The 288,358-nt window shown below is 41.4% G+C and overlaps 1 protein-coding gene and 1 non-coding gene across 2 annotated transcripts; one reads left to right on the top strand and one right to left on the bottom strand.

The window, feature by feature from the left end:
* Positions 1-97,744: 97,744 nt before the first annotated feature.
* Trnat-ugu lies at positions 97,745-97,819 on the top strand. Its single transcript has one exon. It is a non-coding gene; the product is annotated as a tRNA-Thr (tRNA).
* A 10,547-nt stretch (positions 97,820-108,366) lies between these two features.
* On the bottom strand, positions 108,367-263,744 carry LOC124803357 (hemicentin-2). The gene is made up of 15 exons (XM_047264543.1): positions 263,575-263,744; positions 252,972-253,168; positions 160,698-161,139; positions 150,191-150,387; positions 127,901-128,240; positions 124,869-125,055; positions 124,176-124,552; positions 122,654-122,946; positions 121,748-122,066; positions 121,255-121,513; positions 120,362-120,773; positions 118,249-118,423; positions 116,793-116,992; positions 111,507-111,866; positions 108,367-108,567 (listed from the first exon to the last, which is right to left on the bottom strand). The coding sequence occupies exons 1-15, from the start codon at positions 263,742-263,744 to the stop codon at positions 108,398-108,400; spliced, it is 4,098 nt and encodes a 1,365-aa protein (XP_047120499.1). The 3' UTR covers positions 108,367-108,397.
* Positions 263,745-288,358: the final 24,614 nt, after the last annotated feature.

Raw genomic sequence — 288,358 nt, 5'->3', positions numbered from 1 at the left:
CATGACCCCAGCAGGGAATAGTTACACGGTGGTCAGGCCTTTGATTTTCAGCAATAGCGAGTTGTCAGTTGTGTGTCAGAATTGTTTCTGTTTATGTTAAAGCAGGTAACTTGTTGAAAAGTGGAAGCTTGCAAGGGAAACAGGGTTTAACAAAATCATCAGTTAGTGTTGTCAACAAGTCAGTCAGCTACTAGTGATGTATGTCAATCTGACAAAAGTGAACCATGTGGAAAGAAAACAAAGTATGACGATAATTACATTAGGTTTGGATTTTCATATATAGGTGACAAGAACTGTCCAAGACTACTGTGTGTTGTTTGTGATGATATTCTCACTAACAGTAATTTAAAACCTTCTCCACTTAACTGCCGTTTGGAAACAAACATCCCACCCACATAAACAATTGATCTTTTTACATGAAATGGTAACAAGTGGAAAAATAATTTATCGCTTTTGTATCCACAGCAAACAGTGACAATGAGAATGCTCTTGAAGTATCTTATTACACTAGCTACAGAATTGCTAAAACTGCAAACTCTCATTCAGTAGCTGACAATTTAGTGTGATTGTGTATAATGATGTAGTGCAGTGTGTGCTTGTAGAATCTTTCATAAAAAAGCAAATGTAGTACTATTGTCAAACAGTACAATCAACTGTTGGATTAAAGACATGTCAAATTATGTCAAAAATGAAATTTTTGGAAAGAGCTCATGCCAGGCCTTCTTTTGTTGTTCAACATGAAGAATTGACTGATATTGCCAAGTTAGCTATTTTGTTTTTTTTAAAAAGAGAGAACTATGGAGGAGATATATTTAAGTTAACCAATGAATACTTCCACAAAAGTTCAGTAGACTAGGCCTTTGTTCAGATGGTGCAAATTCTATGACAGGGCGTTACGCTGGGTTTGTTACCAAAGTGAAGTCAGTAGTGCTGAACACTTCTTGGACACATTGTTGCATTCACAGATAGGCTCTTGTTTCTAAATGCATGCCTAATCAATTGAAATCTGTGCTGGACAATGCAGTGAAGTACCGTAATTAACTTTATTAGCACTTGCTCTACGAATTCCCTCATCTTTGTGGTGCTTTCTGAAAAAATGGGAAACATTTATAAGTGTTTATTGTTTCACATTGAAATCAAGCAACTATCTTGAAGTATAAATATTTACAGATTGTATGAGCTTAAGAATCAGGTCCACATTTTTCTCACCAGCCATGCCTTTCACAAAGCAAAGTACATGGAAGATAAAATCTGGCTTCAGACTTAAGCTTGTTTGACAGATATTTTCTTAAAAATTAACAGTTTAAACTTATCTTTTCAGTGGCCAAATATAAATGTTTATATTGAGCAAGGCCACATTTACTCATTAATTAAAAACTTAATTTTTGGGAAAAGTGTTTCAATAGGAATCAAACTGAGGGCTTTGATACCGTTCATGACTTCCTTGTGGAAAATCATCTTTCTTTGGCTGAAGATATCAGGAATGTGGATAAAGAATATCTGAAGGGACTTGGAAAAATGTTCAGAAAATATTTCCCTACTGTGTCCAATAATAACAGCTGGATTCACAATCCCTTTGAAAAGTCAACAGTTTCAGAATCCATATTAAGTGCAAATTTCAACTGATTGTGTTACAGAAAAGTTATACCATTTGCCATTAATTGGTTTTTGATTTAATTTAAAGGAGTTCCCAGTGTTAGGGAACAAAGCCATAACAGCTTTATCACCCTTTTCATCCCCATATTTGTGCAAAAAACCTTTCCTTAATAAGCCTATTTAAAAAATAAACACAGAAACACAATTTTTGCCAAAAGTGAACTGAGACTTTATTTAACTTCTGCAGTTCCTGACTTCAAATATCTGTGCCATTGAAAGCAGGTGCAACCTTCTCACTGAATTCCAAAGAAGAGGTGAGTAACTACGAGAACTTGCATTTATAATTGCAACTAGGCCTACACATTGTGTAAGTTCCAAGCCATAACTATAACAACTTGTGGTTGTAACTGTTAAGGGTTAAAATAATTTAAAGTTATTAAGGTTCCTGCTTGGAATTAAATGTTATGCATATCTACTGTATGTATATTTAAAATTCAGTGGTTCAGCTAACTCAGATTGTTGTAGAAGGTGTTCACAAATTGAAAAATATTGGGAACCACTGGTTTGAACAAACAAATTGAGTGGAATTTTTAATTAGTGAATGTCAGTGACCCCGTATGGGGCAGATTTGTTACACCATTTCAAATTGGTGATGGACCTCACCTGTGGAATACTGCAGGCATTTGTGGAGATCACAGCTGGAGAGTATGGAGGAGATATGAGTTAAGTTTTAGATGAGTGTCCTGGCATTACATCAGTGACAGAGGCAAGAGCACAGTCAAGTTTGACACAACATGATGCATTTCATTCGCACCTTACGAGGTCCACTGGTGGCACCTGAACCCCAAAGGCTCTGAAAGAAGACGTGTGACACATAGTGGCCCAGTTGATGTATGGAGAAAACTTAAGACTGCCCACTGAGCTTATTACAGACGAACTGGAAAAACTCTCACAGATTTCATCAGTCACAAGTATTTCTCAGTTTGTGTCTCCATTGTGGCCAATTATGCTTATACTTAACAGTGAGCAACTGTCATTTATTCACATGGATCACTTCAATTCTACACATGTTTGGCTGTAACATGATTCCATCCATCCACCTTGAACACCACCATACACTGGACCTTATGTGGTGATACAAAGAGGACCCAACACTTTTAAAATATTTTGGGGCAGTCGTGAGAAGACTGTTCGAATTGAACATCCACATCTACATCTACATGGATACTTTGCAAGTCACACTTAAGTTCCTGGCAGAAGGTTCACCAAACCACCTTCACAATAATTCTCTATTATTCCAATCATGAATAGCACACAGAAAAAACGAACATCTATATCTTTTCATGTGAGCTCTGATATCCCTTATTTTTTTTATCATGATCATTTCTCCCTCTGTAGGTTGGCATCAACAAAACATTTATGCATTTGGAGGAGAAACTTGGTGAGTGAAATTTCTTGAGAAGATTTTACCATGACAAAAAATGCCTTTTGTTGTAGTGGTATCCACCCCAAATCATGTATTTTGTGATAATACAAAACATGCTGCTCTTCTTTCAACTTTCTCAATGTACTCTGTTAACCCTATCTGGTAACGATTCCAGAACACGCAGCTGTATTCCAAAAGAGGATGGAAAAGTGTAATTTAGGTAGCATCTTTAGTAGATCTGTTACATTTTCTAAGTGTTTTGCCATAAAATGCAGTCTTTGGTTTGCCTTTCCCACAACATTTTCTATGTGTTCTTTCTAATTTAAATTGTTCTTAATTGTAATTCTTAGATATTTAGTTGAATTTATGGCCTTTAGAGATAACTACTGCATTATGTAACTGAAGTTAAACCAATTCGTTTTAGCACCCATGTGCATGACCTCACACTTTTCATTATTTAGTCCCAACTGCCACTTTTTTAAACATACAGGTCTTTTCTGAATCATTTCGTAATTTGTTTTGATCTTCTGATAACTTTATTAGATGATAAATGACAGTATCATCTGCAAAGAACCTGAGACAGCTGCTCACATTGTATCCTAAATTATTTATATACGTAAGGAACAGCAGAGGGCCTATAACGCTACCTTGGGGAACACCAGAAGTCACTTCTGTTTTACTCCATGATTTCCCATCAATTACTACAAAATGTGACCTCTCTGATGGGAAATCACGAATTCAGCCATATGAGACAACATTCCATACGAATTTATTTATTTATTTATTTTATTTATTTTATTTATCCATCCGTTGACAATAAATATTGTATGGATGTTGTCAAGGGTACATGTAAGCCATTTCAAAGAAATGGGATACAAACAATATATACGTAAAAAAGTACAAAACAAAATAATACAATGAAGTTAATAATTATACAATGAAATAATATAGCCTATATACATCCCTGCTTGTTATTTTAAACGCATAGTCTGTTTTTCATAAGGCTTTAGTTTTGTCCTCCCTAAACGGCAAGTCATTATATACACAACACTGCTTAAGTATATATTTACATTACACAACAGCTGTCCTTTAAGTATGTAAATGTAATGAATGATTAGGTAATGAATGATTAGGTACAGATAGACTATTTTCCATTTTGCCTTTATAAATATCATCAGAAAAAATTTATTGACCTACATAGTCATTTACAGAATAAAAACATTGTTCTACTAGAAATTTTTTAAATTCTCTTTTAAATTTGTTATCATCTTCTAACTGCCTGATGTTGACTGGCAGTGCGTTGTACAGTTTTGCACCGATATGGCTCACGTGCCTTTGTGTATTCATTCTTTTTGTTCGCTGAGTATGGAGTGCTGCACTGTTATGGGTATTGTAGTTATGAAAGTCGGCATTTGTCTGAAAATCTGCAATGTGGGTCCTGACATACAATACACATTTGTATATGTATAATGATGGTATAGTTAGTATTCTAAGCTTTTTGAATATGGGTTTACAGTGTGTCTGTGGATGACTGTGAGTTATTATTCGGATGGCCCTCTTCTGCAACAAAAAAATTTGTTTTTGGCGCCCTGTTGTGGAACCCCAAAATATTATTCCATATGTGGCAAGAGAATGAAAATAGCCAAAATATGCCATTCTGGCACCCCCTGAGGTACAAACATTTGCAATAATTCTGGGGGCAAAACAGGCTGAATTAAGTTTCTGTGAAAGTTTTATTAAGAGGTCATTAAAATTTAAGTTTTCATCCACATGAATCCCCAGCAATTTTGTCGATGTCACTCTGTCTAAGGCTTTGTCACCCCACACCAGGTCGAGATTTGCATTTTGACATCTTTTCCCAAACTGCATATAATTTGTTTTATTTACATTCAATGTCAACCTGTTTGCATTGAACCAAGAGTGGATGTCATTTAGTACTTTATCAGCAGTTGCTGGTAGCGATTGTTTGGTGCACTTATTATCACACTAGTATCATCTGCAAATATTATTGCTTTGGCTGCATCATCTGAGGTGTGAAAATCATTTATATAGACAAGAAACAATATGGGCCCTAGGATGCTGCCTTGTGGTACTCCTATTTCTACATTTTTTGCCTCTGATACTGATTTTAATTTGTGGTTGGAGTAAGTTGATGTCAGTCCTACAACCTGTGTTCTGTTTTTTAGGTATGATTCAAACCATTTTTTTCCTGTCCCATGTATACCCAACGCTTCCAATTTTCTAAAAGAATGTCCTGGTTCACAGTGTCAAAAGCTATGGAGAGGTCTAAATTTACTCCTACTGCACTATAATCTTTTTCTAGATTTTTGATTATTTGTTCAGTGTAGCACATTACTGCTGTTTCGGTATTTTTACGTGCTTGGAAGCCATGCTGATTTCTGTTTATAAATTATGGTCATTTAGATATTTGTTGATTTGGTGCTTCATCAGTTTTTCTAATATTTTTGAAAATGCTGGAAAGAGAGATATTGGGCGATAGTTTTTTACCTTATACTTGTCGCCGTTTTTAAATAATGGCTTCACTTTTGAAATTTTCAGCCTTTCTGGAAAAGCTCCTTCACTGAATGATAAATTGGCTATGTGTGCAAAGGGGTTTGGGATTTGTGGTGCTGTCTTTGTTATGATTGACACAGGCACCTCATCTATACCAGCTGACATTTTGGGTTTCAAGCTTTGTATCACTTTCAACACTTCACCCTCATTTGTTGGCTCTACCCTCATCCTACAAGCTGTTTTTGGATATTCACGTTTTTCTTCGTTTGTAAATTTTAAGCTTAATGAAGTTGTTCCATTTATGAAATAATTGTTAATATAATTTGGCAAATCTTGTTTATTAATATTGTAATTTTTAAAATTTTTGAGGCTAATGTCCTGGTTTTCACAACTCTTTCCCGTTTCAGTCTTCACAATACCCCATATGGCTTTTGATTTGTTTTCAGACTGTCTTATAAAACTGTGTAATTCCTGATATATTCTACGAATTGTGGGTCTGTGGATGTTTTCATTTTAGAAATCAGTCTCTTTAGAGTTCCACAGGAAGTTTTCATGCCAGCTGTGATCCAAGAACTTAGCTTTGTATTGCTATGTGAGTTGATATTTTGACAGCTTTTTTGGAAAACACATTTCAAAATATCCCATGAAAATGGAAGAAAATGTGTTATATGCATCATTTGTATTTGTTAGGGATAGTACTTCTGCCCAAGCCTCTTTAGTTAGCATATTTATGAATTCTACACAGTTTTCTGTAGAAAAATTTCTTTTATACATGAAGTGTGTTTTTTTCTCTTTCAGTGGCCTTGAAGGAATTTTGAGGACAAGAGCATTGTAGTCTGATAATCCCAAATAAGTAGTTGTTACTTCAACTTCTGTGCATCCTACATTTGAAAATATATTATCAATAAGACTGACTGCATTATTTGTTATTCTTGTGGGTGTGTGTATGTGTGGAAGCAGGCTGAAACTACATAACAGATTTAGGAACAGGTCTTTTAGCCTACTTTCACTCGTAAGATTAATACTGAAGTCACCACACATAACTACAGTGGCTCTATCAGTGAACAGAGTGTTAAGCAATATTTCTAATTGGTTAAAGAATATGTCTGCATCACCAGTAGGTGGTCTGTATATTGCTATGACTATGACTTTTCCCTGTATTTCATTCAATTGCAATGTAATTTCACTACAAGCCACTTGTGTGGTATGGATCAAGATGCTTTTGGAGATGTAGAAACATGGAATCAATTTGAAATCCATTGTAAATAGCACTCAAAACTTCATGTGCATAAAGAGCTAGTTGTGTTTCACAAGAACAATGTTTTCTAAGTATGTGTTGACTATGTTTCAATTGACAGTTCTTTTCGAGGTAATTCATAATTTCGAACACAATATATGCTCCACAATCCTTCTGCATTTGATGTTAATGATATGAGCCTATAATTTTGTGCATAACTCCTACTACTTTTCTTGAATATTGGCAACATTCCAGTCTTTGGCCAGAGATCTTTCATCGAGCAAGTGTTGTATATGATTGTTAAGAATGGAGCTATTGCACCAGCCAGCTCATTTCACAGAGTAGAAGACTGACATGACGTCAACTGGGGGCCAGTATAGATCCACCCACTATCACTTCACCCCAGATGAGGGGCAGTGGCCGCCACAGTGAAGTTCACTAGGGTGGCCCCCAATGGTGACGAGGGCAGAACAACAGATCAAATGGCAGTTTGTCAATATTCCTGGGTCTCTGGGTTTAAAAAAAATAAGGGGGGTGGGAGGATGCTAGTGTAGTGACTGGGTTGACCAGGAAATCACAGGTGACAATTGACGCTTGCAGTGAGATATATTTTGCCTTCTGTAAGCTCTTTGTATTCTGTTCAGGTATATTCCTTGTGACCTAGCAACCTTGTGTTGTGTACACTTTGAGTTTATTAAAAGTGTTTATTAAAATGCCATGTGTGTCTTCATTCTGCATCTGCACATCACTCACAAATTCCTGCTTCTACAGGTCTTTATCAGATAGTTTGAGCCATTTCCTTAAATGTGATAATGAGTTTGTTATTGTAATACAATGAAGTGTAGCTCTGTTTAACAATGCAGTATTGTTAGTTTTTATGAAAATAATTGATTCATATGTGTGTGGTGATAATAAAGTTAATATGTTTAGTTCTCTGAATACATTTCTGCAAGAATCTTTAGGAGAAAACTTCTACATCTACATCTATACTCTGCAAGCCACCATGAGGTGCATGGCAGAGCGTATGTCCCATTGTACCAGTCATTAAGGTTTTTTCCTATTCCATTCACATGTGGAGCATAGGAAGAATGACAGTCTGAAAGCTTCTGTGCATGCAGTAATTATTTTTTATTTATTTATTTTATTTATTTATTTATTTATTGTTCCATGGGACCACATTTAGGAGAAGTCTCCATGGTCATGGAACGAGTCGATACATGAAATTATAACACGATTGTAGAAACAGATAAAATGAAATATAAGAAACATATTCAGGCGACAAGTTGTTAGTTTAAATAAAGAAAATCAAGAATGTAACACTGGAATTTGCTTAATTTTTTAGCTCTTCCAGGAGCTCCTCGACAGAATGGAAGGAGTGAGCCATGAGGAAACTCTTCAGTTTAGACTTAAAAGTGTTTGGGCTACTGCTAAGATTTTTGAGTTCTTGTGGTAGCTTATTGAAAATGGATGCAGCAGAATACTGCACTCCTTTCTGCACAAGAGTCAAGGAAGTGCATTCCACATGCAGATTTGATTTCTGCCTAGTATTAACTGAGTGAAAGCTGCTAACTCTTGGGAATAAGCTAATATTGCTAACAACAAATGACATTAAAGAAAATACATACTGTGAGGGCAATGTCAAAATTCCCAGACTATTGAATAGGGGTCGACAAGAGGTTTTCGAACTTACACCATACATAGCTCGAACAGCCCGTTTTTGAGCCAAAAATACACTTTTTGAATCAGAAGAATTACCCCAAAAAATAATACCATATGACATAAGCGTATGAAAATATGCGAAGTATACTACTTTTCGTGTTGAAATGTCACTTATTTCAGATACTGTTCTAATGGTAAATAAAGCGGCATTTAGTTTCTGAACAAGATCCTGAACATGGGCTTTCCACAACAGCTTACTATCTATCTGTACGCCTAGGAACTTGAACTGTTCCGTCTCGCTTATAACATACCCATTCTGTCTGATTAAAATGTCAGTTCTTGTTGAATTGTGGGTTAGAAACTGTAAAAACTGAGTCTTACTGTGATTTAGCATTAAATTATTTTCCACAAGCCACGAACTTATATCATGAACTACATTATTTGATAATGTTTCAATATTACACACAAGATCCTTCACTACCAAGGTGGTGTCATCAGCAAACAGAAATATTTTTGAATTACCTGTAATACTAGACGGCATATCATTTACATAAATAAGAAACAGCAGTGGCCCCAGCACCGACCCTTGGGGAACGCCCCATTTAACAGTGCCCCATTGGAACTGAACATCATTACCACTCTCAATATTGTGGAGGATTACCTTCTGCTTTCTGTTCTTAAAGTAGGAGGCGAACCAATTGTAAGCTACTCCCCTTACTCCATAATGTTCCAACTTCTGCAGTAATATTTTGTGGTCAACACAGTCAAAAGCCTTCGTTAAATCAAAGAAAACACCTAACGTTCGCAACCTTTTATTTAATCCGTCCAAAACCTCACAGAGAAAAGAGACTATAGCATTTTCAGTTGTTAAGCCATTTCTAAAACCAAACTGTACATTTGACAGCAAATTATGTGAATTTAAATGCTGCAGTAACCTTGTATATACAACCCTCTTGATAACTTTAGCAAACACCGATGGCATAGAAATAGGTCTATAATTGTCAACATTATCCCTGTCTCCCTTTTTATAAAGTGGCTTCACTACCGAGTACTTTAATCGGTCAGGAAACCGACCATTCCTAAAGGAAAAGTTACAGATATGGCTAAGTACTGAGCTAACATACGTGGAACAATACTTCAGTATTCTGCTAGATACCCCGTCATATCCATGAGAGTTCTTGGTCTTTAGTGATTCAATTATTAACTCAATCTCCCTCTTGTCAGTATCATGGAGGAGCATTTCAGGTAACAGTCTCGGAACACTTTTTTCTAAGAGCGCTATATGATTCCCTGTTGGGACTAGGTTTCTATTTAGTTCACCTGCTATATTCAGAAAGTGATTATTAAGTACTGTACATATTTGCGACTTATCAGTAACACGGACATCCCCACTATGCACTGATTCTATATTCTCGACCTGTCTCTGCAGACCAGCCACTTCCTTTACGACTGACCATATGGTTTTAATTTTATCCTGAGACTTAGCTATTCTATCTGCATACCACATACTTTTTGCCTTCCTAATAACTTTTTTAAGCACCTTACAATACTGTTTGTAATGGGCTGCTGCATTTAGATTTTGACTGTTTCTAACGTTTTGATATAATTGCCACTTTGTTCTACAAGATATTCTTATCCCTTTAGTCAGCCACCCAGGCTGCCTGTTTGTGCTAGTACCCTGTTTTGAACATTCTAACGGAAAGCAACTTTCAAAGAGCACGAGAAAAGTCTTGAGGCAAGCATTATATTTATCGTCTACTGTATCAGCACTATAAACATCTTGCCAATCTTGTTCCTTGATAAGGTTTACAAAAGTCTGTACAGCAACTGGATCAGCTTTCCTAAAATGTTGGTAACTATATTTAACATGTGTTGCAGCACAAAAATCTTTTAGACTTAAAATTTGTGCATCATGATCTGAAAGGCCATTCACCTTTTTGCTAACAGAATGCCCTTCTAATAATGACGGATGAACAAAAATATTGTCTATGGTTGTTCTACTGTTCCCTTGCACTCTCATTGGAAAGAATACGGTTTGCATAAGATTATATGAATTAAGGAGGTCTACCAGCATCCTTTTCCTTGCACAATCACTTATACAATTAATATTGAAGTCACCACATATAACTAACTTTTTGTATTTCCTATAAAGTGAACCAAGAACCTCCTCTAGCTTTAGCAAAAATGTTGTGAAATCGGAGTCTGGGGATCTATAAATAACAACAGTAAGAAGTTTAGCTCCACTAAATTTAACCACACCTGCACAACATTCAAACACCTTTTCAGTACAGTACTTTGAAACATCAATTGACTCAAATGGGATACCATTTTTCACATACATGGCTACTCCCCCACACCGCAAAGAGCTCCTAGAAAAGCTGCCAGCCAACCTGTATCCTGGTAAAGGAAGCCTCTGAATTATCTCCTTATTTAAGAAGTGTTCAGATATACCAATAATTTCAGAGTCAACATCTATAAGCAGTTCACTAACTTTATCTCTAATACCTTGTATATTTTGATGAAATATACTAATTCCCTCATTAATCGGATACCCAAGCTTTGTAGAAAGTGGTTTCTTTGTTAGAGAGACTTCCCTTAAGCAGGAATACCTATCAGCTGACTTCAATCTAAAAAAGGTACAGCTCTATCACCCACAACTACCGGAATTTTCCTATGAGTGATCCCACCACCCCCACCTGTGCTATCACCTATAAGTTTTGCCAACCTCCCCTTCCCATACCTGTTGAGGTGCAGGCCATGTCTAGTGAAACCCGTCCTACTGATAGACTCCACCGACACCACTGAAATGTGACTCATGCCTTCTGTCATCAGCGCACCCCCAAGTCTCATGTTATTACGCCTGACGGCTGTATTAAGATGAGGCCGATCGTGACGCTGAAACAGTCCCACGAAATGCACACTCGTGTTGCCAGTCTGAGTGGCTATCTTTTCCAGGTCACCATCTATGTCATACTCCCCATCCCTATCAATACTATTACCAGCCCCACCCACAATCACTACCCGATCCTCTTTAGTAAAATCCCTACATAACCCCCCTATGTTAAAAGTCACCTGAGCCAATCCTGCATTAGGCTTCACAATGCTGGTGACCTGGTACTCACTCCCCAAAACTTCCTGCAACTGCTGGCCTACACCTCTACCATGAGAACTACCTAACAGCAGAACCTTCTTCTTTCTCTTAGACTTTGCAACTGTCCTAGCCACTGTAACTGCTGAGGTCTGCTGCATACTTCCCACATCTACAGCTACTAGAGATTCCTCTCCACTAGACTCTGACAGTTGGTCATATCTATTACAAACACCAATAGTAAAACTATCTGAAAATCTCCTTCTCCTAGCAGATCTCTTGCCAACAGCCAGCTCACATTCCCCAACGCCCTTCTCCCTCCTCATCCTATCTAGCTCCTCCTGTGCGTTTTTCAACTGCACCTGAAGGGCACAGATCTTACGCTCCTGCTCCTCTATCAACTTACTCTTGCTACATAACCTGCAGTTCCAGGAGAGGATCTCACCAGAATGCCCACTGGCTTCCCCACTGCATTCCCCCCAGTGAAAATACTTCGAACAAGTCTCACACCGCAATCCACTACTCACGAACCTACGGCAAAGCCCACACTTCTCACTCATGGTAAAATTTTACAATTATTGAAACAAGAAAACAACTTTATCTAAGTTCCGCTACTACAATAAGAAGATGTTAAAAACTGACTACAATTATCACAAACTTGCTCTACAAGGGAAGTAACTACTATTATTGGCAGTATTAATCAACAACAAATGAGAATATAACAAAATACTAACACAGAAAGAAAATCAAACGTCTAATGACAGTAACGAAACTGAAAGCAGTTCGCAAAAATTTCTTCTGAAGTTATTTCGCCGGAAAACACCAAGAACACCGGTTGAAGACTACTAAAGTTCCTAAATAAACTACTATACACAAACAATTAATTAGTACTTAGCTTTCGATGCGCCGCTACAGCTGCAACTGGTCAGCGAGGAATGTAAACACGCGTAAGAGGTTAAGTTGCTCGATACAAAACACTCACAAATATCAGGCCTCAACACAAGAAATGCAGAGGTGAATGAAGAAACCACTAATAAGTCACTTATATAGCAAATATTATCACAAAAACAGTTAAAATATATATCTGAAACCTAAAAATAGATGAAAACTTAGAGAGCGATCTCACACGCAGTCACGCGCTTATGACGTCACACCAAAGACACCATCTTATCTTCATGATCCTTGTTATATTGATAAACAGGAGGTTTTGGTATATCCCTAGAGCCAGTTCTTGAAATTTTGGTAACAGATTTTTTTGGGATACTTTACATCTGTCTTCAAGAGCCTGCCAGTTCAGTTCCTGTAGTATCTCTGTGACACTCTCCCATAGATTAAACAAACCTGTGAACATTCCTGTTGCCCTTTTCTGTATATGCTCAGTATCCCCTGTTACTCCTATCTGGTATTGGTCCCACACACTTGAGCAATATCCTAGAATGGTTGCACGAGTGATTTATAGGCAATCTCTTTTGTAGACTGATTACACGTCCCCCTTATTCTACCAATAAACTGAAGTCTACCACTTGCTTTAGCCATGACTGAACCTATGTGATCATTCCATTTCATATTCTTACAAAGTTTTACACCCATGTATTAGTATGAGTTGGCCAATTCCAACAGTGACTCATTGATATTATAATCATAGGATTCTATGTTTTTTCATTTTGTGATGTGCACAATTTAACATTTCTGCACATTTAGAGCAAGTTTCCAATCTCTGCACCCATTGAAATCAAGAACTGACTGAATATTTATGCAGCTCCTTTGCTGTATATCTTACAGCTTTCTTTTGTAGTGTGGAAAAAATACCATATGATAGCTATGAATGGACTAGGCTATAGTCACTGTTAGTAATGTTTGTGTGTTTATCATCATTGACATTTTTTTCGTCAGAAACATACTTGAAGTTGGTTTACAGCACTTGTTACTTGTACAATTCTCCCATAACAAGTATCTGCCCACCATCATTCCCAGAAATTTTTAACTTTTTGTCTCTTTTACATTTAAACCTCCAAGATTGACAGTAATGTTTTTTGAGTTATGTGTTTTGTGTACATGTATTTGCTTATGCATGGTTTTGTTAACATTTATAAAAAGATTATTTTCACTGAAATAATAGTTTCAATTTTTCATATTTGAGAAGCTTTCTTTTGCAAGTCATCTGTTGAAACACTACTTATGACAAATGAAGTCTCATCTGCATACATAACAGCATTTCCACGAAATATTGTGGGCATATCACTTGCATATAAAATAGTCATGGGCCAAATACTGATCACTGAGGCACACTGTATTTCACTAATTCAAAATTCAAATAGACATTTGGAACAGTAATGTTCACTTTCTTTTGTTTCTACCTGGTGTTCTCTATTTTCGGTGAATGATTTTATGATATTGGCTACTTTTCCCCTTGTACCATAAACGTGAAGCTTTTCTAATAATATCACAGCACACACAAACGTTTTTGGAAGGTCAAGAACCATATCACAAACTTTCTTTTGCTCACTTAATGCTTGAGCTAGAAATACTAAAAATTCAGCTATTGCTATTTTCAATGATATACTCTTCTTAAACCAATGCTGTGCATTATTAAAAGTATTGCATAAAAATCACTATTTTGACTTTCATGACATTTCTATTATTTTAGGTAAGGGAGGTGTAATAATTATTGGTCTGTATTTTATGGATCTTCCTTGCTGCCTCCTTTGTAAATTGGGATCACTTAACTCCTTTTTAAATGTGTTGGAAATAGTCCTTCATCCACAGCTAAATTTATAAGAAAAGTCAAGGACTTTATCACCCACTGCAGGTGGCATTTAATTAGTCTAGTAGATATATCACTGAGCCCCAGTATCTTTAGTTTTTAATCTGTATATTATGTTTACTAATTCAGATTCATTTGTTTGGAAGAGGAACAAATATGTTGTTTCACGAGGAGTACAGTACTTTGTCTGCATTTTGAGTCAGGAGAGTTTTGCTTTATCAAATTGTCTACTACTTAAGCATAAAGAAAGTTTAAAATGTTACTGACTTCTTGATTGCCCATGATTTTCTTCTCATTCGTCTTAATACTTTCATTTTGTCTCTACATCTTCCCTTTCTTTCTTTATTGTGACATACAAGATTTACTTAATAGGGTAATGTTTTGCAAAATGATGCTGATTCTTTATTTACATTATGTGCTAGTATATATCATTCCAGTCTTCAGATTGCAGTAATCTTTGTAGCCTGCATAGGTTTACTGACTTTGTTCGTCACAACACTTGAAAGGTTTTTTCTGGCAGTGCTACTTGTCTAATACTTCATTTAATACCCCATGTCATTAGCAATGCCTGTTTAAAAACAGGCTGTGCTTTTCATGTGTAATGTGGTTTACTGGTAATTACATAACCTGTTAATTTTTCCGTATTTTTACTGCATCTTGCAGGACAATGCATTACTAGATTAAAATAATGATTAGAGCATTTAATCTGTTTGTGTAACAGTTATCTTTCATTGTGTCAATGTTTAGGTTATCTGCTACTATTATGTAAGGGAATTCCCTGATACTCTTGTCTAATAGCACTTCTAGCTCCTTTAGGAAACCATTTACCTTGTTGGAGCATGTCTAACTTCTTTATAAAACCATTTCTTACTGTTTGGTGATCTCCTTCTTTTTCTTTTTTTATCATCAGTCTTCCTATTGGCTGATGCAGCCAACATGAATTCCTCTTTAATACCAACCAGAGCAGTAACTGCAACCCACGTCCACAATTTTTAGCCTGGATGTATTCCAGGCTCTATCTCCCCTACAGTTTTTACTCTCTAAAAGTCTTTCTATTGCCATGGAAGTTAGTCCCTGATATCTTAACAGATGTCCTATCATCCTAGCCCTTCTTGTTATCCTTGATAATTCTATGGAGAAGCACCTTATTCCTTGCCTTATCAGAACACCTAATTTTGAACATTCTTTTGTAGCACCACATCTTAAATGTTTTTATTCTCTTCTGGTCCAGTTTTCCCACAGCTCTTGTTTCAGTACCATACAACGTTGTGCTCCAAATATACATTCTCAGAAATTTATTTCACAACTTAAGATCTATGTTTGATACTACTAGACTTCTCTTGGCCTGGAGTCCCCTTTTTGCCAGTGCTAGTCTGCTTTTTACATCATTCTTGCTCCATCTGTTATCAGTTATTTTGCTGCCTGGGTAGCAGAATTCCTTAACTTCATCTACTTCATGTCACCAGTTCTGATGTTAAGTCTCTTGCTTTCCTCATTTCTGTTATGTCATTACTTTCCTCTTTCTTTGATTTACTCTCAATCCATGTTTTTTTTAATCATTAGACTGTTCATTCCATTCAACAGAACCTGTAATTCTTCTTCATTTTCACTAAGGGTAGTAAAGTCAGCAGTGAATCTTAACACTGATATCCTTTCACCTTGAATTTTAATCCTAATTTTTTTACCTATAGCTTATTCCCATTTCTGTCTGAATTTGGGACATCTTGCACCATTTCACATTGGTGAATGCTTTTTCCATGTTGAATGATTCTTGATTTTTCTTCAGTGTTGCTTCCATTGTCAACCACAATGTCAGAACTGTCTCTCTGGTGCCTTTACCTCTCCTAAAGCCAAACTGATCATCTAACTAATCCTCAGTTTTCTTTTCCATTCTTCTATATATTATTATTGTCAGAAACTTGGATGCATGAGCTGTTAAGCTGACTAAGCAATAATTCTCGCACTTAGCTCTTGCATTCTTCGGAATTGTGTGGATGATATTTTTCCAAAAGTCAGATGGTATGTTGTCAGACTTATACATTCTACACACCAGTGTGAATAATCATTTTTTGCCACTTCCTCCAGCGGTTTTAGAAATTCTGCTGGAATGTTATGTATCCCTTGTGCCTTATTTGATTTTAAGTCTTCTAACTTCTAATTCTAACATTGGGTCCCCTATCTCTTCCCTATCACCTCCTGTCTCATCTTCTGTGACATCATCAGGCAAGTCACCCCCTCTCCCCCCCCCCCTCCCCCCTTAGATGGATGCTCCAAATTAGTAGACAGACAGCATGTTCCATCTTGCATTCTCGCTGCACATGAGTGGCGATTTGAATCATGGTTTCACACAACAATGAAGATTAAAGATTTTAAACTTTGTAATTAAAAAGACTTGAAATAACTAAATTTGAACCATATATTGTTCAACATGCATCCTGAGAAATTGTGATGTGCGATATGCAAGCAGTAAAACAATGCTGTTGGTAAAATTCTTAGGGTATAAGGTCATGGTCCACAAAATTCTTTGTTCCTAATGTTTCATCCAGAACTGGACTGGACATCTTCAGAGACATTGCTCCCCCACTGAGTCTTGCCGAGTTGGCAAGGAGAGGAGCAACACCTCTGAAGACGTCCAGTGCAGTTCTGGATGAAACATTAGGAACAGAAGAGTTTCATAGACCCCATGACCTTATGCCCTAAAAGGTTTACCAGCAGCAGTGTCATGTGGTCATGAAAGCCTTCATTCTATCAGAAAATCAATTTTGGTATTAACTCTCATCTGCTGTAATGTTCTCATCTTTCTGTGGCATTCAGAAATATCCTTTTTATGATATTACTATATTCTTTCGTAAACACAACTTCTGTCCTTCAGCTCCTGTTTATTATTGTAACATTCCAATGTTGTAATTTGAACACAAAACAGAGAATACATGGATAGTGAAATTTTATTTGGAGGCCGCATGTTGGGTGCCAGATGAGGTGTTACCTTTCAAAAAAAAAAGACTTATATATTTCATTTTAGCTAATTGACATGCATAAAAGACAGCCTCATTGAAGATGAAGGCCAGAAATATATGTAATTTAATAGATCTTATAGTTTGAAATTACAATTAAATCAATACCATTAGCTGCTGACGCATTGATATACACCAAAAGGGACAGCTGAAAATGTGTGCCCCAACCGGGACTCAAACCCGGAATCTCCTGCTTACATGGCAGATGCTCTATCTATCTGAGCCACTGAGGGCACAGATGCCATCTTCATATTTTATAATTCAGTGAAAAAGAGGTAGATAACATTCATTTAATACTTTTTACCTCAAAGGCTTCCTATTCCTCTGCTTTCACATCACACCAGTCGTTATGTGCTTGTTAGTCATTGGATGATCGACTAACGTACTACAATTTTATGAAAAATATCATGTAAGCTATTGAAGACTAATCAGTACAAGATATCTAAGGGCTGCTTTAGTCTCATTCAAAGAAATAACTAATGAGAGAAAGCGATTAATATTATTTGCCTGAGGAAAGATCAGATCATTGATGGAATTATAGTAACACACATCACAATATATCAGATATTGCAATAATTATTTAAGTAATTTATCATACAGAGTGAAACTTACATGTTGCATACAAAACATCAACCAAGAGAGTGAGCGAGGTCACAACCTCCAGACAATAAAAGCACAGTTATTCCTCATTTCCCCCACAATATTATTTTCCTTACAAAGTTCCATAGATTAAATACTGTTACGGAAATGTTTTTTCTCCATCAAGGTGATAATTTCAAGGTTATACCATTAAAATATGGGTTTCTTTAAGATGACACAAATTTCAGTTATTTTAAAAGTAATACTTCACTATAACCTCAGATACTTCACGGTACTGTGGTAACAGTATATGCTACATGGATTCAACTGTAGAGTGGGATAGGGGGTAATAGTATTCTTCAACACAGCACATTCACAGTAAGTTTTACATAAAGAAACTCATCTGTGATAGTCCTATAGTTCAGATTTCTGTCAATCCAATTAGGTTTTTATGATATCATTAATATTTGTTTTAGTACCAAAGAGGTTTACACATAGACTGTTTTATGTACTGATTGAAAATATAACTGTCATGTTAGAATGCATGGCCCATGCAGGACTACATTTTAAAGTCCTACCTGTCTCCATTCAGCCATGGCTGATGGAAAAAACCAGCCAATGAAAAAAAAATCTGCAGCAAGGGAAACAATTTTCATCCAGCATGATTACTCTTAATAAATGACAAAATTTGGTGTGAAACAGCTGGAACTGTAGTTGAAAGATTCAGATACATATGAGAAGCAGGATTTTTGGTACCAGTTCCTATCACATTGTGTAACATATAACTGTAGAAAAATGAGTTACATGCTGTTCATGAACATTTTGATTTTGAGAATTCAACAGCTGTGCACCTGAAAATGGAACTGGATACAACAATGCTTTACTGTATATGACTATTTGCTTGTGGATTGATGAATTCAAATATAATTTTAAATGCTGTTCAAAGAATATGGAACGAACACTGGCTAGGTAGCTGAAGGAAAAAAGGACAAAGGATGGGTAGGTTTTAATGTCCCACTGATGACTCGGTCATTAGAGACAGACTGTAAGCTAAAGTCAAAGGAGGACTTAGGCCACATTCTTTTTGAAAACCATTCCTACATATAGGAAACCACAGCAAATCTCTGGATGGCCAGACAATGATTTAAACCACCATCCTCCCTAACCTTCATTATATCGTTCAGTGCTGGGCAGCATTAGTTATTGTACAGAAAGCAATGATAAATATCACGTTATTGCAATGGAAATAACTAAATGGATATGCATCAAATAGCTGAAATTCTGTACTAGAAAGTTGAAGGGGGGGAGGGGGAGAGGGAGAAGATTTACAGGATATAATAGTGAAATTTAATAGGCCAATACCATAACTGGTCAAATCTGCCTAATAATAATGATCATTAGGGTCCACCTTGTTGCAAGAATACAGTTCTTTGGTTTCACTCAGACATGTTTCACCACGGTTATGGAACCCTCAGTGCATGTTTCTTTACTTCTTTTGGAAACAGAGATGTGGAATATGCATCAATTTGGAATCTGTTGGGATAAAATGCATTGTAATTGTTTCCTTCATATTTCTGACAGTTGAAGCTTATGTTAAATTTTCTATTTGCTGTAACTGCCTAACCATTTCATCTATGAGTTGATACTAATTACAGTTTCCCATCTGCAGTACAATTCTTTGACATCAGTACCTAAATTTTAGGCTTAAATACTAACCCAAAACTGCTTATGAAAGTGAGAAATCTTTTACACAGTAAATGTAAGACTTTCCATTTTGCAATGGATCTACTGTGAGCTATGCCATGTTGGCTGATGCCTGTTTTTCATGCATTGTTGCAGGATGGTTGACCTTATTACTCTACAATTAATGACAAAAAACTAATAGTGCTCATAACAGTAAGACCAAACAATATGAAAATTGTGAAGAAAAATGTTTGGAACATGAAAACATGCTTATGTTTTGTAAATGAAGTTATAGTGAGGCCACCAGCATGTGACCAGATGAAAGGAAATGCAGATGCCAACAGAAATCATGAAGAACTGTAAGTAATCACTTATTTACATAAAAATGAGATGTGAACTCTTTTATAATCTACAGATAACACATAGCAAAACAAAACTGTATCATTCTAGATGCCAATGCAGATGCCTTAAAGTAAAAAGCTGAAATGCATCTGGCAGAAACAAAATACAGTGCAGTAAGAAAAGGCAGTTTTTATTTACAAAACAAATATGTATTAATCTTCCCTTCACTAACTTCTTTATGCTTGATTGTTGCACCATTTGAGATACTAGATGGTTGATGAATGACCAAAATTGGCATACAAGAAAGTGCTGCTTGTAATGGGGCATCCTCCTCTAGCATTACTCTTTCTTAACAGTAGTTGTCGAAACCAGAATTATTTTTCGAATTTTGGATAGTTCATTGGTATCTCAGTTGCTTTTCTGAAAACTATCATATAATTTTATACACAGTATGTTACATTTTAAGCTAAAATTTATGAAAAGGAATTACTTCATATAAAATATTTTAGTTTCGATGCTATAATTGATAAATAACAGTTCTCAATATACAGTTAAAATTAGTTTTTCTTAGAAACATATGAAATTACAAATTATTTGCATACTTAAAATTTTTATAATTAATTATGCACTCCTGTACTGCTTACTATGTTTATTACTGGCTTCGTTTATGAAATAATAATCAAAATTAATAATTTAACAAAAACTAGTAGGAATTCATTTGAAAAGAAAAATCGTAAACCCTTTGGAATATTGTTATTTCCACAGAGTGTGAGAGTCATAATGTGATTGGATGTAGTTTTGTATAACAGGTGCAAACAATGTAATTCCGACTTTGTTAATGCGAAAAATCAAAATACTGTATGATATACTAAAATGTGAGAAAATCAATGGAAAATATATTGATGTAAAAAAAATCTGCAGTGACTATCTTCCATTTTATTTAGTTCAAACCAATTTTGAAGACCTGATGTTAGGTTTTCAGCTCCGTGAATCAGACTCCTAGCCAAGAAGAACTGGAGCCATTCGACAAGCTAAGTAGACTTGAAAGTTTTTGTAATCTTTGCCCCTCTGAAATCTTCACAAAAGACTTTCCTTAGTGATTACTTGGACTGCTAACAAAATGAATAGGGATGAAAGCAAAAGTAAGGTAGAAATGGCAGTTGCAGGTTCCAATCAGAACATGTCTGAGCCGAGTGAAATTGTAAACAGTAAAGAAGTAGTAAAGATTGATGTTTTGCAGTATTTTTGGCAAAACTGGAGGAAATGAAGACAGATAACAATCACAAATTTAGGGCAGATAATGATCAGTTAACTGAAATAAGAACAGGTAACAATAGCAAATTTACTTCACTAAAAGTACAATTAAATGACTTGAAAACTGAAAACAATGGTAAAATGAACAGGGTACAAGATCAGATAGATCAACTTAATAATCAAGTTTAAGAGTCAAAAAATGGGTTGTCAGAGGGGTTAAAAAGTGTCAATGAAAAATAAATAAATTTATTGTTTTAGAAAATGAGTTTGTCACTGAGCAGCAAAACAATGTTGATGACATCAGGGTTGACCAGAAGACCATAGTGGAAAAACTGTGTGAGTTGGGAGTTACTACCCAACAAAATGTTGCCAATTTAAACCAAAAAATTTTTAATTTATGCAAACTAATGTCGCTATTTTAGATCAAAAAATTTCAGCTGTTCAGGAAAGTTGTATTAACAAAAATCTGTGTGCAAACAATGGTATTACATGGTCCAACACTCCTATCAAAAGTTTTCTTTCAGATAATTTACACCCAGTGGATTTTCTGCACTATTGCAGGGATAGCTTTGTGTCAACCATGAATGACAATCAAAAATTAAGTTTGTTAAAATAATTCTTGAAGGCAAAGCTCTGTTGTGGGTCAGTGGGAAACATATCAGAGTTTCTAGAAAAGTCTGAGACTGGTGGCTTATTGTAAATAAATATAGGTGAGGTAAATGACTTTGATGGAGATGAGACTTTTATTGTTAGTGATGTAGTTGAAGTAATTTTGGAGGAATATGATGATGATTATTATCAGGTATTTTTGGAGTTTAAGAATAATGAAGTTTCAGAGTTATTTGCATGTGATGTTGACAATACAGGTAAGATAAGTGATGTATGTTCTGTTGTAACTGAGGGTCATGGAATACCAGTCCAGTCAACACAGGTTTTCATTAATGTCATGCAGAGTAGTGATCTAAACAGTAAAAGTGAGGTATCTGTGAGCCCAGAGAATAAAGATGAAAACTTTTTGAAGTTTGTTTTGAGACCAGAATGATGATAACTTAGATAAAGGTGTATTCTGGAATAAGGTAGCTGTGATCAGTTAGAATTTGTATCCCAATTGGTGGAATGAATGAAAGAGGATCCAAGCAAGAAGTGTAATTTTGACAGTAATGCGTATTGTGTTCCTTCTGTAACAAGTGATGTTAGTTGTGCCATGGAATCTATTCATTGTGTTCAGTCTTTATCTGAACAACATGAGCATTCAAATAATGTTATGATACCTGTAAATTCAAAAAAAACCTTGTGAAGACAATGTGGATGGAGCATTTTATGAAACTGAAAGTGATCTTTTGCATGAAGTGTCTTGACAACAGAGAGGATGATTCAGATTCGGGTGTCCTTACATTAAAATTAAGATTGGCCAGTGGGAAGGCAACTGTTTGATTGATGCAGGAAGCCCAATTTGTGGTATATCCAAACAATTTAGAGACAACAACAGGCATAGTAAGAATTTCGTGGAAATGCCCATTGTAGGAGTAAAGATAAGAGGAGTTACAGGTAAGCAAAGCAAATTAGTATAATCTCATATACTTTTAACTTTTAGAACAGAAAACAAGATTTGGAGGAAAATATAATTCCCTGTGTGGATTGGATAGTAAAAGTTGAGGCTTTGCTTTGGATGGGGTGTTAAAGAATCATTTATTTTGGAACCTAAATGTAATATTTATGTGAAAACCAATTCCCGTATTTTAAACTGTGGGAAAAGTTATAACTATCTGCAAAGCATTTTGAACCAATTTAAGCACCAGATGTCTGATGATGATACTGAGGATCAGGATTTTGAAAATGTAGTAGATTCAGAGTGATGGAAGCTAAAATTCTTAATGACCAACAAAAGGAACAACTTGAGAATTTGTTACTGAAGTTTAGAAGTGTGTTCAGTGAAAGACCAGGAAAAGTGAAAGGCTATCAGTGTTTGCTTTACCTTAGAGGTCATCAACCTTTCTTTCTCAAGCTATACAGTATAACCAGTTTCAAAAAGGAAACATGTTGAGGAAGAAATTCAGAAAATGGAAATATGGGGAGTAATTGAGAGAAGTAGGAGTGCTTACAATAAGCCTTTGGTTATGTGTAGTTGAATTGCTAAGACCTCTGAATTCTGTCTTGGGAAGTGAAGTGAGCTCAAAATTAATTGTGTATGTTGATGACATTTTGGTCACTGAAAAGACCTGGGGACAACATTTGGATCTGTTAAGAGATGTGTTTTCAAAATTGGAATCAGGAGAGATGACTTTGAAAATAGGTAAGTGTAAATTTGGTGTGGAAGAAGTAAAATTTTTAGGACATGTTATATCTGGGAATGAATGGAATTGAATTGAATTGAAATGAATGAAATTTTATTATAATTTAGCTATTACAACAACTGACAAAGTCGAGTTACATATACAGGGTGTTACAAAAAGGTACAGCCAAACTTTCAGGAAACATTCCTCACACACAAATAAAGAAAAGATGTTATGTGGACATGTGTCTGGAAACGCTTACTTTCCATGTTAGAGCTCATTTTAGTTTCATTCTTCCACCTAAGCTCAATGGAGCACGTTATCATGATTTCATACGGGATACTCTACCTGTGCTGCTAGAACATGTGGCTTTACAAGTATGACACCACATGTGGTTCATGCACGATGGAGCTCCTGCACATTTCAGTCGAAGTGTTCGTACGCTTCTCAACAACAGATTTGGTGACTGATGGATTGGTAGAGGCGGACCAATTCCATGGCCTCCATGCTCTCCTGACCTCAACCCTCTTTACTTTCATTTATGGGGGCATTTGTAAGCTCTTGTCTACGCAACCCTGGTACCAAATGTAGAGACTCTTCGTGCTCGTGTTGTGGACGGCTGTGATACAATACACCATTCTCCAGGACTGCATCAGCGCATCAGGGATTCCATGCGACGGAGGGTAGATGCATGTATCCTCGCTAACGGAGGACATTCTGAACATTTCCTGTGACAAAGTGTTCTGTTGCTGTGTGCTTCCATTCCATGATTAATGTGATTTGAAGAGAAGTAATAAAATGAGCTCTAACATGGAAAGTAAGTGTTTCCGGACACATGTCCACATAACATATTTTCTTTCTTTGTGTGTGAGAAATGTTTCCTGAAAGTTTGGCCGTACCTTTTTGTAACACCCTGTATACAAATTATACAGCATATGTACATGGATTGAATATCAATATGTCACTATTGGTTTTCCATAAAATACAATATTTAAAATGAAATATTATGAAAACATTGCATCATAAATTACTCAGTTAAAGAAATTATGCTGCACTCTCCAAACCAGTACCACTATGATATTTTACAGTCATAAAATTCCTGAAGTGAGTAGCAAGGATTTGCAGCTAACCAACTGAATAATTTGACTTTAAATAAATCAAATGGAGCTTCTACCCATTGTAGCGGCAGTTTGTTAAACATCTTCATACCCACCACTTCATAGCTGTTCAGTGACTTGGATAATCTCTAGTAAGGTATGTCAAAATGGCTACTATTTCTGGTTCCATGAGAGTGTACATCTCTTTTAGACTGGTATTCTGATAAGTTGCTCTTTATAGCTGTTCAGTGACTTGGATAATCTGTAGTAAGGTATGTCAAAATGGCTACTATTTGTGGTTCCATGAGAGTGTACATCTCTTTTACGCTGATATTCTGATAAGTTGCTCTTTATATGCAGTAGGGCAGTGTAAACATACACGTTTATAACAGTTGATATTTTTAAGTTGATAAACAGTGGTTTGCCGTGGGCCAGTTTATCACTATTTGTGTTAATTTGAATTACTTTCTTCTGAAGTACCAAAATGTCCTGAAGGTGTGAGCTACTGCCCTGTATTAAAAGCCTCATTTAAAGCATACTTATATTCCTTTTGTGCTCTTGAGTACCTTTGTTTACCCATATTAGTTTTCTGAAGTCTGTAAGAATCTATACAACAACCACCTCCTTTTCATATTGGCTAGTTGAGCGGCGTACCATGGATTATTATCCCTATGTCTACTACTGTTACTTTTAGGGTTAACTTTACATTTGTATTGAGGGCAGTTGGTCTCGAATATATTTAAGAAAGAATGAAAAAAATCTATTGAACAATGTATTGGCAGAGCCCTGAGCATTATTGTTAAACATATGTGACCAGTCATAATTACTGAGTGAGACCATGAAATTAGACAATTTTTCTTGCGTTATTGGTCTTGTGATAACTATTTTAGGCTCTTTAAGCTCCTTATAGTCCATATTAGGCCTAACTGTACCTATTTTTACCAAAACTAAGTCATGGTCTGCGAAATCGAAGACAGTTACATCTGAAGACAGTAACTCTCTATTGACATTTGTAAGTATGTTGTCAAGACAAGCGGACTATCTTGTGGGTTCGCAGTTCATAAAAATGAAGTTGAATTGTCGTAACAGGTTTTTAAATTCATTTACGGTGTGCACGTCTTTGTTTACATCAAATGCAGCATTGATGTCACTACCAATCACTACACTATATTTCTTCCACTGAGGACTAAGAAAGAAATTTAGTAAAGTCTCAAGTTTTTCTAAAAAATATTAGTGGACATCTGTCTGGTGATCTATAAAGAGATACAATAGCAATTTTTAAATGATCCAGATATACACCTGTGGCTTCAAAATGTATCTCACTGCACAGAAATCCCAGATCTAGTAAATTACCACAATTTATTAATCCTTTCTTAATGTAAATTGATACATCCCCATGAATATGCTGCTCTCTGCTAAAGCTGTTTGCTAAGTGGAAATCATCTAGTACATGAAAAGATATTTCATTTCCTTTACACCAGTGCCCACTTAAGCATAATGCATCAGATAAGTTCTCATTTGCAAATTCATTTAAAATCGCATGTTTTCCTCTTATACTTTCAATACTGAGATAACCTATCTTGAAAGACAAAGTTGGTGAGTAATTTTTTTTATGGGGCAATCGTCTTTACTGCTATATTTCTCTCTAGTGTTACTGACATTTATTATATTATTCTTATCTTTAATCTGTTCATCCAGTGTGAATCTGGGCAAACCTGTTAGTCTTGGCCTGTCTTTGCTACCTCTAAAAAAGAGTTTTCCCTAAATCTAAGTGGTATTTACTCAGAGCTATCGATTTTTGCTATCCCTAACTCGTGGGCTACTTTTATGATTTCATTACTCACATACTTCTTTCCGAGTTGATTCAGATGGAGACCATAAGCAGTGTGGAATCTTGTACCTAAGTTAGTTATGTTTACAAAACAGATATTTTTAAAGTATTTACAAATTTTCTTCATTTCTTCATTTACTCTTCGAGTTCAACATTCACACAACACCAGGATGGAAGATCATGCTGAAATGGTATTGAAAAGATGAGGATTTTTGTATTTTGTAGTTCCTGCAATTTCTTCTTTAATGATAACAAGAAGTCTTTTCCTTCATTTCTCGCTATGTCATTTGATCCAGCCAGAAAAACTGCCAGTTCCATAGCTTTTGCTGGCGAAGAACCTGCTACAACATCTTTAAATTTTGCACTATGTTTTATTGTGGCTGAGATGTGGTGGCTCGAATTGTTCTCAACTATATCCCTTAATTTCCTTTTTGACTGTTTGCATATAAATGTATTTTCACAGGCCTAGGTCTGCAATTGCAGCTTGCTTTCTTGGGGTTTTCGGTTTCATTACTTCTATTGACAGTTGACATAATATTTTTACTGCACCCATTATTCACTTCACTTCTATTGACAGTTGATATAATATTGTTGCTACACCTATTACTCACTTCACTTTTATTAACTTTACTTGTGTTTAGCACCTTGACTTGTAAGTCTACTGTTGTGTTTTTTTCCTGTAGCATCAACATGCTCAAGGACACTAAATCTGTTTTCCAAGGATGGAAAGTTTACACAGTCTCTACTGTGTTTTGTAACAAGAACAGTCTGCCATTGTCTTTGTAGGCAGTCTACTGGCCTACATTGATTGCTTGGTTCTGTGTACAGGACGCTAATCTCTTCTTGGGAAATTTGTTTAATGATTTCCTGATTAATTGCTGTGTATTCCTTCTTCAGTTGTTCGTTTTCTTTAACCAGAGCTAGGTTCTCTTCAATTACCACTGATAAGATAGCTTTTAAAGTATTATAGTCAGTGTTTAACTCATGTTTATCTTCCTCCATCACTGCCATATTGTCCTTACTCTTCAGACACATTGAATCACCATTCGCTGTTTTCATCTGGAAGATTGTCTTCTTCTAACTCTGCACATCGAAAATATAACCAACCATCACACTCATCACACAGAATTCCGTTTTTCACAGTTTTACTACACTTTAAGCACTTTACACTCATCAAAATTCTTCTTTTCTTGGGCGCTAACTCACTTGTAATCATACTAATTGCCACTATCTTGCACATCTGAAATTGCCTTTATCTTGCACATCTGATAAAGAGAAACTCGATGCTATTGCTAATTTTCCTGCCCCTTGCAACAAAAAACAGCTTAAATCACTTTTTTGGGTTAACTGGACTCTATAGAAAATTTTGTAACAGCCAACTTTGAATGTTTCATGCCAGTATGAACTTTTGAAGAAGAATACTGTTTGAGATTTGAATCAGGACTGTCAGGATGCTTTCAATGAGATCAAAGGACAGTTGTGTCGAAGTCAGATATTGTTCAGACCAGATTTGTCTCTTTCTTTTTGTATTATGACAAACAGTAGTGTTGTTGGTTTGGGTGCTCATTTATTTCAGGAGGTTAAAGTTGAAGGTGTTATTGAACAAAATTCACTTGCATTTGCGATTAGAGTATTGCAGAAGCATGAGTAAACATACACTGTAACTGAGAAAAAAATTTTGGCTGTACATTGGGTGTTCAACAAGTTTAAAAATTATTTACTAGGTCACAAAGTCATCATCTATACTGATCACAAAGCATTATATTATCTCCAGGTATTTAAGTTGTACAACAACAGAATTACTCATTGGGCCTTGTTTTTATAGCAGTTCAATTAAGAAATCGGATACATTAAGGCACAGACAACATAGTTGCTGAAGCTTTGTCTAGGCTACCTTTAGGGAGTGAACCATATAAAAACTTTGGAGAAAGAAAGAGTTTAAAATTTATGCACTTGAGAGGTGTGAAAGAGGAAAAATAGATCTTGAAAATTTGCAAAGACATCTGTAGGTATCAAAATAATGATAAAAATTGGAAACTGGTTAAGAGCATGTTAGGTAAGAAAGGAAGAGAAAAGACAGAACAATATTATATGGTACACAATGGTATTTTATTCAGTAGATTTAAGACATTCAGATGATTGGAAATTATGTTGGCCAGAACAGTGTATTGACACCTTAATTACTTATACACATGAGAGTTTTGGTCATTGTGGATCAACAAAATGTACACAAAAGATTCAAGAAAACATCTATTTTTATAACATAGGAAGGAGAGTCAAGAAAAAGACTGCCAGCTGTGACAGATGTCAAAGAGTGAAGGTAAGTAACAAAACAAGTAGAGGCCAAATGTGAAACAAACTGCCTAACAGAAACCTACAACTTGTGTATGTGGATGCTTATGGCCCTTTTCATAAGTTTAAGATTGGAGTTTGTTATGTTTTTGTGAAGGTTGATGTACTTTTGAAGTCCATAAAGCTGTTTCCTCTTAAGAAAGCTACCAGTAACAATCATTTCCAACTTTGTAAACACACATTTTCATCAGGTGGATATTCCTAAAACAATTTTATGTGCCAATAGTTCCCATTTTACTTCAGAAGCTTAGAAAGATATTGTTGATCACACAAAAGTAAGGTATATTCTAAGCTCTGTGTACTATCTGTCAAGTAATCCTGCAGAAAGATATATGAGAGAAACTGGAAGACTGTAGACACATTGTAGTAAAAAAATACCAGGTGGAGAGATTGTCAGTGATTTTGAGGATATTATGAACAGCTTAGAACATTTTTTTCACCATTTGAAATCTTGTTTAATCACAGACCAGCTAACTTTATTTCTGAGAATGTTGAGTTTCCTCAATGTAAAATCCTGTCACCAAAAGATAGAGAAAAGTGTGTCAGGGAAATTATGAAAAAATAGGGGGATAGGAGAAAGCAGAGACATTATGGTAAAGGCAGATTTTGTAAGTTTGAGGTAGGAGATGTTGTGTTGGTGAAAACCTAAGAGAAATCCAGTGTTGACATCTGAGATAAAGAAATTTTTAGGAATGTAGTATGTAAGATGATGTGATTTCTAAAGTTCTGCCTTATGTATTGACTGAGTTTAAATCTATGCCACACTAGTTACAGGTTCATACAACTATACAAATCTGCTTTGTAATAGATTTGTGCTTTAGAGCTTGATATATGTATATGCCATGTGACTAAATAAATGGATCCTTTTAAATTTTGAAATGCAACAATGCCATTAAATAACTAGTAATAAATTTCTTATCTTAGAATGCTATATTATTATTATTCCTGTGTATTCTGTAGAAAATAATTTAATTTAATTCGCATGAACTCTTTAGGGTAAAGTCATGGGTGTTGTGGTAAACTGAGTGAAGTCTCGTTTATTCTTATGCACTGTAAATATTAGGGATAGTATCTTAAAATTTCATATGTGAACACTTTTTAACCCATTCTGATGTGAAACCTTTATACTTATTTTTTGAATATAGAGAGGGAAAACATATGTCGTGTGATGTGAGGGAGGTATTCAACAGCATACTTAGTGCACAAAACAATGTTTCAAGATTAAGTGTGAAAGTTGCAGCGTGTGATGAGAAATTGAGGGAGGAAACTGAAAGATGTGGGTGGATCTACTCCCACATTTCTGTATGGCTGCACCCTTGCTGCTCCAGTCGACTTTCAAGAATACATCCTAGGTGCTGGGTAATTTACTCAAACATCTGTCAACTACATCAGTCTTGTGGCTTAAATTTGTAAATTGTTAGCCAAGAAATTGTCCTATATAAAGGATTTGTGGAACCATTCCTTTAGAAAAGTGGTCACTACTATGGACAATGTTATTCCACACAAATGTATGTTTTTTCAATTAAGGGAATTAACTTCCCAATATATTATGTAACTTTAAATAATAATGTGGAAGGCTGATGTTCTATGACTGATCATTTGTTATGTTCAACACAGAAATGTGAATACTTGAAAAGTTCAGGAGTAAATGTTGTAAATAATTATCAGAATCTGATAAAATTAGGAATTTTTAGGTTAGTAGTCATACATCTCAAAGCATTTTCGTATCTCAACACTCAGTATGTATTTTTTTATCAATTGCAAATGAATCTTCTAGGCTTCTGTGTATGTAGGTTAATTTCTATGAACAATTAACAAATAGTGTGGAAGACATTTATGAATGTGATCATAAATAGAGTACACACTGTATAACAAGATGTATACATTTCTGATTTCACACACTGATTTTGGTCCTCAAGCTACTTGATTATGTAATCATTCAAAGCTATTTATGACTGTGATTACCTGTATTTATCCTGCCTTATCGTGTCTCATTGGAACTTGAGTTGTGTGCAAACTCAGGCTGAACTTTGTTTTGGGTACCACTGGTCATTGTGACTACCTGTGTGTACTCTAGGAGAGTGTGCAACTATTGATTGAGGCTACATACTTCCTACAATTATTCTTTACATATGATTGTACTTGTTGATGTATGGTTATGAACCTTATACATTTTGTTGTGTCAAAACATTTCTGCTGGTGTGTACCTGATGTGGTTTGGATTCATGGGTCAGTCCCCATATCGTAAGCATAGGACCTAATATTTTTTTCATTATTTTCTCCTTTCATGAGTCAACATATCCTTACATACTCTGGTTTATGTGGATGATTGATTTTGTGCTGCACTCCCACTTGTGATTGAGTGTATTCTTCTGGTCCGTGCCCATTGTGAGTTTTTTTTGAGTCAGCTAACTCATCATACACTTAGGCTCTGAATTTCTTTTTTCCTCTTTCTTGATGATTTTGAAGATGGGACTTTACGGATGTAAACTTGCAATTTGTAATTCTAGTAATTTACATTGCCTCTGCACTTATTTCTATAGTTTAGTGTTGTGATGTTGTAGTTTTGACATTGTATCATTTGTCTTGAGACAGAATGTTTCACAGATCTGAAGATCTGAATGCCATGTCCTCATCTGTGTATAGATTATGACTTGTATAGTAGATATTTTTCTTAAGTTTTCCATAATATGTTATGTACAAAATACTTGTGTACATATGTATTCCATCTTTTGCATAATTCTATACACCATTTTGCAAACCTTATAGTAGGTCACAAAATATTGTAAACACACTGTTTCCATATTATGCATGAGAGGGACATCATGGCATGACATCCTCCTGTAGCATTACTTTTCCTCAACAGTAGTAGTCGATACCAGTAATATTTTTCGAATTTTGGACAGGTCAGTATTATCTCAGTCGTTTTTCTGAAAAATATGATATAATTTTATATGTTATATTTCAAGATAAAATTTATGAATAGGAAATATTATTTTGGATGTTATAATTGATAAATACTTGTTATGAACGTACAGCTAAAATTAATTTTTTTAGAAGCATTTGAAATTTTGAATTGTTTGGCACACTTAAAATTTCTATTATTAATTATGTAATCTAGTGCTGTTTATTGTGTTTATTTCTGGATTCATTTATAAATTAATAATCAAAACTAATAGAAATTCATTTGCGAAGAAAAACTGTAAACTCTTTGGAATGTTGTTATTACTGCAAAGTGAAGGAGCAGTAAGCACATCTCTGATGTGATCAGACGTATTTTTGGATTTTGGGTGACCAATGTGATTTTGGCTTAGTTAATGAGAAAATTTAAAAGACTGTGTGATGTTCTAAAATATGATAAAATAAATTAACATAAAAACAAAAATTCTGCAACAACAATCTTCAAAATTAATTAGATCAATTCAACCCTGAGGACCTAAAATGTGAGAATTTCAGCTTCAAGAATCAGACACCTAGACAAGAGGAACTGGAGCCAACCCTTTGTGAAAGGCTAAGTAAACTAAAAAGTTTATTGTTATCTTGTTCCTCTCAAATCTTCAGAAAAGTCTTTACCCATTGTGGACAATAGCTGCAATTTGGAAGGAGAGGGTAGATTACAATGGGAATGGCTCCTCTAGCTGGCTAAAACCGCATAAAAGGTTGACAATATCACTATTCTCTGTCTTTCACAAATGGTTTGTCTGCATTCCCAATAGGATCTTACAGAAAACATCAAATTGCTGTGGTGTGGGAGGTGCTGTTCAAGCTACCCTCCAGCGCTATTTAGAAAATAGATGACATATTTCGTTCCAAGGAGCAACAACTCGAGAGCAAAGTTAGAACATAGCATATCACAAGGTTCTATCATAGTTCCTCACCTCTTCCTCATTTTTGTAAATGATCTAAGCCAAGGTGGTAACACACCACGCTTTGTCTATGATACTACTCTTACTGCAAAGGAGAAAAATCCAGGCTGTCTTACAATCAAATGTGCTAGTTGGAAAGGCCAAGGAATGGTTCACCTCAAGTAAGACGAAAATAAATGCAGACAAATCTCAGCATGTGGTATGCAACCTCAGCAGAAACACAACTGGAAAATGTGAAACTGCTGGGTTCTGTAGTAGACCACAAACTCACATGGAATGGACACACTTAGCAGGCATGCAGAAAACTGTCACATGTAGTATATCTCCAGAAGAGACTAAAGAGCATAATTACAGAGCAGTACTTTTAATTGTATAGCATGGTCTCTTCCATAGCCATTTATCCATGGACTACAACTCTAGCATCATTCATCAGGTCGCAAGGAATACTGTTACTGCAAAAGGAGGCAGAAAGAACTATTACATCAAGTATGAGACAGGAGAGCTGCAGGTTATTGTTCACAAAATTGGGAAAAATTAATATTTTTGTGCTTCCTTCATGTTAAGGGTAATTTAGATTCTTTCAGTAAGAGAGCTGACATACACATCCACAACAGCTGCAGTAAAGAGAACATAATTCAGTTCAATTCAGTTCACTCTCTTTATTCATCCGTTAGCAATATACATTGTATGGATGTAGTCAATTACAATATAATTTCTTATATTTCATTTGTTAGAAAAACTTGGATAATAAATATAAATATTTCATATCAGTATACATAATAATATTTCTTTTCCAAATTCAGATATTCTTCAATGTTATAAAAACTATGTGTTAGTAAAAATTATTTAAGATCTACCTTGAATTTATGAAATTCTTTAAGTTTCTTTATTGTAGAAGGCAATGTACTAAAAAGTATTTTGGGCTGGTAGTTTACAATTTTTTGGTAGAGTGTTCCTTTGTGGGTGTCTCTGTGAAAATCATCTCTGTTCCTTGTTTCATGCTTATGAGCCTGATTATTTAACATTAAAAATTCCTGTGAGTTTTCAGAAAGCAGACACATTAATAGATGTACAAGCTAGGAAGAGTCATTATTTTAAATTCTTTAAATATTTCCCTGCATGACACTCAACAGGGAACCCCTTTCACTATTCTAATAGCCCTTTCTTGAAGTTTGAAAGCTTGTTTTGCCATACCTGTATTTCCCCAGAAGATCGCACCATATCTAACCAGACTGTTCATATAAGCATAATAGGCACACAGCAATGATTCAGTGTTGCAACATTCTCGAAGCATTCTTAACAGATAGCAGCATTTACTTTGTTCTTTACTCAAAACTTCTACATGCTTTTCCCATCTCAAGTGCTCATCCACCCATACACTGAGGAATTTTGTGTATTATCACTAAACCATTTTCCTTCTCATTTATTGTCCTAGAGACATTCTGCTATAGATTATCCTCAGTGTATCCTTTTATAAAAATTCTAATGTCATCAGTGAACATCACTGTTTCTGCAACTGTCAGATCATTTATATACTTATATACACCAAGAACAACAGAGTTTTTTTCCCCAGAGAGATAAGACTTGAACCATTTGAAGGCAAGTCCCTGGACCCCATAAAATTCTAGTTTCATAAGCAATAAGCTGATTAGATCGAATGCTTTAGGTAAATCTAAGAATTTCCCACAGCTTAATTAGTTCTTGTCCAAGGCGTTTAGGACCATTTTCATGAACTGGAAGACTCCCATTTCTGTGGATCTGTTCTTTCTAAACCCATTTTGAGCATTAGCCAGTATTTTATTTTTATTCAGGAAGTCAGCTAGCCTTTCATACATTACTCTTTCAATTACTTTAGAAAAACCTGGCAATAATGACACTGGCCTATAATTATTTATGGCAGCTGTACTATCCTTTTTGTGAAGTGGCTTTATAATGGAGAGTTTAAGTTTTGATGGAAACACACCTGTCCTGAAAGAAGTATTAATAATGTCAGTTAGGTGAGTATCTACACTAGTAGAACTAGGTTTGATTATCTTGTCTAGAATTCCGTCAGTACCACAAGACATTTTATTTTTCAGTTTATTAATAGCATTACTAACTTCAGATTCTGTTACTGGCTACAGAAACATTCTTTTTTCACAAGTTGGTACTTTCATGTTTTTGTTGTTTGAATTGCACACACTTTTAATAAGGTTCGGTGCTATGTTCACATAATGTTCATTGAATATATTGGCTATATGCTGAGCATCTTCTATCACTTTACCCTCACTTGTAATTTTGATATTATGAGTCTTAGTTTTACATTTTCTCATGCTATTGTTTGTAACCTTCCAAATTGATTTTGATTTATTGGTTCCCTTGTTAATGTATGAATCATTGCTTAGCCTTTTTGCTACCTCTTAAACTTTCCTATAGGCTCTTCTATATTTCCTGTAGTATAGTTTTATTGTTGTTTTTATTTTAGCATGTTTGCTTAGGTTTCTAAGGTTGATTGCTGATTTTTTAATACCTTGTGTTACCCATGTGCTTGTCTTCTCACTGACTTTAATTCTTTTTAACGGGAATGCTACATTGTAGCAATATTTATAATCAGTGAGAAAACTGTCATACTTTTTGTCTACATCATCTGTTTTTTCAGTGACTGTGCATTTGTTATTGTTCTCATTCCTTATCATTTTTAAAGCCATATGGTCTAAAAAGCCTGTATCTGTTGCTTCAATATTGTACTCACAGCTTTGTTTGTTGGTAAATATCTGATCAAGTGTTGTTTCTTATTACTTTTGTTAAAATTAATGTTAAAGCCACCAAGAACTATTGTGGATTTTGACCTGCCTCCCAGCTCATTTAAAAGATCATCTATGTAATATAAGAATTAGGTAAAGTCACGTGATGGGGACCTATAGATGCAAGTAATGAGTCTGACAGTCTGTAAGTTCACAAATACAACATTCAAAATCTTTTTCTGCAAACTTCACCTTACTAAGTTTTAGCTCTTTAGATTTAACATTACTTCTAACATACGAGGTGCTACCCAAAATTTTTGGGACGGGTGCTACCATCTGTTGAAAACCTTACCTTTGGACTAATGGTCACCATCACCCTCGAAATAGTTCCCATCTGCACGTACACATTGGTCCCAGCACTTCTGCCACTGGTCAAACGTTTTCTGGAAGTCCTGTTCTTTGAGGGTGTTTATCATCAGCAGCAATGCTTCTTGAATCGTCTCTAGAGTGTCAAACTGATGACCTTTCAACTTGAGTTTCAGTTTCGGAATAGCGCAAAGTTGCAAGGTGCCAAATCTGGTGAGTTTAGTTGGTTGGCTTCAATCACCATGTTGTTTTTTGCTAGATGAGCAATGCGTGTGACAGGGCATGTTGTCATGATGCAGCAGCCAGTTCCCTTGATGCCAAAGTTCAGGCCATCGTCACCGCATGTTTTCATGGAGCCATCGCAAAACATCACAGTAGTACATGGAATTCACTGTCTGGTTCGGTGGGATGAATTCTTTGTGCACAATTCCCTTGGTATCAAACAAAATGATGATCATGCTCTTCACTTTGCTCTTCACCTGTCTCGCTTTTTTTGGTCTTGGAGAGCACAGACTCTTCCACTGGGACGATTGTTGCTTTGTTTCTGGGTCATAACCATAAATCCAGCTCTTGTCACCAGTGATAACCTGTGGCAAGAAGGTTGGATCATCAGATGTGGTCTGATGAAGGTCCATGCACACTTCAAAATTGCCACACACCAAACACAAAGTATTACAGAAATCACTGTGGACACACAACACGTCCTCCCAGCTGAGTGCCACTCCACACACTGACTCATCAGATATGCAGCTCTCGCCACCTAGCAGTGCAAATATCTGCTACTCCTACCTTCCAGGTGGCAGCACCAGCCCCGAAAATTTTGGATTCCACCTCATAGATGTGTACACCTCCACATTTATGTTTTCCTGCAAAAGTCAAAGTCTGGTATATTTTCTGCACAAATCTGAGTGTTCCAAAGCCAGTGTTCATTGATACACAGCACAGAAACCTCCTTAAGATTGCAGTTTAAAATTACTCCCAGCTCACACATTTTGTTGCCTAGTCCTTGCACATTCTGATACAGCAAAGTCAAGCCACCTAGATTTGGTGCACAGCTGACCTTAGTGACCCCTTCAGGTTTTGACAAAGTCTGGCACATTTCAGGCTTGGTCAGCCTTATACATTTCCCTAATCTGGTTCTGAGTTTTGAGACATACCTTCCAAATTGCTGGTACAAGATAATTTGTTATTTACCATATTAAGTATTTTTTGGGCCAGCAGTGTCTTCTCTATTCCACTTAGGCCTTCGCCATGTCTTGTATGACAAGTTCTCGAGCAGTTACAATTGTCAGAGGGTCCATGGCTACATCTGATACATTCCTTAATATCTAAAACCATTATATTTTTTACCGTAGCAGTCTGATCCCTTTAATCCCACAAACCAACCAACCATTATATTTTTTAACTGTTTGCAAATTATTTCAAAATACTTGTTAGCTTTGGTTATTTCTCTGTTTACACATGATGTTCCAATTAAATTGTAATGGTGAGGTATTTTAAATAATATAATCTTTGTGTTTGTTAACCTGCCCAGTGTTGTCTTCAGAGCTATTGTTGCTGCAGCTATTTCATTATTGTATATGTGATTGGAACACCTATAAGAACTGCAAAGTCACTGCAGTCTTCAGTGTTGGTGAGGATTTGGTTGAATCTTGCTCCAGGTTTCACTATGCCTTCAATTTTAATGTTTTTTTGAGTTGTCAGGGTCACCATTTTGGTAGCCACCCCTCTTCCAAAACCATCAGAGTAGATTCTGATGTGTGTTGTTTTTTCTCTTCATATTTCTTGACTCTGTGTTCCATCTTGTTCTTTATCTGTTGTTGTTGTCTTCAGTCCTGAGACTGGTTTGATGCAGCTCTCCATGCTACTCTATCCTGTGCAAGCTTCTTCATCTCCCAGTACTTACTGCAACCTACATCCTTCTGAATCTGTTTAGTGTATTCATCTCTTGGTCTCCCTCTATGATTTTTACCCTCCACACTGCCCTCCAATGCTAAATTTGTGATCCCTTGATGCCTCAGAACATGTCCTACCAACCGGTCCCTTCTTCTTGTCAAGTTGTGCCACAAACTTCTCTTCTCCCCAATTCTATTCAATACCTCCTCATTAGTTATGTGATCTAACCATCTAATCTTCAGCATTCTTCTGTAGCACCATATTTCGAAAGCTTCTATTCTCTTCTTGTCCAAACTAGTTATCGTCCATGTTTCACTTCCATACGTGGCTATACTCCATACAAATACTTTCAGAAACAACTTTCTGACACTTAAATCTATACTCGATGTTAACAAATTTCTCTCCTTCAGAAACGCTTTCCTTGCCATTGCCAGTCTACATTTTATATCTTCTCTACTTCAACCATCATCAGTTATTTTGCTCCCCAAATAGCAAAACTCCCTTACTACTTTAAGTGTCTCATTTCCTAATCTAATTCCCTCAGCATCACCCGACTTAATTCGACTACATTTCATTATCCTCGTTTTGCTTTTGTTGATATTCATCTTACATCCTCCTTTCAAGACACTGTCCATCCCGTTCAACTGCTCTTCCATGTCCTTTGCTGTCTCTGATAGAATTACAATGTCATCGGCGAACCTCAACGTTTTTATTTCTTCTCCATGGATTTTAATACCTACTCCGAATTTTTCTTTTGTTTCCTTTACTGCTTGCTCAATATACAGATTGAATAACATCGGGGAGAGGCTAAAACCCTGTCTCACTCCCTTCCCAAACGCTGCTTCACTTTCATTCCCCTCGACTCGTATGACTGCCATCTGGTTTCTGTACAAATTGTAAATAGCCTTTCGCTCCCTGTATTTTACCCCTGCCACCTTTAGAATCTGAAAGAGAGTATTCCAGTCAACATTGTCAATAGCTTTCTCTAAGTCTACAAATGTTAGAAATGTAGGTTTGCCTTTCCTTAATCTATTTTCTAAGATAAGTCGTAGGGTCAGTATTGCCTGACGTGTTCCAACATTTCTGCGGAATCCAAACTGATCTTCGCCGAGGTCGGCTTCTACCAGTTTTTCCATTCGTCTGTAAAGAATTCACTTTAGTATTTTGCAGCCGTGACTTATTAAACTGATAGTTCGGTAATTTTCACATCTGTCAACGCCTGCTTTCTTTGGGATTGGAATTATTATATTCTTCTTGAAGTCTGAGGGTATTTCGCCTGTCTCATACATCCTGCTCACCAGATGGTAGAGTTTTGTCAGGACTGGCTCTCCCAAGGCCGTCAGTAGTTCCAGTGGAATGTTGTCTATTCCTGGGGCCTTGTTTCGTCTCAGGTCTTTCAGTGCTCTGTCAAACTCTTCACGCAGTATTGTATCTCCCATTTCATCTTCATCTACATCCTCTTCCATTTCCATAATATTGTCCTCAAGTACATCGCCCTTGTATAGACCCTCTATATACTCCTTCCACCTTTCTGCTTTCCCTTCTTTGCTTAGAACTGGGTTTCCATCTGAGCTCTTGATATTCATACAAGTGGTTCTCTTTTCTCCAAAGGTCTCTTTAATTTTCCTGTATGCAGTATCTATCTTACCCCTAGTGGGGTAAGCCTCTACATCCTTACATTTGTCCTCTAGCCATCCCTGCTTAGCCATTTTGCACTTCCTGTCGATCTCATTTTTGAGACGTTTGTATTCCCTTTTGCCTGCTTCGTTTAGTGTGTTTTTATATTTTCTCCTTTCATTAATTAAATTCAATATTTCTTCTGTTATCCAAGGATTTCTACTAGCCCTCGTCTTTTTACCTACTTGATCTTCTGCTATCTTCACTACTTCATCCCTCAGAGCTACCCATTCTTCCTCTACTGTATTTCTTTCCCCCATTCCTGTCAATTGTTCCCTTATGCTCCCCCTGAAACTCTGTACAAACTCTGGTTTAGTCAGTTTATCCAGGTCCTATCTCCTTAAATTGCCACCTTTTTGCAGTTTCTTCAGTTTTAATCTACAGTTCCTAACCAATAGATTGTGGTCAGAGTCCACATCTGTCCCCGGAAATGTCCTACAATTTAAAACCTGGTTCCTAAATCTCTGTCTTACCATTATATAATCTATCTGATACCTTTTAGTATCTCCAGGATTCTTCCATGTATACAACCTTCATTTATGATTCTTGAACCAAGTGTTAGCTATGATTAAGTTATGCTCTGTGCAAAATTCTACCAGACGGCTTCCTCTTTCATTTCTCTCCCCCAATTCATATTCACCCACTATGTTTCCATCTCTCCCTTTTCCTACTCTCAAATTCCAGTCGCCCATGACTATTAAATTTTCATCTCCCTTCACTACCTGAATAATTTCTTTTATCTCATCATACATTTCATCAATTTCTTCATCATCTGCAGAGCTAGTTGGCATATAAACTTGTACTACTGTAGTAGGCATGGGCTTCGTATCTATCATGGCAACAATAATGCGTTCACTATGCTGTTTGTAGTAGCTTACCTGCATTCCTATTTTCCTATTCATTATTAAACCTACTCCTGCATTACCCCTATTTGATTTTGTGTTTATAACCCTGTATTCACCTGACCATAAGTCTTGTTCCTCCTGCCCCCGAACTTCACTAATTCCCGTTATATCTAACTTCAACCTATCCATTTCCCTTTTTAAATTTTCTACCCTACCTGCCCAATTAAGGGATCTGACATTCCACGCTCCGATCCATAGAATGCCAGTTTTCTTTCTCCTGATAACGACATCCTCTTGAGCAGTCCCCGCCCGGAGATCCGAATGGGGGACTATTTTACCTCCGGAATATTTTACCCAAGAGGACACCATGATCATTTAACCATACAGTAAAGCTGCATGCCCTCGGGAAAAATTACGGCTGTAGTTTCCCTTTGCTTTCAGCCATTCGCAGTACCAGCACAGCAAGGCCATTTTGGTTCTTTATCTGTTGCATTTGATACGTTGGTTTATTCAATTTCATAAGAGGCACTATCAAATCTGCACTTTTTGTGCCACAATCCATGTTGTTCTGCTTTGTGTGTTTGGCTTCAGATGTGATTGTGTGAACTTCATTATCTTCAAGTCCATTATAATCGGGTATGTTACATACTTTAGGCCTAATAATTTTCAACCTAGATTTGCCACAGTTCCAGTTTTTTATGATTATCTCCCATCCCTTTAGTGAGGGATCTACATTTCCACATCAAAAATGAAATATGTTTCCACATTCCATGGACTCGACACCACGTCTCACAGTTTTCTGGCATTTTCGACAATGTTGATTGGTCCTGTCACCTGCATTTTTACTAGTCAAATTTTCTGTTACCACATCACTGTACAATGGAGATGTACAAAACCAAGAGACAGATTTCCAGTGATTGCCCTGAGAATGTTTTAATTGCTGTCCATGACATGCCGCTAGAGACTTCCAAGAAATAAATTTCAAATGAAGCAAACTATGTCCTCTATATTTTATCCAGGAATTTTGTGACTGAGGAAACTGAATAGGTTTCCTGAACTTTCTCCAAAGCCAGTAAATCTTTCAGAGGACTAGAATGACAATGGTAGTATCTATAATGAAATGCTAAACATGGTCAAATTTTTTGTGATATCACATATTACTTGTATTAATTTAATTGGGCAGATAAAAATCTACTCACCAAGCGGCAGCAAAACACACACATAAAAGACTGTTGCGGTTGGCAACCTTTCAGTGCCAGTGGCTCCTTCTTCAGGCAGAAGGACTGAAGGGGAAGGAAGAAGGATGAAGGAAAAGGACTCGAGAGGTCTAGGACAATGGGTAGATTTCAGGAAATTCACCTAGAACTATGGGTAAGGGCAGACTTACCGTACAGGATGAGAAGGAAAGACTGGTTGTTGGGGTCTGCATCAGATGAGATTTGAAAACCTGAGAGTTAAAGGTGGAAGACAGGGTAATATGCAAGACAGAGATAACTACTAAAAGATCGTGCACGAGTTAATAAGAGTGAAAAGCTATGTGCATTGTACGTAACAGAGGTGGGAGGGGGACGGTGAAAAATAGATGGGAAAGACAATGAAAGTTGTAGAAAACTAAAATGGAGTGAAGCAAAGAGTAGTTACAGTGAAGAAAAACTGAGACAGAAGAAATTAACATTAATTAAGCCAGGTGGGTGGCGAGAATCAAGGACATACTGTAGGGCTAATTCCCACTTGCAGAGTTCTGTGAAACTGGTGTCTGGGAGGAGAATCCAGATGGCACATGTGGAGAAACAGTCGCCGAGGTCACGAATATCATGTTGTAGAGCATGCTCTGCAACAGGATACTGTGAGTTGCCAGTTACACCTCTGCCTATGCCCATTCATGCTAATTGATAATTTGGTGGTCGTCATGCTGATGTAGAAGGCTGAACGGTATTTACATAATAGCTGATATATGGTGTGTTGTTTCACAGGTGGCTCTGCCTTCGATAGTATATGTTTTGCCAGTTACAGGGCTATTATAAGTGGTGATAGAAGGGTGCATAGGGCATGGTCACAGGGCTAGAAGCCGTAAGGTAGGGAGATAGGTGCAGAAGGAACACAGCATCTGACAAGAATACTGCGGAGATTGGGAAGGCAACGGATAGCTATTATAGGTATGGTGGGCAAAATTTCAGACAAAATGGATCTCATTTTAGGGCATGATTTTAGGAAGTCATTTTATCAATAATCAATTGTTTTCATTGTTGTATTATTTGTATTGTAATATATCAATTTTGTAACTTTTGATGCAGTCTGTCTAGCCATAGTTAGTGAACAACAAAGACTTGGTAATAAATAGTGCTGCAGGACCACTGGTTAGCTCTTTGCTCTCACTAACCATTCAGCAGCAATACTGTCAGGGTGAAGTAAATGTTTCGCAATTTCAATGAAATTTGAAAAACTCACTGACAATGTAAAGTGTGCCCTCAATATAAAAGAAAACTGATTTGTCTTCATGAAAACTTCCCAAAGGCAAGGAAATGGGATATGCAAAATTGAATTTTATCTATATTTAAAAATATTTTGAATTATGCTTGGTCAAAATTAGAAAGATATTTAATATTTCATTGTAAAAGCAGGAAGAAATAACACAAGCGCATAACAAAATTACTTTACACAATGGAAAATCCAGGATGGAATGTAACAATACTAGAGAAGGAAAGTTGCTACTCACCATATAGCAGAGATGCTGAGCTGCGATAGGCACAATAAAAAGATTCACACAATCATAGCTTTCAGCCTTTGTCAGGAGTACACACACACACACACACACACACACACACACACACACGCAAGTGCAACTTGCACTCACATCTGCAGTCTTAGAGAGCTGAAACTACACTGCGAGCAGCAGCACCAGTGCATGATGGGAGTTGCAACTGGGTGGGGGTAAGGAGGAGGCTGGGGTGGGCAGGGGGAGGGATAGTATGGTGCGAGTGGTGGACAGTGAAGTGTTGCAGTTTAGACGGAGGGTAGGAGAGAAGGTGCGGAGTGGGAAGGGGGTAAGTAGTGGAAAGGAGAGAAATAAAAATAAAAATAAAAGAAATTAAAAGACTGGGTGTGGCGGTGAAATGACGGCTGTGTAGTGCTGCAATGGGAACAGGGAGGGGGCTGGATGGGTGAGGACAGTGACTAACGATTGTTGAGGCCAGGAGGGTTACAGGAACATAGGATGTATTGCAGGGAAAGTTCCCACCTCCGCAATTCAGAAAAGCTGGTGTTGGTGGGAAGGATCCATATGGTACAGGCTGTGAAGCAGTCATTGAGATGAGGGGTATCATGTTTGGCAGCATGTTCAGTTACAGGGTGGTCCACTTGTTTTTCGGCCACAGTTTGTCGGTGGCCATTCATGCGAACAGACAGCTTGTTGGTTGTCATGCCTACATAGAATGCAGTACAGTGGTTGCAGCTTAGCTTGTAGATCACATGACTGGTTTCACAAGTGGCCCTGCCTTTGATGTGATAGGTAATGTTAGTGGCCGGACTGGAGTAGGTGGTGGTAGGAGGATGTATGGGACTGGTCTTGCATCTAGGTCTATTACAGGGGTGTGAACCATGAGGTAAGGGATTGGGAGCAGGGGGTGTGTAAGGATGGACGAGTATATTGTGCAGATTTGGTGGAATACTGCGGTAGGAGGGGGGGGGGGGGGGGGGGGAGGATAGTGGGTAGGACATTTCTCGTTTCAGGGCATGACGAGAGGTAATCGAAACCCTGGCGGAGAATGTAATTCAGTTGCTCCAGTCCTGGATGCCTGGATGGTACTGAGTTACGAGGGGAATGCTCCTTTGTGGCCAGACTGTGGGACTTTGGGAAGTGGTGGGAGACTGAAAGATAAGGCACGGGAGATTTGTTTTTGTACAAGAATGGGAGGATAATTACAGTCAGTGAAGGCTTCAGTGAGACCCTCGGTATATTTAGAGAGGGACTGCTCGTCACTGCAGATGTGATGACCACAGGTGGCTAGATTATACGGAAGGGACTTCTTTTTATGAAATGGGTGGCAGATGTCGAAGTGGAGGTATTGCTGGTGGTTAGTAAGTTTGATATGGACGAAGGTACTGATGTAGCCATCTCTGAGGCAGAGGTCAACATCTAGGAAGGTGACTTGTTGGATTGTGTAGAACCAGGTGAAGCAAATGGGGGAGAAGCTGTTGAGGTTCTGGAGGAATGTGAATAAGGTGTCCTCACCTTCAATCCAGATAGGAAAGATGTCATCAATGAATCTGAACCAGGTGAGAGGTTTAGGATTTTGGGTTTTTAGGAAGGATTCCTCTAAATGGCCCATGAATAGGTTAGCATAGGATGGTGCCATGCAGGTGCCCGTAGCCATACCACAGATTTGTTTGTAGGTAATGCCTTCAAAGGAGAAGTAATTGTGGGTGAGGATATAGTTGGTCATGGAGACTAGGAAGGAGGTTGTTGGTTTGGAATTCGTAGGACGTCTGGAAAGGTAGTGTTCAATAGCAGTAAGGCCATGGGCATTAAGAATGTTAGTGTACAGGGATGTGGCATCAATAGTGATGAGCAGGGCACGTGTGTTAAAGGGAGAGGAACTGTGGAGAGTCAGTGGAGGAAATGGTTGGTATCTTTTATATAGGAGGATAGGTTCCGGGTAATAGGTTGACGGTGTTGGTGTATGAGAGCACAGATTCTCTCAGTGGGGGCACAGTAACCGGCCACAATGGAGCGTCCTGAATGGTTGGGTTTATGGACTTTAGGAAGCATGTAGAAGGTGGCAGTGCGGGGAGTGTTAGGGGTAAGTACAGAGATGGACTCTGGGGAGAGGTTCTGGGATGGGTCTAAGGATTTGAGTAGTGACTGGAGATCCTGCTGGATTGCTGGAATGGGATCACTGTGGCATGGCTTGTAGGTGGAAGTATCTGACAGCTGACGGAGTCCTTCTGCCACATAATCCTTGTAGTTCAAAACTATGGTGGTGGAGCCTTTGTCTGCAGGTAGGATTATAAGATCGGGATCAGTTTTTAGATGGTGGACTGCAGTTCTTTCTGCAGATGTAAGGTTAGTATGTATGTTGCAGGATTTGGGGTATGATGGTGAGGCAAGGTTCAAGGATAAGAAATTCTGGAAAGTTAACAGGGGGTGGTTTGGAGGCAGTGGGGTGGATCATGGTTGGATGGAGGAGTGAACTGAGTTAGGCAAGGTTCAATGTTGGTCTTTGGTTGAGTCTGATTGGTCGGGTTGATGGCGAAAAAGTGTTTCCACTGTAGGGACTGGGAGAAGGAGAGAAGGTCTTTAACTAGTCCTGCATGGTTGAATATGGGAGTGGGGCAAAAGGCGAGGCTTTTGGAAAGGACTTATATTTCTGTGGGACTAAGGCTTCTGGAGGAAAGGTTCATGACTGTGTTGCGGGTCTGTTTAGGATTTGAATTCTGTGTGGTGGTGGGAGGGAGTTTCGGAGGGTGGGGTAAGTGTAGTAGGTCTGCGAGACAAGGTTCGTGAGCTATGAGGTGGTGAGGGGGCAGTTTGGAGGTTGTTGTAGAAGTGGTGGATAGTGATGCTCCGAGGTGGGAGTAGGAAGTGAGCAGGATGGAAAGCTTTTTGAGGTGTCATTGTGCATGTTGCTCAAGTTCCAGCAGGGCAAAAGTTTCAGTGTGTGTTATGGGTTCCAGGAATCTAGGATTATATAGCAGGAGAATACTGCAGATGGAGAGAAGGTACTACAAGGAGGATTGGGCTTGGTTGATATGGCTTTGCAGGACTATGTTGCTGAGGGCTAAGGATTCGTGGAATCTGAACAGGTGGAGGTCATTGTGGAAGGAGGGGTGGCAACCAGAGATGGGTAATGGTGGTAAGGCCATTAGGGAGGATTTCATGAGCCAAGCAACAACACAGGAACAGTATGTGGGACTGGGATCTGGCTAGGGATAAGGAAACTTTTCTGTATTGAAGCAGATGGAAGGAGCAAGGATCCATGGTGGTGCAAAAATGCGAAAAAATGTGTAAGAAAGTAGAATTACGTCCGAAAAATTACGCAAAAATACACCGAAATACGTGTGAAAAGTACAAAATGGATGCACAGGGGGAAAAAAAGAGATGAAATCTGAGGAAGACGACGATAGTGGAACGTGAAAACGCACTAAAATTGGCGAGAAGTCACAAAGGCCAAAGTAGAGAATAACTAATCATTAATAAATATAAGTATATTGCTGTGGGTAGCAGGTTTCAGATCAGATAAGTGTAGAGAAGGGGGCGGCAGATGTGTCTGGATGTGGTGGATTTAGTGGGTGCAAACAGGGATAGAATGGAGAAAGTGTGGGGTGGGAGGGGGGGGAGGGGTTTGTAGTTACAGACATAAGATCATGTGGCACCAGAAAAGATAACACATAAAAATACAGGAACTGACACAGGGGAGTGTGATCAGTTTGAAGGTATAGGCTTAATTATATCAGCCGGAGTAGTGTGGGACGTACGATGCTGCACCAACAATCAGCGTGTTCTCGACGCCATCTGTTGCGTGCGGCCGAGTCTGTTGATACAGTGTGGCTCATAAGTAGTGCGTGCAGTGTGGTTTGTAAGGCAACAAGAGAAACACAGGAAAGTAAAGAAAGAAGGATGGACATTGAGTATAGCGATGCAAAACAAAGTAGTTACCCCCTCCCCCCCTCCGCACCTTGTCTCCTATCCTCCGTCTAAACTGCAAAACTTCACTGCCTGCCACTCCCACCATACTATCCCTCTCCCTCCCCGCCCCAGCCTCCTCCTTACCCCCCCCCCCCCAGTTGCCACACCTATCATGCACTGGTGCTGCAGCTCGCAGTGTAGTTTCAGCTCTCTGAGACTGCAGATGTGTGTGCTAGTTGTGCTTGCGTGAGTGTGTGTGTGTGTGTGTGTGTGTGTGTGTGTGTGTGTCTACTGCTGACAAAGGCCTTAATGGCTGAAAGCTATGATTGTGTGAATCTTTTTATTGTGCCTATTGCGGCTCAGCATCTTCGCTATATGGTGAGTAGCAACTTTCCATCTCTCGTATTGTTACATTCCATCCTGGATTTTCCACTGTTTGATTTTTGCCTGATGGCTTTTCTTCAATACTAACCCTGTGCTGTTTTCTTTTGTAACTACTTTCTTGATGCTGGTAATGAGAATAGTAACAAAAGAAGAAAATGAAAAAAGGGTAGCGTGGTTAAAGAGGAATGGAAAAGAAATCAAAGCAAAATCAATTGACAGCATGATAGGGCACATATTTCTACTAAGAATTCCGAAGTTCCTGCAAGAAATGTGAAGCCAAAAGATTGCTCTAAATGTCCATGACAGAAGGTGCGAATTTTTGCTAGCTGAATTTGACTTACAAGCTGTGCTTTACTGCTCTAAAGTGATGCTAAGGCAGTATTCTATAAAAGAAGGCTCTCCATATACAGTCTCAGAGTTCTTAGTGTAGGAGAGAACAAAACTGATTGCTACATGTGGGATGAGAAAACAGCAACAAGGGGGCCCATAGAGGTGGCTTCATGTCTGTGGGATTTTTTGAAAAATCATGCACAAGGAAAACTGATAGCCTCGTTTTCTGATACATGTGGGTGCCAGAACAGGAATGCCAACATAAGGACTATGTGTTTGCATGCAGTGAATGCGCTGGACATTCCAACTATCGACCAATGCTTTTTTGAGCCTGGACATTCACAAATGGAAGTAGACTCAGTGCATGCGAGCATCAAAAGAAAAAGTAAACATGAGGATGTTTTTGATCCCATTGACTGGTATACAATTGTTAGAATGACTTCCAACAAGTACAGAGTGACGGAAATGGATAACACTCAAACTTTAGATTTCAACCAGTTTCACAAGAAAATAATTCAGAATAGAAAAACTGCTGAGAATGGAGAATCTGTGAACTGGCTTAAGATTGTTTGGATGCAATATAGGAAAGATCAGCCTGGCATGATGTTTTTCAAGTATTCCTATAATGATCATGACTTTCAAGTTTTGCACACCAAAAAAGGACCTGGCCTATGAAATTCTTCGAATTCAGGACCTGAACCCTATACTCTGTGGCCAGCATATGAGAGTCCTCTCTCCATAAGTAAAGAAAAGAAAAAAGATCTTACAGATTTATGTAATAAGGGTATTATACCTCCTAAGTATCACACATTATATCAAGGACTCAATGCTGCTAATGATTTAGAAAATGAAGAAAACGTGGAAGAATCACAGGAATAGACTTCATGTTTATTTTCTGGTTTTGTCTCCTGTATTATCATTGCTAGTTCATCACCTTAGCTATTTCATGTAAACTACTAATTTTGGCTCATTTAAATGTCCATGTGGTACTATTTTTGAAACAATAATCTACGAACAGAAAAACAGGTGTGTGGGAGCTCTGCGTTTCTTTAAAATGATTTTTCTTATGTTTGTTATGTGAAGATTAGGAGTTTTTAGCAAACAGAACACAGCATGTTGTTCTCAATGGAGAGATGTCTACAAACGTTAAAGTAACCTCTGGTGTGCCACAGTGCCACAGTGTCAGAAGTTCCATGCAGTTTTTCGCGGATGATGCTGTAGTTTACAGAGAAGTTGCAGCATTAGAAAATTGTAGCGAAATGCAGGAAGATCTGCAGCGGATAGGCACTTGGTGCAGGGAGTGGCCACTGACCCTTAACATAGACAAATGTAACGTATTGCGAATACATAGAAAGAAGGATCCTTTATTGTATGATCATATGATAGCAGAACAAACACTGGTGCAGTTACTTCTGTAAAATATCTGGGAGTATGCGTGCGGAACGATTTGAAGAGGACTAATCACATAAAATTGAATGTTGGGAAGGCGTGTGCCAGGTTGAGATTCATTGGGAGAGTCCTTAGAAAATGTAGTCCATCAACAAAGGAGGTGGCTTACAAAACACTCGTTTGACCTATACTTGAGTATTGCTCATCGGCGTGGGATCCGTACCAGGTCGGGTTGACAGAGGAGGTAGAGAAGATCCAAAGAAGAGCAGCGTGTTTCGTCACAGGGTTATTTGGTAAGCGTGATAGCGTTAAGGAGATGTTTAGCAAACTCCAGTGGCAGACTCTGCAAGAGAGGCGCTCTGCATCACGGTGTAGCTTGCTGTCCAGGTTTCGAGAGGGTGCGTTGCTGGATGAGGTATCGAATATATTGCTTCCCCCTACTTATACCTCCCGAGGAGATCACGAGTGTAAAATTACAGAGATTCGTGTGCGCATGGAGGCTTTCCGGCAGTCGCTCTTCCCGTGAACCATACGCGACTGGAACCGGAAAGGGAGATAATGTAGATGTAAATGTAGATTAGAAAACAAGGATATTGTTTCTGTTACCTGTAAATTGTAAGTTCAATGATACTGCAGACAAATAATGCAAAGTGAAAATAATAATGGCTTTTGTGTACTCTCCACCATAGACTGATAATAAACTTCCTGGAAAATAGTTCTCTTGCTTATAGTACTCATTGAAAGCACTGACACACATTCCCATAGCTTGTTCTGTGTAATCTGTATTTATAAAGACATTATTAACAGAACTGCAGTAATCTTTAATATGATAATATTGCTTAAAGCCACATATTATTTGTTTGGCGTTCATATGTTATACAGCAGCAGCCATTAAGTTCAGGATCGGACAAACATAACTGCGTGCATAATTTCATTAAATATTTCATTAGTGTCCATCGAGTCACTAAAATATGGAACACTTAGTACAAAAACAACAATCAAAGAAGAATACTTTTTATTTACCATAAAAATGTTTGTGAAAAACTATTAGAAAGTACTCAGTTTTTTGGACAAAACTTTTAAATCAAATTATCTCAAAACACTGTTTTTGTAGTTACGTTTCTTTGATCCTAAATGGGCGTGTTGTCAATGATAGTTTGGATGAGAAAGCGTATGAGAAAATTCATGAAAACAGACAATTCACAATAAGAATACTTTGTGATGAGTTTCCACAGATTTCAAAACCTTTTTTGCATGAAAGTGTCACAAATCATTTAAACTTTAGCAAATTGTTTTCCCATTGCATTCCAAAAATGCTTATGGATGTCCACAAAATGAAGCAACTAGGCAGTGCTTTGGCATTTCTTACCTTATAGACTGATAAGGGAGATGAATTCTTAAACAGAATTAGGACCAGTGATGAAACTTGGGTTTGTCATGTCACTACAGAATCAAAATAACAGTTAATGGAGGGGAGGCACTAATGGTCCGCCAAAAACAAAAATTCAAAACAACATTGTCTGCACAAAAAAATCATGTGAACTATGTTCTGGGATGGATAGGACTTTCTTCTTGCTAAGTTCCTTCCCGGAGGTGATACTGTGACTGCAATATGATACTGCAAAAATTCAGAAAACTTTGGCAAGCAATTCAGAACAAATGGTATGGAATAGTCAGTCAAGGCATTGTATTGCTTCATGACAATGCACATCCCCATTCTGCTGGTGTCACTCAACAATTTTGTTGGGAGTAGTTCGATCACCCACCATACAGCCCCATCTCGCACCTTCTGACTACCACTGATTTTTGGACGTGAAGCATGATATTTGGAATAAGGCACTTCAACAATGATGAAAATAGATAAAACAGTGATCAGTACTGGCTGTCTTCACTAAAATTTGTTTTGAAAAACAAGTTTTTATGGGTTTTTCTGTTTCAAAACAGTACTTACTTTCTGGACATGTCTCATTTTTGAGTGACGAGGATATGGAATGAGTCAGTGTTTTTACAGTACTTACAACAACAACTTTTTGTAAACTTTACAATAATGGAGAAAGTAGGGTGCAGTATAGTATATTCATGAAAGTACTCATATCAGCTATTATCATCATCATCATCTTGGGCAGTTTTCAGCCTCTGGCTGGGTCTGTATGGAACACAGGCCTCTCCATTGTCTTCTGCCTTGCCACAATCTCTCCATCTTCACATTGTTCCAGTCTTCCCTTTCTTCTGGATGCATTCCTCTACTCCTTTCAGCCAACTGTCTCTCAGTCTTCCTCTTGGTCTCTTTCCTTTCACTTTCATCTCATGTATCCTCTTGGGTGTCCTCTTCTCCTCCATTCTCTCCATTCTCTTAACATGTCCATACCATCTCAGCCTTGATTTCTCTATCTCCTCCTGTAATGGTTTCAGCTTCATTAACTCTCTGATCCTCTCATTTCTTAACCTGTCTATCTTTGGCACCTCAATACTGTTTCTCAAGAATTTTATATCACTAGCTTGTACTTTGCTTTTCTCTCTTTTCCTTTCATAACCAGGTTTCTGATGCATATGTCAGGATTGGGACATAGTATTACCGGTATATAACCTTTTTACTGATTTGGGGTACATCCTTTCTCCATATCAGGCTTCTGACACTCTTCCGAAATGCTTCTGCTTTTCTCCCCCCCTCATTTATTTCTCTGTCATTTGCTCTATCTTCCTGTGTCAGGCTTCCTAGGTACTTGAAACTCTCCACTCTCCTCAATCGTTTCCCACCAATTGTTATTCCAGTTGTTCCTCTCTCCTTCTTTCTTGTTGTGATAATCATCTCACTCTTACTTATACTAAATTTCATCCCACATTCTTGTACTGTTCATTCCCATACATCCAACTGCTCTTGTACTACTTCCTCCTCATTCCCCCAAATCATCAGGTCCTCTGCAAACACCATAGCTTTCATCTTCCTTTCACCAATCACTTGTGCTACTGTACTCACTATATCATCCATCACTACAGTGCACTTTCCTGCCTCAAGCCATTCTTCTGTTCAATCCAAGCTGATTTCTCTCCTCCCACTTTCACACAGCTCACACTTATCCTCCAAATAATCTTCTTTTGCTACTCCTCTGTTCTCCAGGACTTTCCACACTTTGCTTCTAAGTACACTATCATACACTTTTTCAGTTTCCAAGAAGGTCATTAGTAGATCTACTCCATATTCATACTGCTCTTCCTGCAGTTGTATTACAGCAAAAATTAGATCCACTGTGGACCTTCGTGTTCTGAAGCCATGTTGCTCTTCTCTCATTCTTCCTTCTAATTTTGCCTGAATTCGAGCTTCCAAAATTTTCTCAAAACTCTTTGCACAATGACTCATCAATGTTATCCCTGCATTATTTGTATTTTTAATTTAAGGATTGGAATACTATAATAATGACAAACCTCAAGGATGGCATACTCCAGAGGCTGTTGATCAGATAGACTAAATAATTCATCATCCTTTTCCTCTGTCCCGAATCTGAACTGGATAATAGTTGTGAAGTGCCAAGTTTCAAAGGAGAGTGCAAACCTGAACATAATTTTGAGGTAGAAATGTGACAGGTTGAGTTGACGTTTTCTTTGAATTTTATTGTTTTAGTTGTGAACATACACTGATCAGCCAGAAAATTATGACCCCTTACCTAATAGCCAGTATGCCCAGCTTTGGCATGGATAACAGCAGCAGTGCATCATGGCATGGAAAGACTTATGCCTTGGTAGGTTGTTGGAGGGAGTTGGCACCACACCTGCACATACTAGTCACCAAATTCCCACAAATTCTGGGGAGGAGTGTGATGACGTTTCATGCCACGTTCTGTCAGATCCCAGTTGTGTTCAATCAGTTCAGATCTGCTAAGCTTAGGGGACCAGCACATCAATTGTAACTCACCACAGTGTTCCTTGAACCACTCCATCACACTCCTGGCCTTGTAAGATAATATATTATTTCATTGAAAATGCCGCTGCCATCGGTAAACATAATCGTCCTGAAGGGGTGTACATAGTCTGCAACCAGTGTACGATACTCCTTGGCTATCATGATGCTTTGCATGAGCTCCACTGGACCCATGGATGCCCATGTGAGTGCTCCCCAGTGCACAATGGAGTCGCAAACAGGTTGTCTGTGTCCCGCAGAACTGGTGTCAAGGAGTCGTTCCCCCTAGTGGATGATGGATTCACACTTTCCCATCAGCATGATGAATAAGGTATCAGGATTCATCAGACCATGCAATGCTCTACCATTGTGCTAATGTTCAGTGCTGATGGTCGTGTGCCCATTTCAGTCAGAGTTGCCGATGTCATGCTGTTAATATTGGCACACTGCAGAGCTCCATCATTGGGAGTGTTTGGTGTACCGTGTGTTCATACGCATTGTACACTGCCAACCATTAAAATCTGATGTTATTTCCACCACAGTTTGCCACCTGTCCTGTTTTACAAGTCTGCCTGGACTACAATGTCCAACATCTGTAATGAGGGGTGGCAGCCCAACCTCATGATGTATGGACAAAGTTTCATCTTGGTTTTGCCACATGTTGAAGACACTCACCACAGCACTCCTGCAACACCCGACAAGTTGTGCAGTTTCCAAAATGCTCATGCTGAGCTTCCTAGCAATCACAATCTGGTCTCATTCAAACTCAAGATAGATTGCGCTCAACACACTCAATGTTACTACACGCAGTGTGTATGTGTCTGACTAGCAGTCAACATGGACAGCATGCTCAATGTTACAACATGCACTGTGTGTTTGCCTGACTAGCAGTCATTCCTCACCACATGATGCTACTGTTGCCTGTATGGGTTTATATCAGTAGTAGGTGAGTGGTCATAATGTTCTGGCTGATCAGTGTAATATCATGGTACAGACAGGCAAAGAAGTACTATTTCTCAGTGTTCATCAAATCTGTTGATCTCTTCTTTAAAAAAATTGGTTAAATACATGATTTTTGCATGAAATAACAAGGACTGTTGACAGGGAACAGCTCCAAATGATTGAATGGAAAATCTGCCATGGAAAATAAATAATAGTGTTATGACAGACTGTTATGCAGCAAAGAGGAAGCAATTTGTACTGACAACTATTCTTCACCTTGCAGGCTTTTTCATTAGACTGGGTGATGATCTGAAGTAGGAAAAGTGGTAAGACATGTTTGTTGATTTATTGGTTCATTCTTTGTTTGTACCATGTATCAGTTACGTAGATAATATTGCAGGTGATCAGGCACAAGTCAATTGTATTACAATGAAAGTTAACATATATTCCTATTTACAGAATAAACAAACATTACAAGTTCACATAAAGCTTTTTAAATGACATTACAGACACCTTTGATAGTAAAGATGTTTGTTTAAAAAATCCACTATTGCAATTTCAGTTATGCAGCCATTATCAATTGGAGTAATTGTACTTCTAAATGATTAATGGAAAATCTCATATAAGATGTGAAACAAATACTAACAAAGAAATAGAGGGGCTGGCCAGTACTTACCTCATCTCAGTACAGCCGATAGATACGCATAAAACAGAACTGAAAATTTACATTCCTAGCTTTCGGAACTTTGTTCCTTCATCAGGGAGGAGAGAGGGGAAAAAAGGGAAGAAGGGAAAGTGGATTCAGTTACTCACAACCCAGGTTATGAAGCAACAGGGAAAGGTAAACAGGGAGGGTGGCAAGGATGGAGGCATGGTTGTCAGAGGGAAGCCAAAGATATTCTACTGTAAGTACTGTGCCAGCTTCAACCAAAGAGGATGCATACAGAAGTAAACAGGTATATAGTATAAAGATAAACACAACTACGTAGGATGAAAAGATGCGTGAATGGCTAAAGAGGAAAGGGAAAGAGGAGAAGACTGAAGAGTGAATGGGAGTGAGGTTGTTTAACGTAGGTTCAGTCCAGGGGGATGGCGGGATGAAAGGATGTGTTGGAGTGCAAGTTCCCATCTCCGCAGTTCAGAGGGACTGGTGTTGGGTGGGAGAAGCCAAATGGCACATACGGTGTAGCAGGTTCCTAGGTCCCTAGAATTATGCTGGAGGGCATGCTCCGCTACTGGGTATTGGGCATCTCCTAGGCGGACAGTTCGTCTGTGTCCGTTCATGCGCTCAGCCAGTTTGGTTGTTGTCATGCCGATGTAAAAGGCTGTGCAGTGCAGGCATGTCAGTTGATAAATGACATGTGTAGTTTCACACGTAGCCCTGCCTTGAATTGTGTATGTTTTACCAGTAGCGGGGCTGGAGTAGGTGGTTGTGGGCGGATGCATGGGGCAGGTTTTGCAGCGGGGTCGGTTACAGGGGTAGGAACCGCTGGGTAGAGAAGGTAGTCTGGGAATATTGTAGGGTTTAACAAGGATGTTACGGAGGTTAGGGGGGCGACGAAAGGCAACTCTGGGTGGTGTGGGGAGAATTTTGTCAAGGGATGATCTCATTTCAGGGCTTGACTTGAGAAAGTCATATCCCTGGTGGAGTAATTTGTTGATGTTTTCGAGGCCAGGATAATATTGGGTGACAAGGGGGATACTTCTGTGTGGTCTGGGGGTAGGAACATTGTTGTTGGATGGGTAGGAATGTATTGCTCGGGAAATCTGTTTGTGGACAAGGTCTGCAGGATAGTTGCGGGAGAGGAAAGCACTGGTCAGGTTATTGGTGTAGTTGTTGAGGGATTCGTCACTGGAGCAGATACGTTTGCCACGAATACCTAGGCTGTAGGGAAGGGAGCGTTTGATGTGGAAAGGATGGCAGCTATCAAAGTGAAGGTACTGTTGTTTGTTTGTGGGTTTGATATGGACATAGGTGTGGATGTGAGCTTCAACAAGATGAAGGTCAACATCCAGGAAGGTGGCTTGGGTTTTGGAGAAGGACCAGGTGAAATTCAGATTCGAAAAGGAGTTGAGGTTATGGAGGAAATTAAGGAGTGTTTCTTCACCATGAGTCCAGACCACAAAGATGTCATCTATAAACCTATACCAGGCCAGGGGAAGCAGCTGTTGGGTCTTCAGGAAAGCCTCCTCCATGCGGCCCATGAAGAGGTTGGCATAGGAGGGAGCCATCCTGGTTCCCATGGCCGTTCCCCTGATTTGTTTGTAGGTCTGGCCTTCAAAAGTGAAGTAATTATGGGTGAGGATGAAGTTGGTAAGTGTGATAAGGAACGAGGTTTTTGGAAGATCTTCGGGTGGGCATTGGGAGAGGTAGTGCTCAAGGGCAGAGAGACCATGGGTATGTGGGATGTTTGTGTAAAGGGATGTAGCATCTATGGTGACAAGAAAGGTTTCAGGTGGGAGAGGAGTGGGAATGGATTTGAGGCGTTCTAGGAAGTGGTTTGTGTCTTTGATGTAGGATGGGAGTCTGCGGGTGATAGGTTGTAGGTGCTGGTCTACCAGAGCTGAGATACGTTCGGTTGGGGATTTGAAGCCTGCTACAATGGGACGGCCAGGATGGTTCTCTTTGTGGATTTTGGGTAATAGGTAGAAGGTAGGGGTACGTGGCTCAGGTGGAGTGAGTAAGTCTATGGAAGCCGTTGTGAGGCCTTGTGAGGGACCTTGGATTTTTAGGATTTTTTGCAGCTCAGTCTGGATGGAGGGAATGGGATCCTGGGTAACAGCTTTGTAGGTTGAGGTGTCAGAGAGTTGCCGCAGTCCTTCTGCCACATACTCCACACGGTCAAGTACGACAGTTGTAGAGCCTTTATCCGCCGGGAGGATGACAATAGAGTGGTCTATTTTCAGCTCTTTAATGGCACGGGATTCAGCTGGGGTGATGTTGGGGATTGTCGGGATGTTCTTCAAGAAGGTCTGGGAGGCAACACTGGATGTGAGGAATTCCTGAAATGTCTGCAAGGGATGGTTTTGGGGGAGGGGAGGAGGATCCCTTTGAGAAGGCAGTCGGAACTGTTCTAGACAGGGTTCAACACTGGGTCTAGTACTTGGGGGGGGCTGTGTTTGGGTAGTGAAGTGATATTTCCAGTTGAAGTTCCGGGTGAATGAGAGGAGATCTTTAACCAGGGCAGTGTGATTGAATTTAGGTGTGGGGCTAAAGGTTAAGCCTTTTGATAGAACAGATGTCTCTGGAGGAGAGAGGGATCTGGATGAGAGGTTTAGGACTGAATTGGGACTGGTGATATGTGGCATTTGACTGTGGTTATAGTTGAGATTTGGTCTGTGTGGGGTATGTGCTGGGATGGGGAGATTGAGTAGGGTGGCTAGGCTAGGTTTGTTGGCTATGAGGGGGGTTTGTTGAAGGTTCTGTTGTGGTTGGTGTTTGTGAGGGATAGGGAGAGGGACCCCACTTCTTAGGTGTTGCACTAGCACTGTGGATAGTTTTTTCAGGTGTTGTGTGGCATGGAACTCAAGTTTGCAGCTGGCTTCTAGGATGATGTTCCTCAGTGTGTTCTCCAAGCAAGGGTTTGAGAGGTGGAGGACTTTGAAGAGAGATAGGAGCTGTTGGGAGTGGTGGTTACATGAAGTAGTGTAGAGATTCAGGACAAGTTGGGTAAGGGCTAAGGATTGAAGGTTCTGGAATTCCAGGAGAGACTGGTGGAAGGAGGAATTGCACCCAGAGATGGGAACTTTTAAGGTAAGCCCTTTAGGGGTAATTCCAAAGGTTAAGCAGGACTGGAGGAAAAGTATGTGGGATTGCAGTTTGGCTACAGTGAATGCATGTTTCCGGAATGAATGTAAATAATGTGGTATAGGATTAGGGTACATAGTGGGTAACTGGTGGGTAGGGAAATTAAATAACTAAAGTTGAGATAGTAATCATAAGAAGGAGTAAAACACGGAGGGAAGGACGAGAAGGAAAGAAATTGTGTGGGTAATGTTCAATACCAAAGGAAGACCAGTAAATAAGAAAAATACGGAAAAAGTTGACCAGACCAAGCAAGTATGTCCAGATCAGGGGAAAAAGAACACACGTAGCTCAAAAACAGAGAGAGCGAGTGGCGAAAAAAGATCGCGCGTGCCGCAAAATCGATCGCGCGAGCCGCAAAAGCGATCGCAAAAAAAGCGATCGCGCGAGCCGCAAAAAAGATCGCGCATGTCGCAAAAAAGATCGCGGGTGGGGCAGAAATGTCCCAAAATTTTTTCTTGTGGCAGAGAAAGATAGCCAATGGCACAAAAGTATCGCCAGCAACAAGAAATCGACGGAAATGGATGATATTGGTAGGTGTGGAAGAGATTGTTGGCAGTGATTGTTGGCTGGGAAACAGCGAATAACGAACGTTAAAACTATGGAATGTTGAATAAATAAATCAATAAATAAAAAAGAGAAGAGGACTATAAACGGAACAAGATAATAGGAGGAAGATGAAACTAGCACAGTTGGTGACGAAAATATTTATTTATGTATATATAAAACACTGAAGAAGAGAAAGTGTTAAGATGACAGACGTAAGTGATAGCTAACAAAAGGGACAAAACAATGAAGGATGTGGACCATATAGGTGATCTAAATGATTAATGGAAAATCTCATATAAGATGTGAAACAAATACTAACAAAGAGATAGAGGGGCTGGCCAGTACTTACCTCAGCTCAGTACAGCCGATAGAACGCCTCAAATCCATTCCCACTCCTCTCCCACCTGAAACCTTTCTTGTCACCATAGATGCTACATCCCTTTACACAAACATCCCACATACCCATGGTCTCTCTGCCCTTGAGCACTACCTCTCCCAATGCCCACCCGAAGATCTTCCAAAAACCTCGTTCCTTATCACACTTACCAACTTCATCCTCACCCATAATTACTTCACTTTTGAAGGCCAGACCTACAAACAAATCAGGGGAACGGCCATGGGAACCAGGATGGCTCCCTCCTATGCCAACCTCTTCATGGGCCGCATGGAGGAGGCTTTCCTGAAGACCCAACAGCTGCTTCCCCTGGCCTGGTATAGGTTTATAGATGACATCTTTGTGGTCTGGACTCATGGTGAAGAAACACTCCTTAATTTCCTCCATAACCTCAACTCCTTTTCGAATCTGAATTTCACCTGGTCCTTCTCCAAAACCCAAGCCACCTTCCTGGATGTTGACCTTCATCTTGTTGAAGCTCACATCCACACCTATGTCCATATCAAACCCACAAACAAACAACAGTACCTTCACTTTGATAGCTGCCATCCTTTCCACATCAAACGCTCCCTTCCCTACAGCCTAGGTATTCGTGGCAAACGTATCTGCTCCAGTGACGAATCCCTCAACAACTACACCAATAACCTGACCAGTGCTTTCCTCTCCCGCAACTATCCTGCAGACCTTGTCCACAAACAGATTTCCCGAGCAATACATTCCTCCCCATCCAACAACAATGTTCCTACCCCCAGACCACACAGAAGTATCCCCCTTGTCACCCAATATTATCCTGGCCTCGAAAACATCAACAAATTACTCCGCCAGGGATATGACTTTCTCAAGTCAAGCCCTGAAATGAGATCATCCCTTGACAAAATTCTCCCCACACCACCCAGAGTTGCCTTTCGTCGCCCCCCTAACCTCTGTAACATCCTTGTTAAACCCTACAATATTCCCAGACTACCTTCTCTACCCAGCAGTTCCTACCCCTGTAACCGACCCCGCTGCAAAACCTGCCCCATGCATCCGCCCACAACCACCTACTCCAGCCCCGCTACTGGTAAAACATACACAATTCAAGGCAGGGCTACGTGTGAAACTACACATGTCATTTATCAACTGACATGCCTGCACTGCACAGCCTTTTACATCGGCATGACAACAACCAAACTGGCTGAGCGCATGAACGGACACAGACGAACTGTCCGCCTAGGAGATGCCCAATACCCAGTAGCGGAGCATGCCCTCCAGCATAATTCTAGGGACCTAGGAACCTGCTACACCGTATGTGCCATTTGGCTTCTCCCACCCAACACCAGTCCCTCTGAACTGCGGAGATGGGAACTTGCACTCCAACACATCCTTTCATCCCGCCATCCCCCTGGACTGAACCTACGTTAAACAACCTCACTCCCATTCACTCTTCAGTCTTCTCCTCTTTCCCTTTCCTCTTTAGCCATTCACGCATCTTTTCATCCTTCGTAGTTGTGTTTATCTTTATACTATATACCTCTTTACTTCTGTATGCATCCTCTTTGGTTGAAGCTGGCACAGTACTTACAGTAGAATATCTTTGGCTTCCCTCTGACAACCATGCCTCCATCCTTGCCACCCTCCCTGTTTACCTTTCCCTGTTGCTTCATAACCTGGGTTGTGAGTAACTGAATCCACTTTCCCTTCTTCCCTTTTTTCCCCTCTCTCCTCCCTGATGAAGGAACAAAGTTCCGAAAGCTAGGAATGTAAATTTTCAGTTCTGTTTTATGCGTATCTATCGGCTGTACTGAGCTGAGGTAAGTACTGGCCAGCCCCTCTATCTCTTTGTTAGTAATTGTACTTCAGCACACATCAAAACCTTAAAAAATATCTGGCTAGATCATAGTCTTGTGGAAGACACGAGTGCAAAATTTGTCTTCTGCACCCACCCTGTACATCCTATTCCAATCCTACCACAGGCCTATCCACAGCTCTATCTGAAGTTGGACCACCAACTCTGCTATACCTTCTGCACAGCCTTTTATGTGGGCATGACCACTGATCATCTGTCCACATGAATGAATAGCCACCAACTGTGACCAAAAATAGAGTTGAGTGCCCAGTGGCAGAACACAATGCAAAGTGCAACATGGTCTACATCAAAGGCTGCTTCACAACTCATACCATCTGGATCCAACAGCTTCTCTGAACTGTGCATATGGAAATTGTCCATACAACATGTGCTTCATTCCCACAATCCTCTTGGCTTCAATCTTTGCTAGTTCCTGTCTCACAACCATGTCCACTTCTTTCCCCGTCCCGTCACTTCACTCATTCTACACTCGCAACATGCTCTCTTTATTCTTCCTTTTTCTCTGTTCTATCTCCTCCCTCCCAGCTCAGTCCTCCACATCACTGTGTACAACATGTTCATTCCCTCTACCTGTGCCAGTCTGAGCACACCAAATCTGTATGCCTATGTCAACTATCCTCTTTCCATTATATATATTATATTCAATCCAGGACTTTCTGTTAACATTTTAATTTTATCAAATCCTTGAGACTGCCCGATTTTTAGTGAGTTAATTACATTCAGCAGAGCATGCAATAATTACGATCGGTTGTTTGTATGTTGCATAGGCATTTCTTATCTCATGTATTCTACTACTTCCTACCTTGAACTGTCCATGCCAATTTTTAATGTTTTGCTGCTAATGGAAAAAAATGTCAAAATATATTTCTTAGAAATATAATGCAGAAGTAACTAATGAAAGGAATGAGTAACAAGTTAAAACTGCATAATGATTTGATAAATTGTTAAAATATATAGTACAGATAAAAGAAGAATGGTCAAATTTGAAGAGAGCTGATAAATATAGTGACAAATGTGTTCCTATCAGAAATTTCTTGTCTGTTGAACATATCATAAAATACATTCCTACACATGTTGTAAATTTAGACTGCTTTGTTAGTTAGTTAGATGTTCCATGCATCATTTAGTATGACAGAACCTAATGATGTGGACTGAGTCATTCTACATTCACAGAGCAGATTAATTTATACTATTCAAAACACCACTTCCAAGTTTTTTCCACAATAAGAAAAAAGATATACAGATGTGAGTTAGTTATTCCTACCCAACTCCTTTTACACATTACAATGATAGAAATTTTCTGTGGTGTAGAAGGAGTTGTCAAGGAGAAACTTTCTCAGTTTGTTATCAAATTTTACTTTGTTGTCTGTCAGACATTTTATATCACTGTGTAAGTGATCAAAAATTATTATTGCAGCATTGTGCACCACTTTTTGAGCTAAACACAACTTTAATGTTGAGTAATGGATGTTATTTTTCCTTCTGGTATTGAAATTATGTACCTAATTGCTCTTTTTGAACATTAGTGGATTATTTACAAAAAACGTCAGGAGGGAATAACTATACTGTGAAGCAGTAATCAGAATGCCCAACTCCTTAAACAGATATCTACAAGATGGTCATGGAGGAGCACCACACATTATTTTTAAAGCTAACTTTCTGACAGTCTTTTTGTTGTGCCTATCTGCAAATCAGCATCTCCATTATATGGTGAGTAGGAACTATGCTTTTCATAATATTGTTTCTTAAAGATGAGTTACCTCAGGACATTATTCCATATGACATTATTGAATGAAAACATGTCAACTTATTGATTTGTCTCTCCCCTAGATTTGCAATGATTGTAAGTGGAAATGTTGCTGAACTAAGTTGTTTTAGGAGCTTTTTCCAGTTTAAACTCTACATCAGTGTGGACCAACCATAATAATTTTGAAGTTTCTACCCTATTTATTCTTCCTTCACTATGTGTTACACTTACCATTGGTGTAGAACCTGCAAATATATAGAACTGAATATATTGTGTCTTTTTAAAACTGAGAGTGAGACCATTTGCAGAAAACCAGGTAATGATGTTTTAAGAATCTTGTTTACCATTTCTTCTGTTTCTGTACATATGCTTGGATAGATTACAATACTGCTGTCATCTGTAAAAGGAACTACTTTTACTTGTTGTATACTAGATGGAAAATCATTTTACATATATGGGAAACAGTAGTGGACGTAAGATTGAACCTTGGAGAATCCCTTATGTGATTTCTTCCCAGGCAGAATTATGTCCTTGGACTGCCCTACTTGATTTATTAAGTACAAATTTCTGCATTCTTTTGGCTAGCTACAACATTATCCATTGGTTAGATATGACATTATCCATTGGTTGGCTATACCATCAGTACCATAAAACATTAATTTATCTAGGAGAATACTGTGATTTACACAGTCAAATGCCTTAGAGAGGTCACAGAGCATACCAACTGGCACTATTTTATTACTGAAGAGGCAACTGTCATGAAAACTTACAAATTCTGTCCACAAGTGTCATGCAGCATTAGGGGGCACTGCCACAAGAAAAGTTGCCTGAGCTATAAAATCTTTTTGTTGCATCGATTTACTTTCTGTTATTTTAAATTTACAAACTAACAAAGCATCATTAGTAACATTGACCATAAGTGCTTGTATGATTGGCCAGCACAGACAGTTTGGCAAAAATTTCAGTCTTCAAGTAAATCACAACTGAATAATGAACAAAAATATATATAGAGATCAATTTTTTTCCGTGAACCCCCTAAAAGCCTGAGGTTCCTGATATTTGTCGGGACTGCCTGCCGCCAGACATTCTTCACGTAATTCAGTTTCCAGTTTGAAGTAAAATGTCATGATGCAGAACAGAGTTTGGATTTCTTATTCAGTTTACAATGTATATGTTTAACAACTCAGACACCTGACATAAACTGCATGCTCTGACAGTTCGACATCAACAGTCTCCTTTCTGTCTAATACATTCACAGAGAACTTCTTGAATTGTTGTGAAGCCCAAGCCATGGAATTTCACGCTGGAGGGGTTCTATGGCTTGGTGCATGGCTCTGCAGGCCCCAAAGAGTTATCAGCAATGATGTGAGCATGTCAAATGATCTTTCATCACTACACATTGCTCCAGGAGTACCTCAAACATAAAATAACAACTGAACAAATCCAAATTCATACTAATACCATAACTAATAATATCCAGACCTATCTGGACAAGCTATATTTGAAGCTACTCTTGATTACTCAATTATAACTACTGTCAAGTGTACAGTTGTTCTACTCATACCCCCATAGTTTATTAAATACACCTGTACCTATACAATGGTTGTAGTGGGGTATTGAATTGGGAACTCAGTGAGACTCTTGTGTGGGGGAGCCTCACTGAGTTCCCCATTCAATAACCCACTACAATCATCTCCTATAGAACAGTAGGCTCTGCAAAAAAGATGAGAATTGCCAAGCGGAAAGTACAGATTTGTGTCCTTCAGGCTGAATTAGATGACACAAAATTTGAACTAGATAGGATGAAGGGGGAAAAAGACCATGGGAAGTGGGTAAGGGTAACAAATAATGGGCAACAGGGAAACAGCTCTTCAACTTCTTCGACTATGTTTGAGCTTACAGTATCTAATAAGTTTGACTTGTTACCTGAAGCAGAAGGGGAGACCTCACCCAACTGTTAATCACAGTAGCATGCAGCAGACTTCCAACAATGGAACTAAGTGTAGGTTGGTAATAAAAGACATTAGGAAGAAAAGAGTCTTGCTTTTGGGTAGTAGCCATGGCAGAGGTGTAGGCCAGATGGTACAGGACAAATTAGGAAAAGGGGACCAGGTCACAAGTACTAAAAAGCCAAGCACCAGCCTTAGCTAGGTGGCAGAGGACATACGGAGTTTGTGTAAGGATTTTGATAAAGAGGACCAGTTGATCGTAGTAGGTGGAGCAGGAAACAGCCTAGCTGAAGACAGTAATTACAGCATTATGAGTGACCTGAATGCAATAGGAGTAGCAGCTTCTCACACAATTGTGTCTTTTGTGGAGGTACAACAAAGCCATGGCCAACCCTGGGTTAATACCATTGTGAGCTGGGGAACACAGAGTTGAGCAGGTTGCTGGTGCCTGAAATGAAATCTGATATGAATGCAGTTCTGTTGCTGCAATTGAGAAATGGGGATATACTAGATATGGCCTATGCCTGAATAGGAGGTGGAGATATACGCTGGCTGGGCTTCTTGCAGAAAATGTATGGGGGGCCATTGCCACACAAAATAGGACCCTTGTGGTTAATTGTGACAGAGAGGTACCTGTTTTAGGTTAGAGTCAGGAATTAGGCACCCTGTATTGAAAAAAAAAAAAATTAAAAGTAACAGAGGATCCCCACAAAATGCTTAATAATGCACAGAAAAGTATACTGAGGTGACAAAAGGAATGGGTTACTTCCTAATATTTTGCAGCACCTCCTTTTGCCCAGCATAGTGCAGCTACTCAATGTGGAATGGACACAATAAGATGCTGGAAGTCCCCAGCAGAAATACTGAGCCATGCTGTTCCTATAGCCGCTGTTCCTATAGCCATTGATAATTGAGAAAGTGTTGGCACTAGAGAACTTTGTGCGCAAACCGACCTCTCAATTATGTCCCATAGATGTTCAATGGGATTCATGTTGGGCTATCTCAGTGACCACATCAATCGCTTGAATTGTCCAGAAAGTTCTTCAAATCAATTGCAAACAACTGCAACCTGTTGACATGGTGTACTGTCAACCATGAAAATTCCATTACTTAAAGGTTGCAAATAGTTTCCAGGTAACTGAACATAACCATTTCTAATAAATTATTGGTTCATTTGAATCAAAGGACCCTGACCATTCCATGTAAACACACCCCACACGACAATAGAGCCCCCACCAGCTTGCACATGCCTAACTGACAACTTGGGTCCAAGCCTACCATCAGCTCTTACCAACTGAAATTTGAACTCATCTGTCCAGGCCACAGCTTTCCAGTCACCTAAGTGAAGGCCATCACCCATTGTCTGTGGTGAGAGATAATTCCTGAAATTTGGTATTCTGAGCACACTCTTGACACTGTGGATCTTTGAGTGCTGTATTCCCTAACAATTTCCAAAATGGAATGTCCCATGCATCTAGCTCCGCGACCATTCCATGTTCAAATCTGCTAATTCCTGTTGTGCAGCCACAATCACCTTGTAAACCTTTCCATATGAGTCACCTGAGTACAAATGACAGCTCCTCCAGTGCACTGCCCTTTTGTACCTTGTGTACGTGACACTACTGCCATCTGTACATAGAGTAAGGTTAGCTTATTTCATCAGTATATTAGAGGTTTAAGTAATAAGGTAGAAGAGATTCTTGTCTGGAAAATTCAGAGTTCTCTGAAAAGATATGTATCCTGTGCGTATATGAATGTAGTGGCAAATCGCTCCGTGAATATCGGTAAATTACCGTCAGTGAATTGTATGCTATGTGCAAAAAAAGTGATAAAAGGTGTTAAAATATGTGTAGTGGCGCATAAATGGTATCATTCTTGTTGTTTCGTGGAAGCAAATCTCGGTCAACATAGGCCTACATGTGACTGTGGAACTGAGTGCAACGGTCTTGAAACTGCATTTGAAATGTGCAACGCTGGACTCGAAATAAGTGTGAGGGAAGAACTGCAAAGTGACTTAAGTAAAGCTAGACAATATGCAGAAATGCTGAAAAGTTTGATCGACTATATGGACCTTCCCACAGATACGCAAACAGGCAAACGAGAGTGTGTATATACTAGGCCTAAGAAAATCTCTCGACCTGTCTTAAATACCAATGTTTTTCGTGTTCCACTAATGAATAAATACGATGTTCTAAGTGCAGACAGCTCAGAATCACGGACAAAAAATCTCAGTGTAACAGGTAACTGCTCGGAAAGATCTGTTGAACAAAAAAGTGCCAGCAGAAACACGTTACCATCAAATACTATTAAACGAAAAAATCGTGTGAGAGCAACTTGTAATAAAACTGAACACGAGACAAAAAAGGAAACAGAGAAGAAGAAGGAAGAAATATACATATTATCGACGAGTCATGGCAAGGGACTGGCTACAATCATGTCTGATATGCAGTCCGAATATAAAGTGATTGGAATTTCGAAACCTGGTGCTCCTCTACGAGAAATGCTGAAAAACTGTGAAAGTTCCGTGAAAAGCGACGTCAACTGTGTCATAATCGGAGGGGGAAACGATGTCTATAAAAATGAAAGCAGCCTTGCTGTAAGAACACTGAAAGAATCGCTAGGAAAAATTTCACAGGCGAAGGTATTTGTTGTAAACATTCCCTACAGACACGACTTAACGGAAGATTCGTGTGTAAACAAAGAAATCATCGCGACAAATCGGAAATTCAGGAAGATTTGTAGCGGTTTTGTGCACACAACTTTCATTGAAGCAACGAGTTCAGTAAGAGAGCATTTTACTAGACATGGACTGCACAGAAACAACCTAGGCAAGAAAGTGCTGGCGAAAGAAATTCTCCAGGTGATAAAGACAGCAGGAGTGGGTGCCTATGTAAAAATAGCACTACCTGCAACAGGTTTTCTGCCAATGATAACAGAAAAGAAAAGTGCACCAACAGCATATGAGGAAGAAACATCTGCAGATACACCCTATGATGAAAAAATTACAACTGTGCAAACATGTAAAGCGTCACAGTCACCAGTGGCATTATCAGTAGCAGCAGTGGAAAAGGAAGTAACAGTAGCATCAACAGCAGAAGTTTCACCAGCAACAGTAACTATAGTGCCTCTAAAAGGAGAAATGAGAATTGCAGCAGGAGAAGCAGCATCAAGTGTTACGTGTAGACGGAAAACAGCACCTCCTGTCCGTCTAAATGATTTTTTAGTGGAAGGCAGCAGGATGAAGCAGCCCAGGAGATAAGTAGTGTAACAAATTTCACAACACCTCACCAAAACGTTCAATCTAGAATAAACAACAATTATGATCTTAAAATTTGCTATCTGAATGTTCAAGGACTAATAGATAAAGAATTTATTGTAAACAGTTTTGGACTAGATAACAAATTTGATATTTTCTGTCTGAGTGAACATTGGGTTACTGAGAGTGTACTTACAGTTGTCAAACTTGATAACTATAATGTAGCAAATAGTTACTGTAGAAAACTGCATATAAGAGGTGGTGTGGCAATATATATTAATCAGTCATTCAGTTGCTCCATTGTTAAGTTGGACCTAGATTATTTATGTGAGGAACAGAACTTTGAAGCCACTGGTATAGTTATGGACAGTCTTAAGTTAGTAATAGTATCCCTTTACAGGTCACCTAAGGGTATCATCAATGTATTTCTAGAAAAATTGGACATGCTGTTAGATGTACTAAGAGGGACCAGATGGTTGCATTATGACATAGTAATTGGTGGAGATCTGAATGCAGATTTTGATATAACAACACATAAACGTACTGTGACTGAGTTGAAAAACCTTTTAAGACAGTGCAATTTGCACTCAATCAATAACAGGCCCACAAGAGATAAAGCATGTCTTGACAATATTTTTGTCAACTTTAAAACTACAGAAGAATCATGTGCTGTTACAGCGTTTCCATTTTCAGATCATGACTCTGTATCTTTAAACTATACAAGTAGGTTCTGTATTGATAATAGTAATATTCCTAAGCCTGTCCCAAAAGTTATAATCACCAGGCCTGTCACAGATGACAAAATTGTTCAGCTCTGTAAGTCCCTTGCTGAGAGAGACTGGTTCAACCAATGTCATGGTGACACAAGTTATAGTCTTAGTGCTGATTTGTCAGGGAAACTATTATTTGAGAGATTTTTTAAAACATTTCTGACACAATTTAATGACAATATCCCCATAAAGAAATGCAAATTAACTGACAAAGGCTTTACAAACAGGGCTACAAACAGACAAAATTCATGGTTCACTAAACAATTATCAAGTATGAAAAACCAAGTTATGGTGTTGCACAATATATGTAGCAATCAGAAAACAGAACATGCCAGATTAGCCTATATAAAATGCAGGAATGAGTATAAAAAAGCCATTGTGGAAGCCAAAAAAGCACATAATTTCAATACCATTGATAATTCTACAAATAAGTGCAAAGCTGCATGGAAATTAATAAATGGTGTTGCTAAAGATGTAAGAAGCAAAAAAATTAATATAAGTCCCCAAAAATTCAATGATTTCTTTATTAAATCTGTTGAAAATGTAGGAAATACTATAATCAAACCTGATATCAATTCATCAGAGTTACTTTCTAAAAATGTTTGCAGAACACCAACAGACACAGGTACATTTATGTTCTCCGAGGTCTCACCTAGTCATGTCCTAAGCATTGTAAAACGGATGAAATCTTCAGACAGTGTAGATATATACGACATATCCTGTAATTTACTAAAGAAAGTAATAGACTATATTGTGTACCCCTTAACATTCTGTATAAATAAATGCATATCTGAAGGATATTTTCCCGAAGAACTCAAAGTGGCTAGGGTAATTCCAATATATAAAAAGGGAGATATGGACTCACCTTGCAGTTACAGACCAATCTCCATAGTCCCAGCTTTTTCTAAAATACTGGAATGTGTAATTTACCAACAGCTATCTGTCTATTTTGAAAAATTAGGAATAATTAGTGAATCTCAGTATGGTTTTAGGAAAAAGTTGTCTACTGTGGATGCTATAGACTTTGTAGTCAAATACTTACATCAAGTGTTTGAGGATAAGGGCTATGCTCAACTCACATTTTGTGATCTAAGCAAAGCTTTTGACTGTGTAAAGCATAAGCCACTCCTAGAAAAACTGGAATTCTATGGCGTTAGACATAACAGCCTTAAATTAATAAAATCATATCTTCAGAATCGTAAGCAAGTTGTTTGTGTAGGTAGAGAAATGTCGAGTATAGAGCAAGTCAAGGTAGGTGTTCCGCAGGGATCTGTGCTGGGCCCCTTCTTGTTCCTGATAATGATAAATGATCTGCCGTCATTTATCAAGTCCACCACGGTGTTGTATGCAGATGACACAACATTTCTTCATGCTAGTGAGGATTTCAATAGCCTTAAAACTTGTGCAGCAAAGACAATTGACCAAGCATCCTATTGGTTCAAGGCAAATGGATTCCTGCTGAATGAAAACAAAACACAGCAGATGGTCTGTAGTCTTAGAGACAAGCTTCTGTCAGACGATCCAAGTTATGTCAAATTTTTGGGGGTATACATTGATGATAAATTATCTTGGGGTCAACATGTACAATATATTAGTGGTAAATTGTCTAGAGTTATTTACCTGTTAAGGCGACTTATGGATTGTGTTCCTGAAAAATATGTTAGAACATCCTATTTTTCATTCTTTCAGAGTATAATAACATATGGAATTATTTTGTGGGGGAACTCTAGCTGTGTACATGACATATTAATACTGCAAAAAAAAGCTATTAGGATAATAACTGGTTCTGCATATAAGGCACACTGTAAACCATTGTTCTGTGAACAGAAAATCATGACTGTTATAAACTTGTACATATACTATGTTCTAATTTATACGAAGAAGAAATTACCAGAAACAAAAACCAGAGAAAATGTACACAGCCACAATACAAGAAGGAATAGGTGCCTCTATATTCCTTACCACAGGTTGTCAAAGTCACTCAACAGCTACGAAATCATGGGGTACAAATTATTTAATAAACTTCCTCAATCTGTTCAAGAATTACCTGAACAATTATTCAGACAAACAATTCATGACTGGCTAGTCCTCCACCCATTCTATGACATAAGAGAATTTATCAACTGTAATATAATACTATAATGTTAACAAGAAACCTGTTGTTTCTTTCAAACTATTAATTGTATTTTAGTATGTATATGACGTTGTCTATTGCTGTAATGGCCGAATGACAATAAAATTATTATTATTATTATTATTATTATTATTATTATTATTATTATCTGAGCACCACCTAACCATAGGGTTAGAGAAATTAAATATAAAAGATTACACTCTAGCATCTTACTCATGTAGAATAAACACGTGAAAAAGAGGAATTTTTACATACATTAAGACATATCACAAATTTAAAAACATGGAAACAAGTAAATTTTGTAGTGATCAGTGTGCTGAAGTGTGTGCTTGTGAATTAATACAGAAAATATTTCGTGTTGGAAAGGTTTTGCATTTGCATATGTTTGCAGCTCTTGTTCTTGTTTATGCTCACATTCTGACCACTAGTGCATAGAGTTTATTTATGTGATCATAACTGTTTATCTTTGTCTTCTTTGCAGTAGCTGTATTCTTTGTATTTGTTTTTGTTGCATGCGAAAAGTCAGCTATTGAAAAGAAAGCTTGTTATTTTAATTGATAAAATAATTTCATACACAGCTTTATTAATCTCTCTTAGCAAACCTCCACTATCCACATCAGGATATGGGCCCAGGCATCATTAGGTTTGCATGAGGAAAGTTGTTATTTCATATAAACTTTCGGTATCCCGACTGTGACATGTTTGAAAGGAAAGGAGAGAGAAGAAATCTGCAATGGCTGAAGAAGTGTCTTCAAAATACATCTAAAAGTTGCACGCAAAAAATTATCATCATGGAAATTACAGATAACTGCAGCCTTAAAGACTTACAGAATTCTCGATGTTGTAATTGGTACTCAAGGTCAACCTAACGAAGACAATGAAGCCGGCTTGAAAGCATGGACAAAAGAAAGTGCAAAAGGTATGTTTCAGATTTCCACATCAGTAGACAATATACAAATGCAAGGTCTGTTGGTTTGTGACCCCATGAAATGTGGAACAAGTTGAGATCAATACATGAGCAATGGTCAGAAGCCAGCACACTGACAATAACTAAATGTTCTCATGAATGTCAGATGGAAGCAAATGATTCTGTAGTTGCACATGTACGTAAAGTTGAAAATCTAGCATTACAACTTAGAAATGTTGGATAAAGGGTTTCAGATGTAGCTGTAATGGCGAAAGTAATTGCATCATTACATCAAAATATAACACATTTAAAACAGCTTGGGACAGTGTACCAGCAAGTCAACAAAATGTGGAAACTTCAACAGAATGTCTCATCAAAGAAGAGTCCCAGTTGAATATGAATGATGAAGAAATTGTTGCATTTGCAGGGATGTTCATCAACAGACAAAAGTAAAAAGCAAGATATCCTGATAAAACCAAAAGTTCACAAGAATGAAGAACAATATCAGATATCAAGTGTTTTTACTGCAAGAGGTGTGGTCATATAGCCTGCAAGTGCCGGAAGAAAAAGCTAGCGACAGAGAAATGTAAGAGTGGCGAAAATAAATCTGGGTGTGCATTTTTCGCGGGAGCAGATAACATTTGGTGAGTTGTCAGAAAGTCAAGAGAGATATATGCTAAGTGGTTTGAATGTGATCAGTCATACATGTGGCTGTTGGAAAGTGGTACATCGCTTCATATGACTTTTCGATGGAAATGAGTTTCGAAGTTCTGTCCAGTGACTGGGGAGCATATGTTACTGGGTAATGATAAAGAATGCCAAGTCACTGGTGTTGGTACTATTATTGTCAGCAAAGAAGTTAGCGGCAAATGGAGTGAGGCACATCTCGAAAATGTTTTTTATCTACCAGATATCAAAAAGAACTTTTTTAGTGTCGGAGTATTCATGACAAAGAAAATCACTGCAGCTTTCAAAAAAGATCAATTTGTACTAATACGTGATGGAGAGACTGTAGCTAAGGGTGTGAAGGAAGAGAACAGTATTTATAAGATGTGTTTTGTGACGAATCCACACTAGGGACCGAATTTAATGTTGCAGTGACTGATCTGAAACAGTAGCATGAGCGCTTAGGACATGTCAGTACATGAACAGTTAAACAGATGTCAGCAGAAGGAGTGGTCAAAGGACTAAAAAAAAAAACAGGAAGATTCTGTGAATCACGCCAGCTAGGCAAGCAATCGGCTGAAGTTCAGCTACAAAGACACAAATCATTCAACAAAACCAGGGGAATTTATTCATTCAGATGTGTGTGGGCCAATGTCAATTGAATCAATAGGTGGTGCAAGTTTTTTGGCATATTCAAAGATGATGCAAATGGTTACAGAGTCATTAATTTTCTAAGACACAAATCCGATGTCACTGATCTGTTTTGTGAATTCAATAATTTTGTGTTGAACAAGTTTGGTCAGAATGTCAAAACATTATGTGTGGACAATGGCACTGAATACATTAATTACGGTATGAAACAGTTTCTGAGGAACCATGGAATTCAGTTAGAAACTGCTCCATATATGCCAGAACAGAATGGTCGTTCTGAGAGGGACAATTGCACAATTGTTGAAAGTGCACGCATGATGTTGGAAGCCAAAAACCTTCCCAAGTTTTTATGGGCAGAAGCTGTTAACACTGCTGTATACATAGTAAATAAAGTTACAACAAAACACAATTTGGAGTCTGGGTCAGATGGCTGTGCTCATGCACCAAAACAATTTTGCAGCAAGTTTGATGCCAAATACAGAAAAGTTGTACTTGTTTATTATCAAGGAGAATCAACAAATTATCGACTTTATGATCCCGTGAATCACAAAGTGTTTGTATCAAGGGATGTCACATTGAATGAGGTTAGCAACAGCTCAGCATCTGCACAACAAAAAGTTGATTACACATACTTAAACTTCAAGACTGACAAAGAACAAGATATCATGGATTGGCGCAAACAAGTTAATGGTGAAGCAGTGCAAGCATGGGAAGACATGAAAATTTCACAAAATGATGTAAATAAGGCTAACTGGACACTGAAGAGCAACCTACCAAAGTGCTGTAGATGCAGCTATGAGATCATTCTATCATCTGCAAGCCAGCAAGATATGAAGCTGATTTTGCTCAGTATAATAATCCTTACAGCACGAAAGAAGCAATTTCTGGTCCTGTCTCAACACATGGAAAAAAAGTGATTGAAGAAGAACTGGAAGCTCATGAAGACAACAGAACCTGGAAGCTAGGTCCAAGAACTAATAGCCAGAGAGTAATTGACTCAAAATGGGTGTTCAAGGGTTTATTTGACACAGATGGTAAGATTACTCAGTACAAAGCACAGCTGTATGCAAGAGGTTTCAAACAGGACTACGGTGTTAACTACAATCATGCTTTTTCACCAGCGATACAATATCATTCACTCAGAGTTTCTTGGCAATTGTCACATATAATGATCTAGAGATGGTACATCTTGGATATTCGGGAATCCAGCTGGATGTTCGCGTCGTTCTCCCATGATATTTCAACAGCGCGCCTCGCTGTCTTCTTCAGGTGCTACTTGAGACTGGTAGCACCTGAAGAAGACAGCGAGGCACGCTGTTGAAATATCATGCAAGAATGATGTGAACATCTGGCTGGATTCCCAAATATCCAAGGTGTCAACAGATCGCCGGGAAAGCACGAAGAATTACACAGAGATGGTACAGTTCGATGTTTGCACAGCATTTCTGTATGGAAGCCTTGAAGAAGTTTACATGGATGTACCTGAGGGAGTGGTGGTAAAAACAGAGAAACCCATAGTTTCCAAACTTGAGAAATCACTGTACGGACTTAAGCAAGCTCCTTGGTGTTGGAACAAGAAATCTAAAAACTTTCTTTCACATTATAGCATTCAAGGAACTGACGCTGAACCTTGTTTATTCAGTGGTGTAATCAGTGGTGATGTTATCTTGTTAGCATTATTTCTAGATGATGGTCTTATTGCATCAAAGTCAATAGAAGCAATCCATAAAGTTGTTACTATATCACTAAAAGAAGTTTTTCAAATGGTGAAGGCCATTGCTTTGTTGGAGTGGAAATTGAATGAGATCATGTGGAAAATAAAATGTTAATATGCCAACAGCAGTATAAGAGAAGAATAATTGAGAAATTTGGAATGTCTGAAGCAAAAGGGTTAAGTGTTCCTGCTGATCCTCATGTGAGTCTGTTACCTAATGATGAAGAGTTCAGTGGTGAAAAAGTACCATATCACAAACTTCTTAGAACTCTTGTGTTTTTGCCAGTTACCTTTTGACCATATATTACATTTGCAGTGAACAACATGAGCAGATTTTTGAAGAGTCATACTAATGCACATTAGCAAGCAGTGAAAAGAATTTACAGGTACTTAATTGAAACACCAGGTTACGGTCTAGAGTACTCAAACAGCAGAAGCAAAATGCAACTGATTGGTTTTTCTGATGCTGACTATGCAGGTGATCTTACACCACGAAAGTCAACAACAGGGTTTGTTTTTCTTTTTGCTGGTGATCCTGTAACCTGAACTTCTCAGGGGCAAAAGGTTGTTGCTCTAAGTACAACTGAATCCGAATGTGTAGCCGCTGCTGCTTTTGGCTGAGAAAATTACTAGCTGGTCTGGGAATCAGGTGTAAAGAACCAACTACATTACAAATCGATAACCAGAGTGCACTCAAGTTGTCAAAATATCCTGAATATCACAAATGCACCAAACATCTCTTAACAAACCACTACCTGCATCAGTTCACATTATTTCTGTATATAGATCCCCAATGGGAAATTTTGTACTGTGTATGAGGAATATGGATTCCCTGCTGTGCTATCTGCTGGTCAACAGCAAGCAGTTAATAGTCTGTGGTGATTTCAGTGAAGATTTTCTAAAGGTTTCTGATACGAAAAATGATTAGGAAGCCTTATTTTCATCCTACAATTTGAACTCAATAACTAACTTTCCAGAACTGGTGGATAAAGACAGTAGGGCAATAATTATAATCATTTTCTTTGATGAAGCTCAAAATAGCTGTATACATAATAGCAGATGCTCTCACTGATAATGATACTCAGTTATTTAAGACAAATGAGATAGTACTTTAAAGTACAAATACTTGCCAGTCGAAATCAGAATGATTAATGAATCCAGGGCAAACATTTTTAAGAATAATTTACAAGAGATGGCCTGAAAGGAAATTTATAATGAACCAAATGCTGACATGAAATTTAACATTCCAACATAAACTCATATTATAATCTGAAAATTGCTTTGCACGTATGTTAATCACAAAGGACACTAAACAGCCATATAAAAAGAAACCATGGATCACTAGAGGGATTAAAACATGTTGGCAAGAACCAAGTAGAGGTCCTGCAGTAATCACACTCCACGGCTACTCAAAATTACTAAGAGAAGTTATTAAAAATCAAGGAACACACACACTGTGTTGGAAATCAGTAATTCTGAAAATAGATTTAAAGTTATATGGAATGTAGTAATATGAGAGACAGAAAGACAAGCCAGAGAACAGGTTAGCAACATTAACTTAAATGGAAGGGCTGTAAATTATCTGCGACAGGTAGCAGATACGTTTAATAATCATTTCTTAAATGTAGTAAAAAATATAGGGACCAACAGTTCAAGAGAAAAATCAGAAGAGTTTGTTAAACAAGCAATTTAAAGACTCAATTGAATTTATATCTCACTCACTTCACCTCTTATAATTAAGAAAATTTTATATTTTCTCACAATAAAAGCTTGTCTGGTTTTGATGGGGTTTCCAGCAGAGTACCAAAGGCTTGTTCCCATATAATAAGCACTTTCTTCTCTGAAATGTGTAATACATCACTAACTCAGGGCATTTTACCAGAGAGATAGAAATATGCCTTTGTTAAACCCCTCTATAAGAGAGGTGATAGGAGAGATATAAATAATTATTGACTCATTTCACTAATGATACCATTTTCCAAATTTTTTTGGAAGATCATGTATTCTATATTAGTATTCCACCAAAGCAATATCCTCAGTAAATGACACTTTGGATTTCAGAAGTGTTTCTCAAATAGGAATGTCCTTTACACATTTACTCTCCAAACTGTACATGAACTAAATAACAAAGTAGCACCAGGTTGCATTTTTTGTGTCCTATCTAAGGAATTTGATTGTGTGACTCACTATATTCTCTTGGATATACCGAGGTTTTATGGAATTGATGGTATAGCAAAATAATGGATAATGTCATTCCTAAGTAAAAGACTGCAGAAAGTTATACTTGATAATTCAACCAATATTAGCAGAGGATATTCTTCTGATTTGGGGGAATTCACTTATGGGTTCCACAGGACTCCACTATTGTCTCCCATATGTGTAAATGATCTTCTATCTAACATATAACAAGCAGAATTAGTACTCTTTGCAGGTAACACAAGTATTGTAATCAGTCAAAACTTAGATACAGCAACAATAGAAATGATAAATAATGATCTTAAAAGTATTATTGACCCTAGAATGGTCGGCCAAAAAATGGTTTCAAGAATGGTCGGGCTGTGTCCATGGGACCCAATAAATAAAACACTTACAACAAGAGACGAACAGTACATTTGTATTGTATTGTATGTTAACCGGGGGCCTATAAATGACAGAGAGGCTCCGTCCCCATCGCAGTCACAGTGGTCCACAGCTCCACAACAACTACTGCAGTCCACTTCACCGCTCCGCCGCACCACACCGAATCACTCTTTCAGGGTTATTGTGTGTTTCGGCCCCTGGTGGACCCCCTCCATAGAATGTCTCACTTCAGACATGTGTAACCCCTATGTTTGCGTGATAGAGTAATGGTGGTATACGCGTATGTGGAGAGCTTGTTTGGGCAGCAACTGCCAACTAATGTAGCTGAGGCGGAATAAGAGGAACTAGCCCGCATTTGCCAAGGCGGATGGAAAACCACCTAAAAACCATCCACAGACTGGCTGACTCACCGGACCTTGACATAAGTCTGCCAGGCGGATTCGTCTTGGGGACCAGGTGCTCCTTCCCAATCCAGAAAGCCGTGTGTTAGACCGCATGGCTAACCGGGCAGGCAACAGTACATTTACTTCAAATGACAAGTTTTTGTTTTAGTCAGGTGGTACTAAATGCTATAATGACATTATTTTAACTTTTTGATTAATACAACAACTGTAAAAATAATGATGAAAACATACTTCTTTGCTGTACTAAACATAAATAAACTGGAAATAAACTGCTTGAAACATGAATATAAATGAGAATGAGTTGTAGAAATAAGAAGCAAAATTGTTGAATTCTCATTATATAAATAGAAATTTGTGAGATATCATCCTCTAAAATCATCATTTTTCAAAATAATTACCACAAACCATTTCAGCATGTGCCAAGCATAGCTACACCTTGCAAACTTAACAAAAGCCTTTAGTTTTGCTGTCCTTGTACCTTGTCCATATTCCTCTTTTTCCCTTGTTGCGAATATTCAGCAATTCTTTATTTCTTGGTGCCAGAGAGAGGTCAGAAGCAAGCCTGCAAATTTCGTGCAGGATATTCGGCTGGGTTGCGCACACGTATGGTGTTACAAGAGAGATTCCTGGGTATTCTCTTCAAACTGAAACGTTTTTGTTTGCTTTGAATACAATGTAGACGTTGATAACTGACTGCTACGTTCGACAACTGAAAAAAAGAGAATGAGAGGCCGCCGTGTCGTTCTTCTAGCAACAGTATATTCCCCACATACAGCATCAACGGCTTCTGCGCCACCTGCTGTTTAGTTGTAGTATGTACATGATTATAATTGTTTCTTTTTTTCTTCTTTACAACACTGTCACTGTCAATTTCATCATCATGATGCATTGCCAAAATAAGCAGTCCTGATTTGTTTCGTTTTGATATATGTGAAGGCACTGTGACACCTTCCCGCAATCCAAAAATACCTGAATGCTTGTGTAGGTACATAAGGAAAAGCCCCAACAAGCTACGACAAAAATTTAAAACCAATGATAATAATCATTAGCGCGGCCGCTGTAACGTTGGCTGTAAGCGCCGATAAAGATATACTTTGCTACGCCGAAAGGCGGATAACAAATGATAAAAAAATAACATTATTTTTTAAAATATATATATATATATATATATATATATATATATATATATATATATATATATATATATATATATTTTTTTTTTTTTTAATGGATAGACTCTGTCTTTAGTTCTCGAGTGGGGAGTACTTTTGTAAGATGTGTGAGGTACCGTAGCCAACTGTGTTGTTTGAATAATAATTATTATTTGTGCAAAACCACGAAAGTTTTCTTTTCTTCCGCGCATCATCTCAATGTCAGGTCCACAAGCACTCTGCATTCGGAAGAAGAGGCCCGATAAAGAACGGTTATAGACACGGTCAACAGAATATTCATGGCGGAAGAAGCTGAATATAACCCATGACATCAGAAGTAAGTTCACGTTAAAATGGACTCAAAGGAAAGAAACTATAAAAATCCAAAATTTGGGCATTAACTGAAAATAATTGATTTCTATTAATCTATTTATGTGCCCTCATATATATATATATATATATATATATATATATATATATATATATATATACAACTGGCTGGTGACATGACATTGAGAAAGCCATGCAACCAGTTTTGTAATTATCCAAAATTATTTATGACATTGTATGAAATTTTTTTGCATGTAATAATTAATTTCAAATTTTCATGTACAACATCAGGACTGGGAGCAAAATAACCAGAACCAAAAATTCTTGTGGAGAAAACCAATTCAAAAGGGAATCAAAAGTGAAACCCGAATTTACGGAGAATTGTAGAAATACGCTGTTTGTTTCATCGCAGCAAAGGTAGGACCGCTTCGCCACCGCTTGCTTAGCTATTCTTGGTAGCGTCTCCTGCGTAATAACTTGAAGTAGGCCTACCTTTCGTTAAATTTCCATTCCTAAATGCACTGTAGTGAATTTTTCAGAAATTTTACGTAATGATTAGCGAGAGAAAAGGTTAAAGTTTCTGTGTCATAACATTTTGTGCGTCACAAAAGTTGATAAATAACACTTGACGACACGTAAATCGTAAGTTTAAATTCACAAAATAATATATTTCAGTTTTCTGTTTTCCAAAAATTTTAATTGTAATATTTAAACAAAATGGCACAAAAATCAGTTTCCATTATTGTTGACAATGGCGAAAGCGCAATGAGCCAAGATGGCGTACAGTTGCAGGATAGAACATCTGAAGTAGGCCTACCAGCGCCATGTCTTCCACAATCAGTCATATTAAATAGTTCCGGGATGAACATGACCGAAATTACAAATGCTAGTGAGCTTACACAGAGCTCTAACTTTGATAATAAGTTGATGACAATAGATGAAACTACATCAAGTATCTCCGCGAGCAACATTCTGTTCGCACAGGAAAACGCAGAAAGCGCAGATAGCATCATTTTTGACGACACTTTACCGTCACCCAACACACGAATTTCAAATGTTTATTTGCAGAGTACAGTTGTCAACAACCAAAGTACTTCAATAGTAGGCAAAAAAAAGCGCCATTGCGGCAATACTTCGAACACTGGATACTATGAACACCAATTTGCGTGCAGACATACAAAATACAAACACCAGTTGCAGAAATAAAAAATACAAACACCAATTTGCGAATGGACATAGGCCCTAAATACAAAATTTGACAGTTTGTCGCAAAACCTTACCATAGTCACACAAGACATAAACCACATAAAACAAGAGCAAAAACAGATTTTAAGAGATTTTCAGGATAGAGTCACACAGCAGATCAGTGATTTGACAAAGAATTTTCGCGAGGAGATGAACGTAAAATTTAAAGACATGGAAAAACAGCTAAAGCACGATGTGCTTTCCGAAGTAAACAGTGACATTACGGGTATAAAACAGAACTTAGACACTCCTAACGAGCAGAATGATACAGTAGAGTGTCAAATAAAAGCGATGAAAGACACACACACACGAACCTGGAAGCTACACAAACACAATTAGTAAACAAACTGCACAAGGATTACGAAAATATACCAGCAGCCATAGATGAACTGGCTTTACAAGTAGCATCACTTGAAATAGAATCAGTCTGTGCCAAAAAGGAAAGAGACAAAATTAATAAAAATTTATCTGACGTAATTTCACAAGCTGAAGCAAGTAGTTTAGTCAAAACCAGTACCGCAGCGGGAAAGGTAGTGAAGGAATGGCTCTGAGCACTGTGGGACTTAACATCTGTGGTCATCAGTCCCCTAGAACTTCGAACTACTTAAACCTAACTAACCTAAGGACATCACACACATTCATGCCCGAGGCAGGATTCGAACCTGCGACCGTAGCGGTCACGCGGTTCCAGACTGAAGCGCTTAGAACCGCACGGCCACACCGGCTGTAGTGAAGGAATGTAAATTAATCAATGATGTAGTCGCAAAGGTTATTCAGCAAAAGGAAAATGACATTATCGACAAAGTGAACACCAATTTGCAAGCTACAGAGCACAGGATACGCAACTACTTAGGTGAAAATGAAACAAGACACCAGTTATACACACAAACAAAGTGCCAGCCACAGCAAACCAAAGTAATGTATGCACACAGATCATTGCAAACCCTGCAAACAAAGCCAGTAGTAATGACAGAACGCAGAGTCTAAGTTTACAGGGCATAACACCAGAACCAGTACCTACGAGGAATGTAAATAATTATGACAGCTATGTAAACGCAGCACAAAATGCAAACAGCTTGTCCACTATGTTTGCTGAAGAAGGTCTATTAAGACACCGTCAATTTCCAACATTTGCGAGTGAAGGTAAGAAGATGAATCCTGTTGTATTTACTAATGCTTTTCGACATGTGCTTCCTAGAAATTAGACGGAAGCACAAAAGATCAGGATTGTTGTTGAGTACGCGCAAGGCGATGTACTTTCGTGGGCGACCGAGGTAGCCAAGCGTTGTACCACATATTTACAATTTGAACGGGCATTTCTTGACAAATACTGGTCAGAAGCCGTACAGGAGAGACTTAGGCGAGAGGTTTTTAAACCCGCGCTTTTTAATAGCAAATATGGTAGCTTGCGAAGATTTTTGAGAAGTATCTCAATAAAACACGTTATTGGACGAATCCTGTTTCTCATGTGGATGTTTTAAAAATTTTAAAAAGTCGTTTGGCATCACACATTCGTGAAAAATTAATTACTACACCTGAGCACGACACAGAATATTTTCTATCAATTTTAGATTCAATCGACCTAATATATAAAGAGAAAATAGTAACAAATAGGGTGTCAGACAGCCAAACACCACAACATTACCTGAATGGTCAATACAAAAAGCCAGACACGAACACACGGCAAAGTTGGTACGCACGACCGCAACGATACATTAACCGTGGTAATGGATACGGGAATGGAAATGGTAGGAACAAGAGATTTAAACAAAACTTTCTGTATAACAGGAACGATTACCAAGCTAATTTCAATCCCTCCTCTCAAAATTATGCACCGCGTGTAAATGAAAACAGTCAGCCGCATCGGTGGCCGGCGTGCGGTAACAATAACATACAAAACGCCGTAACGCAGCCAACCTTTGCGCAGCAAAACCACAATACGGCAACAATTCACACCAGCTATATGAACACACGAGAAAGTATGTTGCAAACTGGAAATGATACACACTGGAGAAACAATCACACAGTACGACTGACCGAAGTAGATCAGACTACACCGCAGGGAAACCCGAATCGGTCTTAGTTGAGCCCAATACTATAGACCTTATAAGTGATGGGGGCAAAACAGTTTTGCAAACATTTTTCGTACGATTCGATGAACAAGGAGATATAAAGGACGATCTTTACCAACATGAACTAAAATCGACGAAAATACACTGGAAGAACAAGTGCAAGCAGTTGGCGTAGACAAACAGTTAATACTTGATACAGGGTCCACGACTAATTTAATGTCTGAAGCATTTTTCACTGAATTAAAAAGACGGAATAAATTTCCTGTTTTGCCAGTGCAAAACTGCAAAGTGCAAACCGCGGTATAACCAAATTGGTAAAACACCAAGCTCATCACCGTGAACATTGAATAATTTTCTGTGCAGTGTAATGTTTTAATAATAAACTTACAGTCAACTGCTTGATAGGTATGGACACAATTAGAACCTACAAAACTCAAATAGACATAGGTAATGGTGCCATTTCTTTGTGAAGGACCAAAGATTTTCTATCACCCTGATTACCACACCGGATAGGTATGACAAAGTAAACCCAGTACCCCATGTCACTGTACAGTATTCATATCAAACCGAGTATTTTTTGAACAAGTGTGACAACGAACACAATACCGACACTGAAGTTAACCAGACACTAGTAGAACAAAAATAGAACGAATCAAATATTCTAGATGCTATACAACGACAAGAGCTTTCTGACTTACTTTTTAAATATGCAAGTGTTTTTAATAAGAATCCAGGAGTAATGGCGGCACTACCAGCGCAGCATTGGCGATCACTTGCGTGAGGCCACGCTTGTGCGGTACAGGAGGGCCAAGGCGGTGTTTAAGCGCACACTGCACAAGGTACGGCCTGAGAGTTGGCAATCTTTCGTTCGTGACGGTCTGGCGGCGGACCCCTGGGGTACGCCGTACAAGATTGCGGCGTCGAAAGTTCGGTCACCGACGGTCCTGTCGACCCTAAGGAAGATCGATGGCAGTCACACCAGGGACTGGCAAGAGTCAGCTGAGCTCCTCATGAGCACCTTATTGCCCGACGACAGTAGCGAAGATGAGAATGAGGAACAGGGGAATATGAGGCGACAGCTCCAGGAGGTGTATGCTGAGGAGACGCCTGTTGCTCCATTCACTGAACGTGAAGTTACCGATGCAATTCTTGAATTGCGCCGTAAAAAGGCGACGGGCCATGATGGACTCGCTGCTGAGGTTCTCCAAGGCTTATGCACGGAGATCTGCCCCTACCTGACAAACCTCTATAATGAGTGTTTACGTCAGGGACGGATACCAGTGTCGTGGAAGTTGGCCGAAGTGGTCATTCTGCGAAAGGGTGAGGACAAGGATCCGGAAGTGCCGAAATCATACCGACCCATCTGTCTCTTGAACTCCATGGCCAAGCTCCAGGAGAAGCTCCTATGCCTTCGGCTGGAGCAACACCGGGAGCTGAGGGGACGAAGTCCCGACCAGTACGGATTCAGGAGGGGCCTGTGTACGGAGGACGCTATAAACAAGGCAATGTCGTTGGTGGACACATCTACAGCTAAGTACGTTGCGGGGATAATGGTTGACATCGTCGGGGCTTTCGATAACCTATGGTGGCCGGCACTGTTCGACAGCCTAAGGAAGTTGGAATGCCCTGGGCCCCTGTACCGGTGCCTGCTTGACTACTGCCGAGACCGGCGGGCGGTCTTGCGGTGCCCGGGGCGGGTGGTTGAGAAGTCGATCACCAAGGGATGCCCACAGGGCTCGGTCTTCGGCCCCATATTCTGGGATGTAGGCCTCGAGCCAGTGCTGGAAGAACTTGGAGAACTGCGACAAGTGCGAGGCGTGGTGGCGTACGCTGATGACCTCCTTCTAGTAATAGAAGGTGACTCTCGGGCAATGTTGGAAGTTAACTGCAATGCAGCGCTTAATGCACTGCAGCAGTGGTGCCAGAAAGTGAAGCTGCGGCTATCTGCAGAGAAGACTGTGCAGATCTTGCTGCGCGGCCGTTTGGCGCGGGACCCTATACTCCGAATCGCTGGTGGTGCCAACGAAGGGGTTATCAGGCGAACACGCATGGCGAGGTATCTGGGAGTCCACCTCGATGAGTCCAGACTGTTCTCTGCGCATATCGAGATCGTATGTCGCAAGGGCCAGGCCCTCTTCCAAAAGATAGCCAGTATAGCAAACAAGCAGTTCCACCTGCCGTTGCAAACACTGAGGCTATATCACTCGAGTATTCTCGTGGCCATCACGGCCTACGGGTCGAGTGACTTTTTAAATATGCAAGTGTTTTTAATAAGAATCCAGGAGTAATCATAGATTATGAACATAAACTTAATGTCTATCCTCACGAAACGTTTTGTTACGTCTTACCCTATACCGTGGGCAAAGCGTGAAGCAGTTAAGCAGGAAATCAATAGAATGTGCGAATGGGGAATCATACAGCCATCATTTTCTAAAATTGCAGCCCAATACTACCAGTTAGAAAACCTGATGGGTCAGTACAACTGGTTTTAGACACTAAAGGCATAAACAAAATTCTAATACCAGTAAGAAAAAGGCCAGATAATTTAGATGAACAGTTTCTAAAATTTCATAACACCAAATATTTCAGCACCCTTGACCTTAAAAAATCTTACTGGCAAATAAATCTTACATGAGGGGAGTAGAAAATACACAGCATTTGTCTGCAATGGCAGGAGTTATGAATTTCAAGTTCTACCCTTTGGCTTAAACATTAGCGCAGACCTGTTGAGAAAAAAATAAGCCTTGGTTATGGGATGAGAGATGCCAGGAGGACTTTACCAAAATTAAAAATGCATTAATATCAGCAAACATTTTGAGTCATCCTGACATGTCTAAGGAGTTTTGTTTAAGCATGGCTGCTTCATCTCAGGGGCTGGAGGCATGTTTGTTCCAGATGTAAAAAGAAGAAGGAAAAACAGTACCCAAAGCCATCAGCTTTGCCAGCAGAACTTTATCAGAGGCAGAAAGATCATTTTCCGTATCAGAACTGGAAAATTTACCGGTAATTTAGGCGTTTAAGAAATTTGAGTATTTTCTTTTGGGTAAAAACACTAAAGTATATTGTGATCACCAAGCATTATTTTTTCTCTTAACATGTAAACTGTTACATCGAAGACTAGCGACGTGGTGTTTGTACCTGCAGGAATTCAATTTTGAAATAATATACATAAATGGCAGTCAGAATGTTATTGCAGATGCATTATCCAGATTACCGCAGGGTTAGACAAGTTCAGTGAACTGTCTGAACACGATTCAGAAATCCATACATTATTGATGCAAAGTAGTACACAAAAATCAGACTACAAAAAATTTTGTAAACAAATAGGAATAATACAACAGCAAGACAACAGGTGGAAAAAGGTAATACAAAATCTTAACCGGAATGCAAACCACAAGGTAAGTAAATGGTATCAGTTATACAAAGGCATTTTGTTTCACCGGGAGCATGAAAGTTCTAACCATTGCTGTGTATGCCTTCCAGAGGAATATATTGACAAATTTATCAAACACACTCATGAAGTATGGGGACACTATGGAGTAACAAAATGTACAGACAAGATTTCCAAACTTTGTTACTTTCCTAATTTACGATGACGTGTTTCACAACTGTTAATAAAGTGTGCTATTTGCCAAAGAAAAAAAAAACATCCAATATGTCAAAGTTTACAGAACTACACCCCGTACTAACCAAAGCTCCACTGGAAGTGGTTTCTCTGGATATCGCAGGGCCATACCCAAAATACATCAAACTTTATGCTATCAAAACTACTACAGCTAGTAGCATCATAAGGGAATTGTAGAGTATTATTTATGAAGAGTAGGGAAACCCAAAGTCATATTAATAGACAATGCTCTTTTTTAGATTTTTTGGATAAAAACTCAGTTGGAATTTCAAGCTTATTTTTAACATACCAACGGTAATATTCTTTTCTTGTAGTACTTTTTTGACGATTGGGTAAGAATTAAACCAATTGTCTATTGTCAGATTTCTTCCAAACCCTTTTCTGGGTCTACAAGATTGAGAACAACATTGTCTGCATTGTTACTGACTTTGTATGGGCCTTGTGCTTGTGCACCTGCATAGACTTCCAAATATTTTACATAGTAGATTTTAGGGCAAGAAAAGATGAAAATCTTGATCCCATACTTGGTAGATTTATTTGGCATATACATCCTGTGTGGAACAAGAATTTTGTCGACAGTAACGTTTTCTGATGGAGAAAAATATGCACTACAGTTGGACACAAACATATGAACTATGTGGAACTATGCGGATTGTAAACAAAAGGCTGCATCCCTTAATGATCAAGAAACGTGTACGTGTGATGCAGCAAGGAATACCGACAGTATCAAAAAGGAAAACCTATCATATATTACAATTATTGGACTCTTACAGGACGAATTAAAAATTATTGGACTCTTACAGGACGAATTAAAAAAACTGTACGAGAAATATGAATTAAATCCACACAATTCGGAGCAATGGCGTGGTAAAACAAAAACCAAAGATGTGAAAATCGGTGCTTCATCCTCCGAAAATGACCCACAAAAATTCTGAGTGATGAAAACAGAAGACTCAAGCTTAAATTGGAAGAGAGTGGTCATCAGGTATGTCTTCATATCCCCAAACCTATGTAAGGATTGCCAGAAAGTGAAGCTACGACTAAAACGTCTCACAACAGGCCTAGCAGTAGATGGGTAACTGTAAAATCGAAGGGGAGCGCTTACAAACATATTAACAATAAACATAGGCAGGATTTTGTGTTACTATTAAATAACAAATATAATTCGCTTCAAAACACAGATGACATAGAAACTGTGTCAGCACACTCATCTGATAAGGTGGTGCAGGACTCTCAAAACTTAGCGAACAGCCAAGTAAGGTATTAGAAAAAACGTAAAATAAAGATTTATTCAGACAGTTACGTCAGAGTATTAGCAGCTGTGTTAACGGAAAGTGGACCTCGTGTGATTAACGAGTTTGAAATAGAAGGTACCGTTATATCAAGAGCTGGTTTACGAGATGTTTCAACATCAATCAAGAAAGAAAGCACTCCTCGCGGTCAGAGACTTTGTAGTGGTAATGGCCGGAGCAAATGGCGTCAGCAGAAACGAAAGGAAGATAGGTACTTCGACACTGAGGAAGACTCTCGGAATGTTAACCCACACCAACGTGATTGTTGTTAATGTGCCACATTGACATGATTTGCCCCAGTGGTCATGTGTGAATAAGGAAGTGGAGTAGACAAACAAGGAGTACAAAGCTATCTATCTGTAGGCACTTTAAGAATGTTTCCTTAATTAACACCAGTAGTTGTAGCAGAGAAGTACAAAGCTATCTATCTGTAGGCACTTTAAGAATGTTCCCTTAATTAACACGAGTAGTTGTAGCAGAGAATGGCATACCAAGCATGATCAACATTTCAGTTATCTAGGTAAACGTGTTTTAAGTGATACAATTATCGGAATAGTATTGGATAAGCTAGAGAAGGAAAAAAGACCAGTAATGTGTTTGGATTATGTTTCAACTGAGATGACAAAAAACTTGTATGCATAGACCAGGTTGGGTGTTCTAGTAACATAAGGACACAACCTGGTCAACTTCCATGCAGTAACAGTAGGTCATGTCAACTAAGAGAATATGCAAAAAAAAGAAATGCCTAAAGTAGAGTTTAAAATATGCTACCTCAATATTCAGGGCATGGAAGATAAAAACTTAATTGTCAACGAATTTTCAAATGAAAACGTGATAGAAATTCTATGTTTAAGTGAACATTGGTGTAAAGAGGATGAGCTTGGGTACAAGGTATTGGATGATTACACACAACTTAGTTGCTATTGCAGAAAACAGCACTTATGTGGTGGGGTAGCAATATATGCAAAAACACCTCTTGCACCAAACTGTGGCAGGATAGATCTCAATGCACTTTGTGATGAAATGCATTTTGAAACGTCAGGTCTAGTAATTGAGAGCCTTAAGCTAATGGTAGTAGTAGTGTACAGGCCACCTAGTGGTGACCCCCATATCTTTCTGGAGAAACTTGAGGAACTCTTAATGTACATATGTGTACCGAAATGGAAAAAATACAATGTTGTCATTGGAGGGGATATCAGTGCAAGTTCTGATGTCCTGCAGGACGGAAAAACTGTGACAGCTCAAAAATGTGTTTCGACAATTTAACCTGTACTATGTTAACTGCAAACCTACCAGAGGCTCATCCTGTCTAGACAATATATTCACAAATATTAAGAGAACTTGTATGTCCACTGATGTAATTAGTTTCCCTTTCTCAGACCATGATGCAGTATATCTTAGTCTTAATAATGTAACTTCAGACTGCACCAAACCAGAATCTAAAACTGTGGTTTCTAGACCAGTGAGCAGAGAGAGGATGGATAGGTTTAGACATGCCCTCACTTATTTCAGTTGGGACACATGTTTTATTAGGCTTCAATCTTGTTCAGCTGATATTGTATTCACAAACTTTTTCTCCGTCTTTTTAAATGTATTTGAAAATAACATCCCTCTGAAAAAATGTACAGTGGATATTAGTAGTAATTACAAGAAAAGGAAAACGAAGGAATGGTATATTCCACAGTTAGGGCAACTGAAAAATACTGTTATGCTGTATTCTAGTCTGTACAAAACCAGTAAATCAGAACTGTATGAAGACCTGGATGCTAAAGCTAAATGCAAGTATAGGAAGGCAATAAATGAAGCAAAGAAACTGCATAACATAGTAAACATTGAAAAATCTAACAATAAATGCAAGAAGGCCTGGAGTGTAATAAACTCCATTGCACACACTAAACACAAAGAGGAAATTGCCATTACCCCAGAAGAATTTAATAAATATTGCATTCAGTCCATTGAAGAAATTAGTAGTTCAATAATCAAACCACCTGAAAATGCACTCAGTATTATGGACAGCTGCTTTGAAAAGCTTCCCCTAAGCACCTTCACTTTCACAGAAGTGAGCCCAAATAATATCCTAAAAATAGTGAAAAATTTCAAACCTTCAGTTAGTGTTGATTACTATGATATGTCATGTAATTTGTTGAAAGATGTTATTAATTGTGTGATTTATCCTTTAACCTTTTATGTTAACAAATGCCTAGTTGAAAGTAAGTTCCCCGACATACTAAAAATTTCTAGAGTTGGGCCCATATACAAAAAAGGGGAAAAGAACTGTGCCGCTAGTTACAGACCTACATCCATAACCCCAGTCTTTTCAAAAATTTTAGAAACGATTATGTATGAGCAAGTTAGTGCCTACTTGGATAAACTAAATATAATTAGTGATAAACAGTTTGGATTTAGGAAAGGTAAATCCACAACGGATGCAATGGACTCCCTCGTAAAATTAGTCCTAGATGTGTTCGAGGCTAGGGACTATTCCTAGGCTACATTTTGTGACCTGAGCAGAGCCTTTGACTGTGTAGAGCATAACACTGTGCTGAATAAGCTAGTTTACTATGGTTTTGACGACAACAGTATAAATATGTTCAGGTCTTTTCTAGAGAACCGTCAACAAGTTGTGTGCATTGGTAGGGAGAATTCAAATTTGGTTAATGTTAGGTACGGAGTGCCTCAAGGGTCGGTGTTTGGACCTTTACTGTTTATACTAATGTTTAATGACCTGCCCTTATTCATAAATTCTCATACAATATTGTATGCTGATGACACAACTGTTCTACATAAAAGCTCTGATCTAGGTACACTGAAAACACTGACCGAAAATACCCTTGCTCAGTCTTCATTATGGTTCAAAGCTAATGGCTTCTTGCTAAATGAAAACAAAACCCAGTCACTTTACTTTAGCCTCAAAGAGATTCCTAACTACCAGGAATTAGAAATTGTTAAATTTTTAGGTGTTACTATTGGCAATAAATTGACGTGGGAACCACAGATTAAAAATATATTGGGTAGGCTTTCAAGAGTTATTTATCTAATTAGAAATTTAAAAAGACATGTTCCCAATGACTATGTGAGATCAGCATATTTTGCCTTCTTCCAAAGCATCATGTCTTATGGAATTTTACTGTGGGGTAGTAGCTGTCATGTAAATGACATTTTACTTTTACAGAAGAAAGTAATAAGAATAATAACGGATTCTGATAAAACAGAACATTGTAAACCTCTGTTTATTAAATTGTAGTGTAAACTTATTCATCTACAATGTTTTAATGTACATTAGAAACAATGTGTCTAATTTTGTGTTGAGAAGCGATATTCATAGCCATAATACTAGAAACAGAACATCTGTAGACATACCATATCATAGATTATCAAAATCGCATAACTCTTACCTAGTTCCTGGACTAAGGATGTTTAATAGACTAAGTGCTGACTTTAAAGAACTGCCTGTATATCTTTAAAGCTAAATTATACAAGCTACTAGTGAACAATCCATTTTACACCATTGATGAATTCTTTGAAGATGAAAATACTGTATTCTAACGTGTGCCTATTTTATGTAAACCAATTTACATCGATATAGTAGTTTATGTAGAAATATATGCTCTTGACTTTGTCTATTGCTGTAATCAGCTGAACGACAATAAAATTATTATTATTATTATTAGGAATGGATCTTATGGTAGCAAGATTATCTTGTGCTTTTCTTTCTTCTGCTGTATGGATGTTGTCAAACCTGATAACACAAGCCAAAAATCTGTACCTTTTTAATGACATACTTGCTCAAAAGATTTCTATTCTCGTCCCATCTGTGTTACAAAAATCTTCAGTATTCATTTTACCATCATGCAATGTTTCAGCTAAGAAAAGTAAGCCATAAAAATCCTTCAGTTCATCAAAACTTGTAGGCCTAGTCATATTTGGATCACTTGTATATTTGCTTCAATCTCAAACAGTGTATATACTGGTTGATTCAAGAACTAAATTGATCAATGGATTGCTAAAAAATAACTTCTGTGATTCTAAAGGTGAGTATACATCCATCTCAGCTCAAATACTTCTAGGCAAATGCATGTTAACTATGATGTGATGTCTTGTTCGCATGCTTTGTGGGAAACAAGTTTCTCTCCAATTATTTGCTCTATTTCTTCCTTTATAAAAGTGCATAGGTACGCACCTGATTCAGTTACAGGAGCTGTACTCAAATCACCAATAGTAGGTGCATCAGTGCTGGTAGAAGGCTCAACATTTTCCTCTTCACCACCACTTATTCCATTATTACTGTCATGATCACTGTTTATTTTGAAGTCTGGGTCCGCTTCAGAATAGTCTACTTCACTCCCATCATCAAATAAAATTCTCTAAATTTCACAGTATGAAAGATTTTCTCTTGCCATTTTATACTGTAAACTATTGACAATGTTAATGTTGTTTAGGACATCACAAATAGTTCACAAAGTAACTCAATGATAGGACTACATCAATATAAAAATTGGATCTCACTGGTAGAAATTAGTAACATAAATGGTTCCGTTGGGTCTGACAGACTTGCACACACTTTGGAAGACTGTTGAACAATGACTAAATACTGCAAAACCTCATTCACAACATGAATGCTTTCTCTCGGATGTTTCAGGAGGCTAGCAGAGTGCCTGAGTAAAATCAGCAACTATAAGAATATAAATTCAGTGAAAGGAAAAATAATGGGTCTCACAGACCCAGGCCAACCATTCTAGGGTTAAGTGTTTTTCTTTGAATGGTCTCAATCTGAATTTCAGAAAGACACAACGTATTTAGTTCTACACATCTAGAGTTGCTACAACAATGATAAGTGTAACTCATGACAAGTAGATAATAATTGGGATGAAAATGTCAAAATTTTTAGTTGTCCATATTCATGAGAATTTAAATGGGGAAAAACACATTTTTTTTAACTCTTAAAACAATTTAGTTCAGCCACATTTGCACTCTGAATCATAAGTCTTGGGGAGAGACAAATCAGTAAGTTTACATACTTTGCATATTTTCACTCAATGCCATATGGAATAATGTTCTGGGGTGGTGCAACTGTAAGAAAGGAAGTATCCATTGCTCAAAAATTTGCTGTAAGAATAATAAGTGGTGCTCATCCATGATCATCTTGTAGACATCTGTTTAAGGAGTCAGGCATTTTTGCTACTGTTTCTCAGTATATTTATTCCCTCATAAAGTTAGTTGTAAACAATCCAGTACTGTTCAAGAGAAACAATGATGTACATACTTACAAAACCAGAAGAAAAAAATTACATTTGTTATGCCACAGAAAGGATGTCTTTAACACAAAAAGGGGTGCAGAATGTTGCTACCAAAATTTTTGATCACTCACCCAATTATATAAAATGACTGAGAGGCAGCAAAGTTAAATTTGAAAACAAACTGAAAAAGTTTCTACTTCATAACTCATCCAGTTCTGTAGAAAAAATTGTAAATTTATAAAGTGTAAAAAGTGATGGGCAGGAATTATTAACTTACAACAGTGCTAAAAAAAGTAGATGATAGACATGTAGCCGTATTTACATTTGAGTATGTAAGGTGAATGTAAAATGTCTCATTCCACATAATTGTAATTAATCATATAAATGATCCACAGAACGTGAAACTAAGTAACTAAATAACTAACTGCAATTCATAATCGTCCCTAAAAGTTCCATAAAATTTTGAAAAGTTATGTATGGAGTTGATAGGTGGTAGAAGTATTCCTTGAGGTTCAGAAAGTCATTGACAGGTGGCACAGTGATGCTACAATGCAGAAGAAGGCAGCAGTGTCCACAAAGAAATGGCTACTCCGTTGTCAACATGCATTGTGATTGAACAGCAATCTGTGATGCGTTTTTTGTGTAGTGGAGGTGTCAAGCCAACCAAAATTCATCACAGAATGACAGTACAGTACGGTGATTTGTATTTGTGGTTGAAACATGTATAAAAGTGGTGTATGAAGTTTAAAAGTGATGTTACTTCCATGGAGGATGCCCCAAGACCAGGGCAGGCTCACCACTTAGTAACACATGAGGACACTGCATTATAGGAGGAGCTTGTAAAGGAGAACTGACGAATAACTCTGAATGAAGTAGCTACAAGTTTGAAAATTAGCATTGGTTCAATGCAGAATATAGTTCATAATGTACTGCACTCCAGTAATGTGTCTGCAAGATGGGTGTCACATCAGTTGACTGGCGAATTGAAAGACAGTCGTGTTGACGCCTGTGAAGAATTTTTGCATCATTTCCACATTGAAGGTGATGCATTTCTGGGACTTTTACAGGTGATGAGACTTGGGTCCACTATCAGCAACCAGAAGTGAAGAGGTCAAGCAAGGAATGAGCCACACCAAACAAGTTCTGCACTGTACTGTCTGCTGAAAAGTCATGCTCATTCTCATCTGGGTTGCAAATGAATAAATTTTGGAGCATTACATGGATAGTGGAGCACTGTTGATCAGTACTAATTATTCAAAGATGCTGAAAAATCAACTTCACCCTGCAATCAAGAGTAAATGATGAGGACTTCTGACTTCACAAGTATTGCTACAGCACGACAATGCCTGACTGCATGCAGCCTATAAGACAGTTGAGACTATACAGAAAAGTAAATTTAAATGGCTGGTATGTCCTCCCTATTCACCAGAACTCACTCCTAGTGACTTTTATCTGTTTGGCTACACACAAGACCAAAATAATTCTTTCATCATGATATCTACACATTTCTGAAGCCATGGAATACATGTATTCAATATCGGGGAGACTATGTTGAAAAATTATATGTAAGCTCTTTGTTACAATTAAAAATATTATAGCATTTCTAAGGTCTCCATTCGAATCACCCTTGTAGAATGTACGATCACAATGGACGGTAATGGACGCTCTACAACTTGCTCCCATATAGGCCCCAAGGTTCTTGTGGTAGGGCATTCCATTCCTTCACTATCACAGTTGACAACTGCTGCATGGTGATTAGTTCATGTGGACATACTGTATTACATGCCTCCAAAACGTCACACATGCAGTTGATGGGATGTAAGTCAGGGGTATGGACAGACCAGTAAATTCCCAAATATCCTGTCACTCCGAGAGTTTCTCAACCTGCATAGTTTGATGTGGTACAACACTGTCATCCATGAAAATGAAGTCAGGGCTGAATGTACCCCTGAAAAGATGCACATGGGGAAAGTACAGTGTCACAATAATGTTGACCAACAAGAGTACTGCATTCGGAGATTTGAATCATTTGCTTCTCCATGCCACAACATCTGGACCACCAAAACAACCATTTTTTACAGTTTTTCTGGGTTCATGATATAACCTGATATGGTGAGAGATGAGAACACATAATGCACCTAGGAACACTGTCGAACATTTTGGATGTTGACATGTTATGAGGTGGGAAGGAGTCATATTGCATGGGTGTACTGACCTTCAAACCTTTGAATGCAGCACACTTACTGGTCAACATTATTGTGACACTGTACTCCTCTCCCAAGTGCTTCTTCTCAGGCATACATTCAGCCATTACTTCATTTTTGTAGATGGCTATGTGCACCCAAATCAAACTGGTATTGAAACAAGATGATATTCAGCAAATGGAGTAGCCTGCCAATTCTCCTGACTTAAAGCCCATTGGACACATGTAGGATATGTTAGAGAGATGCATTGTAGCATGTCCACAAGCACCAGAAGTTATCAAACACATTGGTAGAGGAATGGAATGCCCTACCACAAGAATTTCTTAACAACCTTGCTGCCAGCATGGGAGCGCATTGCAAAGCATGCATTATTGTCTGTTGTGAACACACTTGCTGTTAAGAACCATGTCCCATTTTTTATAAATGTTACCATCAATAATAAAATCGACTTCAGTTTAATTACTGTCTTCAAATAAAAATGTCATTAGTATTTGTTTCATTGCATATGTCTTTCATTTTCCTTCTGTAACATATTGTAGCAACTGTTTCTGTGTGTTTTCCAAGTTTCATGGAGCTATGTTACTAGGCAGTGACACATCATGGGAAAGTTACTTTTATCCTTCAGTTCTGTACACCAGTTTATTTAGCTGACTTCTTGATAACATCATTTTTGTGTTGTCGAGAGCAAGTACATGTGTTAATAGCGAGCCTTTATTTGCATTACAGGAAAGATTCTATCATCTTTGCAAAAAATATGATTCTTTAAATCAGTTACAAGTAAGTAATATAATTACTGTGGTAAGATGACTTATATCCTTGCTTTCATTTGTAGAGAAATGTGTTGTTTTATATGGATTAAAAATAATTCCTGTTAAAAATTGTTGAACTGATAGTTAACAAAATACTCTTGACCAACAAGGAACAGGATTAAACAGCCTATTTCAATAGTACTGTCGGTCATTTGAGGAACCAGTTTCAGGATGGTGAAAATATTCCATCTTATTAAATGAAGGTTGTAATGTACTAGACCAAGATTGCTTTAGTTTAGCACTTCATATTCTCCAACAGTGAGGCACTCCATAATATCCTGTGTTTATTTTAAAGACTACAATGTAAGAAAAGTATTTTTTGTAATATATTTTAATACACTATCCTCTGTAATTCTTAGCAGCACAGTGATGTACATTCCTCTTACTCTATGACTGACCAATTGTACATTCCCGGTAGCTGAGTGGTCAGCACGACAGAATGTAAATCCTAAGGACCTGGGTTTGATTCCTGGCTAGGTTAGAGATTTTTTCCGCTCAGGGACTGGGTGATGTGTTGTCCTAATCATCATTATTTCATCCCCATCAACATGCAAGTTGCCGAAGTGGTGTCAAATCGAAAGACTTGCACCCGGCGAACGGTCTACCTGGTGAGAGGCCCTAGTCACATGACTTTTTTTTTTTTTATCGACCAATTGTCTTTCTCCCAATGAAGGCAAGCGTATTATTAGCGATTTAGCAGATTATGCTTCTTCCAATAAGCTCAGCTGTCATTTTGTGGAAACATAATATGATTACTTATTACTGTGGTTCCTATAGCATTTAGCACATAAAACTGGTGTACGTGACTGCTTGTTCACAATTGACAGTTTTCAGTTCTTGAAAAAAAAAAAAATGAAACCAAAAAGAAGAAAATAGTCACTACTGAACCCCTCAGATTTCCATGTACACAGAACAACCTGCCGGACAATTATGGGGTTGTGGAGGAAGCAAATTGTTCTAGTATCTCATAATTCCAATAGTCATAATAATAATGTCAAAGGAACTTTAGATTTAAAATAATATTCATTTCTTAAATCACAAATGTTTTATTCAATTTGGTATGGGAACACAATGCCAGATCACAAGCATGAAAATGTTTTACAACTGCAATTAACATTTTTTTATTCATTATTTGATGTTATGTATGTGTAAAATGCTATTAAAAGTACATTTCAGTGTTATTCACTGCTAATGTAATGTAAAATTAATGTTTCAAAAATGACATAATTGTAATTCCATTTTATAGCATATTTCTATAAAAAGATATACTATAAAACAGTACTACCATTATCTCATTTCCATGTTAACAGAACAAGCTGCCAGACAGTGATGAGATTGTGAAGAAAGAAAATTGTGTATAGTATATTTTCCACCCTACATGAACCATGGATCTTGCCATTGGTGAGGTGGTGGTTTATGTGGCTCAGCAATACAGATAGCCATACCACAAGTGCACCCAGAATGGAAAGGTTTCTGTTGAGAGGCCAGACAGACGAATGTGTGCTTTCTGAACAGGGTCAGCAGCCTTTTCAGTAGTTGCAGTGGCAATAGCCTGGATGATTGATCTGTCTTCATAGCATCAACCAAAATGGCATTCCTGTTCTCATAATGCAAATGGCTGAAAGCAAGGGGAAATTAAAGCTGTAATTTTTCCAGAAGGAATGCAGCTCTCTTTATGGTTAAATGATGATGGCATCCTCTTGGGTACAATATTCCGGAGGTAAAGTAATCCCCCATTTGGATGTATGGGCAAGGACTACTCAGAAGGATGTCATCATCAAGAGAAACAACATTGTCATTCTACAGAGTGGAAGGTCAAATGTTAGAGCCCTCAATAGTGCAGGTATGTTAGAAAATTTAAAAAGTGGAAATGAATAGGAAGAAGCTAGATACAGTGAAAATTAGTGACGTTAGGTGGCAGGAGAAACAGGACATCTGCTCAGGTGAGTACAGGGTTATGAGCACAAAATCAAATAAGTGTAATGCAGGAGTAGGTTTAATAATGAATAAGAAAATAAGAATGCAAGTAAACTGCTATTAAAAGCATAGTAAATGCATCATCTCAACCAAGATAGACACAAAGCAAACACCCGCCACAGTAGTAGAACTTTATGTGGCAACTAGCTCCACAGGTAATGAAGAGATTGAAAAAATGTGTGATGATATAAAAAAAATTATTTAGATAGTTAAGGGAGATGAAAACTGAATTGAGTTGTGGAACTGGAATTCAATATTAGGAAAAGGAAGAGAAGGAAAAACTGTAGGTGAGTATGGGCTGGAGGAAAGTAATGCAAGAGGAAGCCGCTTGATGAAATTTTGTACACAGCATAACTTAAACCACTGCTGACACTCGGTTTAAGAATCATGAAAGAAGGTTGTATATATGGAACGGAAATGGAGACACCAGAAGGTTTCTGACTGATTATATGGTGGTAAGACAGAGAATTCGGAACCAGATTTTAAATTGTAAGACATTTCCAGGGGCAGATATGGAATCTGACCGCAATTTATTGGCCATGAACTGAAGATGAAACTAAATAAATTGCAAAAAAATTAGAAAACTAAGGAGATGAGACCAGGATAGGTTGCAAGAACCAGAGCTTGTTGAGAGTTTCATAGGGAGAATTAGGCAACAATTGACTAGAACTGGGAAAACAAATACAATTGAAATGGAATGTAGTGTGTGGACATTAAGTTGGGAATATGGGTCTCGCGGGGAGCATGCAAGGGATAAATCCCTGCAGTCGCACTATTGTCTATGCCCTCGGTGGCTCAGATGGATAGAGCGTCTGCCATGTAAGCAGGAGATCCCGGGTTCGAGTCCCGGTCAGGGTAAACATTTTCAACTGTCCCCGTTGATGTACATCAACACCTGTCGACAGCTTAGAGTATTGATTTAATTATCATTTGAATACAATTGAAGGTGAATGGGTAATTTCATAACAAGAGATAGTGAAGACAGCTGAGGATAAAATACGTAAAAGGACAAGGCCTGGTCGAAGTCCTTAGAGAGTACAAGAGATCTTGAATTTAACTGATGAAAGGAGAAAATATAAAAATATAAAACCTTCCAGCACCTGATTGAATGTATGCTTGCGAGAGTGGAAGCTGTCATCGAGGGTAAAGGTGAGCCAACACCATATTGAATTCCAGCATTACAGATGGAGGGCGCCACGAACTTGTAAGTCATTTTCAACCAGGTGTCTGGATACTTTTGATCACATAGTGTATTTCTGATACTTAACCTTCTCCTCGCCAGTATTTCTCCATTATATTACATAATCTCTGTGCTCTATTGTCTACCCTTTAAATATTTTTCTAGCAATTGCATGAGTTTACTGGTGACATCTCTCTTTGCAATTTTTGATAAGAGGACATCATGATGTGCTCCATCAAAAGCCCTTGAGAGGTCCAGGAATACTACTGCTGTTTGGAATTTTCCATTTATTTTTTTCAAGTACATTATGGACAAACTGTACTGCTGCTGATGTGGCACTTCGACCTCTTCTGAAACCATGCTGGGAATCACTTAGTATGTCCGCATTGTTGTAATGTTTCAGGACTTTTTTTAATATTATTTTCTCTATCAATCTGCTGAAAATGAAGGTTAGGGCACTGGGTCTGTAGTTCTGTACATGCTTTATTTCCCCCTTTTTGTGTACTGGTTTCACTACATACAGTTTCAACTTGTCAGGGATCACACCATCTTCAAGAACACAGTTTATTAGATGAAGTAGTGGTTTCATTAGTTCATGTTTGCATTTCTTCAATAGATACGGAGATGAAATGATAATTAAATTGACACCCTAGCAGCAAACAGGTGTGGATATACATCATTGGGGACATGTTGAAAATGTGTGCCCCAACCGGGACTCGAACCTGGGATCTCCTGCTTACGTGGCAGACGCTCTATCCATCTGAGCCACCAAGGGCACAGAGGATAGTACGCCTGCAGGGACTTATCCCTTGCATGCTCCCTGTGAGACCCACATTCCCAACATGCCCACACTACTACATTCATAGTGCACCTAACAGGTGTTTGCCCATGCACTCATTACTCGTGGCTGATTAATCTACCAAGTCCGGTACAAGTTGGGGCATAGCATGTGCGTTCGCATAAGAAGGTCAATGGCCGGGTAGCCGTATTTTAACTTTTAACAGATACCATTGATGACCATGCAGCTACTCTACAATGAAATGATAATTAAATTGACACCCTATATCTGTGCCTGTTTACAGCTATGATGTCAATTTAATTATCATTTCATTCTAGAGAAGCTGCATAGTCATCAATGGTATCTGTTCTTTCAGAAACAGATACTACTTTCATACATAGTTAAAATATGGCTACCCAGCCATTGACCTCCTTGTGCCAATGCACACGCTATGCCCCAACTTGTACAAGACCTGGTAGATTAATCTGCCACGAGTAATGAGTACGATTGGCAAACATCTATTAGGCACACTACGAATGTAGTAGTGGACATGTTGGGAATGTGGGTGTCACAGGGAGCGTGCAAGGGATAAGTCCCTGCAGATGTACTATCCTCTGTGCCCTCGGTGGCCCAGATGGATAGAGTGTCTGCCATGTAAACAGGAGATCCCAGGTTCAAGTCCCAGTCAGGGCACACATTTTCAACATGTCCCCAATGATGTATATCCACGCCTGTTTGCAGCTAGGGTGTCAGTTTAATTGTCATTTCATTATAGAGAAGCTGCATAGTCATCAATGTTATCTATTATTTCGGGAACAGATACTACCTTCATATATAGATATGGAGATGTTTCATCTAATCCTGCTGATTTTTTGTTTCTGAGGTTATCAATAAGCTGCAGAATGTAATATGTGCTTACTGCAGGTAGTGGGCAGTTCTATTTGTTACTGGACAGTATTTATGAATTAATTATTAAAAATTTTGCTGAGTAGAAGAGGATCAGATATATCTTCATTATTCACACTTAAGTGTACACTATTAGTTTTAATTTCTGTTTCACTGTTTCTGATTTTATTTACAATTGACCAGAAGTCTTTGAAACATTATCTGAAACTCGTATCTGTTGGCTGATTCTTTCTGATTTTGATCTCCTGACTTCTTTGCAGTACTTATATTTGTTCTGCTTGTAGAGTGCTTTATGTAACTCTGAGTTAGTCAGTCTGTGTAAGCTATACATGTTTCCCCATTTTTTCTTTCAGATCTTCTGTTTTAAAATCTAATGCCACAGATTTTGATTTTGAAGGCTGATTTTTCTGGATACTCACTTTTTTTAATGGCATGGGTCTATGTAAGTTCTCAGTTGTAATTTCTGTGAACATGTTCCATTTATTGTTGAACCCAATGATAATCCTAACTGATTCCCATGATTACTGGCTTAAAATATGTCTTAGTGTAGCAGTGTTGTTTGCACATAATATTTGCTTGTGTTCATACATTTTTCTTGGTTTGAATTTGGTATTACATTTGTGATAACATGATCAATTGATTTACTATGTGTATTAGGTATTCTGGTAGGTACTATTCCAAGAAGATGGGGTTGGGTTCTTTGGGGAAAGAGACCAACAGCGAGGTCATCGGTCTCATTGGATTAGGGAAGGACGGGGAAGGAAGTCGGCCGTGCCCTTTCAAAGGAACCACCCCGGCATTTACCTGGAGCGATTTAGGGAAATCACGAAAAACCTAAATCAGGATGGCTGGACGCGGGATTGAACCGTCACTCCCGAATGTGAGTTCAGTGTCGCTCGGTCAGTCTAAGAAGATCTTTAGCCCCATTTGACAGTATACAATCTGTAAAACATTTGCTTTCCTGACCATCACTTAAAGTGTTGATGTTCAGATCTCCCAGTATGACAAGATTTACACTTCTACAACCTGACATTAATTTACTTAAAACTCCATCAAGTGATTTCAGAAAAGCATCAAAATTTTCACATGGGCATCTGTGTATACTTATGATATAGAAAGGAACAGTGCAAAATGTGATTTTAAGAATAGCAGTTTCGAAATCTTCGTCAACACAGATATTGTTCCCCCCATAGCACTTTTTCTGTGGTGGTTACGAATTTAAATTTTCTTGGGTAGATGGCAACACCACCACCTTAATTGTGTGTTCTGTAGTAGAACATAGCTAAGTTGTAGCTTTCTAATTTTCAATATTGAATCTTGTCCACTGTTTTCTGGTGTTCTGTAACTATTACTACATATGGAGACAGTCCTGTGATAAATGATTCAAAAGCACCTATTTTGTTTCCTAAACCCTGTACATTGTAATGCAAAAGTGATAAATTATTCCCATGGGGACTGAAGTTTGTTTGAGGCACATACAAAACACATACATTTGCATCTGGTGTTGCAGTGGTGGAACATTTTATTGTCCTAAAAAAACATCACTCTTGTCCTGCCGATGAATTGTTTTACTGACCTGGCATTTCATGGTTGATTCTCCCAAGTGTTTCTTATTATTGTTCTTGAGAGGATGGCCTCTGTAGCACAATACTGCACATTCAATTTGCTGTTCACTACTTCTTTGTAGTCTGTTGAGATGGAAGCCATGCGATGTGTTAAATCTTCTTCCTATGCAGATTATGCCCACAAATGTAACATTTTTGAACCTTGTGTGTATATTTAGGATCTGTTTATTTGTTCTCCACAATTCTTTATATACACATGACCAGACTGGCAAGTCATGTCGATGTGGAACGCAGAAAACAATCACATTTGAGTTTCTCAGCTCATATAGCCTTCTTTTGAGCGAGATCACTAGGTCTTTTATTTCACTTTTTGCTGCATCGTTTTATCCCGCTAAGAGCAAAAAAAAGTTGTCATTTGTTGTTGCTCACTATGCTAGTTATTTTGTGACTGCTTCTAGACTGAAATTCAGCTGCTATGTTCCATTATGGACTATCTGCTGACAGGTTTATTTTACACATTTTTTTTTGGTTGAAGATAACTGTTTTTAGGCCTGCCAGTATGTGGATGTTGCACGGTGGCACAGTTTGTTTTGTCTTTTTTGTCCATATTAGTCGATAATCCATTTGATTCACTGTCAACGACTACACTCACAGTTGAATTGCTTCTTGTTGTTGTCGAAAGCAACTCTGTTGCTCTTTGTTTCTGAAGTCCTTCTTTCCATGTGGTTCACTGCAGCTTGTTGAGATATCACAGTCTACAGCTGAAAGCACTTCAAAAGGGTTTTTGTGCATAAAGATTGTGTCGTGATACTTTTACCATTTACACGATTTTGCAGTTATTGCATGCTGTTTTTGTAAGTGACTTTAGTCCACTTTTTGCTAGCAGGCGCTATGCTTTGCGGAACTTGTCGAGTATTCGGCACACTTTCTCCAAGCTGAAAATTCGAGATATTCAGTTTCAAAGCACTGCTTATAAATTGTAAGCAGGACACATGTTTCTTTAACTTCTTGATTTCCTCTGCACAATTTGCCATTCCTTCTTTTTAATGGCAATATTAACTCTTTTCCACAGAGAAACATCTCAAACTTTCACATCGGCTGCCATTTTACATAATATTGACAGGAAGCGCAAAATGGCTGAGCAGAGGTGGCTAGAGGTCAGCTGTAAGGATTTAGAAGCATATTTCTCTAGGGGAAGCGTAGATACCACCTGCAGGAAAATTATAGAGGTCTTTGGAGAAGAGAGAACAGCTGTATAAAAACCAGTCCTAAGCAAAGAAGGAAAAGCCAGAAGGTGGAAGGAGTATATAGGATGTCTATAAAAGGGAGATGAACTTGAAGGGAATATTATAGAAGTGGAATCACATGTAGATGAAGATGAGGTGGGGGACATGTTACTGTGAGAAGAATTTGATAGGGCACTAAAAGATCTAAGATGAAACTAGCTCCTGGCAGTAGACAACAGTTCATCAGAACTACTGACAGCCTTGGGAGAGCTAGCCATGACAGAAAGCTTTCACCTGGTGCACAAGATGCTTTCACCTGGTGCACAAGATGAAGGATGTCTAATCCCCTTGGCAACTGTGTGCACTACAGTTGTATCATTGATAACATAAGATAGGTTAAGAAAGGCAAACCTACATTTATAGCATTTGGGATTTAGAGAAAGTATTTGACAAATGTTGACAGCAATGCTTTCTCTGAAATTCTGAGGGTAGCAGGGGTAAAATACAGGGATCGAAAGGCTATTTATAACTTGTACAGAAATCAGATGGCAGTTATAAGAGTCGACAGTCATCAAAAGGTAAAATTGTAGAGGGAGGTCAAGAGATGGATACAGTAAACAGATTCAGAAGGATGGAAGCTGCAGTAGTTATTCAGAGATGAAGGTGCTTGCACAGGATAGAGTGGCACGGGAAGCTGCATCAAACCAGTGTTCAGACTGAAGACCACGACGACAGTATTTTCATGAAGTGATAAGAAACTAGCCAAACTAAAATGCATAATCTCTACATGAATAATAGCAGTTGAAACAATTTTAAAATTAGTGTGAAAATTAATGTTAGATGGAGCTACCTGTATTTGTTTATAAACTGTATTTGCCATAAATTTGTATAGAAAACTAACTTTCTCCAAATTTTGCTTGTGTCAAATATTTTTAATCTTTTTGCAAAACATTGTTGTAATCAAAACTTTTCTATATTTACAATTTTTATTGTAAGTTTAATTCTGTAGACATTTCAACAACAGTATGTAAAATTGTGTTGATTGTGATACGACTTATACAATATAGTAACACCCACAAATTTAGTCTATTTAAATCTGTATTTAGTCACAGGTGAGTTGAAGATGATGTGTATTTACTCATACTTGTTGAAGATGATGTCCAGCCTGTAACAGTTCGTGCTTCTAGAAATATAATTTTATTCAATGCATGCACCAAAATTCATAAAAAAATGTCTTTTCTTTAGTAGAGTGCATGGAAGAGATACTAGATGCATGAGCTTACAGTTTTTTTACCTGCAGTGAAGTAATTATCAGCACCCCACTGTCAATATTAGAATGAAAAGTTAAGTATCTAGTGTGTAACATTCTGCCACAATTTCTTTAATCTTTGAAATATGCTTCAAAAATCACCAGAAGCAAACTACAAATTTGTTGGATTTTAATTTCAATCATAGTTCCATTTGTAGATTATCATTACTATGTCTACCCACCATATAAACCTAGTATATTGTGTTAATGGTTTGACTGCTGATAAGAATCAAAATCACTCTGTGGTTTTACATCTTCAAGAAAACAAGTGAAGAAACAGAAATCCATAAAAGGTGTGGCTAGAACTCTAAATGCAGCAAACCTGCTCTGAACTAGCTAAAACTGTCACATAGGCTAATGGCCAACTGCCACAATCTGTTGTTGGTAAAAAGAAAAAAAAGCTGCCATGCCATAAATGACCATAACAATTAAATAGTTCACATCCATGAAGTTAATATCTTTTGTACAATAAAATAGAGGAATGAAAATGCAACACTACACATATAATGTATTTATTGCAACATTTCTGTACAAAATAAATCTTATGTTTATTTACACATTTGTTCAAATATTGAACACATTCAAGCTCAAACAGATGAATTATATAAATGTTAGTTCATTGAAATTTATATTATGATAAATGAAATAAGTAAGGAGCCTCCAATTAAAATGTACAGTATGGATACACAAAATATAAATGCAATGCACACTCATTTAACAAATATTCTGAGCTGTTAGCAAAAACACGTTTCCAATATATACATTTTATAGGCTTACAATTCCATTTGAAAATGGTGAGATCATACAAATTATTTAATTTCATTGAGCATTAACTAAAAAGCAGACTGAAAGGGGCAAAATAATACAAACAAAGTTGGACGGTGGGTATTTTTCCGCTTCCATTCCTCATTTTCAGTTATACTAGACTTTTAAATGCAAGTGAATGTAGCAATCAAAATTCACATTTATTTCTTATGCTGAAAGCTGAATAAACCTGTTTCTCTCAAACATACATTAACATCCACAACTTATGAAAGGTAAGAGTAGTGATTGCATACATAAGAACTGCAAGCTAACATAAGAAAAAAACTTTAGCATTGCGATTTTGTCTTGGGTTCCATTTGAGGTTGTGACAGTTTCCTAAAGAAGATTTAGTAAATAATTAACAACTGTTTATTAACTTGTTATGTAAGCCACTCTTGCTCATCATTTCATTCTGTTAACAGTTTTGCCTGGCTGCTTAAAAAAAAAAAAGTGACCATCCTGCAGGCCATGAAAATGTAATTTATTATTTAATGCACAATTGATATAAAAGTGATAGTTGCTTGCCAGTATGAGGAATAGCAGCCATTGCAAGCAGTGCATAAAAATAGCAATGGACCTTTCATTGTACCCAAATCTGATTAAATGTTACATGCATTATGAAACTGTTGCAAGATGAAAAGGTGGAGAGACACCTGCAAATATTTTGAAGAATATTTCATATCTTCCATTTTCCATACATGTAATTAAAATCTGAAACCCATTAGCATTGTATGTATTTCTAAACCAATTCACAACATACCATGCAAATCCCTTTGCTTGAACTATGTAATTCATCATAAGTTGTCAGCCAAGTCTGCAGTTATACTACAGTATTTTCCTTCTTGTGCTTCAGGTATTAGCAAAGGACCATTAACTCTTGCTATGTTCTAAATTATGATTCACAATACTGGCAATGAAGAAAACATAAGAAGATGATTGACATTAGGCACATTTATGCTTCCCAGATATCATGTGACTGAAGAAACAGATGTTTTCATTTTCCTTTTTCTTCATGCAAATGATTGCATACAGTTTTTACTGTGATGCATACGCAAAGAATAGTGTCCAAGATCTTCCTCATATATTCATTCTCATATCCATATTGGATCATATGAACATTATGAGGAAACTCACATGACAAAAAACATATTTTTTGGAAGTAAGAGATCAGTGAAATGAACACTTAATTTTCTTCACATTCATCATTTCTTTGTTTACAGGTGCGAAAATGTACACAAGAGAAATCTGTGTATCAAATTTTATGCCACATCAAAATAAGCTTTGCTAAACCCAATGAGTTGCAAAAATAGTGTTTCAATATTAAACATGAAATGAAGTTATCTTTTATTTCCATTTGAATCAAATTTTTCATTGTCAGTAATTATTTGGGAACAGGGCAAATTGTATCCAGAGAAGAATCTTTCTGCTCTCCAAATCCTATTCACAATGGAAAATTTGATATTGTGGAAACAGAAAAGAACTTCAGTCATTTGTTACTGCAATGTGTCACTGATCCATTACTAAAAAGATATAAAGTTCCCAAAATATTTTATGTGTGATATTATTTTCTTAAGTACAACAGTTCCCTCTCCATACCTCTAGAATTTTCAACCTAATACATTCCTTTTTTACATCTATTTACATACAATAAAGGGCAAGGTTCAGATTCTAGTTCATTGACTTATACTCCACTGAAATTATATTCCCACAACTTAACCTTTTAGCAGACAGGATTAGTCAAGACAAATTCTGTGCATTAAGCCAACTTCCAATTATAAAAGCATCACAATTAATTTCCTTTTTGTCACCATCAGTATTTGATGCATGCATTTCTCGAGAAACTACAGATTTTTGTGTTGCTCAGAGTACTAAAGTTTACTGAAATTTTTAATAAAAAGTGTCATCTTCATATTTTGGGAAATGAAAAAAGTTGATTCCATAACCATCTGTGAGTTCTGATATTATGAAACAATTATACATTTTTGAACCATTGATGCAAGAAAAACATCCACTGTATTTTTTTCAAAAATGAGATTTTCATGGACATTTTTGCAACTAGTTCATTTGAATTTTTTTTAAATCTTTGCATATGAATAAAAGTTCTTATAATTCATTTGTTATAATGAAAAGTGAGTAGAAGATTGGTCAGTTTCAAACGAAATTAACAGATGTAAATATATATTCTCTCACCACACATGCGTAGTTACTGGACTACAGTTTTCCAATAACAATGAGCAAGAAATTGCAATATATGTTTTTAGTCATCAGAGGGACACTGCAGTAAGCATCAGATCAGTCCAACATTCACACAATAGTGGCAAATTTCATACATTATTAGATGTGTGATAAGCCTAAGTGAAAAACAACAGTGCAATATCTACTTGTTATAATGGTCCCAAGACAAATTGTGTTTCAAATTATTAATGGTAACAGATGTGACAAAGGATTTACATCTGGACATTTTACATGGCACTTTTATATTAAATAATTTGCTAAAGCAGCTGGCTTTTCTAAGTATTTTGTGTCAACATTGATATACGCAGAAGGTGCATATGTTGTATTACTTTGAATACTGGAAGTAAAAATGACACTTCTTTCAATATTGTGCTGTTTATACATCACATAAATTACAAGTGTTTTACTGACTTTTCAGTTCATGGTACGAAAAAGCTTCTTCAACAATTCAATAGATATCTTCTTTCTGCACTTCTTGTTAAAACACAAGACAAATCAGTTATTTTCCTCGATGATCCTGATCAAACCATCATTTTTTCTGTAACATCCTAAGGCAGTAACAGTTTATTTAGTTGCATTCTGAATGCCAGGAAATGATATGGAGCCATCAATTGTTTAATTTCATCAATGAGGTTATCACATTCCCTGGAGTTACATGATATGTCTTTCAGACAAATTGAGGCTATTTATGACTGAGAAATTTCATAATAAAGGCTCATAAGCACCCACACAGACTTAAAAATTCAGTTCAGTCTCAGATTATAAGTTTTGTCTGACACTTATCCAGCTACCAGGGCCTAAGAGCTCAGATTTCAAGAAAATAATCATAGCTGTGTCATACGTGCACAAGCATTTGCTCATTTTCCTGTTTCAAAAATTTATACAGGTATGTACATTAAAGGACATCACAACAGCACACATTTCATTCATACACACTATGACATAAAAGTGGAATGAAAGAAATATTGTAACAGTATTCTAAAATTCGTTAACTTTGGTGGTAACATTTGAAACAAAGATTATTTGATAATTTGTACCACATGCAGTTACATGATGGAACTTCAGGCGTGCTAGCTTGTAACATAGCACCCCATGTGGAATTTAATAATTTTTTCTGACAAATATTTTAGTAATGCTTGACATCTTCTGACCCACACTTCCAGTAATTCTTAATATTGACCAGTTGCATGTCTCTCACCCCCTCCCCGTCCTCTACCTCCATCTCTGTCATACAAACATATATTCACTTACTCTCCGATTCGTACTCTCTCTAGTTCTCTCTTTGCACTCTACGGGTGCCTGCATTTTTGCACTTTCACTTATAAAGGGAAGGTCACATTTGTGTCCCATCATGGACTTGAAGTCTCTTGCTCTTCTATGACTCTTGTAAGTGTACGGTTTGAAGGCCACGGATGGACTTCTTGAACATTATATCACACGATTATTTCACGTATTACCCTCCTGTTGCGGGAATTTGGTGTGGAATAGCCACTTTCAAGGCTTTCATCAAAAGACAGAGATATATGCTGTGGTTTGCTGTCATCACAATCCATTTGATCCATATATGGATCAGGCAGACCACTGACATCATGGTATGGAGAATCTGTAAAAGGAGATGATACAATGTGAGTAGCAAGAAACATTACATATTTTAAATTTAACACAGTAATCATGAATTTCTAACTGAGAGGTGATAGTGAAAAGTTTTGTGATGAGATAACAAATTGTTTCAGCAAGTTCTCCTTGTTTCAGCATGTTCTCCAAGCAAAGCTTACTACTTGTTCTCAATTTCTGAACAGCTGGTCTTTCCAGAAAGTCATATTCTCCCAGTGTCAACTGCACTTTGTGCCTCATTTGTGTAAGAGATATATTGTTTGCTGACCATAAATTAGTCACAGCTTGCACCACAAGCCTTGTGCACTTGGTGAACATACTGACTGGTTGAAAAATTACACGACATATTAATGAAATTGTACCATTTTATTTCATAAAGTTGGGCTGCAGTGCTAAGAAGATGTAGTAATAGCGTGTGTGTGTGTGTGTGTGTGTGTGTGTGTGTGTGTGTGTGTGTGTGTGTGTGTGTGTGTGCGAGATGGCACACAGAGAGGTCATTGTCTCACCAGAGTTCGTTTTCATGAATTATAAACAGTACACGAAAGTCAAAGTACAGTGTAAACAGGTTCAGATATGAGGAACTGAAAGTGAAAAATTATGCACAAATGGTGAACAAACCGTGCACTGTGTGTTTAGATTAATGATCAACATGGAAGATAATTTAATAGTGGCCTTAGAATCACATAAATTTTCCCCTTTTTCTACTAGGTCAGAATTGTAATATGGGTTGTGGCAATGTTGCTGACAGTGGGTGGCTGAATGCCCTTCTTGACATCATCACTCCCAGCAGGCCAAAATCTGTGTACCCCATCCGTCTGCAGCTACAGTAAATCTCATGTTCAAACATGAGAACATTTACTAAATGTTTGCATAGCATGTAACTGAGATGGGATTTGGGCACCAGCTCAGTATTTGCCCAGTTGGATGTGGTCACCCATTCGAAAACCTCACCCAGGCTTGTCGAATCACCAGTCCTCATTGTTAATCCACAATGCAGATTTGATCCAAAGTTGGTTCACCTCCATGAATCCTGGAAGTGGTTCTTTAATATGTCATTGAAATTTTGAACGGAATATTCTGATAGACACTCATTCTTCCCAAAGATGGGAAACAAAAAGAAGTATTTCACACCTGTACCACAGAATAACTGCCATTACATTTTTTTACCTGTCATCTCCAGGTTTAATGTCAGTATGAGGCTGTTTCCTTCTTTCCTTCTAGGTGCTCTTTATCCAGCTAATGCTGGATTGGGGCTGGTATGGCACTTCTCCAATTTAGCTATTATTATGATTGACGTCACCACTCCCAGAAGCATTTTAAAGCTACTGCCAGCTCTTCCCTGGAGAGTAATCCACAAACCTCTGCTGTTTGCATCTAGTTTGGTCAAATGTGACATTGTTTTTCAAAGTGTCTGTGAATATGAGACTCTTTATTGCTTTTAAATAACTTTGTTCTTCTGGACCAATAACTATTATATTTTCATCACCAACATTTGTAAGCTTAACAAACAGCAATGGAAATTCAGAAAGTTACTCATTCAGTCATGAGCTATGACGAACTGCTACTACATATGGGAATCAATATTCATAAATAGATCTACTAAAGGCCTACTTGTAATGTCTGTCCATTAAACCATTTATGTGGTCCATACCTTACAAAGACTTAACAACATGCAAACATTCAAAGCAATTGTACAAAGCTAATTTAAAAAAAAATAGTAATATAAAATGTGACACACTCTGCTATTCAACAACAATTTATTGATTTTTGTTTAGATTAAAATTTCACTGAAAGGCTACAAGGGTGTAAACCAGGAAATGTGATGGAAGAGCCATGAGTTATTCTTCAAGACATCTTCAGGCTATTTCAGTTTTCTACCAAATATGTGGAATTCATATCTGTACTGAATGATATTAAAAACAGTATCTTGAAGGAACAAATTCCATTTTCTCTTATCATTTTTGGATTTGGAATGTGTATGCTTTAAATGCATCTTGTACTAATGACAATATAGTGGAGATGCTGATTCGCAGATAGGCACAACAAAAGGACTGCCACAAATGGTGATTTCAGTTGCCTGAGACTGAGACTGCAGTCATGTGTGTGAGTTGCAGTTGCACGTGTGTGTGTGTGTGTGTGTGTGTGTGTGTGTGTGTGTGTGTGTGTGTGTGTGTGTGTGTGTGTCTGTGTCTACATCTATTGTTGACAAAGGCCTTAATGGCCAAAAGCTTTATTTATTTGTGAGATTCTTTTTGCTGTGCCTATCTGCAAGTCAGCATCTTCACTATATGGAGAGTAGCAACTTTCCTTTTCATAATATTATTAAATTCCATCCTGATTTTCCATTGATTGTTATACAAATGATCATAAATGTGAACATTCATTTGCACACGTTAGGCAGCATGCAGTACGAATTATAGGTAACAAGTGCATTTTTACAACTAAGTGAAGTATGCTTAATTTTCACAAGTGTAATGAAAAAATATTACTTAAACAAACACATTTTGTAAAATCATGCAAGTGAATATTCTAGTAGTTGACTAGTAATCTAATCATGTCATTTTGCAACACTAAAAGAAAATAAGGGTATCATATTACTGTCATACGAAAGTAAATGATAAAATGTTGTTGCAGTACAAGAAGAGAAACCACATTTTTTCAAAGGAAGGAAAATGGGAGGAGTTTGGGGACAAAAAGGGCAGGAAAAAAGAATAGGAAGAAGTTTCAATCTTTTCTAGAAAGATTTGTATATTCATGTTTCTTCAATAGACATTTATTTGTTTATGTATTCTCTTTCTAATTCCTTGGCTTGTCCGGGAGCCACCTGTTGTTACCAGTCATTTCTTTTACCACCTTAACACAGTTGTATCATGTTTAGATAACTGCACATAATTTGCTTTAGGATTATCCAGATTATTGAATTCTCACCGAGGTGCTGATCCATCCTCTTCTTGGATTTGTGGACAGCTGCATAAGGATCATTGTTGAAATCCTGTGGCCTTGGAGGGTTGCTTGGTCCATGATATTCATGTTCAGTTGCTGAAGCGTGTGGGTAAGGTGCATAATCGTCAACACCCCCGTAACCTCCATGTGTAAGGGGATCATAACCATAGGTATTCCCCCTGTCTCCCATGCGTTGATGCAGTTCAGCATTGCCACCATTAGCAGCTCCACTGTTGTTATTAGCCTGGGCTGCCATCTTCATTTGCCACAAAGAATCCTGTGAGTTGACTGAACCTCCATTGTTAGAATTGGAGTAGCTGTTGTCCATATAGCCCATATTAACCCCTGTGTATAGAAAATAAAGCTAGTAGCTCGTTATCAGCTTACAACATATAGCAGTTCTTGAACAACTGAAGATTTCATATGTCCTACATTAAATACAGTCTACCCACACAGTTTTAGTTAAAAGAACTAAATGCCACAGAGAGGAAACATTATCCACAAGAAATCATTCTAAATGTGCATTCAGTCTGAAATTTGCCTCTAAACTCTGACGCAATTTGGAGTAAGTCTCTGTTGAAAAGATAAATTATGGCAGGACGCAGATTACTCTATGCTGATAACACATTATATCTTCAGATGACTGCCTCAATCAAAAGGGAAAAATTCTAAAGAAAGAAGCACAAGGGCAGACGGTAATTAGATCATAAGATTTTTGTTCTTGTATATATTGTCTCAGGTCATATTATTGCCACTGTTCTCCCTCATTTTACCCTGAACAAAAAGCACTTCATGTCCAAACAGAGGATCTGCCCCCAAGTAAAATGATGACTAATTTATTTCCCCAGATTCAGTGTGCATACAAAAGCAATGAACATCTGCACAGATGGAAAGATATTTTGTAGTGATATTCACAAATAAATACAATTCCTGTCGATACTGTCTTTCTTTCACCTGCGATCTGACTTATTTACTTTTCTTTTACCAGGGACTTTTTGATTAATTTTTTGGGTTATTACAATTCCTTTTCACACAAAATACCTTCTCTAGCATTATGAAGATGTTGATAGCCAAGTTACATAAAGGGAAAACTAAATCTAAAATAAAATCTAAATTTACAAATAAATAAAACTCACATGCATATGCACAGTCAGTGATATACATGCAAAGCATAACATCATAACTTACAGGATTGTGAAATGAATTAACTATTCATGCAAGTAATGAACTTAAAACACACACATATTTGCTGTTATTAGGACAGTTATGAAAGTTAATACACATGTTGCCTATATAATGATTTAAGAAAAGATATGTGCACTAAGCACCAAAATCCCATGGGCTGTCCATTTATTACATATGTACCATTTGTTCATAATCTTAATCGTAGCAAGACAAGAGTGAAATTCAAATGGTTTGAAAACTTTATGAACTTAAAATTATTTACAGTGATAAACAAATGATTTATTCATGCCAACTGTAAAGATCTCAACACAGTTAACCTGAATACACTTTTCATTAGTAATGCAAGTCTTTTTTGCTGTGAAAGAAATATGTGGTTTGAATCATCCATCTATGTTACTGAGACTTTAAATTGTAAATGAAATTAATTCAAAAAGGCAATTCTTTTAACATTAAAATGCCTGTATCATTTGAATAAACACCATATCCCATCTACTACTCTTACCAAAAAGATATTATTGCAGTTAAGTAATGAATTAAATAGAAAAACACCATGCCTCAGTCCTTCCATCTCTCCCTTGGGTTTCCTATATATTCATAATGAAATTTGGATTTGGATGTCCTATCTTCCTTTATTGCAATAACTATCAAATTTTGTTAAATGCAGAACAAATAAATCATAATCCTATGTAACATGGTCTTAAGCACATAATGAAGGTGGGATGGTGGGACTGAGGATGGAAGCAAAAAATAAGCAATGACCTTTGTTTTTTATGCCCACTCTACAGCACCCCTACATGTACTACTTAATAAAGAAATTTCTCATTTGTTACAGCTTCAGTGCCCAAACAAACGGTGAACTGTTGAGACACAGGCAGGCACAGAAAAAAGACTGTTAAACACGTAAAATTTCAGCCGTATGGCCTTTTTCTGAAGCAGACAACACACATATTCTCACAAACACAACTCACACTCCTGACCACTATCTCTGGCTGCTAAGGGCGAACAGGCCTTGGCAACCAGAGACAGTGTCTTGTGTGTGAGTTGCATTTGTGTGAAAATGTGTGTTGTCTACTTCAGAAGAAGGTCATTTGACCAAAAGTTTACTTGTTTAACAGTCTTTTTTCTGTGTCTGTCTGCATCTCAACATCTCCACTGTCTGGTGAATAGCAATCTACCCTACTCACTGTCATTATTCCATCCCAGATTTTCCATTGTTTCATTGATATTATAGTCACAAGAGGTTTGCATAGTATACCACTTGTACATTTCTGCACATTCAGATCATGTTGCCAACCTCTGCACCACTTTGAAATCCTGTCAAGATCTGTCTGAATATTTGTGCAGCTTCTTTTAGATAGTACATCATTATAGATAACTGCATCATCAGTGAAAGCTCTGACGTTGCTATCAGTACTGTCCGCAACAGTTAGGGTTCTTTCATTCCAGCACTTCACTTAATTACAAGACAATTGAGAGTTTCACCATTTCCCCTTTTCCTTTTCTAGACACATTCAAAATTTGCTCCATCCAGACAAATTGTAAGAAAGTTAAATAAAGGACATGTCCTCAGAGACCAAATAGAAAAAATATTATGAGCAAAAACCTTAATATACATTGCAGAAATGAAAAAAGATGCATAAAATGAAATCAGTGTATCAACAGACTGAGGGAAACTTGGTTAAACAAGTAATCAATTATATACCAATAGGAAAGAGGATAACTGAGGAACAAATGGTTTCAGTGACATGAAACAGGCTCTAAGCCTATTCCATGAAGTGAAGAAGAAGAAGAAGAAGAAGAAGACAAAGAAGTTAACATATACACTCCTGTTGTTTTTTCCCCTTGAGAAAAGAGTCCAAATTTAGGTTTCCCATGAATGTTAATTTTATAGTGATGATATATTATTTCTCCCAGCACTGAAGGGGAGATCCTGTTGTTATATTCATTCTGCAGGACTAATTGACGCAGTCTCCATGCTAGTCTCTCCTGTGAAAGCCTCTTCATCTCTGCAGAACTATTGCAATCTACATTCATTTGAAAATGATTACTGTGCACAAACTTTGACTCCATATGGTACTGTTGTGCACGGTGACTGCATCATCTCTGTATATAAAAGATAATGTCCTGACTGACTACCTCATTCACTGGCTCATCATTACCCAGCCCAAACCACTAAGGACAGAAACTTGAATTTTGGAGATGGTGTTGATCTTATACTGTAGGCACTGTTTAAGAAGTAATTTTTCAAAATTCCACCCCTAAGATATTCAATGGGAGTTGAAAAGATTTGAGAAAAACAGCAATTTTGAAGCTAGACTAATGAACAATGGTATTTGGTTTCTCGGTCTGAAAAAAGAAATATGTGTTTGAGCACTTTTGCAAAACTGGGGTGAAAGTTTTTTTTTAAAATAAATCATTATTAAAGGACTACTAAAATACTTTTAAAGCTATATCTATGAAAATTGTTATCCGACTTCTCAGTTAATAATAAAAAAAAGTATGTGTTACAGTGTTTTCAGAAATTCAACACCCAAGAGGATGAAATAGGGGATAAAATATTTTATGAAAATATTTCTTTATGAAAGTAGTTTTAAAAGCTAAATCTACAAAAATTTAAATTTGGCTTCTGGGTTAGAAACAAAAAACATGTGTTTCAATCTTTGGAAATTCGGCCCCTATTACAGTGAAATAGGGGATGAAAGTTTTTATGGAAATATTTCATTACACAAGAATTTTTGAACCTAAACGCATAAAAATTTGTGTCAGGTTTCTGTTAGAAATACAAACATTTGCATTTCATTGTTTTTGGAAATTCAACCTCTATGCGGGTGAAATATTTTGTGAAAATATGTCACTGTGAAAGCATTTTTCAAGTTAAATCTCTGAAACTCGGTTTTTGGGTTCTCAGTTAGAAGAAGAAAAAAAGTGTTTCATTGTTTTTGGAAATGCAACCCCTAAGGGGATGAAATAGGGGATGAACATTTTTATGATAATATTTCATTACCAGTATATTAAAAACTTTTTAAAGCTAAATATGTGAAAACTGGCATTTCTCTTCTCAGTTAGGTATAAAGAAAAATGTATTAGGCAGTGAAGTTTCTACAGAAACATCTCCACAAGAACAGAAAAGGCATGATTAACATAATCTCAGACTTCAGCTAGCAGAATCACTTTTTGATCAGAAGTACATTTGGAAAAACCGTTCTTCTATGGCCGTAATTAGCATGAAAAGTTTAGAAGGTGTTGCAGTTTGTGAACAACACAAGAATTCAATTAAAGAAAAAGAAAAAAAAAACTGGACGAACCATACAGTCTATATGAGTGAAGTAGCAGGCACTGAGCTAGTATTATTATCAGGAAGGAAAGGAACACAGCAATCAGTCACAATCCCATTGGTTTTTTATTATTCTTGCAAATCCAGATTTCACTATAAATGACCATCTTCAGTGCATTTGAATGAGTTATAATCAACAAACTCCCAGCAGTACATGTCACCATACAACTTTTGTTGGTAAACTCATATAGTGATATGTATTCTGGAAGTTATCTCACTCAAATGCACTGAAAATGGATATCGCTGAAATCTGATCATGCAAGAATTATAAAAAAACAATGGGATTGTGACTGGCTGCTGAATTCCTATTCTTTCTTGGTCTATCACCACAATTTCTACCCCCTTCATAACCAAATTATCTATTTCTTGATGCCTCAGGATGTGTCCTATCAACCAACCCCTTCTTTAAGTCGAGCTGTGCCACACTGCTTTTTTTTTATCCCTAGTTCAATTCAGAATCCATATGTTAGTGAACTGATCTACCCATTTAATCTACAGCATTCTCTAAAGCAGCACCCCTCAAAAGCTTCCATTTTCTTCTCATCCATACTGCTCGTAGTCCATTTTTAAATTCAGAGAGGATAACTACTTCAGCAACCACTATTTCAGACAGCAATGTGTTTTATTACAACAATAAAAAAGCAAATATAATTTACCAACACAAACATGCATGTGCAGTTAATGGTTTGGGTGACATACACAGATGCTCTGATAATGGTTACTACATAATATATACTGACAAGTTTACTCACATTCAGCACCATTTATGTTGTGGGCCTGCTGTGTTGGCTGCCCTCCATGGTAACCATAGCCATTTTGTGATGCATAAACAGGATTCTTTGTGGGGTCATCCAGAGCCAGATCAAGAGAATGTTCCAGAGCCTTATTCTCCATACCAGAAGGAGGGTAGTATGGAGGAGGCGGCTGCTGGGCTACAAGGCTAGGCCGAACACTGGAAAAAATTATTCTGTGTTTCAGATGCTGTCTCTATTATATACTAGTAAGTACATAAAAACATTTAAATGTTTCTAATTTTCTATTCAGTTGATAATCAGAATTACACTGTTTGTGACTGAATTGTATTCTTGCTTGACATTGTATTTTACTGATATCTTTGACAGACGAATGAACATAATACAATTATGCAAAAATATAACTGCAATAAAATGACAATGTCATATAGCTGAAGGAAAGAAGAGGAAGGGTGTCAAAATTACATACAGATTCCTACAAACAAAACTGATATAATTTTATTTTCATTTACATGCAACTAACAATGATATTGCCTTTAAAATGTGTGTGTGTGTGTGTGTGTGTGTGTGTGTGTGTGTGTGTGTGTGTGTGTGTGTGCGTGTGGGCAGGGGGGGGGGGGGGGAGACATCACCGGCCGAGGAAGCTTACTTCTGTAAAGTGCACTAACAACCAGTTACAATTAATGCTAATTTACTCACATTGTTCACTACAGAAACTGATTAATTTTAATTTATATAGACACCACAGTTCCTTTCCTTATACTACCTAACTTCTGTTATCATCTGCAGTTTTATACTCATACTCAGTAACTTTACTGACTTCAGAGAATACTATCAGATATCTTAATACTGGAAAAGTTAAAACTGTTCAATGCAAATATTGCTGCTAACCAAAACAGTGATTCACTGAAACATCATTCTCGGCCACTGATTTCCTGCATTTAAAATAATTGGAGCTCTTGGAATCACTCCACTGCATGATGTAATGTATTTGTATTAAAGTATGTAGCCAAGATGTCATAATAAATAATGAATGATGAATTTTCTTTTGCTGTACAGTGTAAAGTAATTTTTAATCTCTAGTTAGTTCTGTAGAGTGGTCTTTACACCACCGTCTGTAATTGTCCTGATATGAAATTAAGATGTCAATAATCAAGCCAGCCAGAAAAACTTCTCTTGATAGCAGCAACAGCCCCAGCATAGATTTATGATAATCTAATGAAAGCACATTACATGAATTCTTTGTCACTACAAATACGTATGAACTGACGAATGCTACTGTCAGTGTTCTCTTCTTTAAAGCAAAGTTAGAATTTCCCTTTTTCAGTTTTTTATGCTGACATGAAAACATATTATCAGTTGAAAGACCATACATTATGACTGAAATGTAGTTTTGAGATCTATAAAAGAATAAGAATTACTGTTTGTTATTAAATTGAAGATTAATTATACTTACGTTGATGACTCCATCTCGTAATCTTTTGATTTTGTTTTCTTATTCTGATTCTTTTTGCAACGGCAGAAGATGAACACAAGGCCAACAAAAAGCACAAATACAATGCATGACACAATGATTGCAATAAGAGTAGGTGTTGCAATTGCTCCTGCCTTGTTTATGTATGATGGCCCAACTGCAAAGAAGAAATGAAAATAAATAAGTTATGCAATTCATAATGGACATTGAAAGAAGACACAGCTATAATACAATCATGAAAGAGGAAAGTAACACATAAATTCATAAAGATTGAACTAAATAATAATATTAGCAGGGGGAAAATTCACTAAACATGACATAAATACCAACTTATTTTTCGATATTATGAAAAGGATAGCTACTCATCATATAACGGGTATGTTGTGTCACAGACAGGTACAACAAAAAGACTATTAAACACATAAGCTTTCAGCCACAAGGCCTTCTTCTGAAATAGGCAAAACACACACACACACACACACACACACACACACACACACACACACACACACGACCACTGTCCCTGGCTGCCTCAGCCAGACGGGCCTCAGCAGCCAGAGATAGTGGTCATGTTTGTGTGAGCTGTGTTTGCATGAATGTGTGAGTGTGTATATTACCTATTTCAGAAGAAGGCCTTGTGGCTGAAAGCTTATGTGTTTAGTAGTCTTTTTGTTGGGCCTGTCTATGACTCAGCACCTCCGCTATATTGTGAGCAGCAGTCAATCCTTTTCATAATGTTGTCATTATTTCATCCTGGATTGTTCGTTGTTCAAACTATTTTTCAATTTATTCAAGAATAAGTCTGAATATTTCATTTATTTCCCAAATGCATGTCATTCATTGTGACATCACTAGATGAAGAGTTCTTTTTTCACCTACTTGAACACAGCATTATCTGCAGATTTGTACCTTCAGCTTCCTAACCAAATAATAAAAGGACAAAGATCTAGGCTGCATGTGAAATGCTTCTAAACCCCTTATCAAAGGAATCAAAAGCAGTATAATGAATGTGTGTTGCCTGTGGTATGTAGTAGCTGCACTGGTTTTAATTTAAGCTTTAATATCCAATTTATCATTATTCTGTAGCTTTCTTAGAATTCCTCAGTGTCTGCCACTAAAATTTGGCATTAGTAGTTGTTTTGTTGCCAATACTCATTATACAGAACTCCTACACTGTCAAAAAGGTAGCAGTAATGTTTCTTTGCTAAGGGTGCAAGACTGAAACTGTCCTGATCAAGGAACTATAGAAAAACTAGAGCCTGGATTCTTCAGGTTACTGTTTCTCAAAAGAAGGGGCCTGTCACACGTTCAAGCTGTGAAATTCTCTCTGCTAAATGAATGAGCACTTGCTACATAGAGAAAGAAAGAGAGAGAGAGAGAGAGAGAGAGAGAGAGAGAGAGAGAGAGAGAGATGTGTATACAGCTTCTGCAACAGTATTATACTGTTCTTCACAATCTTGAAACAGAGGTCTACTTGATATATCATTTCATTGTGTGTCTCAGTATACAAATTACTACAATAAACTTTGTTCTCTAAGCCATCCTCCCTGTTTCAACATCTATGTGACAAGCACAGCTTCTCGAATCATATCATAGCACCTCTTCCATAATTTATACATTCAAAATGGAAGCTTATCTGAAAGCTGCACTCATTTGGTTCTAAACTTGAGCACTTCAGTTTGTAAAAAGATTAAGACATTTCCAAGGCTGCTTCTCACAAAATCACAATAGTTTAAGTGTCAGGACAATATTAACCAAGCGCAGCTTCAATACTTTTAAGAGCCATCTGATCTAAATCTTCATTTATGCAAGCAACAGGTTTCAAAAGAAATAGTGGAAAATAAAAATACGACAACAAAAATGACATCTGAGATGCTGAATGAAGGAAAGGGAGGTAGTTTTTTTTCCCTCACTAGCCAAAGAATGCAGTAATAATATGTACTTCACAGAAATTCTTATTAATATGGCTGTCAATATAGGAAAATGAGAGAGACGAAGACAAAAGAGACGAGGAGTATCGTGCAACTAACTAATCCTTAGTTAATATTAGTTTTGTGCCAGAATTGGCCTCCACTTTTGTAATGGTTTCACTTACTCTCAGCTTCAGTGTAGTCACTACAGTGTTCTTGTTCTGCAGCAAGACAGAGCTTGACACGCAGTCGAGGCCGGGGAGTGGAAGAAGTCTCTGCTCCTCCCCGGTTGTACTGCCGGCCTTCTCCAGGTGTTGTGATTGCTGCAGCAGGTGGTAAAACGAGGGATGCAAGTCGAACTTCACTCAGCTGCCCACCAGCTAACGGCAGTCGCTCTACTGGTCGCCAATCGACACCCCCTGTCGTGGCTTCTACCACGCCCAACAGTCGTAAGCATGATGGTGCTGTCAGGACTGACAGAGTTCTACTTTCTGGGTCAAATCCCACTTGCTGTGGTGGAGCAAGTTTATCCACTTTTGTAGTTGCACGCACTTCTGATGAGTAATTGCTGTGGCCTTTACTGTTGACAGCACGCACCTTTGAAAGAGAATTTAGGTTAATTTCTTCCAAATCACACAAAAGAATTAATTATAAATGCTGTGATGCTTGGTGTTCCTAGCATGTGACAGTAGATACCAACTTAGTGTTCAGCTTAAATGTTACGGACAATAATGCTGTACAGATAATCCGCATTACACAATTTGAATAACATGAAAATACTTACATCTTCATTCTGCAAGCCATTATGAAGGATACTAGAGGAGTTATACATTCATATGTTCCAGTACATGGGCAAATCAGAGTTGGACCACATAATGTTAATATGAGTACCGGACTCAAAGTGATAATATGCAGTACATTATTTCTGTTATACCATATTATATGTTAGTGTCTTACATCACTTAAGGAAAATGTTGCATTACAGCATATTTTAATTTTTCCTCAGTTATAAGTTTAGTTTCTTCTGAGTTCAGAGGCAACAATAAAGTGATTAAATAGGATTAAATGTCAAACTTACTTTGAAAACGTATGTCTGGTGCTGTTCTAGTTCAGTCACATTGCAAGGATTATTTTTGTGGCAGTCCATCTCTTGCCATCCATCACTGTTACTTGCTCTCACAGGGACACCAGTTGTATGGCAATTGCTAGAAACTGCATCATTGCCAGATAATCTTTGGTATGACACGTAGAACTTTGTGTGTTGAAGACCTCCATCAAAGCCTGGCTCCCATCCTATTACTACATAATTTGGTCCAATTTCTGTGGCTTCCACTGATCTATTAAATGTACCAAAATGCATCATTAGACACATATATCTATTTCAAGTTGCACACACATTAAAAAACTCAGAAGACAGAAACAGAGAATACAAAAATTAAATTGTGACTACAAGCAGCAACTCAGATCGCACTAGGAAACTCAAGAAGGTTGTCCAGCTTTAGATAAATCATCAAAATTTTAATTCATCTTACATACCTCCTACCCAAAGAATTACTCTCAGTTTAACTTACCTTGGGTGTTCAGGTAATCCTTTCGGCTGTAATCTAATGGCAGGTTTTATGGATCCAAGGCTGTTCGTCACTCTGCAGTAGTAATCTCCATAATCAGAGCTACGTATTTTTGACACACGAAGTATACTGGTGTAAGTGTCACGGCCTTCAGCTGTATTGTTGATCTCATAGTGACTGCTTGGTAGGAGAGTTGCAGTGTTAGTGCCATAGCTCCACTGGATTTCTGGCCTTGGATATGCTTGTACACGACATACCACTTCTGCAGTCTCTTGAGGATCATATGCAACCTTATCATACTGGTGCAACACAACTGGTGCATCTGTGGAATGACATGAATATTGAAGTCACTGATGTGGAAAGAACTCTGGGAGTACTTCAGTGTCATGACATACAGTAAAATCAAAAGTAGAATGCAAATAGAAATGTTAATCTAGTGTTTATTTATACAGTTAATCTAGTGTTCATTTATATACACTCTAGAATATATTACCACATATAGATAAACACTGCCCTCCCAGCTCCTAAGTCATGAAAAATGTATTGCTTTAGCAACAAGGGCATATTTTAGACTAGTTAGTAGTATTCAGAAAATGCATGTTTATTATGGTTTTTCTTCCAGATAGTTATGACACTGCAATCACTAAGTTGAATCAAAATTTAAAAAAAAAGAAGTCAGAGGCAAAAAGTAACCTCTTATGTTGATAAAACTGTACTTATCATTGTGAGTTATTAGAAAAATGTATGCATGGAAGTTTACTTTTTTCAGTAACAATATAAAAATCGTGGTGATCATTCACATGTAAGTTACAAATTTTGAATGTTGCCTTAAAATTTACATTTGAGCCAATACAGATTTTAACTTAATAAAGCAATTATACCACTACTTCGTGCAGTTTATTAACTTACGTTCGATGAGAAGATGCATGCTGGATTCAGCACGCTTTACTTCATTTTCAAACACACAGGAATAGACACCACGATCAGAAGGGATCAAAGTATTTCCACCAGGTCGTTTGCTACCAACAAATCTTAATGAACTTTGCACAGTTACAACACCCCGTGGACCAACATTTTCATCGGTGGAGACTTCTAGGAGGCTAGAGTCAGGAGTCAGCTCTCTCCCATCTTTCAGCCATCGAACTACAGGTCTTGGCTTGCCTTGTGCATTGCAGACTGCACTAAATTCTGCATCGCCAGCCCTGCACAGACAAATTTTTCAACATACTGCAATGTACAGTACTGACAAAATACATGTAAGTAGTCTTAACTAGAACAATATTATGAAAAAAACAGATTGCTACTCACCATAAAGATCACATGTTTAGTTGTAGGCAGGAACAATTATAATACTGTTACATATAAGCTTTCAGCCAAAGCCTTCTTCAGAGAAGAAAATCACACACACACATTCACACAAGCAAACATACCTCACAGACTCATGACCGCTATCTCTGTCCACTCTAGCCAGACTGCCAAGAACAGCCAGTCTGGCTGGAGTGGATGGAGACAATGATCATGTGTGTGTGAAGTGTGCCTGCTTGTGAGAAAGTGGGTGCATTTTTCCTTTCTGAAGAAGGCCTTGACCGAAAGCTTATATATGACAGTCTTTCCAGTATGTCTGTTTGCAACTCAGCGTGTCATCTTTACAGTGAGTAGCAATCTATTTTTTCACAATATTGTTGAAATTCCAACCTGGGATTTCCACTGTCTGAGCTAGTCTTAACTAGAGTACAATAGTCAGACCCACAAAAAAAAACTGATCTACTTTCATATAAATAAAGATACTGCAGCAAAAGAAAATCTAAATAAACTGAAAATTAAGGTCTGAGAAATGGCAGTAAATACACAACATGCAGCAATGACTAAATTCGGCAATAACAATTATATAAAAGACAACAAAAAGTATTAGTTAAAAGCCTTATTTAAAATTTTACTTGAAAGAAGCTTATTTGCATAAACTGGGAGGATGCCAAAATTATAACTTAATAATGTACTAACACATTATTTGAAGAATATCGACAGACTTTACATCAAATAAAATGTAAGTGTTGAAGGGAGATTCTTCTTGTAGAATTTTCTGTGGGGATGTTCTTTGAGCTGTTTTAACAAAATTATTTGCATTACAATCTTCTGTATTTGTTCTTTTGTATGCAATTTTGATGCAGTAGTAGAAATGATTCAGGACTATATATCTGTCACATTTGCTAATTTTTGTTTTATTTTATTTTACATTGATCTGACAATAAATTCAGAGATCAGAAGATTAAAGCCTATCAACAGTTTCAGAAGTTATATGAAGGAGACAGAATAATTAATATAGTGACTTTTCATTGCTTCAGTAACCAAAATATAAGTGGAACAAAATTACACACACACACACACACACACACACCAGAATTCTGCAAAAAGAGCAACTAAGAACACTCACCTTTTTGTTATGTGTGGCTGCAGTTTGGCAAGAAATCTAGGTGGTTGGTAAACCTCAAGTGTAACCGATGCTGGTTCCCCAGGTCCCATTTCGTTGGTGGCCTGGCACATATAGCGACCCTCAGAGAACAGTTGTGCCGATGGTATGCTGTACTTCGAGCCTGTTGCCAGCACTGTAACTGCATTTCCACCGCTATCACCTATGCCACTACCGCCACCGTCACGCCACCACCTGTACTGAGGCACTGGCCAGCCAGGAGGATTTGTTGAGCAAGTTAGGGTCACACCTGATCCCTCCTGTGCAACAGGACGATCTGGAGAGATGGAAGCTTGGCCTGGTCGGTGCCGCACCAGGAGTGATATGCTCGCATTCCCCACCTGCAATTTGAAAGATCAGATAGAATGTTTTTCTTTTAACTAACTCTCATTCATTTCAATAGGAAATTATTAATAGGCAGAAAGTGGTCAGTACTTGCTGTCAGGAGCCACACTTCCTAGCACTGGCAGCAGAAACACTTGTAGCTAATGATATTAATTGTAGCTTTTAGAATGGATCTATGCATCCTTTCTTCAAGGAGAAAAGAATGACTTCTTAGAAAGGGAGGGAGGTTTGGGTGGAGGTCACTTAGACCTCAGGTTGTGAGTGACACATCTGTTGTGTATTCAATATAAGAAGATTATTAATCCAACATACCTTCTCAAGTCGTCCTCTGCGGGGTCCTGATGGATTGAGGTAATTCACAGCTCTGCAGGTATATGTACCAGCAGCCTCAGCTGTTATTCGACTCAGCAAGAGAGTATGACCATTCTGACGAAATTCAGGGTGTCCCTCTCGTACCCACTCAACTGTGACGGGGGCTGGATTGCTTGAGACATTGCATCTGGAAGGTACAAATATAAATTTCTAGTTACTCATTTCCAGAATCAGACTAAACAATTCAGTGACAAACATACAAAATGCAGTCCACAAATCACTTATATTAAATGAATAAGTTGAATTTATCATCATTTTTATCAAGCACAAAATGAATTAGTACTTTTTCAATAACTTTTCAAACTCAGGAAAATCATAATGGCTGGCACATATGTTTTATGTTATTCTGGCTTACAATTTATCCACTGGCAGGTACAGCTCAACATTTTAACACATGCACAGAAGTAAAGTTCTCAATTTTTGCATTATTCTACTGCAGATACTTCAGAACAACAAAAATGATTGTTTTTTCTGATATTCGTGGAATTGTGTATTTTCTATGGGTTCCAGAAGATCAAACTATTAATCAGCATTATTAAACTGAGGTTCTTGCTCAACTCCATGAGAAAATAAGAAAAAGCGACCTAATTGTGGAAGAACAAATCATGAGTTCTGTACCAAGACAAGGCACTAGCTCATGCCATATTGTCTGTTAGGAGGTTACTAGTGAAGTACAGCATCTCAGTGTTAGACCACCCACATTATTCACCTGATCTACCACCATATGACTTATCTATTCCCCGAGCTCAAATCTACATTAAAAGGAACAAGATTTCAGTCTGTTGAAGCAGTGAGAGAAAAAGTAGCATGTGCCATTAAGGAGCTCACTGTTTTCATCAATGGAAAACTCACATGGAGCATTGCAGGGGGAGAGGGGTATATTGAGGGTGACAATCACAAAATATGTATGTTTTTGAGATAAAATGCTTTACAGCACTAGTCCCTTTATTTTACAGCCACACCTCATACATTACAGATGCATCTGTATATCTTCATTTGAAGGGAATGACGACCAAGGAAATTGCAGAGGACATGCGAAATACACTTAAGGGCAGCACTGCGTCTTATGCAACACTGAAAAACTAGACCGCCAACTTCAAATGTGGAAGAAGAGTGTGGAAGATGCGCCAAGGAGCAGAAGGCACGTCACTGTTGCCACCGATGAAACAAAGACACCAATTCACAATACAATTTTGCAGGATTGTCGAACAAGGTTGGAGCACATTGAAACCACATTTGGAATCTCTCATAGGTGTGCTCATGCCATTGTCGGGGGTATTTTGGGAATGCAGGAAGTTTCATCTCAGTGGGTCCCAAAAGACTTGAATGCAGATCAGAAATGGGAGCAGTGTTGTGAAGAAATCGTCCGCCAATTTAAAATGGATGAAGACGGCTTTCTGCTAGATGCGTAGGAAATACTGTTTCAGAAATAACAAAAGCAACACTGCGTGAAATAGCCACAGAAATTAATGTGGGACGAATGATGAACATATTCATTAGGACAGTGCAGCAAAATATGGCATTATTGAGCTACGGTAGAAGACCGATGCAAGTACCTTCGGTAACAGCACAAAATCTTCTGCAGTGCCTCTCCTGGGCTCATGATTTCAGTTGGTAAGAGTGGGTGGTAGTGTCTGGGTGTGGTGCAGACCCTAAGAAGCCGTGGACTCAAATTGTTTACAAGGCACTGTGCAAGCTGGTGGTGGCTCCACAATGGTGTGGGCTGCATTTACACGGAATGGACTGGGTCCTCTGGTTATTGCAGAACGAGATTTTCACTCTGCAGTCGAGTGTGCGCTGATATGAAACTTCCTGGCAGATTAAAACTGTGTGCAGGACCGAGACTCGAACTCGGGACCTTTGCCTTCGTGGGCAAGTGGTCTACCATCTGAACTACCCAAGCGCAACTCACACTCTGACCTCACAGCTTTACTTCTGCCAGTACCTCGTCTCCTACCTTCCAAACTTTAAAGAAGCTCTCCTGTGAACCTTGCAGAACTAGCACTCCTGAAAGAAAGGATATTGCGGAGACACGGCTTAGACACAACCTGGAGGATATTTCCAGAATGAGATTTTCACTCTGCAGTGGAGTGTGCCTGACCGAGTCTCAGTCCAGCACACAGTTTTAATCTGCCAGGAAGTTTGAATTGATTATTGACTGGAAGTGGTTAAGTTCAGCTACTGGGAGACCACTGCAGCCAAGCAACGGTGGAGTTTTTATGGACGATAATGTGCCATATCACCAGGCCAAAATCGGTTTGAAGAATATCTCGGACAATTTGAGCGAACGATTTGGTCGCCCAGATCGCCAGACTCAAATCTTGTCGGAGATTTACTGGACGTAATTGACAGGCCAGTTCATGCACCGTATTGGGCTCTGGCAACACTTTCTGAATTACAGACCACTACGGAGGAAGCCACGTTCAGTATTTCTGCCGGGGACTTCCGACGACTTGTCGAGTCCCTGACACGTCCAGTTGCTGCAGTTTGCCGGGCAGACGGAGGTCTGTCATGATATTATGAGGTATTCCACGATTTTAGTCACCTAGTGCACCGGCAAAGGATGGGCACATACCTTATTAATGTCCACTAGTAGGTGCCTGGACTCCTTTGATCAGATGGGGTCTGTTCGACTTTATCCAAATTGGTTGGTTGTTTGGGGAAAGAGAGCTGTGCCCTTTCAAAGGAACCATCCCGGAATTTGCCTGGAGCGGTTTAGGGAAATCACGGAAAACCTAAATCAGGATGGGCGGACTCGGGATTGAACCGTCGTCCTTCTGAATGCGAGTCCCAAATTTGTCGGTCTGTTTGCAGGGGGTATTGAGAGTTTGGTGTGGGATGATCTGGGTGGGTGGAGGGAGCAAGGCAGGGGAGAGGACAGAGCGGGCGAGGTGTGGTGGTGCCCTCCCTTGCCCCTCGATGGCTGAGCCCTCGGAGTAGAGTGCAGGATGCGGGTGGGGGGGTTGTCTCACCTGATCTTGACGGTCTCGCCCTCCTCGACCTCGCGGTGGCTGACGGTACCTCCGGCGCCGCTGTCGATGGAGACCATGGGCGCGTACAGCACCTCGAGCAGCACGTCGGCCTGGCCCGGGCGGTCGAGCCCGTTGCTGGCGGAGCAGGTGTAGCGGCCCGCGTCCTGCAGCGTGACGCGCGACACCGTCAGCTGCTCGGTGCTCGCCATGACGTGGCCCTCGCGCGACCACTCGATGGAGGTGGCGCGCGGCCGCGCGTCCACCGAGCACCGCAGCGTGGCCGTGCCGTCGCGCTCCACGCGGTACGGGTTCTCCGGGCCCACCTCCACGCGCGGGAAGTCTGCACACCGGTAACAACACTCGCTCAGTCCTGCACTTAGGTATTCAAATCACTGTCATCCTGAAGGTGCTCCTTCAGCCACAAATCTGGAAATAACTAAACGAACTCGTGCAAAACACAATAGATGAAGTTAAACTTCTTGAAACAATCGCTGGTCCCTTCCAAATTGTATCAGCAGTCAGACAAAGAGGCTGTTTGCCTCCAGTATTATTCAGCTGTGTCAAGATGTTGAAAAATCAGCCAACCAGTGCCAAACAAAGATTTGTTAGCCCTTCACCTAGCTTTCGATGCCGGCCGGGGTGGCCGAGCGGTTCTAGGAGCTACAGTCTGGAACCGCGCGACCGCTACAGGTTCGAATCCTGCCTCGGGCATGGATGTGTATGATGTCCTTAGGTTAGTTAGGTTTAACTAGTTCTAAGTTCTAGGGGACTGATGATCTTAGAAGTTAAGTCCCACAGTGCTGAGAGCCATTTGAACCATTTTTGAACCGAGGTTTCGATGTTTGTAAAAAATCTTCTTCAGGAGTAGTGGCTCTGAAGATCTGAAGCAGATATTTTTACAAATATCGAAACCTGGGTCAAGGATAAGAAACCTTTGCAACTGGTCGGCTGATTTTTGAACCTCTTCAGATTTACACAGTTGCTTCCGGAATGAGATTTTCACTCTGCAGCGGAGTGTGTGCTGATATGAAACTTCCTGGCAGATTACAACTGTGTGCCGGACCGAGACTCGAACTCGGGACCTTTGCCTTCCGCGGGCAAGTGCTCTCCGTCCGGCACACAGTTTTAATGCGTCAGGAAGTTTCATATCAGCGCACACTCTGCTGCAGAGTGAAAATCTCATTCTGGAAACATCCCCCAGGCTGTGGCTAAGCCATGCCTCCGCAATATCCTTCCTTTCAGGAGTGCTAGTTCTGCAAGGTTCGCAGGAGACCTTCTGTAAAGTTTGGAAGGTAGGAGACGAGTGGCAGAAGTAAAGCTGTGAGGAGGGGGCGTGAGTCGTGCTTGGGTAGCTCAGATGGTAGAGCACTTGCCCGCGAAAGGCAAAGGTCCCGAGTTCGAGTCTCGGTCCGGCACACAGTTGTAATCTGCCAGGAAGTTACACAGTTGCTGTTTCGCAGCCATGTTTAAGATTTAAGTGTGTGCTTGAAAAAGTTGCAAAAGAACGGAAAACAAACAAACAAAAAACTGATCTTATATATACTATACATGCAAAAGTTTGCGTGTGTGTGTGTGTGTGTGTGTGTGTGTGTGTGTGTGTGAGAGAGAGAGAGAGAGATAGAGAGAGAGAGAGAGAGTGTTACTCCTTCGTGCTGAAACGGCGGGGCGGAGATAGTGTCTAGATAAACGTGGGTAGATGGAGAGAAGTAATAAATCGTTTAGCCTTTGCAGACCAGCTTTTAATAATAGATGAAACCTTAGAGGACGCAAAGAAAAGACTATAACTTCTGAAGGAGACAGATGAAAAGGCAAGTCTACAAACATCATCTGAAAGAACAGAACAAATGACCAGTTAAAGTAACTCACTATGTATTTCAAAAAGGAAGTATGGCAATGTCAAAAACAGACATCCTGAAATATCTGGGCGAAAATATAAACTTAAAAAGCCAAATAGAAGAAACTGAAAACAGAACTGAGGAAATAGAAAGAGCATGCGTGGAAGTGAAATATCTGAAAAATAAAAAATTTATCTAAAGATGTTAGATTAAGGAATTATAATACAGCTGAAAAACTAGAAATCCTCTATGCACGGAAACACTACTTTTGTCTGGATACATAAAGGGGTCAGTAGGTCCAATCAAGAACAAATTTTTTGGACTAGATATGGAATTGTACGCTCTATGGACACGCATAGAGAATGAAGGAAGACGACTAACAAAGAAGATCCATATATTCTTACGAAAATAGGCAAAGAAAATGAGTGGGGAGCCAAGACAAAAAAAGGGCTTAGAAAAAATACAGTTAGGACAGATGACCTTACTCAATCAAATTCAGACTAGAGGCCAAGAAATTCAAACGTTTTGAAAAAGATAAAACAGAAAAGCAACCGGAGTCCAACGGTCAGATGAGAGGAAAAAGAGCTCATTCTGAAAAAATGAAATTATTTTGGAGAAAGACGAAGGAAAAGATAAATTAATAATTATCTTGGCGTGGCACTTAGTTGCCCCGAAATGAAATTTAAAAAAGATCATTAAATTAATCTACAAAATGAAATATTAACGGCCGTATTAAAACGTTTTTCGAAGAGGACTGACGACATCTCTTCACCTTCCATTAGGTCATGGTCCCGTGCTTTTTGCCTTTCTTCTCCCTTTCTTTTTCTCAAACGTGAAGGGCAGCCCGCTACCAACATTGGTAAAACCGAAATAACATGCCGACTCCGTAGCAGCATTGTCCCAGATCTGGGAAAATGCTGTTATTATTCGTTCGCAAGGAAGGAGATAGGTACGACAGAAAAAAAAAAGAGAAATCAAATGACCACCTCTTCGTAACGTTCGAGTTACCAAAACTGTTACCAAATACGGAAAAAATGAATTTACTCAAGCTAAGGAAGAAATTTATTGAGGAGCAAAATTATTCAGCTGTTAGCATCGAATATTGTACAGAAAATTCGGCATGATCTCAGAGCATGTGCTGTTTAATAACATTTGCGGTGAAAAAAAAATGTGAATTTTACCAATCCTAAATAGCAACACCACTATGAGAGTAATTAAGCGATCTAGGGGAGAGGCGTTATGCTGTAACACTTAGCACAAAAATCATAAATAAAGGTAACAGCCCACGCACAAATAACATTTGAAGAACTCTTTATCGAAGACCGTGAAATACGTCCGGCTCTAACAACAATTCTTTATGTCGTCAATGACTCTTTGGAAAACTGATATGAGGACTTTTCAAACTTAGGTTATTTCCATACGGCTACATATCAACTACCAACTCTTTTGCCATTTGGGGTTTAGAAGCAAATTCTTATTTCGTATTGTTACCTCCATTTCAAGAGAAGATATTCCCACTGAGGCACTATACTGAAAAACAGTGTTGCAGTTATTTTCACAGGAGCATGTTATTTTCATGGAAAGCACGAATACTGTATAGTATAGTTGGACACCGCGAGCACGTAGTACGCTCTTCCGTACACAGATGGCGCGCAGTGCTGGCAATTAGCTTTAGTTGTTATTCAAGAGACTGCTTATACTGTAGAAATGTTTCGCTTTCCTGTTTTGAACGGGAAAAAGAGTGTTGGCAATTCCCTGCGATTGGTAATTATTAGCTTTGTAACTGAAAATTAATACAGTAACAATGCCCAAAGCTAGCATCTGTGTTTGTGGAACGGGATTCGGAGCATCAGACGAAGAAAAATACCGTATATGAATAGTGTACGTTCCATTCCTTCTTTTGCTTTGAGCGTTGTTATCACTTTACCTGGTTACCTAGAAACGGCAGATGCAAAAGACTGGAATACATTATTTTCTAAGTTTGTTCATGTAGCGTTGAAAAGATACGCTTCTGGACATTAATTCCTACTGAAAATGGTACCTTCTCGTTACTCACACCGTCATGAAAATCTTTAGTACGAAACAGAATTCCTTCAGTAATTAATTCAGAAGTTATTAAGGTCCACAGACCAATATGTCACTTGCTAAGCAAAAGAAACCACCCAGCGTTAAGCCAGAAAGCACACGCAAGGTTCGGCCTGAAAGACCAGAAGCTTGATGCATGTGTGCACTAGCTCATCACAACCATAGCTCATTCGATATGCGCCCGTGTTCACCAGCGCTTGGCGAAGAGCAGATGAACCGATATCCGTAGCCTGACGTGAGTCTACCGCGCTGGCGGGAAGGGGGCATTTCATAGCGCTTCCGCATTAAGGCTAATGCTTGGCACATTAGTTATTTATGGGCCGTTGCTCTGATGTCCTTTGGTGTCGTAGCGCTAAATTGTCTCGTGGAGTGTCGTGTTCCCCCACAGGTGGCAAGCTATTAGTAATTTGCAGGGAACCACATTTCTGTATAGCCAGAGCCGACTATATTGGGCTCGTTCTCAAGGAAGGGCTTTTTAAAAATTCACCGACCCTGTAAAGCAGACGGCGGCACAAGGGCTATCCGGGGAGTGGCGTTAATGGGTTTCTAGCCCAGGCGTCCTCTCTGGGCACTTTTAAGAGGGTTTGACACCAACAGCATCTCTTCTGCCTCAAGGAAGCCGACAGAACTGAAGGGAGTGCCAGAAAACATAACAACCGGGGGTACGAAACAGGTTTGGCACCCAGGAAGTCTGCATTATTCATCATTGTCGTTAACAGAGGTCGAATGTTTTCGGTCTGGATGCAATCTGAGTGCGATTACTGATTCGCGGAAATATGGGAGGAAATTATTGCAAAAAATAGAATCGCATCTATGATACAAACGACATTAAAGATGGTAAATAATAATAAAGTTCAAGCTGAAGTAAAACATACTACCAGCAGAGGCAACATTTTCTGATGATATTGTGTGTTTTTCTGTGGAATGGGTTGCTACAGGGGCCTTCCTAGAAAAAATGGTCTAAATTATTTGCTATTACAAATACTGCTGTAATTTCTACAGAAAGTGCTTGATGCTTATTGCAAAAGCACTTCGCTCATATCACATCAATCGACAGAACAGCTATTTTGTTTTCGTTCCCGTGTTGTTTTGTGGCCGTATTGTTATGCACCCGTTTCGTTATGCGCTCTAGTATTAATAAATGTGCAATTGCTTGCACAGTGCGTCTCTGTAGTGCCGATAGTAATGTGGTGCTTCTTTAATTAGTTGCTGTTGTTTTAGTGCTAAACATATGTATAGTAAAGGGACAGTATACCCAGAAATCCGGCCGGTGTCGCCGAGCGGTTCTAGGCGCTTCAGTCTGGAACCGCGCGACCGCTACGATCGCAGGTTCCAATCCTGCCTCGGGCATGGATGTTTGTGATGTCCTTAGGTTAGTTACGTTTAAGTAGTTCTAAGTTCTAGGGGACTGATGACCTCAGATGTTGAGTCCCATAGTGCTCAGAGCCATTTGACCCACACCCAGAAATTTTGTGCGTAAATAAATTAATTTGCAGGCTGGCTAGAAAGCATTCAAGGCGATGACACAAGAGCATACTGTAAATTTTGCCGTAATATTTTGTTAGCATGTTCTGCGCAATAATAAGCCAGAGTGACGTAAAAAAAAACACAGGGTAGCGGCAGCACCATTGTCAATAAACAAAAATACCTTTCAAAACCGTGAAAGAGTATTCAGAAGTGAATCAGGCTGAGGGTTCCATTGCATTATTTGTTTCCACCATTGTCCGATCATGTCATGTCATCACTCAAATGATTCGTGCATGAGTTAATTTACAGACAGTAATATTACCAGAAAACTTAAAATACGTAGAACAAAATGTAGTGCAGCTATAAAACATGTAATAAAGCGGTATTTTGTGGATGTCTAGCAGTTGGGTCGAGCCTGCTTACAACCTGTCGAAGCCATTGAAGAACTGTTATTGTTGTTGTGGTCTTCTGTCCTGAGACTGGTTTGATGCAGCTCTCCATGCTACTCTATCCTGTTCAAGCTTCTTCATCTCTCAGTACTTACTGCAGCCTACATCCTTCTGAATCTGCTTAGTGTACTCATCTATTGGTCTCCCCCTTCGATTTTTACCCTCCACGCTGCCCTCCAATACTAAATTGGTGATCCCTCGATGTCTCAGAACATGTCCTACCAACCGATCCCTTCTTTTAGTCAAGTTGTGCCACAAACTCCTCCCCAATTCTATTCAATACCTCCTCATTAGTTATGTGACCTACCCATCTAATCTTCAGCATTATTCTGTAGCACCACACTTCGAAAGCTTCTATTCTCTTCTGGCCTAAACTATTTATCGTCCACGTTTCACTACCATACATGGCTATACTCCATACAAATACTTTCAGAAACGGCTTCCTAACATTTAAATCTGTATTCGATGTTAACAAATTTTTCTTCTTCGGAAAAGCTTTCCTTGCCATTGCCAGTCTACATTTTATATCCTCTCTACTTCGACCATCATCAGTTATTTTGCTCCCCAAATAGCAATACTCTTTTACTACTTTAAATGTCTCATTTCCTAATCAAATTCCCTCAGCATCACCCGACTTAATTCGACTACATTCCATTATCCTCGTTTTGCTTTTGTTGATGTTCATCTTATACCCTCCTTTCAAGGCACTGTCCATTCCGGTCAACTGCTCTTCCAAGTCCTTTGCTGTCTCTGACAGGATGACAATGTAATCGGCGAACCTCCAAGTTTTTATTTCTTCTCCATGTATTTTAATACATACTCTGAACTTTTCTTTTGTTTCCTTTACTACTTGCTCAATATACAGATTGAAAAACATCGGGGAGAGGCTACAGCCCTGTCTCACTCCCTTCCCAACTACTGCCTCCCTTTCATACCCCTCGACTCTTATAACTGCCATCTGGTTTCTGTACAAATTGTAAATAGCCTTTCGCTCCCTATATTTTACCCCTGCCACCTTTAGAATTTGAAAGAAAGTATTCCAATCAACATTGTCAAAAGCTTTCTCTAAGTCTACAAATGCTAGAAACGTAGGTTTGCCTTTCCTTAATCTTTCTTCTAAGATAAGTCGTAGGGTCAGTATTGCCTCACATGTTCCAACACTTCTACGGAATCCAAACTGATCTTCCCCGAGGTCGGCTTCTATCAGTTTTTCCATTCGTCTGTAAAGAATTCGCGTTAGTATTAATTGATGAATTAGCAAAGCGTTATCCGAGGAGACACGCTATGAGTTAAATGAGCAAAATAAAATTATTAGAATATTAATACCTTCAGAAAGCCTACGCTCAGCTGGATCAAGCCCCTCCCAAAACAAAATCATGGATCCGCCACTGGTCAACAGTCCAATTAATATCACAGGAACGACTCGTTGCGCTAGTGCTGACCTCTAGTGGTGATTCCGAGAACTTTTCAAACCAGCCTCGTACTATGTGTATCGTTTCGGGCGATTCTGCCTGTGGCCTTTAAGCACCAGCCGCCAGTGGGCAAGAAAGTTGTCCCTGTGACTATAACGTTACCACCCACTCAGGGAGGCTGGCCAGCGGCCGCTCTCTGCAGGTACAACCTCGCCCGTAATTATATGCAAATTCGTTCTGGCCTGAGCGCGCGCTTCTCGCTGCCCATGTGGCGGCGAGCGCTGCTAAGTTCTACACTCCCAACACCGTCTAAGTTCTACCCACACTCCGCGTGCAGTAGTGCCGTAAGGTGGGGCCGCCCAGCGGACAACAGTAACACGCACAGCACAAAGTTAGGCGTTCTTTTGTCTCCAGGGCACCACAGCGCCGCTGCAATTCTTGTATTCACAATTACACATACTGTGACCTCGGACTCTGCAGTGTACTCGCCCCGAGAGACAGTTGCGTCATAATCAACTTGCTCCAAGAGACCACTGGCGCTACGTTGTTTTTTGTGAAAATAGTAACACTGTGGAGGGAGCATCAAACGAAAGCTCTGACGTGTAAATTATTAGATTGCAGGGTATGGGAACCGAAACACACCCTCTCAACGACCGACCAAATTTTTTTTATTGTTTTATATTCGCATGACACCATTCATCAGCCACCTACATACCGTGTGACTGTAATCAAAGTGCAACTGATCACAGGGGGGCAGCGTAACGTGGTAGATTCTCTGAAGCGTTAATGCAGAACCGATTTAACACTGGGAAAAAACTTATTCCAATTTTGGCTATCAGGTGCAAATCTGGCGCTATGAATACAAAAATGACGTGTAGAAATGTTTCCAGTGTAATGGATTAGGAACGGAATGTGGGCAGAAAAGATCGAACAAGTGAGAAAGGAATAGTGTTGAGTTTATTATTAACCACCGCTTACACAATTTGTTCAATGTGAGCACCGGAGATGTCGACGATATGCTGTACAACGCCAAGTTTGCACCTAGTGGCCAAAACTGGAACCAATTTTTTTTTTTTCAGTGTAAATCGGTTCTGCAGTAATGCATTAGCATATCTATCAAGTTTCATGACCGTATGATAATTACAGCCCACACTGGACCTCCTAGATTAGCTTCAAATTATAACTGCCTGGTACATAATACATCTGGAAGATTATAGATTAAGGTTAAAGACAAACACATAATTACAGTAGCTTGACAATCGGCAGAAAATACAGCAAATGTGATTACAATAAGAACCAACATTAAAATCACTATTTTATGTTTTATGCCTGTTCCTTATATAGTTACTTGCTTCGACTAAAGAGCTGTATAATTCAGGAAGTGTCCTCCCTGACAGACATTGAGATCACATGCTGAGGATCATCTATATATTTTTTTAAACCTTCAGTTATGAATTATAAATAACGATTTTAGGGAGTGCAGAGCAAGAAGCACAGAGATTAGAAACGAAAACGATAACTGGATAACTGAAGCATAAAATGAGAGCATGGAAATAATATTTGGAGAATATGTATACTTGCTGAGAGGAAATGTTAAATGAAAATGAGAATACAATGCGAAAAGGTGAGAGGAGAGATTCAGTTCTTACGTGTGCATCTCAAAAGGTTTGTATGAACTCTTGAGGGAGACGAAATACCATCAGAACTCTTATGGGCATATTGCCAAATAGTGGAGGAACAATACAAAAGTTCCAAAACTAAATTTGTGACACTGAGGAAGTTTCATTATATATTCAAAAGAAACTAATTATAAAAGTGAGAATTAAAGCACAATTTAGTTTCACACCTGTCAAAAAATTAAAGGGAAAATTGAAAGTGGATTGGGTTTAGAAAAGCATTTTTAGCACTACGTCTGAAAATAGAAAGGAGATTTAGGGAATACGAGGAACCATATTTTCATACATTTCATCGTGTATTTTGGGGAAGGTCTTTGGCAAAGTGAAAGAGGATAAAATCTTTTCCATCGTATCAACTATACGCGTACCAACTACAGAAAAACCCGTTCTCTCCATGCAAAACAGTCGGGAGTAATGAGTACTGACAGAATGCTGGTTTGCTCATAAGCGTCAGTCATATTTGTGTATTGAATACGCAGTGAGGGAAGTAAAGGACTGTCCCGATGTGTCATGGACAGAAAACCAGCATGCTTCACTAATGAGATATCAGTGCTCGTTAAAAGTGAGTAGAAATTGAGACAGACGCTGAATGATATGGAACGTGAGCGTTTGGTTATACTATACAGGATAATATACAGTCCACAAAACGTTCGAAAAAATCGGTGCCGATAAGTGAAGAAGAATAACGTAAAACATAAAACAGTATGTGAAAGACAAACTCTCGAAGTCCTTTACACGATGTTTTTAAATGTTCTGTGTGCCCACCTTTCGTCGCACTGTGTACACACCCCATCGGTACGCCAATTCCGCCCATATCAAACCAGCATACCATGACTGACGATAACATCAACTGCCGCAATGCGGTCTCGCAGATATTCGAGTGTCTGCGGTAGAGGTGAAACACAAACGTTAAAATGAAGTAATCACACAATAAATATCAATGCAGAAGTGCAGAGTGCGTCGTCGTGGTTTACGGCTGCAATTTGTACAGCTCCACTCTTAAACGCTTACGAAGGATTTGCCACACAATGTTGGCTGAAGGATGTTCGATTCTGCACGAGGCTGGTAGGTAAACTTCGTGGAGTTCGCAACATACGTCCCTCAAACAGTACATTGTCTCCAGAATGAGATTTTCACTCTGCAACGGAGTGTGCGCTGATATGAAACTTCCTGGCAGATTAAAACTGTGTGCCCGACCGAGACTCGAACTCGGGACCGAGTTCGAGTCTCGGTCGGGCACACAGTTTTAATCTGCCAGGAAGTTTCAGTACATTGTCTGTTCTGACACACCCCGTTTTGGTCGCACAAACATCCATCCCCCTCGAATTTCTTGCATCATTTCACCATACTGTTGTAAACTGGCGATGTTCTTTGAAACTTGCTATGGACAGCCCTTTGCTCATTCATTATTGGCTGGCAGCAGGCAGGTCCTAGAACACAAAATACTTTCGCCGCCATTTGCAACAGCTACGGTAGGTGTCGCTCCTGTCGGCAGTTTTCGAAACTAACTTCCTAGCACCAAATAAAGAAATTGAGGGTCTCTCTTTCCCGTACTGTATCATTTGTTACGTTATATTTAGCCACTTGCCTATACTGATCTTTTAAAATGTTTCACAGATTTTATAATTAAGCTGTACATATAAATAAAAAGGAAATTTAACTAGTGGTGTACACAGCAGGCGGGCTTGCTGCATTGTCAGTCGGTATTCAAATGTCTTGTGAGCTGCTGGACTTCCCGTAATTATTCTTAACGATTAATCTGAAGTCGATGAACGTTGAAACGTACGATGTGAAACGTACGATGTTTCAGAAAAGTGATTAACAGTTGCGATGAGGACTTCTTTATTTACTATTGGGAGTTGCCTGATGTAAATGGCCTTATGAATGAATTTTATTTTTATGAATATGTCATTGTAGTGCTGATAATACTTTTCGAACCACAGATTTTTCAATTATTGTGTTATAAGAGTTACACAAGTTTGATTTCGAATGAGTGTAAACAAATTCGTTAGTGCTGCCGAGAACTGATTCAGAATTGTACGACGTTAACACCAATGGCTCCCGTGATTATTTTGTGAATGCGCCTTCTTCTGCAAAAACCTCTCGGCAAATTGGCAGACCCCGCCTACCTTTCCACTTTTTTGTGTACCAGAAAATCGATGCGTGGTGCTCCTCGTCTTTCCGGGAAATATTCAATGCAAATTTGCTGGCATTAGTTTACCTTGTAGAAAGAGCTCCCACCAAGGACGCTGGGATGTAAGACGAAAATGAGCGTTTTTAGGACTCGTTAAGAAAGGAGAAGCGAATTTAATGAAAAGCGCGCAGTTTCGTCGGAATCTTTCGAGTGGGAGCGGGCTGTTCCTATTGGCATGTTCTCTTCTGATGCTCGTGCTGACGGACGTGGGATATAATTAGGGAGCACACTCATGCCTTACAAGGGATGTTCCTTCGCAGGTAATGAGAAGCGAAAGAGAGGCCTTTTGTTGGAGGCTCAGGTGCACAATGCGATTTGCGCTCTCGCCTCCAACTAGCTGAGAGGAAAGGCTTTGCTAATGGTATTGTTGCGTATTCCGTACAGGTAGCTACGTCGTTACAGAAAATACAACTGAAGTCAAGTACAGCAAAATGAATGAACGCTTTTCAGCTTTTCTTTGGTACTCTGCATAACGTTTAAGGAATGAGGATAGCTACGTGTTTCACATTCCCTCGATAATTTAGAAAGCACGCTCTATGTCATTTATACGATCAGCATTTAGTATTCGTTATGGCGATCTCATGTTAGCGGAACCAGAGATAAGAATGAACATTAATGTTTCTTCTAAATATGAAAAAAAGGCGGAAATCGGACGGGTCGCAATTCTGTACCGGACTGCTTATTGTACTAAAAGTGAGGTGACAAAAGTAACGGGTTAGCGATTTGCCCATATACACCGACGGTGGTAGTATCGCGTACATACGATGTACTGAGTTGATTCATGTGAAAAGGTTTCCGATGCGATTATGGCCGCACGGCGAGAACTAACAAGCCTTGAATGCGGCTTGGTGGTTGGAGCTAGACGTATTTATTTCGAGAATTATTAGGGAATTCAATATTCCGAGATCCACAGTGTCAAGAGTGTGCCGAGAATACCAGACTTCAGGCATTACCACTCACCACAGACAACGTAGTGGCCGACGGCCTTCACTTAACGACTGAGAACAGCGGCGTTTGCGTAGAGTTGGCAGTGCTAACAGACAAGCAACACTGCGTTAAATAATAGTAGAAATGAATGTAGAATGTACGACAAACTTATTCGTCAGGACGGTGCGGCGAAATCTGGCGAGAGAATTGACCCGAGAGCCTTTGCTAACAGCACAACATCGCCTACAGTGTCTCTCCTGGAATCTTAAACGTATCGGTTGGATCCAACGACTGGAAAACCGTGGCTTGGTCAGATGAGCCCCAATTTTAGCTGGTAAGGGCTGATTCGAGTGTGGTGCCGACTCCACAAAGTCATGGACCCAATTGTCAACAAGCCACTGTGCATGCTGGTGGTGGCTCCATAATGGCACGGGCTGTGATTACGAGGAATGGACTGTTTCCTGTGGTCAAACTGAACCGATCATTAACAGGAAATAGCTGCGTCCGCCTACTTGTAGAGCATTTGCAGCTATTCATGGACTTCAAATTTCCAAACAACGATGGAATTTTTATGGATGAGAATGCGCCATGCTATCGGGCCACAATTGTTCGCGACTGGTTTGAAGAACATCTGGGCAACGCCAGCCAACGATTTGACGACCCAGATCGCTTGACGTGAATCCCATCGAAGATATATGGGACATAATCAAGAGGTCGGTTCGTGCAGAAAACCTGCTTCGGCAACACTTTCGCAATTATATCCGGCTATAGAGGCAGCATGGATCAGTACTTTTGCAGGGGCCGGAAACGAAAACTTTATTAAGCTTTCCAGCATGTATGATACCGTACCAAGAAGAAGTGGACTTTGGAAGTAAAAGAGAAACATTCAATCGCGTTAACAGCACAATCACAAAAACTGAAAAAAATTCTGGGTAAGTACGAGTACGACTAACGCACTGAGGGTTCCGTACAAACTTAATTAAGTACATAGCTAGTTCATCCATCCTGTAAATCGAGAATCCCAACGATATTTGTCAGTAATCGATATCGACACCGCCAAGATATCGGTCCAACGAACTTCAGGACTTTCGAAAATGACAGGGAATATTATTTCGCTTGATATAATTACAAATTAACAATTTTCTGACTTTTTCTTTGCTTGTACTGTAATACTTTGCTTGTTGCCAAATTTCACGCGTCTACATCAATGGGCAGTACCATACAGATTTTGATGAGCGATTTCTCGACTATGGAAATATGCAACATCAATGGTCATATCTTTTGATTGCACTGAATTAGAAGCTTCAATCTTTTACACCGCCAAGGGACCGTTGATGTTAGTGTATGACACAGATTTCAGATTGATACGTCCACCTTTCTTGAGGGAAAGGGTTTTAAAAGTCGGACAGACAGAGAGACAAATGGCCAACAAATTGTGATCCTATAAGAGTTCCGTTTTTACCGATTGAAGTATGGAACCCTAAAAAGTAAGGTAAAGAGACCAAAATGAATTGTTACAAAACCATGGCTATTCTTACTCTCCGATATTTAAACGTCATTTGAATTCTAACGAAAGAGAAATAAAGACTATCCGATATGACGTTTGATGAGATCGTAAAGTGATACAAGAAAATAAATATAGAAATAAGAGCAGAATTACATGTACGAAGTAAAAATCTGGACTACAGAACAAAACGAGAAACATTCCAATGCAACTAACCGCGCTAGTATTCCAAAAAAAGATCAGCAAACGGATTGCGACTAGCAAGGAAAAGAAGGATGGACAAATAGAGCCTTTAAGACAATGACGTCGAGACAGGCTGCACAACCTGCTAGATAAGGAAAGAAGAAGATAAAAGGAGTTTCAGGCGCTGCTGAGTCTATAGAAAAAGTAGCTGTCTTTGTCCTACGTCTAGCGTACTTGCGTACTATAAGAAACAAGACAGATTCGTATACCGCTTCACGAAAGATAATGTCTCATTTTTTTTTTCATGGTGGGCTGACGGATAATGGGATAATGGTGTGCAGGGCGTTAGCAAGTTGAAAGAGAAACTGAATTCTATTTGTTGTTTTAGGCAGCCCTTCCTAGACAAATTTTTGTGGTTCCGTAAGTAAATTGTTAAAAATGAAACTCTTATGATATCACTTTCTAGCCCGTCCGTCCATCTCTCTCCCTGACTGTAAAAAACCTATTTCCTCAGCAAATGGTACACGTATCGAGTTACAATTTATGTCAGATTTTAGGGACTACTGTCTCTTACCGGTATAAAAAACTGAAGCTTCTACGTCGACGTAATCAAAAGTTCCGGCAATTTATTTCACAAATTTTGATGCAAAATCACTCATAAAAACGACAGAGTACTACCCGCTGCTTACAATCATTAAATAGGGCGGTAAGAAGGAAGGTGGCCTAGTACAAATAAAGAAAAAATGCAAAAATTGTTTATTTGTAATTATATCACAGGAAAATAATTTTTTGTTCCTTTTTTACCCAATTGATAATTGTCTGTCCGTCTGTTAAGACCCCTTTTTCTTTGGAATGGATAGACCATCAAATTGAAATTTGTGGCACATACTAAGGTCGATCGTTCCTCGGAGGTGTAAGAACTGTAAGCTTCTAAGTCAATGCAGTGAAAAGATACGGTCGTTTATGTCACATATTTTCATACTCGAGAACTCGCTCAATAAAACCTTTGGGGTACTTCCGTAGCCCTAGAATCATTAAATTTGTCAAGAAGCAAGGTTTCACAGCACAAGCAAAGGAAAAAAAACCGAAAATTGTTAATTTATAATTATTTCACACGAAAAAACTGCTTTTCTGTCATTCTCAGAAATCTTGGAATTCCTGAGGCAGTTATCATGCGGGTGTCGATATCGATAACAAGCAAAAATCGTCGAGATACTCAATTCCTGTGATAGATGAACTAGCTACATGCATAATTGAGTTTGTACAGAATCCTCGGTCCGTGATTCCTGTTCGCACTTATCTGGATTTGTTGGTATATTGACTTTATCACCAGCATCGGAGTGAAATATTGTCAGTAATGGAATAGACGAACCTGATGGATAAATCGATGTGACTGAGGACTTGAACAAGGACGTGGTCCACGCGCTTTAAGCTCTTAGCTGACTATGTATTAACGGGCACCTGATACAGCAGCCCACGTAATGTGCGAAACATTTCAGAAGGGCTCCTGCCGATGAAAGTTTAAGGCTTGAATGGGGAATGCGCCACGAACAACAGCGAGAGAGCACCGGTGAGTGGTGTTGAGAGCGTGTTATCTAGAGAGGGCATTACCAGGATGGACGCTAATCTCTCTGTTGCGCCCCTCCTGAGCGCCGAGCGGAAGCAAGGAATATTGTGGAACTGTGGCAACGCATCTAAGGCTAACGCTTCGTGGAGACCATCAATGCAGAAGTGGTCTGCTCTCGCTCCAGCAACTGCGATGGGTGTTTCCGAAAAAGCTTTCTCCAATGAAGAGCTACTTTTTTCTTTGCCTCTAGCACCTGTCACCTAAGTTTTCCTCGGTCGAGCTATAATATCGAATCCTTGAGCGGTTGGTTTTCGGCAGACACATTCTAAGGCCCCTTTTCCATGAACAACTTTCGTGTATCAATGCGAGGGTGGTTTGATGCGTCTGGTACATTTCCACGAAATAATGGAACTTTTTTTTTCGCCTTCATGGTGGGTAATCCTGATTATTTCTGGGAGCATATAAAAAATTTCAGCAATAGACAGTGTACAGTTCATTGCTGACAGCCATCTGAATGTGTCTGTGTGTCATCTGCGACTGAAAATGGAGAAAAACCTAGTTTCGTGCTGTCATTAAACGTTTTCATTTGAAGGATTGAACTGGCGCACAAATCAAAACAGAATCGGATGAAGATCCCACGGACTCTACACCTTCACTGAAGACCATTTATATTTGGTTTAATGAATTTAAACATTGTCTGACAAGCACCGAAGACGAAGCATGCCGTCCAGTTGAGATCACCACAATATCTATGACACGATAATGGAAGACCGCCGAATAAAAATTCGTGACATTGCTGAGTGGAGGCTTCTCAACTGTAAGAGTGCATAGTGTTCTGCAAAAAGAACTGATTATGAGCAAGCCGCGTGTGAGGTGGGTGTCGGGATAGCTCACAGTCGACCAAAAGCACATCCCGCACAACAATTCAATACAATGTCCGGCGCTGCTCAATCGCAGGCCGCAAAATTTCTTGCGCCGATTTGTGACTGTTGAATAAAGCTGTACACATCGTTACACACCAGAGTCAACACGGCAGTCAAAACAGTGGACGAAGGCTCATGAAAGTGCACGGAAGAAGGCAAAGACCATTTTGTCACCCAAAATGTTTACCATTTTGTCATTTGGTAGGGCGCTGGCCACTGTTTTTTGGGATTCCCAAGGAATAGTCCTCATAGAGTACTTGAAGAAAAAGCATAACCATAACTGGACCTTCTTATGATACGTTGCTGGATCGTCTGAGAACTGCGTTGGCACGCAAAATTATGCTCCTTCACCAGGATAATGCACCACACAACACATCAGATAACAGTGCCGAGTTGGGCTTTTATTCGTTCCTCATCCACCCTGTTCACCCGAATTATCCTCAGGTGGTTCAAAATGGTTCAAATGGCTCTGAGCACTATAGTACTTAACAATTGTGGTCATCAGTCCCCTAGAACTTACAACTACTTAAACCGAACTAACCTAAGGACATCACACACATCCATGCCCGAGGCAGGACTCGAACCTGCGACCGTAGCAGTCGCGCGGTTCCGGACTGCGCGCCTAGAACCGCTAGACCACCGCGGCCGGCTATCCTCAGGTGACTTCTTCCTGTTCCATAATATTAAACTTTGACTTGCTAGGAAGAAATTTTCATCAAAAGAAGTAATAGCAGCAGAATTTGACAGAACCTATTTTTTTGATGGAATGAAAAAGTTGGTGGATCCCTGGACCTACTGTCTATTCCTCAAAGGAGACCATGTCGAGAAGTAATGTGAGTTGTTTACGAAACAAACATTTTTTTCTTGCATTTTTACCAGACGTATCAAATCATCTCCGCAGGCTCCTCGTGGCAAATGGGTCTATTACTGTGCCCCAGGCGTTTTATTCCTGTACTGCGTCTTGCCTATCATGAGTGTTCTCGTTTGCACGCCAGAGCCCAAATAGCATGTATTGTGAGAGCTGCCTATTGTGCAGTTTGGCACCTTAACTGCAAAACTGAGGTTATGAAGAACTATTCTTTTTACGAAAAAATCGAAATATAGTGGCAGAATCTAGAAAGAAGGTCTTCACATTCTTAATACCTGAGACAATATTGAAAACTACGTCAAAACATTTTATTTGGTCGAGAAAACATTTACTTGTAAACACATCAAACAATGTTTAGAAGGCAGCAAACAGGAGTTATTTTATTTTGTATCTTGTTTTATAAGTGACAAATAACACCGAAAATTATTGTGGGAACAGTTTTCTTTAAAAACGTTTATCTATTTAAGCGCTTATTTATGCCTCATGCAGACTTATCTTTGTCCAGGTGCCATAAAACGTCAAAACCTTTCTTTCAGGTATCTTATCTCTCTTTTGGGAGAACACTAGTTAGAAAAATACCAGGCTCTAGTATAAACATTTGCAGTGTCTCATGAAAACAAGGCAAATAATAAGATAAAGATTAAGAAGACACAAAAACACAAAATTCATTACCATAACATCAGCGAGGTCGGCTAGAGTAGGGAAAATTCTGCTGTCAGCAGAGGACGTCACAATGCCTGGTTCTACCCATGTGCAGTTTACAACATACTCATCGTCTTAGAACTCCACGCTCATCGCAGTCAATTAATCAATGTCGTCACCGACCCACTCGTGAGGCTGCTAGGGACTGATCTACACGCAAGTACGTGACGTTCACCCACATACGAGCGATCGATTGTGACCAGAAAGCACTCGTGTATAACGGACTTACGGAAGTAAACTTTACGATATTCAAGATAAAATTCGGATAGCTGAGCCATAAGGTTCCCACTATAAATTACTGAAGGGCTGCTTTGTATCGTATAGAAGGTGATTCAGCTGCCCCTACCGCTGTCGTTTTGTGCAACTCGCAGTGTTATATCTGGCCTTCAAAATCCACGCGCGACGTTTTCATATTCTCTTGCTCAGTTTGCGCAAACTGACAGTCCGACAGAAAAAAATGAAGAGGATCGTTTATGTAGGAAATTTAATCTAGTTGAATTTGGTATCGGGATACGTTTCCGATAGAGCGCCTAGTTTTCGAGTTATTCGACAAAAACGTACAGAAGTGACCTTCAAACGCACGCTCAGTACCCACCTGTCAGGATTTCTAGTATGTTGTTCATGGAACTCCCTCCTACCACTGAACAAAAATTGCGACACACGAATTATTTCCCACATATGACCTTTTCTGGTCTTCACTGAGACGTCTTATTAGGCCACCGGCTTAGTCGACCACACACAAATTGTAAAATTAAAGCCGCGCGGAGAGGCCGCTCGGTTAGAGGTGCCATGTCACGGACTACGCGACCCCTCCCGCCAGAGGTTCGAGTCCTCCCTTGGTCATGGGTGTGTATGTCGTTCTTAGCATAAGTTAGTTTAAGTTGGTTTAAATAGTGTGTAAGTCTAGGGACTGATGACCTCAGCAGTTCGGTCCCTTTGGAATTCACACACATTTGAACATTTTTATAAAATTAAGGTTTACGTAAATTTTACAAAACTATTTCGTAAATTTTAACAGCATAAAATAAGTACATCGCTGTATTCGTCAGGCGTTCTGAGTTAGAAACTGCAATACTTGCAAAGCTCAAGTTTACATCTAATTGCCAACGTAATTAGTTTTAGCGTAACGTTTACAAAAGTCGTTTTTCATTCATTACCCTCACAGGCACTTTACATTAGCCCAGTCAATAGAGAACAAAAGAACGAATGTAGGGAATAGTTCGCTTAGAGCAAGGCGAGTGTGGCACGATGAAGGTACTAAAAACCCTGACTTGTGATGGGGAAGTGTGGCGGTGGAGGTGCGTTTGAAGGTCACTTTTGTAGGTTTTTCTGGAATAACTGGAAAACAGCGGCCTCCAGCAAAAATGTATACCAGTACAACATTTAACTACATTAAATATCCTACAAAAAAAGCTTCTCTTCATGTTTTTCTGTAAGACTAACAGTTTGCTCGTAGCGAACGAGAGAATATGAAAATCTCGCGCGTGGTTTTGAAGGCTAGATATAACATTGCACGCTGCACGAAACGATAGCGGTAGGGGCAGCTGAGTCACCTTGTGTAGTGCACTGAAACTAAAACATGTTTGCAAGAACGGTATTAAAAAAAAAGGCATTAACATTGACACCAGCAATATACTCACTGTGTCGCACAGAGGAAGTTCATTCGCTGATACATCTTTATTCTTAACAAGTCGGTTTACGAAAGGAAATCCTCAAAGTGAAAAGAAGATTTTCATTAGAAAGAATATGAAACGACAAAAGACTAAAAACTGTTATGGTGCAAGGGCTCTAATTAGCGTGTCCCACTTTCAAGTCATAATGGGTCCTGCAATTAATGAGATCTCCTTCTGATGAAACTTAATGTACGTGAAAGTAGCGAGTCGAACTAAGAGTGCAACAATATTTTGTTGACGCCCATAGGGAGAAATGGCCTTGGTAATAAAGCAAAATAAACCAGAGCCTGCGTGGAAACATTTTAGTCTTCATTTTTCCCACGCGCTATTCTAGAGTAGAGCGGTAGAGAAATTCTGGAGTAGAGTGGTAGAGAAATAGTCTGAATCTAGTCCTATGAACTCTCTGTCAAGCAATCAAGCGTGAATTGCAGAGTAATCATGTAGATGCAGAGGAATCTGATTAAATTCTAGATTTCACAGTAAGTGAGGTGTTCGCTAGTTAACAGAAGGTAGCGACATATTCTCTTCATTCAAATCACGCCTAACAAACTACTTCGACAGTTGAGGCTGCTTTATTTTCCATCGGGGATGTTAAGAGGTTATTACTGGTTTCAGCATGAATTGCTAATTATAAAACCTAATTCTAAAATAACAAGATCGACGCATCTTGTTCAGCTGACATGTCCGGTAAATATGGTGTGATTCTTGGTGGTGCACAAGAGAAGAAAACGCACCGAGAGAACTATACGTCTTAGGAGACACGTGTGTAGCAGACGTCGGCCAGCGTCTGGCTGAGTGTGTTTGAACCCGATACTTTGGCCAGTTTACTTATGTCTCATCCTGTGCTGGGCAAACACTCGTGGCACTTATGGTACTCGATTTTTTAGGTATGTATGGTACACTAAGATGCTACATTAGTGGATCCCAACCGTTCTAAAGCCGTTACCCCTGCTAGCACTCCCCACCCGCTCTCCACACTCTTATTAACACTAATGCCAATCTAAACCATCGTGCATTTGTGGGACATACATGACAGACGTGTTCGTAGACATCCTGATCACCGACAGACTCTCCGAGAACTCTTATGGGCTGAAGAAGAGAACGTACACCACAGGACATACTTAAACGGAGCATGTCACGTAGGTGCCAGGTAGTGATAAACGTTTGATAAACGCTCACGTAGGGCATACACGTTATTGAAACTCTCAAAGTCCACTGAAAATCACCCGGGATGACGGTGTGAATCATTGTTCCCACTTTGTTTTCGACACCAAAAGTTCTAGTAAGTAATGATGTTTTGTCATGTAATTAATTTTTTAAAGATGACTGTATAATTTGGTAACATAGCCAGTTCTATAGTAACGCGAATTCTTTACAGACGAATGGAAAAACTGATAGAAGCCAACCTCGGGGAAGATCGATTTGGATTCCGTAGAAATGTTGGAACACGTGAGGGAATACTGACCTTACGACTTATCTTAGAAGAAAGATTAAGGAAAGACAAACCTACGTTTCTAGCATTTGTAGACTTAGAGAAAGCTTTTGACAACGTTGACTGGAATACTCTCTTTCAAATTCTGAAGGTGGCAGGGGTAAAATACAGGGAGCGAAAGGCTATTTACAATTTGTACAGAAACCAGATGGCAGTTATAAGAGTCGAGCGGTATGAAAGGGAAGCAGTCGTTGGAAAGGGAGTGAGACAGGGTTGTAGCCTATCCCCAATGTTATTCAATCTGTATATTGAGCAAGCAACAAAGGCAACAAAAGAAAAGTTCGGAGTAGGTATTAAAATCCACGGAGAAGAAATAAAAACTTGGAGGTTCGCCAATGACATTGTAATTCTGTCAGAGACAGCAAAGGACTTGGAAGAGCAGTTGAACGGAATGGACAGTGCCTTGAAAAGAGAGTATAAGATGATCATCAACAAAAGCAAAACGAGGATAATGGAATGTAATCGAATTAAGTCGGGTGATGCTGAGGGAATTAGATTAGGAAATGAGACACTTAAAGTAGTAAAGGAGTTTTGCTATTTGGGGAGCAAAATAACTGATGATGGTCGAAGTAGTCTGGCAATGGGAAGGAAAGCGTTTCTGAAGAAGAAAAATTTGTTAACATCGAGTAAAGATTTAAATGTCAGGAAGTCGTTTCTGAAAGTATTTGTATGGAGTGAAACGTGGACGATAAATAATTTAGACAAGAAGAGAACAGAAGCTTTCGAAATGTGGTGCTACAGAAGAATGCTGAAGATTAGATGGGTAGATCACATAACTAACGAGGAGGTATTGAATAGAATTGGGGAGGAGTTTGTGGCACAACTTGACTAAAAGAAGGGATCGGTTGGTAGGACATGTTCTGAGGCATCGAGGGATCACCTATGTAGTATTGGAGGGCAGTGTGGAGGGTAAAAATCGTAGAGGGAGACCAAGAGATGAATACACTAAGCAGATTCAGAAGGATGTAGGCTGCAGTAAGTACTGGGAGATGAAGAAGCTTGCACAGGATAGAGTAGCATGGAGAGCTGCATCAAACCAGTCTCAGGACTGAAGACCACAACAACAACAGCCAGTTCTCAATTATTGCTCAAATGGAATGTGGCAGAAGCCCAAATTAATGTTCCACGTTTGAGCAGTGTAGTCTTAATGGAGTGTACATGAATTAAGCAATAACGTAGACTGACATACAGTCGGGCGGAAATATTGAAATTACTACTTTTATGTTAATGAGTGTCGGCCAGTGTGGAGATTCCAACTGACGCAACAAGACCTCCACACCAGTGACGTTTATCGTCTGCCGCGTGAAAAGAGCGAAGTGATGGGAATACTTACAGTTGACGCTAAGAGTGACGTTGGTGTCCAGACGCGCCCCATCTGGCAGGGCACGATTCCAGACGACGCAGCGGTAGACGGCTCCGTCATCAGTGCGCGCAGGAGTCAGCGACAGAACGGCCGTCGTCGGGGAGTCCCTCCACTTAGACGGTCGGATTTCCGCCTCCAGAGGATACGTGTTGCCATCCCGGTACCATCTGGCCACAACACAAAAAGTTAGCAGGACCCTATAAACTAATGTTCTGTTGTGTACATACGGTAATGTTTCACTACCACCTGTGCCTCAAATTGTCAGCCCAGTTGAAGAGCCAAACTAGTATAACAGCGCCATGATGTCATTCAGGGTGCATAGGTGTGTTTCATCAATTACAAGAGGAGGTTCGGTAAGTCATTCTTCATTCCTCGAGGTAATATCGCTGTTGCGGGTGCGGGCAGATTCAGCTATAAAAAGGTGGAAGATCATATGTGTATCAGAAACAACAGAGGGCCCAGAGTGGAACCCTGTGGTACACCATGTGTGATTCTCTACTGTTATTTAATTAATATGGGACTGATACAAACTGTGCTCTGTTATGCACGCAATATTTTAGAAAATGACTCTGCCACATCTACTGTTCCATAAATATTTCACCTTTCCCACGAGAATATCTTTGTTCAGGAAAGGTTGCCTGCAGGGTGCACGATGTGTCATAATGTGCCATTCACCTGTACGCTATCATTCACTAATGAGTCAGAGAGCCACGCAACTGCGGGTGGAATGACTGGCAGTAAATGGCAATTAACTGCCGTTAGTAAAGCCAAGAGTCTGAACGTGGCCTCTCTCATACTGGTCACCTCTGCAGGACGAAGCAACGCTGTTGTGGAGAGGGCAGAGACACTAGCATTAAGCTTTTAGATTTTTAGTGTGCTGCTGAGTGTCCAACGTATTCTCAGATACGGCTACCTGCTCTATTGCTTTAATGTTTTGCACTGGAAATTTAGAACAAGTTAAAAATGAAACATTCGTATTTCTCTCCCTCCTTCTCTTTCCCTCTCTCTCTCTCTCTCTCTCTCTCTCTCTCTCTCTCTCTCTCTGTGTGTGTGTGTGTGTGTATGTGTGTGTGTGTGTGTGTGTGTGAGAGAGAGAGAGAGAGAGAGGCAGGGAAAGGCAGAGAGCGAGAGAGAGAAGGAGGATATTTCAGCACCTTTTTAGTATCAAAACTAGACATGATTGTCTTATTGGGACTGCCGCGATCGTTCTTTGAATAAAAATATGGCATTTCAGTCTTTGATAGCTATGTTTTATTTACAAAATAAAAAATAGGGATCAAAGACTGAAATGCCATATTTTTACTTTTTTAGTATTTTAATTCTAGTCGAAGATCATTATTCTGCTATTTTTATCCACACTAGTCTAAAAAAAACAATTAGCACTGAGAACATCAATTCTTGTCAAAGTTTTAGTGTTCTGCTTCTTTTATCCACATTCGTCTCAAAAAAATTTAGTGCGAGCACTGAAGACATTGGGTAACAATGGTAAACTTGCCTCGTCAGATTCGGATAGAATCCTAAGCTTTCGATGACTACCTTCATCGTCGTCAGGGGCTATGTCTGATTGTACTGTAACTGACGAAGCTCCCATTTTCCAACTATGCCAAAAGGAACAAAACATAGCGCGGCATATATTCTGCGGTGTAACAACGAGCAAGATGGATCGTGTCCTAAACAGGCAAGTAATCAGATCGGTCTTCCGGCCACCCCGGAAAATTAAAGAAGTGGTGTGACCTGTTACAGATGATGTCGGCTTGAGAGTATCCGAGATTTACACACTGTCCAGTTACCTTAATGTGACTACCCCTCAAAAGCCTGAACAACCACCTTTTGCACCCCGGACTTCTGTGGGACGTGCAAGAAGGGAGTCAGTGAGGTTCTGGAAGGTACCACAGATGTGGAGCCATACTGACCCCAGTGCTGTGGCCAGCCATGAAGACATTCCCCCAGACCATAACGCCCCCCCCAACCCCCCCCCCCCCCCCCGCCCCCGGGCTGAACACTTCCGAAGATTGTTGCAGGGTGGGGCGTTTCACACCGCACACGCCAATGGCCATTTTTCATCTTAAAAGGCCACCTGTCGCCACTCACTGGACGTTCATTTGCGCTATTGGCGTGCAAATTCCAGCCTTCGTCGCCGATGAACAGTAGACAATTTGGTTGCATGAATGGCCTGCTGTGGAGGCCCCTTTGCAGCAACGTTCGCTGAACGGTCATTGAGCAGACTCTGTTGGTAGCTCCTTGATTCATCTGGGCGGTCAGTTGCTCAACAGTTGCACGTATATTCGCCCGTACACAATTCTCGCAGCCGTCGTTCACCCCTCTTATCTATGGCCCGTTGTGTACCATAGACCCTCGCCGCCGGTTTTGGATAGTGCCATTTTACCTTGCACGCTATACATCTACCACAGTGGCACGCGAACAGCTTACAAACTTATACGTTCCGGAAACGCTTTCACCTTTGGCCCGAAAGCCAATGGTCATACCCTTTTGGACGTCAGATAAATTACTCCGTTTTCGCACTGTCTTCCGCCCCCCGCGATCAGTTTTGTACACCCCCTCTGCCAGCTGCCTGCCATCTGTAAGTGTTTATTACACGCTGACGTCGAACATTGGTGATCGTCACATTTATGTGAATGGAACGTGTAACATTCCTTGAATGTGTGGCAGCAGTTGCCGATCATTTTGTTGAATATCAACGTCTCTTTCAATGCCGAGAATTTTGAGAAATCAGCGGTGGCCGACCACAGCCTAATAAACAAGCGCAATATTATGTTCGAACATATGAAAATTCCGGCTCACGCATCAAACTATTGAGAGACTGATAAGGAAAGCTGTGGAAATTAGACTACGTGATGATAATTTCAATACAGACGCGGACATAGCAATGCATGGGGGCGTGTACCTGCTAAAAGAAGAGCAAAGAGAAATAATTCACATAGTTTATTGCCTGAAACAAGAGGTGGCCGTGCAAGCTACGCCGTACAGCGAGAGCAAACACAACTCACGGACGCAAAAGGGCATCTTAATATATGTCATTCCGTATGTCGCCATTACGTCGCCTAGGGAATCAAATGACGTCCCATGAGCATTAAAGTGGGAGCCTCGCCGGTTCCAAAGAGTCCAATAATCCTATTCTCTTCCAGAGAATTTCCAGGGCTAGTACGCTGCCTCACCTCTACAGACTCACTACACCAGCCCCACACCTGCACGCGTTCCACATTCTCTTCCAGTGAGATTTCAGTCTCCTCCCAAACCATGAAATCTGGCCCGATATATACCCTTCCTTCTTCTTTTGTCTTTCACAGGTTGGGGCTATCGATCTATTCTGGCCACAATTCCATCTTTTAATGGGCATCCTGTGTCTCCCTTTCCTTTGGGTTTGCATCTTTAGCTTGCTTCTTTCTTCCGTTCGTTGCAGATGATTATTCCAGTTTTGTGTATGTTCTTCTACTTTGTGGTTTACTGTAAAATTATTCAATTCTTGTCTAATGTTTTCATTAGTATCTGCCGAAATTTTGTGCGATCTTTGACTGCTGTGGAAATCTCACTTCAGCCGCCTGAACGTGGCTAAAATCTTTCCTCTTCATAATACACGATTCGCTGCCATACAGTAGAACAGGTACAGCGATATTTGTGTGTTTTCGTGTACCATATTTCCTCTGATATTTCTGTAATTTAACTAATCTTACGAACTATAAATCAGTCCCATCCGTCCCACATCACCAGAGCTCCCTTTTCCTTCCCACCTTTCCCTAAGCCTTTTCTCCTTTATTATATCTTTCCCTAACCCTTTTTTCTCTTCTTATTGTGGCTTTACTGACTGTCCCAACTACTCCCTTCTTGTCTGTAAACATCCCTCTTCTCCATCGACACTACCCACCAGTCCTCCATCCTTGTACATACGCCCTCCTACCCTACTAAACACCCAATTCTTTTCCCTTCCAACAACGGATGACTTTTTCCAGAACAGGTCCTTCGATTTTTAGAGACAGTCAATTGCTTCATTTGAAAGATCAGTGGGTTACACTGTGTTTTAAATGTGTTTCTTCTACATCTTTCCTATTCCTGTTTTACATTAAAAACAAACTGTGTTTCCTTCACATAAAGATTCTTTGAAAAACAACTCCCCTCCTAATTTAGTGCTTTTCCATCTTTATGTATTGTTACACGTCGTTTGGCTGAATTGCCAGTTGACTGTACCGCTGCCAGCTCCCACTCTCCCCGCCCCCTCCTCAGGCCATATGGAGCGAGAAGGATGGAAGAACACTAAAGAAATAAAAAATAACGTGCGAGTAGGAATGGCACAGCGAGGGTTCCGTGCAAAATCAATTAGCTGTATAGATAGTTCATCCATCCCTAGAATCGAGAATCTCTATGATCTTCGTCTGTTATCGATATCGATATCGAAGTCCACTAATAAATCAACAGTTTTCGAATTTTTTCCTTTACTTGTACCGTGAAACCTTGCGTCTTGTCAAATTTCAAGTACCGTACAGGTTATGACGATGAGCTTGTGAGTATCAAAAGGTCTGACGTAAATGGACCTATCTTTTGATTGCTTTGACTTGATAAGCTAAATTTTTTTACACTGCCAAGGGACTGTAAATCTCAATCTGGGACATAAATTTCAGCTTTATATGTCTGCCCACACCTGATTCTTAAGTAGCCGGACAGTCAGGCAGACAACAAAGTGATCCTATAAAGGTTCAGTTTTTACTGAGTGAGGTGCGGAACCTTCAAAACAGTGGCTCCTGCTGATAATGATGGAAACAGTCATCGAAAGCTTGGGATTTTATCTAAACTTGAAGTGGAAAGTCAATCAAGAACATTCTATCCCAAGACTCCATCATGAAAGTCTGCGTAGCCACTGTTGTACGCCGAAAGCATCACATTATCATTACTCAGAAGCCCAAAGCTGCCCATTCAGAGGCCAGACCAGTCGACCAACCCTCCTGCCAAGCAGGTCTGCCTCGACGCGTTCGTCTTTGTGTTGCACGATTTTGTAGTGGTCGCGTCCAGGGTCTGTGTCCAACAGCTCCACCTCCGCACCGCTACCTGCTGGCCCCTACCTCTACCTGCCACCTCACAATTGGCAGTTTTCCCTTCAGTTTTGGCCTGGTGAAAACTGCCACGCATCTGGGCGCTAGTGGGGTCCGCCATGCAGTCGCCGTGTGACCACACACACAGTCAGACCGGTCGGTGACCCACTGAGTGGGGGAGGGGGAAGGCGAGCGCTGGCCGACTCGTCAGCCTATGAAAGGGCATCTTAAAGGCGTTCACAGCCCGACTGATCCGCCTGCCCGTCGCAATGTGTATGTGGACACTGGCGACTGCTTGGCTGAACATATCTGCCCTGACGGAGTGTGGGATGGCAAGTAATGGTTGAGGCTAGCAGTCAGGTTCGCCGGGCGAAGCGACGGACCGGGATCTGAGACCCGAATGCGAGTCCATCGCCCAAGCACAGGCGAACGGCTCGGGACAGGCTTCCGACGATTGTTGCAGGGCGTTTACTTGAATGTTTCACACTGTACACGTCAATGGCCATCTTTCATTTTAAAAAGCCAGCTGTCGCCACTCGCTGGACGTTTATTTGCGCGATTGGCGTGCAAATTCCAGCCTCTGTCGCCGATGCACAGTAGACAGTTTGGCTGTATGAACCGCCTGCTGTGTAGGCACCTTAATAGTTGGACAGTCAAAGTGATCCTGTAAAGGTTCAGTTTTTAACGACGAGATGCGGAACCTTCAAAACGGTTGCTCCTGCTGATGATGATAGAGACAGACATCGAAAGCTTTGTATTCTATCTGAATTTGAGGTGGCCAAGAACTTTTCATCCAAGGACTCCATCGTGAAAGACTTCGTAGCCACTGTTGTACGCCCACAGCATCACATTATCATTACTCAGAAGCCTAAAGCCGCACATTCACAGGCCGACCAGTCGCCCAAGCCCTCCTACCAAGCAGGTCTGCCTTGACGCGTTCGCCTTTGTGGTGCATGATTTTGTAGCGGTCGCGTCCAGGGTCTGGGTCCGACAGCTGCACTTGCGCACCGCTACCAGCTAGCCCCTAACTCTACCTGCCACCCCACAATCGGTACTTTTCCCTTCAGTTTTGACCTGGTGAAAACTGCCACGCTTCCGGGCGCAGTCGCAGTGTGACCACACACAGTCAGACCGGTCAGTAACCCATTACGGGGGGTAGGACGTCAAACGGGCCGACTTGGAGCAGGAGAGGCATCACAGGACATTTTAATTTCCAGTGTCTATACTTTTACAAATAAATTCATAAAACTTCGTCAGCATCACCAGGAGGGATTCAGGATTCACACTCATTGCAGTGGAAGTTCTAAAACATAACAAAATAAAGTTTTTTTACCTTCGAAATTTCATCATTTTTTCACTTACTAATGGCTGCATTTGTTGCTATAGGTACAATTTTCTTCATAAGTTAGAGAGATTCTTCGATGAATTTTGCACATCATACAAAGAAAATGGTTCAAATGGCTCTGAGCACTATGGGACTCAATTTCCGAGGTCATTAGTCCCCTAGAACTTAGAACTAGTTAAACCTAACTAACCGAAGGACATCACAAACATCCATGCCCGTGGCAGGATTCGAACCTGCGACCGTAGCGGTCTTGCGGTTCCAGACTGCAGCGCCTTTAACCGCACGGCCACTTCGGCCGGCTGCACATCGTACATACCATACTCACAGGAATATGAAACTCTAGAATTTATTTAATTTATGAAAAAACGAATGAACTGTTATGTTTCAAACTTCATGTTTAGGAAAACACAAATTTTATAGTTAATTACCTCAATTTTTACCAGAGTTTTTAATAGATTTAGAAAATTCTAGAGTTTCATACACCTTTAAGTATGGTTTGTGCACAATTCATCGAAGAATCTCTCTTACTTATGAAGAAAAGTGTACCTACAGCAACAAATATTGCCATTAGTAAGTGAAAAAAATGATGAAATTTCACGTGTAAAAAAAATTATTTCGTTATGTTTTCGAACTTCCACTGATATGAGTGTGAATTCTGAATCCTTCCTGGTCATGCTGACAAAATTTTATGAATTTTTTTGTGAAGGTATAGACAGTGGAAATTAAAATGTCCTGTAGTGCCTCTCCTGCTCCAAGTCGGTCCGTTTGACGTCCTACCCCCCTTAAGTGAGGGGAGGGGGAACGCGAGCGTTGGCCGACTCGCCAGCCTATGAAAAGGCACCTTAAAGGGGCTCACAACCCTACTGATCCGCCTACCCGTAGCAATGTGTATGTGGACACTGGCGACTGCTTGGCTGAACCTACCTACCCTGACGGAGTGTGGGATGGCAAGTAATGGTTGGGGCTAGCAGTCAGAGGTTCGCCGATCGAACCGACGCACCGGGATCTGAGACCCGAATGCGAGTCCATCGCCCAAGCACAGGCGAACGGCTCGGGACAGGCCCGCTTGGCGGACGAGTCGGTGGAGTGGTCCGCTTGTGTATGCGGTAGAGGTGGCAAAAAATAACGTAACTGATAGAAATAACCGGTTACTGAGAAGTAACGGTTACTGCGATAACCGTTCCTCTGATTCTGGCAGTTATTTCAATAACTGTTTAGTGTCAACAGTGCCTCGCGCCATCTGTTGACCGAAGATCGTACTGCGCATTTGGAGGCGTTCTATAGACCATGGGAATAACTGTGAGACTGCGCGCCATCTGTTGATAAGAACTGTGTGCTATTTCGTGGGCCTTCGTTACTTTTAGCATAAACAATTAAATAAAGTTAATGTCCGAGCCGTGGCTGATAGGAGCTCCAGTACAGGCATTAACAAGTACGGTCGTTCCCTTAAGCCACCGCCTTACGTGTTAATTTAGCTTGGACGGGTATTACAAGGAAAGTTACTAAGGAATTCGAGCGACTATGGAAATAACTGTCAGAGCCGGTATTCTCCTCTGGCAGTTATCGTTATTGGCTCGTAGTTCTAGTTCTCTGGTAGTTATCGGGCTACCACCACAGATAACCTGGAAGCTGGTAACGGAATAACTGTGTGTCTAGACGTTCCTGACTCGGTGACTCCAGTTAAAGGTCGTAGTTCCAGGTGATATTTCCAGAGAGGATAGTAACTGGAGCGAACAAATATTTTCGTACTGCTACGGAAATAGCCGCTGGCCATCACGAATGACAAATAACATGTCAGAAAGTATAACATAATACAGTGGAATATAATAATTATTATCCTCATCATTTGTCAGGATATTGTCAAAATACGTGAATATATCACAGTAACTGCTAATATTTACAGAATTGGTACACTGACAGAATAAAACACAGTTACGTACTTTTAATAAATTTATCGTACACAGAATACCCGATCTTGACTGTTGCAACCAAGTGCTGTCAAAACTGAAATATAGCAGAATTTTTACCTAAGCTGGTCTATCAGTCTCTGTTACGATATTCATCTACAGAGTAGAAGGAGGGGTCACTGGAAGCGTCTGATTCCACCCGTCTGCTTCGACGTAAAGGTGTTGTGGTGTGTGAATGTCATTACGGCACGGTGTTTATGAGTTGGTTTTTGTGTGTGTGGGGAGGGCGGCTGTCGATCTAGGTTGCAGTGCCGGGATTTGCTGGTGGTAATTAATTTTATTTTTTTTTCTAGCTGTGATGTTTTGTGTATTTATGAAGTATTGAATGTGATTTAATTTATGTAGGGATGATTGATTTGTGGACTTTTGGGATTGTGGTTTTATTTTTCGCAGTTGTAGGTGTTGGTTTTTTGGCATCAGTAGCTGTGGTGGACCTATATACGTCACCGGATAATGACCGATTCCCATTTTCATAATTGTGTGTGTTGATGTTTTAGTATCGTCATCTGAGGTTGACCTATGTAGGTCAAGGGAAATGTCTGATTCCAATTTTCGTACTTTTAGTTGTGGGTATTGGTGTTTTGGTATGGTCACCTATAGTTGACCTATATTGTTCACGGGAAGTGTCCGATTCCTGCAGATTTTTGTTGGTGTAGCAGAATGCTGTATTTTTTTTCTTTTTGTTCTTCATTTTGTGTTTTGGAATCATGGTGTGTTTTTTTTACTAGCTTGTCCTCACCCTAAAACCCCCAACTTCCCGCAGTTGTCCCATTGGTTTGATTGTATTTTTGGTGGGAAATGTTATTGTATTATTTATATGTATCTTCGTGTTTGTTGCCATGTGTATGTAGTCACGTCATAGACACACTTAAAATAGACATTTCCGGCATATTGATGATGGGTGGAATCAGACACTTATGTATCAAATAGTCATTCAAACACACTGTAAACCGTGCCTTATCTGAAACCAAGTTTTTAATGGTTGCTGACTTGCTGGCAGCTTATTGAAAATGCATGTTCCTGAATATTGGACCCCTTTTGGACCAATGTAAGTAATTTTAGGTCTTTATGTAGATTGCTGTTCCCATTTCTAGTACTGATATTATGTATTAAGCTATTGGTTGGAAATACTTGTAACAAATTTCATTAAGGAATAAATATACTAAGAAGGAGTGGTTAGAATACAAAGTTCCTTGAACAGGTTCCTACATGATGTTCTTGAATTGATACCACAAACGATTTTTATTACACGCTTTTACATGCGAAAAACTTTTGCTACGTTTGATGAGTTACCACAGAATATGTTCCCTTATGAAATAATAGAATGAAAAAATGTGGTATGCCCTTCCCAACTGAATTTATTATCGAGTTGTAGTCCCAGAAATGTAACACTGTCAACCTTTTCGATCTGCATGTCTTCATATGTTATAAACATGCTGTCGCTGGAGAAATCGAGCAGTTTGCAAATCTGACATAAAACTTGGATTAGCGTACTCACACTTTCCCCAATAGGACTAGCTTTTACAGCACAGGAGTAAACGAATCTGTCACATTACGTATATTTTTTGTTGTATTACAAGGCTGTACACTTTATTCTATTATGTGAGCAGCACAAGTAATTAAGCTTCGAATTTAACCTACAGTACTCAGTTTACATATTACTTCATACTTAAAAACGCACGTTGTTAACATTTTACTTAAACAGTGCTTTGGCGAAGTTCCGCGTACTTTCTGTCGCAGCTGCGAAGATAATATTTCTAATAGCGACCGATAACCTACAAACATATAATCTGAAACACTAATAATCGTTCTAACATCAACTAAAATGTACTTGGAGTTAATAAGCTGAGGTTATGACACGATTCATACGACATTCCTGCTATTTCACACTACTCGCAGTTATACTGATAACTAAACTGATGGATTCCAACTATGTCGTTATTTAACTGTCGGAGTTATCGGTATTCGCTAGCGAAAAATAACTTGGCAGTTATTAATAACCGTTAACGATAACGGTTATCAAAGAATAACTGGAACTGTGATAACGGTTACTCCAGAATAACCGTTTGGCCCACCTCTAGTATGCGGGCCTTAAGACGAGTGACAAAACTGGTAGCATTTACCTGATGGTGGGGGAGGGCGACCCTCCGACGGAGGAGCAGGCTAGCTCGGCGGGCTTGCCCTCGGTGAGCGTGGGCGCAGGACCGGGAGCTACCTGCGGCGGCCCCGGCGGCGACAGCACGGTCAGCTCGTAGGCCTGCAGGTGCAGGCTCTTGCCCGTGCCCGGCTCCTTGATGTGGCACTCGAAGCGGCCGTGGTCGAGCTCGTAGCTGGAGTTGGTGATGAGCAGGTCGTAGACGCCCTCCTCGGGCCGGTGGTGGAGCGCGTAGCGGGTGTCGAGCGGCGTGCGCTGCACGGCCACGTTGTCCTGGCCGCGGCGGTTCGCGCGCGTCCAGTAGTACGTGCGCTCGGCGCGCTCCGTCGGCGCGCCGTACCGGCACTCCAGCGTCACGTTCTGGCCCTCGCGCGTGTCGCGCGACTCCTCCCGCGCCGCCCACGCCGGCCCTGCGAGCACACACGCAAACCACACCCGTCAGCGCTCTGAACACCAGGAACAGTCACAAAGTTTTCATTATCAGCTCGGAAAAATAAAGTTCTATAACTACGTTTATGCTTGTTTGGGCGTGCATGCCTTGCAGTCTTAGAACCTGTCAAAACCTGCGGTGCAGTACCGTCGCACGCCAGTAGACGACCCAAAACGAAAGGGCCCCCTTCGAATAAACACACTGGGCAACAGAGTTAAAGGATCACTTTTTCGAAACCCAGTAATTCCCACCCACTGCAAAGCATAAGTTTGAAATCTGGCTCAAAGATGCGTAAAACCTTCCTCTGTAATGCTGGCCACGCGTGGTGCCTTGCGACGTCACACTCGGGCTCGACGACGCTTCAGACAGCAAGAAGTCGACTCTTGCGAAGAAGAAGCCCAAGCTCAGAAGTTCCCGAGATGTATGAGGTGGGGTAATGATGTCATATTGGCACCAAATTTCACCACAATTCAGCCCAATGCCACTGTGGACGTGTGACGCGATCGGAAGTTCGTCACACTCCCTCTTACCAACATCTAACCCTTTATTTTCCCTCCTCGGCGATGGCGGTGAGAACCGCGAAGCCCAGCGTTGAAATCACTCGGTTTTCTTATCAGTGGCTGAGGAAAACACTCCAAACACTCTGCCGCTCCGAATCGGCATGAAGAGGCCGCAGGGGAACATTACGCCGTCAAAAACGACCGTTCGCAGTGCAACGAGCAAGAGGAAGACGTTGACGCTGCTGACAGCCTCGGGGGTTTCAACCCTTCTCTAAGTACACTCTGGCGATGCATCCCCATCGAACATTATCGCATCCGGTTTGAGCGCCGCTTTACCTGAACTGTTGTACAGGTCGGAACTACAGGGCTATTACAAATGATTGAAGCGTTTTCATAAATTCACTGTAGCTCCATTCATTGACATATGGTCATGACACACTACAGATACGTAGAAAAACTCATAAAGTTTTGTTCGGCTGAAGCCGCACTTCAGATTTCTGCCGCCAGAGCGCTCGCGAGCGCAGAGAGACAAAATGGCGACAGGAGCCGAGAAAGCGTATGTCGTGCTTGAAATGCACTCACATCAGTCAGTTATAACAGTGCAACGACACTTCAGGACGACGTTCAACAAAGACCCACCAACTGCTAACTCCATTCGGCGATGGTATGCGCAGTTCAAAGCTTCTGCATGCCTCTGCAAGGGGAAATAAACGGCTCGGCCTGCAGTGAGCGAAGAAACGGTTGAACGCGTGCGGGCAAGTTTCACGCGTAGCCCGCGGAAGTCGACGAATAAAGCAAGCAGGGAGCTAAACGCACCACAGCCGACGGTTTGGAAAATCTTACGGAAAAGGCTAAAGCAGAAGCCTTACCGTTTACAATTGCTACAAGCCCTGACACCCGATGACAAAGTCACACGCTTTGAATTTTCGGCGCGGTTGCAACAGCTCATGGAAGAGGATGCGTTCAGTGCGAAACTTGTTTTCAGTGATGAAGCAATATTTTTTCTTAATGGTGAAGTGAACAGACACAATGTGCGAATCTGGGCGGTAGAGAATCCTCACCCATTCGTGCAGCAAATTCGCAATTCACCAAAAGTTAACGTGTTTTGTGCAATCTCACGGTTTAAAGTTTACGGCCCGTTTTTCTTCTGCGAAAAAAACGTTACAGGACACGTGTATCTGGACATGCTGGAAAATTGGCTCCTGCCACAACTGGAGACCGACAGCGCCGACTTCATCTTTCAACAGGTTGGTGCTCCGCCGCACTTCCATCATGATGTTCGGCATTTCTTAAACAGAAGATTGGAAAACCGATGGATCGGTCGTGGTGGAGATCATGATCAGCAATTCATGTCATGGCCTCCACGCTCTCCCGACTTAACCCCATGCGATTTCTTTCTGTGGGGTTGTGTGAAAGATTGTGTTTAAACCTCCTCTACCAAGAAACGTGCCAGAACTGCGAGCTCGCATCAACGATGCTTTCGAACTCATTGATGAGGACATGCTGCGCCGAGTGTGGGAGGAACTTGATTATCGGCTTGATGTCTGCCGAATCACTAAAGGGGTACATATCGAACATTTGTGAATGCCTAAAAAAACTGGTTGAGTTTTTGTATGTGTGTGCAAAGCATTGTGAAAATATCTCAAATAATAAAGTTATTGTAGAGCTGTGAAATCGCTTCAGTCATTTGTAATAACCCTGTACTAGCAACCGTTCAGAACAATTCGACGATATTTGCACTAATCCAAATGAGGAAGTCCTGGGCGCTTGCATCTCCATGCGGCCTTTCCGTACCGATTCTGAGCGTCGGTGTGTCTGGAACGTTTACCTCGGCCAGTCATAAGAATGATGTGTAATTTCAACGCTGGGCGTCGTGGTTGTGTCCTCCATCGCGGAGACATCAAAAGAAGAGGTGAAACGTTGAGGCACGTCCACTGCTGTACTGGACAGAACTGCGCTGAAATCTCGTGCTGATGTGACATCATTAACCACCTTACACATCACATGAGCAGAGTGGTGACTTTTTTTTCGCCTGAGTTGACACCTTGCTGTCGTCCAGACCGAGGGTGATGCCGCAGGACGCCACGCTTTTGCACCACTGCAGGGGAAGCTTGTACGCATCTTTAAGTTAAAATTCAAAGTTAAGCGTCGCAATGGGTGGGAATTTTACGGACAAAAAAGTGACTACGCTGTCTATTTGTCGAAAATCTAAATAAAAAATAAATTATGTAAATGTAATTTAGCTGCCTGCGGGACGTTGTTGTAACTTTCTTCATTGGAACGATAAGAACACCAGTACGTCTTATTTAAATACCACTCACTCTAGACTGTTTATTCGGTAATCCTACATTGCGAGACAGAGAGGTGATCCAGATCCGGCTCAAATTTTCCCTGCTCGTTTAGACAAATTCCTCGTCGGAGGATACGATACACTAAACGGTTGAAATACGGTAAGTCAAAGAACCAAGTTTACGCGCTTCACAGACAGACGGTGCTCGCGCCTTCCCTTCCTCTACTTTGACCACTGTCGTGTCATGAAGACCACCCGGCCATGGATGTAAACCATAAAATAAAATTTGCCAAATCTTGACAAAGTGGACCCTGTGCTAGGTTGAATGCTCACTAGGAAAAAGAAAAGAATCCACTTACTCTCCTCGTGTTCAAAAACCTGCCACCGTGCACTATTCACGTAAACGTCATGTTATTAGATTGGTGAGTATATTCGTAAAGTTTTTGTTTTGTACGTTGGTATTCCGGCTGCTATGGGTTTATTTATCGATTGTCTTCTTTTATTTGTAATTTGCTGTTGATATTTGAGTTTACATATTGTCATCTGGAGATAATGAGTGGAACTGTGGGACGTTACAAAACGGAGTGCCAAGTGGAGAAATCGGAAATTTTCGCGACATATTCTTCTGTTTGAGTTCAGTAGATGGGTGACAGCAACGGAGGTTCAAAATGGTTCAAATGTCTCTGAGCACTATGGGACTTTACATCTGTGGTCATCAATCCCCTAGAACTTAGAACTACTTAAACCTAACTAACCTAAGGACATCACACACATCCATGCCCGAGGCAGGATTCGAACCTGCGACCGTAGCAGTCACGCGGTTCCGGACTGAGCGCCTAGAACCGCACGGCCAACGAGGCCGGCAGCAACGGAGGCAGCCAGAAACATTTGCGTGGTTGTGTCGTGTATGGGGATAATGCCACTGGACAGAGCACAGCAAAGAAATGGTTTTCTTATTTTAAGGAGGATCGTTTTGACGTTAGTGGTTCTCTACGTTAAGGAAGACTTTCGGTGTTTTCTGAATATCATTTATACTCATTAATCCACAACGATCCACGTCGGTATATTGGAGAACTGGCAAATGTGATGAATTATCTCTTTAAAGTCAGTTCCACCATTAGACTGTTGTTTATTTTCCAGTGTTACAACAGTCTAACGGTGGTACTGACTTTAAGGAAATATATTATAACTGTGGCCCCGCATTATGAAAAAAATATTAAGTGATGAATTATGATCGTTCCACTATCGTGCGACATTTTCATGCGATATGGGCGGTTCAAAAATCAGGTGTTTGAGTACCACATGCACTGAACCATATCAAAAAATCAGGGGTGGCCATTTGTGCATCTCTGCTTGCTCGTCATCAATTGGTTCGTGAACAACACTGACCTTTCCTGTCGTGTATCGTTACTGGTGACGAGAAATGACCTCTTAACATAAGGAGAAGAATGGTTGAGCCCAAACAAAGTAACAACTTTTTCGCGCTTCCACAAAATACAGGGTGATTCAAAAAGAATACCACAACTTCAAAAATGTGTATTTAATGAAAGAAACATAATATAACCTTCTGTTATACATCATTACAAAGAGTATTTAAAAAGGTTTTTTTCACTCAAAAACAAGTTCAGAGATGTTCAATATGGCCCCCTCCAGACACACGAGCAATATCAACCCGATACTCCAACTCGTTCCACACTCTCTGTAGCATATCAGGCGTAACAGTTTGGATAGCTGCTGTTATTTCTCGTTTCAAATCATCAATGGTGGCTGGGAGAGGTGGCCGAAACACCATATCCTTAACATACCCCCATAAGAAAAAATCGCAGGGGGTAAGATCAGGGCTTCTTGGAGGCCAGTGATGAAGTGCTCTGTCACGGGCTGCCTGGCGGCCGATCCATCGCCTCGGGTAGTTGACGTTCAGGTAGTTACGGACAGATAAGTGCCAATGTGGTGGCGCTCCATCCTGCTCAAATATGAATTGTTGTGCTTCTTGTTCGAGCTGAGGGAACAGCCAATTCTCTAACATCTCCAGATACTGTAGTCCAGTTACAGTAGCACCTTCGAAGAAAAAGGGACCAAAAACTTTATTGGCTGAAATGGCACAGAAAACGTTCACCTTAGGCGACTCACGTTCATACTGAGTTGTTTCCCGCGGATTCTCAGTGCCCCATATACAGACATTGTGACGGTTGACTTTCCCGTTAGTGTGGAAAGTTGCTTCATCACTAAACACAATCTTTGAAACGAAAGATTCATCTGTTTCCATTTGAGCAAGGATAAAATCACAGAAATCGATTCTTTTAATCTTATCAGCTGCAGACAGTGCTTGAACCAATTTCAGACGATAAGGTTTCATAACTAACCTTTTTCGTAGGACTCTCCATACAGTTGATTGTGGAATTTGCAGCTCTCTGCTAGCTCTGCAAGTCGATTTTCCTGGGCTGCGAACAAATGCTTGCTGGATGCGTGCTACATTTTCATCACTCGTTCTCGGCCGTCCAGAACTTTTCCCTTTGCACAAACACCCATTCTCTGTAAACTGTTTATACCAACGTTTAATACACCACCTATCAGGAGGTTTAACACCATACTTCGTTCGAAATGCACGCTGAACCGGAACCGCGCGACTGCTACGGTCGCCGGTTCGAATCCTGCCTCGGGCATGGATGTCTGTGATGTCCTTAGGTTAGTTAGGTTTAAGTAGTTCTAAGTTCTAGGGGACTCATGACCACAGATGTTAAGTCCCATAGTGCTCAGAGCCATTTGAACCATTTTGCACGCTGAACAACTGTCGTCGATTCACTTCTGCCGTACTCAATAACACAAAAAGCTTTCTGTTGAGCGGTCGCCATCTTAGCATCAACTGACGCTGACGCCTAGTCAACAGCGCCTCAAGCGAACAAATGTACAACTAAATGAAATTTTATAGCTCCCTTAATTTGCCGAAGGATAGTGCTTAGCTCTGCCTTTTGTCGTTGCAGAGTTTTAAATTCCTAAAGTTGTGGTATTCTTTTTGAATCACCCTGTATAATGTTACGCATCTGGCGGATCAGCGACGATGTGATGTACTACTAATTGCTTCCCCGAGGTGTAACCATCACTGCTGACATTTCTTGTCAACAACTGAGAAGTCTTGCAGACGCAATACCAAGAATAACGACCAAGAATGCTGCGGAAGTGACGCTACTTCACGGTAACGCCCGGCTGCATTCTGCTAGACACAAAAAACACTATACAGGTGTTTGACCGGGAAGTAATTCCGCACCCACCTCGTTCACCTGATCTTGTGTCCTCTGATTTTCACCTTTTCCGCTCTCTATCCAATAACCTTCAGGAAACTTCCCTGCGCTCCGAACATGATTCTACAAGTTTTTCGCCGCAAAACCACCTAATTTCTACAGTCGCGGAATCGTAAAGTTACCGTAGCGTTGGCAGACTGTTGTAAGTAGCGACGGAGAATATGTTATTGATGACTAAAGTCTCTGTTGTGTGTATCTGTTGGTGTATTAAACGTATGGAGAAACACCACGAACTTTCGCACCAACCCAAAATTTAAAACGGAACACAAAATTAACTCTGACTCGGAGTCGGAGCAGAGTTAGGAAACATGGTTAAATCTGGTAATGAAGATGTATTTCTAGGAAAAGGCAGCAACGAGAAACGGCTCAAAAGAATGGACTCAAAAGAGGGCTAGTTTCAGATCGTACGGCAGTGAGAAAAGCTATTTACGTGCGGAATGCCGACGCAGTGTTGCAATGGTGTTGCGAGTTGGACCTACTCATTGGCAAGCGGAAACGTGACTGCGAATTCCACGGAGTTTCCGGCCGGTACAGCCCTGGACAACGGCCTCTCGCGCCCGAGTTGTTCGCTGGCGTTCCAAACATTCTGAAGCGAGTTTCCAGCCTGAGAGAGAGAGAGAATAGCAGTTCAGGTTACACATTACAGGGTTCTGTCCTTTGACTTGACGTCGATGTCTCTAGAGGGTTTCCAGATGGCTATTCATCAACCCTGGCCGTCCTCGCCTTTTTCATGAAAATAGTGGATGAAGCTAAGTTCCAAAATATTTTTTTCACACGACCGATTTTGCTGCAAGTGTCCAATAAAACACACAGATCTGTCGACATATTTCTGTGCTTCTATATACGTAAATTCGAAAAAAGTAAAATGCCTAAATCCCAATTACCATTTGTGTCCATTTTCTTTGCATCCTATCTTCCTGCCATTGAATTGACGAAAGTGAGCAGGCTTGGGAAAAAGGATCATATATGGTTCAGCAAGCGCCACATACATGCAAACATAAATACAGACTTCACAAGCCACCATACGGCGCAGGGTGGAGGATGCTTTGCGCCACTATAAGTCATTCCCTTTCCATTTCCACAAGTAAATGGACCGAGGGAAAAATGACTATCTATATACTTCCGTACGAGTCTTGATTTCTCTCGTCTTCGTGGTGCTTATGCACAATATATACGTGGCCGTAGTTTGGTTTGGTTTTGTTTTGCTTTAGGGCGCAAAAAACAACTGGAGTCATACGCGTCCAAGTCAAAACTATAGAACACGAAGACAGAGAGGAGTTAAAAAACGACTATACGTCAGTCCCAATTGACATAATAGAAGACAGCTAAAAACAGCCACGTGGGAAAAGGGCTAAAAAAAAGGCACCATACGGTAACAGAGATCCAAAAGCAGAACAGTTCTACAATTTGTCAAAAATATCGGTTCTCTAATACTGTTCCGCGAAAATACTTGTTCCCTGCAGGGATTTCCGTTTGAATTAACCGAGAATTTCCGTAATACTAGCGTGTTGATCAAACCTACTAGTAATACACGAATTGTTTCGATGTTCTTCCTTTAATCCGACCTGATGGGGATCCTAAACACTCGAGAATAGATTGTAGAAGCGCTCTCATTTATATACGAACTCCACTTAAATAGAATTGTCCCATTAAACCAAAATCGACCATTCACACTCTCTATAACGGACCTTACATTTTAAATCAATTTCATGACGCTTTGCTACGTTACCCGTCGATATTTAATCGATATGACTGTGTCAAACAGCACAACACTAATGCTGTGTTCGAACATCGCACGACTGTTTCTCCCACTCATGTGCATGAAGTTGCTTTATTCCGCATTTAGGTCACGCAGCCATTCATCACATTAAAGAGCATTTCATCCAAGTCATTCTGTATTATTCTATAGTCACTTAGCAACAGCAGTTTCCCATACACCGCAGCGTCCTAAGTGTAAGTCTGTAGGTCAAATGAAAACGAGATAGATTAAAACAGTAAGTAAGTACTTTTTATTTCAAAAGTAATCGCCATAGCTGTTAACACAGTACATTTATCTCACTGTCAGACACAACAGCAAATCTCGCCATGGAAAGATGATTGCTGTTGCCTACTGAAACATGATTCTACTCAGGCATGCAGTTCCTCCTCCGAAGCAAATCGACGTCTGCGAATGTCTTTCTTCAGGGCTCCAAAAATATGGAAATAGCACGGGGAGAGATCGGGACTACACGAAGGATGTGTAATGGTTTCCCAGTGAAACTTCTGCAGCGAAATCGAAACAACCTTGGCAACACGTAGGAGTACATTATCCTGCGACACAATGATGTCGTCAGTCAGCAAAACGGGCGATGGACTTGAAGGTGTGTTTCAGTTTTTGCAAAGCTTGCACGTATCACTGTTCGCGCCACCAATTCCAAACGCCCGAAATGTTCACGGACAGCCATTATTCTGCGACAGAATGGTGCCCGACCACATGCTGCGAAGTTTGTTTCGACACGTTGTCAAAGTTTCGCCCTTACGCATTCTCCATATAGTACCAGCCTCTCCCCAAGTGATTTGCTTCGGACTAAGAGGTGCACACCTCGGTACAATCATGGTTCCGAGGCGATCGCAAACAGTCCGCCATGGCGGCAATGACCGTCATGTCTCATGGTAAGACAAATATATGAGCAGTTATGGTTATTACTTTTGATATGCCGGCCGCTGTGGCCGAGCGGTTCTAGGAACCGCGCAACCGCTACGGTCGCAGGTTCGAATCCTGCCTCGGGCATGGATGTGTGCGATGTCCTTCGGTTAGTTAGGTCTAAGTAGTTTCAAGTTCTAGGGGACTGATGGCCTCAGATGTTAAGTCCCATAGTGCTCAGGGCCATTTCAACCATTTGAACTTTTGATATAAAAAACAGTTTCCTTTCTTTTTTCCATCTGCCTCGTATTTATTTAACTGGGCGTCATAAACAGTAAGAGGTTGTATACAGGGTGATTCAAAAATGCATGTAAATATTTTAAGGGTGTATTTGTGAGGTAAATATAAGACAAAAATGTTCTATAAATGTTTTTCCATAAACGTTTAATTCCAGAGTTATCGTTAAATACGAAAGTCATGTCCGTATCAAAACGACGGCAGTGCAAGCAGCAGGATGCCATATTCTGGTACGTAATTCACATACGTATCTCCCAACAGTTGATTCGAAACTGCATAGTGTTTGTTTTTGTTTGCACGTGATGTTTACTCCTACTGTACGGAAGATGGCGCTGATGTTGTTGGTAACGGAAAAGTACGTCCTGTCGTTCATTCATCGTCGGAAGGCTAAAGGTTCGTGCACATGATGTACTCAAACAGCGAGTATGCTGATATGCACCTTGTGTATGGTGCAGCAGATGGAAATGCACTTGCAGCAAGACGAAGGTACAGTGAGCTGTTTCCAGGAAGACGGTTACCAAGTCATCAGACGTTTGTATCTGTGGACAGACGTATGCGGGAGTATGGCATTCGTCCTGGGCCACATTCAGGTCGACCACTTGAGCATGCAGTGAACGTCGAGGAACATGTTTTGGACCTGGTAGACCAAGATCCATCTATCAGTACGAGACAAATTAGTGCAGCTGTACGACTTCCACAATCTACTGTATGGCGGCTGCTTCGGAGACAACAGTTGCATCCATTTCACCTGCAAAAAGTGCACGAATTGACACCTGAAGACTATCCTCGCCGTCAGCAATTCTGCCAGTGGTTACAAGAGCGTCATTTGAATGATCCAATGTTCATTCGGCGGATATTATTCACAGATGAGGCCATGTTTACTCGTGCGGGTGTAATCAATTCGCATAATATGCACCAGTGGGCTGTCGAGAATCCTGGCGCGAGAATTGTGCGTGGATATCAACATCAATTCTCCATAAACATTTGGTGTGGTATTGTGGGGAATTACTTACTCGGACCTCATGTTCTGCCTCCAAGGCTGAATGGGCACGCGTACTACGAATTTTTGGAGGGAGAATTGCCTGGATTGTTACAGGATGTCCCTCTTGCAACACGAGCCACCATGTGGTTTATGCACGATGGTGCTCCCGCCCATTACAGCCGCAACGTAAGGGCGTACCTCAATTCTGCGTATCCACATCGATGGATAGGTCGCGGAGGACCAATTGCTTGGCCAGCCAGATCACCTGACCTGAACCCTTTAGACTTTTATTTATGGGGCCGACTAAAGACATTGGTGTATTCTTCTGCAGTACCGAACAGAGAAGTGCTACAACAAAGAATTGAAGGTGGTTGTGAAATTATTCGTGGAGAGTTGAACGGACTGTGTAATGTGCAGAGATCATTGATGCGACGAGCACGGGTCTGTCTGCAAGTTCAGGGACAGCATTTTGAACATGCATTGCATTAAGATTTGTGCAAATACAGTACAGTACAGTACAGTCTGTAAAATGCTTCAATTTTCCTTAGTTATTGTGCATTGCTGTAGTTCAATCAACAGGACCTAAATTAATACAGTGTTCGCGAGGAATTGTTTCAGTTCGTTACGTCACGTTTATTTATCAGTTTGCGTTGTTAGTCCAAATGCACTGTAATTAAACTGTGAACTCTGGGAATTAAATACCTTACGTTGTATTGAATGTATTATCCTGTTTTGTTCATAACTCTGTAATAAGCCAAGTATGGAAAAAATTGTATAGAACATTTTTGTCTTATATTTACCTCACAAATACACCCTTGAAATATTTACATGCATTTTTGAATCACCCTGTATAGAGAACAAGGGCGTTCCTACAGCTCTTTCCTGGGTCACTCTTGGTACTTTTATCTTCGATGAACATTCTCTGTGCAGGACAGCGCTCCACACACTGTTACTTAAAAAGTGCTCTGACCACTTGTACATCTGAGAACTTATTCCGTGAGGTCGGACCTTCGTTAATAGTATGCAGTGTAGCATTGGGTCAAACGCTTTCCGGAAATCTAGCAATATGAACTCTGCCTGTTGCGCTGTACATCGTGCACGATGAAAGCTGAGTTTCGCACGAGCGATCGTTGCTAAATCCGTGCTAGTTTGTGGACAGAAGCTTTGTTCTCAACAATTTCAGCACATTAGTAGCCATCATCAATAAATTACTGACGTCCGCAATGCCTCTTCGCAATATTATTTCTCATATTTTATGATGAATCATTGTTTGCGCAATTGTAAAATAATTGTCTGTAAAAGCTATGCGGAGGCCATTTCGTTTCGGTTAACCTTTGTAAATATCTGCCACTACCCCTACACACTCCACAAACTCAAATGGCGTGTATTCCTCGTAAAAGTATCAGGCTTTTGCTGTTCCATGAGTACAACCGCAGCTGACCGACTGTTTTCAAATGGTTCAAATGGCTCTAAGCTCTATGGGACTTAACATCTGAGGTAATCAGTCCCCTAGACTTTGAATTACTTAAACCTAACTAACCAAAGGACCTGACACACATCCATGCCCGAGGCAGAATTCGAACCTGCGACTGTTTTCACGATTCATAAATATTTTCTTTTCCGGACGACCAGCTGCATTTTTCAAATGGAACAGGGTATCATATCAAAAGGACTGCCTCTCCCACATAAATGTCGACACCATGCATTCGACAATGATTCCAACAAGAAAGAAAAAAATGGATTACTATTCAAGTGTTTTGCTGAGTGAGGACTTCTGTTAGTCACTCTCGGTGTTTTCCGCGGTTAACCCACCATAATGTCCTCACAACTTCCTTTCCCAAGTCTACTTGGTGGGAATTTCTCGCAATTAATATCTCATTATTTAGTCGTCATCGCGTGCGTTAGTCACACAACGAGCTAGCAGCGTCCGGTATAAGAAACAGTTTCTGCTTCTTGTCAAAGTTTCTCTCAAATTCCACCTACAGTAAGCTGTAACGGAGGAAAAACTTCAGTGCAATATTCAGCTCTTGAATGGCATTCGACAGCAAAGTGTTTCGCAAACAAAGTACTGCAACTGCATCTTGGCGCGGCCGCACGAATCGCTTCTGCATAAAACAGTAGCAGAGTACGAGAAGAAACTTCTTGTAATGGAAAACAGCGACTCGAAACTAAGGCCACCGTCGTCGCATATTATAGATTTACAGGAAACTTTGTACTAGCACATAGGAGACATCTTCAAACCCGCACAGTAGAAACACCCACGGACGAAAACGTTACTGGACGTATTTCCAAAAAATATTTAAAATTACGTTACCCGTTGATTGCTTGCAACACGAAATAAATCGTGGAACTTCATCTACACAAATAATTTATCTCAGGGTTTCGACTTTGGCAACTACGATTTCCCATGCTTGCAGCGTATAAATAAATGGAATATTTCCCAAACATGCTAGTGTATTCAAAACTAAAAAGAAAATGTGTTATCAAATATCGTGTGACTTCAAACGATATGTCACGGCAGGAAACAATTTTAGTTAATGTATTAAATATTCTCGGTGCACTTGTAGTGTTAATTCTCCATTAATACATGCAGCTAACGCCATATACTTAATACGGACTCAAAATACTGGGGCGATAATATAGAAATGGTTACAGGAGCGTCTGCTATACATTCCATTTTACTAGAAACCTTCCAACAAATCTACGTCTTTGACTCATATCACCGATTTTACGTGATCGTCCCATTCGAGTCTACAATTTCGGATTCACTGACTCCTCTACAATTTCGGATTCCTAGGTATTTTCAAATCTTAGAACGGTTATTATCCCACTGCCTCCATCTAGTGTTCTACGTTATTTGCATTAATACCAGATTCAGATTCTCACCTTTTTTTCGAATATGAGAAGCACACATCATTTTCATCTTGGACTATAATCTGGCGGCAGTCGGCAAAAGAAGCCTTCAGATACCTTCAAACAGTGACACTTGATTCTCAAATGATAAGATGCATTTAGTACATATAATTATCTTAGACAGTATGTGGGATATACAGCTGAAATTCTTTCATCCGTTGTCTGTCTTTTTAGGTTCACCTGCTTCTTTCTCTGCTTTTTGTTGGTGACTTTTTCATACGCTTCTGTCGCTATTGTGTGCCTTTTTCTGCCTTTAGTTCCTTAGTATTTCCATAGAGCTGGTATCAATTTTAGTGGAGGGAAAGAGCAGTACTGGCCTTCGGCGTCTTATTTCCTGTAGCGCGTAAAAATTAAAAAATAGTTCAAATGGCTCTGAGCACTATGAGACTTAACATCTGAGGTCGTCAGTCCGCTAGAACTTAGAACTGCTTAAACCTAACTAACCTAAGGACATCACACACATCCATGCCCGAGTCAGAATTCGAAACTGCGACCGTAGCGGTCGCGCGGTTCCAGACTGAAGCGCCTAGAACCGCTCGGCCACAGCGGCCGCCCAAAAATTAAAAATATATATATACGTATTTACAAAAGACTTGTTGTCAGAGTAAGGAAATGTAGATTTCGCGAAATGCGCACTACTCGATGAAACTAACATTTACGGAGCCGGTATGTGAGACCTATAATAAATGGCTATGCTAGGTAGCGTTTTTGAAAATTTACGAGAATGTCGTCAGAAGTTTGATGGTATTTCTTAATTCCTATTTTTATATAGGCGCTTAACCTTAGTGTATTTCAGTCAACAGGGAAATGATTGGTTCCATAAATAGCTAAAGATGCTAATAAACGCACTCTTTATTTAACTGCTCGTGGGCTTGTGCTTAGCGCTGCTAACTCTCGATTATGGAGCCCCAGTTTCGATTCTCGACTGGGTCGGATATTTTCTCCGCTAGGGTCGTATATGTGTGCGTGCGTGCGTGTGTGTGTGTGTGTGTGTGTGTGTGTGTTGTACTCATCATCATTTCATTATTATCGATGCGCAAGGGGCGTCAAATAAAAAGACTTGCATTAGGGAGTCGAACTGCGCAGAATGGTACTCTAGGCCAAATCTGTATTACGCACATTTCATCTGTGGTAAAATTTAATCTTAATCAATAGCATTTTACGCTTTTAAAATTTTTTGCATACGGTGAGATTCAGGTCACTGAAATTATGTTCAAAGACTTACTCAGCTACACACCCTCCTGTTGTTCGAACGCCTGTCACAGTTCATTCAAGACTCAATGACCTGTGACAGTAGAATCTTTATATCTTTGAGCGGTGAAGGTTATGTTAAACGGACTTACGTATTTCGTGTTCCAACCGAGGTTCAGCTCTGCGACTTTTCTGTTTCCCGGTGTGCATTTTACCACTAGAGCATCAGGACCGACTGGCTGGAGTAGTGGTTCGTCCCCGTAATAGGGATTCTCTGATACGTACGTACAATAGGTCAGGATTTCCCCCTGTCTAATTATTTCTATAGCGGTTGTGCCGGCTGTCGGGGATGGTGGGACGGGGGAAAGGGGAGGGGGGGGGGGAGGTTACAAACGATGTTGGACCCCGATAACATCACTGGTTGCCGCCCCCAATACCCTTACTTTAATGTAGAGCGCTACAGGATAGGCAGCTGTCCGCCTACACGCCAGTCTGCCTTGTCATGTTAAAGGGGATCCGCCGCATTACTCCTGCAGCTGCTTCCAGATACCTATAAAATGCAGCAATAGCAAGTGCTTGTTAAAGGATGAAAGGCACTGGCATACGGAAACGCCAGGGAAGAGAGCGAAAGTCGGACAGGACGATCTTCGGTGGTGCAGACACAATATTCAGAATCGGTTATATTTACTGCCGCGCGAAAGTATTAAAGTTTATCGATTTTAGATGCACATGTCTCAGATTTGGATCACATATTGCATTACGATGGGTCACACGAACAAACATAGCGTGAGCTTGTGATAACACACAACGTAGATGGTGGATCCAAAAATAAGGGGAAAAAATTGCCTTTCGCTAAGAATTTTCACTCATCATTCCATGACAGTTTCAGGGTAACAGTGCAGTCTTAACGGTTAATCTACAGCTTAACACATGCGAGAAAGTTACGTAGGTAATCGTATTTAATCAGATTTGATTCCAAGTTTAATACAGATTTTGTGAAAGTAGTGGACTTTGTGAATCGCGCGAGATTTCATTAATTGTTGTTAACTTCCGCTACGTTTTAAATAAGAATATTGTGCGTGTTAGCGACAGTTTGCTTATACCTTTACATAGCATTATCCTGGAAGCAACTGCGACAGCGGAATTAAGTTACCGTATTGGAAAGTAAGCAGCTTACTGACTTTTACTGTCACAGCAGCGGCGTCTCTGAATGCTGTACGTTCTCCTTTAAAAGTGCCCTGTACTTTCCCAAAATCGTCCAAATGAGGGCCTTCCGTACAAGAGACTAATTTCGTTTCCATTCATAACATCTTTTCCCCTCGGGGACTGGCTTTTGTGTTGTCCCTACATTTGTATCGCCATAAATGACATTATAATGTTGAGATTACTATATGGGCACGTCCCCAAAGCCAGTAACGTAAAAAAATAAAAGAAATAAAAAATCATAGATATCTGAAGAATACGATAGACTCCGGATGTTTATCGTAGATCTCGTCAGAAGACAACTATCGCGTTCTTTCATTTTGATTTAAGCACTAGCTTGCATTTTTGATTCAAAAGGAGCTACCATTCCTTACAACAAATGAAAATAATGTTCAAGCCGTTCAAAAATTCCTTCCCGTCGTTCGGCGATGATTCTTTCCCGAAGACAAGAAATTTTCAGCACAAATATGATAAAATTTTAACAATTCCTTAGGTATATAGAGAAAGTAAGTGAGCATATTGTGCTTCCTTATGAGTCACCCGAAGTTATTTTTAGACTCTATACGTTAAAAATTCAGCGACACCTCGGCTGGCAGTTTCGTTTCCACTTTTACCTTTTTCCGAAAATTTCTTTATCTGTTGTGGCTATAAGGGCACGTCCCGAAAGCCAGCAATTTAAAGAAAAGGGAAAAAGAAAAAAATCCTACATATTTTAAGAATATAATAGCCTATCTATGTTTACTATAAATTTTGTCAGAAGTTGGCTAAGTATATTTTCATTTATTTAGTTTTTTAATGGCATTGGGCTATGTAGAAAGATGCGCTTTTGAAATGTCAATCACCTTACTTAAGCACTCTGTTTACTTACATCATAAAAAGCACATTAAGATCTAACTTTTTTGTAACTACTCGCACAATATAAGATGATGTTAGATCGTGTGGGAACTCTTCTGTCAAATGCACACTTCGAAGAATGCAACATGGAGAATGCTGGTGCAGCAGCAGTTACAAACAATGTTGTCATAAACAATGTGTTTAGCAATGGGTCCATATATCTATGAAGCTAGACGTCAGTTCTGTTAGCGGATTATGCTGTAATGGGATGCAGCGAGACTGACGATCGGCACTTTGAACAGATGCAACGAGTTGCTGCTATAAGGGGCAAGCTGTCTGTGCGAACGTACTTAGTTTATGACCCTCTGCAAAGTATGAATGTGACTCTGAAGGATGGGGTTCAGCCTGTATAATGCTCTACCTCAAAATTCATGCACAGTTACACAACACAGGCTTTCGCTGCCGTATGCACATCTTTTTACCGATTTCTGTTTGACAGTCTGTGCTTAACGTTTCGGCTCCCAATGTTTTCGACATGATCAGAGACTATACAGATATAGTTAAATTACAGAAATAAACACTCTCAGCAAGCGAAACTGTTTATACGAAACCAAGCAACTGACATAGATATTGAAAAACACGAAAATTACTTAAACAGAAAAGTTGTGGCTTTCAGTGCTAAACAAAACAGTACCAACTACTTCCAACCTCCATAACGCACGTCTGAGGGACTCCGCGATCTATGGAAGGGGTCATATGACGTCACGACCCGATCGGTTAAGTATCGGGTGTTGTAATGAAACTGACGCTGTTTCGAGTGTTCCAGTACGGGATGTATACATCGCAGGACGCTGAAACGTCATAGGCATGTTCATTAATCGGTGTGCTCGCGGAGTATGCTGAAATAATAATAGTTCTAAAATAATAATAGCTCTACTTTCCACAACCAGGTGACAATATTCCCATGTAAGAAGTCAGAATATGAAATGTTTCCTGGTTTTAGGTCTTATATGTTGTTTATCGCTCGGTGACGTGAGTAGATTCCTTTCGCGAAGTGACTGTTGGTCTAATTGGTTAAGTAGGTTGCGGTTTCCCGTACGAAACGTAATGGCTATTGAGAAGAAAGACCGTGCACTGACGGTAAAGTTGTTTTATCAGAACGGCAGCAATAGTTGCACTGCACTGCGGAAATACCGTCAACAGGAATAGCTGCAAATTGGCCCCATGTCAATAAATGGGCTAGAAAATATGAATAAGAAATTCGAAGGAACCGGTGAAGTAGATGATGCAGTTGTTTATGGAGTTACTGTAGCTATAGCCGACTATGCTACACATGCCTCAAATTCTCAGCCAGTGCTCAACTTGTGTGACGCGAATTCTTTCACCCGGTCAGCGGTTCAAAAGGTATCGCCGTGCATTTTACACTGCTATCCCTACAGCATTCAGAATGTGGACCAAATGAACCACAAGGTAGGCTAATAAGCAGTGACTTCGTCCTTAGTTTTTTGGTACGCTTGGAAATGGATGACATGTGGCCAGGGAATAGTCTTTGGACGGAGGAGGCACATTTTACTCTGCCCGGTGCCATGAATGCACTGAATTGTCGCATATGCGGTTTCGCTCCCCAACATGTTGTGCACGAACATCCAGTGCATTCACATTATCTGATTGTGTGGTGCGGTTTCACAAGCTTCTTCATTCTCGGTACGTTTTTCGCCGAGGAGGTGACACCTTGCGGGCCTGTTTGGTGTACAGTGGCCATCTACACGTTATAAGGACCTCCTTGAGCAACACGTATTTACAGCTTTGCAAGAACGCAACTGTACCCACACCACTGTATTAATCCAAGATAGGGAGGTACCACATGTCGCTTGCCAGGTGAAAGAATAGCTTCGACACACTTCTTCTAAACAATTTCAAGACGTATAGCTTTCCATATCCACCGACCTAAATCCGTGCGACTTCTGGTTGTGACGATTGAAAGATCATGTCTATCGTGATGTACCCGGAATCTTCCTGATCTGGAGGATAGCATACGACGACAAACTACTATGATTACACAGGATATGCTGCGAGCAACAGTTGACCATGCCATATTACAGATGTTGCACGTTGCTGAGTGGGGAGACCATATTGTACACTTGTTGAAAATTGTGACAATATCAAAATAAACGTGCTATTTCATTGTTCCTCCCCTTTTCCCTACATCCGCATCACATTCTGACTGCTTAAAGCACCTTATTTTTAACTGTTAGCAGAAGGTGAAAGTATTATTTTATAGCATGCTCTACGAGCGCAGCCTACGACGTTTCAGCGTTCTGCAATGTATACAGCCCGCACGGTAGTATAATTATAGCCGGCCGAGCGCTTCTAGGCGCTCCAGTCCGGAACCGCGCTGCTGCTACGGTCGAAAGTTCGAATTCTGCCTCGGGCATGGATGTGTGTGATGTCCTTAGGTTTAAGTAGGGGACTGATGACCTCAGATGTTGAGTCCCATAGTGCTCAGAGCCATTTTTTCTTATAATTATAGCCACCAGGTATAGACACGTCGGCTTCTTGAGGTTGTTTTACACTGAAAGTTAACTTCGCCTTTATAGCCTTTTGAGTATGTCTTCACCATAAGGAGACAAATCGTTAGGCACAGAAACATGGTAGACCACGGCCTCATGCACATAAAGCAAAAACAAACAAGGATTTGTGGGCAGCATTTAAACATGTTATCACAGCGCGTACCGCTCACAAGGAAGAAGAGGAAAAATTTGGGGCTGACATCCCATCGACGGCATCATTAGAGGCGGAGGAGGGGGTTTGGGCTGGAAATCAGCATCGGTGTTTCTGAAGAGACCCTCTTCACATTAGCCTACAGTGATATGCGGGAAAAGCAGAGGAACTGGATCCCTAAAATCAATGGTGTTACGAACAATTCTACGTCTACATCTACATTTATACTCCGCAAGCCACCCAACGGTGTGTGGCAGAGAGCACTTTACGTGCCACTGTCATTACCTCCCTTTCCTGTTCCAGTCGCGTATGGTTCGCGGGAAGAACGACTGCCGGAAAGCCTCTGTGCGCGCTCGAATCTCTCTAATTTTACATTCGTGATCTCCTCGGCAGGTTTAAGTAGGGGGAAGCAATATATTCGATACCTCATCCAGAAACGCACCCTCTCGAAACCTGGACAGCAAGCTACACCGCGATGCAGAGCGCCTCTCTTGCAGAGTCTGCCACTGGAGTTTGCTAAACATCTCCGTAACGCTATCACGCTTACCAAGTAACCCTGTGACGAAACGCACCGCTCTTCTTTGGATCTTCTCTTCCTGGTACGGATCCCACAGTGATGAGCAATACTCAAGTATAGATCGAACGAGTGTTTTGTAAGCCACCTCCTTTGTTGATGGACTACATTTTCTAAGGACACTCTCAACCTGGCACCCGCCTTACCAACAATTAATTTTATATGATCATTCCACTTCAAATTGTTCCGTACGCATACTCCCAGATATTTTACAGAAGTAACTGCTACTAGTGTTTGTTCCGCTATCATATAATCATACAATAAAGGATCCTTCTTTCTATGAATTCGCAATACATTACATTTGTCTATGTTAAGGGCCAGCTGCCACTCTCTGCACCAAGTGCCTATCCGCTGCAGATCTTCCTGCATTTCGTTGCTACTTTCTAATGCTGCAACTTCTCTGTATACTACATCATCATCCGCGAAAAGCCACATGGAACTTCCGACACTATCTACTAGGCCATTTATATATATTGTGAAAAGCAATGGTCCCACAACACTCCCCTGTGGCACGCCAGAGGTTACTTTAACGTCTGTAGACGTCTCTCCATTGAGAACAACATGCTGTGTTCTGTTTGCTAAAAAAAATCTCCTCCCCCCTCTTTCCTAACGATCAGGATTCCAGTGCGACACGACGCTCCCTGGGGAAAACACGGAGGCAGAGCGAGTGTGCAGTAGTAGTTTGGGTGCTGCTGCGGCTACTACGGGCGAGCGCTGGCGGCTCGGCGTCGTCTTCTCGGCCGTCCGCCAGACCAGTTCCGAGAGGACGATCGACATTCCAGGCGCTCATTATTTCTGGAGCGCCGCTGTCGTATTAAGAACGGGACTGCCGATTATTCCCGGAAGCTGGCGCGGCTGGGCCGCTGCGGCGGTTCTGCATGCCTCGGAGCAGAAGACCATCTGCGCCCACACTCACGAGCTACGAGCCCTAGACCGTGCCCTCTGGCGGAAGGCGAGTCACACGGCCGCTACTTGACGAGAAACAACTCATTTGCGTAGTAAGTAATAACTACGACGGCACCTCAGTAGGTAAAGACTTCTTTTTTTTTTTCTAGAATGAGATTTTCACTCTCCAGCGGAGTGTGCGCTGATATGAAACTTCCTGGCAGATTAAAACTGTGTGCCGGACCGAGACTCGAACTCGGACCTTTGCCTTTCGCGGGCAAGTGCTCTACCATCTGAGCTACCGAAGCACGACTCACGCCTGGTCCTCACAACTTCACTTCTGCCAGTATCTCGTCTCCTACCTTCCAAACTTTGCAGAAGCTCTCCTGCGAACCTTGTCAGTTCTCCCTATGTAGGTCGGTGTCAACAATATACAGGGTGATTCAAAAAGAATACCACAACTTTAAAAATGTGTATTTAATGAAAGAAACATAATATAACCTTCTGTTATACATCATTACAAAGAGTATTTAAAAAGGTTTTTTTCACTCAAAAACAAGTTCAGAGATGTTCAATATGGCCCCCTCCAGACACTTGAGCAATATCAACCCAATACTCCAACTCGTTCCACACTCTCTGTAGCGTATCAGGCGTAACAGTTTGGATAGCTGCTGTTATTTCTCGTTTCAAATCATCAATGGTGGCTGGGAGAGGCGGCCGAAACACCATATCCTTAACATACTCCCATAAGAAAAAATCGCAGGGGGTAAGATCAGGGCTTCTTGGAGGCCAGTGATGAAGTGCTCTGTCACGGGCTGCCTGGCGGCCGATCCATCGCCTCGGGTAGTTGACGTTCAGGTAGTTACGGACAGATAAGTGCCAATGTGGTGGCGCTCCATCCTGCTGAAATATGAATTGTTGCGCTTCTTGTTCGAGCTGAGGGAACAGCCAATTCTCTAACATCTCCAGATACTGTAGTCCAGTTACAGTAGCACCTTCGAAGAAAGGTGACGTTGACGCCTAGTCAACAGCGCCTCAAGCGAACAAATGTACAACTAAATGAAACTTTATAGCTCCCTTAATTCGCCGACCGATAGTGCTTAGCTCTGCCTTTTGTCGTTGCAGAGTTTTAAATTCCTAAAGTTGTGGTATTCTTTTTGAATCACCCTGTATTTTCGCATCCGGAGGAGAAGGTTGGTGATTGGAATTTCGCGAGAAGATTCCGTCGCAACGAAAAACGCCTTTCTTTTAATGATTTCCAGCCCAAATCCTGCATCATTTCTGTGACACTCTCTCCCATATTTCGCGATAATACAAAGCGTGCTGCCTTTCTTTGAACTTTTTCGATGTACTCCGTCGGTAGTCAAGTATCAGCTCCGGTTCCAGACGCATCCGTATCACGATGCCATTTAACATAACGCGCAAATCCTACAATTCGATAACAACAACAGTAAACAACGTTACTTGCAAATCACTCGTGCGACTTATTCTAGAATACTGCTCAATTGTGTGGGACCCATACTGATTAGGACTAACAGGGGATATTGAATGTATACAGAGAAGGGCAGCACGAATGGCCATAGGTTTGCTAGACTCTTGGGAGAGTGCCACAGGTATACTGATGGAACTGAACTGGAAGACTCTTGAAGATTATCGCGAGAAAGTCAATTAAAGTTTCAAGAACTGGCTTTAAATGACGAACCATCACTTAGGGATCGTTAGGATAAGATTAGAATAATTCCCGCTCGCACAGAAGCATTCAAACATTCATTCTTTCCGCGCTCCATACGTGAACGGAACGGCAAGAAACCCGAATAACTGGTACAACAGGACGTACCCTCTGTCATGCACCTGTGGTGGTTTGCAGAGCAGATGCAGATGTAGTTTTAAATCGAAGACTACTGCAGCGGTACACGCTGATGGACAACGTAAGTTGGCAGCAGCTGCAAAGCGGCACGAAAAGTTTCGAATAACCAACGACAAGACCCGGCCAAAGTAACGCCACCGACGTTAAAACAAGATGAAAAGTTTCAGGCCAAGGCAGCGACGAACAATGAAGGGAGGGGTGGAGAGGGTACAATCCGTGAACTGAGAAATAAATAAGAATAATTTTGCTTGTATTGGTAGGTAGGTGTTGTGTTCACCTGTATGCTCACCACCAGTACCAGGTAAACTTCTAAAATTTGTAACAGAAAAAAAACTGTAATTAAGAGATACGATAACAGAGTATTGGAGGCGTGGCTGGGGAAAATAAGGAGCAATCAAGAAAACGGGCAGTTGAAATCCATTTTACAGATGACTGAAGCTAAAGGAATCCAGAGAACAGGTCGAAAGAAAGTAAGCAGTATGGCCCTAAGCCGAAGTTTTTAGAATGTTCCAGACCGATTTGAAGACCTCCTTACTTTTGGTCTCTTTTGATCCATTGTGGACGTGGAACAGCGGCTGGTCAAATATTTCACAAAGAAATTTGCCAAACAGCCGTGCAATTCAGATTAAGGCGGAGTTCACCATCTGCAGCATCGTCGATAGAACCGACTGTGGTCCTTTGGTGCAGAGCCGAATGGAGGGTCTAAATCAGAGGCTCAGGCGGTTCTGTGACCGTGTAGGCTGCAGATTACTTGACTTGCGCCATCGGGTGGTGGGTTTCCTGATTTTTATTAATAGGTCAGGAGTCCACTACACTCAGGAGGCGGCTACACGGGTAGCGGGGGCTGTGTGGAAGGGACTGGGCGTTTTTTTTAGGTTAGAGGGTCTCAGGCAACCACAGAAGGGACGCCCGCCTAAAAGTGGGCAGGTAAAACACAGTAAGGTAGTTGTAGAAAGGATTAGTATAGTAGTTGTAAATTTTCGAAGCTGTGTTGGGAAAGAACCAGAGCTCCAAGCCCTAATAGAAAGCACTGAAGCTCAAATAGTTGTAGGTACAGACAGGTGGCTAAAGCCGGAAATAAGTTCAGCCGCAATTTTTCAAACGATCTAACAGTGTTCAGAAAGGATAGATTAAACACAGTTGGAGTTATTGCTGTCAGAGGTATTTTGCCTTGTAGCGAAATTGAAGCAGATAGTTCGTGTGAAATGGTATGGGTAGAGATTGTGCCTGACAATCGGACTAAACTATTAATTGGATCATTTTACCGACCCCCCCCCCCCCCCCCCCGACTCAGAAGATATAGATGCTGAGCAGTTCAAAGAAAACTTTCATTTCAAGTAAGTACCCCGCTCGTACAATTATAGTCGGTGGTGACTTCAATCTACCCTCGATATGCTGGAAAAATTATACGTTTAAAGCCGGCGGCAGGCATAAAACGTCATCCGAAATTGTACTGAATGATTATTCAGAAAATTATTTTGAACAATTAGTTCATGAGCCCACTCGAAGCGTAAATGGTTGCGAAAGCATACTTCACCTTTTAGCAACAAATAATCCTGGACAAATAGTGAGTATTGTGACGAATACAGGGATTAGCGACCACAAGGTAGTTGATGGTAGGCTGAATACCGTAAAACCTACAACCATCAAAAAGAAACGCAAAGTATATATATTTAAAAAAGCTGATAAAAACGCTCTTAACGCCTTTTTAAGAGTCTTCACTCCTTCCGATCTGATCATGTAAGTGTAGAAAAGTTGTGGAATGTTTTCCAAGAGATAGTATCGACAGCAGTTGAGAGATATATAGCATATAATTTGATAAGTGATGGTAGTGATCCCCCATGGTACACAAAACGGGTCAGATCGTTGTTGCAGAAGCGACGAAGAAAGCATGACAAATTTAAAAGAACACAAAATCCCCAAGATTGGCGAAGTCTTACATAAGTTCGAAATACGGCGCGTACTTCAATGCGAGATGCTTTTAATGATTTCCACAACGAAATTCTGTCTCGGAAGCTGCCAGAAACCCCAAAGAGATTCTGGTCATACATAAAGCACACCAGTGGCAAGACGCAATCAATACCGTCACTGCGCGATAACAACGGTGAAGTCACTGATGACAGTGCCACTAAAGCAGAGTTATTAAACACGGTTTTCCGAAACTCCTTCACCAAAGACGACGAAGTAAATATTCCTGAATTCCAATCAAGAACAATTGCCAAGATGAGAAACATAGAAGTAGATATCCTCGGTGTAACGAAGCAGCTTAAATCACTTAATAAAGGCAAGGCCTCTGTTCCAGATTGTATACCAGTCAGGTTCCTCTCAGAGTATGCTGATAAAAATAGCACGTAGACGTAGATGTTATTCTATTCTATTTTCGCTACCACTTTCGGCAATTTGTTATGCTATCTTCAGGCCCCTGAAGCACTTCTCAAAAATAGTCGATATTAGCATACTGGGGCCATTTGGTTCTGGATGTCGTGAATTCGTAGCTCAAGTGCTTCCTTCGGAATCCTGACTGATTTTTTATCGGATGGCGAATTCTATAGACGGACACCGTCGATATTCCATGCCCTGCTTTTCCCTTCGTCCGCCGATAAGTGCCTTGTAACAAAATGGGAAGCCGATGTATCGACGGTCGGATTATGAATGGAATCTAGAGGCCTACGTAATGGCGCTTTACTTGATAGTTCACACACTAATTATTCATCCGCCATCAAGAATGCAGACGCGGCGCAAGGCGGCCGAGCCGGCGACTTAATGCGCGGTTCCTCAGACGAGAGTCGGGTCACGCGAGGATCCGCCGCCACCGGACTATCCTTTCGCTGCGGACAGCGTCTATGTTTTCAACAATCGCTGCTTTATTAAAGAACCGACCTCGAGTTACTTCGGAAAGCAACGGAAATACACTTCAAAAGAACCATCAAGCGACCTGATGACGAAACAGTTTCGGTTACGCAACGGAACAAAGTGCTGGCAAAGCAGAGTTCTTGATTCGTATGCTTGTAGTACACTGAGGCGATCAGCTTTTACACGCAACGTAAATCTGTAGAGGTGTGGTGTTTTTCGCAGTTTGCATCGTACTTTTTGCTGCCCCTACGGCGCTCAGATGTGCTGTCAGACTTTGACCTGCCCCAGGGCGAACAACTATCATCTACCATAACCACTGACACGACAGGGTACATCCACCTAATGCAGTTACATCTTTCTAAAAGCTGCCAGTAGTGTTGTTACGACAAGTCGCGAAGTTTTCTGCTCGGTTACCAGCCAATGTCAGAATCTACTAAAACGAAAACATTTGAATTCATATGTATCCAAACATCACCTTTGTGACAGGAATATGTACGAATCACGCACAAACATTACTCTCCACATTAAATACATTCTGTACAGTTGGTGCGTGTAATATAGCGGTAGCATAAGTAAGTTCAGAGATTAACTCAGTTCGCAACAGTTTTGATTCTCATTTTGTAAGAAATTGTGCTTCGTTTGCTCCACACTTCAAAAAAAAATTCAAATGGCTCTGAGCACTATGGGACTTAACATCTGAGATCGTCAGTCCCCTAAAACTTAGAACTACTTACACCTAACTAACCTGAGGACATCACATACATCCATGCCCGAGGCAGGATTCGAACCTGCGACCGTAGCGGTCGCGCGGTTCCAGACTGACGCGCCTAGAACCGCACGGCCACTACGGCCGGCTCTGTCCTTAGGTTAATTTAGGTAAAGTAGCGTGTAAGCTTAGGAACTGATGACCTTAGCAGTTAAGTCCCATCTGTGTAATTTGCATTGCAAGATAATCATGTAGATGTTGACAACATATCTCTACCCAGAGCACTTGCGCGTCTACTGTGTACTCATAAAGGATGTTCTGCACTACCTGGGGGGCATCGTCGCGCTCGCGCTGACATCTGGTGGTGATTCCGCGAACTATTCAAACTGGCCTCGTAAGAAAGAGAACTTTTCAAGATACCTCTCAGCATTACATGAAGTTCTCTGTACCGAGAGCGGAAAGATTTGTCGCTTAAGGGAACCAACTCATTACCGTGTGGTATCCGTCAAGTCTGAATTAAAACTCCCGTGAGGGTGAGCAGAATAGCCACCGGCGACCCAGATTTTGCGTTCCGTGTTTAAAGCGCGTTTCGGGATTTCAATTAAAGCGGGGTGGAGCGTCGCGGACCGGCGCAGCGGGATCGCAGCGGCCGGTGCCAAGTATTTACTGCACGCCGATACGCTCTGCGGCGCGTCCGTTCAAATTCGGCAATGTTGCGAAGCGGCGGATTAGCGATGCAAATTAATTTAAACCGCCAATTTATCACTCGTGTCCGGGTGTTTTGTCAACTAGCGTCTGAAACGGCCTCGTTAGATTTATTGGGGACGCGGCACGACGCGCGGCGCTTGTGACAGTTTTGCGGGATTAAGGGTGGAGCGAACGGCGACACTTTTTGCCGCGCCGGCGCCGACTGATCAATCAACTTCGGCCGCAGCGCGCATAATTCGGAACGAGCCACTGGCGGAAGAGAGGTACTCGTCGGAAGCGAATACGCGAACAGGGGCTTTTTGCGGGAGTACGTTCATATGTGCAAAGAACATCGTCGGTGGCGAAGGGGTTATACGTTGAACATCGCATTAGGCCTGACTGCATGCTCTGGTCAGTACGTCGCCGTAAGTTGGTTCACCAGTTCGTCTATCGATGATAATAAACAATTTAATCGATACCGATTTGGTAAGTCTCTGAACTCGTATTAGGAAGCATCGCATTTCCAATCACCATTCGACCATCCTGCAGTCACGGACCATGTTCTTATACTTTCTTTCTTTCTTTTGCTTGTGCCGTTTTTCCAGCGGATACGCAGGGTCGGCATAGTTAATCGAATGTGGCAATGTTAGTTGAAGCGGTACTCTTCCTGCCGCCACTCAATACCCCCCCCCCCCCCCCCCGGGGAAGGAATTAGTGTACCCCAACTGTCTGCCATTAATGTAATCCAGGAATAGTGCGAAAGTGTTCAGATGTCTGCGCGCCATGTAACTCAGGCAGAACGTGGGGACCAGCCCGGTATTCACCTAGTGGAATGTGGAAAACCGCCTAAAAACCACATCCAGGCAGGCCGGCACACCGGCCCTCGTCGTTAATCCGCCGGGCGGATTCGATCCGGGGCCTGCGCGCCTACCCGAGTTTTTTTTTGTGTAAAATTTTACCGACCGAGACTCGAACTCGGGACCTTTGCCTTTCGCGGGCAAGCGCTCTACCATATTTATTTTTATTTTTTTTATTTATTTATTTTATATGAAGGAAGGTAGGAGAAACAGAAACCTTTATTATTCACAAATAAACATAGTACGTCCTGACACATGATAACTGTCCTGGAAGAAACCTCGCTGCCGTCCTATCATGCAGCATGAAATAACAACAAAATCAAAGTGGGGCCACCTCCGGCACCCTAAAGAAAAGTATTTATGAATATGAAAACAAAATTTGAAGTACATCCATTTGCTAACTGTTCAAGCGTGAGTGTTTGGTAGGTCGCACACTCGCATAGTGTTCTTAGTCGATCACATTACTTGGTCGGTTTGACAACGAAAGCACAGCCGCTCATCTTTGCGCACCCGGCACACCCCAAGTATATGGCGGGTCCGCAAATACCGTTACCAGGAAATTGGCATACCAATCCTTGTACTTTTGTAGCCGTAATAGTTTTGTGTGTCCATCTTGCAAGTATTGGCAGTAATCCAGGACGTTCAGTAAGTTCGTACGTGTGTCTCTATAGATGTAATGGACCGGCATACCTGCGATCCACGCCACTGCGTTCGTCTTATGACGCGGAAAATACGTTTCCTCTGGAAAAAATACTATGTCAGAACAGACTGCTGTATAGATAGTGCGCCGCATGAACGCTATTATCTTTCTTGCGAGAGTCCAGACAGCCAATGGCTCGCCGCAGGCCAGCCGATGGTCGTCCGTATCCAGCTCGCCACATTGCTGGCACAAGGGCGAATCCGCCAAACGTATTGCGTACTTTTTATCATTTGTAGGGTATTTTCGGTTGACGCAATGTACCATGTTGATCTGACTGATGTAGGTAGATGGGGGTGGTGGACCGTGCGCCGGCCGAAGAGGCCGTGCGGTTAAAGGCGCTGCAGTCTGGAACCGCAAGACCGCTCCGGTCGCAGGTTCGAATCCTGCCTCGGGCATGGATGTTTGTGATGTCCTTAGGTTAGTTAGGTTTAACTAGTTCTAAGTTCTAGGGGACTAATGACCTCAGCAGTTGAGTCCCATAATGCTAAGAGCCATTTGAACCATTTGGACCGTGCGCCACACCACGTGCCAATTAACAGCTGGATGTTTGCGTTCTACCCTACTCCGGGAGATCTGTCGAAGAAGCAGATGGTACACATCCTTCGATGTCGACTGTCGGGTCGTCGGTAAACGCTCTCGAACGTAACTGTGTTCCACGATGAACGTGCGCACATACGTTAAAGGTGGCGATATATGGCCGACACTGACTGGAGGAAGATGCGATGTTGGTACGAGTTCTTCGATGATCGTCCCCGTAAGCGGGTGATTCCTGTTGCGCCACCGTTTGAGCATAGTATTAACATACATGGCACGCGCCTTCTCGTGCACGTTCACTAAACCAACGGCCCCCTCTCGCGATGGGAGGGTAAGCGTGTTGTACTGTACCGTAAAGAGTTGTCCCAGGCACACATAGTACCCAAAAGCCGTCTGAATCCTCATAGCCATCGTACGCGTCAAGGGGAGAAGGTGCGTCAGGTGGCACATCATGGGCGCGAGATAAAGGTTGACGAGTAACACTCGCTGCAGCATATCCATCGACCGTAGGGCGTTTAGTCGTACCGCCGTGCGGACTCTGAGTAACAGTCTTCGGTAGTTGTCCGCAGCCGTTCTCGCTGTCTCTTTATGAAACGTGATACCCAAACAGCGGAGGGTTTCCACCGCAGGTAAGGGTCCTTCCGTTCCTGGTTCTAGTCCACGCCCCACATGCATGACTTCGGTAGTTGACCACACTTCCAGCTGCCATCCCATACGTCTGTAGCCAATCCAGTGCTGTTTGAGTCTCCCTCTCATTCCGTACGATGAACACAATATCATCCGCGTATGCTCTGCATTTGAATGATAAATGCCGTAGGGAGATCCCGGTAAGACGGCGGCGAAGGCCTGCAAGGTTCGGGAAGCAGCGCGTTAGCGCGCTCGGCTAACCTGGCGGGTCGGACCAAAGTATTTAATCGGATTTTCTCATTTCGCCAGAACTGAAGGGCGATATGTTTAACTGTTTAAAACCATTCAACAGCCAAGTTCACATAAAATATTTTTTTTTATTGAAGACCACCAGTGTCAACGGTCTATGATGTCATCTTCAGGTCTTAAAATCTTTTGTTGTAAAACGTGTTCATTTTAGGCTGACGCGTGCACAAGATGTGAAGTGAATGAAAATAGTATATAACGAACATTTTATAAGGTGCTATTTTTATCCACTTGACATATTGCGTGTGAGGTCAGCGTAAAACGAACATGTTTTACAACAATACAGTTTAAGACCTGGTGACGATAGCATAGTCTATCGAAATAGAATATTATTTTATATGATTTTCGCTGTTGAATGGTTTTTAACACAAGTATTTAGTTCGTTCAGTATTTGTTGATACTCCCCCTGTAACTACTGGTAACTAGCAATTAGAAACGTGTACCGACGTATGCGTGAAGATAAACTACAGGGCACGCACACATGCGTAACTCTACGCAGGTATGAATTTAATCGAGAGTTTCCGTGTTTCAGTATATTATTATTATCTTTATTATTATTAAGCTTTATATTAATGAGACTATTGTTTTCTATGGTCGGTGAAGTGCTGGTGTAAAACGTCCAAACGAAGTCAACCTCTTTGACCATCTTGGAGGTCACTGCTTCTTTTCTAGGGGAAGAGGCTAACACAGGCTTAAACCACATAGAACTGTATTACAAAGAAATCCCCTCTACTGTCATTTTAAACCCTTGAACTATATAGCACTACAGTGAGAGAGACGATCTTGTAATTCTGCATTCTTTCACCTAAGCTCTTTTATTTGTGTTTCCATATTTTCCAACTGTTGACATAAGAGTGCACTGTCGCATTCAGAGCAGTGTTTGTTTTCGTGGTTAAAGTTTTGTCTAGTCGTAATGTCTTCATTGGTTGGTAATATATTCACCTGTAAAACATCTTACTTACGTTAACTCAATTCATGTGCCCAAGTATTTCTCTCATTATTAAGCTCATTACTACGCCCTAAATCAGCAATGGAGGACAGCTGGACCAGTGTCAGTCTTCAGCTTGCGTTTAGAAGGAATTTTCAACAGATCACTTTTCAAATCCCTTTCATAATCTCAAGTAGTAAACTGTACTGAGCAGATGAGACCATTTTTAGCTAAAAACAAATCTCCACATTTACGAGCATTTATTCATTTTCGTTTCACCTTATTGCTTTTTGGAAATATATGAAACTTATTTCCTAACTTACTCGCTCGTCTGCAGTGATCAATACAACTAGTGATCTCGCAGCAAACCATTATTTTTGCGTAAAAACTCACTCTAAAAAGTTCCTGAATGCACTGATAATTACGGCGTCACTGTGCACTCAATCGCGAGTAACTAATGAAAATTCACACTACCGAAAAAACCTTGTTTTCGCTCATAAATGCAATTGCAACACAATATGTTATTGCCATTGCGAGCTACCGAGCGCTCGTTGGGTTCACTCTGACGTCAGCTGCGCGACTAGCATTAATAAGAATCACCCTTTATAGTGTTCCCTACCGCCGCCAGATGGTGTTGCTGCTTCCCATGTGTATCGCATAGCAGCAGCACTTGTTCCGGCTTGCGAGTACGCTGGCGGACATCGGTAAGACAACGGGCAACGATGGGCAGTGTGGTTTCTCTGAAGGGAAGGAGTGACTGCTTCAGACATCCACAAGAAGTTCGAAGACCTATGTGGGTAAACAGCATCAAATTCTACATAAATGTTTCGTTGGGTAATATGGAAATCAGAGTTCAGAGGCGGAAAGGAACTATGTTGAAAAAGGTAAAAGCACTGTTGTTCCAACAACTTAACGTAAATCAAACAATGCCCAGAGTGTAAATGATTTGATGGGGCACAGGCGAATCACGTTTGATAAACTAAAGAAAGCGAGAGGTCTGTCACGGGCAATCATCCACACTATCATCCATGAGGATTTGAAAATGAAGAAGGTATGTGCACAATGGGTGACCCATTCCCTTGCACTGCGCAGAAACACGAGCGCTTGGAAATGTGCCAACAGTTGGTGCAACAGCACAATGCAAATCCAGCGTTCTTTCTTTGAGCCACATCCTCCATTTTCGTCGAATCTGGCTTCTAACGACCATGCCTCACTTGACGCAATGAAAGAGGTCATGCGAGGTGAGACGTTCGCCACCAATAACAAACTTCATGCAGTTTTCCACCAATGGCGCCGTGATACTCTGCAAGAATGGGTTGCTATGCTAATAAAGAAGTTGTCAGAATAATGGCAAAAGTCCACAGACATTGGCGGGAATACCTGTTTGCTCAGTAAATGGTTTCCTGTAAACGCAAAGAAAAACTGTAGTGCCAATTATTTCTGATCGCCCCACGTAATTCATTTTGGTCTAGGATGATCATCTTCAAGCCAACCTCCGTGCTGAGTAGTTTGTGTGCACTAAAGTGAAGGACATCTGGTAAATTATCGTTCAAATGTAAGCCACGATAACGCGATCAGTACCTCCTCCCACCCCCACCCCCAAATATCTTTCCTGCCGATTTTTTTCAATCCTAGTGACTTATAAATTCATAAACAAATAGAAGTGCCGTGTAATGATTAAAAGGGAGAACAATACATTGCCTCCAGACCGAAGAAAATTAAACTAAAATTGATTTCCGAATATATTTTGTCCTCCAGCACCATAAGCTAACGAAGACAAAAGACTGTAAGAAAAAAAATGCAAATGAATATTTCGTTTTTTGCTAACAGTTAACTAACGTAAACGTGTGATACCTATGTTGTTATTTAGGAACAAGGGGGCTCACGCTTTCGCCACTGCTTTGGTCTCCACTAACGCTTTTTGTGACAGCGGCAGCGAATATAGGCATTTCTTACGGACCAATGCATGTTATACAACGATTTCACGGAACTACAAAGGGAAAAAAATATAGTGGGAGGGGGGGGATGAGGGGGTCAGGACGGCTGACGCATATGCCCAGCAATGAGCTGCTCTTAAAAATTCATCAGCTTTCACGGTATAGTTCTTTCGCCTTATGTAACATCCGATCGAATTTCCTCTGGGGACGTCTTACGTATCAGCTCCTTTGTGGAAAAGAACCGGCACTCTCTACTCTTCTTAAAGAGAGTGTAGCAGGTTTTTCTCTCTGAAAGTACCGAGTGGTTTTGTTTCTAAACAACACCTGTACATTTCCACAACGTACTTTCCAAAACTACGCGTTATTATGACTCTCCAATTCCATTTGCATTTTCTTTCGCGTATATTCACGATAAACGAGGACGACCAACGTGTTCGTTAAAGAAAGATGTATAAGATCGCTGCTGAGTGCGGACGTTAAGACGAGCGGAAACGCCTCTGAAACGTACCACAACAAGTAGACGTTTTTCCTGTTCGTCTGCGTACTTCTGCTGTTTCCTTTTATGCTGCCCTCGGTTACTTTACCAACTGAAGAACAACATAACGGTTGTAGAGCAAGAATAAACGACCTTGGGTCACATTGCTGACAGGTGAATATAGTGTGTCGTGCTTGTCTCAAGGACAGTGAATGTTGATAAGGTAAGAAGCATTCCGACTCAGGCTATTTTTAAACGTTTCTCTAGAAAATATACAAGTGGCTGTAACAGGCGACCGATCGAGGAGGAGGAGGAGATTAGTGTTTAACGTCCCGTCGACAACGAGGTCATTAGAGACGGAGCGCAAGCTCGGGTGAGGGAAGGATGGGGAAGGAAATCGGCCGTGCCCTTTCAAAGGAACCATCCCGGCATGTGCCTGAAGCGATTTAGGGAAATCACGGAAAACCTAAATCAGGATGGCCGGAGACGGGATTGAACCGTCGTCCTCCCGAATGCGAGTCCAGTGTGCTAACCACTGCGCCACCTCGCGCGACCGATCGAACTAAATAAGAGAACTGCAGAGCAAAGAATTCTGTGTCCCTATGCCGGGCTGAACAATTACAGCGGGTTCGGCACATTTGAGAAAGAGATAAAAGTAGACGATTGGAAAAATGGTTCACATGGCTCTGAGCACTGTGGGACTTAACTTCTGAGGTCATCAGTCCCCTAGAAGTTAGAACTACTTAACCTAAGGACATCACACACATCCATGCCCGAAGCAGGATTCGAACCTGCGACCGTAGCGGTCGCGCAGTTCCAGACTGTAGCGCCTAGAACTGCTCGGCCACTCCGGCCGGCAGACGATTGGAATTTGGTCGTTGGCTAACTGCTTATCACAGAGTAATCCCATTAATTCTATTTAATAATCAGGTCACTTTTGTCCGGCACTGTACGAATAAAACATCGGTGACCCGACTAAAACCCACTTGCCTCTAAGGACACACATTTCCCAGAACGCTTCCCTGTATATGTGTGATGTATTAATAGTGCGCTTTCTGGTGTTCTGCCGAGATTTTTGTTGACGTTTTACGCACAGTATTTCTATGACCGAAGCAATAATCTTCTTCGGGTGCTGTTAAGTGCACTCAATGCCTAAACCCCAACCAGACTGAGTTATTGTTGGTATCGTGCTGCTATTTGTAGTCGAGTTCGACTCCCGACGCCCACTACGCCCTTCGGTGCTCTTCTGTTTTCTCAGAACACCTGACCACGATATTACTGCACTTGGCATCCAGAACCACTCGGTGACGGCACTGTACACAAGTACGGCGGCGACTGAGGAAAGCGCAGCTCACTGTGAATGATTTCAAGACAGTTGTGCATATACTATCAAGTGGTTCAGCGTGTCTCCGTGCAACGTCACGATAAAACGCCACGGTAAACCGACGGAAGCGCAATCACTCCTAAGTACAACAACATTGTGGTCGACTAATACCGAGAAACGCAAACTCTCTCAGCGTTTACAAACACTGGCGAATGTGATGGCCTGCGAGATTTTTAATGAATAACTGCCAGCTGCCAAGCGTTGTTTAAAATGAAACCGCCATCCCTTTTACTAGCTTTTTTCTGGCATCTTTTTTTGAACAGACTCTTTAATTATCCTTGGTGTTTGTATCACGATACTAGTCTCATCGTATTTCGTTTCACTCATTATATTCGAGCAGTGGTCTGCGACAGCTGCTTTATTTGGCTGTTCTGACAGTCTACCTCACGTAAAATATGCCACATTTGCGTCGAATGCGATACATACCCGGCTTTCAGAGACATAAATCATCTTTAACATTTCAAAGAATAATTTTTATTTTAGCCGAAGAGAGTAAAATACACTCGACGCCATGTTTCTTTAGGAGTCCAGTGATCTTTCCGGATATTGGGCCAGCATAACACGATTTTTGGCTTCCTCCGTCTCAATCTCAACTTCATCCACAGGTGTTCTTAATTTTGCCTGCATCGCCTGCTCAGTTTGATGACCTGAGTATCCATGAGGTATGACAGACAATGTTTGATTGGGCCTCTTGTGTTACCCACTTATCTAGGATTTCTTACCGAGCGAGGGGGCTAAATGGTTAGCACGATGGTATCGCATTCTGGAACGTGACGGATAAGACTCTATAGGCTTCGCGTTTCAACCTTCCACACTGGAAAAACTCCAAAATCTTAAGATCCGAGGACCTTAATGGATACGAAACGTGACTATTTCTGCTCACCCATCTTCCCGGGAAAGTTAGGTTTAGATACGTTTCACCTGATGACTAGAATGTCTAGGAACCTCGTCTTGGATCGGATGAAAGCATACTGACATTTGCCTGGAACGGTTTAGAAAACCATGGAATTGCTACAGATTACAATGCTGCTCCATCAGCAAGTGTCACCGTGAGAACCAGTCAACGAAACATCATCGATAAAGGCTTTAGGAGCCGAAGGCTCAATCGTGTACCCTTGATGACTGCACGGCACAAAGCTTTACGAGCCACCCGTCAACACCGAAATTTGACTGTTGATGACTGGAAACATGTTGCCTGCTCGGACAAGTCTCGTTTCAGATCGTATCGAACGGTTGGACGTGTACGGGTATGCAGACAGCCTCATGAATCCATGGACCCTGCTTGTCAACAGGGGACTGTTCAAGCTGGTGGAGGCTCTGTAATAGCGTGAGGCGTGTTCCGTTGGAGTGATATGGGGCCCCTGATACGTCTAGATACGACTCTGATAGGTGACACTTACATAAACATCCTGTCTGATCACCTGCATCCATTCATGCCTATTATGCATTTTGACGAACTTGGGCAATTACAGCAGGACAATGCGACATCCTACACGTCCGGAGTTGCTACAGAGTGGCTCCAGGAACACTCTTCTGAGTTTAAAAACTTCCGCTGGCCACCAAACTCCCCATACATGAACATTATTGAGCATATCCGGGATGCCTTGCAACGTGCTGTTCAGAAGACATCTCCACCCCTTCGTACTCTTACAGATTTATGGACTGCCTTTCAGGATTCATTGTGTCAGCTCACTCCAACACTACTTCAGACGTTAGTCGAGTCCATGCCACTTCGTGTTGCGGCACTTCTGCGTGCTCGCAGGGGCCTCACACGACATTAGGTTGGTGTACCAATTTCTTTGCCTCTTCAGTGTACTTTTAATGTGCTTGCAGGTGTGAAGATATCCTGTAGAATTTGCAGTTTCATCACGCTTACTGAGCGTTTAAGTATCATTAAAAAAATTATCAAAGTGGCAAATAAGCTGTGGGTGCTCACCGTTTGCTAACCAGAGAATTGGGTCGCCATCACCCTTTTTCTATTCAGGCTATATGCCGCACTGTGGCCACGCTTGAGCGAGATTTCACTCTGCACGATAAGACGCCACCAAAAAGACAACGGAAAGCGCGAAGTGAGGACAATATTGCAGTAGTAGCGGCCAGTATTGAAGAGGAGCCGAATGTGTCAGTTTCAACATCTCAACGATTCGGGTCTCTTGCGAAAGATTTGTGCCTGCATCCATACAAAACTGTATCAACTCAAAGAGTTGAATGCAAACGGCCACAGATTGCGTCGTGAGTTCGCTGACTGGGCCATACAGCAGTTGGATGTTAATCCTGATTTCAATGGAATAATCATCTTCTCAGACGAGGCATATCTTTGTCTTAGTGGCTTCGTCAACACGCAAAACTGGTGTTATTAGAACGAGAAACATCCATAAGTGGTCTACGAGCATTCAGAAAAAACTCACTGTACTGTGCGGTTTATGGCGTAGCAACGTCAGTGGACCTTATTTCTTTCGAGTTGATGAGAGAAGAACTGTTACCATCAACGGCAATGGCTGCAGATCCAGTTTACGCGACTTTCTGTGGCCAGAGCTCTAGACCGTAGATACTGAAAACAAATGGTTCTAGCAGAAAGGTGCTACGAGCCACACAACTGACGCTACGCTCGATTTGCTGAGGGAGAAGGCTGATCACCGGATCATCTAAAGACGTGGATCCGCGCATTGGCCGCCAACGTCGTGTGATTTAACTCTTACGGATTTTTTTTCTTTTTTTTGGGAGGGGACGGGTTCTACGCCAAAGCTCAGGTCTATACTGACGTCTGAACATTTGGAGCCGAACATTCGTGAGGCTGCCACAGGCATAACAACACTAATGGTGAACAGAGTGAATAACAGTTGGCGCCCTCTTTGGGTTGTTGTTGGGTTGTCTTTTTTTGGGGGGGGGGTGGAGACTTATTTTGGCCAGTAAATCCCTCCTTGCATGTGCTATTTGTTTCTTACTTCGTTCCCCATGCATTATTTTGCCTCTAAGGTAGCATAACTCCTTAACTTCGTCTATTTCGTAGTCCTCAGTTTCGGTATTAAGCGTATCACATCTCACTTTTGCTACTCTTCATAGCCTTCATCTTTCTTCGATTTACTCTGAAGTCATAGAACGTGCTTTTAGACATTCAGGCCGTTCGTCTAAGGCACTTAATCTGTGGAAGTAGCTGGGAAATGAAACCGAAAACAGTATCTCCATCCATTTTAACTGGAGATTTCCAAAAATGAAAAGAACTGTTTTTGTATTATGTTGTATGAATCTAGACGAGATGAGTTTAATGTTACTCGCTTGAAGTTCAAATTGTTTCCTCCGATATTGGGTGCAGATGTTATTAAAGCATTACATAAACTAAAGACTCAGCTGTGTAAAATGCTCATTGTGAGCATCACTGCCTATTTTCGTATTATTATATTGTCATTGGTCTCCAGAATTCGTACTATGAGTAAATGTATTTTGCTTCGATTTACGCGCAGAGAGAGAACATGGTCGGGCTATTGTATGATCACGATTCATAATAATTTCACTGCATCACAGTTATTAGTATAAGGGTTGGGTTGTTTTGTGGGAGGAGACCAAACAGCGAGGTCATCGGTCTCATCGGATTACGGAAGGATGGGGAAGGAAGTCGGCCGTGCCCTTTCAAAGGAACCATCCCGGCATTTGCCTGGAGCGATTTAGGGAAATCACGGACAACCTAAATCAGGATGGCCGCACGCGGAATTGAAGCGTCGTCCTCCCGAATGCGAGTCCAGTGTGCTAATCACTGCGCCACCTCGCTCGGTGGCGCCCTCTTTGCGTCAGCGTGTTCAAAGGCACTGTGGAGGGCATTTGAACGATAATTTATTCAGAACATAACTGGAACCACGTAACTACATACTAAAGCAAAATTTACTTTGATAGGCTGAGTGGTTAATTTTTTTCAAATTTTCAAAATTATCACTCTTAATGAAAGACGCTTTATTAGTACTTCCCGAAGTATCGATCGCTACTGCATTTCGGACCGCAACCAACTGCGAAGGTTGCCCGAGGTAAGGGTTATTTATTTAGAGTTACGTGACCGAGAGAGCCTTATAAGCGCCGCTTACTGTGGAATTAAACAGCGCGAGAGACAAGAGTTTTTCCGGGCCGCAGCACGCAGTCGCGGGTGGCGGAAGCGCCGCCGGATCGCTCTCCCCAGTAATCCCAGAGATAAAACTGCCGCCGGGCGCGCTCGCGTCCTGCCGCCGTCACTGAACGACGCCACATCGCCGTCCTTGGAATCAGTCCGTCGGCACGCGCCGCTTCCTGTGGCAGCCGACGGCCCGCGCTGCGTTTTTGTTTTAACTGTCACAGAGATGGCGCTGCGAACCGGAAGGCGGATCGCTGGCTTCCGGCAGGGTGGGCGGAGCTCCGCGCCGAAATATAAAAGTGAACGGCCGCTCGCCAGCGCCACTGGTAAGCCGCCAAACAGCGCCCAATATCTCATCAATAGCCGGCGGCGCCTGCCTCTGGCAACAGGGCATGCACAAGTAGTGGAACGTCCTCCCCCTACCCTCCACCCTCTTTACCCTCCTTTCTCCTCTTTCTTTTTTTTTCGACTCTCAGGCCGCGACCTCTCCTGCACAGCCGGCCAGTGCGGATCGCATTTTTTTTTTTTTTTTTTTTGTGTGGGCCGTGTGTGGCTCGATATCTGGACTGCTACGCCGCTGTGCCAAATTATTTCCGATCTCGCCGGAGGAAAATTTCGATAGTAAGGACGTGGCGCGTACGGCAACGCCGGGGCATCGTTTGGGGCGCAGTCTCGGTTCCAGCGAGAACGAGGTAATGCTGTAGCAGCACGGCTGTATGTGCTATCTGCCTGCCGGCTGTGAAGCGACCATGCATTTTTTTCTGCGCTACCCTCGCGGTACGACAACGACGTTTCGGGTTTCGGTGCCTTTGTTGCGAAGTTCGGTCAATTTCCATTGCGACGTGTTTCGGCTACGGGTACAGGAATCACTCGTTCACCATCTTCTTTAGCTTCTTTTTCGTATCTCAATTTCCATACTGGCTACACAACCTCATAAACAGTCACAGTATAACTCGCGAAGAGTTCCAAGGTCGTCTAAATGACGATGCTTTTGCTACTTGACCTTTTACTTCTGAATACAATATTGCAATTTCGGCTTCTGTAAAATCGTTGAAAAGCTACATGATACGTCCCAGTCTCCATTACCTTATGTTACTGGCATGACGACCCCTGCATGGTCAAATCAAATTGACATTCTAGACATAGACTAGGATATTCAATGAAACTAATTTCCAAAGGACAATACTGAATCACTTGACAGTGGCCACAATGGTGAAATAACAATAGCTCACGGTTTAATTTCGACTAAAGAGCTTCGGTACGGCTTCCGGTATCCAACATGGATTCTTTTTTTTTTTTTTTTTTTGGACTCATTAGAAAAATCGGCAACAGAGATTAAAAATAGGACACATGTATTAAATTGTCTTCAAATGTGTTTCTTATTTGTAGCGATGAATATGAACTTGAATTAATACAGATGAATGGATAGAAGAACGCGTTCAAATGGTTCAAATGGCTCTGAGCACTATGGGACTTAACTTCTGAGGTCATCAGTCCCCTACAACTTAGAACTACTTAAACCTAACTAACCTAAGGACGTCACACACATCGATGCCCGAGGCAGGATTCGAACCTGCGACCGTAGTAGCAGCACGGTTCCTGACTGAAGCGCCTAGAACCACTCGGTCATAACCGCTGACTTCAATAACTCTGCCAGCTTTTCTGAAACTATAATCATTTATTTGTCTGTTCATATAAAACACATCCACCGATTTCCGTTCCATTCCGGTAATTTTTTCGTGGTGAGTCGGTTTTTTGCCTTAGAGTGTACCATCATAGCCCTTTCAGCGTACAACAGATGTAATGTTGTGTGGTAGCTAAGGCAGTCAAACGCAGGTGTAGGATGGAGACCATCCACTGTAAACGGCGGAGTTCGATTTGCCACGGGACACCGGCGCAGAAGTGTGTGTAATATCCCAGCATGAGCGGAGGCTGTTTGGCGGGCGCAGTTCGCATCGTTACTGGGCCACACCTGCCAATCAAGTAAGTAATGCCGCTCTCGCAGACATACAAATCCCCGCATTTTTCTAAGCGAATTACCAGAGCGGCATCAATTGCCGAGCAGCGCAAACGGCATCGAAGCGTAACGCGGTTTATGTACGCTGCTTGTAATTGTCTTCAGTGCGCGAGAGCTTATCGTCACGTGTCGCACTCAACCGGGATTACTGCTCACCATTCACTTCGAATGCGGGCGGCAATGGACCTTTGAAATACGGGAATCTCTTTTGTGTGTCGCTTTCATTCAAAATCATGTTCCGCTTACGCTGCGAACAAACAGGTTTTGCACGTAACAGTCGTGGACATCACCGAATTTATTTCGCCGACACGTTGATTAGTTCCAACTGTTAACAAAGGGAAGAGAAATTAGAGCGGTTCGCATCGGCGGCCGCTATGCATATAAGTAACGCACCAACACAGTCCGTAAGTATAGGCTAGTGTGATGTCCTATGCAAGTTGCACACTACCATGCAATCGAGGGATTTATGCACACGTGCTTCTACAGCTTTGTCACCGGTGATGGCCATGTTATCCCGAGAATTTTGGTAATTTATAGAGGTTGCCATACATGAGTTGTCAGAGTCTAGTATTCGAGGCTTTCGATTATCTGTACATAGGTTTTCCACTTTTTTTTTTTTAATATCACAAGGCGACCGTCCAACAAAGCAAGTGCTCTACCTAGCTAAGCTAAATATAGACGGGATTTTAAATTTTGCCCATCCTTCCACCAGCAGCCAAACAAAAACATGTGTTCAACAAATAATGGGATTTTTTTGACTTCGCGTGTTGTATTAGTGTGATTTATAGGATTTTTTCGTTTGTTGGGAACAGTGTCTGAAACGTATCTGAACAGTGTTAACCATATAGGATATTTAATTTTGTTGTCAGCTGTCAAAGACGTTACGCGTGTTTTGGTAGTATCGAAGATTATTTATTTTATATAAAAACAGACCAGAGAATTTTGCTTTGTATCAAAGTTTTAGAAATGTTAAATATTGGTTTTTCCGAGTCTGAAACGCGTAAAAAAAAAGAAGCTTTACGCGTGGTGTAAGCGTTTCGAAGAATACCGAGAACCCGTGGAAAACTTAAAGAAATGATCATGGAAAACAGCCGAATCACAGACAGAAAAATTGCTGATGATGTTGGCAACTTTTTCAGATGTTTTGGATATGAAACGCTTGACAGCAAGATTTCTTCCAGAAACTGTTGAATTTCAAACAAAAATCGCGGCGAACCCGAGTTGCTCAGCATTGTCATGCTGCACTACTGAAACTTCTCATAACAGGCGAAACATGGGCCTACGAATATGACGTCGAAACTAAGGCCCAGTCGTTCCAGTGAAAACGCTCGGATTCGCCAAGGCCGAAAACAGGTCGATAAGAGCTGTGAAACGTAAAGGTACGTCGATTTTAACAGCATTGTGCAGCATGAGTACTTACCACAAGGTCGAACATAAATAAAGAGTTCTACTTGTAAGTTTGACGCCATTTGTATGACATAATCCGGAGAAAACGCCCCGTGGCGAATCAGTTCATGGCACCTGTTCACACATTGTTTGATGATAAATTTTTGTCCAAAAACAATACCGTAATGATGCTCCACCCTCCATATTCGCCAGTCATGGCGTCATATTACTTTTTTCTGTTCCCGAAATAGAGGGCCATAGTTTTACAAGCACAGATGAGATTAAAAACGCATCGCTGAAAGAGCTAGAAGCTTTGAGAAAGTCAGGTTCCATAAGTGTTTCGGGGGTTGGAAGTAAGAGCTGACATAACTGTATAATAAGTAATGAGAACTACTTTGAAAGAGATAACACTGATGTAGACGAAGAAATACAACTCTTTCCAAAAAAGCAAAAAACCGTTATTTTTTTAACACACCCCGTATCTGCTTTACTGATTGAAATGTTAGCTAATTAGATATTAATTCTGGTCGACTGGTCAAGTGCCAGATACTATTCGTTTTGAACAGAGTTTAAATAACAATAAATCCTCACCTTTAATGAGTTAATTCAACGACCCAGAATGATTTGCAAACGAATATCTGATCAGAATCAACAGGCATGTTCATAAGCAATGAATTTCCCGAAAACATGAACAAAATACGCTGTCTTGCATTTCTCAACAGAAGTGCCAGCAGCTGACATCAGTGCCAACGTGAACTGTGAAAGCTGTGGTAGTTATAGATATGAAAAATTATGGAATATAAATAAACATTGATGGTGTAAATAATGTTGCAATAAAAAATGATTTTAAGCTTCATGTGAAGTATACATTACCTTAAACTAATACTATGATGCAGTGAACTTATCATGAATCGTGATCATACAATAGTCCGAACATGTTCTCTCTCTGCGCGTAAATCGAACCAAAATACATTTACTCACTCTACGAATTCTGGAGACCAATGACAATACAATAATACGAAAATAGGCAGTGATGCTCACAATGAGCGTTTTACACAGCTGAGTCTTTAGTTTATGTAATGCTTTAATAACATCTGCACCCAATATCGGAGGAAACAATTTGAACTTCAAGCGGGTAACATTAAATTCATCTCGTCTAGATTCATACAACATAATACAAAAACAGTTCTTTTCATTTTTGGAAATCTCCAGTTGAAATGGATGGAGATACTGTTTTCGGTTTCATTTCCCAGCCACTTCCACAGATTAAGTGCCTTAGACGAACGGCCTGATTGTCTAAAAGCACATTCTATGGCTTCTTCAGAGTAAATCGAAGAAAGATGAAGGATATGAAGAGTAGCTAAAATGAGATAGGTAATTAGCTTTATACCGAAACTGAGGACTCCGAAATAGACGAAGTTAAGGACTTCTGCTACCTTGGAAGCAAAATAATGCATGGGGAACGAAGCAAGAAAGACATAGCACGTGCAAAGAGGGCATTACTGGCCAAAATAAGTCTGCTAGTATCAAACAATAGCATTAATTTGATGAAATTCGTGAGAATGTACGTTTCGAGCACAGCATTTCGTGAAATGAAATACGGACTACGAGGAATCTGGAAAAGAGAATCAAAGCGTCTGAGAAGTTGTGTTATAGGCGGATGTTGAAAATTATGTAGACTGGCCAGACAAGAAACGAGGAGATTCTCTGCAGAATCGATGAGAACGGAAAACAATGACAAAAAGATCGTAGAGAACATATACCATGAGAAATGAGGGAATAAGTTCCATGATATTTGAAGGAGCGGTAGAGGATAAAACAGCAGGGGAAGACCGATTGGAATATATCCAACAAGTAATTGGAGACGATGGGTTCAAGTGCAACTCTGAGACGAAGAAGTTGTCACAGAACAGGAATTCGCAGCATGCCGCATAAAAACTTTTAAAAAAGCAGTATCTGAAATGAGGAAAAAGACTGAAACCGTTGACAGGCAAGTGCCAGTCGCGTGCTGACACGGGGAAATCAGGAAAGAGAGGCGTTAAGATTGGTCTGAAATGATACATGTATAGCCCCTTAGTTCTTAGCAGAAGCGTGTGGTCTGCCATGAGGAATATGAACTACAACAACGCACATCATAAGCGACCTGAGTCAGCCTGGAAAAAAAGGTTTGTTTGAATATCCAACAGCACTCGCCTGCCTGTTTCCGGCGCCTGACATTTTCCGTAATGCAAACCGGTTACGCCTTTCGCCCCTGGCGCTGCGAAATGGGAGGTAGGCGACGTTCAAAAGGTACTCGTAGAACGTAACGGAAGCTTCTGTGCCACGCGGGAGGTATAGCCGTCCGCTGCAGGGGCTCGCGGCAGACGACCGTTGGAAATAAACACGGGATCGGTTTTCATTACAAACCAACTCTTCTCATCTTCCTTCTCTTTTTACGCACACAGACAGATACAGAAACAAAGAACGGTAATTCTGATGGCACTGCTATAATTCATTCGTTTGTTTTATTCTTCTCAGAACAGACTTCCAGTACTTTGTTACAGCTACAGTTGTTACACGACAATTTCAGTGGGACAGTATCCTTCAGAATGATCAGCCTCACGTCAGATTTCAGCAAAATCCTTGAAACAATCCTTACCCAACGAATCCATCAAAGCCTTGTAATCCATCTGCCCATCCCCAACACCCAGTGTGGCTTTCGTCCAAAATGCTCCATCGACGACCTGCACCTTACCCGCCATATCTCATTCAACTAAATACAAGGAAATTCAACATAATTGCCTCCCCCGATATCCAAAAATCCTCTGATCTGGTATGGCTCTCTGGACTGCTATTCAAGCTACAAATCTAAGCCTCTCAGTTAATTAAACCCTCCTTATAGCATCCTTCTTTCACCACCGTTCTACGTATGTCACAATCAACGACACCTGCTTCCGCATATTCCACCCCATTGTGGATGCACCTCAAAGCTCTGTTCTGTCCCCCTCCTTTACATACTGTAGATGGTAGACATTCCCAAATCATTTCTCATCCCCCCTTCCACCTAAATCCTGGAATATGCTGACGGAACCGCCTACCTTGCTACCCGTCACATCTTCCAACATTCCAATGCCTCCCTCCAACGCCAATTGGATCCCCTGGTCGAATAAGTAAATCCATAGAAAAGCCAAGCCACCATGTTTCGTCGTAACACTCAGCGTTTCCGTCGCACACATTTCCGCGTCTCCACCTATAACGAACACGCCCCTCTAACACAAACCCCGACATCGACTAGAACTACTAATAGGCCACATTCGGGGTCTACAAACTTCTACCATAACTTCGCCTGTAAATCCCTTATCCACTCCATCCTAATATATGTCAATATCGCCTTGATCTCTGCCTTTCCTAAGTCCTACAAATCTCTTGAAATACTGGAATTATATACACTCTGACTCACCTTCTGTATGAACCTACCTTGCCCAACTAACATCACAATTCACTCACTTTCCAAATCTTCGTTTCTTCTTGGAGCACCTCCGGATGCCATTCTTATTTACGCGCGGCCATGTCGTCAGCGGTCACCATCTTGTAATGTTTATCACAAAACACTCCACATACTCTTGTTCACATAACTATCATATGTGCATGACTGGGTGGGAAAAATTTATTGAGACTGTAGGTCCCACCAGAAGAATGTAATCTAAGTATCACCATCATATCATAGCACCTTTCTGTCATCTGTGTATATATTTTAACTGCAATATAAAATCATCTGAAAAGTTTCAAAAATCGTAATAACCGTCTACTGAAGCACATTTTTAAAACAGCATTTATTTTAAAACTTCTGTCTAATATGTAAAACCTTTCGCAGAAGAGCGGTTTTATCTACCGAAATAACAGTAAAAAGACAACAATCTTCAGAATGCGACAATGTATAACACAAGAAGACATCAACACTTGACCTGCGACGATAACGCAGTATAGACGACCTCAGATGAACTGAAAGACATTTGACAACTAAGACAGGAAGTAATAAAACATATATTGAGGAAAATGTGTGCAGGTCAGAACTGTTTTTTATAACTTACATTTGCAACAGCCGATATGTACACTGAAAGTGCTGCGTACAAGCGAAAATGAGTACGTATTTCAGGCCAGTTTCGAGGGCTTGAGAAATTGAAGCGAAACGTTTCTGGAAAAACAAGTGTTGCCTTTATTCAGTTGCACATGAAATGTCCTAAACTGAAAATTAAAAATATAATATTCAGCTGAGGTTCGGCAGATTTTAACAAAATTAAATACCTGTACGTGCGTGAGTGCGTGTGTGTGTGTGTGTGTGTGTGTGTGTGTGTCTCCCCACTTTTCTACGTCGGTACTCCGGTATGGGAGTAGGATGTACAGGAACCAGTTGATTAAGCGGTGAGTGAACTCGGCTCTTTGCTCTGAGCAGCATCAGCTTGGAGAGAGAAGAGAAGGCAGGTGCAGGCAGGTGTCAGGTGCAAGCTAGTCTCTGCCGCCTGCCCCTCCCCCCTCCCTGCCTCTACACCACTCCACTACTCATCCCACTGCAATACAGTCAAAGCTGTCGCTGTGTCTTCTGCCCCCCCCCCCCCCCCACCACAGCGCCGACCATTACAACTTGTCGCCAGAAAACAGCCGAGCATCGTGCCGCCATCTTGGCGCAGTGCTTACCTGCACCTGGACACGTAGCCTAGAGGCGCCAATTACCTATCACGTGCACCACCTCCGTCCTCCAACCTAACGTACACTAACCCCCCCCCCCCCCCCGCCACATGTACGCCATCACCCCCCCCCCCCCTCTCACAATGCTGACGCTTCCCCGTCTTGTAGTCCGGAAGCATTCGATAGCTCATCCAAGGCATCGACCTCTACTCCTAGGAACTTGGCATCTGCCGCTGCGTTACGAAACAAGCAAGAAATGAGTTGATTTTGTGTTGCTTACATTTATGCTTTGCGAACTTCTTGTTGTAACATTTAAGTGCTTGTTGTACCTCCTCTGACAGATCAATTCTTTCGCACAGATTTGTCTTTGTAAATAGTTATTTCTAAACAAACACCCGCATGGTCGGAACATTTAGGTGTGTGGTACTCAGCATTGCCAGTATTTTCAAATTTCAGAAAAGTGTGGAATCATGTTTTTTTAATCTACGAAGCTCTTCAAAAGCAGTCAAAAAATGAAGCAGCGTTTTCGCTTTAAGGAACACAAAACTAACTTAGCCGTTCTCTTACAAAGTAGTCATAACACATTCATATGCCCAGTTACAGTAAAGGAGTCCCTTTTCTTAGCCCGTTTTGTGCTGTACGGTACCATCGCGCCAAGGAACTTCCCTAAAAAGGAACTTTGCATTTTCGATTTGATCCTGCTAAGGAAGCTATTTGTTCTTCCGAGTAATAAAGAGCCGTAATAAAGTGTCTGGCAGCTTCCTTGTTAAAAACTACCCTGTATTTTTACCCACAGTCTAATCATGTTAATTTTCAACAAAATAACGGTAAAAACAGAAGAATAATGCTTCCTCTCTCACGACGTTCTTCTGAAGTTAGTTGTGGCCGAGCGGTTCTAGGCGCTTCAGTCTGGAACCGCGCGACCGCTACGGCCGCAGGTTCGAATCCTGCCTCAGGCATGGATGTGTGTGACGTCATTAGGTTAGTTAGGTTTAAGTAGTTCTAAGCTCTAGGGGACTGATGACTTCAGATGTTAAGTCCCGTAGTTCTCAGAGCCATTTGAACCATTTATTTGAAGTAACGTAGTTGGCTACTACAGTAGCTTAGCTGATGCCGAGACTGACTTGGATTTATCAGATGGAGATATGAGGTATCTCTTTATTCGTTCTTGTTCCAGGCGTACTTTGAGGGCCTAGGAAGTTCGTAAGCCCTCTGAACATGCTGGCCAAGCCTTATTCATTCCCACTGAAGACGTGCATCTCGGTAGGGAATCTGTGCCGTTGTTTTGTTTGCAATGTCATTTCTCAAAGTCAGTACTCAGTACTAATCAAACTGATGGTTTGCAATACCTTATATCAAGTACTTGACCGCGGCAGACTATTGCCTCAAGAAAATGGTAAGTACAAAAGGAGGCGAGGAGTACTGCCATTGTAGAAGCAGTAAGAGCGGAATGCGTCGGCCAGCAGAGAGCAGTGGACTAGATACTGGATGTTACGTGAATAAGAAATCCATGTGGGACATTGCAACTCTTTTACATCAACCTGCCGGCCGAAGTGGCCGTGCGGTTAAAGGCGCTGCAGTCTGGAACCGCAAGACCGCTACGGTCGCAGGTTCGAATCCTGCCTCGGGCATGGATGTTTGTGATGTCCTTAGGTTAGTTAGGTTTAACTAGTTCTAAGTTCTAGGGGACTAATGACCTCAGCAGTTGAGTCCCATAGTGCTCAGAGCCATTTTTTTACATCAACCAAACTCGACTGCTTGTGATGCGATTCTTAAGTGGAAACACTAAGGTACAACAACAGCTAAACCGAGAGCAGGCACACCTAATTTACTGACGGACAGAGACAGTCGATCACTCTGGAGGCTTTTTTTGAAAAATCGGATGAAATCAGCGGAAGGAATCACTCATGAGTTCCAAATTGCTACCAATAATCCATCTAGCTCTACGACTGCGCCTAGGGAGATAAAAGGAATGGGGTACAATGACCCGGCAGCTCCACATCAGCCACAAATTTCTGTAGTCATTGCTGAAGGACGATTGAGATGACGTAATGAGCGAATGGACAATGGATGACTGGAAACGAGTGACTTGGAGTGATGACTCAAGCTACGTCCTGTGGAAATCAGATGGAAGTGTTTGGGTTTGGCGTATGGCTGGAGAAGGTTACCTGCCATTATGTGTAGTGCTAAATAGTGAAGTACGAGGGAGGCGGTGTTACGGTATGGTGGTGTTTTTCGTGGTTAGTGTGTGGTTCCCTTAATGCGCTTAAGAAAACGCTATATGCGGAGGGAGATGAGCACATGTTTAAGGGTTGTGTTCCGCGCATAGTAGAGGAACAGTTCGGAGACCTTGATTGTGGCAGCATGGCAAAGCATCCGGTCGTGAAGCAGCATTTGTGATGCAATGGTTTGTGGACATTTACTTTCCTGAAATGGACTGGCCTGCCCAGTATACTGATCTGAGCTCAATAGAACGCCTTTGTGATGAGTTGCTTCGCTCCAGACCTCATCGTCCAGCGTAACTACCTTCTCTACCTTTGTCTCTTGAGGAAGAACAGGCTGGCATTTCTCCACAGACATTCGGACACCCTCGCTGGAAGTACACCAGAGTTCAAGGAGAAGGTAAGCTTATATTAATACTCAATAATCGGTGTCGCCCGCTCCCGTAGTTTGGCTGTCAGAGTGTCTGGCTACTATGTGGAAGATCTGGTTTCCATTCCCAGTACTGCCATGGATTTTCCTTGGTGGGAGGTTTGGAATGGGGTGCACTCAGCCTCGCGATGCCATTTTAGGGGCTACTTGATCGCGTAGTAGCGGCTGCTTGGTCAAGGAAGCGTACAAGACCGGGGATAGAGGTGTTCTGACCCTACGCCCCTCCGTACCGCATCAAATGACGCCGCTGGCAGATAATATTATCTTGAATTCTTCCATTCGGTCCGTGTTTGCATAGAAAAACAGTAATATCAGAAACTGAGTCCACCTAAGAGCAAAACACCTTGTTATTCGTTTATTTCTTTATTATCCCAAACTAGTTTCGGCGACAAATATCATCATCATCAGTGGGTTTTTTAAATCTAAAACATGCAGAAAATTGCATGGTTGTACAAACACAGTAACACATTATTACATTTTTACAATTCGTCTTTTGAAATATAGTTTTCTATTGATACTTTCATTCTACCTTATTTATTGTATGTTACAGCATGTTTTAAGCAAGTATTAGCGCTGTTTGCAACATATTTTTTGTGCTGTTTTTTTTCTGTTGCTGTCTTTTTACTTAGCGAACATTATGTCATCTGCAACCATGTGAGCGGTGGTTAGTAAACAAATACTAAAGGTGAACTTCGTATGTCAGCAGTATATACTTGTATACTTGGGGCTGTGGTAGTGTTGTGGAAACCAGTTATTTGGTGTGTACTGAGCTGTTACGTAGCTATTCGTGTACTCACGTTCGTTGGATGGTATGTGGCTGCTTTTATACACAGAAAAACAAAACTTTTGCACTTTGTTTCTGATCCAGAATATTACGCCATCTTGCTGTTCGCGTGCGTCGCGAGAGGCGTATCGCAGGTGGCGAGAAAGGCTATGACACACTGTAGCGCGAATTACGACGACTTCTGTTCATTATTTATGTCTTTGTGTGTGATGGGGAAGTGGTACTTTTGCGTATGTGTGCTTTCTGTTCTGTGTCCTTGATGAGTTCTCTCAGAGCGGTAAAGAGTGTGTTGTTGCAGAGTGTTGTGTTTTCGTTTATTACATTTTTCCCTTCGACTATAGCCTTTTGTATGTAGTAATTTTCTTCTATTATTAGTTGTCGGTATAGATTGTTGGTGTTTCTCAGAATGCGTAGATCGTTTTCGATATTAGTGAAGTTACGGTTTTTCTTCATTAGATGTTCTGCAAAAGTTGAATGTGTGCTGTCACTTTTTAGAGCTCTCATGTTTTAGATTAAAAAACCCTACTGATGATGGTGATATTTGTCGCCGAAACTAGTTTGGGATAATAAAGAAATAACGAATAATAAGGCGTTTTGCACCAAGGCGGACTCAATTTCTGATATTACTGTTTTAGCCACTGGCAGAGGATGACACGGTTGCCGGTCGGTCTCGAATGGCCCTCACGGCCAGAACGATGGAACTCGATTGCTATTTAATTGGTGTCAGCATGCTCCTGATGAGATGGTATACATAAAGAGATAAATGCCCAGTTCGCTTCTATGCGAAGGGTTCCGACCTCTCGGGCGCAGGCGCAGCCACCCGGCACGGTGGATAGTGGTGGGGCGCGGTGGAGTGTGTAGTGTGATTGCTTGCGGCGCAGACCAGCCAGCGCCCACGTGTGGGCGCCACGACACGGCGCAGGCAGCGCCGGAGGAGCGGCCAGATTTAAAAAACCGGCGGCAGCCGCGTGGCTGTGGCTAAGGAGGAGAAAGAGAAAGAGGAGGAGGAGGAGAGGCGGTGTTGCCGCGTGGCCGCAGCCGCGCCAGCCGAGGTCAGCCGGCCGCCAGCCGCCTCCGGCTCTCTGCCTCTGCCGCCTCTGGCACCGATCACCAGCTGTCCGCAGTACACACCCTCACCAGGAGCGCCGTCACCACCCCACGGCGCACTGCTCCCTAAAGGCACGAGGCACCAACGTCTGTGCACTTAATGGACATTAATGTTTGTCAGAGACAAATTTACTGTTGAGCAGTTGGCAGTGGGCTTAAGAAATTAAAATGAACACACAAGCCATAGACCGCCAATGCGTGAACCTCAAAAGCAGCTTACTACAGAAGTCCCCACACCATGTCTAATCGTTCACAGTTGGTTCATAAGCTCCAATAGGATGGCAATGTGTGCTTATCTGCTGTTACACTGCTGGCCGTTAAAATTACTACACCAACAAGAAATACAGATGATAAACGGGTATTCATTGGACAAATATATTATACTAAAACTGACATGTGATTACATTTTCACGCAATTTGGGTGCATAGATCCTGAGAAATCAGACCCTGAACAACCACCTCTGGCCGTAATAACGGCCTTGATTCGCCTAGGCATTGAGTCAAACAGAGCTTGGATGGCGTGTAGAGGTACAGCTGCCCATGCAGCTTCAACACGAGACCACACAGTTCATCAAGAGTAGTGACGAGCCAGTTGCTCGGCCACCATTGATCAGACGTTTTCAGTTGGTGAGATGTGGAGAATGTGCTGGTCAGGGCAGCAGACGAACATTTTCTGTATCCAGAAAGGCCCGTACAGGACCTGCAACATGCGGTCGTGCATGATCCTGCTGAAATGTAGGGTTCCGCAGGGATCGAATGAAGGGTAGAGCCACGGGCCGTAACACATCTGAAATGTAACGTCCACTGTTCAAAGTGCCGTCAATGCGAACAAGAGGTGTAACCAATGGCACCTCGTACCATCGCGCCGGGTGATACGCCAGTATGGCGATGACGAATACACGCTTCCAATGTGCATTAACTGCGATGTCGCCAAACACGGATGCGACCATCATGATGCTGTAAACAGAACCTGGATTCATCCGAAAAAATTCGTGCACCCAGGTTCGTCGTTGAGTACACCATCGCAGGCGCTCCTGTTTGTGATGCAGCGCCAAGGGTAACCGCAGCCATAGTCCCCGAGCTGATAGTCCATGCTGCTGCAGACGTCGTCTTGCAGATGGTTCTTGTCTTGCAAGCGTCCCCATCTGTTGACTCAGGGATCGAGACGTGGCTGCACGATCCGTTACAGCCATGCGGATAAGATGGGTGTCATCTCGACTGTTAGTGATACGAGGCCGTTGGGATCAAGCACGGCGTTCCGTATTACCGTCCTGAACCCACCGATTCCATATTCTGCTAACAGTCATTGGATCTCGACCAACTCTAGCAGCAATGTTGCAATACGATAAACCGCAATCGCGATAGGCTACAATCCGACATTTATCAAAGTCGGAAACGTGATGGTACGCATTTCTCCTCCTTACACGAGGCATCACAACAACGTTTCACCAGGCAATGGCGGTCAACTGCTGTTTATGTATGAGAAATCGGTTGGAAACTTTTCTCATGTCAGCACGTTGTAGGTGTCGCCACCGGCGCCAACCTTGTGTGAATGCTCTGAAAAGCTAATCATTTGCATATCACAGCATCTACTTCCTGTCGGTTAAATTTCGCGTCTGTAGCACGTAATCTTTTTCGTGTAGCAATTTTAATGGCCAGTAGTGTATATTATTTCTTTTTTTTTCTCTTTTCGTCACGCCAATGTAGTACTGTTTGACTCAAGAGTACCAATTCAAGCCTCACCCGCACGGGATCGCGCATGCTACTTGATAAATTTGCTGAATTTTTTTACATGACATACGACTTTCTCGTACGTAATCGAGGTACAAGACAGAACCTGATATTCACATTTGTATGGGATCTTTTAATGTTAATTAATTTTATGAAGAATCCCTCTTAGTTTTCCTTTTTTTTTTTTTTTTAAGCGCCTGAAGATAGCATGTACATCCCAAAATCCGGTTCTTGTGTACGATTATATCCAAATGCAGATTTTGTCAAGTACAACTGGAGCGGATTTATTCATTATGAAAAATTTTAGAAACAGCTGTGGACATCCAGCAAAGAGTAGATTGTCCGTTCTTCGGTCGGGATCGGTAAGTTTGGTGGTGATCGAGAAGACTAGGCTATGTGTACGTAGGTTGTAGCACGTTATTTAGCGCCCCTTGCCGTGGTACGCTGTACTGTTATGCACCATATTTTCGGAAGTCATTCTTGTTATATTTACTCGTTTTAAGTTGAAAGGTTTAACTACTGCACTGAACATTTCGTTTATTTTACATTGGACAAAAGCATACTTCGATAAACAGGAGAGCTGCATTACTTGTGTCTACAAAGACTTTGCAGCAAAGTGCTGCCAAACTCTTGTGACCCCGCATCTCGTCGTCGTGCGGTTGCGTTCTCGCTTCCCACGCCCGGGTTCCCGGGTTCGATTCTCGGCGGGGTGAGGGATTTTCTCTGCCTCGTGATGGCTGGGTGTTGTATGATGTCCTTAGGTTAGTTAGGTTTAAATAGTTCTAAGTTCTAGGGGACTGATGACCATAGATGTTAAGTCCCATAGTGCTCAGAGCCAATTTGAACCTCTTGTGACAGACAAACATTTCTGCAAAATTCTGTAGTTGTTCTGAAGAGGAATAGTAAGTGTTCTACTTCCGAATTTAGTTTCTAAATCATGACTAACGTTTGCGCAGCGTCTAACTACAACCACAATGCAATAACATTACGATTATATCTTGTTTCAAGTGAGCACTGTTTAAAAATATTATCTGTTGTTGGTTTTCGTGTTTCATTCTCTGCATTCCTAGCAATCATAACAGCCAGGACGCTTGGGGCGCTAGGGTAAGAGTGTAAAATTTGTATAAAACATAATTAGAAATGAAAACTTAGACAGGTGAAAGATTGCGAGTCTCGACTGATTTCAGTAGCAAATGTTGTCCTAGTTAGGAAGAGGACGTGCTGAAAACTAATGCCCCCCCCCAATTTTTTATGTGGTTCAAAAATGGTTCAAATGGCTCTGAGCACTATGGGACTTAACAGCTGTGGTCATCAGTCCCCTAGAACTTAGAACTACTTAAACCTAACTAACCTAAGGACATCACACACATCCATGCCCGAGGCAGGATTCGAACCTGCGACCGTAGCAGTCGCACGGTTCCGGACTGCGCGCCTAGAACCGCGAGACCACCGCGGCCGGCCAATTTTTTTTTTTTTTTTAATGTGAAAACTCTTAAAGCTTTTTGAATAAAACGAACTTTATTAATATTCTACATCATTACTCTTCGTGTCTGCATATTTATTTCTCAACAAGTCACCCTGGCGACGAACATATTTTTCTCAACGAGACACCAGTTTGTTGACACCGCCACTCTATAGTGTTTGACTTTGTTGACGGAACCATAGACTCACCTCTGCTTGCACTGCTTCATCACTATCAAACTGAAGTCTTCGAAGGTCTTCTTTAAGTTTTGGAAACAGACGAAAATCGGATGCGGCCATGTCAGGAGTGCGTGGAGGACGACCGGTGACAGTCAACCCAAGGCGTCGGGCTGTTCCACATATCACAGCAGTCGTGTGTGGTTTGGTACTGTCGTGCTGAAGTGGAAGACGCTCCATATGTGGACAAACTCTTCGAATTCGTGCTTTCAGAAACTCGGTAACAGCACGTTCTTTCTCGAGCAACGACACAGTTACGTTACCCACTGCTATGTAGCGGCAAAGGGTGTAAAACGCATGAAATGTAATACATTCGGAGGCATTACTTTTCAGCACGCCTTCGTATAAATGTATTTGGAACGAAAGTTTTTCGATTGAGTCCCTAAGTAACTGCGCTCCAATTTCACGGTAGGTCTACCTTAACAAAGATTACAAAACATAATATTTTCATCCGACAACTTTTCAGTGACGGCCATGTTAGTTAAAACTGGTGGTATCACCAACATTCGACTCAGATCCACTGTGTGAAAAGTGTGAATGCTACCCTTCAGTTGTATTATTAACCTAAAATTGCAATATGTATTTTATATTTTCATTCTTGTCGTTCAGTTTAACAGATTTTTATGGAACCGAGAACAATTCAACAGGTCCAGTTTTTTCTACTTCCACTAAATGCATTTAAAGATCTCAGGAATTACCCTATATGGACATGAATTAATTATTCTTTTAATTTTAGCATCCTAATAAGAGTGATAGATTCAAGTGATAACAAGGCAACATTAAGCAACTTTTCTTAGAGAAATGTGTGTCTGTTATGCTAATTTTAACAGAAAACGGACATGATAACAACACAACAATACACAACACAAGCACTAGTTACACTCATCCATCCCCCCCCCCCCCCCCTCCATAGAGGTAAGTTGCATATTTGGAAATTGATAACACGTCGGGGGTCAAAGCGAAAAATCAAATGGTGCCCTCGACACAGAGAAAAAATCAGTTTGCCAAAAAGTTCAGTTTTTCATGATAAGTAGCATCGTCAAATGAAAGGGCAAGACTGTAAATCACATTTACAACAAATGCCGTCTTCAATATGATCCAGCTCACTGCCGATAATAACTGTTTAATTCGGTATAATTTTGATTTTTTTGACACGTATTATTTTGTTTTCTGGATCTATGTAATTTCAGGAAATCTTGTAATGTAGCCCTAGTTTTAGACATTTTTGAGATATATTCATGTATTTTGGCAGACCCTAGCAACGCACTGCTACGAATTTTACGCGAACGGCTAGTTCGTACAACGTACGACATTTCCATGTTTGAAAATACAACATTCAGTCTGCACTGCTTGCACTGGGCTACAGTACGTTACTTTCATAGTAAGCCATCGTTATAAACGAAATATGGCATCTCATTACCATAATATAGTGTAGTATGTATTACCTTTTTGCTCCACGAGTATAATATCTACAGTGAAATGCTCAAAATAGACTCACATCGCGTAAGTTGTGAGTCTTTCAATTACAAATAAAACCTGTTGTCAGTATGGAGACTATGGCACATCAGTTGTCCAATATAATCAAGTATTATGCACAGTCAGAAACATGCATACTGGAGAAATGCATTGACGAACATATACTAGATTCTTCATTTTACAGGTAACGTGCTGTTGTTAATTTTTTTGTTGTGCTTAACACTCTCTTAGAAATCTGTTCACACAGGCACACTCTGTCTGCAGTGTTTATAATTAAATAAATCACACATTTGGAAAATTAGTGCGTCTTAAACTCCTTACTGACATCATGATGCAGTTACCTTGTATATTCGCAACAGAAAACCTATGTTTAAGCAAGCACCAGCAGAGCTTTTACGTGGAATAATGAGTGTAATTATACACCGCAGCAACAGTTGCGCTGGTAAGCATCGCTCAACTGAAGATGAGAAACGCAACTGCGTCAATTTACCGACGAGGCACAAAGGGCCACCGGCCACAGCAGGTGGACAGAAGGTCGAAACGCCGTGGTCACGGGCAGCAAGTAAGACCTCGTCACGCGAATGTGTAACAATTACAGGAGGTCTAATGTACTACTCGTAAATGGATGGCATTCATTCCACGCACTGTTACTACAGACATTTCGGAAGTCGGAAGATATCCTCTAAACTGTGGCTGTTACACACACACACACACACACACACAAGCACACACACACACACACACACACACACACACAAATAACTAATAAATCAGAAGAGTTGCAAACTCAAAGCCTGTATCAGACATGACACATTACAAATGTTCTGCCTTTGCCAATCCATCATCCGACATACAACCACTCAATAGTCGAGTTTTGTCCTTGCAGACTGTTTGCGTTTTACGGTCAGCATAAGTTGTGGCAGAGGATATACAACATCCTGTAATCTCCCCCTTCCCCCCTCCAACCGTAATTTCCATTTGCGAAAAGCACATAATAAGTACGGCTCCGTACCATTCTGAAGTGAAAAAATAGACTTCAAAAATGTACGTTGCCACGTATCAAAATATTCAAGCTTATTACAAATGATTAACTGACATTTCCTGATACAGGCTATAATTTAACGTCTCTACCACGAATTTCCATCTTGCGTCCATCATCCGGTGCGATGTTTACATGTCCACTGTTCAAAACTGAACAGCTAATCTTCAAATATGAAAAATGATTTTCAGATTTATTATCTAACCGTACATACACATACTGCCATAGGAGATGATTAATCTGTGTATGTAACACAAATGCTAATAACTCTGACGTGATTGCAAACAGATTTGAATGATGAAGTGAATTTACGGAACTTCCTGACTGTAACGTAAATTTCGCCGATAAACCTCATTGTTATATCAGATAACACAGGCAGTAGTTCTTAGTTTCAGATTCAATAACAGAACCGAAACGAGAAATCGGAAAGCTGAATGTGAATTTATCCAAATGGAGGCGAGTATAGATCTTCTCGATACGCATCATATTTGAATAATTAAGCGTGAGAAAACATGGCTGATTACGACATTAATTGATTTACGGTGATTAAACATCTGACAAAGTCGCCACAATTCCATGTCCAACAGGGGTAACGAAGAGAAGCGCTGATCTCTGCTTGTTGCTGGAGCATCGGAATTCCACAGCCATCTACTTCTTCTAGCCAGATACTATTCACAAATCATACCACAAAAACACAAATTACGATGTGTGAGGAGCTATAGTTGAGTTATTGACGAAGAAGTAGTAACTTTCCTCACTACGTGACTAGCAGATCACGTTAATTAGGCCGAACTTTACGTAATTTTTACATAGCCAAGAGATGCTGATCAAATTCCTGTTTACACAACCAGTTTCACGAGTAATTTAGAAGAGATTTCACGGCGATATTAAAACTGTGGCGCCAAATTACGTAAAAATCATTCTGCCTTTCTACTTCTATGTTATTTTACGTCAGCTTTAATATTGGTACGTACGCTGTTATAAAGAATTAAAGACATTTAAAATACGTCTGAGTAGTTACAAGAAAGTGCATTTTTCTATCACCATGCGCGTTTCGTTTTATTCATATGAAACGTTAGGAGTAGTGGTATTTTGCATCCAGTTTCTGCTTACTTCAGGAAGTGTTGTCTGCTTTTGAGCTACAGGCTTCGTTTAGCTCTGCTATTTTTGCCCAGTCTCACTTCGGTTTGCAGCACTACACATCTCTTTACACCTTTTTGTGAAATACAATAAAGCACCAATGCTGTTTGTTTTCAACCTTCTGGCTAAAATTGTCTTTGTGCGAACGAACAGCAGTTGTGGTATATTGTATTGTCTTTAATCAAGAAATATGGAGTGGTACAAATGAATCACTGGGGAAAATACATCATTGCAAGTGTCTCACAACTGTGTAAGCAGACGACGCTTCCCAATGTAAGCGAAACACTGGACGCAGAATACCACTAATGTTGATGTAAAATCTTTTCCTCTCCATTGGCTGGCTGGTACTGTCACCGTTACGAATTATTTTAAAAAGAAAACAGATTTGGTTACATCCGTTTTGAGCATCCTCAGATTACGTAGTATTCCGCAAATAAGCGTTCGTCAAAAGCGTGCGATAAAGGGTGTCGACGTTAAACACACCAGCATCCGCAGAAGCAGAAATAGTACCACGCTTACAAATCTCCACAAATGCGACATCATCTGTAAACACAGCAGTGGTTACTTCGAAACAGCGAGGTCCTACTTCTGCGCTTCTACGTGTGTGGATGCTGGTGTTTAACGTTCTATGTCGCACTTTTTTTTGACGAATGCTTATTTGCAGAATACTACATAATCTTTTGATGCCCCAAAAGGGTGAAACGCGTAATTAAGTAATAATTATTTTGCAGCTACGACTTTTTTCTTTCTGAAAGGACTACTGCCGATATTTTATAGTAATAAAAGGCGTACAGCGACAAAAATGCGCAATTCCTTGTAGTTGAGTAAGGAGATTTACAACGAAACTATCGCAGGTAATCCATTGCAGTCGAAAATCAGAATCGGAAAAACGACGCCATTGGCTGCGTCATCACGTGGTACACACTTCTGCCACTGTGTATTTCCCTCCGTCCGCCTCCGAACACAACAATCGCACTCGGCGCCGTAGTTAACGGGAGCAACAGAATCGGTGGAATTGTAAGAAACGGAAACGCCTACAGCCGTCCTAATGATCTTATTTATTGTTTAGCTACCAGTTTCGGCACTTCTTTGCGCCATCTTCAGGCCTTAGTTGATGCTGAAGGGGTTATCGCGATCCGTATATACTCTGCATCAGTGGGCAACATAACTGATTTGCGCAGAGTATCTGTAACTGCGATGTCAGCACTCTAATCATCAACTGCCAACTCAGTGGCCACCGATGCAGCGTATATATGTATCATGATAGCCTCTTCAGCATAAACTACGGCCTGAAGATGGTGCATTGAAGCGCCGAAACTGGTAGCTACACAATACGTAAGATCGTAAGGACGGTTGTAGGCGTTTCATTTTCTTACAATAGTGAACGACAGTGGTCCACAAAGACTTCCAGTCAATAGGATAGACATGCAAAGAATCGACACATCGTGGGCCGCTAATTCCGTTTGTGACGTCTCCTTCCGTATACAAAAGCAGACGGTACGGTGAAATCAGTGCTGACTGCCAATGATGTGAGTGGGTTGGCAGCGAGTCAGTGCTGGTCGAATGCCTTAAGCCGTCGGCACACGGACCGTGCTGTCGAACGTCAACGCTGAGCGTGCCAAGTTCAACGTGCTGCTGAGCGCTCAGGAATGATGCGACTTGTGCGTACGGTACGTGGCCCCCAAGGTGGTATACGCGATCGCAACGCACTCCAGCGGCAGTTGAGGGATGTTTCTAGTTCGTAAAACACACTGTTTACTCAACGGGCGCGCGTAAAATTTCCACGTTAGCTTTATTAAAATGCACATTTCCTTCATCGTCCGAGAAAAGGAAAGTACCATGTCCAATCAATAAGGACACAGGCTTATAAAAGTTCCGTTACAAACAGTGCGGTACAAATTTGGAATACTCCTCCGCATAAGATAAACGTATTTCATCATTAGCACATTTTAGTAAAACCCCAAGGTCAGTCTTACTTGATCACTGTTCCTGCCCAGTAGCAAAATCTTCGCAACATGTGAATTACGAAGCGTAAAAGAAAAAGGAGCAAAATCTCTTTATACAAAAAGCGCAAGCTGTCCTGTAGATTAAGGCAATCGAACAAAGTCACCCCTCAAAGAAAGGTGAGCTTATATTTACATAACATCAAATATTATAACATATACTTATATTAAACTAATAATAAAGAATGAGAACCTAATAAAAACGCGAATGTTACGAAAAAAAAATTGGGAAGTGTCACGACGCGAACCACCGCCCCAATGTAAACTCAATAGTGGAAAGAGACTGTACTCATTACGCTGAACCAACAACTCGTTCACTATGCTTAGCCATATTGTGTAACCCGTTGCTAAAAACGTTAATCGTAGATAATTAAGTTACTAATTGAAATTAAATTATAATGGTACCAAGAACAATGCGTTTTGGGTGGATCTTCAGTGTGTCGCTGCCTTCAAATAGCATACTCTCATAATACCCGAGTTACAATAATTCTTTTGCCACGAATGTGATGTTTCTCATTATTTTATTGCAACGAATCACACAACTAACAACGGGTTTTCCAGTGATTCTCAATTTGCTGGTGCTCAGAAACGGCATATAAACATATAGGCTTGAAATGAATGCCAGTATGGCGCCTCACAACTCTCTACTGCAGGGAGACGGCGTGCGTGTGACGATGTGGCGTTGTCCCATCTCATTGGTCAACGCTCAGACGCACGCTCGGAATATCTGACATGCCAGATATTGCTCTGCACGTTCGGAAAGACCCCCGAACGTGCTATTCCACCGAGGCCCACGAGAAAGACAGGACGCGGCGCGTACGTCACAAGCTCAGCACAGCAGACAAAATGCGTTTATAAACCTGTTAACTCGCAGTTGGTCGTGTAAGTATTAAGGAGAATTACATCTTCCACTGGAATCTGCTATTATAAAGTCTTACTGATTAACAGTACTTCAGCAAAATTTAATATAAGATCAATACTCGATATAAATGGTATAACAGTTTGTTTATAGCATGCAGTCTCTCCTGCTTAACATTACTCATTACATGCTGGAAGTGGTGTCTTATGCAACTGATAATCATTTTAGCATGATTTGATTTTATTGTACGCGAGTACAGCTGTAACAAATTATAAGTAGGCCCATGAACTTCCCATCATTATAGGACTAATAACAGTAAAATTCCATAATAGCCGTTTTCAGTAGAAGATTCAGTTTTCGTTTGTACGGACATGCCTAGTTACGAGTTAACAGGTGTAGAAACGTAGTTTGTCTGCTGATTTGAGCGAGCGCAGGACTACCTTCGTGACGTACGCGCCGCGGCCTGTCTTTCTCGTAGGCCTCGTATTCCACGTTATGACGTCAGACACTCGGCACGCTCAACGCTCAACGTTCGGATGCACGGTCCGTGTGCCATCGGCTGTAGATCTGTCTCATTTCCCATGCCAAGAAATGCGAGATTGTACACACACCACTATAGGAACTTACTATGAAAGTGATAAGGATAATCCCACATTTTCACCACGGTGTTACCGAGTGTGTCGATGCACTAATAAACCGGAGCACTGCACAAGTGGAGAGCGACTCGTGGCGGGAACGCCGCCCCAGACTGAGCCTGAACTGATCCGTGGGTGTTAACGAATCCCATCTGCCCTGACAAGAAACCCGGAGGGGAGCACAAAGAAAGGCGGGGCATTAACATAGGGAACAGCTGCCCAGCCGAGCGGGCACCTGTGGAGTGCAGGGCGCAGCGATCGGCCCGCGCCGAGCCGCGGCGAGATGGCGCTGGCGGCGCTCGGCCGGTACCTCAGCAGAAGTGGGCTCCCTCGTGGCTCGGCTGTAGGTAGCATGGGTGCCGGGTGACGCGGGGCAGGTAGAGATAAGGGGGGGGGGGGCGAGCAGAAAGGTCAAGGAACGGCCGGCCGCCCCGCAGCTGCCGCTGGCACCGGCGTCTTGTCCGCAGCAATAAGCCGCTGCTGACAGCTCTATACCACACTCCCTGCATCCTCAACCAGCGGGGAACCAACTGGGCCCATTTCCTTCTCCGCATCCACATCCCTCTGGTTTCCATAAATTGTTGTTGTGGTCTTCAGTCCTGAGACTGGTTTGATGCATCTCTCCATGCTACTCTATCCTGTTGGCATATAAACTTGTACTACTGTAGTAGGCGTGGGCTTCGTGTCTATCTTGGCCACAATAATGCGTTCACTGTGCTGTTTGTAGTAGCTTACCCGCACTCCTATTTTCCTATTCATTATTAAAGCTACTCCTGCATTACCCCTATTTGATTTTGTGTTTATAACCCTGTAGTCACCTGACCAGAAGTCTTGTTCCTCCTGCCATCGAACTTCACTAATTCCCGCTATATCTAACTTTAACATATCCATTTCCCTTTTTAAATTTTCCATACCTACCTGCCCGATTAAGGGATCTGACATTCCACGCTCCGATCCGTAGAACGCCAGTTTTCTTTCTCCTGATAACGACGTCCTCTTGAGTGGTCCCCGCCCGGAGACCCGAATGGGGTACTATTTTACCTCCGGAATATTTTACCCAAGAGGACGCCATCATCATTTAATCATACAGTAAAGCTGCATGCCCTCGGGAAAAATTACGGCTGTAGTTTCCCCTTGCTTTCAGCCGTTCGCAGTACCAGCACAGCAAGGCCGTTTTGGTTAGTGTCACAAGGCCAGATCAATCATCCAGACTGTTGCCCCTGCAACTACTGAAAAGGCTGCTGCCCCTCTTCAGGAACCACGCGTTTGTCTGGCCTCTCAACAGATACCCCTCCGTTGTGGTTTCACCTACGGTACGGCTATCTGTATCGCTGAGGCACGCAAGCCTCCCCACCAACGGCAAGGTCCATGGTTCACGGGGGGGTTTCCATAAATAAGGTAGGAAGAAATCGCGGGGTGGTAGAGGGGAGGGTAAGGGAGCGGAGGTGACAAAAAATGGGTGTTGTCATAACCGTAATGGTCCACACGACTCTACCGCGTTTAAAACATGGCCGCTGCAATCCCTTTGGGGCATCTGTACTTACAAGGGAACCTCTCCATCGCACCCCCCTCAAATTTAGTTATAAGTTGACGCAGTGGATAGGCCTTGAAAAACTGAACAAAGATCAATCGAGAAAACAGGAAGAAGTTGTGTGGAACTATGAAAAAAATAAGCAAAATATACAAACTGAGTAGTCCATGCGTAAGATAGGCAACATCAAGGATACTGTGAGCTCAGGAGCGCCGTGGTCTCGTGGTTAGCGTGAGCAGCTGAGGAACGAGAGGTAGCCTGCATGGTAGCTCAGCGTTTTTGGTCAGAGGGTTTGCTTGAACAGTGGCATTCTTAAAACCTGGTGTCATGATGATTTTGTTCCAAGTCATAGAATATATTTGGAACGAGAGAGTCTTCCGCCGAAAGCTGTATTGTTCTGACAAAGCACCATCACATTCGGGAGTGGAGCAGCTCACCAGTGGGGACTTCAGAGTGAACTTCTTCCCTCGTATTGTGGCGACAAATATCATAAAAGACATCCTGCGTCAAACGTTAATACAAGTCTACTATCACAATCAGGTTCCACCTTTTCGTGTGTAGGCAGTCAACACGCAAATTTATTTTACTGTCCTTTACGTCCCATAAGGGGAAAGTGCACTTGTAGAGTTACTCTACGTCAACCAAACAGAGCCCTGGCATCGTCCTCTTTCTTGTCATAAGTGTGAATACGAGACATTTAGCAGAATGCATTGCAAACACTGTTTCTACACTCGGCGGGGCTTGCTCTGTAGCAAGACTGCCCGCTATTAGGTACCAGACTGGAAAAGCTTTTAGCTTCCACCACAACGTTTATGCCACGGGGCGACCTCTATTCCATGTTTGTTTAGAATTAACGTAGATTAAAAACAATGATAAGAAAAGACTCGTCTACTCATCTCTGATAAGCAAATGTTATCGACAGATAGTTGTTATCCTACATCTCCAAGGGAGAAGTAATGTTTTCCAGTAGCAGCTGTCTCGTATCTTGATCGTTAACTTCATTTCCTAAGTGGTAACGCGAGCGAGAAATCGATACAAACTGTCCGGTATGCATCAGTGGAGACGAGAAATTACCAGGTGTCGCACAATACAGCAAAACCCGCACCTGCCTCCGTGGAAACGAAAGGGGTAATGTGCTATCGACAGAAGCATTTAGCTTGCCGCGCCAGCACAGTCCATCAACTGGAGAACAAAGTTTGACGACTGTCGTGTAATTCTCGAGGCTGGACACGGAGTGAGCTACACGCATCACCGTGAACACTGAAGAGTAATCGTTATACTTAGTATCGCACTGTCAATTACGCAAGCCGAACAAGATACATACACGTACCCATACTCAGTGTTTACACGGTCTTTCTCTCTCTTTTTTTTCTTTTCTTTTTAATTGCCTTTCGGTTCGTGTCATGCAGCCAACCCAATAGTGGAAAGACAGTACGACAGTGTGTTAGAGATGACTCTCGTGTCAGTAACGACGATACGAACGTAAGGGCTATACAACACCCAGTCCCCGAGCGGAGAAAATCTCCGATCCGCCTGGAAAAGGGACCCGGCCCTTTCCGGTTAGCAATATGCAGTGTGCGATTTGCAGGGGGGGATGGGGGGGGGGGGGGGATTTCTCCCGCCCCCCCCCCCCCCCCTATGCATCAGACCATCCTCTCCTCTGGATTTAGTTTATGCATCCCAACCTGGGATGTTTATTTCCCACGCACTGGAGTAAAACTTTACATATAATTTAAATTTGTGGAGCCGAACAAAGTTTTTAATACAGTCTTACTATTAATAGGTTTGCTTATTAATTTTGAAAACGTGTTATGTAGTAGTTAAGCATTTCAAAACATTTAGAACTAAATCATTCTCATGTTGTCATTGTTGCTTTCGTTGAGATTCGAGGTGCTGGAACATCCACCATACAGTCCAGACCTGGCTCCAAGCGATTTTCACATGTTTGGACCCTTAACGGAAGCACTACAGGGAAGAAGATTTGAAAGTGATGAACACATCATTACTGCGGTGCAAAATTGGTTGCAGATGCAACCGAAAAAACGTATTTTGTGATGAAATAAAAAATTTAAAAAACTGGTAAAACGTCGGGAAAACTGCATTGAAGTCCAAGGAGGTTACGTAGAAAAATAACGCATGTTTCAGTTTTCTATCATCAGAATAAGTACAGCTTTTCACGAATGTGCCTTTACTTTTTGAATTCCCCTAATTCTAAATAAGCTTTACCTATAATTTACTTTTAAAGATATAACAAGGGATGGCTTTTCTGATAGTGCATACGCCTGAATAGTGAGTTTCGGCATTAACATTTATTTATAAATAACTGTTTAACCACGGGTAACACCACGGTCCAAACTAGTAACATATACAATTATACTAACCCCCTAAGACATCCCCCCCCCCCCACCCCCTGGTAAAAGCACAAATCGCCCACTGGCAATATGCCACGCTGAACTCATAGTTACAGAGGCGGACGTCTCTCTGTCTATCTCTCCCCCTCTCCTCACCCCCTTACCATCCTCCTTTCCCTCTCCCTCCCCCCCCCCCTCCTTTGTACGAGTAACGGTGGCTGTGACGCCTGCAGAGGTGATAGCGTTATGCTTGATCTTCTCAAAATGGTTCAAATGGCTCTGAGCACTATGGGACTCAACTGCTGTGGTCATCAGTCAACTAGAACTTAGAACTACTTAAACCTAACTAACGTAAGGACATCACACAACACCCAGCCATCACGAGGCAGAGAAAATCCCTGACCCCGCCGGGAATCGAACCCGGGAACCCGGGCGTGGGAAGCGAGAACGCTACCGCGCGACCACGAGATGCGGGCTTGATCTTCTCACTTAGTATCAAACGGCATGCCTGACATGCTCTCGGTAGGTGTGTTGCTACTCGCATTCCTCCTCCCCAGAGCAAAGATCAACTAACTTTGACTCAAAAATGGCTTTCACTTGGTATGGAACCCACACATCATTCTGTGTATGTGTTTGAAATAATCACACTCAGTATTCACCCTTGTGTTTTTAACCAGTACTGTGTTCGTTACTAACACGCACAGTGAACATGAGTTTATTTTCATGAGGTTTTATCCTATCCCTCACATACCGGTGGTGTATCTGCGAAAGTTCGACATGAGCCATAGAGGCTCACGTCACTTTTACTCCATTTATTGACTACTGCTATGTTTTCAGCACCTGTAACCACTTCAAGATGACCTAAGGTCGAAATTGCAGTTGTGGATATTGTAACGCGTATTATGTACATTACATGAACCATATGCTGATCCTTCAGTCTGGGCCGTATTACTTAAAAGTAATGCTTTCTCAAATAGAAGAGAAACAATGTTTAGATTCCGTGTTGTAATTATTTTCCAATCTAGTTTCCAAAGATTTTTTTGATTGCGTCTGACAGAAACCAAATAAATATCACCTCTGATTGTGAAACTACGGCTTTACAGTTCTTGGTTCGGACATCTCCAGGCCTCTTCATCAGTAAACCTCGTAGTAGCCCTAAGATGTATCTGCCAGGCGACTCGTGGAGTTCGGAAATGAACAGTGGACCTTGCCTTGATCTTTTGTGGACGCAAATGTCACTGAGCGCAGTTTACACAACGACATTGAACGCTACAGTATTATATTACTACAGCAAGTGACTTCCTCTCGTCTTTCTCCGACATATCAGTCGAGGTACAGAAGGATTTGTACAATTAGAACGATGTACACAAATCATGGCGAGAGGTGAAAGAAACGGTAAGTGCTAAAAAATTGCGGGACAATTCGAGGATCGAACCCAAGAGCTTTGCATTTGCTGTCTATAGTCTAGCTTAGTTAACCAAAGAGACATACTGTTCCAGTTGCATGACAGTAGCTGTGAAATGTCAGGACGTGATAGAATCTACACAGAAAAAAGCCTCTGACGAAAGGCATGGTATTTTTTACTCATTACAGGAACTATAGACTCCACGTTCTGAAGCTAAAGGAATTCATAACGTAGTAGGCAATATACAGGACGTCTCAGGAGAAATGGTCAATATTCACAGACATGACAGCAACGGTCATTCAAGCAAAAAAATTTTAATGACCTTGGGCACTAAAATGAATATCTAAGGGGGTACGAGTATGTTACCTTCGATGGACAAGGAAAGATATCTGTATAGTGTGAAAAGTGGCAACTGACTCTCAATAACGAAAAGTGTGAAGTCATCCTTACTTACAGGAATCCGCTAATCACACAGATCTAAAGGCTGTGAATTCAACTGAGTACATGGGGATTGCAGTTACGAATAAGCTACATTGGAACGATCACACAGATAACGTTATGAGAAAATCGAAATAAAAACTGCAATTACGAAATGCAGCAGGTCTACACAACACTTGTCCGTCTTCTTCTGGAATATTGTTGCGCCGTGTTGGATCCGCGTCAGACAGGATTGACGGAGGGCACAGAAGATGTTAAAAGAAGGCCAGCTCGTTTTGATTTATTGCGAAATAGGGGAGAGAGTGCCGCACATATGATACATTAATTGGGGTGGCAGTCATTAAAACAAAGATTTTTTCGTTACGGCAGGATTTCCTCATGAAATTTCAGTGGCGCCCACGTACGTGGGGCGAAGTAATCATCACAATAAAATCAGAGGAATCTGAGCTCGCACGGGAAGACTTGACTGTTCGTTTTTCCCGCGCGCTGTTCGAGAGTGGAACGGCAGAAAAATAGCTTGAAGTGGTTCGATGAATTCTCTGCCAAGCACTTAACTGTGAACTGCAGAGAATCATGTAGTTGTAGATGAGATGTAGATACTGTGAAATAAATCTCTTTTACTGCAAGCTCTTTGCTTTCCACATTTTGCGAGGGGACCAAAACAAGGAAAAAAATGTACCATAAGCATGGGCTCCAAAACGCATAGCTTAAGAGCCAAGAGCACTTTTTTATTTCAGCAGAAGAGGTATGTTTCACAGTAGCGAAGATGAACAAGTGCTCATAGGCCCTCAGATATGAATTTTAGGGCCCATGTTTACTAGACTTATTTGCTTCGAATGATCGTCCTTGTCATATCCCTGAATATTGACTATTGGTACTGGGCAAGGGAGGCACTGCCTACAGTCTCTATTCGCGTTCGCAACGTAAATGAGGATGAAAAATAACGGTAAGAGAACCTCCCATATTTCAAAAGGCAGTTACAAACAAGTAAAGAGAACATACTTTTATTTGTGAACTACAAAAACTATGCCATTTTACATTAGCTGATTTTTAAAAAAAATACGTCTGGTCAATGGCGTCCTCCGTTGTTGACACATTAACGAAACCTTTCCCGGAAGTTGGCCATAGTTCTTAGTGTCATTTCTAATAGAATGACCGCCACTTCTTGGGTAATTACCTCCTCACGTGCATTTGAACCTGTACGCCCCCCCCCCCCTCCAAAAAAAAATATATCAGAAGGTGAAAGTTGGGTGACCTTAGTAGGCAGGCCATGTCTTCTAACGACAAGAAAAGACGTTGAGGAAACAACTCTTTCAAAATTTCTAGAGAACGCCGAGAAATGTGAGTTGTGGTACCGTCTTGTTGGAATCAGATTTCTTCGTCTTCACGGTCCCCAAATAAACTGGTTTAATTTAGGTCTCTCTCTCACGTGACAGTAGTAATTTGAATTAACCTTTACTGTTACGCCATCTTCTTCTGAAATGGTGTCGGCCAAGTTCGAACTGAAAGCGAAATAACAAGTTTGTTTGTATGGCCATCCTCCGCAGCAAGCATATAATACTTGTTTTGTAAATAAAACTGTCTTTTCCTGGTGCTAGTTACTTTATTTATCCCATACGATGAAACACGTAATGGAGTCGCAATATTTACGCTGTGAAAAGAAGTGTACGACGAAATAGTTGTATCGAGTGAGAAAAGAACAATAGTCCACCACTAAACAGAGTGAGAAACATGGTGAACAGTGTGTGGAAGGCGAGAACACAAATATGTTATTATATGGCAGCGATAAAAGAGGTAGTGCGACCTCCAGACCAGATGTGAGGAAACGCAGATCAGCAAATCGTAAGTAATTATTTTTTTACAAAAAATCGCAGTGTGTACTGTTTGATAATCTATAACTAACAAAACTGTATCGTTATAGATCCCACTGATGATGCCTTAGAACAGGAGAAGGCGAAACGCGTATGTAAACAGGTATGAAAGCGAAATGCTCGCTGAGTTGTAATCGCGGAATCACCATTACGATTATGCTCCTCGGCAACAAACGCACGATGCTTACCTTGCCAAATGACTGGGTGTTGTGTGATGTCCTTAGGTTAGTTAGGTTTAAGTAGTTCCAAGTTCTAGCGGACTGATGACCATAGATGGTAAGTCCCATAGTGCTCAGAGCCATTTGAACCATTTTACCTTGCCAAGCCAGTGCGCCATCTGGAAATGGCACGTAAACTGCTATGCATCGACAACTCCTCTACATCAGTAACCCCACCACAACTCACACACCGGCCTCTCCAAATACGGCAGTCCTTTTGCCGGCCCCTGTGATTTCCGCCGCACTCCTGTCAAATACCTACGGGAATGTGAGCCGCGAATGCAGTCTGCATGTTCATTGTTCCGTCCGCCATACGCTGAAGATCTGTTAGCAAATGTAAATGCTGATGAATCGTTACAGTCACATCATCTCAAAATGAAGGATGACAACGGAAGGCCGGCCGGGGTGGCCGAGCGGTTCTAGGCGCTACAGTCTGGAACCGCGCGACCGCTACGGTCGCAGGTTCGAATCTTGCCTCGGGCATGGATGTGTGTGATGTCCTTAGGTTAGTAAGGTTTAAGTAGTTCTAAGTTCTAGGGGACTGATGACCTCAGATGTTAAGTCTCATAGTGCTTAGAGCCATTTGAACCATTTGACAGCGGAGGAAAACTTTGGGATCTGGAATGTTTGTTACGGGTGGTGGATGTGGTGAAGTTGGAGCGAGGGGAATGGGTGGGGTGGGGGGAATACAGTAGGTGCCCGGGGGGGGGGGGGGGGGTTGAGGGGTTTCGGGTTTTCCACGACGCATCTCACGTGACCGGCTTTTGTAGCGTCAGGGCGGGAAAACTTTTGTGAAGACGGAACACCCCGCAGTCGCGTGGTGGCGGTCCGTCCCTCCTACGTGCTCTTTGTCCGCTGTGCTGTGGCACCCGTTGTTAAAGCCTCGCTGGCTTCGTGATTTAAGCTCTCATTGTCAGTATCTTCCAAAGACACGGCTGAGAATGGCCGCTACGCCAGGTGTTTCTCTTTGTACGCAGGTTAAAGTAGGCGCAACGGACTTCAAAAGTAACGGGGGGAAAACAGGTCCTTGAGGACTGCTTCAGGTGGAGCTCTCGTTAAATACAAATAATGTTATACAAATACGGCAACGGATAGCGTCTCTTACACGTTTTGCAGCATCTGTAAACGGAAAGGTGTGAAGAACTTTGGAAATCATGACGTGAAGTAGCAGGATATCTTACTAAATCCAAAACACCACATGGACAATGCTCATAATGAGACTACATCTTTTGTAATCTTTGTTACATCTAGAGGTGAGGGCGGTGGGGTAGGAATTACACAAAAAGGAAGAAATATGATGGATATCATTAGAAACGGCGCAATGGTTCGGGTAGGGCGAATGTAGGGAAGGAAACAGTGACGTTTTCAAAGATACTACTACGGCAATCGCCATTCGCTTCACTATACTACACCCTCCGGTTAATATTTTTGAAAAAAAAAAAAAAACCTACACTTCGTTCAAGAAAAACCGCAGTTTTGACAACGCATCAATATTTGTTCACTACATGCCACTGATAGCGCCTGAAGATGGTCATTGAGGGTCGAAACCAGTTATGATTGTGTGATAAAAAATGTTTGCATCAAACATAACTATAATGTTATTAATATTTTTTGAGTCATCAGTCTTCTGAATGGTTTGCCGCGACCCTCCACGACTTTTCCCCCTGTGCCATGCTCTTCATTTCCAAATAGCATTTACACTCAATGTCCTTATATATTTATTGGGAATACTCCAATCACTGTCTTACTCTACCGTTTTTACCCTCTTGAGCTCCTTCTAGTAGCACGGAAATTATTCCCTGATGTCTTAACACATGTCCTAGTGCATTCACTAATATCTTGCGTAATGTTCACAAGAAAAAAAAATGAGATATTCGGACATTCCTTGAATGGATGAGGAAAGGAGAAAATGACTCATACACGATGCATCTTACGCCACAGAACGAACGAATGTTTACGACGTACAAAGGTGTAGAGTGACAACCGCCTGGGGCACAAAATGGGAAGCCTTGCCAACGATTCCAATTGTATATCCTTTGAAACTCGCCATAGATTCTCTCTACATATCTTTGAAACATGCCACACTTGTGCGCTTGTTTTCGTTAGAAGTGTGGCAATTATCTGCAATCCAATAGTCGCTAAGTTTTCAAACAGATCGTAAAGTTGGCAAGTTTTCGTGTACAAATACTTGCCGTCGGGTATATTACTGATTAATCCAGGACTTATACCAGGTGTGCCTCCCAGGTGTCGTCAGGTGCATTTTCTCTGCTGTTTCGCCATATATTTGCTATTTCTTTTTTGCAGCGTCTTGCTGGGGTCAGCCCAAACAAATACTGGTCATCATGTGTTTCATGCGACACCCCGTGTCGGCGGGAAGCGTCGATTTGTTTCCCGTTAAAAACAAAATTATTTTTAAAGAGTGGTTTCCCGTGCCCATTCGATTGAACGCTCTCAAATTAGATTAGTGCGATGTCTGGTTTATCGATATGTATTAAGAGAGACAGCAAAACACGAAGAATAATTAGTACTCCAACAACGATTGAGCTGCACTGCTTCATTGTGGTAGCAGTGAGCGAGGGCCTGGGTGGTACTGTCGCTGTTGGAGTAATCGTTATTCTTCGTACTTTGCTTTCCCTGTTCATGCATATCGATAAAACTAATATCGCACTAGACTAATTTGGAACCGTTCTATCGAATGAGCACGGGAAATTCGGCTTTAAAATCGTTTTGTTTGTAACGTGAAACAAAGAGACTCTTTCCGTTGGCACTGCGCGTCGCATGAAAACGTGTTAACCAGTAATTTTCGGGCTGACTTCTCCCGTTTTTTTAGTCAGCAGTTTTCTGACTGGGTTGGTGTAGCCCGCTATGAATTTTTCTTCTGCGCTAACCTCTTCATTAGAGAGCAGCACTTGCACCCTAGTCCTCAGTTATTTCTCGGGTGTAGTCCAGTATCTGTCTTCCCCTAGAGTTTTTAGCCTCCACAGCTCCCTGTAGTAACATGGAGGTTATTCGATGACGCCTTAACAAATATCCTATCGTCCTGTCCCTTCTACTTGTCAATGTTTTCCATGTGTTCCTTTCTTTGTCCATTCTGCTGAGAACCTCCTCCTTATCAGTCCGTCTAATTTTTCAACATTCTTCTGTAGCACCACATCTCAAACGCTTCCACTCTCTCCTGTTCCAGTTTTCCCACTGTACATGATTCACTGACATAATTGCTTCGCTCCAAAGGTATATTCTCAGAAATCTCTTCATCAAATTACGGTCAATATCTGTTACCTTAGCCTTCTCTTGGATTGTAATTCTCTCTTTGCCTGTGCTGGTCTGATTTTTATGTGCTCCTTCCTTCGTTCGTCATGGGCTGGTTTGCTTAAAAGGTAGCAGAATTCCTGAACTCCTTGTACTTCATATTCACCAGTTTTGATGTTTTGTTTCTTGGTAGTCTTATTTCTATTGATACGATGTAACTGCAATTTCCTGGAGACATACTGAGTCCCAGCTTTGTCTTCGGTAAGGACAGAAGCTGAGGTGATGAATTAAAAGTTATGCCAAGGCCGGAACTTGAACCTGGGTCTGCTGCTTACTAGGCAGGGATGTCATCTACTCAATCACTGTGGCTAACACAGCTGCACGGACTAACGTTAGTCCAAGGCTCTCCCTATTTTCTGATTATTTTTGTCTTTTTCGGTTTACTCTCGATACATATTTTGCAAAAAAAAAAAAAGAAAAAAAAGTGTGTGAAATCTTATGGAACTTAACTGCTAAGGTCATCAGTCCCGGCGGGGTCAGGGATTTTCTCTGCCTCGTGACGACTGGGTGTTGTGTGATGTCCTTAGGTTAGTTAGGTTTAAGTAGTTCTAAGTTCTAGGGGACTGATGACCATAGATGTTAAGTCCCATAGTGCTGAGAGCCATTTGAACCATCATCAGTTCCTAAGCTTACACACTACTTAACCTAAATTATCCTAAGGACGAACACACACACCCATGCCAGAGGGAGGACTCGAACCTCCGCCGGGACTAGCCGCACGGTCCATGACTGCAGCGCCCAGACCGCTCGGCTAATCCCGCGCGGCCATATTTTGCATCACAAAATTCCTGCTACACATTGTATAAACGAAACTGAAAATATCTGCCGAAACACAGAGAAAATGCACGCGACGACTCCTTGGAGGGACACTCTACATAGATTATGAATTTTTTGTAAAGATACACACATCGAAAAATGTTTTGCATCACCTCGGTTCCGAGAGTTCCGGAACTTGTACAGAAATTGGAGTAGAGATCAACAAAAATATCATATTGCATGTTGTACCACCATACAGCGAGACTTTCAGAGGTGGTGGTCCAGATTGCTGTACACACCGGTACCTTTAATACCCAGTAGCACGTCCTCTTGTATTGACGCATACCTGTATTCGTCGAAGCATACTGTCCACAAGTTCATCAAGGCACTGTTGGTCCAGATTGTCCCACTCCTCAACTGCGATTCGTCGTAGATCCCTCAGAGTGGTTGGTGACTTAAGTACGCATAAACAGCCCTTTTCAATCCATCCCAGGCATGTTCGAAATGGTTCATGTCTGCAGAACATGCTGGCCACTCTAGTTGAACGATGTCGTTTTCCTGAAGGAAGTCATTCACAAGATGTGCACGATGGGAGCGCGAATTGTCGACCATGAAGACGAATGCCTCGCCAACATGCTGCTGATATGGTTGCAGTATCAGTCGGAGGATGGCATTCACGTTTCGTACAGACGTTATGGCGCCTCCCATGACCACCGGCGGCGTACGCCGGCCCCACATAATGCCACCCCAAAACAGCAGGGAACCTCCACCTTGCAGCACTCGCTGGACAGTGCGTCTAAGACGCTCAGCCTGACCGGGTTGCCTTAAAACACGTCAGTGACGGTTGTCTGGTTGAAGGCACATGTGCCACTCATCGGTGAAAGGACATGATGCCAATCCTGAGCGGTCCATTCGGCATGTTGTTGGGCCCGTCTGTACTGCGCTGCACGGTGTCCTGGTTGCAAAGATGAATCTCACCACAGATGTCGGGAGTGAAGTTGCGCATCATGCAGCCTATTGCGCACAGTTGGACTCGTAACACGACGTCCTGTGGCTGGACGAAAAGCCTTATTCAACATGGTGGTGTTGCTATCAGGGTTCCTCCGAGCCATAATCCGTAGGTATCGGTCATCCACTGCAGTAGTACCCCTTGGGCGAGGCATGTCAGCGACGGTTCCTGTCTCTCTGTATCTCCTCCACGTCCGAACAACATCGCTTTGGTTCACTCCGAGACGCCTAGACACTTTCCCTTGTTGGGAGCCCTTCCTGATACAAAATAACAATGCGGACGCGATCGAACTGCGGTATTGACCGTCTAAGCATGGTTGAACTACAGACAACACGAGGCCGTGTTCCTCGTTCCTGCTGGAATGACTGGAACTGAACGGCTTTCGGACGCCCTCCGTCTAACAGGTGCTGCTCATGAACGGTTGGCGGCTTTAGACACGGTTGGGCGGGTTTAGACACATCTCTGAACAGTCAAATGGACTGTGTCTGTGGTGCAATATCCACAGTAAACGTCTTATTTAAGGAGTTTTGGGAACCGGGGTGATGCTGAACTTTTTTTGATGTGTGTTACTGGAAGAACAGACTTTGAAAGTGGGTGCTTCTAAACGGCTAATATTTCATATTTTTGTTACCCTGCTTTGGAAGATAACGTTACAACAAAATAATTGTGAAGCAGTGGAAGCTGGTGTGCCATTTTTAAGTGATTTATTTGGGGGAGCAGAGGGACAATGGAAAAATATAAAGCTCGGGTGAAGTACTATCCAGCCATTACAACTCCGTCATCAAAATATTTCAGCTAAGTTTTTTTTTAGTTTGCGCGAACGTCTTGACAATTCCTGTCGTTCTGGTCCCAAATGATTACTTTCCCAATAATGCTTCTTAAGAATGCCGTACAGCACATTAATTTGCGAACAAACGACTTATTCATCGAAGTCAATGACGCCAGACAACCTGTTGTTTGGCGCCGTTAATGAGGATGACGGCGTAGTTTCGGGAGGCGCCTCGAGACCGGCAAAGCACCCGCATCCGGCAACGCGGGGTCGGACGACCCGCATAGTTCTCGCCTTTCTCACAGATGCGATGCGAGACACACAACAGCGGACGATCGTGTTTCGTACGCAACGGCCGGGTCCAGCTGCGGAGCGAGGCAACGGCTGGAGCGGTAAATGAAGAGGAGGAAAGGGCGCAGCTCTCATTACGACTGTTAAAGGTGACAAACCTTTGCGAGCGGGATGGAAAGAACTTATAATGGTAAATGTGCTCACCGGAAAAATATTTGTCATCCCCTTTGGAGGACAAATTGGAGTGGATGGCGGAGAGCTTCTATCGGGCAAAGATTCCCTATCGATGAGGAGTACTCAAGCATCGGTCGAAAAGTGCCTTGTAAACCTCTTCCTTCGTGAATGAGTTACATTTCCTTAAGATTCCTCCTACGAATCTCCGTCTGGCTTCTGCTTTTTCTAGAATTTGTTTCATGTGGTCTGCCCTGGTTAGATACTCCTAGACACTTTACGACAGATGATGTTTCCAACAGTCTTTCATCATTAGTGTTGTCAAAGCTAAGGACTGAATAATTATCTGGCGAACGTGAAACTGAACGTAGGTGCTAGAGGCAGAGTTCTTCATCATAGCTGAACCCATAATATCTAGTGTCATTTTGGGCACCAACTTCTGACACTAGTTCAGAAACTGAAGACTCGTAACAACATTTCCCAAGCGTTATGTGGGGCTACCTAGGGATCATCAGCTACCATCCTGACCATTCTGCGTTCTACAACTACATCTACATCCATACTCCGCAAACCACCTGACGGTGTGTGGCGGAGTGTACCTTGAGTACCTCTATAGGTTCTCCCTTCTATTCCAGTCTCGTATTGTTCGTGGAAAGAAGGATTGTCGGTATGCCTCTGTGTGGGCTCTTATCTCTCTGATTTTATCTTCATGGTCTCTTCGCGAGATATACGTAGGAGGGAGCAATATACTGCTTGACTCCTCGGTGAAGGTATGTTCTCGAAGCTTCAACAAAAGCCCGTACCGAGCTACTGAGCGTCTCTCCTGCAGAGTCTTCCACTGGAGTTTATCTATCATCTCCGTAACGCTTTCGCGATTACTAAATGATCCTGTAACGAAGTGCGCTGCTCTCCGTTGGATCTTCTCTATCTCTTCTATCAACCCTATCTGGTACGGATCCCATACTGCTGAGCAGTATTCAAGCAGTGGGCGAACAAGCGTGCTGTAACCTATTCCTTTGTTTTCGGATTGCATTTCCTTAGGATTCTTCCAATGAATCTCAGTCTGGCATCTGCTTTACCGACGATCAACATTATATGATCATTCCATTTTAAATCACTCCTAATGCGTACTCCCAGATAATTTATGGAATTAACTGCTTCCAGTTGCTGACCTGCTATATTGTAGCTAAATGATAAGGGATCTTTCTTTCTATGTATTCGCAGCACGTTACACTTGTCTACATTGGGATTCAATTGCCATTCTCTGCACCATGCGTCAATTCGCTGCAGATCCTCCTGCATTTCAGTACAATTTTCCATTGTTACAACCTCTCGATATACCACAGCATCATCCAAAAAAAGCCTCAGTGAGCTTCCGATGTCATCCACAAGGTAATTTATGTATATTGTGAATAGCAACGGCCCTACGACACTCCCCTGCGCCACCCCTGAAATCACTCTTACTTCGGAAGACTTCTCTCCATTGAGACTGACATGCTGCGTTCTGTTATCTAGGAACTCTTCAATCCAATCACACAATTGGTCTGATAGTCCATATGCTCTTACTTTGTTCATTAAACGACTGTGGGGAACAGTATCGAACACCTTGCGGAAGTCAAGAAACACGGCATCTACCTGGGAACCCGTGTCTGTGGCCCTCTGAGTTTCGTGGACGAATAGCGCGAGCTGGGTTTCACACGATCGTCATTTTCGAAACCCATGCTGATTCCTACAGAGTAGATTTCTAGTCTCCAGAAAAGTAATTATACTCGAACATAATACGTGTTCCAAAATTCTTCAGGCTTGAGTCTGGTGTACTCAAGCGCTAACTATTGCGCTTCTCTCTGAATGAACAGTCATCACACAATGCTTGTTGGCACCCAACTGAATACTACCACGCGCTTAATATCTGGCGCCACCAGATCTACCCCAGTTCATTGGCTTCCACCATTAACAGCTATTATGCCACGTTATTTGAGCAGATCTACCGTTATTATGAGCGATTTCGATAAGATCACCACTAATCCCAGTCTACCACGCATAGGGGCCTGTCAATTTTAAATCTTAAAAGGCTAAAATCACGAAATCCTAGCGTGCGTGATTCTCCTGGCACGATCGCCAGAGGTTTTAATCCTCCTGAAGTATGTAAAGGAAGGAAGGAAGCAGTTACAGATGCGGGAGGTAAGCTCTAATTAGGTCTGTTCGACCTTCAGATTCTTACATGGTTTGAGTTCAGACCAGCGTGAGCCAGGTCGGTTTCTATCCTAAGATTACTCACCCTTATCGCACAAGTGGATATCATCTACCAATCCGCTATTTATAGCCGAGTTCGACTCTCGACGCGCACTACGCCCCTTGATACCGTTTTATTTTTCAGAGCTCGCACTAATATTTCGTAAAATGCTAATTCTCTGAGCGTTTTCCAGAACGCTGGTGGATTGAAAGCCGGCGTGATTTTAATAACCTGAATGCCGGAATCCAAGCGTTATTTAAATTTAAAATACCTCCCCTGTTTGTTAGGTTCTGTGACATCTTTATTTTGATAGACTCCTCAATTGTCTTTTTCCAGAAACCACGGTACTGATGTCTTCGTATTTCATTTCACTGATTGTATTCGCGGCAGTGTTCAGCGAATGCTGACATGCTTGGTTGTTTCAGATGGGTATGTTTCTGATGTCCCTGGTTTCTCTCCTCGGCTTTTCCGATAGTATGCCCCACGTAAGTCATGCCACATTCGCACAGAAACAATTCAGCAGCGCATCCGGAAACACGCTCTTAATCAATCTGCCGAGAAAGCCTGAGAGACCACAACTTTGTAGAAAGTTACTGAAGGTGCGATTTCAATAGCTCGTCGCTGTCGATGCACAATTATTGTCCAACTGCCTAATGCTATTTTCCATACGAAATCTCTACACTTCATTGTGTCTGTTCTTGTAAATATGTTTGCCGTCGTAATAAAATTGCCTTTGTAGTGATGAAACAATAAAGATTCCCTACTTTTCCCGTACCTCATAAAGTCTATTTTCCGCCTGGCCTGTTATTCAAAGTATTTATTCAGCACAATCGCAATTTCGGCACATTACGCCATGTTCAAGTGATAGTTCACTATTAAGTGTGTCAATAGATCCCTTCAAAATGACACTGACCTCGCGTCATATATGTTTGCATATTGCACATGTGCTTCGTTATTTATATAGAAGAACTTAGCACGTCATGCAATAACTGTTATCGAATCCATGATCCCGTCGGTTACACAGCATTGTTTCTTCAGGGACTCTTGCTTCCGTAGTCTTTCGGTGTGTTAATTTTCAAACATCAGTTTTGCACAAATGCAAGGTGCTACAGATGACCTTGATGGGTGGTAGAACAGACACGTATCCGTATTTTAAAATAATTTTCATCCCGTTTCAGTTGTTCGAGCTATGGTGCTTTGCTTTTCAGAAGAACATCAGCTTTTCCCTCAACAGCAGTATGCTGAACGAACTGCTGTGCGGGCTAAAACTCGTAGTCGATACGAGCGGGTTTCCAATTTCCGTCCCTAATGACCTCGATATCGACGAGACGTTAAACTCTAATCTCCCGTCTTTTTAAATTACAGCAAGAAAGTACGCCTGTAAAACGCTGAACTGATGATACGGAAAAATCAGTTCGACCCCCTTCCGATCTCTCCCCCGACAGTTGTGATTCATTCAATAGCGCCACAGATGGTTACCTCTCAAAAGTGGTGCCAGAAACTGGGTTCGAATTTAGCTTCCGAAAACTCGTTATAAACGGCATGTTACGCTGCAACGAGACTGGGGAAGGTTAAGGCGGAACCTCCCATCGAGCACAATAAGCTCGTTCTGGGCAAGGATGAAGAGGAAAAATTACCGTGTCCTTCACGAAGGAACTATCTCAGGTACTTGCCTTAATCTATATTCTGTGGCTACGGTGGCTATGGAAGATCTTAATTTGGATTTCTTTAAAGTCAGTACCGCCATTAGACTGTTGTTTATTTACAGTGTTACATTTATACTTACACAATCATGATTTCGGCTTCAAAGTGTCATTATCAAGTGTTTTAAGTCTTATACAGTGCCTAAGATGGCATACTGTCGTATTTAAAATACACTATTAGACACATTGTCTAAGAGTCGATATTTCTGGCAGAGCCTACTGCTTTGTTTCATCACTGAGTACACCATCTTGACTCACTGTAAACACTTAAAAGAATTGATAATGGCACTTTGAAACCGAAATCATAATTGTGTAAGTGTAAGTGTAACACTGCAAATAAACAAGTCTAATGGCGGTACTGACTTTAAAGAAATATATTATGACTGTGACCCCGCATAATGAAAAAAAAATTCTTAATTTTGATGATCGAATGAAGATTTGAACCTTGTCCCTCCCGATGTAAGGTCTAACTACTTAGCTACTGTGTCACCTCGCTCGGCAGTCACGAAAGTGATGTTCTAAACGAGAAAGGTCAATTTCACAAGCTGCGACATCGTCGCGAAAAAACACAGTGACCCGTACATGTAATAAGTTTCCTTTAATTTACGTCTATGGTCACAATCTGTGTTGTTTAACAGATTACCGGATTCGGTCTTTAATGACCATCATCAGATCTGTTTCATAAAAACAAAGTCAATTTCATTTTACGATTTTTATTGTTTAAGTGTATCAGAGCTCTAAGTGTCGTGTTCAGAATTTCATTGAGGACTTCATGTTTCCCACAAACAAGAACGGACGGCCTGCGTATTGGCAAAATTATAGAAAGGCATTGAAATAAATCTTCACACAGTGTACTGTTCAACCCAACCAGTATTCAGAGCCCACCTACAATATCTGTGGAATCCTTAAGTTTACGGAAACTAAACTAAAAAACAGAATTGGTTACGCAGAAATCAGACGGCCCTGAAGAGAGGACAACTGACACATTTATTTAGTTGCCCCAAAGCACAGCCATAGTATAATGATTTTACGGAGAATCTCAGTGCTTAGCTCTTGTAGTTGCCTCATTCAAATGAAATCTATCGGGCTGCGACTTTCACGAAGTCAGACTAATTTCCTCCTTTCCCTAACTGCGCGTTTTGTATAGACTGTGTCGAAACAGTCCGTTGTGCTGCGGGGGAGTTTAATGACGTGTTTTGTCAGCGTTTGCAGTCTCCTGCTTGATTTACGAGCAGCGGATGTTTCTTCCCACTGCACAAGCAAATAGTGTGTTCTATTGTCCCGCATAGACTTCCACAGTTGAGACTTCACAGTTCGATTACTCACAGTATAACATGACGGAGTATCGTGGAAATTCGCAGTACATCAGATGTCGTGTTTTCCATCCCACTTTTTGAAATGTATGTACATAGGCTCACATCATAATTCTTATTACGCATACAATGCAAACGTGATACCTTTTATTGTATTCTCTTCCCTAACGTTTTTCTCCTGTTTTCACGGTTCGGCAAATTAATTTTAATTTTGTGGCCGAATGCCCTACCTGTGCCACACTAGTCATCTACTACACTACTGGCCATTAAAATTGCTACACCAAGAAGAAATGCAGATGATAAACGGGTATTCATTGGACAAATATATTACACTAGAACTGACATGTGATTACATTTTCACGCAATTTGGTTGCATAGATCCTGAGAAAACAATAACGGCCTTGATACGCCTGGGCATTGAGTCAAACAGAGCTTGGATGGCGTGTACAGGTACAGCTGTCCTTGCAGCTTCAACACGATACCACAGTTCATCAAGAGTAGTGACTGGCGTATTGTGACGAGCCAGCTGCTCGGCCACCATTGACCAGACGTTTTCAATTGGTGAGAGATCTGGAGAATGTGCTGGGCTGGGGAGCAGTCGAACATTTTCTGTATCCAGAAAGGCCCGTACAAGACCTGCAACATGCGGTCGTGTATTATCCTGCTGAAATGTAGGGTTTCGCAGGAATCGAATTAAGGGTAGAGCCACGGGTTGTAACACATCTGAAATGTAAGGTCCACTGTTCAAAGTGCCGTCAATGCGAACAAGAGGTGACCGAGACGTGTAACCAATGGCACCCCATACCATCAAAAAAATGGTTCAAATGGCTCTGAGCACTATGGGACTTACCATCTATGGTCATCAGTCCCCTAGAACTTAGAACTACTTAAACCTAACTAACCTAAGGACATCACACAACACCCATTCATCACGAGGCAGAGAAAATCCCCGACCCCGCCGGGAGTCGAACCCGGGCGTGGGAAGCGAGAACGCTACCGCACGACCACGAGCTGCTGACCCCCATACCATCACGTCGGGTGATACGCCGGCATGGCGATGACGAATACACGCTTCCGATGTGCGTTCACTGCGATGTCGCCAAACACGGATGAGACCATCATGACGCTGTGAACAGAACCTGGATTCATCCGGAAAAATGACGTTTTGCCCTTCGTGCACACAGGTTCGTCATTGGGTACAACATCGCAGGCGCTCCTGGCTGTGATGCAGCGTCAAGGGAAACCGCAGCCATGGTCTCCGAGCTGATAGTCCATGCTGCTGCAAACGTCGTCGAACTGTTCGTGCAGATGGTTCTTGTCTTGAAAACGTTCCCATGTGTTGACTCAGGGATCGAGACGTGGCTGCACGGTCCGTTACAGCCATGCGGATAAGATGCCTGGCAACTGGACTGCTAGTGATACGAGGCCGTTGGGATCCAGCACGGCGTTCCGTATTACCCTCCTGAACCCATCGATTCCATATTCTGCTAACAGTCATTGGATCTCGACCAACGCGAGCAGCCATGTCGCGATACGATAAACCGCAATCGCGATAGGCTACAATCCGACCTTTATCAAAGTCGGAAACGTGATGGTACGCATTTCTCCTCCTTAGACGAGGCATCACAACAACGTATCATCAGGCAACGCCGGTCAACTGCTGTTTGTTTATGAGAATAGGTTGGAAACTTTCCCCATGTCAGCACGTTGTAGGTGTCGCCACAGACGCCAACCTTGTGTGAATGCTCTGAAAAGCTAATCATTTGCATATCACAGCATCTTCTTCCTGTCGGTTAAACTTCGCGTCTGTAGCACGTCATCTTCGTGGTGTAGCAATTTTAATGGCCAGTAGTGTACATGGGACGGAAACGTGGCCCGTTACATTGCCAACATTTTTAAACCATTTGTGGTAGCATTCACGGAGGAGGAAACACCTACAGCTACTTCTAGCTGGATGGAGCAATGCCCACATAGCCGGCCGAACCTTGCAGTACATTTACACTACCTTCACGCCTGACCAAGGTGGTGGCAGAGGTGAGTCTGCTCACGGCCTACTTCCTTACGCAGGTCACCTGATTTGACTGTGCGATTACTTTGTGTGGAAAGCCCTCAAGTCTAAGGTGTATTGCAACAAACAACTTAGTCTTGACGAGCTGCAGCAGAACAATTCGGGTGAGACTGCAGCAATTCCAGCAGTCGAGCCTTCGACTCACCTTCAGCAACTTGCTGATTAGGGCCTAAAAGTGTCAGGTGAATGGTGGTCACTTTCAACAACTGCTTTATTCACATTAGGATTGTATTTCCTTCCCTCTGTTGTATTTCTTTGTACGCAAGAACTCTCTTCTCCGGGTCTCATTTATTTGGCCCACCCTATACATAACTAACCTGCAATTCACACTTAATGCCTGGCAACGGATTCTGTACCGTTCCACTATCCAATACTATGTGTTAAAAACGAATACCTAAATCTTTCCGTGCCAGTTATTATTTCTCCTATTTTATTGCAATGACCATTTCTCGTTGTGCATGTAAGCATTAACAATACATTTTAGAATTCGGAGGAGAACTTCGGAGATTGAAATTTCGTAACAAGAACTCGCCGCAACGAAAAACGCCTTTGAAACTTCCGAGCAGATTAAAACTGTGTGCCGGACCGAGACTCGATGTCCAGAGTTCCAGTCTCGGTCAGGCACACATTTTTAATCTGCCACAAAGTCCGCTGCAGAGTGAAGATCTCATTCTAAAAACGCCTTTGTTTTAGTGATTGCCACCCAAACTCTTTTATCATAACCGTGACACTCTCTCCTCTATTTCGCGATAATGCGAAACGAACTGCCCTCGAATTTTTTTGATGTCCTCCGTCAACCTGATAGGATAAGGATCACAAGCTGCACAACTGTACAGTAGCAGAGAACGGGTAAGCGGAATGTCCGTAGTCTCTTTAATAGACCTGTTACAGGTTGTAAGTTACGGCCCATAAAACACAGTCTTTGGCTTGCCTTCCCCACAAAGTTATCTACGTGATCGTTCTAATTCAAGCTGTTCGTAATTGTAATTCTTTGGTATTTAGTTGAGACGATAGTCATTAGATTTGCGTGATTTATTACGTAACCGAAGTTTAACGGATTCCCTTTAGTACTCATGCGGATGATCTCACACTTTCCATTATTTATGGTGAGTTGCACAGTACCGGTACCTTGTTTACATCATTTTGCAATTGGTTTGTTATGTTCTGATGACTTTATTCGACGATAAATGACAGTGCCGTACAGTACCTCTGTTTTACTCTTTGATTTTCCGTCGGTTACTACGAACTGCGAATATTCCTGACAGGAAGTTACGACTACAGTCTCACAACGCAGGCGATACTCCACAGGCACGAAATCTCATTGTAATCCACTTGTGACGAGCAGTATGACACGTCTTTCGGAAATCTAGAAACATGGAATGTGTCTGAGATCCCCTGTCGATAGCACTCATTACATCAGAATAAAGATATGGTTGTGTTTCTCGAAAACGATATTTTCTGAATCCGTTCTGACTGTTTGTCACTAGATTGTTTTCATCGACGTACTTCTTAATATTCGAAAACTGTAAATGTTTCAAAATCCTACTGCAAATCGACGTCAGTGATGTGGGTCTATTACTCGTGCTTCTTTTCTTGAGAATTTGTGTGACCTGTGCGGATCTTTCGTCGAGCGAGCGGTTGTGTACGATGGTTAAGTTCGGAGTTATTACATCAGCATCATCTGAAGGCAATCTAAGTGTTATACATTTTGGATCACAAAAAAATGGTTCAAATGGCTCTGAGCACTATGGGACTCAACTGCTGAGGTCATGAGTCCCCTAGAACTTAGAACTAGTTAAACCTAACTAACCTAAGGACATCACAAACATCCATGCCCGAGGCAGGATTCGAACCTGCGACCGTAGCGGTCTTGCGGTTCCAGACTGCAGCGCCTTTAACCGCACGGCCACTTCGGTCGGCTTTTGGATCACAGGGCTTGCCTTTATTAAGTGGTTTATCTGCTTTGCTACGCCGACGCTGTCCACTTCTAGGTTACTCATGTTAAAAGCAGTTTTTGATTCGAATTTTGGAATACTTCCTTCGTATTCTTTGGTGAGCCCAAGGGAAGTAAATCGCGCGTCCGACCTGTATTTGAATCATGTAAACGTTGCACCATTTGGTATAGTATTTTAAGAGTATTTGTGTCGTATTTCCGGGGGGAGATTGCGAAACAGCACTTCGTCTAAACGAGCATGGAAAAAAATGGTTCAAATGGCTCTGAGCACTATGGGACTTAACATCTGTGGTCATCAGTCCCCTAGAACTTAGAACTACTTAAACCTAACTAACCTAAGGACATCACACACATCCATGCCCGAGGCAGGATTCGAACCTGCGACCGTAGCAGTCGCGCGGTTCCGGACTGAGCGCCTAGAACCGCTAGACCACCGCGGCCGGCAAACGAGCATGGAAAACCGCCTATAAACCACACTAGGCTTGTACGAAATCAGTGTTCAATAATCCTCCTCGAGGATTACCTCCTAGTCTCCTAAGCTAACGCTCGGGCGTTTACACGAGAAGGTACGCTATTGTTGTTTACTTTTAATCATGAAAGTTCCGTCACCCACGAAGCTTTGCCCAATCTTGAAAGGTGGGACGAAAGGGAAATTTTAGTCGTTCATATCAAAAAAACCTATTTGGCTTCGGAGCTGGGTGGTTAGCGCGGCTGATTGCCATGCGAAGAACCCGGGTTCGATTCCCGGTATTGTCAGGGATTTTCCTCCTTGAGAGGACTGGTATACGCGGTGCACTCAGCCTTGTGATGCTATTCCAGGAGCTGCATGACCTAGTGGTAGCGACTCCAGGTCATGAAAACCGACAAAGGCTGTGAGAGAGTGTGCTGGCACCACAACTCCCCATACCGTATTTAATGACACTATTAGCAGAGGAAGACACGGCGATCGGTCGGTACTGGTGGGCACACCAAAGCGGCGTTTACGTTTTAATAAAGCACCACCATTCTATTCCCTAATTCGCTAAATCTTGATCGCATAATTACTTACGTCATAAGGAAGACTTCCTTCAATTCAAAATTTGAACATGGCATACCCTTATTTTAGTTAATCGGTTAGTTAACATCAACAAATGCAAAACGAGGATAATGGAATGTAGTCGAATTAAATCGGCTGACGCTGAGGGAATTAGATTGGGAAATGAGACACTTAAAGTAGTAAAGGAGTTTGGCTATTTGGGGAGCAAAATAACTGATGATGGTCGAAGTAGAGAGGATATAAAATGTAGACTGGCAATGGCAAGGAAAGCGTTTCTGAAGAAGAGAAATTTGTTAACATCGAGTATAGATTTAAGTGTCAGGAAGTCGTTTCTGAAAGTATTTGTATGGAGTGTAGCCATGTATGGAAGTGAAACATGGACGATAAATAGTTTGGACAAGAAGAGAATAGAAGCTTTCGAAAGGTGGTGCTACAGAAGAATGCTGAAGATTAGATGGGTAGATCACATAACTAATGAGGAAGTATTGAATAGAATTGGGGAGAAGAGGAGTTTGTGGCACAACTTGACTAGAAGAAGGGATCGGTTGGTAGGACATGTTCTGAGGCATCAAGGGATCACCAATTTAGTATTGGAGGGCAGCATGGAGGCTAAAAATCGTAGAGGGAGACCAAGAGATGAATACACTAAGCAGATTCAGAAGGATGCAGGCTGCAGTACGTGCTGGGAGATGAAGCAGCTTGCACAGGATAGAGTAGCATGGAGAGATGCATCAAACCAGTCTCAGGGCTGAAGACCACAACAACAACACATGGTCGACCAACTGTTAACGTAGACTCCGTACAGTAGGTCAACTTGTAAGTAGCCTGTTAATATGTTTGTATGTTGGCAGCGCTTTAGACTGCATTAATATCACTGACAGCGTTGAGCGCCATCTGTAAGAGACTCTGTGGCACAGCGTACGAACCACACTTACAGGTGTTTGAAACTCTAGAATGTATTTAATTTACGAAAAAATGAATGAGCTGTTACATTTTAAACTTCATGTTTAGAGAAAATTCCAATTTTGTAGTTAATTGCCTCAATTTTTAGCAGAGTTTTTAATAGACTTGGGAAATTCTAGACCAAATATGGTTTGTATGCTGTGCAAAATTCATCGAAGAATCTGTCTTACTTATGAAGAAAAGTGTACCTATAGCAACAAATGCAGCCATTAGTAAGTGAAAAAATAATGAAAGAGGAAGTTATTGCCTGTTCTACGAGATTATGGAATAGGAGGCAAACTTTTGCAAGCAGTTAAAGGTATTTATCTATGTAATCAGACAGAGGTTAAGAGTTGACGGTAAATTGAGTTCATGGTTCAGAGTAGTTTCAGGGGTAAGACAAGGCTGCAACCTGTCTCCGCTGTTGTTCATATTATTTATGGATCATATGTTGAAAACAATAGACTGGCTGGGCGAGATTAAGATATGTGAACACAAAATAAGCAGTCTCGCATAGGCGGATGACTTAGTTGTGATGGCAGATTCGATTGAAAGTTTGCAAAGTAATATTTCAGAGCTAGATCAGAAATGTAAGGACTGTGATATGAAGATTAGCATCTCCAAAACGAAAGTAATGTCAGTGGGAAAGAGATATAAACGGACTGAGTGCCAAATAGGAGGAACAAAGTTAGAACATGTGGACGGCTTCAAGTACTTAGGATGCATATTCTCACAGGATAGCAACATAGTGAAAGAACTGGAAGCGAGGTGTAGCAAAGCTAATGCAGTGAGCGCTCAGCTACGATCTACTCTCTTCTGCAAGAAGGAAGTCAGTACCAAGACTAAGTTATCTGTGCAGCGTTCAATCTTTCGACCAACTTTGTTGTATGGGAGCGAAAGCTGGGTGGAATCAGGTTACCTTATCAATAAGGTTGAGGTTAGGTATATGAAAGTAGCTAGGATGACTGCAGGTACTAGTAGATGGGAACAATGGCAGGAGGGTGTCTACAATGAGGAAATCAAAGAAAAACTGGGAATGAACTCTATAGATGTAGCAGTCAGGGTGAACAGGCTTAGAAGGTGGGGACATGTTACACGCATGGGAGAAGCAAGGTTACCCAAAAGACTCATGGGTTCAGCAGTAGAGGGTAGGAGGAGTCGGGGTAGACCGAGGAGAAGGTACCTGAATTCGGTTAAGAATGATTTTGAAGTAATAGGCTTAACATCAGAAGATGCACCAATGTTAGCACTGAATAGGGGATCATGGAGGAATTTTATAAGGGGGACTATGCTCCAGACAAAACGCCGATGATGATGATGATTTATTTTGTTATGTTTTTGAACTTCCACTGCTATTAGCGTGGATCCTGAATCCTTGCTGGTCCTGCTGACAAAGTTTTATGAATTTGTTTGTAAAAGTCCTGGGGTGCCTCTGCTGTTCCAAGTCGGCCCGTTTGACGTCCTGCCCTTCCTTATAGGCACTCTTGACTAACATCAAATCAAGTATAAGTAACGCTCTCGATCGTTACAACATGCATTTAAAGCAATCCTGATAGGCGTCCTCAAACTCTTATGTGACTGGCTTGAAATGAGAATAGACGTCATCTTTGAGATGTAGGAGTACGCCTACCAAATTTCTTTGATGTCTCGTACTCGTAACTCCGTCTTGGTGTCGCAATTTTTTTTTTCCATCGGTGTATTGGACTGCTAGTGTCTCTCTCCCTGTACAAGTATGCGAAATGTGTCTAACGGGACGAGGTCGATTAGTGAACATCACGTGCCCGTTGACCTAGCACGGCTGACAGTGGAAATAAATGTATCGTTTGTGAACGGCGCCGGCAGCGGGGTGAAACGCCGAGGCGCGAAGCTTTACTGCTCTCGGGCAGGGTGTCCCTGGCATCAGGTTCGGCCGGCCACCGGCTATGGGGCTGCCATTCTCCCGTTACTGTTGTGGTCTGCAGCGGGCCAATTGACGTTACAGCGCAGCAATCGAGCGCACGCAATCAATCCGCAGGGGGGGAGGGGCTCAAATGCCACTGTTTGCGAGCACCCGGGGGCTACTACGCACGGAACCTGCTAGAACACACACAGCAATTGCATATGCCTAAACAACAAATGCTCGGTGTATGTCTGCCTTCTAGGCAACAAGCAAACCAGCATTGCTGTAACAAGTCGACGTCGACCTGTGTTCATCGTGTCACATTTCTGCATAGAGGCTAACTTTTTTCTTTATCGTTTATTGCAACACTGTAAAGGATAATTACGTCACTATTACAGCTAGTATACAGGGTACTTCAAAAAGACTGATCCGAAATGACAAGACTACAGCGTGTTACAAAAAGGTACGGCCAAACTTTCAGGAAACATTCCTCACACACAAAGAAAGAAAATATGTTATGTGGACATGTGTCCGGAAACGCTTACTTTCCATGTTAGAGCTCATTTTATTACTGCTCTTCAAATCACATTAATTATGGAATGGAAACACACAGCAACAAAATGTACCAGCGTGACATCAAACACTTTGTTACAGGAAATGTTCAAAATGTCCTCCGTTAGCGAGGATACAAGGATCAACCCTCCGTCGCATGGAATCCCTGATGCGCTGATACAGCCCTGGAGAATGGCGTATTGTATCACAGCCGTCCACAATACGAGCGCGAAGAGTCTCTACATTTGGTACCGGGGTTGCGTAGACAAGAGCTTTCAAATGCCCCCATAAATGAAAGTCAAGAGGGTTGAGGTCAGGAGAGCGTGGAGGCCATGGAATTGGCCCGCCTCTACCAATCCATCGGTCACCGAATCTGTTGTTGAGAAGCGTACGAACACTTCGACTGAAATGTGCAGGAGCTCCATCGTGCATGAACCACATATTGTGTCGTACTTGTAGAGGCGCATGTTCTAGCAGCACAGGTAGAGTATCCCGTATGAAATCATGGCGGTGAATCGAGGAAGTGCAGTAGATACTGACGGAACTAAAATGAGCTCTAACATGGAAATTAAGCGTTTCCGGACACATGTCCACATTACATCTTTTCTTTATTTGTGTGTAAGGAATGTTTCCTGAAAGTTTGGCCGTACCTTTTTGTAACACCCTGCGTACTTTCCACAGTAATGACTAAAGAAATTATGGCTAACTTTGAACTTAAGCATCGAGACTGGGTCCAGTCGCAAGTTACCGCTTCATGTGGGGTATTCAAAGGTGCACCTACACTATCTGAGCAGAAATATCCAGACACCCCTATGTTTTGCATGTTAGTACAGTATTCCGGTTGCTATGGGTTTATTGATCGATTGTCATTTTTTATTTCTAGTTCACTGTTGCTGTTTGACTTTACATATTGTCATTTTGCCATCTGGAGACAATGACTGGAACTGTGGGATTCACATTAATGAAGCATCCCATGGGAACATCATTCTACTACGTCCATATCGTTGTTCCTGGGTAACGCTAAAAGTACATTTTGTACAAAAATAGGTTAATTTGGCGTAACTAAAAAATTGGTGCACATTTTTTACCGATTTGATGCGTCTCTCTCGGATAATTCTAAATAAATCAGAGTTCTTCCCCAATTTTACTTTTTCTCTATTTCAGCGCCATCTGTCAATAGTTTAAAAAATGTTTCCGACAAAACTTGATTACTTTTTTATGGAGAATCCGAATCTGCAATAAAAAATGCGGGTTTCCATTTAAGATTTAAAAGTTGCCCCCCGTCCCACCAAAGGGTGCGGGGGCTGGAGGTCACGTGTAGTATCATTTGATGTCCCCTTTGGAGCTTACGAACTTGTCTTACCCAAGAAATTCTTATAATCGATCTGTGGCGTGAATCAGCAAACCAGCGTTTAATAGTATTAGTTGAAAACAGTCTTGGTTGCAATTTTAGTTCAAAAAATGGCTCTGAGCACTATGGGACTTAACTTCTAAGGTCATCAGTCCCCTAGAACTTAGAACTACTTGAACCTAACTAACCTAAGGACATCACACACATCCATGCCCGAGGCAGGATTCGAACCTGCCAAGACTGTAGCACCTAGAACCGCTCGGCCACACCGGCCGGCTCAATTTTAGTTTTTATTTTATTTATAAACTATGCGTTTCACCTTATTTAGGCATCTTCAGGCTGATCTTAATTTGGTATATCTTAGGACGATCCTTTAGACAGTGTAGCTAAAGGACGTCGTCGAGTACATCAGGACAACAATGCCTGAGGTTAACGAAGGCCGGTGGTAATATATGGCTCAGAAATATAGACAATGGTAGGAGTCCTTAGTGAGAGGAATATGTTAAGAAAGAGGCGGGGCAGCAGAGAAAAAAGAAAACAGGGAACTGGAAGAACTGTAGGGCTACGCTAACGATGTTTCGGAAATCAAGTGCAACACATCAAGGTGGTTGGGCCACTACAGAGGAAACCTAAGTGGCAAAAGGCGCAAAGGGAGGCGACGAAAACGATGGCTAGATAATGCGGAGAATGACTCGAGAAAAGTGGGAGTAGGAAGATGGAGCAAATGAGCAGAAGATCATAAGACTCAATGCCGTTCACGTGCTGCAGCGCCAAGGAGTAATTAAATGAACGGTAATGGAGCCTGGGGAAAAAGTTTTACTACTGAACTTCGTCACATTTGTCAAACATCCCCCTTAAAAATCTTTTCCTTAAAAAGTGTTCAAAAGTGTGTGAATTCCTATGGGACCAAACTGCTCAAGTCATCAGCCGCTAGACTTACACACTACTTAAACTAACTTACGTCAAGACCAACACACACAGCCATGTCCGAGGGAGGACTCGAACCTCCGGCGGGAGGGTCTTTTCTATTACAGCGAATTTAAGAAACCCCTACGGTTTTAAGTGCTTCAGGTTTAGCGAGAAACCATTTTCGTAAACAAGTGAAGGCCAGAATCGTATTGTTTCTGGCGCAGGCCGCGTTGCGTATGGGAATCAAGGTTAGCGCGCGGCAGCAGCAGGAGTCGGTTTGGTTTTTCTCTGCCTGGGGCTACGCCTCGGGCCGGAAGGGGCCCGGGCAGCCGATCCGACAGAAAGCAGGCGGGCCTGCTCCTCGGTGGGCGCGCCGCGCCGGCCGCCTGCCGGTATGTAATTCCAGAGGGCCCCAACCGGTCCGGATCGCGGTCAGAGCGGCCGAGCGCGCCGTCACAGCCGTGGCGTAGCACAGACAGACACGTCAGCCTGCCGAGAGACACGGCAGAGTTAGCCACGGTCCTATTTGAACAGCTGGCATTTGACTGCGAGTGGCATGGCTTGCTCCCACCATCGCGCACCGATGGGTGCTGTAATGGCATTACCACTGTGTTGCTACTTTTGCTACCATTGTGCCTGCCGATTCTCTAGCACATTGTAGACCAAGCCCGACCGTAGATCGGGCAACAACATTCCGTTGAAAACATCGAGAACAAGTTACGGCTGCTGATAAAAAAAAAGATATACAGTAAAAACTCGATTAACCGTCACTCCTTAAACCGTCAGTTTCTGTTAACCGTCACTGCTGTAACAACATAATAATACTGTAATAACCGAATGCTCTAAGGTGCAGTGACGCGTTCGCTTTGTTTATTTACTCTATTTTAGTGGAAAGTGAATGTATCCGCCCGCCGTAGAATGGTACATAAAATATGACCTTCAGTTGACGTGCTAACACATCTCCCCCTTTTCTTGTCTTTGTCTCACTTGTGAGTCAACAATCACCACTGGATCGGTTTCCAGTTGTGGTGAGAAGACTGTAATTGTCGCAGTGTATCTAGAGAGCTGTGCCGTGTTACGTGTTTTCCATTTGAATAAGCTTTATTGACTAATATTTTACACTACCGTATTTAGTGCAGGTGTGTGTGATACAGTGACTTGATAAAATGTCTGAAAAACGTAAACGTGTTGTTTTAGGACTTAATCAAAAACTTGAAATTATAAAACGCTTAAAAAGGGCGAAACTGCGACAAGTGTAGAGCTGATTTATGGTATTGGAAGAACAACAGTTAACGATATAAAACGTGATGCTGATAAAATAGAACAACATGTGTCAACAATGCAGAGCATGGATGGAGATGTGCGAACAAGAAAGACAATGAAACCTGCAAAGTATGATGAATTGGACACTGCAATGTACCGATGGTTTATACAAACAAGAAGTCAGGTGATTCCACTTTCAGGGCCTATAATAATGGCCAAGGCTGTTGAAATGAACAACAAACATGATGGTGACTCGTCTTTTAAAGCAAGTATCAGATGGCTCGACAAGTTTAAATTTCGTCATGGCATTCGCCAACTTGATATCAGTGGAGAAAAAGTCAGCGCGGATAGCTCTGTAATTGCAGAGTTCCGAGAACAGTTTAAAGAAAAAAATGGCTGAATTGAATTTTGTTAGGGAGTAAGTTTACAATTGTGATGAAACTGGGCTTCATTGGAAGGCTTTACCACAAAAGACATTAGCATCACTTTCTGAAAAAGCTGCTCCAGGTTTCAAAGTACAAAAAGATCGCATCACTGCTATGGTTTGCGCAAATGAGACCGGCAATCATAGGCTACCCCTACTTGTGATTGGGAAATCAAGAAAATCTCGTGCATTCAAGAATTTGAATTTGAATGCTCTCCCTGCACTACGCCCAGAACAGTGCTTGGATGGATCAATCAATTTTTTCTGACTGGTTTCACAAACAATTTGTACCTCAAGTTAGGGCATATTTGGCTGAAAAAAAGTTGCCACAGAAAGTGCTATTGCTATTAGACATTGCCCCAACGCACCCTACTTGTGAAATGAAAAGTGATGACGGCAACATAACATGTCTCTTCCTTCCAGCAAACACAACTTCACTTATACAGCCCATAGATCAGGGAATCATCGAAAAAATGAAACGTCGTTATAGAAAAACATTTATAGAAAGTTTGCTCTCATCTGATGAATCAACATCTGTAAAACAGTTTTGGAGGTCTTACAGCATTAAAGATGCCATTTTCAATGTTGCCAGTGCATGGAGTGATTTGTCAGTATCAAATCTCAAGAACGGCTGGAATAAACTTTGGCCTCAACCTAGAGGTGAAGAATCGGAGGAACCTGAGTGTGGGACAGTTGACGAGATGGTCAATTTGTGCAATAATTTACAAATCAGCACAAATTTGACGTCAGAAGAAGTATCAGAGTGGTTAGAGTGTGACAAAGTGGATGGGGGTTTTCAAATTTTGAGTGATGACGAAATTGTTGTCAGCGTAAGAGCCACCAAAGAAGAAGAAGAAGGGGCTGATGAAGACGAGTGTTCAAGCCATGAAGAAAAACAATTAGCCATTCAGAGGCCGAAACAATGCTGTTGAAAGTCAATGGTTTGAAAGTCAAGAAGAGGCTAATGCAACGCAGGCACTACTGCTCCGAAAAATACGAAATATTGCCGCGGTGAAAGCTCGAACATCAAAAAGGCAGAAGAAATTGACTGACTGTTTCCAAGCTAGATAAACTATTTCACCTGTAAGTTTATAGTACAGTACAGTACTGTACATTACGTATTTTGCAAATTTTGTAGCTACTGTACGGATGTTTTTATCATGTAATAAATAGTTTTATTTGCTATTACAATCGTCTTTAATTTGTTTTCGCTCCGAAATATTATTATATTACTGCGAGAGTGATATGTGTCTATACATAAAATAATTGATTGAGGTTATGTTTCGGAGGAATACAGTGTTTCTGTTATCTGTCTATTCGCTCAACCGTGACGACCACGGTCCCGAAGATGACGGTTAATCGAGTTTCCACTGTATATGCATCTGTTCACGATAAATATCGATATAACGGGCGACGTTTATTCTGCGTTATTTCGATACATCGATATGGAAATGACACTATCGAGAACCGATATTTTTATTGTTTTTTTTCGCCATTTTTGCTAAATATTTGGAAGTGTTCTTTTGAAATACTAGCAGAACATAATTTTACTTTCACTGTGTGAAGGAGTCTTACTACTTTTCGAGCTTTCATCACGTCCGGTCTTTCTCTTCGGCCGTGTGAAGCAAGTAAAGGTGGCACTAAGAAGTCCTATTGCACTGAGGGGGGGGGGGGGGGGGGAGAGGGTGTGAATGAAATAACAAGATTTCCACGTGAAGAACGCGCCATTTGCGATAAAAAACCATTTTTAACGCAACTAATGTGCTACTTCTGCACATCGGCATTCTTCGAAACAGTTGCTGAGAAAGGTGAACAAAAATCTAAATGAAAAGATTCATCTTTGAGACGGGCGGAAATGTGTAAGGGGAGACGCTGACATAATTGGCATCCGAAACCGCGCTGCTGCTACTGTCGCAGGTTCGAATCCTGCCTCGGGCATGGATGTGTGTGATGTCCTTAGGTTAGTTAGGTTTAAGTAGTTCTAAGTTCTAGGGGACTGATGACCTCAGATGTTAAGTCCCATAGTGCTCAGAGCCATCTGAACCATTTGAACATAATTGGCGCTCGATGCTACCAACAGGTACTGCAACGTTTAACTTCACCACGCAATTTTAACACTACAACTACTAGTTTGCTGGCGTTTACAGAAATGAAAAAAACAGGTCAGCCGACAAAAGTGTTCTCTAGAAATCCAGTATGTGACGAATCCGAACGACCGACCCATCGCACAATTTCTATTGTGCCACTAACACGTAGTTAGCAAAGTGGTTATTGCCAGGCATGAACGTGCATCGTTTTCCTTTCAATTCTTGCTCTAAGAGGGATAAGCTGGCTCCTAGCTTGTTGATATACAGAATATTCAATAATCTACCAATACTTACGTAAACCGCTCTAAAAGCGGCAGTATATTTACAATGTTTAGCCGATACTTTTATAGGCCGGTAGGTCAACATTTCCACCGTCGGTATATCGATATGTTCTTCGATACATCGATGGCCGTTTATGGTTTTCTAAATATTGATATATCGGATTCCCGGTGTTTTTAAAAGTATCAACAGTCTTAGTGCAGGTACAGGTCGGGCCAAGATTTTCTCGATACGCGAGCCATCCGTCCCCCGAAAACTGGACTCACTGAGTATGAAAACAATGTGCGGACGTCTAGGTACCTGCCTCTTGACTGTCACTGCCTTCTGTTGTCAATTTTTAAAATTATTTCGAAAGGAATAATACAAAACGTAATAGCTGTTGTCTCGAATGACTGGCCAATATCGCCGCTCCTGAAGAACAATGACGCAACTGCAAAGTTCGAAAAATCGATTATATTGCTTAGTCATCTCAGAAATAGGTAGCGCATACAGCGAGACGTCATCAGAAGTGCTATTATACGCAGTGCCGCAAGAGGGTAGTTGTGCCTTTATGGAAATATCGACCGCTGTGACTTAGGTTGGGAAGAACATCATCAGAATTGTCAGCTGTGATGTTCAGTTTGATCAGTGAAGTAACGTATCCAGTGAAACAACGACGTTAAGTGCTGAACAATGCGAATTGAGAATCATTTCAACTGAAATCCGCTGTGCGATAACGACGTAAGCGTGCCCTGGGTCGCTGTTTTCCCGACGTTTGAGCAACTTCTGCGTCATAATCGTTTTTAATGTCATTGTTTTCTCAACTTTTGTGTCATAACTGCTCTTAGCGTCATTATTGATGTGAGTAAAATGACTTGAATACACTTAAGTAAATTCCATTTTTGTTTCATATGGGCAAAAATGAGAGAAATAAGATTTTCAGAGTTAAAGGAATTAAAGTTTTGTACGATTAGATGGCTCCTTACGTGGCCAAGGACGTTGACGGGAATATATTCAAAGTGTCTGAAATTATTTCGATATGAAAACGGAAGTGAAGTCTTTTAATATGAGTTCGAGTGGCGACAAGTTCAGTTTAAAGGCAGTAAGAGGCATTTAACAGGGAATGTAAAGGAAATTAATTTGGAATTGGAATATGCTTAATAATTTGGTACATGCTTTATACTACGAAAATGACACTCTTAGAAAATAAAATTCGAGGTTTACATAGTTTGGTTAACAGCAATGTCATCTCTAAATATTAAAAGGGTTTCTATTCCTCTCTTTCCACATAAATGTAATTTATTGCTCTTATATAATTTGTTTGGAAGAACTTTCTGTAGCTCAGTGAATTATTTTATTTTATTGATAAGACGCATATAATAAAAACAATGATAGAACAATGAATACTGTAAGAATGACCTAAAAATAATAATTTAGATATTTATTTAAGTTTCTCCCATACACGTTCTTTGTCGGTATTTGTTATTTTGGTTAATAATATCAGATGAACAATGACATATTTGTCAGAATGGTGAATATGGTACAATGCAGCAGAAATAATTGTTCTACCTTCTAGGGAACACAAGTGTCACGATTAGGCTGACTTTCAGTCCCATTGATAATTTTACTGTTGTTCGATGAAGTTTTTAAGCAAAGTCGTTTAGTTTTCTGCGCGCCTCCTGTAAACTTTTTACTTTGACAATGTCATTGTCTTTCTGGAACGGCGATATGATCGTACTGGCGTAATTTCGCGCATGCGCTCGTTAGGTTTTATAGTTTGCTGTAATTTTGCTGCATATATGTCATGTTTCTGGGGTGAGGAAGAAATTTTGGAAGCTCAAGAGGAATAAACTGCTCAATAACTCATCTCGCCATTTTTTGGAAGAATAATTATACTATCATCATTATTTTAAAATTTGTAATGTATCAAAGTAAATATGAACCAGTTACGTAAAAGTAATTAAAACATCGTGCTAACCCGTGATTTTCGTCTCATACTTGTGTCGCAATATCACTACTGACAGTTTACGTGGCACCGCACAGTAACTACTACGGAATTAAAGAGCGTAGCACCGCTGCTACGGGTTATTTTCACTGTTTTATATTTGGCCGTACGCTTCGCCGGCTTCAAAGGGTACTCCGCCATTTTCTCCACGCTATCCCACCTTGTCTGGAAGGCTTCCCTTTTCCCTTAATGAAGCAGCCCTATTTTCGTCTGTCGCTCCCCATGTTGACGCAGATCGCCTCTTTCAGTCCAAAGCCTTCATAGGCGAGACGGGGGATAACAGAGGCCCCATGAATCATCTCGCATTGTATTCGGAGATATTTCGGTTCAGATATAACGAGACAGCCTCCCATTTGATAAGCATCGCACTTTGTTCGCCGAGAAGACACGCGTGGAAAGTACACACCAGTGTTGCGTCCAGTATGAGTTCGCTGCATTCACAAATTTACATTTCTCGACACAAATTCGGCGCGGACATGGAATGACAGGCGTCAGAGTGAAACTTTCGGTAGATTCAACACTGTATCGTTCTACGGAAGCCGTTTGCTTGGATGTTCAGTCTAAACAAAACTGCGTAGGTCGTGTTGCTAAGGTTACGTAGTGTCACGTATTCTCTCGCTCACCATCTTCCTTTCCAGTTGTACCTATCGATGGTACTCCGGAGGAGATAGTGTAGAATTCTCTAATTTTAGCTCCGTGGTCGTTAACTGGGATGTACGCTAGTGCTTCTTTGAAGTGTCCGAACATGGCTCAAAGTAATTCTGTGAGTAACGCTGCGCACAACTTACATCGGGATATTATCGGTACAGAATTTGCAGGTATTCAACGTTTGCACCAACAAAACCGGCGATGGGAAGAAATAGCCCGAGAGTTTGTAATTGTTGTGGACATTTTCCATATTCTTCTCTCTGGTAGATGCTCGAATCTTCTCAGCATCCCCCGGCGTTGATTACTCTACATTAAAACTGACTTTATCTCAAAAAATTGTGAATAATGCTGTTGCCAAAATTATGACTTATCCAATGACATTAACTGTCAGTAGGTAGCAACGCCAAATTTGAAAGTAAGCTTAAACAATATTCTTCTAAATTATTCCTTTTGTTTTTACTCGAAAACTTGTAACTTATTTAATGCTAAAGTGTTTAACATTTATTAAATATTGTTTTCTGTTATGTGAACTCGTCAGTAAATGTTCCTGTTAGTACTTTTCAGAAATGTATTTGCAAAACATAGTGAAAAATATCTGGCTTCAAGCGAAAGTCACTAACCCTTACGGGGGAAGTTCTCTCTGAAAATTTCAAGGAATCGTTTTTTTCTTCTTCGGCTTCATATGTTTTCTGGGATATCTACTTCACTGTAGCCTTTATCCCAAGTTCGTCAAGAACTCCGTTATCGAGTTACAAGGCGATTTCTGTCAAAAATGTCTCCGAATGCCATTCACAGCGGGAAAAAAGTAGTCGACATTTTATCTTAATGGACTATCGGGCATTATGGAAATAATGAACGTGCTCGAACTTGAGATCGGATCAGCCTGTTACAACTTTTGCACAAAAGCGGACGAAGAGCGTATCGAGCGAACAGAGCAGTGAATGACAGAAGCCGCCAAAGAGGTCCGCAGGACCTCCCTTTGGATCTGGAAGGATTGCCGTATGGTTCAGGGATCGCTGACTAGAGCTACAAGTAACGTAACCCAAAACTTTAAATGCGTCAACCGTATTTTCAAAGTGGCGGGACACAACTTGAGAACGACACATACGATTTCATTGGTTTTTTTTTGTGGGGGACTGCAGTTTAATCCACGCATAGTTAAAAGGTCTATTAAAAACTTTTGTGGCAAGAATCTTCTAAAAATTGGAGAATCCGCTTGTATTTGCTAAACATCATTTATTATGAAATCAACGAACCTTGTATAATTGGTTTCGCCATAATGAATTGCCTGTTCAGGTTAATTTGGCTGGATTACGTTGAGCTATTAAGCTACTGGGAGATTGTATTTGGTTTAATAGCTTAATGCAATACAGCAAAATTAACATGAAGATGCGATTGATTATCGCGAAACCGATTGTACCTTGATGTCACAATAAATTAAGTTTAGCAGCTAAAAGCGACAAATTCTTTTTAAAGAGCTTTTGACTATACTTAAAAGATTTTGACCGGAATTTGATGGTGGCATTTTAATTTAAATGCTCTATCAGCATGCGTAGCCGTTTTGCGTTATCTTCAAAAGTTGATTTTCGGTGCAAGCTTTTGTCTCAACTTTGTGGGCTAAGAATATGACCTTCGTTTCAACATGTCACCAGTTTGTTGTAATTTATTATTTTTCAATTATTCTATGTAGGTTGGTAGAAATAAAATGAAAATTATTATTCAGAGGTATTCTGTTAGTGGCCCAGTACGAGGCAACTCCCGCGGATGACCCAAGTCTCCGGCTACGAGAGGGTCCTCCCATCTGGTGTAGCGGTTAAGGGGGGCGTCCGATGTGGACACAAAAATTTCTTGAAATTGAAAAGTGACGTGATTCCACGAGGTTCTCTTTTAAATTACTTTATTTGCGCTTCTTAAAAACAAAAGTGTAGGGAATAAAGCTATATCGTCAGATGGAACATTATATTTTCTTTTACTTAAAAAATCACAAAAATCACCGCATTTTTCATGCTTTAAAAGAGGGCTATCCCTTTAAGCCAGCACAGCAGGCCCGGAAAACAAACCTTCATGCTGAAGAAGCCCCATTACATCAGATGGAAGTTGGAGGAAAAAAAGGAGGATGGGGAGCCCTAAAATCGCAAAGGGTATGATGAAGAGGGTTAAAGACAGAGAGCGGATAGATGTCAGGGCGGATTTGTCAGGGAGTGAGAGTGCGCTGGGAGAGGATGTGGAGAGGATATGGACATTGTATAATTAATTGTAGGAGAGGGGTTGGAGAAAACAATTGCGCTCGTAAAGGGTTCTTCTAGGGAAGGACAAGCGGATTGGGAAAGTGATGCGAAGTGCGCCGTGTTCAAGAATTTGAATGGGCAGGTGACATTTATGGAGGAGAGGATAGATCGGGTCGAGACTTTGTATGTATGAAGGATGATGATGAGGTCTATTGTGGTACATCCGTTGGATGGTTTGAAGATGGGGTTTCCGTACTAGTTAACGATCAAGTGTTAGTTCGAGATATTTTAGCGTGCTGTTTAACTACGCTCATGCTCATAAATTAGGATAATGCTGATACATGGTGAAACAACGCTATGGTGGGCGGTTTGCGGATTTAAATCCTATCAGGGTATGGCCGTGAGGTGTATTTGACCTGCGGTCGTCGCACGGTGGCGCTGGAAGCAGTCCACATACGTAGAGGTGTGTTGGTGCATGTAAGAGTGCGGTGCAGCGAGTAAGTGTGCAGACGTTTTCATCGTGCTAATGGTGACTGTGTGGGAAATGGCTCAGAGAACACATATTGATGATGCTATGAGGGGTAGAATACTAGGGCGACTGGAGGCTGGTCAAACACAGCAGGTCGTAGCAAGGGCCCACCTTGAGGCACAAAGTGTGATCTCAAGATTACGGCAACTATTCCAGAAGACAGGAAACGTGTCCAAGCGCTACAGTACGGGACGTCCACAGCGTACAACACCACAAGAAGACCGATATCTCACCATCAGTGCCCGCAGACAGCCACGGAGTGCTGCAGGTAGCCTTGCTCGGGACCTTACCGCGGCCACTGGAACAGTTGTCTCCAGACACGCAGTCTACAGACGACTGAACAGACATGGTTTTTTCGCCTGGAGACCTGAGCGGTGCATTCCACTGTCCCTGGTCACAGGAGAGCCGTTAAAGCCTCGTGTCAAGAACACAGTACATGTTCACTGGAACAGTGGTCCCAGGTTATCTTCACGGACGAGTCCAGGTATAGTCTGAACAGTGATCCTCGCCGGGTTTTCATCTGGCGTGAACCAGGAACCAGATACCAACCCCTTAACGTCCTTGAAAGGGACCTGTATGGAGGTCGTGGTTTGATGGTGTGGGGTGGGATCATGATTGGTGCACGTACACCCCTGCATATCTTTGACAGAGGAACTGTAACAGGTCAGGTGTGTCGGGACTTCATTTTGCACCAGTATGTCTGCCTTTTCAGGGGTGCAGTGGGTCCCACCATCCTCCTGGTGGATGATAACGCACGGCCCCACCGAGCTGCCATCGTGGAGGAGTACCTTGAAACAGAAGATATCAGACGAATGGAATGGCCTGCCTGTTCTCCAGACCTAAACCCCATCGAGCACATCTGGGATGTTCTCGGTCGACGTATCGCTCGCTGCACGTCTTCAAACCCCTACGACACTTCAGGAGCTACGACAGGCACTGGTGCAAGAATGGGAGGCTATACCCAAGCAGCTGCTCGACCACGTGATCCAGAGTATGCCAACCCGTTGTGGGGCCTGTGTACGTGTGCATGGTGATCATATCTCATATTAATGTCGGTGTACAAGCGCAGAAACAGTGGCGTTTCGTAGCACGTGTGTTTCTGGACGGTTTTTCTCAACTTATCACCAATACTGTGGAGTTATCTGTGTCGTGTGTGTTCCCTATGTGCCTATGCTATTAGAGCCAGTTTTGTGTAATGCCACGTTGTGTGGCACCACATTCTGCGATTATCCTTAATTTATGAGCATGAGTGTAGATAAGGTTGTTGGTATGAAGATTGCATGTTAATGACAGGGAACAGTCAGTAAAGGCAACAGCGTAGATTAAGGCGGTAGAAAAGCGACCCGTCAGAACTGTAAGGAGTCAGATCTGTTAAACGTGAGAGACGCGGGACAGACCATGCACGGTGGCCGGATGAAGGCCAGCCAGTGTGGGACCAGTGCAGACTGTTTACTCTCGCAAGTCGCCGTCTGAACGCAGCGGTAGTGGCGCCAGCAGCGAAAGGCCGCCTGCTCGCGTCTGCTTCGCTTTAAATATAAACCCGCGGCGGACAGCGGATGAGCGCTTGAAAGCCTCGGTCCGCACAGGGCAGAGGCGTAATCCGCCTTGCAGGGAGCGCCGCATCGCGCATGCGCTGAAGCGCCCGCCTGCGAGTCGCTTTGTCGGATTCAGACAGCTTTATTTTTTCACACTGGCCGTGCACTTAACTGCCCGATTTTGCTTACTCAGCTACAGTCCGTGGTAATTAATTAGACAGATTACTCGAAGTTTTTTTTACGCTAGAAACAGTTGCGGTATAAACACATTACGTACTCAGAAGTGTGTTTGCAGCACTAAACTGCTTGTGTCTGTTTTCTTCCGAATATACGACGCAAAGATGTAGAGATTATTTTATTTCATGATTTCATGTTATTTTATTGGCTGTCGTTTACTAATGACCTATGACCTGGTGATTAAGACTGGTTGTGATTGCGCAACATTGAATTGTACCTGTACACACATGAAGCTTATTTCATTTCTCAACATTGTAAGAAAGTTTTAACAAAGTTAGAGCTTTAAATATTCGGAAACTTAAATTATGTGGCCAAGCGGTTCTAGGCGCTTCAGTCCGGAACCGCCCGACCGCTACGGCCACAGGTTCGAATCCTCCCTCGGGCTTGGATGTGTTTGATGTCCTTAGGTTAGTTAGGTTTAAGCAGTTCTAATTCTAGGGGACTGATGACCTCAGATGATAAGTCCCAAAGCGCTTAGAGCCACTTTTTTATTAAATTAAGTAGGAAGCGGAGGTACGTGAAATTAACCATTTCTGTAGCCGAATGATTAGGTCGCCGGCGGTGTGGCGCGCAGTTCACCAACCATACTTCACCGGTAAATACCCGACGCGACATAAAACTCGATGCCATCGCCCCCTCTGCCTGAGGTGTGATGTGGACTACACGGACGCACACCGTCTCGTCTGCGCTGCGGCGACAGACTTCTCCAGCAGATACTGGCCCTTTTATCTTCGGCCACCAACACACACGATAGTTCCCAATACGCTCATCTATACGCACAAGACGTATTTCCCACCATCAAAGACGCATGTGGTCGCCTGAATAAGGGGTATGGCCGTCCTTTATCTTGTCAGAAATGAACCAAAGAACGTGACTGAGCTTTGGACGCTTTGGACGTTTTTGCTAACACGACAACACACAATGAGACAACTTCTGCTAACTACTTAGGAAGTATTTTTTCCAACCCGCCTCGCAGTTGGAGCCTGCCAGGTGTGCGAGGTTGATAGGTGCAGCTCTATTCTGATAAGCACCAAAGACTCGGCGTTGCTTCCTGACGGCATGTCCCAAACCTGCATCTTCCAAACGATGCACCGGTCGCTCTGGACCAAATGATTCAGCCTTACATTACTGGCCTCCAAGGTCACCAGACCTGACTGTATGTGATTATTTCTTCTGGGGGTTTATAAAAGACTGTTTATGTGCCTCCCTTACCAACAACAATGAACAAACTGAGACATTGCATAACAGCAGCTGTGGAAGTTGTAACTCTAGGTATGTTCGCTGCAGTGTGGGAACAAAATGAATACGGCACTGACACATGCCGTGTATCTCAAACGGGGGAGGAGGGGGGCATATTGAACACCTAGGATAATGGAATGTAGTCTAATTAAGTCGGGCGATGCTCAGGGAATTAGATTAGGAAATGAGACACTTAAAGTAGTAAAGGAGTCTTGCTATTGGGGGAGCAAAATAGCTGATGATGGTCGAAGTAGAGAGGATATAAAATGTAGACTGGCAATGGCAAGGAAAGCGTTTCTGAAGAAGAGAAATTTGTTAACATCGAATATGGATTTATGTGTCAGGAAGTCGTTTCTGAAAGTATTTGTATGGAGTGTAGCCATGTATGGAAGTGAAACATGGACGATAAATAGTTTGGACGAGAAGAGAATAGAAACTTTCGAAATGTGGTGCTACAGAAGAATGCTGAAGATTAATGGCTACATCACATAACTAATGATGAGGTACTGAACAGAATTGGGGAGGAGTTTGTGGCACAGCTTGACTAGAAGAAGAGATCGGTTGGTAGGATATATTCTGAGGCATCAAGGGATCACCAATTTAGTGTTGGAGAGTGGAGGGTTGGAGGGTTAGGGTGGTGGAGGGTAAAAATCGTAGAGGGAGACCAAGAGATGAATTCACTAAGAAGATTCAGAAGGATGTAGGTTGCAGTAGGTACTGGGAGATGTAGAAGCCTGCGCGGGATAGAGTAGCATAGAAAGCTGCATCAAACCAGTCCCTGGACTGAAGACCACAACAACAACATGACAAAGTATGAAAAAAAAACTTTCTTAGCGGCGTTAATAAAAAAATTAAATTTATTGTATATGTTTATTACTTACAGAAATATAGACGTGCCAAATCGGATGATTCTTTTTGATACACCCTGTACTTACTTCACGCCTACTAGCCTAGAGCACTCGATCAGTAGGATCGATGTCGTTCCTGTCGTCTGCACTCAATTTTCTGTTTATGGTATTGTAATATGTTTTGTGTGAGGCTGTTCTAGGATTGGTCTTATACTTGCTGCCTTACGACAAGATCAGCACTTCGTAGCCACGCAGCCACGGGTAATGAAGTCCAGCATCTAGCACTGAAGTCAGCACAGCAACCAGCACTGACGGGTAGTCGAAGGGTCTAGCAACACAGCTCCGGTCCAGAGCGGAGGATGCCCTGTATCTCCAGCGTCGCACGTCTGATAACCTACTGTACCGGCGGACCGGGTTCAGCATTCAGGCACATCACGGCATCCGACATAGCGGTCCACCTGATTGCACAATGTGATCACTAATGTGGGAGAGATCGAGGTACTCACCGAAACTACATGTGAATTAAACAAACGCGTTGCGGTCGCCACCATCTCCAAGCATGGCTCTCGACGATATGCGCCTACTTCGCCAGGAGGCGGCAAACCGCCGCAAGAAGGTGTCGGTCCGAGCTGACACGGTGTCCACGGCGGTGTGCGGACATTTGCCACGCCGGACATTTGCCACGATTTTACCTGCTCCGAAGGGTTGGGTCGCTTGTCTCCCCCTCCTCCTCCTCATCGCTGTCGCGCAGTAAAGGTACTTACTGAGCATTTCCGCTGGGTTACTTAACATAGGACCAGAATCTCTTCGGATTTTCCGCCACATTTCTGGAGAGACTTTCGTTGTGGAAACTATTACGAGGGCAGTTCAATAAGTAATGCAACACATTTTTTTTCTCGGCCAATTTTGGTTGAAAAGACCGGAAATTTCTTGTGGAATATTTTCAAACATTCCCGCTTCGTCTCGTATAGTTTCATTGACTTCCGACAGGTGGCAGCGCTGTACGGAGCTGTTAAAATGGCGTCTGTAACGGATGTGCGTTGCAAACAACGGGCAGTGATCGAGTTTCTTTTGGCGGAGAACCAGGGCATCTCAGATATTCATAGGCGCTTGCAGAATGTCTACGGTGATCTGGCAGTGGACAAAAGCACGGTGAGTCGTTGGGCAAAGCGTGTGTCATCATCGCCGCAAGGTCAAGCAAGACTGTCTGATCTCCCGCGTGCGGGCCGGCCGTGCACAGCTGTGACTCCTGCAATGGCGGAGCGTGCGAACACACTCGTTCGAGATGATCGACGGATCACCATCAAACAACTCAGTGCTCAACTTGACATCTCTGTTGGTAGTGCTGTCACAATTGTTCACCAGTTGGGATATTCAAAGGTTTGTTCCCGCTGGGTCCCTCGTTGTCTAACCGAACACCATAAAGAGCAAAGGAGAACCATCTGTGCGGAATTGCTTGCTCGTCATGTGGCTGAGGGTGACAATTTCTTGTCAAAGATTGTTACAGGCGATGAAACATGGGTTCATCACTTCGAACCTGAAACAAAACGGCAATCAATGGAGTGGCGCCACACCCACTCCCCTACCAAGAAAAAGTTTAAAGCCATACCCTCAGCCGGTAAAGTCATGGTTACAGTCTTCTGGGACGCTGAAGGGGTTATTCTGTTCGATGTCCTTCCCCATGGTCAAACGATCAACTCTGAAGTGTATTGTGCTACTCTTCAGAAATTGAAGAAACGACTTCAGCGTGTTCGTAGGCACAAAAATCTGAACGAACTTCTCCTTCTTCATGACAACGCAAGACCTCACACAAGTCTTCGCACCCGAGAGGAGCTCACAAAACTTCAGTGGACTGTTCTTCCTCATGCACCCTACAGCCCCGATCTCGCACCGTCGGATTTCCATATGTTTGGCCCAATGAAGGACGCAATCCGTGGGAGGCACTACGCGGATGATGAAGAAGTTATTGATGCAGTACGACGTTGGCTCCGACATCGACCAGTGGAATGGTACCGTGCAGGCATACAGGCCCTCATTTCAAGGTGGCGTAAGGCCGTAGCATTGAATGGAGATTACGTTGAAAAATAGTGTTGTGTAGCTAAAAGATTGGGGAATAACCTGGTGTATTTCAATGCTGAATAAAACAACCCCTGTTTCAGAAAAAATGTGTTGCATTACTTATTGAACTGCCCTCGTAAATGCATCTCGCATTGAAATCCGCACCAAATTTCGAGCCTCAGTAAAACATCGCCAATCTTGGAGATTTTGTGTTCTTCTAAATCATACGTGCCTTTTTCGGTGCTCCTGCAGCAGCTTTCTGTTGTGTTTTGTGTACCATGGGGGATCAGCTCCGTCTCTTATTAATTTATTTGGTATGAATCTCTCGAGCGCTGTTGATACTATTTCTATGAACTTAAGCCACGTATGCTCGTCACTTACATAGTTTGGAAGGATTGGAGACCGTCTCTTAGAAAGACGTCAACCGAATTTTTAGCTGCTTTTATAAATAGATATATTGCGCGTTTAGTTTTGGTGAATTTCTTTGTTACGGAATTGAGCTTCGCTCGAATGTGTATTCACTAATCCCCGTATCCGCCGTGATGCTCAGGATTATTTGTGGCTAAGAGGTCAAGTGTGTTTTCGTAACCATTTACAATTTGAATGACCTCGTGAACTTATTGTTCAAAATAATTAAAAAAACATTTAGAACAATTACGGAAGTTGTTTTCTATCTACAATAGGGTCTGAAAATGTTTTTTTGTCAACATACGGAAAGTAGATTGAAGCCAATGCCAACTATAATTGTATGAGCAGCGTACCTATTCGTGATGAGACTCAAGTTTTCTTTGAACTATTCAGCAACTGTTTCATCTGAGACCGGGGGTCGGTAAAAGGAGCCAGTTATTAATTTATTCCGGTCGTCGAATATAACCTCTGCCCATACTAAGTCACAGGAACTATCTTCTTCAATGTCGCTTCTGAGTTGAAACACATACTATATTATTTTTCGTTAAGTTGTGCTTCTTGTTGCTGTTGTAGTGCAGATCATTACAATTACGGCTTTTCCCTCCAAAACCAAGGATGCTTTCTCTGTGGCCCTGTAAATACCAGAGCTAAACAATGTAGAACAACAACGTACGTTACAAGCATAGCATTCTGTATTACTTCATTTCCTTATTTCTAACATTTTAAAATTTTACGTCGACTTTAGATGACATGTCAATCATAGATGTTCTTGTCTCTGTTTAGTGAACATATTTTCAGTCATGTTTTGAACATTGTCCCGCTACACTTTATTAACTAATGTTTCATCGCAAGGGATATCGGATTTTAGAGAGAAAATTAATATGGAGTATGTCGTTCTTCTTTTCAAACATTCCCATTCCCATTTCTTCTTTCCTTATTGTCTTTTAGGCATGCGGTTGTAGTAATTAAAGTAGGCACAAATGCAGTGATCAAAAAGAAATGATTAGCGTACATCCGTATTCTCTTTGCATCGTTCCTTTCTTGTTGCTCCCCTGCCGATGGACTGTTTCTATCGCAATCAATAAGCGTGAAAGGAAGCTACCGTATAGACAGAGGGATCTATATTTATCCTTGGCAGAACTAATTACATACTGACATAATCGTCGGTATTGCATCCGTTTCCCAAAAACTATAAATATTTCGATTTCGGAAAAGAAGCTCTGCATTTCGCCAAGATGTCGAAGAAGAAGGTCCCTTACGTACTGGTTGTTCGAGTAGGATGTGGAGACGACGGTTTGAAAGCGGACAGAAGAGGTACGAGGAAGGGCGTCCCTTACCTGAGGGATCGCTACATGGCGAAGGGGCAAGTGTGGCAAATGTCCGGCGTGGCAAATGTCCGGCATTTGTCCTCGGCAGGCGCGAGTCCACTGTTTGGTTCAGTGGATTCCTCTCCGGATTACGTAGCCACCACGCGTCACAGAGGACACAACAACGATTTGTGTTCTGAGTAATAAGTGGAATAGTCTTTAATACTGTTTTATTGCGTCTAACGAAGCCACACAGGTCCTCGATCCGCATCCTGGCAGAACAGTAGGGGTTTCCAGCCCGGCAATGAGCGACCCCTACAAAGCGTAATCTAGTTTAACTATTTACAGTTCCACTGTGATGGATTCGGTGATCCAAATACGCGAGAGGCCGACGCAGTTTCGACAGTGGACACGGCCAGTACCCTCACCCAGTATCTGTCGCCCGGTCTCCAGAGGCTCCGTCTCTGCAAATGGAAACGTGGTCGCTGCCGCGAGACTTCCACCGCCGTCATTAAGGTTTCAGCACTGCCAGAGGGCCGCGCCCCGAATGGGCGTCCCCGTATTAATAATGCAAACAGACCGGCCGCATTTTTTTATCTTTAAATATTGTATAGCGTCTAAAAGCATTGCCAAGTTATTTACGGAATACGCCGTCATTGTAAACAATTTAAATCAATCATGCAGCTTCCAGAGGTACCGGAATTAATTATGCATTCCGCCCCGACACGTGATTCAGTTAACCAAACTCCACCCGTGAGTTTTCCTTATGCACAATAGATAGCTGTTCCGTTAGCGCATAAACAAGTTTTCTGTTATCAATAAAACAAGAGAAAGGCAAAGTTGATATAGACTTCTTTGACATTTATTGGCTTACATTGTTTTCGTCTCTATTGACTTTGTTAGCTGGAACATCATCATAATCCTTATCGTCATCAAAAATACACTGCCTTGTTACTGCAACCATCCTTCTCTCTCCCTCGCCATATGTACCATTGCTGCAGTTCATTCCACTAATCACGTCTTTTAATACGGATGTTCTGGACCTGCCTCTTGATTGCTATAAAGATATTTTTTCTGAAGCTGCTATATCTAATTTCGTGTCCAAATAATTTAGTTTTTCATCTCTGTATCATTTTAGTCACTGTCCTTCTCTCTCTAGATGTTTTTCTAAAGATGTTATATCGATTTGTTGTACAAATAATTTCATTTTTCTTCTCTGTATCATTTTAATCACTGTCCTTATCTCTCTAATCTCTTTTAGTACTTTTTCATTAGATTCTCCTTAGGCACATCTGGCCTCGGCATGTCAACTATCCCGACCATTCGGGCCACAGTATGTCTCCTCCAACATGTAGGTTTTACGTTACCTGTCTCACTGCCGACTGGCTACAAAAATTCTCTTGACTGGAATATGTTCATTACGTAGCCGGTCCCTGTAGCACTTAAAACTTCTGCTGTTGTATTTGTTTGCCATGCTTTATAAATGGTTCAAATGGCTCTAAGCACTATGGTTCAAGTGGCTCTGAGAACTATGAGACTTAACTTCTGAGGTCATCAGTCCCCTAGAACTTAGAATTACTTAAACCTAGCTAACCTAAGGACATCTCACACATCCATGCCCAAGGCAGGATTCGAACCTGCGACCGTAGCAGCAGCGCTGTTCCGGACTGAAGCGCCTAGAGCCGCTCGGCCACAGCGGCCGACTCATACTTTATACGTCAAGGTCAAGTGGTAATAATTATATAAATCTGGTTCAGAGTTACAAAGACACATTATTTTATAACAAAAAACACGTTTTCCCCATTAGTCTGTCATTTATTTTACATGCGGTACATTGCATTATTTTGTAAAAATTTTTAAATGCATGTGATTTACCGGAGGACTGCGTAATCTTTGATTCTTCCTGTATCGTCCACGTTTGTAACATGATTGTGTTCCATGATTTTTGACCATAATGTTAGTGAACAGGCGAGCTTCTGTTTTTGGCTCACCCGAGCCAGTCTATTGTTTTTATCTGAAGTGATTAGTGCCTGCTTCTCATACGATCACTGTGTACTGGATCTGTACTGTCCGAAATCAACTATATCTTGCGTTTTCATAAGATGTAAGCGTTGGATTTGTAACAGCATTTTGACGTAAGTATCTTCTTACGAATGTTACATTCTAATTTTTAACATTGCACATCATGTTTGTGATTGCATTTTATTTGATGTTTGTTTTGTATATCGTTCAGTACCGTAAGCATGGCCTCTGAATGCGGTCAGCGAATAAAAATCAAGTCAGCATTTGTATTTTGCATTTCTTAAAGTATATATGTGCTAATAATGACTGCAAAAGATGTTTAAATATTTGTTCGTTAGCCTGTTCTCATTCATTAGGCGCAGGTGCCAAAACGAGATAAATTTTCGCTTTAAGATTACTTCTGACATTTTCTATACTTCTTTTCTTGGCCTGCATTGGACCACTGTAGTTAATTATACAAAAGTTTATACAAGTTGTTGTTATTCCATAATAAAATAAAGTTCAATAATAATTCAATAAGACAATTCAATAGTACAGTGATTATATAAGGATTATTACAATTTATCATTATATGGAGGGTGTTTTGCTGTTCTGTCTGCCCAGCACGTCTTCGTTGTTTCAGCTGTTTTCTGTCTTCATCGGAGATCACTCTTGCTGTAGCCCTTGTACTGATCTTCGTTCGCAGTCTGGTTTGTGCGTCTTGTAGCATTCTTAGTTTTCTCTGTTTTGTTTTGTAGATCATCATCTGTAACTTAGAGTTCTTTGATATCTTCCTTAATTTCTGTGGCCGTGCGGTTAAAGGCGCCGCAGTCTGGAACCGCAAGACCGCTACGGTCGCAGGTTCGAATCCTGCCTCGGGCATGGATGTTTGTGATGTCCTTAGGTTAGTTAGGTTTAACTGGTTCTAAGTTCTAAGGGACTAATGACCTCAGCAGTTGAGTCCCATAGTGCTCAGAGCCATTTTTTAATTTCTGTGATCCATTTAATGTTGTTCTTACCGTTTCACAATCTTTTTCTGTTATTCCACAACTAGTTCTGTTTTCTGGTGCTCTCCTCATATGTGCAAAGATCGAGATAAGTTTCTTCCCGATCGTGCTCATTATTATTTTCTGGTATACTGTTTCATGTGAAGCTATTCTCCAGTGCCCATTTCTTTGATGCTGCTTATTTATGCGTGTCCTAATTATTCTTCTTTTTATCTTCACTATTTTGTCAATTTCTGCTGCATTAGTTATTCTGAAAATGGTTCAGCTGCGTAAGTTATTTCTCGGTGCGTACCTGTTCATAATGTCCTAGTTTTGCATCTATGGATAAACTTCTTTGTTGTACGTATTTTAGGTAAAGTAATTTACTTTGTGCAGTTTTTTATTCCATTTTGTCAAGAGGTTTCTCATTTAGAACGTAAGTCACGATGCCACCTAAATATTTAAATTTATCAAACAATTTTCGTTTCTTGTTCTACCATTGCAATATTGTTTGCAAATAGTGGGTCAGTTCACATTACCTCTGTTGTTCCAAATGATATTCTGAGGCCTATTTCTTGTAGTGATTTAACTTATTGCCTGATTTTTCTGCATTTTTTGGTAGATTTCCTCATACTTCTCATTTTACGTTTGTGGTTTGTATTGCAGCCATTATTTTCCTTATGATTCGTGTTTCTAATCTGTCCAGCTTATATTTCATCACATATAAACATCCTAGTGTTATCACTGTGGTCTAACTTTTTAGTTTTGTACTTCTAGATATCGATTTCATGTTGTTGGTATTTTTTGTTAAACCGTATGCTTTTTCTCCTTTATCAACTCTTACAAATATAGCAAATTTTGTAGTCCATTCTACTGGTTTCACCGATATTTAAATTTATTAACTCGCTCTATTTTGAGCTGAAATTCTGAGGGCACTTCTATTCTCTGTTCTGTACAGAAGTTGGAGTTGTTGTAGGTTTTTTTGTCGCTAATGACACGGCGCTGGCGAAGAGAAATAATTTCCTGCTCACTCACAGAGTTGGACGTGATGTCTCATTGTGGCGTTGGGACGCAGGTAAATCTTCGCAGGCAGGCAGGGGACGGAAACAAGGAAGTATAAATATCCAGCATACGCCACGGCTCGGTCCCCGCAGACACGGGACGCCTTCTCAGGGAGAGATACGTCAGCCAGTAGCCCGATAGGGGGAGGGGGTGCATTTTTTTTTGGCCGCGGCTGGAACGCAGCGCTACCCTCCACAAAAGTCACCCCCTGCCACCCCGACTGCGACGTGAATGGCGCCTTCCTGGCCGCCCGACGCTCACGTAACTTTAGGCGCCTCCGAAGCATTCCGCATGCCGAAGGGAGGCCACGGCCATATTCCTCAGCTCGCGGTTCCGTCGTCCAGGGAAAGGGAGGATGTCGCCAGGCAAAGCAATTTCCACACATTCACATGCTACCTCGATGAGCGTACTGCTGCAGATCAGTTGCAGGACCTGTTAAGGACAGGGCAAATATTTCTGTTGCCAATAGCCTCCGCCAGAATTTTCCGTTCTGAATGTATTATTTCGTAGGAGATTTGAATCATCCGGGAAAGGGGACAGTGTTGCCACTACAACATATTTTTTTGGAGGGGAGGTGTGTCTCGCTTCTGACTGATTGCATGCGGCACTACAACTTTCTCCCTGGACCAATCTCTTCATCTCAGAGTAGCACACACACCCAATAACTTCAGTTATTTATTAGATATGTTCCAACATCTGTCTTCTATGACTCCCTCTTGTATCATGGAAGTTATACTCTTGCATCTTAACACATGTTCTGTCACCTCGTCCTCTCTTTAGTCACTCAAATATGAGGTTGGAATACTTCTACGGAGTGCTATTTCTGCGGAGTGGTACCACTGCGATGAGACGTTTCCGTGAAACCCAAGAACCCTTGCTGTGATGAGTGGCGTGTTGCAGATGCCTGTGATGACAGACTGATCTGTAATAGGCCGAGTTCTAGACCTGAGTGAAACTAATCCGAAATAATGAAAAGTGTGAAGTCATCTACAGGAGTGCTAAAGAGAATCCGTTAAACTTCGGTTACACAATAAATCAGTCAAATCCAAAGGCCACAAATTCAACTAAATACCTAGGAATTACAACTGCGAAATTGGAAAGAACACATAGAAAATGTTGTGGGTAAAACGAATCAAAGACTGCGTTTATTTGGCAGAACACTTAGAAGATGCAACAGATCTACTAAAATGACTGCCTGCATTACGCTTGTCCGTCTTCTTTAGGAGTACTGCTGCACGGTGTGGGATCCTTACCTGACAGGATTAAAGGAGTACATCGAGAAGGCTCAAAGAAGGGCTGCACGTTTTGTATTACCGAGAAATAGGGGACAGAGAGTCACGGACCTGATACTGGATTAGGGGTGGACATCATTAAAACAAAAGCGCTTCTCGTTGCGGCGGGATCTTCTCACGAAACGTCACTCACCAACTTTCTCCTCCAAATGCGAAAATATTTTGTTGACGCCCAGCCCACATAGGGGAGAAACTATCATCATAATGATTATCTGTAGCTTAGCGCGATGTATGGACTAGGTTGGTATGTGACAGTTCGGTTGTGAATTGGTGAAGCCAACAATGTAATAGGATAAAACTTGGTTGTGGCAACACACCGAAAAGTAGTTTAGCGCGAGGTTTGGATTAGGCTGGAATATGAGTGGTTGGTTGTGAGTCAGCGAAAGCAAAGAATTTAAAAAAAAAAACTGCCTCAGTGCCAAGGGCTCCGCAGAAATGTCAACACATTCGAACTCCGCAAGAGTGTTGCTCCCCCACAACTGTCACAGTCTCCTTGAACACCACTGCCAAGATGCCTGTAGATAACAGGTTAGCTGCTGGATGTGTAACTATAGACTATTGCCAATTAATTTGGATATTTTAATTCAAAACTGTTTCTCGTTTATGTCGTGCCTATGGTTCAAAAAAATGGTTCAAATGGCTCTGAGCACTATGGGACTTAACATCTGTGGTCATCAGTCCCCTAGAACTTAGAACTACTTAAACCTAACTAACCTAAGGACATCACACACATCCATGCCCGAGGCAGGATTCGAAACTGCGACCGTAGCGGTCGCACGGTTCCGGACTGAGCGCCTAGAACCGCTAGACCACCGCGGCCGGACCGTGCCTATGTCCAGGGAAGGCAGGAAGATTGGAGTTTTGAAGTCCCGCTGCCAACGACGTGATTAGAGGCAGAGCACGAGCTGGGATTGGCGAAGGAGAATGGAGGAAATCGGTTAGTGTTGTTTTCAGAGAAACCAGTCCGGTATTTGCATTAAGCTGTTCAAGGAAACCGCTGTCGTTCCGAATACCACACCGTCCCACCTCGATCTCTCCCGTGAAAGTAGATAATACCTCCTTACAGTAATTACCACACACTCACATATAGTTTCGCAAAACGTACCTGCTAGAGACCCTTCTTAATCAATTTTTCGAGGCCTCGGATACTGTGTTATCCGCGGTTTACTAAATATAAGAGAAGTTGGTGTAGGTGGACCAGAGCTTTAGCACATGGCTGGTAATTGAAAGATCAGGAGATCGAATCCTTATCCCGCACTATTTGTCACCTGTCTACGATGTGCAGATTCGTCACGAACGACAGATGGGCCGGAGTATTACCAGACTGCCAGTTTCTGCTTTCAGCACTGGAAATTTTCCACGTGTAAGTCCACGACCATTGGTGTGGGAGTTGGCAAAGCTGGATCCAAGACACTCATCTGATTGCCCAAAAGTTCGCAACAGGACGTAAAACGTTTACTGGCGTGACTATCCCTCACAGCAGTAAACCTGTAGTTTATACAAAAACACTAAAAATGCTTGTTACCCAGAAACGATTCGTTTTTCCCTGATATAATTTCATTACGCCTACGATTGGAATGAAACGATGAGAGATGGTGAAATCCGGTGCCGCAATATAGTTTCCTCCTTCTTAACAGGAACAAGAGGGTCACCGAGCTACCGAGCGAGGTGGCGCAGTGGTTAGACACTGGACTCGCATTCGGGAGGACGACGGTTCAATCCCGCGTCCGGCCATCCTGATTTAGGTTTTCCGTGATTTCCCTAAATCGCTCCAGGCAAATGCCGGGATGGTTCCTTTCAAAGGGCACGGCCGACTTCCTTCCCCGTCCTTCCCTAATCTGATGAGACCGATGACATCGCTGTCTGGTCTCCTTCCCCCAACAAACCAACCAACCCATCCTTGCCAAATCCGATGGGACCGATGATGACCTCGCCACCGAGCTCATCATCCTCTCTCCCTGCCTCTATCTGATAAGTTGACCCCTGTGAACGACGCACACGTCCTCACACTACGATAAACTACGGGGACTTTTGGGTATGAAATTTGATCACCGATGCACAACCTGGTGAGCGTAATTAGGACGCTACCTCCTAGTTGGCCAATTAATCGTCACGGAAATTGTTCCCGCATCAGGACTCGATTCCGTTGCGACCACCGACCGCAACGGCCTCTTGACTATCGGATCACTACGAAGAGTAGACGAGGTCCGGCTTTAGGAAAGGTAAAGGCACAATAGAGGCAGTCCTGACGTAGCGGCTGATAACGGAAGCATGACTGAAGCAAAATCAAGAACCGTTCATAAGATTTGTCGACTTCGAAATTGCGTTCGACAATACAATATGGCGCAGGATGTTCAAAATTCTGAAAAAAATAGGGGAAACCTATAGGGGAAAGACGGGTAATGTACAGTATATGGAAGAACGAAGAGGGAACAATAAGAGTGGAAGAACAAGAGGTGCACGACAGGACTGTAGTCTTTCGCTCCTTCTGTTCAATCTGTACATCGAAGAAGCAATGATGGAAATAAGAGAAAGGTTCAAGAGTGGAATTAAAATTCAAGTTGAAAGGATATGAATGATAAGAATCGCTGATGGCACTGCTATCTTCAATAAAAGTGAAGAAGAATTACAGGAGTTGCTGCGTGGAATGAACAGTCTAATTTACCGAATATGCATTGAGAGTACATCGAAAAAAATAAAATAAAACGAAAGTAATGGTAAGTAGCAAAAATGAGAACAGAGAGAATCTTATCAGGATTGTGATCACGAAATAGATGAAGTTAAGGAATTCTGCTCCCTAGGCAACAAAATAACTCATGACGGGCGTAGCAAATAGGACATAAAAAGCAGAATAGCACTGTCAAAATGGGCATTTCTCGCCAAGAGAAGTCTACCAGTATCTAACATGTTTTAATTTGAGGAAGATATTTTTGAGAATGTACGTTTGGAGCACAGCGTAGTATGGTAGTGAAACACTGACTGTAGGAAAAGAGGAACAGAAGAGAATAAAAGTTTTTGAGATGTAGTGTACAGAAGAACGTTGAAAATTAGGTGGGCTGATAAGAAATGAGGAGAATCGTTGTGGAAAGGAATATACGGAAAACACTGACAAGAAGGAGGGACATGATGGGAGGACATCAGGGAATAACTTCTATGGTACTAGAGGGTGCTGTTGACGGCAAAAGCTGTAGAGGAAGAAACAAAAAATGGTTCAAATGGCTCTGAGCACTATGGGACTTAACATCTGAGGTCATCAGTTCCCTAGAACTTAGAACTACTTAAACTTAACCAACCTAAGGACACCATACACATCCATGCCCGAGGCAGGATTCGAACCTGCGACCGTAGCAGTCGCGCGGTTCCGGACTGAAGCGCCTAGAACCGCTCGGCCACCGCGGCCGGCGAGGGAGACACAGACTGGAATGCGTATACCAAGTAATAGAGGATGTAGGTTGCAAGTGCTGGTAAATTGTAGACATTTAGACATTTAGACATTTAATGGGCATGAAAATTTACTTCTTCATCAGGAACTCTTGGTCTATCGTCGTGGTCACAGAGTTAAATTCTCCATCAGATCCACGGATCACTTTGCGCAGTGTCGCATGTCCTACGAGAAACTTCGTGGCGGTTTGAGGGTCACAGACCACTGGCGAACACTACGCCGTCAGACGGATGGTCAGTTAATGGTCATTAAAATTTGTTCTTTGATAAGAACTCCAACCCTGTATCGATCGTTAGCAGCTACGGCGGAGGAAACAAGTGAAGGTAGTAAGAAACAACCGCCAGGGGCGCTGCACTTTAACAGGAACTGCAATCGAAACTGCGTTGAAGAAGATGGCAAGAGAAAGTTTTTGATAAGAAGGTAGGGTAGGCAAGAGCAATACAAGGGAGTGGTAGGGGGAGGGGGGGGGGCAGGACTCGGCGACTCTGCTGCTGAAACATCGGATGGCAAGCAACCTCTTACAGGTCCCCGCGAAATATTCGAAACAGCTGACTGTCACGTTAGGATGAAGAGCGCGACATTTCAGCCAGACGCTATCGGCTCCCTCCGCGTCCCTCTGCAGGCAGAAGACGTTTGTGGCACCCTTAGGCGCAGAGGTCCTCGTTATCACCACACAGTTGCGAGCGGGGCGACGTCGGGCAACGGCGCGGAGGGATGGCGCGCGTCGGCTGGGGGCCGTTATATTTTAGGGGAAATCAGTTTGATGGTATCGGCCGGCGGGCGTCGATACCGACAGAACGAGCCTTTTTAGGGGCAGTAGCGAGCGGGCGCTACCTGGAATTACGACATCAATAAAGATTCAGCGTCGGCAGCCCGGCGTTGCTGCGGCCCCTGGGGTGTCGGCAGCTCTCTGTCACACCCCTAAGTAAACGACATCTGCCGAGTATCTTAGAAGATAAACCTAAAATATGCAGCTTTGCGTTTATCCATTAGATATGACAGGAGAAAGCCTGCGACTGACAAACACCGGGTTTGTTTATAAAACAAACTTTGCTCCTGCCAATCACGTTTATTTCTTGCACGACACGTTTCGGGAAATGAGTCTCATTTTCAAGTGCGTCTTTTCGTGTGTTATGGAATTTATGTCTTTTGTTTCCGATGCGTGAGGTGCTGAATTATTCTGTTGCCTTTAGGTTTTTTGTAGCCCAATGACGCACAAACTCACACATATTAAACATCACTCACACAATTTACAGTATACAGCACACATAGAAAACAGTTAACGTGCAATAAAAAACAGTCAAAATGACATTTCAAATACTTTTATTGTATTTTGCTGTTCTCAACGTATACTGTGCACTTTAAGTTGTGAGAGTGACGTTTAATATGTATGAATTTCTATATTAGTTACTTACAAGAAAAACTTAAGAACAAATAATAATGCAACACCTCACAGTTCGAAAACATTGCGCATAAATGTCGTAATCCACGAAAAAACTAAATTGGATAATGAGAATCACGACCCGAAACGTGTCAAGCTGGAAAAAAAAAGAAAAGTTATTTTTATAAACAAGCCTATTAAAATAAGCAAAGCTACTTTCATTTCTCGATTTGGGAAAAGGGATAGTCTGGAAGGTAGCGGGGATAAAATACAGCGAGTGAAAAGTTATTGCCGGCCTTAGTGGCTCAGCGGTTCTAGGCGCTTCAGTCTGGAACCGCGCGTCCGCTACGGTTGCAGGTTCGAATCCTGTCTCGGCCATGGATGTGTGTGATGTCCTTAGGTTAGTTAGGTTTAAGTAGTTCTATGTTCTGGGGGACTGATGACCTCAGATGTTAAGTCCCATAGTGCTCAGAGCCATTTGTATCATTTTTGAAAATTTATTTGCGATTTGTACAAAATATCTTTTCACAGTCAGAGGGCATAAAAGGGACGCAGTAGCTGAGAAGTAAGTGTGCTGTAATGTGGCCTAATCCCCATATTATCTAACTGTGCAAACCGAGAAGAAAAACAAATAAATATTTGGAAAGGGAATTTAACTTCTGGAAGAGGTAATAAAAACTTTGAGGTTTGCCGACTATATTGTGATTCTGTCACGAGTCTGTTGGAGATCAGGAAGATCATTTGAACGGAACAGTGTCTTGAAAAGAGCTTGTAGGATGAACACCAATAAGATTAAACCAAGGATGTTCAAAACGTTCCTGCTAAGGTCATCAGTCCCTAAGCTTACACACTACTTAACCTAAATTATCCTAAGGACAAACACACACACACACCCATGCTCGAGGGAGGACTCGAACCTCCGCCGGGACCAGGCGCACAGTCCATGACTGCAACGCCTTAGACCGCTCGGCTAATCCCACGCGGCGAAACCAGGGATAATGGAATCTAGTAAAATAGACGACGGCAGAAGAATTAGGGATGTAAAATGAAGATAGGTAATAGCAATAAAAGCATTCCAGAAAGAAGTGAGTAGCCGGCCAGTGTGGCCGAGCGGTTCTAGGCGCTACAGTCTGGAACCGCGCGACCATTACGGTCGCAGGTTCGAATCCTGCCTCGGGCATGGATGTGTGTGATGGCCTTAGGTTAGTTAGGTATAAGTAGTTCTAAGTTCTAGCGGACTGACGACCTCAGCAGTTAAGTCCCATAGTGCTCAGAGCCATTTGAACCATTTGAAAGAAGTGAGTAATGTAATATCTAATGTAAATTTAAATGTCCTTCCTGAATATATTTGTCTTTGATTGTAGGCTTGTAAGAAAGTGACACATGGACGAAAAGGAGTTTAGACAAGAACAGGCAAGAAGCTTCTGACATGTGGTGCTTCAGAATAATGCTTAAGATTATATGGGTAGATCGGATAACTAATTAAGAAGCAATGAATCCAATTGGAGGCGTAATGGAAAACTTTACATTTTAAATACATATGTATATGTAGGACAATATTTAACATGGTTCACTGACTAACGTAATGAAAAAGCACCAGAAAGCATGATCGGATACCATTGTAACTTCATACACGTACACACCATCTGTGGTTAAGTAAGTGATTATAGAGTTGGAGTCAACTCTGAAAACTAGAACAGCCACTAGATGCCACTGACGATGCTCGTGCTGCAGTGTTGTTACCAGCCCTGGTAGGATATACAGGCGGCGTGAACAGTGTCAGGTGTTGAGTGGAGACTGCGAAGGCCACAAAGTTGCCGTGTACTCGTCTGAGACAGCGTTATCAGCATCCGAAAGAGTTTGTAAGGAGACCGGCCGGTGTGGCCGAGCGGTTCTAGGCGCTTAAGTCTGGAACCGCGCGACCGCTGCGGTCGCAGGTTCGAATCCTGCCTCGGGCATGGATGTGTGTGATGTCCTTAGGTTAGTTAGGTTTAAGTAGTTCTTAAGTTCTAGGGGACTGATGAACTTAGAAGTTAAGTCCCATAGTGCTCAGAGCCAGCCAGTTTGAAAGGTGTCTTGGAGTAGTCAAGATTCTGGTCTATAACGTCTGACGACCACATGGGAGATTCGCGATACTGTGCACCAAACACATTGTAACCTCTTCACATCTGTGCCTGCCATCCGAGAACACGAAATGGACTCCCTGAAACATCCTGCACTATTGGTCAGCTGGACTAGAGAATTATCATCCCAAGCGTAGACTGCCGTGCTGCGTGCTGTGACTGGGAATCACTGACAGCTGATGAAAGTCGTCGCATTGTGTTCAGCGATGAACCACGGTTGTGCTCTATCCGGCACCATCGTCGGAGAGTATGGCGGTGACCTAGCGAGTAGTCCCATTCATCCAAAGTTTTGGACGGGCACAACGATGTTACACCCGGCTGAGGATACGATTTCGAGTCGAGGCTGGCAGTAATTCAGAGAGGTCTGACAGCGCCACACTACATCGAACATCCTAGGTCCTCATGGTTTACCTCTCATCTCAACAGTACTGTAGCGCCATTCTTCAACAGGACAATGCTCGTCCACACATGGCGCGTGTCTATACGAACTGTCTGCGTGATCCTTAGGTACTCTCGTGTCCAGCAAGATCCCTAGCTCTGTCCAGAATCGAATATGTTTGGAACCAGCTCAGAGGTCAGTTCCATCCCAGAGCCTGTATCCAGGATATGACGGACCACGTAAAACAGTTTTGGGGCAGCTTTCACAAGAGAGGATAGAAAGGCCTTATGGCACCCTACCCAACCAAATCCAGGCCTGAGGGATTGCAACGTTGTAGTGATAAGTGGATCAAGTTCTTTGTAATCACTAAAATAACATCTCATGCACTTTCGAACTGTGAGGTTTCGTTACCCCCCTTTCTTCCAGATACTTCAGTTCCATTTTCTTTGTCGTCACCAGTCTCCTGACTGGTTAGATGAGCCAACCTTCTCATCTCAGAGTAGCACTTGGAACCTACGTCCTCAGTTATTTGCTGGATGTATTCAGTCTCTGTCTTTCTCTACAGTTTTTACCCTCTGCAGCTCCGTCTAGAACCATTGAAGTTATCCCCTGATGTCTTAACACATGTCCTAACATCTTGCCCCTTCTTCTTGTCAGTGTTTCCCATATATTCCTTTCATAGCCGATTCTACAGAGAACCTCCTCATACCTCACCTTATCAGTCCACCTAATTTTCAATATTCTTTTGCAGCACCACATCTCAAATGCTTCATCTCTCTTCTGTTTCTAAGCGGACTTCTCTTGGGCAGGAATGCTCTTTTTTCCTGTGCTAATCTGCTTTTTGTGTTCTCCTCGCTCCTTCAACGATGGATTATTTTGCTGCCTAGGTAGCAGAATTCCTTAATTTCACCTCTTTCAGTCAGCAGCGGCTCGTAACTAGTTGCCTCGCAAACAGGAGACGCTTTTGCGTCTCTGCAGTGGAAAGATAGTGCTTCAGGAAAGCCCTTCGCTTACTGGAACGGTTTTGCTTCTAACGTATAATTTCACCTCGTCAATTGATACACTCTGGCGATCTAACTGCGACAGATGCTTTGGAATAGTTGATGTCTCTGTGGAGTAGTATAGGAGGCTGTAAGATAAAGCATTAAGGTTACAATATGAACTGGTCTGAAATCCCAGCAAATAAATGAATAAAGGTCTCGTTCAGTAAATCTGCAAAAAAAGTGGCGTTCAGTTCTGGCAACTATAATCCCGTTCCTGGAGGGCTACTACGTGCAAATACCGAAACAGCCACACGCGACTCCTTTCGCCAAAAACCTCCCAAACCAGGAGCTAACGCGCAGGAGCTCTTTCGACTGCAAAGTCGACGTTAATTAGTGAACATTCTGCAGCGGCGGTCATCATTATCCGTCGGCCTGAGGTACGCGGGTTTACCGCAGCGTCGAAACCGTCCGCCCGAGCACGAACAATCGTATCCAGAGAGAGGGATCGTGGATCAGTTGGCTGGTCGCGAAGAGGTGGGTATTACCGGAGCGACGCGTGTAATCGCGGTGCATGCCGGGACGAATTAAGCCAGCCTCGCGGAAATGTGCGCGGTTCGCGGCCCGCCAACAAATTGGGATCGCAGGCGTCGCTTTTGCGCCGCGGGCAATGGGAAGTTAGCGCACCAGCGAAGCCCTTCGATTGTCCCGCCGGCCGCACTGCTCCTCCTGCGCACGCCCTTGCTGCACCGTAGTCAACCGAACGGAAGTGTACGAACACGCACTTTGTCACCGCTGCAAAGATGCGTCGAACGGCTGCGGGCGTTACAGAGGTACGCACCCGTGAGAGACGCACTGTTCCCTACAGAGCTACAAATGCGGTGTGGAATGAATTGTGCCGACTAACTTTCAGAGATAGTACAGGAAAGGAGAATATGACTTGGCCGGTGAGATCATTAGAACAGACTTCTGGCCCTATTCGCAAAGATGAGCAGGAAATATCGGTGGTGGCTTTATTTTAAACATTCGCCCGGGAGCCATCTTTACGACTCGCGAAACTACGCGACTATTCAGTTGCTATGACTGCCTATATACGAGATGTGTGAGAAAAGTAACGAGACTAATTTTTTATCTGACAACGCTGTTATTTTTTTATGGAGAATATTGTTCGTTCCAAAGTACACTACTTGCCATTAAAATTGCTACACCAAGAAGAAATGCAGATGATAAACGGGTATTCATTGGACAAATATATTATACTAGAACTGACAAGTGATTACATTTTCACGCAATTTGGGTGCATAGATCCTGAGAAATCAGTACCCAGAACAACCATCTCAGGCCGTAATAACGGCCTTGATACGCCTGGACATTTAGTCAAACAGAGTTCGGATGGCGTGTACAGGTACAGCTGCCCATGCAGCTTCAACACGATACCACAGTTCATCAAGAGCAGTGACTGGCGTATTGTGACGAGCCAGTTGCTCGGCCACCATTGACCAGACGTTTTCAGTTGGTAAGATCTGGAGAATGTGCTGGCCAGGGCAGCGGTAGAACATTTTCTGTATCCAGGAAGGCCCGTACAGGACCTGCAACATGTCGGCGTGCATTATCCTGCTGAAATGTAGGGTTTCGCAGGGATCGAATGAGGGGTAGAGCCACGGGTCGTAACACATCTGAAATGTAACGTCCACTGTTCGAAGTGCCGTCAATGCGAACAAGAGGTGAGCGACACGTGTAACCAATGGTACCCCACTCCATCACGCCGGGTGGTACGACAGTATGGCGATGAGGAATACACACTTCCAATGTGCGTTAACCGCGATGTCGCCAAACACGGATGCGACCATCATGATGCTGTAAACAGAACCTGGATTCATCCGAAAAAATGACGTTTTGCCATTCTTGCACCCAGGTTCGTCGTTGAGTCACCATCGCAGGCGCTCCTGTTTGTGATGCAGCGTCAAGGGTAACCGCAGCCATGGTCTCCGAGCTGATAGTCCATGCTGCTGCAAACGTCGTCGAACTGTTCGTGCAGATGGTTCTTGTCTTGAAAACGTCCCCATGTGTTGACTCAGGGATCGAGACGTGGCTGCACGGTCCGTTACAGCCATGCGGATAAGATGCCTGGCATCTGGACTGCTAGTGATACGAGGACGTTGGGATCCAGCACGGCGTTCCGTATTACCCTCCTGAACCCATCGATTCCATATTCTGCTAACAGTCATTGGATCTCGACCAACGCGAGCAGCAATGTCGCGATACCATAAACCGCAATCGCGACAGGCTACAATCCGACCTTTATCAAAGACGGAAACGTGATGGTACGCATTTCTCCTCCTTACACGAGGCATCACAACAACGTTTTACCAGGCAACGGCGGTCAACTGCTGTTTATGTATGAGAAATCGGTTGGAAACTTTCCTCATGTCAGCACGTTGTAGATGCCGCCACTTGCGCCAACCCTGTGTGAATGCTCTGAAAAGCTAATCATTTGCATATCACAGCATCTTCTTCCTGTCGGTTAAATATCGCGTCTGTAGCACGTCATCTTCGTGGTTTAGCAATTTTAATGGACAGTAGTGTACTTCCGTACATGACTGACATCCACAGATTTCTTCTTAACTCATCGATCCCTCCGATCGTCAATTGGCGAGTGTGAACAGTCCGCAAGGGATGACCGAATGGATCGCTGTGTTGAACTCTACGAATACCAGTTACTGAATTATGTTCCCTAATTTAACTGGACCAGTCTAGGCGCCTGAAGATGGTTTAACGAAGCACTGAAACTGGTTGCACAAGTAAAATAACAATTGGAAATTTAGAGGGCTGAATGTGTTTTGATTCGACATTTTATACTGAACAGCCGAGGTACCGCAGCCATCTGTACAAAGATGGATTTATGGAGCCTCGAATCACCCTGAGCCTTTCGAGAACGTCTTTGTATAAAACACTTGGTTGACAGTTTTTCCTGGAGGAAATAATTCTTTACGCACGATACCCCTACAGTCAAAAGAGCAAATCAGTGTTGTTTTGATTTGCTGATTCGAGCTGTTTACTGTCGGGCAGATGTCTCAAGTGTGCCACTCCTCACTTCGCTGCTTTGTCTCGGGATCTGTGATCACAGAGCTGAATCATTCGTGGTCATTGGCAGTCCTTTCAAGAAGACTGTAGCACACGTTTCTTCGATTGTCCTTCTGCTCACTTATGAGGTTTTTATGCACGATTTTTGCGCAGACCTTTCGCATGTGCAACACCCCCGTCAAAATTAGATGTACGTTGGAAGTGTTTAACAGGTCATCCATCATCCTTATTGTTAAACGTCCATCTGATCTCGCAACAGCACGCATACTTTCGACGTTTTCGTCGGTTTTTGAAGCTGAGGGTCTAATTGAGCGAGGTCCACCATCAACGTATTCTCGGCCTTCCAAAAATGATGTGTGCCAGAGAAACACTTGTGCTTTTGATAAGGAATGTTCCCCATAGGCCTGTTCCAACCTCTCAGAGGTCACATTCTTAGATTCCCCAAGTTAAACACAAAACTTGGTGGCATAGCGTTGCTCTAAATTCCGCTGTTCCATTTTCGTAACACACAACAAAGACATTTCACTGATAACGCCCTTAAAAATCACGTGACAGCTGTACGGAGCTGAAACTCTGACTGGAAGGGACGAACACGTCGGTCTACACAAGTAGAACAACACAGCATTGCCACATGGCTCGCTGTGTTGTCAGTCTCATTACGTCTCTCACACACCTTATATATATATATATATATATATATATATATATATATATATAGCCGGTCGGAGTGGCCGAGCGGTTCTAGGCGCTACAGTCTGGAGCCACGCGACCGCTACGGTCGCAGGTTCGAAACCTGCCTCGGGCATGGACGTGTGTGATGTCCTTAGGTTAGTTAGGTTTAAGTAGTTCTAAGTTCTAGGGGACTGATGACCTCAGAAGTTAAGTCCCATAGTGCTCAGAGCCATTTGACTCTATATATATATACACTCCTGGAAATGGAAAAAAGAACACATTGACACCGGTGTGTCAGACTCACCATACTTGCTCCGGACACTGCGAGAGGGCTGTACAAGCAATGATCACACGCACGGCACAGCGGACACACCAGGAACCGCGGTGTTGGCCGTCGAATGGCGCTAGCTGCGCAGCATTTGTGCACTGCCGCCGTCAGTGTCAGCCAGTTTGCCGTGGCATACGGAGCTCCATCGCAGTCTTTAACACTGGTAGCATGCCGCGACAGCGTGGACGTGACTTTGACGGACTTTGAGCGAGGGCGTATAGTGGGCATGCGGGAGGCCGGGTGGACGTACCGCCGAATTGCTCAACACGTGGGGCGTGAGGTCTCCACAGTACATCGATGTTGTCGCCAGTGGTCGGCGGAAGGTGCACGTGCCCGTCGACCTGGGACCGGACCGCAGCGACGCACGGATGCACGCCAAGACCGTAGGATCCTACGCAGTGCCGTAGGGGACCGCACCGCCACTTCCCAGCAAATTAGGGACACTGTTGCTCCTGGGGTATCGGCGAGGACCATTCGCAACCGTTAGGCCGTCTTCCGCTCACGCCCCAACATCGTGCAGCCCGCCTCCAGTGGTGTCGCGACAGGCGTGAATGGAGGGACGAATGGAGACGTGTCGTCTTCAGCGATGAGAGTCGCTTCTGCCTTGGTGCTAATGATGGTCGTATGCGTGTTTGGCGCCGTGCAGGTGAGCGCCACAATCAGGACTGCATACGACCGAGGCACACAGGGCCAACACCCGGCATCATGGTGTGGGGAGCGATCTCCTACACTGGCCGTACACCACTGGTGATCGTCGAGGGGACACTGAATAGTGCACGGTACATCCAAACCGTCATCGAACCCATCGTTCTACCATTCCTAGACCGGCAAGGGAACTTGGTGTTCCAACAGGACAATGCACGTCCGCATGTATC

This window comes from Schistocerca piceifrons, chromosome 6 (assembly GCF_021461385.2).
Source record: "Schistocerca piceifrons isolate TAMUIC-IGC-003096 chromosome 6, iqSchPice1.1, whole genome shotgun sequence".
Lineage (NCBI taxonomy): Eukaryota > Metazoa > Arthropoda > Insecta > Orthoptera > Acrididae > Schistocerca > Schistocerca piceifrons.
The sequence above is the reverse complement of the archived record's forward strand: the minus strand, read 5'-3'. Positions and strand labels throughout refer to the sequence as shown.

What these genes read in the sequence shown, in the direction of transcription:
- LOC124803357 (XM_047264543.1), bottom strand. Translation starts at nt 263,744, where the DNA reads ATGCGGCGCTCCCTGCAAGGCGGATTACGCCTCTGCCCTGTGCGGACC. An exon ending in GGCCCGAGGCGTAGCCCCAG is followed by an intron (nt 161,140 to 252,971) that starts GCAGAGAAAAAC and finishes GTGTGCTCGCAG; the next exon opens with GGCCGGCGTGGGCGGCGCGG. An exon ending in CGTCACTCTTAGCGTCAACT is followed by an intron (nt 128,241 to 150,190) that starts GTAAGTATTCCC and finishes ACCGGTGTGCAG; the next exon opens with ACTTCCCGCGCGTGGAGGTG.